Source organism: Arvicola amphibius, chromosome 2 (genome assembly GCF_903992535.2).
Source record: "Arvicola amphibius chromosome 2, mArvAmp1.2, whole genome shotgun sequence".
Classification (NCBI taxonomy): Eukaryota; Metazoa; Chordata; class Mammalia; order Rodentia; family Cricetidae; genus Arvicola; species Arvicola amphibius.
Window position 1 is genome coordinate 58,758,101 of NC_052048.2, and position 285,013 is coordinate 59,043,113.

General features: G+C 49.6%; 6 protein-coding genes and 1 long non-coding RNA gene across 11 annotated transcripts; 4 read left to right on the top strand and 3 right to left on the bottom strand.

Annotated features, from left to right (window-relative positions):
* Window positions 1-41,305: 41,305 nt before the first annotated feature.
* Tpra1 (transmembrane protein adipocyte associated 1) lies at window positions 41,306-51,349 on the bottom strand. 3 transcript variants are annotated; one of them, XM_038320513.1, is made up of 12 exons: window positions 51,043-51,349; window positions 47,444-47,565; window positions 45,643-45,774; window positions 45,325-45,457; window positions 44,185-44,271; window positions 43,962-44,034; window positions 43,769-43,848; window positions 43,322-43,408; window positions 43,158-43,188; window positions 42,908-43,010; window positions 42,710-42,790; window positions 41,306-41,879 (listed from the first exon to the last, which is right to left on the bottom strand). In XM_038320513.1, the coding sequence occupies exons 3-12, from the start codon at window positions 45,756-45,758 to the stop codon at window positions 41,615-41,617; spliced, it is 1,056 nt and encodes a 351-aa protein (XP_038176441.1). In that variant the 5' UTR covers window positions 45,759-45,774; window positions 47,444-47,565; window positions 51,043-51,349; the 3' UTR covers window positions 41,306-41,614. The 3 variants fall into 3 exon arrangements, with proteins under 3 accessions (XP_038176441.1, XP_038176440.1, XP_038176439.1); XM_038320512.1 differs by having other exon boundaries at window positions 43,158-43,218; window positions 51,043-51,348; XM_038320511.1 differs by having other exon boundaries at window positions 43,158-43,218; window positions 43,298-43,408; window positions 51,043-51,345.
* A 3,151-nt stretch (window positions 51,350-54,500) lies between these two features.
* Window positions 54,501-71,424, top strand: Mcm2 (minichromosome maintenance complex component 2). The gene is made up of 16 exons (XM_038318955.1): window positions 54,501-54,618; window positions 55,679-55,911; window positions 60,895-61,070; window positions 61,201-61,461; window positions 62,182-62,401; window positions 63,148-63,355; window positions 65,157-65,291; window positions 65,897-66,088; window positions 66,753-66,846; window positions 67,285-67,535; window positions 67,622-67,748; window positions 68,160-68,272; window positions 69,265-69,516; window positions 70,134-70,316; window positions 70,442-70,597; window positions 70,840-71,424. Exons 1-16 carry the CDS (start codon window positions 54,613-54,615, stop codon window positions 70,948-70,950), a joined length of 2,718 nt encoding a protein of 905 aa, XP_038174883.1. The 5' UTR covers window positions 54,501-54,612; the 3' UTR covers window positions 70,951-71,424.
* A 4,031-nt stretch (window positions 71,425-75,455) lies between these two features.
* Podxl2 (podocalyxin like 2) lies at window positions 75,456-109,888 on the top strand. Its single transcript, XM_038320002.1, has 8 exons — window positions 75,456-75,534; window positions 84,909-85,181; window positions 101,855-102,651; window positions 103,058-103,132; window positions 106,927-107,083; window positions 107,398-107,459; window positions 108,835-109,014; window positions 109,549-109,888. Exons 1-8 carry the CDS (start codon window positions 75,474-75,476, stop codon window positions 109,759-109,761), a joined length of 1,818 nt encoding a protein of 605 aa, XP_038175930.1. The 5' UTR covers window positions 75,456-75,473; the 3' UTR covers window positions 109,762-109,888.
* Window positions 109,889-110,615: 727 nt separating this feature from the next.
* On the top strand, window positions 110,616-117,171 carry Abtb1 (ankyrin repeat and BTB domain containing 1). The gene is made up of 12 exons (XM_038318971.2): window positions 110,616-110,771; window positions 111,647-111,709; window positions 111,783-111,838; window positions 113,068-113,212; window positions 113,352-113,511; window positions 113,605-113,650; window positions 113,916-114,032; window positions 114,120-114,238; window positions 114,375-114,473; window positions 114,557-114,724; window positions 116,301-116,501; window positions 116,590-117,171. The coding sequence occupies exons 1-12, from the start codon at window positions 110,716-110,718 to the stop codon at window positions 116,794-116,796; spliced, it is 1,437 nt and encodes a 478-aa protein (XP_038174899.1). The 5' UTR covers window positions 110,616-110,715; the 3' UTR covers window positions 116,797-117,171.
* A 4,579-nt stretch (window positions 117,172-121,750) lies between these two features.
* On the bottom strand, window positions 121,751-122,735 carry LOC119808136 (60S ribosomal protein L18-like). The gene has a single exon (XM_038320484.1). It carries the CDS (start codon window positions 122,471-122,473, stop codon window positions 121,844-121,846), a length of 630 nt encoding a protein of 209 aa, XP_038176412.1. The 5' UTR covers window positions 122,474-122,735; the 3' UTR covers window positions 121,751-121,843.
* A 2,203-nt stretch (window positions 122,736-124,938) lies between these two features.
* On the bottom strand, window positions 124,939-226,838 carry Mgll (monoglyceride lipase). 3 transcript variants are annotated; one of them, XM_038320536.1, is made up of 9 exons: window positions 226,682-226,838; window positions 225,478-225,622; window positions 190,113-190,219; window positions 146,023-146,159; window positions 144,712-144,822; window positions 139,783-139,866; window positions 134,811-134,900; window positions 130,057-130,272; window positions 124,939-127,644 (listed from the first exon to the last, which is right to left on the bottom strand). In XM_038320536.1, the coding sequence occupies exons 2-9, from the start codon at window positions 225,600-225,602 to the stop codon at window positions 127,519-127,521; spliced, it is 996 nt and encodes a 331-aa protein (XP_038176464.1). In that variant the 5' UTR covers window positions 225,603-225,622; window positions 226,682-226,838; the 3' UTR covers window positions 124,939-127,518. The 3 variants fall into 3 exon arrangements, with proteins under 3 accessions (XP_038176464.1, XP_038176463.1, XP_038176465.1); XM_038320535.1 differs by lacking the exon at window positions 226,682-226,838 and adding an exon at window positions 226,077-226,528; XM_038320537.1 differs by lacking the exons at window positions 139,783-139,866; window positions 226,682-226,838 and adding an exon at window positions 226,077-226,519.
* Window positions 226,839-229,593: 2,755 nt separating this feature from the next.
* On the top strand, window positions 229,594-235,965 carry LOC119808437. Its single transcript, XR_005284428.1, has 3 exons — window positions 229,594-229,636; window positions 232,166-232,782; window positions 235,778-235,965. It is a non-coding gene; the product is annotated as an uncharacterized LOC119808437 (long non-coding RNA).
* The last annotated feature ends 49,048 nt before the right edge of the window (window positions 235,966-285,013 follow it).

The window sequence follows — 285,013 nt, forward strand, 5'->3', positions numbered from 1 at the left end:
GAAAACAAACGCAGCACATCTTTACATAGTTAACTTATTTTGCAACACAAAGAAATGCAACACATCTTTATATAGCTAGACAAATATTCTATTCCACAACATCAAATAGCTTTACAACTGCCAGTAGCTGAAGAGGAAAAGACCTCAAGGTGACAGGAGAGGAGGTGGAACCTCATACTGCGTATGGGGCCAGCATTAGCTGGGTGAGATGCAAACGGCGCAGGAATTACAAGTCAGGTGTGGAGGCACACACTTGCAATCCCAGAACCCAGGAAACAGAAGTGGAAAGTTCAAGAGCCCAAGGATAGCCTTGGCTACACAAGACTCTGTCTCAAACAAACAAAAATTTTAAAATGACAGACATATCTGTAATGATCAAGAATTCAGAAATCCTCGAGAAAATAGCAGTAAACCAGATCCAAGCATGAGCAAAATAAATTATATACCATGACAAAGGTAGATTTGTTCCAGGAATGCAAGGTGGGCTCAAATATATGAAAATCAATTAAACTGACGTAGCAGAGAAATAACATGTAGCTGACGTAACATTATGCCCATTGGGTGTAAGGTTTAAGTGTTTTCTCCCTAAGACTACAAAGACAAGGAGATCCATTCTCTTATCCAATATTATCCTAATGACTATAACTGGGGCAATGTAACAGGAAAAGGGACTAGAGATACCTATATATGAAAGGAATAGGTGAAGCTAGTCAATATTCTTACCCTAGAAAATCCTGAGAAGGGACTGGAGAGATGCCTCAGAGGTTAAGAGCATTGCCTGCTCTTCCAAAGGTCCTGAGTTCAATTCCCAGCAACTACGTGGTGGCTCACAACCATCTGTAATGGGGTCTGGTGCCCTCTTCTGGCCTGCAGGCATACACACAGACAGAATATTGTATACATAATAGATAAATAAATATTTAAAAAAAGAAAGAAAATCCTGAGAATTCCACAAAAATAAATAAATAAATAAATAACACAAAATTATATAACCAGTATATGAGCTAAGCAACATTGCAAGATCACTATACAAAGCTCAATTATATCATTATACATTTTCAGTGAGCAATTTAAAAATTAAATTAAGAAAACAATTCTGAAAGCCAGGAGTGGTGGCATGCGCCTGTTCTCCCAGGATTCAAAAGGCCGAGACAGGAGGATTGTTATGCATTTGAGGCCAGTCTGTGCTGCCAAGCAAGTTCTTATCTAAAAAATAAAAAGAAGACAAAGGAGATAATCGTATTCATGACAGAATCAAAAGAATAAACTTAGCAGAAGGCTTTAAAAGTCTGGACACTACAAAATATAATTTAAAGAACATTTGAAAGATCTAAATGAGAGATCACCCATGCTTGTGGATTGGGGTGTATTGCAGAGAGAATGTGAATTCTCTCCAAGGGACCCACACACCCACACACTCTCCAGTGGAGTCCCACTCAGCCTTCTTGTAGGACTGAGGAGCTGGTGCCAAAATTCACACGGAATTACAAGATAGGGATGACCAAATAGCACAGGAAGAAGGAAGCGAGAAGAGTCAACCTTGGTCTCCAAGTTTGTGAAGAAGTAAGAAAATAATGCAGATAAGAGACTAAAATGAAGAGGCAGAAAGAAGCACGTGAGAGAGCCAGTTCGGGTAGCTAAGGCGGTTTGTCTCTGAAAAGTTTGAGAAAATGAAAACAGGGAAGAAGAGGGGCAGATGCAGAGGCTGGAGAGGTGGCTCAGTGACTTTGAATGCTAGCTGCTCTTGCAGAGACCTGAGTTTGGTACTCCGCACCCATATTAGGTGGCTCATAGCCACTTGTAGGTACAGTTATTGGGGATCCAATGACCTCTTCTGTTCTCCAAGGTCACCTTCACACACACACACACACACACACACACACACAAAATCAATCAATCAATCAATCAAAAATAAAAGTAAATCTTTCTTAAAGAGAAAGAGGAAAGCCAAGTATGGTTACACACATCTGTCATGTAGCACTTGGGAGGTGGAGACAGAAAGATCAGGAGATAAAGGCTAGCCTGAGCTACTCGTGGCCTTGTCTTAGAACACCAAAGAGAACACCATTACAGATTCTGTCTACAGTAAAAACTTAAGACACTGAATAAATTTTTATGCCTACATATCTGAAAATTTCTATGAAATGAAAGGACAACTTACCATATCTGGCACAAGAAGAAATATAGACTATTAAAGGTTTCATAACTTTCAAAGAAACTATTACAGAAACTAAAATCATAATTTAACATCTTTTCACAAAGGAAACTCGAGATTCGGGTGGCTTCACCAGCAAATTAGAAATTTGACTTAGAGAAGAGAAAGGGGACGCTTCACAAATTGCTTTATGAGGCTAGACTATACTTGATACCAGAATCCAATAAAGACATTATGAGAAAGGAAATATCACTTGAAAAAAATAAATGGAAAAATCCCGAATTAAATATTACCCAATTGAATCCAATAAATTTAATCTAAATGAATACGATCTGATCATGTTGATTCAAGTTTATTCAAAAAAAAAATAAAGCTTGTCTCCACATCTGGAAATCATGACATTAACGGAATGAGGTAGAAAACATAGCCCCTCGTCAGAGATGTCTAGTTTAACACACCTTTAGGCCATATATTTGGTGTGTGTGGTGAAGGGTATATATGTACATATTCGTGTAGGGAAGAAGTAGGTGAACATGCGTGTGGAGGGGTAAACATGAGGGGTCTTTCTCAATCACTCTCCACCATTACTTTAGGCAAGGACTCTCCATGTACTTCCAGCTCATGGATTCCTCTGTCCTAGCTGGCTAGTAAGTCCCATGGATCCCCATGCCTGGCCACCTCCTCAGGACTGGTATTCAGATGGGTGTGTCCTACCACACCTGGCTTTCACATGGACCTTAGGGAACCGAACCTGGGTCCTAGTGCAGGGACTGCAAGCATTTTACCAACTGTGTCTCATTCCAGCCCTTCCAAGACATAGTTTCAACTTTTAGTGTTTTTCTTAAACATTAGGCGCTTCCCTCAATCCCTAGGCAGGACCTAATGTAGTTCAGGCTGACCTCAACTCACTACATAGCTGAGGATGGCCTTGAACCTTCAACCTTCCTGCCTCCACTTCCCTAGTGCTGAGATTACAGATGCGGATGTCACGCCCAGTTTTTGCAGTGCCAGAGTCTGAACCCAGGGCTTCATCATGCTGGACAGGAGCTCAGCAAATGGTTGATAGCTCCAGACCACTAGGATCTTTCACATCTTTCACATCTTATTTTCAACTTTCCCCCAGCCTTGCTATTACATATTCCTTTACATTAGGATATATTGCTTTCCCTTTCATATTTCGATCTTGGTTCCACCTGGACTGATCAGTTTTGTGTAGAAGGAAGCTGGATTTCTTTTTGATAGAGTCTTACTATGCTGACCTGGACCAGCAGGTTGTTCTTCAGTGACGGGGTGCTAAGTGGGAGGACTAGGGATGGAAAAATAGAGAAGACAGGAACGTTTAGACCAGGAGGTCTTGCACAAGCTGATGAATTATGCCAAGGGAGTTTGTTAAGAAATACAGCATCTTTATATACAGTTTTTAGGAGAGAAACGGGACAAAGTCAACAGAAAACTGCAATGGGATGAGGTCAGTAGGAAGCTAATCAAGCTATGTTGCACAAGGTGCACACAGGCCTCCTCAAGTGTGTCAGAGACCCAGCACACAGCGGCTTTGGGACTGATAACTTCTGTCTCTTTAGTGAGGAAACCCAAGTTCCTGGAACCAAAGCCTTAACTCCTTTGAGGATCTGGCCCCAGCCCCAACCCTGACCTTGCTAAGTCTGCCCCTGGGTAAGGACACAGATTGGGTCCTTCTGTCCTTTCATTAGGGCCTCTGAGAAGGCCTTGGGTCAGTCTAGCTCTGGACACGGAGCCAGAACTTGGCTTGGAACTTGCTATGTAGACCAGGCTAGCCTTGAACTCACAGAGAATCACTTGTCTCTGCCTTCTGAGTGGTAGGCTCAAAGGTGTGTGCCGCCATGCCTAAAATAAAACAAAAAAAATAGAATTTTTTTATTCCTAGGTCTTTGACGTTAATTTAAGCTGGTATAAATAGAATCTTTCAAACATTTTGCCTTGTGTTTGTCTTGCTGTTCAGATGTCCATTTTTGTCTTTGACCAGGGACTCAAGTGAACCATCTTCTTCACAGGCCCCCTGACCTGATCAGCCATTGCAATGCAACCCACAGATAATCACAGCTTTAGTGGCTTTCTATTCTTTACATCTTCCTTTTTCTTGTCAAGAAATGCAATATGGAACCTCTCATTAAAGGCCAGGTAGAGGTGGCGACCATCAGTAAGCCTGAGGCCAGCGAGCAGGCTCATTAGCCAGTCAGCCTAGCCAAACTGGTGATGTCCAGGTCACTACACCACACATAGAGACATATGAAAATAAAGAATTTTAAAAATATATTTGGAGTTCACACTCCATGTAGACAATCCATTATGCAGAATATATATTGGAATTTTAAAATCAATTCTTTTTAAGAAAAGTTAAACTAAATTGAAAATGAGAAAGTCTATATATCCAAGAACAGCAATAGGTGGAGCACAGCATGGGAAAAGGTACCAGCAACATAAGTAACAGATAATCTTGCTAGTAGCATAGGATTGTATACTAGAGATGCTAACATTAATAATTACACAGTAATGTGTATGACAGATAAAGGCTTGTGTCTATAGAATGCATAGAACTCCACTAAGAGAAAACACAGGAACAGTGAGACCTGAGCAGGAACACCACCAAAGACGTTTCCCAAATGGCCAGTAAATGCAGAAGCTGTGAAGACCCTACAGTAACCATAGGTATTCAAGGACAAGCCACAGTGAAGGATCTTCACACACCCATGTGAATGGTAAAATCAAAATACAGGACAGTAGCAGGTGTCAGCAATGATAGTTTGGGAGAGCTGTGTCTCCTCATCTAAAGGTAAGTCCTGTGTTGACAATTCCACTGCAGTTCTGTTCCTCACACGCTCAGAGCACCACGGGCCCTGCCTCCAGGATAGGCTTATTACAGGCTCTGGGCCCACCCACAGGGAAGCAGAAATACAAGATTTATCTGGGTTAGTCCTTCAGCAAAGAACCCAAGAAAACTCTAGTTCCACACAGCAGAAGTCCTGGTCTCACTAATGGAAAGCTACTTCTGATTCCAAGCAGATAGGAGACAGACTGAATGCCTATTTGGTTTGTTTTATTGTTGTTGTTGTTGTTTTGGGTTTTGATTTTGTTTTTTCTCTCCCTTTTGTTTATTTGTTTTTGAGACAAGATCTTGCATTGCCCAGGCTGGCCTTGAACTTGTTACAGCACCAGAACAACCTTGAACTCTAATCCCTCCTGCCTCCAACTCCCAAATTGCTGGGATTACAAGTCTGCAGTACACCATTCACTTACGTATACTTTAAGGCAAAATTAAACAATGATGTTTATAACTTAGCACAGTGACAGGGAAGCTCTGACCACCAGAATAAATGCCAGGAGATGAGGGCTGCTGGGCTTCTGTTGGGGGCTCAGGGTCAAGTTGTGCTTCAGTGTGTGTGTGTGTGTGTGTGTGTGTGTGTGTGTGTGTGTGTATGTGTGTGTGTGATATGGGAGGGTCTTCTGTTTGAGTTGATTTCATTGGTTAATAAACTGCCTATCTCATTTGATAGGCCGGCCCTTCGGTGGGTGGAGTAGACAGAACAGAATGCTGGGAAGTTAGTCAGACTGCCGTGCCTCTCCTCAGGCAGACAAATGCGATAAAGCTCTGGCCCAAGATGGACTTATGATAGAATCTTCCCAGTAAAGCACCACTTCGTGGTGCTACACAGATTATTAGATATGGGTTAATCAAGATGTGAGTAAGAGGCTGAAACTAATGGGTCAGGCAGTGTTTAAATGAATACAGTTTGTGTGTTGTTAATTTGGGGCATAAGCAAGCCAGGCAGCAGGGATCCGGGCGGCAGGAACGCTGCCCGCAGCTCATCACTACGTGTGTGTGTGTGTGTGTGTGTGTGTGTGTGTGTGTGTGTACAGACTTTCTTTTCTTTTTTTAATGTGTAGGAGGCTTTTTCCTCCCTGTGTCTGGGTGCCACATGCAAGCCTGGTGCCTGAGGAGTTCAGAAGAGGGCACTGGGTCCCTGGAACTAGACGGTTACTAATGGTTGTGAACCACCATGTGGGCACTGGGAACTGAATCCAGGTCCTTTGCAAGAGTGACAAGTGCTCCTAACATCTGGGCCACCACTCCAGGCCTCTTCTTCTTTCTCTTTGCTTCCCAGAAACTATGACATGAGCAGCTCCCTCTGCCACATGCTTCTCCCGTGACGCCCCGCCCCATCAGATCCAAAGCAACAAGACCAGCTAGCGGTAGACTGAGGCTTCCTAAACCGTGAGCCAAAACAAGCCTTTCTTCTTTGAAATTGTTTTTTAATTAGTTTTACTTTTATTTGTGTTCATGTATGTACTACAGCACATGTGTGGAGGTCGGAGGACAGCTCGATTCTTCCCTTCCACCATGCGGGTTCCAGGAGTCAAATTCAGGCACCAGGCTTGACAGCAAGTGCCGTCATCCACTACGCCATCTTACCAGCCCCACCTTTCCTGCTTTGCAGCTGATTGTTTCACGTATTCTATCCAAGTGATGCAACACTATTTATACAGCTTCAACATTTTCATAGTCACTTGAATGTTTTTTTTTTCCTTGAGACAAGGTCTTGTGTAGCCCAAGCTGGCCTTGAACTCCCTGTGTAGCTGAGGATGGACTGGAGCTCCTGACTTTTTCTCTACTCCACCTCCAGAGTTCTGGGACCACAGATGTCCGACCCCATGCCTGGCCATATCCACTTGATTGTTACCCTTGCGCCGTTACTCTGGACAGCAGCCCTACACTCTTAAAAAGTGTCACACAAACACTAAAATGCTGAGACAGCAGCAGGCAGTTTGTCCTCTTTCAGTGAAACAAGCCTAAGTTTGGGCACAAGACTAAGGGCAGAGGGCGAGGGCGGTGCAGAGAGCAGGCACTGGGCCTGTCTGCCTGTCTGGCCTCTGTTCTACACAGTAGCTCAGCACAGGGCGCAAACTGCAGTTTTGTAAATTGATTTCATTCCCAATGCACCAGGGAGCCTGTCACACAAAGAAACCCCAGAGCAAATTCATTTATTAATTGATTCAGCAAATATTTATCGAGTGCCTGTTTTATTCACAGAGCTGTGAACCCCTTTGGAACCGAAGAATTTATGTTGCAGAGTGAGTGACTTCCCTCTCTTTGGCCGTGGAGGCCTGTGAGTCCAGATACTGACCCCTTTTAAACCGTGTTTGCTGCTTTCTTCTTCCTGTTTCAAAGGCGATACATGGGCACTACGGAGTGTTTAGAAAGGAGGGAAAAAACAAAGCCGAGAAAATAAAATCAGTGTATCTAGGAGCCACATTGTTTACCGGTGTGTATTCATATGTATGTGTACACACGCGTGTATGTGTGGTTATGAGCATGCACAGGCCAGAGGCTAATGCTGACTCTCTTCCTCTATTGCTTTCTACAGTATTGTTTTTGAGTCTCACTCAGTCAACAAAGTGCTTGCTAAGATAGTTTATTTCAGTACAAGTGGAGTGATGGTGTGTGTGTGTGTGTGTGTGTGTGTGTGTGTGTGTGCTGAGTGCCTATGGTCAGAGCACTGGGATTGCAGACACAGGAGGATCCCTGGGGCTAGAAGTATTGGTGAGCAATAGGTTCAGTAAGAGACCTTGTCTCAAAAACTAAGGTGGAATGCAACAGAAAACATCTGATAGCAACTTCTGGCCTCCACAAGTGCACATACACACACCAAATAAATGAATAATTTTTAAAACTAGTCACGAAAGGACAAGTGTTATATGATTCCACAAGTGTGTGGTCCCTAGAGACTTGGATTCAAAGAAAGTAGCATGGCGAGTGCCAGGGCCTGGGAGACTATGGAGCTAGTGCTTAAGGGGGACAGAGCATCGGTTTAGGAAGAGGAAGTTGCTGCAGGGCACTGTGTGCTTCACGCTGCTGAGCTGTGCGGTTAAAAAGGTTAGCCAGAGTCAGGCAGTAGTGGCGCATGCTCTTAATCCTAGCACTCAGGAGGAGACGCAGGCTGACCTGTTCAAGGTCAGTCTGGTGTACAGGACAGCCTGGTCTACGATGCGAGTTCTAAGGCAGCCACGGTTACACAGAGAAACCCTGTCTGGGAAAAACATAACTTCCCTACAAAAAAAAAAGTTAAACAGAAATTGTAATGGGAATCTCATCACACTTTGAAAGATTTTATTAATTTATTTTACAAACACCTCATATTGAAATCAGTTTTTTTTTTTTTCTTGCAAATAGTGTTGTTCCCAGATGAGGACTTTGGTTAGCCTTGAAAATGATTTCAATCCTTAACAGCCCATCCTCTGGACTCAGGTGCACTGTTGGCAGCTGATTCCCCTGTCAGTCTTGCCTTGCCCCTCCCCCACAAATGAGGTGGGCAAACAGCAAAGGTTGAAGAAATGGTAACGGTTAATGACCTCAGGAGAGTGAAGACTCAACAGAGGAACAGAAGATGTAGCTCTGGGTGGGATCGTGAACAAGAGAGGTTACCAGCTGTGTTATAGCTCTGAGTTTAGGAGAAGCCCATGGCCGACAAGAGTAAAAGCAGAGAGAGCCAGCCTCAAAGGCTGGCCCACGTTCCCATCGTGAAGCAAGAGAAGCCTCTGGGGTAGCAGGAAGAACCAACCTCTGACAAGTGGTCCAGAGAGTCTGACTCCAAGGATACTGTGGATGGGGTTTATATAGATCCCGGTGAGCCTTGATTGGCTGGATGTATACAAGTGAGAAAGAATAAGGACCAATCATGGGAGAGTTTGCTAAAACTGTGGCAAGTCCTCAGTCCCAGGGGCTGTGTGTAGCAGAAGAGAGAAAAGCTGGGGGCAGGGTGGAGCCAAGCCTGAGGTGGTTGCTCTTCCAGATGCTGCTCTGATCGTAGCTGCAATCCCTCCTCGGCCATTGGCGTCTGGTCTGAGGACAGTGGTCTGCAGTGAGCTAATCATTGTAGAAGTGACTCGACCTCACCGTGGGCTCCCTGACAAAGGCCGTCCCCCAATTCACACAGCTGATGGCATGTCAAACCCAACCTGAATTTCAGCACCCCCTATGGCCTGTACTGCCTCCAGAGAAACTTCAAGTTCCCTCTGGGAATAGGGATGCTGCTCTGAACCCTGTTATCACTGCCTTGGGCACAGAGAATGCTGAAGACTGGGAGCATAGGGAGGATCCCCCTGAACTGCTGCCCCCTGACCACCTGTCAGAGCTGGCTGCACTTACAGTATTGAAAAGATTGCTCAAGGGTCTTCCACAGCATTCTAATGTAACATAGCCTTCCCTTGTATGAACACAAAGAAAGATAATTTAAGCCCCCCACCTCGTGGTTGTTTTAAACTTTTTTCTATTCTAATTGTCCCTACGGGGAACATACGCATAGCTAAATCTTTACTCGCTTAATTACTACCTTGGAATAAATTACTAGATCTGGAATTGATGGTTCAAAAGACACAAGCGTGTAAAGGCTTTTGATACATATTGCCAAATTGACCTAGCAAAAATGTACTAAAGCCTGCCCTCATACTTACAGCAAGGGCCATGCCCCCTTCCCTGCATACCTCCCAGCACACACACACACACACACACACACACACACACTCAGCTTAGCTCGTGCTTTTCCTCATCTGCCAATCAAACAGTTGTTGTTTTTGAGCACCTTATGGTTGTGCTAGGAATGTTCTGGGTTTATTAGCCACTCATGGTTTCAAGTCTTTTGTCAGAGTTCTTTGTCTGTCTTCCTGTGGAGGGGGCCTCCTCTCCTCTCCATAATGGCCTACAGAGAACTGAGAAGTACCTGCCTTCCTGAAGCGGGTCCCAGCTGCAATTCGTACCCTCTCTGGTTGCTATGCAGATGTGCCAGTGGAGGGGACCAGTCACCATGGCCACAGATGCCCGGGTCTCCACGAGGAGCTAGCGGGGAGAGGTTGCCATGGTGATGCTACCCAAGCGGGGCCTGGCTCCCCGCCCACCATGCAAGGCTTTGAGGGCTGTAGGGAGGAAGCAGGGGGTTCCATAGCCATGGGTCCACAGCGCCCAGCCTGAGGAGCCAGCAGCTTAGACTATTCCATCCCTGAACATGGAGATGCATGATAAGATGAAAGATAAAGCTGCTCATCCCCAAACTTAAAAGTCATGTCCCTCGGCCAGACAGGAGAGTCCTCAAGGCGCTAAATGAACACTTTGTGAATAAAATTGGGATTATCTTGAGCCTGGCGCAGTCACAGTGCTGTGAGGTTGTGTTTAAAGGGCTGGCTTGTTAGAGTAACATTCAAAATACACACCAGTTCTTTAACGCTGGGCACGTGCCTTTGAGCTGTAGTCTCCAGGATTCTCAAAAACAATGACCGGGAAGTGTCAGGTCTCTTGGAGACAACCTGCCCCGCATTTTACAGATGAGCTGTGTACCCCAAAATCCAGATGATGAATTTCTGCCCCTCATAATTATAGGGTGAGCCAGCACTTAGAGATAGCCTCTAAGGGGATAATTAAAGCGAAAGTGTGGCTTTCGGGTGGTCCTAAGCCACTGGCTGGTGTCCTCATGAAGAGGTGAGGACAGAGACACACATGTCAGGAACCCACATGGAAAGATGGTGTAAACCAGGCAAGAAAGTTGGCCTCAGAAGAAAACAACAATGGCTGGTCCCCCTCCATCCACTTCCCAAAAAACACTCTGAGCTGCCCCCAGGATGTGGACTACAGCCCACTGCTTTGCTTATTTCTTTGGGGAAACTGAGGTAGCTCTATTCCACCTCCAGGGGGGAAGCTGAAAGGAAGATGTCACCAGCTCTGGCTATCTTCGGCAGGCCTTACTTAGCTCTTTCTGCCTGAGGTTAGGGATATTTATATCATATTGTATTCATCATGTATTCATGCCATGATCTCACTCAGATTCCCCGGATGCCTCCCTTGCACCAGGCATTGGGAAAGGTGCTGGGACGACAGAGGGTGCAGCGCATACCAGTGCCCACCCTCACTGCAGGTTACTCAGTGATCTCTCGTATGCTCCACGGGCAGCATGGCATTGATAGGACAGATTCAGGAGGACAGGGCAGATGGGTGTCAACAGGGGGACAAAAGAGAGGGGAACATTTGAGCCAGAAACCACAAAGCAAGGAACAGCCAGAGGGAAGGCTGGGACAGAAGGGACCACAAGTGGCTGTTCGCAGGCTGGGATCACTGTAGGTGCCCATGAGACACTACCGCAGTGTTCTGTGTGGAGGAATAAGGATCTAGAGGCAAGGAGGATGGTGTCTTAAATTTTCCCCAAGTGTACTGTGCTGAGGGCCCCTTCTGTCCCTTTACCAGCACCCTCCTCCCAGGGTCTGCAGCAAGCACTGGAAGAAAACAAGCAAGTGTTAGAGAGAAACCTAATTAGAATCTCAGCTTTGAATTGGTATGGTGTGTGACCCTGTGTGTGCTGTGTGGTAGGGGACACTGTGTAGCCCTGATTCCTGCTTCTGGACCAAGAGCAGCGGATCCCGCTGAAGCTGACGCAAGTGTTGACGACTGCCACTGGGTTCGTGGGAAGGGGCTTCAACTGATGACAGCCACCCTACTAGCTCACGTTCCTCTCAGGAAGGAAGGGGCTAGAAGAAGCCTGCCCCATTGGGCAACTGACTGGTGTGGCCTGGAATGAGGGACAACATTGCAGGAATACCCAGGGGATTCCTGGGGTTCTGCCACTCTACTCCACACCCCAAGTTCCCTCGCTAAATAAGCTCCCGCAGGCAGCTCCCCTCTCAAACCTCTTTCCCCCCAGAAACCAGCTCCAGGCATATTTCATCTAATCAGCTCCCACAGAAACACAAGTATTCAGCGTTCAGCATCCCAAGAGTGGAGAGGCTGCGTTTGCAGACTGCTAGCCCAGGACCTGGATAAGTTCTAGATACATGTCATTCTTCCCCTTGCCTGACCTTGTCCAGATACACGTTATCACATCCCACTGAGCCCCGGCCAGGGCCTCGCACACAGAATGGGCTCGGGCTGCAGCTCCACCCTGGCTTCTCTGGCTGCTCCTGGTTCCACTTCACCAGCTGCCACTTCTGTTCAGAATGCTGTCTCTCGCTCCCGTCACTGGCCTGTCTCCAGAAAGATATCCTACAAGCCAACCCCACTACAAAGATTTAGGAGCCCAAGCAGTTGGGGGTGGGAAGAGCCAGAGAGAGAGAGAGAGTAAAGTGGAGAACCCTGCAGGAGCTCCCTGTGTCATACAGCACAGACCTGGCTAGAGCTTTCCCATGCTCACCCCCTCCTGCATCACCCAACACTGGCTCCCCTGTGGCTATCTGTATTGGAGAGAAGCTTGCTGAAGAACTAGGAAGGGATACCTTGAGTTGGCAGCAAGGTCTGTAGGGATCTGGACCAGGTTAGAGGCATTACCTGTCAATTGAGCATCCTCCTCAACACTTCCAGCCCCAGGAAGGCTGCTTGAAGCACAAGGGTCCTCTGTACCATCTCCCACCCCAGTGATCTGTGCACCTCAGGACCAGATGGTGGGTGCTAGGCACAGTTTCCTCTAGGAGGTCTGTGGTGGTTTGCGGCTCATTTAGACTATCCAAAACTTGTTCCTTTGGAGAAAAGTCCAGCGGGGACATTGGCATTGATTCCATTCTGACACAACTATAGTTCACATTCAAAAACAGCCATGCAATCAGTCCCTCTAGATATGACCATCTTTAGACAGATTCCTGAGCATCCTGATCACGGGAGCTTCACAGCCAGTCAGAGGCTGACTAGAGCACAGACTTGAATCTGTTTCATTCCATGTCATAGCAGTGGGAACAAGACACTGGTCATCTGCACACTGACTCCCCTCGATTCACACAGGCCTGTGGAAACAGGCGTTTGCGACTGGCTCACACTTCTTTATCCTGACAGGCATCAGCATGGAGCTGACGAAGGACGGGAAACAGGCAATTGTTTCTCTGGGTTCACGAGTGCAGGCTCTCTTCAGAGCGAGGCTACGCACAGAGAGCAACAGGAGAAGCTGTGATTCTGGACAGCCTTCAGGTCAACCCTGGGCTGCCACCCTGTCGGGAAGGACGGGGTCCATCCTGCCAGCAGGGTAGGGGTTCCACAGGTGGACCCCACAACTTCACGTGCTTCAGCGAGGCTGTCGGGGCAGGAAGCGGCCAAACCCTTACCGGCCAGTAGAGATTTTGTCCCCCTTCATTCTTTCTAGAAAATGTTCAGAGCCACTCTTACATACAAGATGTCAGGCACCCTCTGTAACCATGGGGCAGCTACTCAGTCCCCCTCTGCCTCCAGTGTAAAGTGGAGCCGCTCATTCCTGCTGTGTGCTTGCTCCAGCCTCGAGTGAGCTGAAACACTCCAAGCACTCAGCACGGAGCTTGGCACGCCGCGAGTGCTAAATGAGTCTGGTTATTCTTAGATCCCGGAGCTGTTGTTCTGGTGGGTGAGATGGGGAACTAAGAAGCCAGTGAACGGGAGAATCACCAACCAAACAAGCAAGATTGTCACAAGGAGCACGGGGCAGGAGGGGTGCACCTGTGCACTGACCGAAACAGACTGCTGGCCTGGATCGCCATGGAGCGGGAGAGCATCCGAGAGAAGACTCAAGCCCCAGAAGAGAGTCATGGGCCACGGAGAACCACGGGGAGGCGCTTGAGCAGCCTCCTTCCCATTCCTGGGAGCCCTGACCTTCTTCTTCGTGGCGCTGGCTCCCAGGGAAGGCAATCATAATTCTGAAGGGGAAATAAGACAAAAACTTCCACCCAGCAGCCCATCAGGCCAGCCCTTCCCTGAACGAGCTCCAAGGCAGGCCTAGATCTGAGGGTCTAAAGGCCTCAGATGGTACCTGTGGCTTACACCTATGCTGTCCTCTTGCATTCACCCCAGCCACATACGGAGGCTCCTCCGTCAGTGGGAAGAGTAAGCACGTCTGAGGACTTGGAACCTCAGTGACCCCTGCCCACTGGGGAAGCTGAGATGAGCAAGGATCTGCACAGAAGACAGAGCAGCAGACGGATGAGGGGCCTGCTGGGCTGACATGGACTCACAGTAGAAATTTCCACAATGCCCCTCCCCCTCCTTCCCATGTTCCCCTCCCCCTCCAAGCTCTCCTCTCAAGAAAATACTTTTTTTTTTTTTTTTTTGTCTGAGAGGCTACCATTGACTGGAGTCCCTGGTTGCTAGGTGATGAGAACTCAGTCTGGCAGGCGGAGTAGGGAATAGGGCAGGGGCTGGTGGGCTTGAGTGCCCCACCCCCAGCCCTACAGACAGCTGGGCACACAGACCCAAAGGCCCAGCGGCAGGCAGAAGCAGACAATGGTAGATGCAGGCGCTGGGCCCCTACAGCACACTCACACCATCAGAGAACTCCCAAACAACCCCAGGCTTCTGTATATAAACACCCCCACCACCCAGACGACAAATGCAGCAGGAAGACAGGAGGCTTGGATTCACACAAACACAGGCACAGGTGCACCCCAGATGCCTGCCATTCTGCAGAGAAGAGAGGGGGCCTCTCCAGGCTGTAACAGAGCTCAAAGGACCCCCCCTAGGGCAGGGACAATAGAACACCCAAGGAGAACCACATCCTCTCCCCAAGAATGCTGCCCACCCCATCCTTCCCACCTCCCACATCCTCTAGAAGAATAGAGGCCATCTTCAGCCCAGAGCCCAGCCAGGCTCTGTGGACCACCTTATTTCCCTTGCTGAGGACACCAAAACGCCCCTGCTCCTAAAGTTCACTGTCACCTTCAACAAACAAAGTCTGTGGGACCACACACACACACACACACACACACACACACACACACACACAGTACCTCTATGTAGTCCTGACTGGCCTGGAACTTGCTATGTGGACCAAGCTGGCCTCATACTCACAGATCTCCCAAGTGTTGTGATTATTAAAGGCGTGTGTCACCACTACACTGAGTGAGTGACCCTGGGACTTTTGCAGAGGAGACAGGCACATTGTATGCCAAGAGATCCTGACCTGGGAGAGACCCTGGCCTGGCAGCAGTGTCCCAAGAGGGGCATTGACGCAGGGGAGACTGCAGCAGTGGCTGAGGGAGAAGTGTGAGTCAGGACTCTTCTCACTGCTGTGCACAAATATCCGACAAGAAGCAGGATAAGGAAGGAAGGGTTGCTGTGGCTCACAGTCTGAGGGTGCAGTCCATCATGGTGGGAAGTCCTGGTGGCAGGAACAGAGGCAGCTGGCCACGTGGCATCCGCAGTCAGGAAGCAGATAGAGATAAATGCAGGTACTCTGCTCATTTTCTCCTTTACTCAGCCTAGGACCAACGGTGCCGCCCATCATCAAGGATGTGTTTTCCCCCTCAGCTGAACTCTGGGAACACCTCATAGACCGCACTGAACAAAATGTGTTCCCATGGTGATTCTAAATCCAGTCACACTGAATGAAGATTAGCCATCACAGGGAGTCACAGTGGCTGCTGTACAGGGACAGGGTGGCCAGCAGGGAACTCAGTGCCCCCGAAAGCTGGTAAGCAGCGAGTGCTGTGAATTCTGGGAGAGGCAGGTCTAGAAGGGATGCCTGGGGACAGAAGGCCACAGCCTTGGGGATGACTTTGGGGACAGAAAAGGAACAGATGTGCAATTTGGCAGGTACAGGACCAGGTACTAAGCATGGTGGGGTGTCTTCCATGTCCTGAATAACCAAACTCTTGGTCCCTTCCTTTAGTGAGCATGCCCATGTCTGTCAGCACAGTAGTGCCTGGCAGCATGAAGCCAAGAGCCACTCTCACCCTCTGAGGCCGCTGGAGACAGCTTTTGCCCTTTGACCTATACTGTGGTAGGTGTCATATCAGAGCTGGAAGGATGGGGGGCATGGACCAGCTGTGGGCTGACATAGCTGAGCTGTTGGGCCAGACTTCCAGGTTGCCAGCACCCAACATGGCAGGACACCTTCGCCTGGTCAGAAGTGATAGCATGTGGGGAACACTCTAGCTCAGGAGTCTTAACACTCCAGGAAGGCCAAGCCACAGCAATTACACTGCAAGAAAGTGCTAGAACACACCTGCCACAGGGCATGAGAAGAAAATAGTAGAACTTCTACTGAGTATCCCCCCTATGGAAACCAAACTGGCATGTCAGAGCACACAAAAGTCTAGCTCCCCACATCAGGCAGTGCCAGCCGTTTGTGGGGAAGCCAGCGTGACAGAATCGAGTCAGCCTCTCCCAGGCTCATCCTCCTTCTTAAAGAGGCCTGTAAGTTGATTTGTGGATTATCGTCTCTAGATTTAATTAAACTAACCCTAACAAAATGAGCAAGTGGCTTAAGAAGTGTCCTGTTCAAGAAACAGGGTTGAAGATAAAAGAAGAAAATGCTTAGCAAAAAACTCAAGGATGCCTTATCAGTCCTGTCCCCGCGCTTCAGGAACGCGGATGCCTATGGACCAGGAGACGGAAGGAAGGGGCCGGGCAGCTCCACTGTATGTGGCAAACACAATACTGAGAGGAATACATCCTGGCATCCAAGTAAACCCTGGAGAGTGTACCACGATGCAGGTCTCTGGGAGGTCAAATTATTATAGTGAGTTTGTGTTACAGCAAAGATGAAAGTGCAGTAAAAATGTTAAGTATCTTGGGCTTTTAAACTATTTTGAAAATAGTTGTAGGTTTATTACTGAAGAATCTCACACACACACACACACACACACACACACGTTCCTGAAAACCCTCCCCTAGCTCCCCCTAGTGGTAACATGTCAAATAATCAAGGTGTGCTTGAATAGATGAAAATGGATATGGCTGCATCATGGGGGAGCGGTTTTGATGGTGTCATCGCTGTCCAGGAGAACACAAGAGGAGGCTGCTTCACCCTATGGTTTCTCGAAGCCTACCACTCCATTGCAGGAACATGAAGGCACAACCAAGTCTGCAAACCCAGGGACTTCCCTAAAGAAACCAGCAGTCCTCTTTCAAAGTCAAAGATGTGATCGGCAAGGAAAGTCTGAAGAACTGTGTCTGGCAGATCAGCGGAGACCTGGACATCACCACTCCTCCTGAGCTACCCCAGCTTGCTCCTTGTCCCACCCATGGGCACTCGGCTGGCTGTGTCATGGCACATGCTGTGCAAACCGTGGTTTATACCCTGGAACTCAAAAGAACAGAAGTGGAAAAACGGCATCTCAACACCAGCGAACAGGGATGCCATGGCTTGGTTCTAAACTCTAGAACATAGGAGAACTTCATTTATGTTGAGGTTGCCTCTGCCAGACCAATTAGCTGTCAATCAAGTTGGAGTTTGACTTGTGACTAAGCTAAAGGCAAGCTTGGTGCACGAGGGCAGCTCTGAGGTGTTCCTGGGTCAGGCAGGAAGCTGACTAGACAGCTAAGCAGGAATAGTGCTGTCCAAGTGATGGGGAGAAGGGAGATGGACGAGCATTAGTGAGCCCATGAGGGAGCAGACGGTGGACTATGGGGGGAGTGTCTCTCCTCTGGAGAGCAAAAGCTGGGCCTCAGAGCTGCTTTCCTGGGGGCTAACATCTTTTGTGCAGCACAGACCCACCTCACACACGGCATCCAGAGGGCTAACCCAGCAGGGGTGGAGAGTCAGGGGCCCCTGAGCTAACACAGCAGGGGTGGAGAGCCAGGGGCCGAGCTTGCCATTGTGTCTCCCGGCTTGAGTCATCAGCCTGTTCTGAGCTGCCTGCTTCCTGTTTAATGAATGAAGGAAAAAGCCCAGGGGAGGTGGGGGCGCTGGCTGGGTGCAGCCCAAGCCTGAGTCCTTTTCCCCCAGCGTGCAGGCCTCCTCCTGGTCTCCGGAACAGAGATAAGCAAGCTGTACTCTGGTCCTAAGCTCCCTGCTGGGTCTGGCTCCGGGTTAATAGTGTCAGTGGCCCAGATCAGGTTGGGGTGGGAGCAGCAGGAGGGGGCTCTACTTTGGTCACAGTTGCTGTGTGACTTCCCAGCATTAAACAGTTGCCATTTCCTCTCTGTTCTGCCCCGAGGGACAGTACTTTAGACAGCCCAGCAGGGTGGCTCACCTCCACAGGTCTGAAGCCCTGGGGCAGGAAAGCTGAAGGCTGCCTGTGCCTGTAGCCACTGAGGGCTAGAGACACCTGGGGCTTCTTCAGCACAAGACGCCCTGGGGACTGGACTGGGATGCAGGCCGTGTAGCTGGCGACACGTGACCTTCCCACATGGCAGAGGCTCCAAGCCTGCACTAGGTTCCCACAGGGCTGCAGCAAAGAAGACAGAATCTGACCCTCACCTCCTAGCAACATTCTGCCCAAGTTATAGAAATCAGGAAGGTTGGCCCAGATCCAAATCTGAGGCTAGCCCTTGACAGGTGGGGGAAGCCATTGCGATGAATCCTGAGAGCTGGAGCATGCTCTGACCTACTTTAGGAAATGACACTTCCTTCAGGGTCCTGTGGCTGCACCCAGGTTCACACAGTGACCTTCCTTCTGGCCTTGCATCTCCCCTGTAGCCATCTCCCCTGCCCTGTTGATCCAGTCCAGAGGTTGGTATGCTGGCTTCAGTATCCTCACCTGACTCTTCCCTTGGCACAGTAACCCACAGAAGAGACCCAGCTCCTGGCCTACCACATCCTCCAGAGCAAGCCACCTTGAATGATGCTCTGTCCTAGGGGACTACCTATGTCATCCATCAGGGGAATTACTCCTCTGCCTCCCTTTGCCCCAGCCCTGCACCCCACTCCTCTACATACCCCAGCCTTCACCAGTTTGGCCAGTAATCCTGCCCTGGGTTGACACACCACTCTGACTTCGTCTGGGCCACTTTTTTTCCTTGAGCCCAGACCTGGGGACTCTAGTCCTATGACCCCAGTCATGCCTCAGTGACTCTATTGAAGGTCTAGCTTACAGGAAACTTCTCAGAGACGGACCCAACACTTTACCAGCTGCTCGTTTTCCTTTCATGTCTTAGGTTCAGGCAAGGAGACAGCCTTGTCCCTGTGAAGTTCACATCCCAGGAGACTCATAGTGCATAGACCACCAAACCAGCAGATTGTGGTCAGGTGTAAAGTGTGGGTGGGCCCTGTGGCAGACTGGAAGAGGAGTGAGTGGAGCCCATGGGGGTGAGTGCAGGTGACGGGGAAAGGGGCAGGAGGCATCCCTCCAGCCCCAGCCAGCCAATCAGAGCTTGGGAGATAAATACCCCAGAGCTGCGCTTGGGCAGGCGTGGGCATACCCCCATCCAGGCAGCTTTCTGCAGCTGGAATACTGGCCCCACTCATCTGAGATCCTGGGCAGCTGAGTAACTCCCACAGGTGCTATGTAATTAAGACTTTCATGGTAGTTAACTCTGGGTCAAGTTAGCCGGGTTAAACCAATGTTCAAGCTGAGGTCAGAAGTCAGTCTAGATGGTTTCTGCAAAAGTTCTTTTAGACATCGCTCACATTTAAATCAATGGACTTTGAGGAACTCGGATCGCTGTCTACAGCACAGTGAGTCCCACCTGATCCATCAAGGCCAGAAGAGGACAGAGGCTAACCTCCCGTGAAGGAAGATTCCGGGATGCTCTCAGACTTGAACAGCAAGGCGCCGCTTCGTGGCTGTCCAACCAGCTCTAAAGGTCGCCTGACCACTGCATACCCGGGGCCAGGACTGTGATCCCTCTTTTCCCCTTTCTCCTCACACACGTGTCTCTGTTGATTCCCCTCTCGGAAGACCAGCTTGTCTCAGGAGCTGTCATTTACACAGACCTGAATGACATGAAGGACGCTGACTCGCAGGCCCCTAGGACACAGGCTCGTTCAATAAGAACTTGAGGGCAACTGGCAGCTTATTGCCAGCCAGAATGGCTGGGAAACCAGAGACCCCAGCAGAGTGGAGAGGTGGGGACAGCTGTGGGGCCAACCATGTGGTGGGCCTTGTAAGCGAAGAGAAACTGCTGCTTATCCTGAGGAGTTAGGAGGGAGGCAACCTGGTAAAACACAGAGGGTGGAGGTCCGTGAGGAAGGAGATGCTGTGGCCTGAGTAAGAGGTGACAACCACAGCTAATAAGGCGCTGACCGTTGGGCTGGGCGTATGGTGATTTGATTCCGGGTATGTTTCGGAGGCTGAATCTAAAGGCCAGAGTACTGACTGTGAGCTTTGAAGCAGTGAGAGGGATCAAGTGGGGTGAGGACACGGTCAGAGCTCAAAGAGCTCCAGAGAATCCAATCTCAGTGGATGGCATGCGTGGGGCAGTCACCGCTGTCCTCCTAGGCAGGAAAACTCTGACAAAACATGAGTGGAGGGACCACCTTTATCCTAGTCACCCTGTGGCCTGTAGGTGCAGATACCTACGCTCTAGGCAAACACCAGAATAGCCCCTGGCCCAGTGAGCAAGGACCCTGCAAGGAGTGCAAGACCAGAGCCAATCCGGCAACAGAGCAGAGCCTGAGGAACTCAGGCGAGCTAAAGAGAGAAGACACAAAATAATTAGTGAGCAGAGTGTGTAATTAAGTGCTAAATTGTGTGTTTCAGACTGGCTGAGCTGCAAGAGTGGGGGTGGGGGAGGCGCACCACACTGCAGTGGCTGGGGAAGGAGGACACTGGAGAGGGTGCTCCACAAAGTCAGGGTTCCCAGGTGTGTGGGCAATGGTAAGGGTGGGGTCCGGTTACAGTGAGGTGGGGGTTTGCTAAGGAGAGAACCCCCAGAACAGTGGAGGAGGAGCACAGCACACGAACCCGGAACCCTCGGTACTCTGTGCCACGCTGGGCCTCAGGTGCCGTGTCTACGAAATATGGTTGCTTGTACTGAGGGACATCAGTGGCACTCACCTTGTTCAGGCCTAAGGTAAGGTCTGGAACTGAAAACGCCAGACAGACAAGTGGGTGGACAGGCAGGCAGGCAAGCAAGGGAGACCTGGATGAACAGGTAGACAACCGCATTTGGCCCCCTAGCCTGTCCTTGCAGGACTGGTGCAAACTCTACCCACTTTTATTGTATACCTTATCCCACAGGAGTATAGAACTGCATGGTGGCCCTGGTGTGGTCAAGACTCAGGGGTCCTGCATGACCCGACGACCTCACTGAGGCTCTAAGAAGTTGGGAGTGCTGAAAGAGGACCCTGTGGAAAGTGTAGGCCCCAAGAAAGCAAAAGTGGGGACCTCAAAACTCAACAAGACTCAAACAATTGGAGTTCACAGCTGGGGCAGGAGAGGGTCTGTTGAAAGGCAAATCAGAAGGGTCAGGCTGCAAGAAGGACAGGCGGGGCCTGCCAGGGCACTGAGGCCGGTGACCAGAAGAGGAACCAGTGTGCAGAAAGCCCCCGCTGCTCTTCAGTTCTGTTTGCAATGTGGCTTAGCACACTCTTCCTGCTAAACAAATGTTATGACAGGACTGCTTGAGCACCCAGAGACAGCAGTGACACTCGACTGTCACCAAGGGTGGCCTGCTATGGGGCACTCTTCCCTAGCCAGAGCCTCCAACGTTCACACATGGGTAGAAGGAAGAGGGCATCGTAGGATCCTTCCATCCCTCCAGGCATGGCCCGATCCATCAAGTCCTGGGACCTGAGACACAGAAAACAACAGCCACAGCTCTCTGGCTGCAAATGACACCCAAGCGTAGTAGGCGGACCTGCAGTAGGACCAGAGATGAATAAGTCCAACTTGCACAGGACCCATGTAAAGACAGAGCACAAAGCCTCAAGGTGAGGAGGTTAAGACAGAGAAATAGCTATCTGCGACAGACCCCATGAGGACCTGAACAAAGGGAAGGAACAAAGTAGGAATGTGAAGGAAGAATATCTAAGCGCTGAGCAGCATGAGCCGAGCTCCTGAGGCCAAATGATGCCTGGTGGTTTCTGAGGTTGTAAAAGAAGCAGTCTAAAAGAAGCAGTCGCGATGGAAGGAAACAGAACACAGGGAGCCAACTTCATGAGGCTAGTGAGGCACCTGGATGTATGCACGGGCCACAGGTCATTGGAGGGGATGGAGCAGGAGGAACAGGATCTGAGTTCAGGATGAACAGGACCTCTTTGGGTGCCGGGAAGAAGAGGGGTGACTAAGAGCAGACACAGGGAGGCTAGCTATCAGGGGATGGGTGGCTCTACTAGCAAGCTGCTTCAGGATGGAAGTCAGCCATAACAGGACCCCTTGACAGAGGAAACATGGGATCTCAGGGGCAAGGAGACCTACATGCTTCCAATGAATGCCAAGTCCCTTCCTTCATTCGTTCATTCATTCATTCATTCATTTATTCATTCTCCACTCATTCTCTTTTGGGGGGATGGGGATGAGGAGGAAGGGATGATGGACATAATGATCTGCTTACAACATTGCTTGTCAGAGTGACTTGTTTACCCCTTTATCAATAGGGGTAAGAAACAAACACCTCCCAGAGTCATTCAGAATAAAAGCAGGCAGTTCTGAGACTAGGAGAGATTTCTACCCACAAGTCCTTTGTTCTCTAGAACAAACACTGCCCAGCCCTGTTGCAGGTCCCTGGGGATGCTGGGAACCAACAGACCCAGGCCAGCCCATGCTGGGTGTATAGCCCTAGTCCAGCCCAGACTGGCCCTACAGCCCCAGTCCTGCCCAGGCTGGCCCTACAACCCTAGTCCTGCCCAGGCTGGCCCCACAGCCCCAGTCCTGCTCAGGCTGGCCCCACAGCCCCAGTCCTGTCCAGGCTAGCCCCACAGCCCCAGTCCTGCCCAGGCTGGCCCTACATCCCCAGTCCTGCCCAGGCTGGCCCCACAGCATCTGGGCACAGAAGGACTCTGACCAGCCAGAGAGTCAAGGGAGGGTCAGGGAAGTATCCTGAAGATGGTGACAGGTGAACCTAGCTGAAGACACAGCTGGGACCAGAGATGCTTAGACAATGGTCAGGGAATGTGTGCAGCAAGGCAAACAAGGCAGGGCTTGCACAAGGAGGCTGCAGGTCCTAAGAGATCTCTGTCACCTGCTGGGGGTGTGAGCTTTGCCTACTGGGCTAGGCTAGCACAGGAAGAGAACCATCCTATCACTCCCTCAAGAGGACAGAGCCCCCCGAGGCTCCTCCTACCTGGACCCCACCCAGTGCCTTCCCACTGAGCCTGTACCTGTCCTCTGCCCTCTCAACCCTAGTTCCAGTGTTACTATGAGACCTTGGCAAGTCCCCTGCCTGCTCTCAGCCTCCACAGAAGGCTTAAATTCAATCTGTTCTTTGCCGAGTTGAGGACACAAGACACAATGAGCCAGTAGCCCTCCGAGGACTGTATTCGAGGCAGTAGCCCAGCTGAGCAGCCGATTTCACTGTCTTTAAACAAAGCTTCCAGATGGGGCACTGCTGTCTGTGGGTGTGCTAGCCGGCTGCTTCAGTGATCCACTAATTGGATCTCCAGGGAAGGGGCTAAGGAAGAGCAGACTCTATCCCATCCATTGGTCCATCCATCCATCCGTCCATCCATTCACCGAGAGTCTACTATGTGAATGAGGATACTAGGGGCTATTGATTGTAGTTAATGGGAAGACAGCATTGCACAGATGGCCCAACTGGCCCACCATGCCTACACAGGGCGCAGTTCCCAAAGCCTGTATGGCAGAAAGTGAAGCAGAATTGAGAGGCAGAGAAGGGGCTTCTCCCAGGAGGTGAAATGAGACCAGCAGGCCACCATAGGGAAGGGACTTCTAACAGGGGCCTGTAAAGCAAGGCCAAGAACCAGCCTATTTTTAAAGGGGTTGAACTGTTGCATTTGGGTTGATGGGCAGGGCCAGAAGGAAGAAAAGATAGGATACCAGCAGGTGCCTGTGAATAGGCACTCTCTAGGAAGAAATAGCCCTGAGCCCCAGGCACCAGGCACCAGGCCCAGGAAAGGTGGGTCACAGCTAAATTGCTCCGCCTGCTGGACAGGGCTGTGATGACCATCTATGAGTTCAGTTACTAGGCCAGGGGCTGGGTAGACAGGATGAGTGGTCAGCCAGGCTGGACCCAGCCCAGAGAACTGTTTTCTTCTACCTGAAAAGTCTAGAAAAATCTGAATCTGTGCCAGCTCTCATGAACTGGGAGACTAAAGTGGGAGGTTGAAACAGGTTGGGAAATTCAAGGCCAGCATGCACTACAGAAGAGACAGTTGAAAAACCAAAGTCAGATAGGATGAAATGTCATATGAACAAATCACTCTGCACCGTCTGATTGAGGTGGTCGGGCATCACGCCAGGCCTCATCCCTCTTCTGCATCCAGCCTTTGGGCCACCTCTCTGGGGCTCACCATGGCCAAGAGTCCCTCTCTCAGCTGAAAAAGGACTCCGGGAACTGAGCAGTCCATTGTCCTTCCCCTCCCTCCCATTTCAAGACTGTCGCATCTCCCTGCCTATCGACCTGGGAATAAAACCTTTTAGGATATGATTAAATTCAAAAGCCTCCACACCAGAGTCCATGGGCAGGGCAAAGGTGAAGCTGAGGCTCAGTGGGGTCTCAGGGTCGTCATGCCAGGCCCCCTGGAGGACTTACAAGACATGAAGAAAAAGATTCTTCCTGAGTCTTGGAGCACTTGCATTTAGCTCTGTGATTCTGGGTGAGGAGCTGACCTCTCTGAAGCTCTGAGTCTTCATCCATAAAGACTAGCTCCCAGGGAAGGCCAGGCTCCTGACAATGACCCCAATGTCCACCTTCCGAGGTGATGAAGCTAAGCTGAGATCAGGAAAGGGCAGTGGAGTGGTGCTGTGGTCTGTCTGAAGGTGACAAGCCGCGTAAAGTGTTGGAAGCAGGCAGCAGTGGCCCCCAGCCCATCAGTCCAGGCTACAGGGTGCGTGCAGCAGGAGAGGAGGACCCAGGCTAGGGTGACAGTGAGGGAAGGGGCACCACAGTAGTTTACAGTGCAGGCTAAGCCAGAGCTGGGATGAGAGGGTGGGGCAGGGGCCAGAGAGGAGACATGATCTGGGGTCCTAGAAGGGGCATAGCAGGAGAGACAGGGTGGAGTAAAAACTGGAATCTAGGCATGGAGCTTGGGCAGGACAGTGACACGATGGGGACACAGCTGAGCTCCACGGTGTCTGGACTGTGTAGCTGAGTGTAGCCAGGTCTGAGGAGGTGGTTGTGGGAGTGGGAATACAGCAAGGAGCTCCCTCTCCCCTCTTCTGTCTTCCCCTGCCCTGCTCTATACCTTCTTTCTCTCTTCCTTCTCCTGGCTCCTTGGAGTCTGGTGCCACAGCACCCCCTGCTGTCCTCACACAGCTTAGCGCCCAGTCAGTTCAAACCGCCTGCTTTCTGTGACCACAGCACCTTCTCTGGATCGTGATTCCTGAGGGACACAGCCCTAGCTGCGGTGCTGCCCACCCAACCAGAGATTGCGGACCATCTGAAGGGCAAGGCCTGGGGTCCCCACCTGTGTACCAGCCACTGTGGCGGAACAATCAGAATGCAGGCGCCCCAAGACTTCAGCAACGCTAGAAGTCCGCTAGACCCTCCTCTCCTTCCGCTTCCCTCCAGAACCTGGAACAGAGTGACACTGAGAGCCTCTGTATGCAGAAGTGGCTTCCCGCTTGGTGTCAGAACTGGAGAGTGGCCATGGTAGAGTTGGGTTTGAGGGAGGGGGACAGCCTAGGAACGGGCTTCAAATTTAAAATGCACTTAAAGCAAAGGAGAAACCAAGTCACTTGACATGGGAAACTGCAGCTGTTCACAAGCCTAATGAGAGGTCAGCGCAGAAAACAGCCTCCCGGGGAGTGGGGAGTTGAGTGTGGGGTGGAAGCAGAGACCAGGAGCAGAAGGACTGCAGCAGAGCAAAGCCCAAATGGCCCTGAGCTGCACAATCACTGTCTCTACAAGTGATGAGTGAACCAGAGGATATGCAGACACCATCGGTCACCATCAGAACTGCAGAGTGCCCTCAGGTGTGCCTAAAGCACCGTGGAAACAATCCTGCTGGGCTGCCGGAACCACCAGGATGGACCCAGCGTCCATTGACCCGTCCTGCAGACACCCAGACCTCCGCTGTCGCTGTAGGCACAATTGCAACCCTGGAGCTAGGGCATTGTCACCTTGGAAATGCTGACAACACCCTGCCGGGGGCTGGTGTTATGTAAGCTCTGCTAGGTCATGGGAGGAGGGCCTCTGACTGCGGAGGGCTGTGAGCGCCCAGTGCAGCACAGAGTCCCAGGCTCGGCACTAAGAATCCTCTCAGCTAGCTGCCCAACTTTGACTGGAAAACCTCCCAGGACAGGAAGCCCATACCCTCTCGGGGAGAGGAAGCTACCCTGGATAGCTAGACTCAAAGCCCACCTCACCTCCCTGCCCTACACCATCCTCAGAGTCCAGCTACCCTACCCTCCAGCAAAAAAGACAAAGACCCACAGTCAGGGGTCTGAGGCTTTTCACTGGGGTGGTGGCTCTACCGAGTGAAACAGGCAGTCAGTCTCCCCTTTCCTCTTTAAATCAATGCAGGTGAGGCCAATCTCCCCTAACTCTTCCCGTACCCCATCCATGCTTTAATCAGAATGTTTGGTTTAGGGCCGAAACCAAGGCTTTTGCACTATTGTTCCTTCTGTGTGAGAAGCACCTACGTCTGCAGCTCCTCTCCTTTATCACCTTGGAGAGGCCTCCACTTCCTGCTCTAGCTAACAATAGCCTCTTTCCACTCCCCTCCCTTCTCCTCATCCACTCCATTTCTTTGCCTATTATCTGTGATTTCTAATAGAACACAAACTCAGAGGACGGGGGCCCGCCCTGTCTACTCCATATACCTCCAGAGCCTAGTGCCTAGGCTCTGTGTATGGCACATAGTAGCTATTCAGTTAACTACAGACTGGGCGGGGCGGCTCAGAAGGGGACTGCTGCACACAGGACCACAGTCAGGGTCCAGCTGTGAACTCTGCTCTGAACAGCATCCACTCAGGTCCCATGCATTGCCGGCCCTGCCTTTGTGCCCCTTCCACCCTTCCCCCATCAGCCTCCATGGGCAGAGAGGAGGCCAAGAGGTCATGTGTCTCTTAGAGACACACTGGGGCGGGGGGGGGGGGGGGAGTCTCAGTTCAGCAGTAGGCAGTGTGACACCTAATCACTCTGACCCTGGTGCAGGACGGTCACAGGGGTGATCCTCAGTGGTCCAGTTAGCCTAACCAAAAACTAGCATTGCAGCCAGACAGAACAAAAGAGGCAGAGGGGGCTCTGCTCACAGCCACCGACTCCCTCACACTATCTGAGCCCTTCTGAAGGCCTGGCTACGGGCAGGACTTAGACAGAAGAGGCCTTGAGAATGCTAGCGCAGAGGCAGGTGCTGGGAGGGGTTTGTGGGGGAGCGAGCAGGTGCTCAGCTGCTCCCGTGAACGCTCTAGCTGGTGCTCTCCTGAGCACTCCTGTGCTGTCTTGTCTTTTGTTTTTAATGTAGACTCCGCAGCAGAGGACACACACAAAACAAAACTCGGACTAATAAGTCAGCAGTGGAAAGGATCCCTTCCCCCAGCCCGGATCCCACACTTGGCTCCCATCCCCAGGATAAGCACACCCACTGGATCCTTGCAAGATGTGTTTATGCATACAGAAAGGCATGGCCACACACGGACACACGTGGCTAATGCTCTCTAAACTCAGTTCTGCTTGTTATGTTTCTCTACTTGGTGCATCTGGAGACTCTTCTCATCAGAGCTTATCATGAACCCCTGCGGTGACTCCTGAAAGCCTGTGTTTCACAGTGAATCCCCTCTTGTTGGACATTAAGGGTACTTCCAGCTTTATGCCTTTACAGATGATATCTTGATATGCCAATCTTTACACATTCCTCATTTTGCAAGCTGCTTTTCTCTTTTGCTCAATAATAAATGATGCTTATCTTCCTGGGTAAACAGCCCTGCCATTCCTTTGAGAGCTGAATAGCATGCCATTGTGCTTTCTAGCCAAAGCAGATGTAACCACTCCCTCACTGGAGTCTAGACTGTTGCCAGCATTTTGTTATTACAAGCTGCTCTGCAGGGACATTCCTTCAAGTTAAGCCTTGGCACACATTCTTAATTCTCTCCTCGGCCATGTGCCCAGAGATGGAATTTATAGGTCAAAGGGTGTATACTTATTATTTTTGGTGCCATATTTTTAAATCCTTTGAAAGGAGAGAGAGAGAGAGAGAGAGAGAGAGAGAGAGAGAGAGAGAGAGAGAGAGATCTCTTCATGGGCTAGGAGCTGCCTCTGTAGGTTGCTGTAGGTGTCCTAGAAGCTTTCCTGTGGTTTTGTATAATGGACTGTGTGTGCTTTCTCTCCCTGCCTCTAAAACTGCACAGTCATATTCTGTTCCTTCCTCGTGGGTGGGAGCAGACAGAAGTTTTCTTCCCCAGTCTAGAAGCTTTCTCCCTGAACAAAATGTGGGAGGAGCTGCAGATCTTACTGGAATTCCTGGCTGACCTGGGCAGCCAGGGTGGGAAGCTACAGCAAGCAGGGAGTGGTGGTGTATCTACAGCCACAGCTGCTCAGAGGCTGAGTTGGCCTGAGACCCTTGACAAACGTCTCACCATTAGGAAGCATTTCCAGGCTCAAGCGGAGGAGCCCGAATCAAAAACTAAAGGGAAGAGTTCCAGGCCAGCCAGTGCTACAAAGTGAGACCCTGTTTCAAAACAAAACAAAACAAAACAAAACACTAGAGAGCAACATTCAAAGTCAGGAAATACTGAAGAATGTTCCAGATTAAAGAGAAGCTGCAGACAGGCCAACTTGGCACCAAATGGCCTGATTTGATGCCTTAGCCATTAGAAACATTACTAGGGCCACTGGCCAAGCAGAACCTGGCAGCTTACTTGGGCACCTCCCATCAGTGTCACTGCCTGCCATGGGTGGTGGTATTGAAGCCACTGGAGGGAAAAACCCACCTCTCCCTGCACCCTCTGGCCTTCCAACCTGCCTGGGTGTTCTATGCTCAAACATAGCCTCCCTTTGACCTAAAACAGACAGGATAGGACCAGGGGGACTGGATCCCAGCCACCAGGTGGGCAGCTGAAATAGTTCTGAGAAACCTGAGACAGAGGAGGGGACCCCACTGACCCTGGGGTGCTGGGCAGGTGTTGGGCACTTTTAAAATCACTATTATTGTTAATTATAAATCCTCTAGGTTCTTACTGTAACCACACCCTTCTGATGTCCATGATCCTGCAAATAAGCAAAGCAATTGGGGGTGGGGCGATTTGATTTCCTAATTAGCAGCTTAGATTTTCCCTGGCTTCTCTGAGCAAAAGGCAAAAGAATTATCAGATTACCTTTATACCTTGGGGGGAACTGCACAACAATTGCAGCTGCTTGCTCCAACTCTTGAAAGTGTAGCTTCAACCAGAGCTGTTTTAGTGTAAGACTTTTGTTATTACAAGTCTTGGTGAACTCTAGATGACTCTGAAACCATTTCTTCCAAAGGGCCAGAGAAGGAGGGACACTCTCTCTGGTAGCCTAGAAGAGGGGCTTCTGTGACTGGGCAAGAGGGAAGGCTGTGAATGGCCTAGACATAAACCTCCCTTGTGATTGGAGCTAAAGGAGGAAGGCTGTGGCTGATACAAGCTCAAACCTTCATTTACATGTGAGGTTCGCTGTGATTGGTGCAAAAGCAAACCATCATTTGCATGTGAGGCTTGTGATTGGTGTGAACACAAATTGTCATTTGCATGTGAGGCTTGCTATGATTGGTGCAAAAGCAAACCATTATTTGTGTGTGAGGCTTGTTATGATTGGTGTGAACACAAATTGTCATTTGCATGTGAGGCTTGCTATGATTGGTGCAAAAGCAAAACATCATTTGCATGTGAGGCTTGTTGTGATTGGTGTGAACACAAATTGTCATTTGCATGTGAGGCTTGCTGTGATTGGTGCAAATACAAACTGTCATTTGCATGTGAAGTTTGTTTGATCTATGTACTCACCTCAATTCAGGTTTTAGAAACAGGTTGCTCAGCTCACTTGGCTCAGTGCTAAGAGGAAAAACAGTGTGTTCCAGTAAGGTGGTTCCTAGTGCCAACCTGTCCTGAGCTCCCAACTCGGGGCTGTTGACAAAGCCAATGCTTGCTTCCACCTGACATGTTTTGAAGCCCCTTGGTCAACAGCATCCCAAGAAGCTCTCCTGGATTGAAGCAGCAGCAGAGGACACACTGCTGCTTCAGCCTCGGTAGCTACCCTGTGGACTCTCATGCTGGGTTGTCATGCTCTGGCCCCACGGGTCTAAATGGTGTTCTACCCTCAGCAATCCTGGAAGGTTTTGAACGCAAAACTCCTTTACATTCTTAAACACTGAGGATATCAAAGATCTTGATGTCTATTTTCACTGTCTGCATTTATGACACTCATTGTTAAAGCACACTTTTCCTTTTGTTTGAGGAAAGGTCTTACATAGCCTAGACTGGTCTCAAGTTGGCTGTGTAGCTGAGGATAACACTGAATTCCTAATCTTTCTGCCTGCAGCTCCCAAGTGCTGAGATTGCAGGCATGGGTCATCATACCTGACTTAAAGACTTTTTAAAAACAAAGGCAGTGGTGGCACATACCTTTAATCCCAACACTTGGGAGGCAGAGGCAGGGGGTTCTCTGAATTTGAGACCAGCCTGGTCTACAGAGTGAGTTCCAGGACAGCCCAGGGCTACACAGAGAAACCCTGTCTCAGAAAACCAAAATGCTCCTACTACTATTAGTAATAACAATAATAATTAATAATAATAATAATAAATTATATTAATTAATAATTGATTTAGTGTGTGTGTACAGACATACCATGGTGTACATGCAGAGGTCAGAGACAACTTGCAGGGGTTACTTCTCTCCTTCCACATGTGTGTCCCAGTGATTCAAATCAGATTGTCCAATTTGGTGGCAGGCACCTTTATCTGCTGACTGTCTCAATAACCCCTAAAAGAGACTTTTAAAAAATCATTCGGGTATTATTCTTTACTTATGTAGTCCAGGCTAGCTTTGAACTTGCAATCCTCCTGCCTCAGCCTCTCAAGCCTAGGGTTGCAGGTGTGCCACCACACCCAGCCCCAGAGACTCATACATTCATGCTTGTCCCTTTAGCTGCCAGAGCTATGTCGTCAACACACAATGTGCCTAGAAAGCTCTACTGGACATCTGTGAGAGAATGAGAAGGCAGGGGTTATCTTACATTATTGAAAACTAGTTTTGATCTTAAGAATTCCTTTGAGGGTCTGGAGAGATGGCTCAGCAGAGGCCTGAGTTCTGTCTCCAGCAACCACGTGATGGCTCACACCCTCTATAGTGGAATCTGGTGCCCTCTTCTGGCATAAAGTTGTACATGCAGATAAAGCACTCATATATATTAAGTAAATAAATAATTTTTTTAAAGAAGCCCTTTGAAGGGTCTCAGGACCCAATTTGAGAATTCCTGGTCTGTGTCACGCCCTACTATCTTCAGGGATCATTAAAAACACTGCAAAGGAAATGGCAGCATGGTGGCATTCAGACATGTGCACTATGACCACAGTGACTTTGTTCCTCAGCACAGCACCCAAAAGGGCTTTCAAGAAAGTCAGATGCAGAACGTGTGTCATAGCGTCTCTTGTTATCACAGTTACCAAGCAACTCAAATTGACAGGAGAATTGACAAACAAACGGTGTCATTTATGTCACAGTGACACACAGGCATCTTGGGTGTTAGCCCTGGTTCCTAAATCAAAGGGAAATGAGCCAGCAAGTTCTAGGAGGTGATTCAGAACAAGCCAGTTTGGTACACTTCAGAGCAGGCACACACACACACACACACACACACACACACACACGTGCGCACGCACACACAAGGGCAAAGTTTCAGTTGCCTGCTGTGGGGTCAGACACAGGGGTTTTCATTGTACACATGATGCTTCATTCCTAAAATAACTGCTTCAGGGCCCAGTGACAATGTGAACATGTAGAACCCCAGGCAGAGAGAAGGGAACTACGCCAGCCTCTGAGCCCATTTGTTACCATTTTCAGTCCCGACAGCCAGACAGATGCTTCACTAATATTCACCTCTTTTCTTTCTTATGCACTTATGGAGAATAGCAGTCCCCCAAAGGAAACCAGACACGACCAGCTGCCATCGTAGAGATCGTAGAGAAGTGATCCTTTCAGCTACTTTGGGCCTACAATGCAAAAGAAAGGTATGAGTCACCTTTTCATGCATACGGGGTGACTGTGGTAGCGTTTGGACACTCTGTAGGAGTAGAGAGTTGGAGCCACTATTCTGCGCAAGAGAAGGAGGGCTTTGGACCACAGGGCACAACACAGAGGGGCTTAGGTGGTGGATGACATCATGAGGCTCTCTTCTTGACAGAAGTCAGTGTGGTCCAGCTGGTGTCTGGCCATGGCCATGCATTCTCTAACATCCCTCACACTGCCCAAGCTGGACCATCACCTCCCAAGCACAGCTCAAATATATGGCTTTGCTCACTGAAGATGCAAATGGCACGTGTTCCACCTCACTTCCTCCCCCTTAACATCAATAAGGAGGAAGCCTTCCCAGGCAAAGCAGAGCTCTACAGGACCTTAGCACACGAGCCAGTCAGCCTGCAGGCATCTGGACCCACCTGTGTGTGCACAGGGCACAGTTAGGGTTTTTAGACATCTACAGGCCTCTGGTTTAACTTCAAGTCAACTTGAACTGGGTCCTTGCTCTTCGTATGCGGAGATGTCCAGTGGATGGGAGAGCAGGAGCAAGGTGGCCTTTGTCTAGGGCAGTGGTTCTCCACCTTCCCAATGCTGTGATCCTTTAAAACAGTTCCAAGCTGGGCAGTGGTGGCGCATGCCTTTAATCCCAATATTTGAGAGGTAGGGGCAGGCGGATCTCTGTGAGTTCAAGGCCAGCCTAGTCTACAAGAGCTAGTACCAGGACAGGCTCCAAAGCTACAGAGAAACCCTGTCTCAAAAAACCAACCCCCCCCCCCCCAAAAAGGTTCCTCATGGTGTGGTGTTTCCCAACTATAAAGTTATTTCATTGTTACTTCATAACTGTAACTTTGCTGCTGTTATGAATCTTAATGTAAATATCTGAAAAAAATGCAGGATATCTGATATGTGACCCCTCTGAAAGGCCCACTTCAACCCCCAAATGGGTTGCCACTCACAGACTGAGAACCACGGCTCTAATTGTGCAGTTTGGTCCAGAAACCTGTCACCGCTTCTCCTGTATTGTCAAAGCAATTTGGAAACACAAATTGGTGACAGAAATTGATTTATTTACAGTGTGGCCAACTAGTGAGGCTCTAAGCTCTCACCCATCCAGTCTCAGTGCCTGTGGCTGCATTAAAGTTGTTAAAGTCACCAGTCAAAGGCTGGAGCAGGTGTCAACTCACCTGCCAGACAGGGCAGCCGGCTCCTTCCTGGGGAGGGGACCTGGACATCGGGTAGCCTCCCGCTCTGTTGTTTTATTCAAGTCTAAGCTGAGAAAATGGGGATCTTGAAGATTCCCCATCTATAAAGAGAAAAGAACTTCGGGGTTTTGATGGATTCTGTCTACCAGTTCCTGGCCTGACAGAGGACTTTACCCAAGTCCCTTCCTTGGATCTACCCTGCAGGGCAGTTGTGCCCCTCCCGCAGCAGGGGGTGGGCTTGGCCCAGAGTCACAGTTCTTGTACTTTGGAGCCTCTTGCCCTTGCCTTGAAAAAAAAAATTCCTCCCTTTTGGTACCAAATAATAGCATTTCAGCATTTAGCCTTGAAAACTCCGAGTCTTTCTTCTTACCCCTGAAGAATCCACACCAAGATAAGAAAGAAAAAAGTCCCCACTTCGCTGCAGCTGCAAAAGCAGCCACACAGTCAAACGGGTTCTGATCAAGCTGGGATATATATATATATATATATATATATATATATATATATATAATATATTCCTCCAGTGTGGAGAACAATGCGAAAGCCTGAAGCCCGTTCTAGTTTCTGCTGGAATAGCTACATCTTGCTGGAAGGGTGATTTGCACGGAGTCTTTAAGATGCCTTCAGTCTCGTCCTCCAAAGCGTGTGATCGCTGAGACATCGCATATGATCATTTCTTGCCCTGCTAATAACATCTAATTTGGCATCTGCTGTTTTCTGAAATCTCTTTGTCAAGTCTTAAGAGGATCACTGCCATTTGCATGGATGGAAATAATTAGCAAATGCTGAGATGTTGTTAGTTGACTTATTGGAGCCAAGACTCCTAGGGTCTTGCCTCATTTAAATCAGCACTGACCTGGGTTCTCCCTCCTGCCCCACCCCCATCCCCCCCATTCCCACCCCTTGCTCACCTTCACACCTGCCTCAGTGTCTCCGTCCTGTCAGGGGGAGCCGGTATCCCTCACCTTGCTTCTCCCTCTCTTTCACCTCAGCTAGGCAATTCCAGGTTCAAGTGGTAAGAGCCCAACTCAAGCTGGCTTGGACTAATAAGCAACTGTGCTGGTCCTTGTGCCTGGACATCCCAGCTGGTCCCTACTCAGGCGCAGGTGGAGTCAGGAGTTCGCAGTTTGCTTGGCTTCTGTACCCTGCCTGTGCCCAGTCCTGGCCGGAGTCTGCTGTGCCCCTGGATGGCTTCCTCTTCCAAGAAGCAAAATTATTCAGCAAACATGTTACATTCTGAAGAATTTCCAGAAGCACCTTGACTGGAGACTGATTGGCTGGGCCTGAGGGATGTGCCCATCATTCCCTAAGGAGGGATGCGGCTGGTTAAGCTGGTGGTATCTCTGTCCAGTTTCCCAGAATCAATTGCATAAACCTCCCTGAGCTTGCAGTGACTTCACCTTGCTAACTGGACATCAGCAATGATCAGGGAAAGCACTGAGCAGACACTATAGGTAAAGGTTTTCTTGGTGCTGGGAATATAGATCAGTAGAGAGTTTGCCTAGAAAGCACAAAGCTACTGCTCCCTCCCACGGGCAGAATTCCTTGAGGGAAGTCAGGGCAGGGATTCCTCTATGGTCAGTCTTCCACAATAGAAGTCAGCTCTGCAGTGTAGAGGAGGCTGGCGTGCAGCTTTACAGAAAACACTGTTAAAAGCTGCTAAGATTGATAGTTGGGTTGCGTTTTCCCTAAGCCTTTGCTGAACCGTGCAATGAATGTTTTCTATGAATGGTTAACAGCATTGAACAGATCCTCTCGCCCCCTTTGGTCTCTGCCTTGAGCAGAGGAATGTCAGTCAGCAGTACCTCATGGGCAGCCTAAGCTCTGAGCCTTATGCAGAGCCACTCTATGACAGCAGCCAAGTCAGCCCTTCCGACAGCCTGAGCCAGCCTTCCTGGGAACCACCACCCAGAGAGAACCTGCACTCATTTCCACCCAGACCAGAGGGGGAGCATTTCCTCAGGTGGTCAGCATGAGGGACTATACCCTGATTGGTGCAGGGAACCCTGCAACACCCCTTCTGGCTATAGGTTTTCTGCCAGTCAAGGTTGCTCCTCACCGCACAGGAGCAAGTGCTGGAGGGAGAAGAGACACCAGAATGTTGGCAGAGGGCAGAGCACCAAGGCTGATGGAAACAGAGAAGAGAAACTGTGTTTCTGGCCACTGGAAGACTTCCACACTAGGGCACTATCCTGCCCCGAGAGTCAAAGGCCTTTAGATCCAAGGCCACTACTAGGGTCTGTGGGTCTGGATGCTCTGTATGTTAGAGCTATGGGGTTGCTACAGTAGCAGCTATGGGAGCTGAGGGTTCCGACCCCGAGGATCACACGGGAGCTGTAGCTCCAGCAGATGTCACTTGGTATCACCAGAGACGCTGCTTAGAGCTGAGGACTTTGCGAACAGAGCAGTGAACCTCCGGCCTCAGTACCTGGAGCTACGCCCTCTGCCCCCTGAAACTGAAGCTGTATGTCTTTGAATTTGTGGCCTCTGGTGTCTGTGGGCCTATTTCTGAGCCTTCAGCACCAAGGCCCAAAGTCTGCCAAATACTAGAAGTTTTTTTTCTTTGTACCCATGATATCCTTCTGAGATGTTCCATGGTTGGACAGGCTGAGGGCTGTGTCAATGAAGACGGGTGGGCAAGGTAGGGTTGCTTGTCCTCTGGGTCACCAAGCAACCTTGTGCACATGACACTTGGCAGCAGCTGCCTGCAGTGCCCAAGCATCCTAGGAAGTGTCTGTCACCCTAGTGCCACATGGAGACATTTATAGCTTATACATGCACAAGGGCTGCAGAACCCTCCGGACAGGTGTGGAGGACCTGAGGATTGGGGTGGGGATAGAGCACCCCAGTATGAGGTGTCATGTTCTGTGAATTTGATTGTGAGGAGATGCAGAAAATCAGAATATGTGGGAAGGGACTGTTGACGTGCTGAAAGCCGATTGTTTTAAAGGCATTGTTCAGGCCTACTTTAATAAGGACCAGGACTAGCTTTGAAGCCAAAGAAGGAAGCATGGGAAACTTCCAGAAGGCCCCTTTACAGTGGTGGCCTATGAGCTATGACCCTAACTATCTGGGAGTCCTGGGTCCCTGCCAAGGCCACACTGGAGGAAGCAGCAATGGGAACTGAGTCAATAACCTGCTCTCTGCTTAGGTGTGTGTACTGGGCTGGGTACAGTGCATGTCTGATGTGCACAAAGCCCTGGTTTCCATCCCCAGCACTGAACAAACTGGCCGTGGTGGTTTATGCCTGTAATCCTAGAACTTGGAGAAGTAGAGGTAGGAAGATCAGAAGTTCAAGGTCATCTTCCGCTGCAAGGTGAATTCTAAACCAGTCTGGGCCACATGAGACCCTGTCAATAAATAAGTGAATGAATGAATGAATGAATGAATGAATGGCTGAAGAAATGGTTCAGTGGACTACATAAGACCCTGTCGATAAATAAGTAAGAAAATAAGCAAATGACTGAAGAAAGAGTTCAGTGACATAAGACCCTGTCATAAACAAACAAATAAATGGCTGAAGAAATGGCTCAGCGGTTAACGCACAGGCTGCTTTTGCAGAGGACCGGGGTTCAGTTCCCAGCACCTTCATGATGACTTACTTACAACAGTGTATAACTTCAGTTCCAGGGGATCCAACACCCTCTTCTGGCCTTCACAGGCAATACATACATATGGCCAACACTCATACACACAAAAAAATACATCTTTTAAAAAAGATTAAATCAAGCCAGGCATGATGGCATATGCCTTCAGTCCTTCGATTACTAGCTGCAGCTCTTATCCGTACAGTGCTGGGCCCCTCGGCACATGGCATCAACGAGTGTTCAGCTCCAGGCCTGTGCTATGGGAACCCCCAACTCTTAGGAACTGCAGGGCCTGGGAACTCCTGCAGTGACGTGCACTTCCGTTTCCCACAGCCTCCTATCTTCCTTCAGTCTCGGCTCTCCACCAGCACCCTGCCTTCTGCCATCCCTTGTCTCCTCTGCTCTCCAGAAGTCCTCGGCTACCTTTGGAGCTGACGCCAAAGCTCTTCTTGTAATGAAACCAGGGGACAGCCTAGGATGGTCACCAGACTGAGAGCTGCAGTCTTCAGAGGTGTGTGTGTGGCAAGGGTATCTGTACCAACCACAACCCAGCTCTTCCTGTTCATAAAGGGCTTTATTCACCAACATCCAAATGAGGGATCACTCTGTACCCAATCATAGCAGTCCATCATACAAATGAGGACCAATCACAGGCCTTTTGCTGTTCTCCCTCTGGTCTGGAGGAAAATGGCTGCTAGAGCTCCCTCAGGCTTGTGACAGTTAAAAGCTCTCTCACACAGGCTTCAGACAGTGGCCAAAGCCTTCAGGAACCTGAGTGCTTTGGCAGCGAGCAGCTGCAGTTGGCCTGGAGATTTCATCCACAGAGAGTTCAAAGCAGTAGGTGCTGGCATAAGCCACAGGCAGGCTGGCTGTTTGGCTGACTGTCTTTGCCCAAGGCAGGCTCTTCAGAAAGACAAGGCCTGCACAGCGTGTGACTGGCAGCCCAGTGTGTTGGCTGAGATTAGGTTCAAATGTGAGGGGAGAACCCAATGTGTTTAAACAAGATAGCCATTTATCTTGCTCATTCCAACAATCACTGGAAAGCTGAATTCCAAGGCCACGGCAGACACTGGCAGTGTGAGGGATATCAGCCCTTCTATCTTGTTGCGTGAGAGACTTCTGGTCCCCAAGTTAACCTATGGTTCAAGATGGCTACTGTTATACGGCCATTACAAGAACATCTCCACGAGCTGGAAAGAACCCAATTCTTCTCTTTCAGAATGTTGCTTGCCCACTCCATCCCGCTGACCAAAACTGTCTGCCGTGCTCCACATCACTCAGGGGAGGCTCCAACAGGCTTCAGTTAGGGGCAGTTGTGCATCCACCACCACCTCAGGGCTTCTCTTACAGTAGGGAAGAAAAATAGACCCTATCTGGGAGGAGAACTTAGTCCCTGCAGAAGACTGATTAAAACTAATTTAACTGTGAATTCTAGCAACTGCCCTTGCATAAATCCCCACAGACCAATTTATAAGGATTTGGAATTGTATTGTTCATTGTGGCAACATTAAGTCTATCCAGAGTGCTGGCTGGTCACGAGTGAGCACCCACACACCACAGGCTCCTCAGGAGTCCTCCTCCCCGCTGCCTGGAAAGCCCACCGAGACCCACTGTGCTGGGAAAGCAGCGAGCTTTCACAGCACAAAGGTCAAATAGTTACAGCTTCCAGGTAAGCACTGTAGGCAGGCTAGCTCTGTGACACCTGATTCCACGTCACCTGGCCCCTGCCCTGTGTGTGGAGATAAACTCAGGGTCAGAGGGGGAAGGCCACCTCCACCACACAGCTCAACTTTGTTTTGCTTTTCTATGTGCGAACAGTATCTGTATGGATTTACAAAACCAAAAAAAAAAAAAAAAAAAAAAAAGAGCTGGAGAGGTGGCTCATTGGTTTAGAACACAGACCACTCTGATAGAGGGCTGCTGTCTTAGCCAGGCTTTCTGTTGCTATGATGGAACACCGTGGCCAAAAGCAACTTGGGAAGGAAAGCACTTATTCTTCTTTTTTTTTTTTTTTTGTTTTGTTTTGTTTTGTTTTGTTTTTCGAGACAGGGTTTCTCTGCAGCTTTAGAGCCTGACCTGGAGCTAGCTCTTGTAGACCAGGCTGGTCTCGAACTCACAGAGATCCGCCTGCCTCTGCCTCCCGAGTGCTGGGATTAAAGGCGTGCGCCACCACTGCCCGGCTCACTTATTCTTCTTATACTTCTGTATCACTGCTCATTATCCAGGGAGGCAAGGCAGGAACTCAAACAAGTCAACAACCTGGAGGCAGGAACTAGCATAGAGGCCATGGAGGAGTGCTGCTTACTGGCTCGCTCCTCACGGCTTGTTCAGCTTGCTTTTTAGAGACCCTAGCACCACTAGCTCAGGAGCATCTTCACCCACAGTGGGCGGGGCCTCCTCACATCAACCAGTAATCAAGAAAAAAAAATGTCCTACAGCAGTGGTTCTCAACTTGTGGGTCACGACCCCCAAAGGGGTCAAATGACCCTTTCACAGGGGTAGCCTAAAACTATTGGAAAACACAAATATTACATTACAATTCATAACAGTAGCAAAATTACAGTTATAAAGGAGCAACAAAAATAATTTTATCGTTGGGGGTCACCACAACATGAGGAACTGTATTAAGGGGTTGTAATAGGAAGGTTGAGAACCACGAGCCTACAGACTTGCCTGCTTACAGTCTGATCTTAAGGAGGCATTTTCTCAATTGAGGTTCCCTCCTCTTAGATGACTTTAGCTTATGTCAAGTTGACATAAAACTAGCCATCGAAACCCGGCATGGTGGCACACGCCTTTAATCCCAGTACTCAGGAGGCAGAGGCAGGTGGATCTCTGTGAGTTTGAGGCCAGCCTGGTCTACAAAGCAAGTTCCAGGGAAACCTGTCTTGAGACACCAAAAGGAAAAACAACAACAACAACAACAACAAAAACCAAATCAAAACAAAACAAAACTAGCCACCACAATTGAGTTACCCATTTTGAGTTGTTCATGTCCTGTAAAGCTTTCTTCTGGCCTCTGGGAACACTTACCCCCTCCCCACAACAGCACACATCCACACAGACATCCACACACATTCGTATAAATTAAAAATATGATTTTCTGAAGTTGGCATCTGCTTCAGCTCTGTGGTGGTTCCCTCTGTACTCTTAACAGCTTGCTCAGTGTCAGCTCTGACAAGCAAAGCCTGCTACTGTAATATCAAAGCCTACTCCCCACTACACACACACACACACACACACACACACACACACACACACACACAGGCAGAGATGTGAATCCCAGTTCTGGACCTGACTGCCAATGCTCCTTAGTGGTTCCAACAGCTGCCATCATTTCAGTGAGAGCAAGCTATCTGCACCCTCAGATCAGGCCTCCATGTAAGTCACTGGGCTATTTAAGCCACAGGGTTAAACAAGTCACCGGGTTCCCACGCAAGTTACCAGGCTCCCACGTAAGCCACAGGGCACATAGGTGTACCCTTTGGAAGAAGCTCCCAGCAGCATTTTGGTCTGTCCCCTCACCACCAAGACTGAAGCTCACTGACCATACTAGGTCATCCGCAATGCTCAGGCCAACATTATCCTTCTGGGCCTGGGTCCCAAGAGGTCTTACATAAAGGCCTTATCACGTGACAACGTTAGGGGCCATGTCCTCGGCACCCTCCTGGCCTGAGGGAGAGCCACTGGGGCAGGTAGGGACCCAGCTGAGCTGAGATGACCACTTGGCTAGGCTGTGACCTTGGCAGACTCCTCAGGGACAGTTGGAGGTCACCAAGCACACTGAACCTTCTTCCACACCAGGCCTTGTAGAATATCCTACAGGTTCAGCAGTGTTTTGAGATTTTATGTGTATGGGTGTTTTGTCTGCAAGGTGCCTGGTGCCTGAAGATGTCGGAAAGGGCAGATCCTGGGGATTGGAGTGATGGATGATTTTCAGTCACTGGGAATCAAATGCAGGTCCTCTGCAGGAGCAGGCAGTGCTCTTAACCACTGAGCCGCCACGCCAGCCCGCTTGCTCCCAGCACACTCTCTTCCACCGTTATACTCTCAGTCAAACCAACCAAGCAACGCAGTTCCAGGGACTTAGGATGAGTGTCTGTGGCAGGTGACTGGTGGCATAGAGACAGACGGGTTTCTCTGCCCCTACTTTACAGGTGACACAACTGGAGAGGGGTGGCCCCAGATGACAGCTTAAGGAGCCGAGGTGGTAGGGACTGCAGGTTCCACCATACTGCGCTGAACATGGTAGGGAGACCTCAGCTCCCCAGATCCCCCTTCTTTTCACATTTGTCTCCTCCCAACAAGTGACAGTGACCTGTCCCTCACCCTGCCCTGGCAGCCAGCTCTGGGGACATCCGTGATGGGGGCCTCCCTGCCACATGTATGGCCCTGCTGCTGAAAAGCACCGGCCCACACCTGCTACTCCTTTTGCTTTTATTAAAAAACAGATCAAGAAAATATACACACTGCAGCCCTGAGGCTAAAGAGGCTGAGAGCTATGGGGAAGGGACAGGGGATAGGCATGTAGGATCCCCAGCAGGAATGTAGTGCTGGGAAGGCTGGGGTTCCAAGCTGGAACACAGGTGGCAAAGGGGAACTGGGGGTGAAGAACAGGAAGAAGCCTGTGTCCTGGGGTGCAGGCACACCTGCCCGGGGCTACTATCCACATGAGTTCCTCAGCTGCACTCTGCTCCACCTGGGAGCCCATCGGTCTTCAGAGCAGCACTCAGGCATTGATGGCTTTCCATCGCTCGCTGTCTGTGCTGTTGATGCTGCCTGTGTGGCAGGGCATGGAGGCAATGTCATCTAAGTAAGCCATTCCAGCGGAGTCGAACTGTGTGCTGGAGTAGCTGGCTGCTGAGACTCCCACAGGCCCTGCAGACTCCATGCCCTCGCGCCGGGCCACTGCGTAGGGTTGCGGCAGGTGCACGTCTGGCTCTTCAGCCTCATCCACTTGGCATTTGTAGGAGAAGAGGATCTTGGGCTCTGAGCTGGTGAGAGAGTACAGAGGAGCCACAGCCGTCAGGAGGAGCAGACAGAACCACAGCTCATCTACAAGAGCCCTTGAGCTCACCAAGATTTGCTCTGAAGCTGGTCCCACCCACACCTGAGACAGAGGGCAAGAGCTTTAATATCTCCCCACCATGGCCGTGTCAGCCCCCACGGATGACGATACACTAAACCCAAGCCTTCACCTATCCTGGCCAAGTGTGACCCCCATGCCTGCAGCACATGACTGCCCACTCCTGACCTGGTCACCATCTTCAGGGTAGCGAGAAGAGGCTCAGGAGAGCAGCAGCCTGAGCACATGGGAGCAGGCAGAAGCCCAGTAGAGCCTCACCTCTTAGGCTCCCTAGGCCTTCCCAGAGATGGTCCATGTCGACCATCCCAGTCCTCACAGGAGAGCAAACCCTGCCTGAACGCCACCAGATCAGGCCTGGGTGGGAGCCAGTTCCTGTCTTCGCATCCTAGTCTCTGATGTTCCCCCCACAACTATGCACACAGCACACCTTCCTTCCAACTGGGGCTCACTGTGAACTCCCAGAGCTCCTTCCAGGTACGGGCTCCCTGAGTGCACTCACATCTGCCTTACTTACAGCACAGTCTAGCACACAGCAGGTACTTGCTAATAGAACAGCATTGCTAAACTGATCCCTGTCTCTGGGGAAGAGTGCCTGTCTGTGCTTGCTACATATACCCAGAGAAAGCACCTACACAGATGCACCAGGGTGCCACTCAGTGCCCTCGGTGCACCCACCTCCCTGGCCATGCACACAGTCGCTGCAGGCTCAGCCACATTAGAGGTCTGGCCATCACTCACCCAAAGAAGCCACGGAGGAAGGCCACATAGATGAGCGGTGCAAAGAAGCTGAAGTACAGGAAGGTGGTAGCGTCCACACAGCTATGGCAGGGAGTGGGTCAGCATGGCCAAGGCCAGTGGGCCTGCCCTGACCCAGTGCCTTAACCAAGGAGAAGGGACCCCATACGTAACCCACTCCCATGGTGGGCACCCTCTTACCAGAGCCCTTCAATGATGTCGGCGCACAGCAGAGCACTTCCCAAGCCCTGCAGCAAGTTGAGTGTGGCCAGGATGCCTGCATACACGTAGAAACTCCTCCGTGCTGGGGGGCAAGGGTCATGAGCTTCTGAACCACCCTACCTTTAGGGCCCAGGTACGAATCTTGGGGTTCTTCCCCTCCCCAGGGATCCCCAGCTACAGGCCGGGAGCAGGCTAGAGCCCTCATGCCTCTGTTCCATCAGGTACTCACAGGGCAGGGATACACGATCCTTCAGTGGGGTCTTGGGGAGAATTACCACCAGTGAGTAGACCTGCAGAGATAGGGGTGACAGGGAGGCCGGGCCAGGCCAGGCTACTTCACCTGCCCCCAGGGAGCACGCCAGACCTCACCAGGAAGAAGAAGCAAGAGCTGACCAGCCAGAACTGGCGGCCACCATGGCCATAGATGTTGAAATCCTCAGCCGAAAGATGGGAGTCGGGGTATAGGATCTCCAGAGTTCCCTGCAGTAGGCAAGGAGGTCGGGTCAGTTCTTCCACTGGAGCCTCTTGACTTTCCCCTGCAGAGCCCAGGGCACGCCAACACGCCAGGCCCTGCCCCAGCCAAGCCCACCCACCTAGCTCCAGGGGCAGCTCAGACCCTGGCTGAGTTCCTGGTGAACAAAGCCTTCAGGGTGCAGCCTCCGCAGTCTACAAAAGGCCCCATAGCATATTCCTCAGGGGGCCCAACTAGGCACTCGTTCTCACACACTCCTTAGCCTTTCCTAGACTCACCTACGCTCTGTGTCCAGGGGACCGCTGGACCTGCCTAGTCCATATGACTCCTTGGGAAACATGACCCTTGACACCACCACCACCACATACCTGGGTGACTGAGTAGGCCAGAGACAGTACTGTGGTGATAGCCAGTACCCGCTTGATGCTGGACTTGCTCTCTAGGTGACCTGTAAGGCACAGGGGTGAGTCAGCCCCTCCTCCTAAGAGCCGTCTTCGGACAACTGCAGGAAGGGTAGGGAGAGTGGGCCCACATTAGGGGACAACCCTGCAGCATACATACCAAAGGCAAGGCCCAGGATGACCACGCTCAGCTCAATGGCTAGCAGGAAGAAGCGGGTGATCTCCCACAGGATCTGGGCACAGAGAGGCACAGGGTCAGCTGGCAGTGGGCTGTACTCAGCCAGGCATCCCTAAGTCTCTCCAACAGGACCAGGGTACAGAGGGCACATCATAGCTTCCACCAGGCTGGCCTCTCTGCCCACCCCCACCCCCTGGCCCCGCACCTTGTCAGCAACCGTTGCAGCATCAGAGGCACTGACTGTCATAGAAACCACAGCCCTGGCAATGCCTACCAGGGCTACCACAAACACCTGCAGGACAAGAGAAGATGAGAGAGTAGTGTCTGAACCAACAAGGCCTCGCTTCTGCAGATCCACTCAAGAAAGAGAGGTTTTAACTAGACAAGGGATGGGGTAGAGTGGGTCAGAGCGGGACACAAGAAGACAAGCTCCAGCACAGGGTTCAGGCATGGAAAACTCCACTACTGCCCATCCAAAGCCCCATCGGTCCCCGTGGTTAGAGCACCAGGCAGCTGGGACTCAGACCTAACTCTGCTGCTTTCCTGCTCTATGACCTGTGCGAGTGACAGTCATGTTTCTTTGTATAACCGCCACCCGTCTTCAGTGGGAAGCTCAGAGTCTGGCCCCAAAGGGACCCAGGGACACTCAGCTCTCAGGTGACATCTCAGAGTCTCAGTGTCGCATTCCAGTCAACCAGGCTCCTCTCCATATGGAGAAAAGAAGCCCACACCCTGGAACAGGGGATATATCCAAGGAGGTCACCCTTAGACCCTGCCTCACATGCAACCTTGTTCAGTAACCCCAAAGCAGCATGCATGGGACCCAGAAAAGGCTGGGACTAGAGGCCCTCTCCTCAGGCAAACCTGCTACAAAGACAGCACACGGGGGAAGGATGGACGACTGGGCAGGGCTGCTGTGGACACCTTCCCTCTCCCAGCATTCAGCCCACCCCTCTAGCACCAGTTCCCCGTTTCCCACAGAGATCTCTTGCCTCCCCCAATCAGCATGGGCTGCTGGCCTGTCTTGACCTTTCCCTTTCCTTGCTAGCCTGTTATTGGCTCAGGCATGAATGTGGGATCCTAGGGGGCCAATCAAAGTGCAGGCTAGGTCTCCCCTAATAGCCAGAAAGAGGGACTCCCTAGTGCAACTGGAAAAGTCAGCTGGGTTCCCAGCTGTCCTTGGCATCATCTCTGTGGGGGGAACCAAGTGCAGTAGAGAACAAGAGGCAGAGCCCCTGGACCCAGTCATACCTAAAGCTAGCTTCATTACGGAGGCAATTCATCCATTTCCCTGTTGTACTTAAATCAGAGATGGGCTCTTTGTCACTGATTGGAGGAAACTCACCAAGATGTAGAAGGTAATAAAAATGGGGCTGGAGGTGACACGGATCTTGGCCCGAGCTAAGGGAAGCTTCCAGAGCAGGAAGATGAAGAAGAGCACATTGGGAATGAGCAGCAGGAGGTCCCAGTACCGGACCCTGGCAAGGGCACAGAAGCTGGCTCACTGGTGAGATCGGTACAGTTCCCCCAGCCTATAGCACCCCTGACAGTTCACCCTCAGTCCACCCACAGTCCACTCTCAGTCCACCCACAGTCCACTCTCAGTCCACCCACAGTCCACCCTCAGTCCACCCACAGTCCACACAGTGGGCCAGGAACCCACCTGGAGGAGCCGATATCTTCGTACAGCAGCAGCAGGCACTGGTGGGGCTCACTGATATTGGATGCTGCGGGCGGTGGCCACGCTGTGCTTCCATTGGCCTCCTGCAGGCTGGCCATCCCACCGGCAGTGGCCCTGAAGACAAGCCCGTGTAGTCAGAGCACAGGGCCCTGGCCCACCTCCCTCCAAGGCACCCAGGGAAAACCAAAGTGGTAGGTGCAGAGCGCAGGCCACACTAGGAGAAAGCTGGACGGGGGTCGGTCCTTCCTCTCAGGCTCTGCCAGGATTGTCCTTCCAGTCTCCAGAGATGAAGGTGCCCAGAGTCTGGCCTCCACCCTGCCCCTGCTGCTTGCTCTCCTGGTGCTTCAGTCCTCTCTGGAAAGGCACTGAGAGCAGTATTCTCTTGGGGAGGCCATGGTGATGCAGACTGCCCCCGGCAGGACAGTATTCAGATGGCTGAGTGACGTGGCTCCCAACTCCACCTTGCAAAGCCCACCCAGCACCTGAAACCACACAGCCGCTAAAGTCCACAGGGGAACTCTCTGCTGCACTGGAAAGGGAGACACAGGTGGAGAGGACACCGGAAGCACAAGGATGTCCTTAGGCCTGGAACAGCGGCACAAACAGGGCCAAGAGGGTCACCTGAGAAGGCTAGGCTACCAGGAGAAGCTGAAGGCCAGAGTAGCCCAAAGGCCAGTCTTTGTGGCCACCTGGGCAGGAAAGTCTGGCATTCAGTTTGGAGCATCAGAGAGTTAAGGATCTGGGGTCCCTAGAATGCCCTGGAAGGAGGGGACTAATAGTGGGCAGAAAACCCTAAATGAGGAATCTTAGTGAGAGGATTGTCTGGGGATGGCTGCAGGAAAAGTTGAGCCCTGGAACTCATGGGTGGCAGTATATGTCAGTGATAAGAAGGAAATCTCTATCCAAACCAGTCGGCAGTCAGGCAGGGGATGTACATAGGTGAAGCAATGTCGGCCTTTGGCCACAAGATGGCAGTAATAAGCTTGAACTGCTGGCACAATGAATGAGCCTCCCAAACGCGATGTGGGTGGATACAGACTCAATAGTGCCACACGGGACCAATACAGAACCATGGCTGGAATGGCCTTTGTAGACTGTGGTGGCACACTAAGCCCCAGGCACTCCACCCAGGCGTGGGCGCACACACATGTATACTACAGAAAAGCTCCGAAAGCTTTTTACAGGAAAGGGTGGCCTGGTAACCTATCTGTGGTGGGATTGGCCAGGAGTGTGGCACCCCTGTGGGTTCACTAACAACAACTATGGACAGCAGCAGAAAGAGACTTGGGGGACTCAGGGACATTTTCAGCTTTAGGCCCTTACATTCTAGTGCTACCTCTCCTGAAGGGACAGAAAACCCCCTGTGCTCGGAGCCCCCAATCTTCTCTACAACAGGCCGGGCCCTGGCTTTGATTTGTTACACCTCCAGCTTGCTGATGGGGAGACTAAGGAGGTAAGTATGTACCTGGTTCCTAGTAGACACCCCCAAAAGAAGCTGTCTTCTCCCCAGTCCTGATCACGGCAAAGGTGAACAGAGCGCTATCCTCCACTCGTGTGCCCATCTGCATGCCCAGCAGATCTGACCAGGCATGTGTCTGTTATACCCAGCAACTCACTGGGTTGCTCAGATGTGACAGGGACAGGGCCTAGCCTCCTGAGGTCTTCCCCCAGGGACATAAAAAGCAAACTTCCACTGGAGACAAGCACTGAGAAGACAGCGGAGTGGGACACAGTGACAGAAACACAGTACAGAGAGGGAAGTCCCCGTATCCACACTTCTTACCAGCAGAACCCTGGATTTCAGTCTGTTTTTCCCAGCTTCCCGTGCAGGAGGGGCTGGCCACGTGGACACCAGCGGAGTGTGACTCGCCAGTTTCAGGTTGTGCTCTTCTTCCTTCCTATTGGCTGGAATACGGATGTGATGGTGGGAACAAGAGCAGCCACGTTAGACCATTAGATAAAAGCATGTATTGAAGTAAAAAACTAGCAAGGAAGATGTTTTGTGGGTCCCCCATGCACACCCGACACTGCTCCCAGACTGACAAACGAGATGGAACGGCCTCCTATCTAGTTAGCATGCCTTGCTTCACAGCTAAGGCTGAATTCCAGAGATCATGAGAAGGCTGATTTAGGTCGGGGTTCAGTCAATATGTATGTGACTGAGTAGTCAGCCTTGGGGGAAAACACTCTGGATGAAGAGCATTCCGTGGAGAGGACAGCAAATACAAAAGCCCTGAGGTAGGATTGGACTTGGTCTAAGACCAAAAAGAATAGGCTGGGCAGCTAGGGCTGTTGGGGCAGCTGGGCAGAGATCAACAAGGTTAGCAGGGCTGGATCGGATGGAGTAGCACTCCTACAGGCAATGGAATTTCTCTCTCCAACTACTGAAAAGGTCTTTCCAAAGAGGTGACAGGGTCCCATTTCCTGTGGGCGGGTGAGGGGAACATAAGTGAGACAGGAGGAGGTACTGTAACCTTCTAGAGTGGGAAGGTCCGCGAAGGGGAGAGGGGTCAGCCAGCATGAATGCCCCACTTTCCCAAGGGAGCTCAGCACTCCTGCGGTGTCCAGGGGTTTCATGTGGTAAACTCCACACAGCACAAATGTCAGGAAATGTAAGTGTGTCCAAGCCTGGCCAACCAGACACCCCTCGCACCCTGGCCAGTGAAAACCTTCCCTGCTGAGATCAGCAGGAAACTGTGACTTTGGGCTGGAGCTCTGGAGAGAGAGCTAGCAAAGGGCAGAGCCACAAGGTGGATGCAGAGAGAACCTCTGGGTTCACCCACATGATACCCATCTTTCCCAGCCGTAAGGCTCCCAAATCCCCTTCACCTTCACGGTGTTTGAGTTTTACCTCTCAATTCCCCCCACACAGCAGATGTTTATTTCTTTATTCTGCATTGCTGAAGGCTGAATGCCATGCTAGGCAAGAACTGAACCACTGACCTACATCCCTATCTTCCTTTTAAGACAGGGTATCCCTATGCTGCCCCGCCTTGAACCTGGGATTCTCCTGCTTCAGCCTAACAGCTAGGGTGACAACAGGTCTTTGTCCCCAGGCCTTGTTCCCAGCTTCTGGAGGTTATGGAATTGGCAAGCCAAGCTAGGATGGCATTCTTGGCCCTGCCTCCTACTTGCTGTGTGACCTTGGGTGAGTCACTTCCCTCCTGTGTGTCACAGGGACAAACATAGCTACCTAGCAGGGTTGCTGTGATAGTCAAAATGAGGCAAGCTATGAAAATGTCTACAGAAGACACAGGTCAGAGATGACTTTCCTACAGGTTGAAGGAATGGATGCTGGATGAGGGTAGGGGTCTGTCCATGAATCCAGGTGCCCTTAGAAGGTCTAGCAGCTATGCAGGGAAGGAAGACCAGAGGTGTCAGCTACCCCCTGTGTGGATTGGGAACCCAGCCCTGGGAGCCACGATGCTCAGAGGTGTGGCCACCTGCTGCACTATAGTAGATAGTGCAGTCTAGCTATCCACTCTAGCCTGGCAACCTGGCCAGTTCTCTACCTAGCAGTCCCTCTGGTAAGCATCTCTACCTGAACAAGTGAGCGGACATTGCGGAGTAGGCAGAGCCCCATCAGCTGCCAGGCCAAACTCCCAACCCAGAATATTCCTGCTCCAGCAGCCCTGAGGCTGGGAAGCAGTCAACCACACTGCACTTCTGCCCTTGCCATGATGATTGTGCTCCTAAAATAACCGAAGTGATGATAACAAACACATTAGATCACACTTCCAGTGCACACGCTCGGCGCCCTGTGCTTCCCTCCTAAGAACACTGGGCAAGCGCCATCAGGGTCCCTGTAAAGGAAGGAAGGGCAGGCATGGCCCAGCGGAGCCACAGACCCTGGCCCTGTCCTGGGACCCAGGGCTCCTCCTTCCCCAGACCTCCCGGCATGTGCAGTGACAGGAAGTGAAAGGAGCTGGCCCACCAGGAAAAAGAGGAAGGAGAGAGGGCTGACGGAGACAGAGAAGGGCAGCGACATCTTGAAGGAGTAGCAGAGGATTATGGGGGAGTCCAGGCCTCTGGGAACCAGGGAACTGAGGCAGTTTCTTCCACCTGTGAACCTGAGAGGGCAGTTCTGACCTCAGAGCATTCCCAGAGGCCAAGCTCCTGCCCACGGCTCAGGCCTCTCCTTCCTCCCACTCTCTATGGCTAGCCTGCTGGGCCTTAGGTGGGACTTACTCTGACCCTCCCAAGCCTCCCCAAGGGCCTTCTCTCCCTGCCCTGGCAAAGGCTGAGAGAGCTTGTCTTTCCCATCTGTGCAATAGGCTTGCCTACACCTTCTGAGCTCTTATATGGAACCCCTACCCAGCGGGAGGGTAGCAGTGCAAGCAGCCCCAAACACTTGCTTCCCTCCCTTCCCTCCCAGGCTGCTGAGCCTCTAAATCTAGCAGCAGAGCAGCATGGGAAATCTCCAGAAGATAGAGGCTAAGTCCAGTGCCTCTCCTGCAGCTGTCAGCCTTGGTGATAGAGAAGAGACTCTGTCCTAAGGGGCCCTGTGGCCACCAGGAAGATGGGATGGTCCTGGTGACCTGCTCCCTGCCAATCCTTCTTGCCCTTCTCTTCCCACCAACTTCTGTCTCACCTACCTCAGGGGCCTTTGTGCTTATCTTCCCCAGGTTTGACCTCATCACTTGACTCTGTGTTTGCCTCCCCCTCCAGGTGGGCATCTGCATCTCTAGCCCACCTGGGTGTTCTTTCACTATGTTGGGTTGTTTTTTGTTTTTGTTTGTAAGACAGGGTATCATTGGGCCCAGGCTAGCCTCCAACTCAGTGTGTAGCCAAGGCAGGTCTTGAACTTATGATCCTCCTGCCTCCAGCTCCCAATCCCTCCACCACCACCCAGCTCTTCGGTATGCTGTTTACTGCACTAGGCCTCCATCGGCAGCGGATGTATTTACATGGTCTCTGTCTGTCTGTCCTAGGCCTCAAGACCCAACCCCCTGAAATAGAAACCGCACAGAGTAAGAGCTCAACAAAATGCTACCACGCGCACAAATTTCCAGTCCAACGCAACCAACCGAGCAGGACAAGAATTGGGGGTCAGTGTCCCATACCCCACAATCCCTTCCTCCTTACGGAGCTGAGAGGAGTTATCCCTTCCTTCCGCAAGGCCAGGGAGGCAGAGGCAGAGCCCCGGCTGTCCTTTCCGGCTGCAGCTGAGCTCGGGCAGCACCTGGAGTTGCCGGTGTCCAGCTCCACACAGGGTCTAGTCCTGACAGCTAGGGTCCCTAGAAACTTCCCAAAGGCTGTCCTGCGCCTGCACCCCTAGTGGCACAGGGACTGGAGGGGGACGGTAGGCCCGAGTCCGAGAAAGGAGCGAGGCTGGGCCTCCGGTTAGCTTGGCGCAGCAGGAGAAGACCCCGCAGCCCTTACCTGAGAGCGGGGCTGCGCAGGCCGCGGGACTCCGACCCCCGGAGGGCAGAGAGAGCCGGGGAGCGTCGCGCAAGAGCCGCGGCTGAGGTTCTACTCAGGTCGGTCGCGGGTGGCCGGACGCCGCCAGCGCGCAGGACCCGCCGGACCCGCAGCACCGCAGGACCGCAGGACTCCCCTGGCTCTCCCCGGCAGCAGCGACTGCCAGGCGCCTAGGCTGGTGTTTTTCGTCCAGGCAAAGCTCCGAAAACAGTCACGACCCCTGTTTGTGGCACTCAGCCCCGCCCCCAGCCTCCAGCAGCCAATCGTAACGGACTCCCGCCCAGAGGGAAACAGGCCAATAGAATTCCTCAGAGGGCGGGACGGCCCGCGGAGCTCTTAAAGGGTCTGCAGAAAGCCTGTAGTTGCCCCAAGAAAAGTGTGGGTGAAACTTCTACCGGGAAGAGAATCTCTTCACCGCTCACCCCTAAAACGTTTCAGGACAGCGCACCGAGCACGCTCTGCCTTTGTCCCGCATTTTTCTGCGGTCAGCTCTTGTCCTCCGACCGGTTCTCCCTCCCCCTCCAAAGGTGGAGCCTTGGGGACCCGTGCCCCGCAAAAGTGACCTCTGGTCACCTGGACCAGGAAGGAGGGAAGAGAGGGCGGCCCTTCCTCGGACGCCTTGTTCTTGTCCACTTCAAAGGGACCTCGCGTTTACAGGGCTCCAGGCCCTGGCACCAGTCACCCTGAAGGCTGGGTGCTATTAGTCGTGTTTTGCAGCGGGAACTTGATGATGTTTCTTGAAGGGGTTAAGGAATGTGTCCAAAGCCATCAGACTAGGAAGTGGACACGCCAGATCTCATGCGTAGGCAGGTGCCTTCCAGAGGGACGCCTTCCCTGACTGCCACCTCCCACGGCCCTGTGCGACACCCCCAGGGCAACTTGGAGGCCTGGCCTCATTTCAGGCCACCTCCTGCCCATCTTGAGCAACTTGGTAACTTGAGCCAGCCACGCCTCCCTGTATATATTCAAGCTTGTGCCCCCCCCCCCCCCCCCCCCCCCCCCCCCCATGGAGGGCATCTGTCTGCATCCTCAGAATCTCAGGTATGGCTTCTCACATCCGGGTCTCTCCCTCAAGTGATGATATTGACATGCTCGCCCCTTCTCAGGCATCCGGTGGCCCAGAACCCAGCCCATAGTGTGTCCCAGCAGCACCTTACCTTGAGGGGTGACTCAGTGCTGCCCGAAGGTGTAAGCACCTGTTTATTATAGGATCCCAGGATCGCCCAGGACAGCACAGTGGGACTGGAATGTTCCCTGAGACTTCCAGATTAGGTCCACTGTCAATTCTGGTCTTAGCCGGAGAAGCCGGCTGTGCCTGCCTACAGTAGCTGTCACAGCCACACTGGCAGAGAAAAATCACCAGAGTTCTCAAATTCCTGCCAAAAGAGTATAGTACCCTTAGGAATAATGACAAAAACATGCCCTAGACTCTCCCTGACCTCCAGGGGTCAGGGCACCACTGTGATATACTTACAGGGAGAAAGGCCACAAGAATTGGACTCAGGGTTTCTGCAAAGACAGTACATGTTTGTAACTGCTGAGCACACCCCCCACACCAGCCTGTTGTCACCGCCACCACCATTATCAGTGACAGTAGGCATACAGGGTGTGGTGGGATTACCTGCCTGTAATCCCAGCTTTTGAGAGGCTGAGACAGGAAAAGTGCCTCAAGTTTGAGGCCAACCAGGGCTCTATAACAAGACAGTGTCTCAGGAAAACAAGAACAATGTGGTGTTATTCTGTACTTCATACTCTGGAATTCTGAGCTCCGTGTGTAGGTGTCTAGGAGATTTTATGTCATTTGTGGAGTAACCAAGGCCGTCAAATGCCCTCTTCCCTCTGGCAGCAGTGCAGTGGCTCCTCTGCTGCAGTGTCCCTTACACACAGGACAGTGTGGCATCCAGAAAGCCACACGAATGGGGACCTCCCAGTTCCTGGATTGCACCGGTACAGGGCGTGAAGAGCTGTGCCCGTCCTGAGAACCTAAAGCACGCTGGGGCACTGGGCCCCTCCCTATGCTTGTCTCACTCAGCGCTGCTCTGCTCTTTAAAATTACAAACCACGCCTCTTTCCGTCCCCATTAAGGGAAGGGGATAACCCAGCTTCAGGGGCCTTCTGGGCCTGTGGTGACTCCACTATCCTCTGCTGTCACAGGGTCTGGCAGGGCCCAGGCCACTTGGACTCTGCGGAATGTGGCTCTGGTTTATCTTGTCCATGACATCCTGCTAGTAAGGATGGGCGGGCATGGAGGGGCAGGCAAGTGGTAACCGATGAGACTGTACAGGGAGGGGGGGGAGAGAGCTGAAAAACTGAGGGCTTGCCTTCATTGGAGCTTTAGGGGTCTAGTGGCCTAGGGCAGACTCGGTCATCTTTTCAAAAACCAGATCCTATTATGATGGCATAATGTGCCCTCTACCTGTCTTTGGAGTCTCTGTCATCTAGATGCAGGCATCTTCCACACTGGTGGTTGCTGCTGTTACCTGCGTGGCTCCAATTAGCACAGTGGCTTCCAGCTTTGGGGGAGACCTCCAGCAGGTAAAGGGCTGTGGGCTCCTGTCTCAGAGACCATGCTACTAACCCACCTCCCTAAGCCACATCCTTTACACTAGGGGTATCTCCTGTACTCTGAGGCCTGCAGCTCCCACCTTCTGAGCTTCTGCCTGTCCTTCCTCAGCCCTACTCTGAACTCTTCATGCTGTACCTACAGCGGAAACCCCATCCTGGTGAGACCCAGCTGTCTAGGGCTACAGGGACAGCAGCAGCCCCCTCACTGCAAGCTTCCAGCCTGTCTCTGCCCGCCTCAACAGGTGGCAGCTACTGGTTCACGCCACCTGGCTTCCACGCCCCACCCCCTTCCAGGTGACCTCGTGTCAGAACACAGCTCCAACTCCTAGACAGACTGCATATCTGTGATCTGAGCTCTCCCACCCCTTCCTGGGCATCACAAGTTGTGAACCAAGTGTCCCTTATACCCTCCAACCTGCACTCCACTGCTTCACACATCACATCCTCCCCACCTGGAACTCCCTTCCTGCACCTTTGCCACCCCAGCCAAGTACGACTCCCTCTTTGATAAGCTCCCACAGCTGCCTGAGTGCAGGAAGAATTGCACCTCAGAGCTTTGGGAGAAGTTGATACCCGATCAGGAAGAAATCAGAAAACAGTCTCAGTTGCATCAAGTGGCCGTACTGACACCAAGGTCTCGCAGCTAGGAAGCCGGATTGGTCCCCAGAACCACGAGCGACCCAAAGTCCAGCCTTATTTCATCGTGCTAAACCCTGGAGGGCTAAGCCCAGGTGTACAAGCGACCTGGGTGCAGGCTATTTATTGAAGGTTGTGGGCTGGTCTCTAGGGAATAGGGCGGGACCTCACATGATGTAGGCGTGACCTACTAGTCTTCCTCCCTCCCTAGATAGACGCAGACGTCGTGACGTCTGATTCCTCGGGGCGCTTCCCGGGCTAGGAAGGGTCACGTGATCCAGTTTTCGCGCGAAAACCCGTGGCTGCTGGTGCGGTGGAGCTAGCGCGGAAATGGCGGTGAGTAGCGGGCTGCTCTTGGGCGGGTGGTGTTCGCGTCCTCGGCCTTCTTTGCCGGGTCTCTTCCTCCAGCGGCGGGCCCGAGTGCAGGGATACCTGCTCTAGCCCAGGACTGATCGTCTCTGCGCTCCTCGTGTGTCCCTAGGCTCCGGGTCTCCGTGTACTTTAGGTGGTGTGGGTGCAGGGAATGGAACTCAGAACCTCGCGCATGTAGGGAAGAAGCGCCACCACATAGCTACATACACCCCGACCCATTTATTTTGAGGAAGGGTTTCACAGCCGTGCAGTGGTGGCGCAAGTCTTTAATCCCAGCATTCGAGAGGCAAAGACAGGCTGATCTCTGAGTTCGGGGCCAGCCTTGTCTCCAGTGCAAGTTCCAGGACAGCCGGGGCTGTTACACAGAGAAATCCTGTCTCAAAAAAAAAAAAAAAAAAAAAAAAAAGAAAAAAGAAAGAGAGACACAGAGAGAGAGACAGAGAAAGAAAGAAAAGAAAAGAGAAAGGGTCTCACTAAGCCATTCAAGCTGATCTTCAATTCACTCTGTAGTGCGGGTTAGCCTTGAACTTGGCGATCCCCGGGTCTCAACTTCTGGGTATTCAGGATTGCATACCTGACGTCAGGCCCAACTTCCCTGCTCTTAGTGTTCGCCTTCTCATGACTCTCTGACTTGTTAAAGGGTGAAGGGCTGACTGCTCAGTTCAAGAATTGTGTTCCTTGATGCCTCTTAATGAAAACTTGTCCCAGCGCCCAGCATATTGTGGCTGTTGGCATGAGTGGGGTGCTCATTTAAGAGCCAAAGTAGGTGATAAATGGCTTAAACAGCAACAACAAACAAACAAATAACTGCATAGCACCCTTGGTTTTTCATAAGAGAGACATGGGGTGATCTGACTGACCCAGAATGTAAGGCAATGGCTCTTGGCTCAGCCCAGATCCTTGCAGGCAGAGGGCCCAGCAAGTGGTGTTCTTGAGAACAGTGCCTGGTGGACAGGTGACAGCCAGCCGGTGGCAAAGGCTCCATGGGAACCAGGCCAGCATCTGATGGCACCCTCTCTTGCAGGAGTCTTCTGAGTCCTTCTCGGCAGCATCTAGCCCTGCCCGGCAGCGTCGACGAGTCAGTGATCCCCTCACCTCCAGCCCAGGCCGGAGCTCCAGACGTGCTGATGCCCTTACCTCCAGCCCTGGCAGAGATCTACCCCCATTTGAGGATGAGTCTGAGGGGCTGCTGGGCACCGAGGGGCCCATTGAGGAGGAAGAGGATGGCGAGGAACTCATTGGTGACGGCATGGAGAGGTATTTTCAGTCTGTTCGTGGTTAGCAGGTAGCTTAGCGGAAGACCTTTGTGTCTGGTGGCCTGGACTTGGGCACCCATGAGTGTGAATTTTGCCTTTGAATGTGGCATGGTTCAGATCAGGGAGAGAGATGTTTCACCAGCCACTGTGAAGATCCAGCTCACTAATTACAGCTCAGGCTAAACCCTAAGTCCCAGACAGGTCCCAGCTCAGGAGATGGGGGCTCGTAGGATCTGATCTGAATACACATGCCAACCCAGAGGGGAGTGGACTCCAAGAGTTTTCTCTCTGCCTTTTCCTAATGCGTTGCCTGGTGCTTCAGAAAATAAAGGCTAAGATTTGGTCAGCAAACTTGGACCCAGCATGCATCAGGCCCTGGGTCAGAAATGTTCAAGCTTCCCAGCAGACTTATCAAAGGTGGGGGCTGACTGCTAGGAAGTGGGGTGTGAGCTTTACCAGGCAGTACACGTAGATCCCGACTTCAGCCTTACCAGCAAGCACAGCTGGCATTGGGTACCAGTGTGTGAGCACCTAGGAGCCTTGTGGCACCCTCCTTTTGTGCCTTTTTTTGGGGGTTATCTGTAGGGTGTGAGCCATCAGAGGGACGGTCGGGCCTTCTGCACCATTCAGTTCTTTGCCTTAAGCACTGTCAGACTGGTTACATGAGACTAGGTGTGTAGTGTGCCCACCTAGGGGAGGAATTGATACAGATGATCCTGGGCTCAGGTCCAGGACTTCGCTGCTGCCCAGCTGCTCACACAGGGCCTTCTGTGCTCCCTCCCTGTCTTGTGTTTATACCTCTTTAAAGAGAGAGGACCTTGGGGAGAGTGGCTGAGGGGTTTGTGTGGAAAGAAGCTCACTGAAGCCTTATCCTTCTAAGAGTTCAGCGCAGACTTTCTGAGCGCCATTTCTATTGCCCCACTGGGGTCCCTCCTGCCTACAGATCCCAGTTCCCATTCCCACCACAGCTACCCAGCTGTCTACTTTTCTCCTTAGCTCTTCCAGTTTTGAGCATTTGACCAGAGCTGAAATCATATGGTATTTCACTCAGCACAGTGTTGTCAAAATACAGTCTGTGTGTGTGTGTGTGTGTGTGTGTGTGTTTGTGTGTGTGTGTGTTGTGGTTTTTTGAGACAGGGTTTCTCTGTGGCTTTTTTTGTATGTCCTGGAGCTAGCTCTTGTAGACCAGGCTGGCCTGGAACTCACAGAGATCCGCCTGCCTCTGCCTCCCAAGTGCTGGGATTAAAGGCGTGCGCCACCACCGCCCGGCCAAAGTTCAGTCTTTTTAAAAAAATGTATAAGTGGGGCTGGAGAGGTGGCTCACAGTTAAGAGCACTGGCTGCTCTTCCAGAGGACCTGGGTTCAATTCCCAGCACTAACATGGCAGCTCACAACTGTCTGTAACTCCTGTTTCAGGAGGTCCAACAGCCTCGTACAGACCTATGCACATGAAACGTAAAAGATTTTTAGCCGGGCTTACACTCTTAATTCCAGCACTCAGGAGGCAGAGGCAGGCAGATCTCTGTGAGTTTGAGACCAAACTAGTCTACAGAGCAAGTTCCAGGACAGACTCCAAAGGTACAAAGAGAAACCCTGTCTCAAAAAAACAACAAAAATGTATGAATTTTTTACCTGTATGTAGGTCTATGTACCAGATGTGTGTCTACTGCAGAGGCCAGAAGAGGACATCAGACCCTGGGAAACTGTAGTTAACATATGGTTGTGAGCTGCCATGTGGGTACCCAGAACAAAACCCAGGTCCTTTGCAAGAACATCCACTGAGCCAGCTCCAGCCCCTCATTTTTTGTTGCTGTTTGTTTTTTGATACAGGGCTTATTTGTGTAACAACCGAAGCTGTGTTGCTTTGTAAATCAGGCTGGCCTTGAACTCACAGAGATTCGCCTGCCTCTGTTTCCCAGGTGCTGGGTTAAAGGCGTGTGCCCCACGACACCCGACTTCCCTCAGTTTATTTCATTACATTGTTCCTTTTGTGTTTATGTATGGCGGCACAGGCCACGACGTGTATGGGAAGGTCAGAGGACAAGTTGCTGGAGTTGATTTTTCTCCTTCCTCTACTGGGTCTCAGGGACTGAACTCACATCGGGTTTGGTGGCATTGAGCCTCTCATCAGTCCAGAAATGTCTTTTAAGACAGAAAGGTTGGCCGGGCGATGGTGGCGCACGCCTTTAATCCCAGCACTTGGGAGGCAGAGGCAGGCAGATCTCTGTGAGTTCGAGACCAGCCTGGTCTACAAGAGCTAGCTCCAGGACAGGCTCTAAAGCTGCAGAGAAACCCTGTCTCGAAAAAAACCAAAAAAAAAAAAAAAAAAAAAAAAGACAGAAAGGTTTTGAAAGTTGATGAGATCCAGATTGTATGGTTTGTGTGTTTTGCTGTAGACCGATTGGAATGTCCCTGTTTTGGGTGAGAAACCATTGGTGCATTCCTCCTAGGTCACCTAGACTTGTCCTTGATTGGACTTTGGTGTTGTGAGATTATTTGTTTTGAGAGGGTAGCATGAGAACATTGACCAGAGAAAGGGGTCAGCCTTACCAGTCACCCCAAAGAAGGAGAACTCCAGAGTCTGTATCCCTGACTCCTGGGGGGAGGCCATGTGGTCCTGAGGAAAGAGCTTGCAGCTCGCTGGATTATAGTCAGGTTACCACTCAGAGATGAGATGGCACTCTGGGACTCTGGGACTCACACACCACAGGGAAGAAGCTGTCACTCTGTGATAGACAGTACTTCCTTCGAGTACCCAACAAGTGGTAACCTAGAAAGAGACTGCTTGATGGTCTTGGAATATCTCAGAAGGCTGAGCCAGTGGGTGTGAGCTTTTCAGGCAGCAGTCTGACTGGGTTTGGGGAAGGGGTATGCTCAGGGAGGGTATAACCCTGGACCCATTGGGATCTGCTCTCCAAAGCCTTTCTGGTGTCAAGGTCTTAGTTTCCTTTGATTCCATTTTCTTTTTGTTCTTAAAATTTTTTTAATGACTTTAATTTTATGTGCATTGGTGTTGTACCTGCATGTATGTCTGTGTGGACATGTCGGGTCCCCTGGAACTGGAGTTACAGACAGTTATGACTCTGTCGTCACCCCCTTACACACCCACACCCACACACTGCATTTCTGTCTTTCTCCGAGTCTGACCCCTCTGTGGACCATAGTGTAATGGACTTAATTCATTGTTGTGAGATCCTCAAGATCACCCCTGCTGCAGTACCTGTCAGAGCCCCTCTGTTTTAAGGCTGAGGAATGGCCGACTGTGTCTCTGTTTATTCACTGGCCACCCTGGGAGACCCCTAACCCATTTACTAGAGTTTCACTGTTTTCCTAGCCTTCGGAAGGAATTGCAGTTTTTCTTCAGAATGTCCTTAATTTTAACTCATGAGATCTTTTCTTCTCACCTATGTGTCCTGTCCTGTTCTCATATTGATGTTAATTTTTAGAGCTTGGCTTTCACTGTGTGTCCCCAGACTCTCAGAAATCCGTCTGTTTCCTGGGACTGGGGGTAAAAAGGTGAAGGTGTTCACTATTACACCTGGCAAAGAGGTTTTCTTTTTTCTTTTTTTAAACTTAAAAGGTTATTCTATGTATATGGGTGTTTTACTGGCATGTATGTCTGTGCACCACATGAAAAGCAAAAGGCATCAGATCCTCTGGAACTGGAGAATTGTGAGCGGCCATGTGGGTGCTGGGAACTGAAACCAGGTCCTCTTGAAGAGCAGCTAGTGCTCTAACCTCTGAGCCATCTTTTCAGCTCCTTAATGATGTTAAGATTGTCCTTTGTATGCTGTGAATGTTTCATTAACATTGGTTAATAAAAATTAAGCTGTTTCCACCAATGACTTAGCAGAGCAAAGCCGGGCAGGAAATCAGAACAGAGATAGAGTGTGTGTAGGCAGAGTCAAAGAGACGCCATGTAGCTGCCGAAGGAGAAGGATGCCAGCCAGACCCTTACTGGTCGGTCACAACCTCGTGACAATACACAGACTAATAGAAATGGGTTACTTAAGCATTACTTAAAAAGAAGCCAGAGCTAATAGGCCAAGCAGTGTTGTAATTAATAGTTTCTGTGAGGTTATTTGGGTCAGAGCGGCTGGGAAATGAACGAGCAGTCTCCGCCTGCACCTTAATTTCTATTACCTGTTCAAGTATATCCGTGCCTGCGTACACATGTAAGCGCAGGTGTCGGTGTGGGTGCTGGGGTCTAAGCTTGGTCCTCTACTAGAGCAGTATGTGAGCTGGGCGGTGATGGAGCATGCCTTTAAACCCAGTACTTGGAAGGCAGAGGCAGGTGGATCTCTGAGTTCTAGGGTAGCCAGGGCTGCACAGAGAAATCCTGTCTCGAAAAGGAAAAAAAAGATAGTATGTACTCTTAACTGTTGAGCTGGTCTCTAGCCCCATGTGTGTATGATTAGCTAGTTTGTGCCTTGCATTTCCACTGGGGTCCTGGATTTTAGAGATTCTCTCACGTTTGTTATCCAAAGCCCATATCCTATTGTGTTTATTGGGTTTTTCTAGTTTCTGCCCTGTCATAAGTCCCTAGTTTCATCCTAGCAATGACAGTTTCATGCTTTCTAGTTTCTGATGAAAATGGTGCCAGTTAGAAATTTTAAAATGACCTCATTTGATTCTTTCCTTGGTAATTTTTTCATGACCAACCTCGGTAGTGCCTTGGGGAAGAGACTGCTTTAGGGGAAGCACTGGCCTCGTTCATCATGTACCACCAGCAGGTGGCGCTGTGGATGTGGGCCTTGTTCTGCCGAGACTCACATGTCTGAATCTCATGGCTGCACCTCATGCACACAAATGGATCCCCTTTGCATCCTAGGAGCTTGTGCCTTCTTGATGGAGTGCCCAAATAATGTTCTTCAAACTTTCATCTTTCTGTTTGCAGCTGTCCAGCTAGGGCCTTGTAAGCCTGTAGAGCAGACCCCATTCCCAGGGGGACTGCTTGTGGACTCTCTCTGTTGGCCTCTTTCAGAGACTACCGTCCCATTCCTGAGCTTGATGTCTACGAGGCAGAGGGATTGGCCCTGGATGATGAGGACGTGGAGGAGCTGACAGCCAGTCAGAGGGAGGCAGCAGAGCGGGCCATGAGGCAAAGGGACCGTGAGGCAGGCAGAGGCCTGGGCCGCATGCGCCGGGGACTGTTGTATGGTACGTGCAGTGGGCATCCCAAAGGGGCCACTTGGACCTTCAGAGCCTCGGGAAGCGGGTAAGGCATGGGTGGCAAGTGTGCAGAGGATGCTGGGAGAAACTTGCTTACAGAGGTGCCTTGCTACCCAAGACAGCGACGAGGAAGATGAGGAGCGGCCTGCCCGTAAGCGCCGCCAGGTGGAGCGTGCCACAGAGGACGGCGAGGAGGACGAGGAGATGATCGAGAGCATTGAAAACCTGGAGGACCTGAAGGGACACTCGGTTCGTGAGTGGGTGAGCATGGCAGGGCCCAGGCTGGAGATCCACCACCGCTTCAAGAACTTCCTGCGCACCCACGTGGACAGCCACGGCCACAACGTCTTCAAGGAGCGCATCAGTGACATGTGCAAAGGTGTGTTCCCAGAAGGCTGGGGTGACAGCACTGTGGGGTTAAGGTGGCCTGTCTCTGTTTCCTGCCATGAGGGCTGCTCCTGTTGGCCTTGTAGCACATTAACACATTATGCACAGGAACGTTTGGTGACAAGGACAGAATTGGAGGCATCCTCTTTGAGGAACCCAGGGTTTTTTACATCTGCACCAGACCTGGGTTGTTTAAAAATGTATTAGTACCCTGGGTTTTGTTGTTGTTTTGTGTGTGTGTGTGTTTATTTTGTGGGCGGGGGTGTTGGTGTTTGTTTTGTTGTTGTTGGGTTTTTTGCATTGTCAGATCAGGGCCTAGCACATTCTAAACGTGTTCTGCCACTGAGCTGTGCTTTACAACTTTGATCCGTAAGTGGTAGCATTTCTGTGTGACAGCGGTTGCTTTAGAGGCTATGACAGTTTGGGGCATGGTAGCCCCTCCAGAAATGGCTCTAGCTTTTCTGTAGGTTTTCTCCATGGCCTGTGACACTTTTTCTGGAGCCCAAGGGCTCTCTTCCTCCTGGATATGACATCCCCAGAGATGCGTATCACTTGGGTTTCTGTTGCACAGCCATAGGTAGTTGGCCTAGGGCACAAGCTGGACTTTCTGGCCTACTCGGGTTTGGTTTGGGTAGAGAGGCTTTGGCCGGCAGGGCTCTAAGATGTTAGCTCTCTTCATGGCCTCTGGCCTCCTGCCCACCGTCCTCCGTAGAGAACCGCGAGAGCTTGGTGGTGAATTATGAAGACCTGGCAGCCCGGGAACATGTGTTGGCATACTTCCTACCCGAGGCACCGGCCGAGCTGCTGCAGATCTTTGATGAGGCTGCCCTGGAGGTGGTGCTAGCCATGTACCCTAAATACGACCGCATCACCAATCACATCCATGTGCGCATTTCCCACCTGCCCCTGGTGGAAGAGTTGCGTTCACTGAGGTGAGCAGGGGTGTTGCAGGATAAATGTCCGTACAGCCAATTCACTGTGCCAGTAAATCAACTGGCTGACTGGGATTAGCCATAAAGTTCTTGGAGGACTTGGGAAGGTGACTAGGGAAGACAGGAAGAGAGGAGGGAGGAGTTCCAGGATATTTCCAGGGCTGGTGGCTCGGGAAGAACACGGATGAGGGTTAGCCAGTCGTTTCACCTTCCTTGGACTTTTCAGGTCTTTTTCTCAATTTCTGACTCTTGAGTTTTTATTATACTGGAACAAATGAGGTAATCATTACATCTGACGGCCTCATCTGGTGCCTCACGTTGGGTGTGCTCCTTTCTTGTTGGGGCTGCACAAATAATAATGACAAGAAGATGTATTATTATGAAAGATGGGCCTTAGCTTAACCTATTTCTAACCAATTCTTATAACTTAAATTAGCCCATTTATATTAATTTACATGCTGCCACATGGCTTGTGGCTTTTACCTCTCCTTTTGCATGTCCTGTTTCCTCTAATGTGTGTTTGCCTCCCCCCTCTCTGCACACAAGTCCCACCTAACCTCTTCCTGCCTAGCTATTGGCCATCCAGCTCTTTATTAAACCAATCAGAAGACACCTTGTCAAAGACACATCTTCACAGTGTACAAAAAGATTATTTCACAACACGGGGAGAGGGAGCAGGGCCTCGTCCAGAGTGGGGTAGGGAGTACCCCACAGCCTCTGATGTACTTACTACCTTCCACACTCAGGCAGCTACACCTGAACCAGCTGATCCGTACCAGTGGCGTGGTAACCAGCTGCACCGGAGTCCTGCCCCAGCTCAGCATGGTCAAGTATAACTGTACCAAGTGCAACTTTGTACTGGGGCCTTTCTGCCAATCTCAGAACCAGGAGGTGAAGCCTGGCTCCTGCCCTGAGTGCCAGTCAGCTGGGCCCTTTGAGATCAACATGGAGGAGGTGAGTAACCCAGACCTGCCATGTTATCCTTGGTGTGCAGGCCTAACCTGTCTTCAGGGCCAGGAGACCTTAAGGCAGTTAGATGTGGCAGAATTAACCAGACTGGCCCTGTGTCCTCAAGAATTCCACATGTTTGAAGCTAGGTGATCCTGTTTGGTATGTCCATATTTGTGGTCTCTAAAGACAAGGGCAAACAGGGCCCAGTTTTCTTCCAGTTCACCCCAGCAGAGTATCTACTTGCCATCACGTGGACATCTGGACCACCTATTGACTTGTTGGTAGGGTCTGCCAGGCTCCTGGTGACTTTTGTGGGAGTCTCCAGTGTTATAATCACCTTGGTTCCTGCAGAACCCTGCTTGGGAGACTCATGTACCTCTGGGCTCTGGGACCTTGGGTACAGCTGCCTTCTTGCTTGTCTTCATCTGCAGCTGGGGATTGCTGCCGCCCCTCACTGCCTGGCTCTTAAGAACATTAACACTCTTCACATTCTGTGTAGTTCTGGGCTGTCTTTAGGGCTGCCTGGCTGGGAAGTTGCCGGTGACGATGTTTCAAGTCCAAGTCTGCTGTACAGAGTGACCAAGTTCCAAAGCTGCTCTTAGCTGTGCCTCTCCAGCCTTTGCAGCCCCACTTAGCTGTGTCAAGCTTGGATGCTGCTCCTCCCCCCGCCCCCACTGAGCTGTACTAGTTGGGATTAACAGGTGGGGTCAAGTGTGTGCTGGGCTTGCTGACTGCCTACTATGTTACTTGGGTCTTAGTCTTTATGACATTCTGAGAGGGAGGGTCCCACAGTTCTCATCTTGTGGAATAACAGATGTTCAGAGACTTGAATGACTAAGGTCACCCACTCAAAAGTGTCCTATGGATCAGGCAAGCATATAGATGTGATTGTGTGCTTTTTTTTGGGGGGGGGAGATAGGGGCTTACTTTGTAATCCTGGCTGGCCTCAAATACACAGACATCTACCCATCTTACTTCTGAGTTCTGGGCCTAAAGGTGTGCACCACCATGACCCTGACAGTGTGTCCTTTTAGACCCAGCGTCTTGTGTATCAGTCAGCTCTGGGTTCCTGTAACTAAACACCTGATGTCATTTACTTTAAGAATCAGAGTCATGATTTGGGTCAGTTGACCCCCATAGCTTTGGGGCCTTTGTGTGGCAGTGATGACATGTGGTCCAGCAAGCTGCTCACCTCACATCAGAGACACAAAACAGAATGAGAGATCAGCCAGTATCCCACAGTCCCTTCAAGGGCATGCCCCTGTGATGTGACCTAAGGCCTCACACCCATGGTCTAAGGAGCAATGCCTTCCACAAATAGGCTATGGGGACATTTTCAGCCCAGACTGTAGCATGTCTTCTCTCGTCTGGACTGTAAGTGAACTAGTGGAATGTTACAGCATGTGGCCCAGCTCTCCACCGTGTGTCTTGCTTTGCTGTTTGTTGTGGGTGCTGTGGTAAGTGCGCGTACACATAGTCCCACCTGATCCTCATAAGGTTGTGCTTAGAGCTCAGCACCCGCTTCTGCCAAGATCCACCCTACTGTGACTGGGCTAGCGTGTGGACACAGGTGAATCTAGGCTCCAGGGTAGGAGCAGAGGCGAGAGTCCATGAGGAGGAAGACACTGCCCAGGTGGCAGATGAAGAGGCTCACCGGATCACAGTTAGCCTGCCCTTGGTGTCTGTGACTCTTGTGACCTGCTTTTCCTGTGGGGGCTGCAGTCACGTTGGAGCACACGGGAAGGCTGTGCTTGGAGGAAAGCAGTTGGCCATGTAGGACCGTGATCTTTTTTGTCCCGAGCAGACCATCTATCAGAACTACCAGCGTATCCGCATCCAGGAGAGTCCTGGCAAGGTGGCGGCCGGCCGGCTGCCTCGCTCCAAGGATGCTATTCTCCTTGCTGATCTGGTGGACAGCTGCAAGCCCGGAGACGAGATAGTGAGTGGATGTTGCTAGGAATAGGTGGGATCTGCTGTGGCCAATGGGGTGGGGTCAGTAAGGAGGGCTCAGCCTGGCACTAACTTTTGAGTCAGAAGAGCTTTTCTCCCGCTGGGCAGAGTGGCGGGTGTTACTCAGAATTTCTGTGACAATACCTTAGAGGTGCTGTCATCTTAGAGGAAGGGGTGTTTATCTTGGATCAGTGCCAGAGCTTTAGTCCATGGTCTTTGGGCCTGTAGCTGTGGATGTAGCTGTAATGCATTGTGGCAAGAGTGTGAGGTGGGGAGGATGTGGTTGCCCACTTCATGGGCCCAGAAAGAGAACACTGTGTCAGGGTCTAAGTTGTCCCTCCTAGGGACACACCCTAAATGACTTCACCAATACTTCACAGTTGTGTCAAATTGAGGATGAACTCTTTAATGCATATCTCCACCCCCCATCCTCAAACAGTGAGACAGCGTTCCTCATGTTTTGACTTCCTGGGTTGCTCATCTTGTCTGCAGAGTGAGGCGCTTAATAGTGGAGATGGGGAAGCAGCATGGATGTAGACCCTACTATGGGGACACCAGGTTGTATCCTCTTGACATGTGACCTCCCCCTCCCAGGAGCTGACTGGCATTTACCACAATAACTATGATGGCTCGCTTAACACCGCCAATGGCTTTCCAGTTTTTGCCACTGTCATCTTGGCCAACCACGTTGCCAAGAAGGACAACAAAGTGGCTGTCGGTGAGCTAACCGATGAGGATGTGAAGATGATCACCAGCCTTTCCAAAGACCAACAGATTGGAGAGAAGGCAGGTGGCTGGGCAGGGCTACACCTGGACTCTGGGAACCAGGCAATCCACCCCCTAGGCTGGCTCTGAATATTGGCATTGGTAGGGGTGGAGGGGCTGCACCCTGCAGGGGGGTCATAAACTGACATTGGGGACAGCAACCCCGGCTCTGCCTCTGGAGGCTGGAAGTCCAAGGTTGAGGGTCCATTTGGGGAAAGGGCTTTCATGTTGTAGCAGAAGATTCCATGTGCCAGAAGGGCAGAGGCTCAGCTCTTTTATTGGAGACTACTATGTATGGTTCTGAGCCCTGCCGGCCTAATTACCTCTTCAAGGGTCCCCATATCGGATTGTACTGGAAACTCTGTTTTCAGTTCATGCTTCTAGGGATACATTAACAGCGCCGTCCTCTGCCCTGCTGCCATAGCTGTCCGTCACGGCCAGCCTTGCTGCTTTGGGCCTCTCAGATAGGTTTTATTTATGGTTCTATCTATGCTGTAAAGGGAAGAATCTGTCCTGGTTTGCTTGCTATATCCAGACCATGACCAAAAGCAGCTTGGGGAGGAAAGGGTTTGTTTGACTCTTCACTCACTGGTGATAGTCCACCACTGAGAGACACCAAGGCAGGAACTAAGTTTCTAATCTGCCTGCTAGGTTCTAGTCTCACGGGTCTCCCTCCATCCCTCAGATCTTTGCCAGCATTGCGCCCTCCATCTATGGGCATGAAGACATCAAGAGAGGCCTGGCTCTGGCCCTGTTTGGAGGGGAGCCCAAGAACCCAGGTGAGCCCCGCTTGCCAGCTCTCCCTGCAGGGATTATAGGGCCTTTGTTTTGTTTTTAAACATCAGAGTTAACAAGAGTACTGCATGGCCTGATTAAGTCGCAGGAGCGACTGCAGTGAGCGTCTCAGCCTGGTCCAATGGGATATATCTCTGCTGAATGTCTGTGATCTAATCCCGGGTTGTGACGTCACCGCCCTTTCAGGTGTGCAGGGCACACTCAGGGCTTCATGATGTGTGTTCTAGTTTGGTTGTATCCCAAAGCTTCATAGCTCATTTCTTTAGACTAAGCTTACTAGGGTCCTGGGGCTGGGTACCCACTGCAGAGACCTACCTTTGCTTTACTAAGGAGCAGGTGGGGAGCAGGGATCCAGCCTGTCCTCTGGCCCTCCTTCCTGCCTACTCACATACCTTCTATCTCCATCCCACCTCCTCCCGCAGGAGGAAAGCACAAGGTTCGAGGTGACATTAACGTGCTCTTGTGTGGGGACCCTGGCACAGCCAAGTCTCAGTTCCTCAAGTACATCGAGAAAGTGTCCAGCCGTGCCATCTTCACCACGGGCCAGGGTGCATCAGCTGTGGGTCTCACTGCATATGTTCAGCGGCATCCTGTCAGCAGAGAGTGGACCTTAGAGGCTGGAGCCCTGGTCCTGGCCGACCGTGGCGTGTGTCTCATTGATGAGTTTGACAAGGTAGGTCTCTGGGCTCGGGACTGAGCTCTCAGTAGTGGAGGGCTTTGTTAGTGGTGAGGCCTCCTATGATACTCTGTGCTGTGTAGATGAATGACCAGGACAGGACCAGCATCCACGAGGCCATGGAACAGCAGAGCATCTCCATCTCGAAGGCCGGCATCGTCACCTCGCTGCAGGCCCGCTGCACTGTCATCGCGGCGGCCAACCCCATAGGTATGCCTGCTAGGGGATGTGGAGTGCATCTGTGAGGATGACAGCGGCACAGCTCAGTCCATAAATCCTGCCAGATGGGAACAGAGCGGGAAGGACGTGGGACCCCACAGTGATGGTGCAGTTGCTCCTGCACCGTCCTTGGGTGTTGTCTGATACTTTGTCCAAATGGGGCTGGGCTGTACCCGGGCTCAGCCAATAGGTGGTTATTACCCAGGATCCCCTTTATCTTCCTCTGATCATACTGGGGCTTTGCTTTGGAGCAGCTCTGGTTCTAAGGGAGTCAGGCAATGTCTCTGGTTCTTCCCTCTTTCCCCCACCTGTGCCTGGGAGGCACTCTGGTCCTGGAAAGGTTTCCACAGGGAGGGTGGGGTGGATGAATGCGCTGACTGACAGCATGCCTCTGTGTTTCAGGGGGCCGCTATGACCCTTCACTGACCTTCTCAGAGAATGTAGACCTCACAGAGCCCATCATTTCCCGGTTTGATGTCCTGTGTGTGGTGAGGGACACTGTTGATCCAGTTCAGGTACACCCCCACATCCCTGGTGCCACCTGTAGGTTCGGGGCCATTACCTGAAGCCTGGGTGCTGTGTATGGACATGGGGTTGGCACTGTGTGGACATTGCCTCATATCCAAGTGTCATCCTGACCTCTTAGGGCTTCCCCAGTCCCTCCCTGGCTGTCTGATCGCGGACCATACCCTGACCTATATCCTTCCTCTGGCTCTGCCCTCTGACCCAAGGGGCTGCTGTGGCCTAGGCTGGTTGCTTATTTGCCTGCCAGTTAAAAGAGTAGATTGCGTGGCACCTGTCCTCCCCACAGAATCCCTGCTTTGTGTGGCCACCATGTGTTCCACATCCTCCCTGCACCTGCTGGGGAGGGGATAGCGGCCAGCTCTACCCTCGCCAGCTCTGCAGCTGCTGTCTTCATGCTAAATGAACCCATGTCCCTCAAAAAGGCAGCCCTGGGCTCTAACTGCTCTTTCCCTTGGAGAGCCCCTCACCACCGTCACCAGGTGCCTTAGTTTGCCCTGTGGTGAGAGGCGTCTTGGCCTCTCCTTTACCCAATTTTTTCTTTCCTTGTTACTTTCCAGTATTTTTGTGTTATTTTGATGGTTTGGTTGTTGAGACAAGGTCTCAACTCCTGGGTTCAAGAAATCCTCCGGTGGCCGGGTGGTGTTGATGCATGCCTTTAATCCCAGCACTCGGGAGGTAGAGGCAGGTGAATTTGAGGCCAGCCTGGTCTACAAGAGCTAGTTCCAGGACAGCTAGAACTGTTACACAGGGAAACCCTGTCTCAAAAAAAAAAAAGAAAGAAAGAAAGAGAGAAAGAAAGTCTCCTGTCTCAGCTCCTGAGTACGTGGGATTGTCTTCTGTGCACAGATGTCTCCTGCCCCTCTAAGCCTGAGCTTGCCTAGCCTCAAACATGTGTGACAGTCAATTAGTCTCCTTGCTGTATGTAGCTTTTCCTGTCTTCCTGTTCCCACCCTTATATTGCACCCCACATGTCTTGTCTTAGGATGAGATGCTGGCCCGCTTTGTGGTTGGTAGCCATGTCAGACACCATCCCAGCAACAAGAAGGACGAGGGACTTACCAATGGCAGCACCTCAGAGCCAGCCATGCCCAACACGTATGGTGTGGAACCCCTACCTCAGGAGGTCCTGAAGAAGTATATCATCTATGCCAAGGAGAGAGTCCACCCAAAGCTTAACCAGATGGACCAGGACAAAGTGGCCAGGATGTACAGTGACCTGAGGAAGGAATCCATGGTGAGCTGGAGGGCACTGTGCTGCCTTTCTGACCCAGACACAGGGTAGGGTCAGAACAAGCAATATGAAGGAAGAACCTCTGGGGCTTGGCACTGCTCTGTGGTGAGTGCCTGCCTTGTATGGACAGGACCCTGGTTCCATCCCCAAAACTGGAAAGAAAAAAAAAAGGCCTCCCACATCTTAGCCATTGGGTTACAGGTGAACATTAATTGTGTGGAAGAGGGTCAGGGTCTTTGGTTGCTTAAGTTCTGTATTAACATAAACCTCGCCCAAATCAACATGAGCTGGTTTGGGTTCTCTGTACTGGTAATATTACCACTGTCTTCAGAGCGTTCAGCTTGGTTCTTACAGAAATGGTGGCTTCTCTCATTGTTCTGGATCCCATTATGTTCAGTGTAAGCTAGTGCAGGTGTAACAGACCAGCGGGATACAAACTAGATGAAGGGCAGAAGAACCAGCGGCGCTTGTGCTGACCATAGGCCTGTTTCTGCACAGACAATGGCGCTGAGCTCAGCTGTAGTTGCTATACTGGCCACCTTGGCTTTGGCTGCCTAGCATTTGCCCCTAGTCGCTCTGCCTCTCTCCTCCTGAGGAAGGCACCACACTGTTCTCTGTAGGCAACGGGCAGTATCCCCATCACCGTGCGCCACATTGAGTCCATGATCCGCATGGCAGAGGCCCATGCACGCATGCACCTGCGGGACTACGTGATGGAAGATGACGTCAACATGGCCATCCGTGTGATGCTGGAGAGTTTCATTGACACACAGAAGTTCAGCGTCATGCGGAGCATGCGCAAGGTAGGTGTAGGTTCCTGGCCTGTTTTAGGTTTTGGCAGGCTCTGGCCTGGTAGAAGAAGGAGCCCCTGCCCTGGTGGCTCAAGCCGTGAAGGTGGCCTGAAGTGACCTCTGCCCTCTTCCTGCAGACCTTTGCCCGGTACCTCTCCTTCCGGCGAGATAACAATGAGCTTCTACTCTTCGTACTGAAGCAGCTGGTGGCTGAGCAGGTGACGTATCAGCGTAACCGCTTTGGGGCCCAGCAGGACACCATTGAAATTCCCGAGAAGGACTTGATAGACAAGGTAAGTGACAACAGGGGAGGGCCAGGTCTTGTTGCTCCGGAGAGCTTGCTGCCATCTTTGCTGTGCCACCAGGTAACAGGCAGATAAGCTACAGGTGGGCCCAGGGGAGCAGGTTTCAGCAGCCTCTTGAATGCCTGTGAAGCTGGTGGGGCTCAGATAGGGAGCTCTGAACCAGCATAGGCCTTCCTGAGGCGAGGGCCGACATCCTCCTCTGCTAAATGGCTCTGATGCCCTTTCTCCAGGCCAGGCAGATCAATATCCACAACCTGTCCGCCTTCTACGACAGCGAGCTCTTCAGGATCAACAAGTTCAGCCGTGACCTGAAACGCAAGATGATCCTGCAGCAGTTCTGAGGCCAGCAACGACCCAGTGTCTGGACGTGGCTCAGCCACCACGCTGCACATAGCCCACTTCTACCAGGGGCTCAGTGCTCTGTGAAGTTGGGATGCAAACTAGATACACATCTTTACCCATGAGCCCCTGGGCACAGGCTATGGTGTAAAACGACTATTTATTCTTCTGATCACCTCAAGAGAGCTCTTGTTGACAGAAGCCTCTGCCCAAAGCTTGGCATCCCCCCAGAGTGCCTCATAGCTGGTGTTCAGGATGGGGTGTGTTCAGGTGATGGACTTGACCAGAACTATTGCTGTTTTGGCATGAGTTTTGTCTCTTTTAGCCTCAGAGCAACTTACAGGTATTTGCAAACTTTTCCAGAACATTCTTGGAGCCTGTGCTCCTGTAACAGTGCAGCACTTGTTGGTCACCACCGCTGAACCTGCTTCTTCCCAGCTAACCAGTGCCTTCATTCACTTTTTGTACAGGTTTTTGCTTCTGTAGTTTATTTTTTAATAAAGTTGAATACAATCTAAATAAATACTGCTGTTATTTTGATTCTGGCTTAATGTGGCTTTCCAGGCTTTCCTGGGATCCTTTGAAGTCTTTTCTGCCTGCTCTGAGTTTCAACAAGACATAGGTCTGGTTAAATCCACTTTATGGATGTTCCCGTACTTTGGGTTTTAAATGTCTCCTTAAGGGTCATTGCTAATGTAAGTTCGTTGTTTTTTAATTCAAGGCCTCACCATGTAACCCTGGCTGGGCTGGAACTCAACTTGGAGATCCACTTGCCTCTGCCTCCTGGGGTTAAAGGTGTGCACCACCAGTCTGACTCATTGCCAGTTCACCAGGTTGGAGCCTGGTAGGAGGAAGTGAGGCCATTGGGCCCTGGTACACCTTTCTGTTTCCAGACCAGTATGCTGTCAGCAAGTCTCTGCCACTATGAAGTTCTGTCTCAGTACACTTCGAGCCAACAGGCCATGGGCGAATCTTTGGAATGATCCCCAAACTGTACCTTCTTTTAAGCTGATTGTCTCTGCTTCTTGGTCACAGTAACAGAAAGTTGACCAACACAAGACACAACGGTTAGGTACAACACACAGACCTGACATGCGTTCTTTTGTCCAGACAAGGTGCATCTATTCTTCCTGGTTCTTAGGAAGCTGCAGAGCCTTCTGCATTTAGATTCTACAGGTCTGGCTTGCTTCATTCTGGCTTTTAATTGTGCTATTTAAGACTGAATGGTTTCTCTTTTTAAGCAGTGCCAGCACAAGAGCCAGAGCCCTGCTTGTGTCCTGCAAGAGCTGCGCTGAGCCACAGGCATACCTCCTGCGTGGTACTTCCCGTTGGTTACCGTAACAGGCAGACTGTCATCTGCCCAGCCTCGAACTCAGCAGACTCATGAGTTTTCCCATTCATTCCACCTGTTTTCTTTATCAGGTTAGCTATTACAAGATGTTCAGCACTGGGGTCTTGGCGCCGCCCTTTTTCTGCTCCTCACTTGGTCTATCAAGGCATACTTGTAACGCACCATGAGGTCTGGTTATTGATTGTAAGTTTCTGGGAGATCCTCTTTTGGATCATGGAAGTTTTCTCTTAATTTGTTTCCTTGCAAGAGTTCTGTTTGTTCTTTTTTAAAGAGATGCCAAGTTTAATCATAACTGAGAATTAGAATTGTGTCTTTTTCTCATGCTCTATTGTCATGTCCCTGAGCAGAGCCCTGCCTCACTGTGACGGTAACACTTGGGATGAGTGGCTGCAGGCGGCCTCCTGGGATCTAAGTGAGGTTTGACTGCTGTGAGACAGGTTCAGGCTTCTGCTCTGCAGTTCTCTTGGCTGCTTTGGTGTCGGGGTTTGCTGGCACGGAATGAACTAGGATACTCGTGGGCTTTGCTCTGGAGATGCTTTTGTGGACACTTGACTTCCAAATGTACTTGAATACCTTATGAGGGGAAGAGTTCTCGTCACTGGTCCCTTTAGCTTTTTTTATTAGGATGAATTTCACCAAACGTATTTTTACTTCAACACATTCTTTTAGGAGCTGGGGCAGTCGCTCAGTTTATGAAACACTGACGTGAGTTACATTCTCAGTCTACATAAAATGCCAGCTGTGGTGGTGTGTTTGTCGCAGCACTGGAGAGGCAGACAGACAGACTCAGGCTTGGTGGCCAGCTCTGGACCAGTGAAAGAGCCCATCTCCAAATGAAAACCAGTGGACGGTGCCTGAGGGGTGACTCCCCGGGTTGTCTCCTGGCCTACACACAAGCACTCATTTAGATTTCTTTTTTTTTTGTTTTTTGTTTTTTGTTTGTTTGTTTGTTTTTCTAGACAGGTTATCTCTATCTTTGGCTGTCCTGGAACTGCATAGGCAGGACATGATGGTACAAGCCTTTAATCTCAGTACTCAGGAAGTGGAGGCAAATGGATCTTTGTGAGTTCAAGGCCCGTCTGGACTACATGGGGAGCTCTGGGCCAGTCAAAAATATAAAATATAAATATTTTATATAATATAAATATAAAATAACAAAAATATAAATAACATTTTTTATCTTTTAGAAAAGATTTTTGGTTTTTAAGTGTATTAGTTTTGATTTTATGTATATGAGTGTCTTCCTGAATGTTTGTGCGTCATGTACATGCATGGTGCTCACAGAGGCCAGAAGAGGGCGCCAAATCCCCTGGACCTGGAGTTAACACTAGTTCTGTGTTACCATGTGGAAACAGGACACGGGTTCTCTGCAAGAGCCAGCAAGTGTTCCTAGCCAATAAACCAATTTCCAGTCTCCTTCCCCCCTCCTCTCTGTCTCTGTGAATATATGCTCTGTGTGTGTGTGTGTGTGTGTGTGTGTGTGTGTGATGGAGGACTCTCATTGGTTAATAAAGAAACTGCCTTGGCTCTTTGATAGGGCAGGATTTAGATATGTGGAGTAGACAGAACAGAATGCTGGGAAGAAGGGAAGTTAAGCAGTCGCCATGACTCCTCTCCTAGATGGATGCAGGCTAGAATCTTTCCTGTAAGGTACCACCTCATGGTGCTACACAGATTACTAAATATGGGTTAATCAAGATGTGAGAGTTAGCCAGTAAGTAAGCTAGAGCTAATGGGCCAAGCAGTATTTAAATGAATACAATTTGTGTGTTGTTATTTCGGGTGTAAAGCTAACCATGCGGGAGTCGGGCGGGACGAAAAGCAGGCCTGCCTGCAGCTCCTACATGTGTGTGAATATATGTCATGTGTGCAGGTACCCACAGAGGCCAGAAGAGGGCATCAGATTCCCTGGAACTGGAGTTATAGGCAACAGCAATGTGAGTGCTAGGAACCAAATTGGGTCCTCTGGAAACTGCTGAGCCAGCTCTCCAGTTCCCCTCTCCTCAGTATAGCTGAGACAGACCTGGTCTTAACCTGTTTCCTCCCTAGTGCTGGGGTTACATGTATGTGCTGCCATATCTGTCTACAATTTACTTTGCACAACTGCTTTCCTAATTTACTGTATATAAGATAAAAATCCCACAAAACTATGTGTGTTGGACAGTCAATAGGTGCTTTCCCTGTTTCTAGAAGAAGCAGAGCACCTTTCTGTCTTGGAGACTGCCAGAGTCTCCCTCTATCTAGAATGAGTTCTCCCAAACCCAGCTTATCTAACAATGCATTCATTCTATGAATATGTCTCTACTGAAGTCGGCTGCCCAGTGCCCTTTGTGTTTAACCAGCCATCCTACAGTTAAGGCTCTGGTCCCACATGTTGAGGAATGTCCCTGCTCTCCTGAGACTGAGGAAGAGCAATGCCCGTCTTATTTGCTCCCATCATGCTTGATGCAGGAGTGAATTTGAAGTCAAGGGGAAGCATAGACTAGAGAGAAAGGCGACTCTCACAAGATATATGGTGGCAGGCACAAATTTGCACAGGCTGTGAGAGCCAACTGAAAGTTGGTGTTTAAACTGTGCTGTAGTGGCTCAGAGGTTATGTATGAGTGGCTGGGATTCAGTTCTCATATATATACATACATACATATATATATATATTATATGGAATAATATATTGGTGATTTACAGCCATCCGTGGACATCAAGCACAGCACTTGGTGCACATGTATACATGCAGGCAAGCATACACATAAAATGAAGATAAATAAATTACACCTGGCACAAAGTTTTAGCTCTGCTCTTGCCCAGGTTCCCCACCAAAGCCTGGTCCTCCCTGGCCTTCGGGACCTCAGACCACGTGCCCCAGAAGGCCTCTGCTGACCCTGACCTCTCCTTCGCTGCAGCTGGCTGGTCTGCTGCACAAAGGGTGAGGGACCCGCTTCCCAGGATGTCCTCCTGGGTGGCGATGGGCTCAAGGCTGGAGGTGCAGGTGCGAAGCCAGACTCCGCAGCAGGACTCCGCCCCTGAGCCGTCCACTGCATCGATTGGGTGGCTGGGCGCGTGAGTGACGGGTGCGCGGGCCAACTGGGTGCGCGCGCGCCACCGCCTTCGCTTTGCGCGCCCCCGACGCCGGCCCGGGCGCCGCGGCGCTGCGGCTGCGGGCGGCGACGCTGCACCATGGCCCGGCCGCTGCGGGCCGCCCGACTGCCGCCGCCGCTGCTGTTGCTGCTGGCCGCGGGTGAGTGGGGCCGGGCCGCGCCGCGAGGGCGCAGGGCGCATAGGGCCCGTGGTAGCAGCGCCGCAGAACAAAGGCTGTGGGGCGCGCAGGGTCGGCCGCGCGCGGGGAGGAGGTGGCGGCGCGGGGCCTGGAGCGGGACCCCCCCACCCCCAGGCGCTGTGTCCAGGGAGCTGGATGCTCCGTGCAACGCGCGCGCTCGGGGACGGTGGCGGTGGGGCCGCTGCACCAAGGTGCCCACGCCCCACCCCTCGCCAGGTGACAGGTGACAGGTGATCATTCTGTGGCCACCAGTCAGAGGGGTGTGTGCGTGTGCGCGCGCGAAGGTTCAGGGAGGCGAATCAAAGGAGGAGAAAGCGCGCGGGTGACACCCTTAAGAGAAATCGCATCGTAAAGGTCTAGCGGGTCTCCACGGCGCGTGGGCCGGGGATGCCGGGGGCTGAAAGCGAGCTGCGTGGCCGATGTGGATGTTTACATGTGCGTGGAGCTTGCCTGGGAAGGCGTGTGCGTGTCGTTGTGAACGCGTGTCCTCGACTGCGCGGGGCAACTTTATTAGGAACTGACAAAGGGGTAGGTCTGCGACAGCGACTGCCGCCACACGGAGCTATGTGGGAGACTTGGTACGCGGTTTTCCATTCATCAGTCACACTGGGTACCTCATTAGTGTGGGTGTGTGACAGGTCGGGGCCTGAGGCAGGTAAGAAATGGATATGTCTGCGTGAGAGAGAAAGAGACTGCTTCCCAGGGTAGACATGCGATTTAGGGGTGTGTGCGTGTATGTAGGGGGCGGGCACAAGGGCTTGACAGGCTCAGAGGCAAGCCACCACACAGAAGGGGAGGGAGGAAGGCTGACTGCAAAGGTGGATGTAGTAGAGCTCACAGAAGGGTGGAGCTGGGACCCTATCCTAACTAAGGTGGGCGTGGTGCGGGAGCAGGGTGCTGGACAGGGTGGGCTCCAAGACTCAGTGAATAGCCCTGCACGACTTCCCCTCCTGTGGAGACAGGCATGGGACTGGCTTCCCGTACTCAGGCAGTCACCCCAGCAAGACCCACCCTGTACTATATATATATATATCCCAGGGAATCTATGTGAGGGGAGGAGCCAACCCTGCTTGATATGGACTTTTGGTAGGCCCTTACTTTGGGACTGGCAATGATAGAACCCCAGGAAGATGTCTGGGGAGTTGGCGAGGGTGATCAAGGTTATGTGTACCTGTAAGTCCATCACTTAGGAACCCAACGAGGCAGGAGAATTGGGAGTTCAAGACCAGTTTGGGCTGCAGAATGAGACCCTGTCTCTAAATAAATGAATACATACAAAATAAAATAAAACAAAAAGACTGAGAGAGGACTGGCCCCTCACAGTGCTGGGCCTGCTATGAGCAGGCCGAGTTAGCAAGAGCACATGTTTACCCCGGAGATGAAGAAAGGACCTAACAACACAGGGAGGGGGTGTCAGTTGGTGTTGGCATCACATCTATACAGACAACCTGCGTCTCTGCATATGCATACAGTCCTCTATAGAAGGTCTGCTGTCTCTCTGGGTCGGAGTCACACCAATCCGGCCAGCAGTACAAGTCAGGACTCGGGCCTGGCTCTCGTGGCCTTCATCCTAGTGCTAGTCAGGCCCCTTCCCCCCCCCCCCCCCTCCTACCACACTCTCTCCAAGAGCATGCCCCTGCCTCTGTGCAGGCACATGTGTGTCTGTCGACGTGCCTCGTTTTTACACCTTTGTGTAGAAGAAGAAGTTAAGCACTGTGCCTCCACGGCACGCAGCGGTGGACTGGCGGTGGGGGATGGGGGTGTAGGACCATGGTGCTAGAGCACTTCTGTTGTGGCTGCCACTCTGGGCTGTGGGGGCAGAGTGGCAGATGCTGCCCAGCCACCTCCCAGGCTGGTGTCTGCTCAGGGCTTAGGGGGATCTGACTTGAAAGCCGCTGGCTAGGGGAGGGCCGTGTGCAGCTGGTGGCAGACAGACTAGATCGCCAGGATGGAGTGGGACCAGTGCAGGAGGGCACACTGGGTTCTGGGGCCTTGGCTAAGATGTCTGCCTGTTTCCTTAGCCCCATTTTCTGGGCTTGTTTGGATCTGCTTTTCCTTGAGGCTGATTCCCCTCATCCTTTTCCTCTCTGCCTCCCTTTAGGGTGATGAAGTAAGAGAAACGCAGTGAGCTCGAGGAAGAGAATGAATCACACAGGGAGCATAGTGCTGAGATTTTGAGTCAGATGGGATCTCCGCCGAGGCAGACTAATTATTAAAGGGAAAAATAATTATCTGCAGAATGGACAGGGCTCCCCTTCTATTCTGGTGTCCTCTCGTGGTAGGCAGGTCTGAAAAGCAGTTGCCCCCTCCCCCCTTTGCTGAAGTAATTGCCCACTACCAAAGCCTTTGAAACATTCAGGTGTCTATGTAGACAGAGGAGCAATCGCAATGAGTATGTCTTTCAGAGAATGAAAATTGGTTGGAAAAGAGTGAAAACCAGGGAAATATCAGATCCCCCCCCCTTTTTAAAGTGAGATTTTAGTCTTTGTTAATGCCTGTAGACCACCAGGAAAGGTGGATGAAGAGGAGGGGATGTTGGCGGGGTGGAGGAGGCACTGCTGACTGCTGGATTGCAGGTGGAGTGGGAGAGTGGAGGCTCCCATCCGGGGAACAGAAGGGTCAAGGTGCAGACCCAGGGTACATCCAACCACAGGGCTCTGCGCACAGTCCTGGCTGACCAAGAAGCAGTTCCAGGTGCAGCTGACTGTGGCCTCTTCTCTACTACACTTAAGTTAGTTTGGGTTTTGTTTGTTTCTTTGTTTGGTTTTGTTGTGGTTCTTTTGTTTTATTTTTCAAGATAGGGTCTCACTCTGTAGCTCTAACTGTCCTGGAACTCATTCTGTAGACCAGGCTGGCCTTGAACTTACAAAAATCCACCCGCCTCTGCCTCCCAATACTGGAATTAAAGGTGTGCGCCCCCACACCCAGGCTCTGAGGAGGTAATGCAGAGGCTCGGAGGCAAGCAGGTCACACTTCTTCAGGACCCGCGTGGAGGATGAGTTCTAGATTCTTGAGGAAGACCAACTTTACTCTCTCCTACTGTCGCTAAAGCCTTCCTGCCAAGACACAGCGTGTGGAGAAAGCTTACTCCTCATGGCCCCAAAACGTGGCTGATCAGGCGCCCTGGGAACCTGTACAATATTCGGGGTTTAATTAGCACACACATCCCTCATCACCTGACGTTTTCTTCTTCCTGGGATGCATGAATGAGTTTTTCCAGATTGGTTTCTCTCATTTGGCTCCGTGCCATGCCTGCTCCCCAGCCCTGGGGAGGCTGCTTCTGCAAACGAGGGCTGCCGTAGCAGCTGGTATCTTGTATACAATTTAGATTTCATTTCTCCCCCAAACTGCTAATTTCCCAGCAGGCAGAGACTGTCCAATGTCCATCTTTGTATCACCAGGGAAGGCCTGGCATGCCACTTGGCTCCGACAGAAGCCGAGGAGTGGCCGCTTTACGATGTGGCTGGCCTTCCTGTATGGATTTTACTGACAAGGAGATGGCACAGCCCTCGCAAGTGAGTCTCAGTTTTAATTGGCACTGGATTGACAGGATTCTGTGAGTCTGTTTCACTTTTTTTAAAATTAGAAAGTGAGTGTTAAATATATAGGACAGTTTAGAGAAGTGTTTCTAAACAGGGCCCCTGTGGCCTGTGAATGAGAGCTCCGCAGAGCATTCCCGAGGCACTTTGTGGGACAGCGGGGCCTTCCACCTGGACTCAGCTTGGATTTGCCATGGAACCCCGGGCAGAGTGTCTAAAGGAAAGGGGTGCCCTCCAGGCCTTAGCACTGGCTTCCCTCCTTGGTACTCACGTCCCTTGGGGTAGCTATGCTGTCTTGAATATTGTTTTAAGCAGCTCAGCCCAGCAAATAATTGCTTCTCAAACCTCCTTCACAGAACATCTGCAAGACCTTCCTGTGGGGAGAAGCAGCTAATTACAGCTCTTTCTATTAACTTAATCCCGTGAGTAGTCAGGGATCTCATCTGTAAAACGGGAAGGTCTGACCTATTCTTGTTTATTCCCTCAAGGGCTTACTGAGCCCTGGTGTGTGTCAGAAACACTACAGTGTCAAGGGACACGCTGCGCGTTTACCATCTGATGGGAGTTATATGATTGTCTGCTGCCAATGGGTGAGCAAACGGTAGGGCTAAGACTATGATAACAAAGAATGGCACCCTGCCCAGGCACGTGACCAGGGAAGACTGCTCAGAAAATATCTGGGGTTGGGAAGTTGGCTCCGTGGATAAGAGGGATTGCTGAACAAGCATGAAGACCTGAGTTAGAATCCCAGCATCCCCAGAGAAAACTAGGCATGGCTGCACATGCCTGCAACCTTATCTTTGGGGGCAGAGACTGGTGGATCTTGGAGTTCGCTGGCCAGTGAGAGACCCTAGCTCACAGGAATAAAGCAGAGAATGATAAAGTTCACCTGACATTCTTCTCACATGCTCACATGCATGAAACACACATATGCACACATATGAACATGAGAGAGAGAGAGAGAGAGAGAGAGAGAGAGGGAGAGAGAGAGAGAGAGCGCGCTGTGTCCAGAAGTGAGAATACGAATTAGGCAGGCGGGGAAGCTGGAGAGCTGGCTCAGCAGTTGGGAGAACTTGCTGCTCTTGCAGAGGACCTAGATTCAGTTCCCAGCACCCTCATAGGTTCACAGTTCCAGCTCCAGGGGATCCAGTGCCCTTCAGTGTGACTCCATGGGCACTACATGTAGATGGTACATACAGGCACACATTCCAGAAAAATAAACATAAATCTTTAAGAATTGGGTAGGAAGCCGGGCGGTGGTGGCGCACGCCTTTAATCCCAGCACTCGGGAGGCAGAGGCAGGCGGATCTCTGTGAGTTCGAGGCCAGCCTGGTCTACAAGAGGTAGTTCCAGGACAGGCTCTAAAAAAGCTGCAGAGAAACCCTGTCTCAAAAAACAAAAAAAAAAAAAAAACAACAACAAAAAAAAAAAAGAATTGGATAGGAGAAAGATGGGAATAAATGGATACGATTTCAGAAGGCATAGCATGTATGAAGAAACCAAAGGCGATTGTAATGTTCTGGAAATCTCTAGAAACTTGGTTTAGGGCATAGGGCATGAATGGGGTGTGATTGTGACTGTGGAGAGTGGAGAGGAGGAACTAGGGTGTGTCCATTGGTGGAGAGCCCCTCTGCTGCTTTAAAGGATCTGGCTGGGTCATCTTTGTGATGGGGCAGTAGATACAAATTTGGCTGTCAGAAGGCTGTGCTGAGTTTTGCTATTCAAAATGTGGTCTGTGGACCAACAGCATTACTCATCCATACAGAGCCAGGAACACTGGGTGAGTCATATGTCCATTTAGGCCCTGGTGGCTCTCTGCTCCAGAGGGTAGTGTGGAGGAAAGATGTACTCAGTGAGCATTGCTAGGAATCCTGAAGTACCTAAAAGATCTGCTGGGGACTGTCTCTGGAGAGACTTGGCAGGAAGGAATCAAGGATATTCATGGGCCAGCATTTTGGGAAGGTGGATCTTGGAGAAGCGTCCCCCCCCCCACCAAGATGCAGGCCTTTGAGTAGACCCAAGTCCCTCCTACCAAAACTGACGCTTTGAGCTGTGAGCACTGTGGACCTCATTCTAGTAATGTGGCCTTGGCTGCTTTGTTGCAGTGTAACACGTGGAGTATAGGCTGTGTGTGCTCCCTTGGGGGGCACCATTGTCCACCCTGCAGAGTGAGATGAGGAATGAGCCTTCCCAGGTACTGTCCCAGCTTTGCTCCCCTCCCGGCAGCGCTCCTTGCTCATCCTCCTTCCTTCTCTTGAGTCTGCTAGCACAGACACCACACCGTCATTCTGTGGTTGTGCCTTTAGGCCTCTTGCATACCTGTTACACTATGCTGTGATGATCTGACTTCCTCCTGGGCTCCACTAGAAACTGGCGCTTTGAAGGTCGGGGACTATATCTTTCTCATATCCATATCTACTTGACTTTTGTGTAATGCCTGGTGCAAAGCCGGAATTTATAAAAACACTTTCGGGGTGAGTGGATGAGTGAATGGATGCATTCAGTTGCTCAGCTCCTCTTCTGCACGAAAGAGCCCCCTTCATAACCTAACCTTTCTCAGTGTGCCAGCGGGCTATGTCAAATTTGGGGCTGTGCAACAAATCAGCCCCCAATTTTTTGACTTAAAACAGAACTTGTGGGGATGGCAAGGTGGCTCAGTCGGTGAGGGCATTTGTCACAAAACCCGATGACCTGAATTCGGTGTCTCCAGCCCATGTGGTAGAAGAAGAGAGCTGACTCCCTAAAGTTGTCATTTGACATCCATGTACATGTGCATATGCACATGTGTACTCACACACACCACACACACATGCACACACAGAGTATGAATAAATGTAAATTTTAAGACAATAACAAAAATCTCCAGAAATTCTTTTTGCTATTCTTTTATTTTATGTGTATGGGTGTTTTGCCTGCACATATATCTGTGCACCATGTGCCACCTGGTGCTGGCAAAGACCAGAAGAGGGAATTAGACCTCCCAGAACTAGAATTATAGATGGTTGTGAGACACCATGTGGGTACTGGGAAACGAACCCATGTTCTTGGCAAGAACAGCCAGGACCCTTAACCACTGAGCCATCTCTCTGGCCCTAAACCCCAGAAATTCTTGATGTGATCCCCAAACTAGAAGCATCAACCTGGGAACGTTCTAGAAGTTGCAGAACAACGGGGCTCACAGCTTATCTGTGGCTTAGCTCTCTGTTTAACTCACACACACCACCACCCTGTGCGTCTGTGCTGGCTCAGGTTTGAAAGGGACTGGTTTTGAACAGATTCTGTTTATTTAGCTCATGACTCTGGACTGGCAGTGCAGCTGGAATCTGCTGGCACTTCTGATCTCAGCCAGGCTCCTTCGAGTTCCACATCAGCTTGTCCTAGCGGGCTTTGTCACGTGGGGCTTCAACTGGGACACTGCTAGCCTGGCTATTTTCTACATGGACTCTTGTTCTAGCCTGGGCAGGTTGACAAGATGTCCTAAGAGAATAACCCTTGAGGTTAAAGCAAAGCCCTTGAGGCCTGTTGTGAAGATGGTGCTCAAGTCTGAGGACTGGGAACTTAGCCTCAAGGGAAAAACTACACAGTTGCATTTCAGAGGGGTATCCTCCTGGAGAACACACTTGTACCCCCAGAGCCTCAGAGAAGAGCCCTCGGGTGGTTGACTCACTGCCATCTACCTGTCACGGGATGGACCCTGCTCTTCCCATAGAATCAGGACTAGAAGAACAACAGCCAGAGTTGTTTTAGGGTCTGAGAGTTGGAGTGGAAGGACGCAGTGGCATCCTCTTGTGGAAACCACAGGGAACCGGAAGGGAGGAGGACACCAAGAAGATTTCTGTGGTTCCCTCTGGCCTCTAGGGTCTTGAAACCATGAGTATGCCCTGCCCTTTCCCACATATGAGTTGGTAATATGGACACAGAACTTTGGACCTGGTGTCTGGGACAGCTAGAAATGCTCTGGAAGGGTCTGATGATTCCCAGCTTCCAAGTCAGAATCTCCCCAGCCGCTGGATCTGCTGCAGGGAGAGCATAGCAGTGTCTCGAGTCCTGTCTTCCAGAGGATCCTCCTGCCCCAGGTAGAACTTGGCCTCCCACAGCTCAGAGGGAGGCCTTTGGATCAGCCTGTTGAGAGTGGAACATCTCTGAGCCAGAATGGAAGGGACCCGCGTGCCAGCTCTTGCCCTGTGGATCTGCCTTGGTCTCCTAGGCCTCCACAGTCAGCCCCAAGTTGGCTCTGAGGCCACATGGGACATTGATGAGCCCCACTACTCACATCAGCCTTGTCTTTCTTCCCTGTCTCCCTTCATTCCCCTCTCCCTTCCTCCCTTCCCATTTGAAGGTTTTTGAGACAAGATTTCACCGTGTAGCCCAAATTAACCTCACACTTGTAATCCTCCTGCCGCAGCCTCCAGAGTGCTGGGGTTGCAAGTGTGAGCGCAGCCTTTGTGTAAGTGCAGGTGAAAATGCAGCTCATCGTTCTGCTCTTAGGGCTTTCTAGGTGGAGGACATCCCGGCCTTTGTGCTTTCTTCAGGTCCCTGTACAGCAGTGCACACAGTTCCCGGGTCCTCACTGAGATAGACAGCTCCGCCCACCTGCAATGAGTGCTCCTCCCTCTGGGACTGAGGGCTCCGAGTGCCTGCCCATGCTTTACAATGGACGCTAAGGATGGACTGATGAATGAGCTTGGAGCCCCGCGGCCCAGGCAGGGGAGACAAGTGTAAACTCGTCTTCTTGGCACCCTGCCTGCCTCCCCTTCCAGCCCTCTTGTTCGCACTGACCCCACCCAGATGCTCTCCCATAGGTCAGTGTGCTATTCTTGGTCCTGGACTGACTGACAGGTGCACAGTGCGCCGACATTCTCCCAGTTTCTGCTGGAACTCCGTGGTCTTTTCCCTTCCTTCAGCAGCCAAGCGCTGCCCTCCTCATCAGGGGGTGAAGCGATTAAAATTCAGATGATGCTTGTAAAGCACTTTGCACATGGCCCTGAAAATATGAGGTCTTGTTTTTATTATAAACATCACTGAAAGTTTCCTTCATTATGGTCACAGCAGGTGACACTTCACATCCAGTGCAGGGGCTGGGGGTGGGGGGAGGTTTTGGACCTGCCCTCCCCACACCACTGATGTCGTTAGTCTTGGGAAGGATGCCGAGGGCATTTCCATCAACCTCCTGGTCTTCTAGGTGAGGAGGTGAGACCCGGGGAACTTGAGAGAGGTGCCAGAGCTAGCTGTGAGACTGGTCAGTGGTACAGTTCTGCTGTTCTCGGTGGCAGGGCAAAAGAGACGGAAGATGATCCTTTTCATCTGTAGTCTGGTCTTTGTTTCTTTTGTCTTGATAAGTCGGGAGAGCTCATGAGTCTAAATAAACTTATAGAATTGCCGGCACTGGTGAGTTTGCCCTGCAACCTTGCGTGGGTTATTAAACTGCACCCAGGAGACGTGCATGATGCAAATCACAGCATGGGCTGGAAGAGTTTCAGGCTGGGATGCAAACTTAGAGAACATTGTCACATGCGGAGCAAAGTCCTTGGCTCAAATTTGTCCCTGCAGTGCCTGGCAGAGCTACCAGACTGGGACAGAGGAACTTTCTGAGCACCCTGGGGATGAGGGGAGCAGGGTCATCAAGATCTCGCTCCCTGCTGGCCCTCTTGCCACTGTCACAGGTGGGGCTGAACACTCTAAATGGGTAGTTCAGGTCCCTTGAAGCCCCAGTGCTGAGGAGTGCCCATCTTTGTGTTGTGTCTTGCCAGTCCTCGTCCTGACCATCCTTCCTGATGTCTGGTTTTGTCTTTACAGTAGCTTCCCTGGGTGCCTGTGCAGCCGGCGTGGATGAGCCTGGCCCCGAAGGCCTCACTTCCACCTCCCTGCTCGACCTTCTGTTGCCCACTGACTTTGAGCCCCTGGACTCAGAGGAGCCCAGTGAGGCCATGGGCCTGGGTGCCGGCCTAGCTCCGGGCTCGGGCTTTCCCAGTGAGGACAGCGAGGAGTCCCGGCTCCTGCAGCCACCACAGTACTTCTGGGAAGAGGAGGAACTGAATGGCACCGGCCTGGACCTGGGGCCTACTGCAGGTAGCTCTGCTCACTTATCTCTACGCAGGATACCAGGGGTGATCCATGTTGGCAGGGACCATGGGGCGGTTTCCACTCCAGTCTTCTCCCCTCTGGTGTCTTCCAGGCTGTTGGCCATCTGCCATTGTGGCTGCATCCCCGAGACTAAGTTTCTCCTTAAAAGTAGCTACTGTTTACCAAGGTCCAAGGACCAAGCTGGCTACACACAGCCTGGGGACTGGTAATCAGTACATGGAGCAAGCTGCAGTGCTTCCGGCCCTGGCCTCTGCAGTGGTGGCCTTGGCTTGTGGGGTCCCCCTCTTAAATTAGGAAAAGAGAGCTGTGGTATGAATAGTCAGCCCCAAATCTTCTCCCTAAACTATGACACACCCAGTGGATTTAAACAAGACTTGGGTAAGAGCACTGGTTGCTCAAGGACCTGGGTTTGATTCCCAGCACCTACATGTTTGCTTCCAGCTGTCTATGATTCCAGTTCAGGGAATCTGTTGCTTTCTGAACTCTCAGGGCACCAGGCACACACATGGTACACAGACAGCCATACATGCACGTAAAACGCTCATGCACATTAAAATCAAATGTAGAAATCTAAATAATAATTACATAGATTGTAGTGGCCATGTCTTTAATCCTGGCCCTCAGGAGGCAGAGGCAGAGGCAGACAGATCTCTGTGAGTTCCAGGTTAGCCTGTGAGTGAACACTGTAGAAAATTAAAAGATAAAACAAAGTTAATTAAAAGGAAATGAAGCAACTCACAATTTGACAACAGAAATCTGAAAAACTAGAACCATAAGGAACTCTTTCTTTCTTTCTTTCTTTCTTTCTTTCTTTCTTTCTTTCTTTCTTTCTTTTTTGGTTTTTCAAGACAGGGTTTCTTTTTCTCTGTGTAACAGTCCTAGCTATCCTAGAACTAGTTCTTATAGGCCAGGCTGCCCTCGAACTCATAGAGATCTGCCTGCCTCTGCCTCCTGAGTGCTGGGATTAAAACCATGCACCACCACAGCCCGGCAGGAACATTCTATTTTCTATTTTCATCTGAGATTTTTTTTTCATCTGAGATATTTTTAAATGTATTTCCCACATTATTAATTATCCTTTTATAACTTTTTTTTTTTTACAAATTTTCTTTCTTTTCATTTTATGCATATATATTTTCCTCAAGACTGGACTATAGATAGTTAAAAGTCATCATATAAGTGCTGGGAATCAAACCAGGTCCTCTGGAAGAGTGGCCAGTGCTCATGACCTCTGAGCCACCTCTCCGGCCCTACTGCCCAATTTTTAACAGTTGTGTAGGAGCACACACGTGTTGTCAGGTGCCCGAGATACTCCCCTCTCGTGTCCAGGTTTAGTTGCAGCAGCAAATGTTCGCATACTTTTTCCACTTTCCTGATTATTTCCCCAGAATAAAGTCTAGAATGAAATCAGTAGGTCAAGACATGTCTGGATCAACATCCCATCCAGGAACAGAAGACAGGGAGCCCAGACATCCCCAAGAGACAAAGGAGTGGATTTGTAAAAGTCTGGCAGGATATGGGAGAATCACTAGGAATCTAGGGCAGGCCACAGAGGTATACTTCTTCCCACTCTACATCCAGGATCCCGACTGCAGGTGCTTCATTGTCCTTGCTCCCTGCCGCACGGAGGAGCCTGTGAGACAGGGTGTGTGAGCCCAGCGCTGTAACTGAACGAGTCAGCCTGGGGCAGTGGCAGAGGAGCATTTCAGACAGTGGAAGGCAAGTGGAGTGGCTCTGCCGTCAAGTGTGCAGGTCTTCACAGGGGCTCTGGAAACCTCCACAAAGAGACTCCCAGAAAGATCACTTTTGCTCCAGCATGCACTCACCAGAGGAACTGAACCCTGGGGCTTGAGATGCTTCCCACCCTGGTGTGATGGCCCAGGCAGTCCTTGCACTCAGGCAACTGATGCAGGAGGATCATGAGGTAGAGGCCAGCCTAGACTATACAACAAAACCTAGTCTCAAAAAAGCCAAGGTCTGGAGATAAGGTTCCAAGGTAGAGTTGCCTCTATGATCATGCACAAGGGCCTGTCTTCCATCTCTAGAACCCCAGGAGGGGAGGATTTTGGTCAATTTGATAGGAAAAATTATAACGGTCTTTGTAAGTGGCCTGACAATATAAATAGAATATATATTAATTAGTAATATATACACCATTAATATACCATGTATAAATTCTGAACATAGATTATGTAATATATTCTATACAATATATTTTACATATAGAAATATCAAATATAGTTTCAGGGCCAGAGAGATGGATCAGTGGTTTAGAGCACTGACTGCTTTTCCTGAGAACCCAGGTTTGATTGCCAGCAGCCCCACAGTGACTCACAACCAATCAACCGCAATCCTAGTTCCAGGGAACCCAACAGATATGAAAATGATGCATACACACGCATGTATGCAAAACATTCATACACATAAAGTGAAAATAAATAAAATACATTCTTCGTTTTGGACCTGAAGCCTGGGGGATTAGAGAGAAGGCAGGCTCTGCCATTCCAACCCTACCTACTAACAGCACCCTGACATCTGTGGAAAAAGCAAGGGCAAAGCTTCATTTTCTCATCTAGGACATGGGGTCCTCACCTTGCAGGGAGGTGCAGCTTACATGAAGGGTCGTGTTCCCAGCATTCTGGACAGCGTTTGGCATTGGGAACTGTTCTCCAAGTGGTTGCTGCTGTTATCACTTCCGTGGTTTTCCTTACCAAGGCGCTCATTTTTTGGTCACTGTGCAGTCTTCATGTAGAAGAAAGAAAATATGTCTCTCATTTACAAACAGAAACATTTTTACAGTTTGTCAGTTACTTCTTTTTAAGTTAATGAGTTCGTCTATTTACATTCTATGTATATGCCTGCTTTTCTGTGTGTCCCATGTGTGTGCAGTATCCAAAGAATCCAGAAGAGGGCACCATATCCCGTGGGACTAGAGTTACAAGGGGTTGTGATCTGTCAGTGTAAATGCTGGGGATCTAAACCAAATCCTCTGAAAGAGCAGCCAGGGCTTTTAACTGCTGAGCCCGTGTTCCAGCCCCTTGAAGATGGTTTTAAATGTTTTTGTTGCTTTTTGCTGCTTTGTGTTTAAAGAAGTTTTTCCCTCCCTGAGAAATCTGCTGCTCTCCTGTGGCTTTATATTTTTATATTTAACTATTTTAGTATATGACGGGAGGTAGAGACCCAGGGGGAAGGGTTTGTGTGGGCTCAGAGTTAAAAGGGATACAGCCCACCATTGGGGCGGGGTAGATGTGGCAGGCAGCTCCGTGGTGGCAGGAGTATGCATCTGGGATGCCTTGCCTGCTCACCTCTTGGAAGAACAGGAGAGTGGAAAGGAAGTGTCCAAGCCCAACCCTAACAATCCTCTTCCACCAGCTACATTCAACCTCCTAATTCCTAACAAGCCAATCCCAACAACCTTCTTTCTCCAGCTAGATTCCATCTCCTAAAGGTTTCATAACCTCCCAAAATAGTGCCATCAGCACTATTGACCAAGTGTTCAAATGGGAGGTTGTGGGGATATTCTCATCCAAGCCACCAGAGGGCCCCCTCTCCTCTTCCTGGGTATGCGGATCATCATTTTAGCAGTCCCGCCCTTGTTCTGCACTGGGCAGTCTGATGCCCTGGGCTTCTAAGGCTGTTTCTGCTGGGGAGAGGCAGGTAGGTTGTGGGTAGGAGAGCAGAAGGCATGTTTGGGACTGACTCTGGGGTCCAGGAAGGTTTGTGTCTTCTCCCTGGGCTTCTCCAGTCCTCTTGATGAGAAGTTTCACTATCATCCACTGAATTCTAGCCGTGTCCTGGTTTTTAAGCTTCAATATGGCTCACTTGGTGTTCCTGTCCTCTCATCTTTGTCACACCGAGTGATTGTCACACAGTCCTTGAAGGGAAGACAGAGGCAGGCAACCGTGCTCTTGATTATGTCCTTGCTGGTGGCCTTCTCTTTCTCCCCTGGTCTTGCCTTTCTACACCACATGGTCCCAAGGAGCAGCTGTCTTCCTGTGCAAACACTCCTGTATGAACCCCAGTAATATACAATGCAGTTTGTATGTCCAGCCTGCCAGAAACTGCTCTCCACAGTGCAGCCCTCTCCTGCCTGGCAGAACTGAGCTGATGGGCTATGCAGGGGACTCTCCTGTGACTAGCATCAACCCTAGCATCCTGTTCTATCTGGCAGTGGCTCAAGCCTGCTCCTTATGCCTCTAGTTCTGATTCTTCCCATTCCGTTGGCCCCAGAAGCTCTTTTGCACCCTGCTTTCCTAGTTGCTAGGTAACCATCCTTCACTACCCAGCTCAACAGGGGACAGTCACTCTGCCCATGAACAGATGCTGGGGACTGTGATGCTGAAAGTGCCTTGTAGCCTGGCAGGAACATGGGGCTAGCGTCCCATGCTACCCACTCTCCACTTCTGGGTGAAGGTACCCACTTTCCAATCCACCTGCTGGAAAGGTATCTCTCCATGCCATTAACAGCCCCTAAACACAGTTTCCTTACACTGCCTGGCAGACATAACTGCAAGAGGGTTGCGATGGGAACAGAGTTAGGGTCTATGCTGGCAGTGGGTGGGCAGGCAGGTATTCAGGAGGACCCAAAGGCCAGTGTATCACTCACCACCATTGCCTTGTTCCGCCCTTGAACCTGAGGAGTCAGAGTCCTACACCCCAAGCTTGAGGAGGGGAGCTGTCTCAGAGGTATCTTCCGGTCAATGTCCTTCCAGAAGAGTAGACAGCCAAGTGGGGTGGGATGGGGGTGTGGGTGGAGTTAAAGCAAGGTCAGTTCATTCCTAACTGCTAGTGATAAATAGTAGTGCTGTTTTGTCCAGCCGTAGCTGCTTTCTGGTGTAGGATTAGAAGGTTCTGAAAGCCAGACCTCCATGGTGGAAAGGCTGCACCTGGGAGGGTTTTGGGTCTCATGGTCCTGTGGCAGAACAAAGCTGGAGGGGCAGGCTTGAGCTGTGGGACACTAATGTGTGATGGTGACATTAAGCCATCCAGAAGGTCCTGTCATAACCACAATTAAACCCTCTCCCTCCACACAGGTAGCCCACACTGCCTGAACTCACAATCCTCCTGCCTCAGCCTCCTAAGTGCTACAGTTATGGTTGCATAACACCCACAGCTGGCTTCTGGACAATACATTTCAATGTGAATTTCAGAGGGGTTTAGACCCTGACACATCATCTCAAGACTGCCCCCACTGTCACCCTCTACATACCCTCTTTTCTGTTAAGACAGGACCTGCGTTAGGTAGTGAGGTCCTGCCAGAGAGGGGCTGGATGACCCCTGGAGGCCAGCAGGTCAGGGAAATCCCATGCACAAGACTCACAGGCTTCTGTGGAAAGGGGACTCTACGGGCTTATGGGACAATGAACAGGATTGCAGTACCAGCAGGAGACTCAATGTGCCAGCCTGGCTCTCTGGGCCATCCTGCTCCATCCTGTTCTGTTGGCTTCAATTCAGGTAGACTACCTAGGAAAATCATTGTCCCTTCCCTTAGTGACCACCATAGAAAGTGAGCTCTGTATTCCCAGGACCAGGAGAGGGTCAGGTTGGTTCAGATTGGGTCCTGAACCCCTGACTGTCCTGCCCCAAGATCAGAATTCTCTGATTGGCAAGGGTTGGGGTAGGCTACCCCTAAAGCCAGTGTGTGGGGTATCTTAACTCCAAGAAGAGGGGAGGTGTGTTCCCAAAGGCGAAGTGGGATCACACTCGTAGGAAGAAGGGGAGTGGAGGGGGCACACACAACAACGCCTTAGGTAGAACGATTAATAAGGGCTTCACTCTGAGCACCTCATGGATTGCAGAAGCAGGGCAGCCACTATCACTGTTTCATAGCTCAGGAAACTGGGTCAGAGATTTAAAAGTGACACTGTATTACCCCGAGAATAAGTGGCAGAGCTAAATCTCAAATCAGCCACCCTTCCCTAGATGGAATCTTTCTTACTAGACTTCTTTAATTACGCCTGCCTGGAATGGAGCCTGTAGGAAGCAGATGCCAAGGCAGCTGTCTGCTGGGATCTGGAGGTGGTTTTCTCCCGCAAACCCTTGCTGAGCCCTGGCTGCTGCTGCGTGGCCTGAGCCCGCAGTCACTGTGCCCGCACAGTCTGTTCACTGGGACGGACAGGCCCATAAGGCAGAGCCAGCTGCCGAGACACTTGCACCCCGACCACAGGAATAAAGCTCTTCATTTTTATGCTTGTAATAAATACTAGCGTATCAGTTTTTTAAAATGCAAACAAAAGAAGAAAATAGAATTGGCCCACAGTCTTGTCACCTAAAGTTACCAGACAATACTATGTTAGTGTCTCTTCAGACTTTATTTCCCTTATAGGAAATAGACTTTAAAAAGGCTTTTGCATTAAACAGAGCTGTGGTACACACACCTCTGAGGTCTAATCATTAGCATCAGTGATCTGTGCCAGCAAGCACTCCTGCAGCTTCTAAGTGAGGGCTGACGGTGTCCCAGGGTCCAGTGAGGGCTGACGCTGTCCCAGGGTCCAGTGAGGGCTGACGCTGTCCCAGGGTCCAGTGAGGGCTGACACTGTCCCAGGGTCCAGTGAGGGACTGCCAGTCTTCAGCCTCCCCCTGCAGGGAGCTGGAAGGGGTGAGGTTTTGTTTTGAATCAGGGTCTCATTCAGTATCCCAGGCTGGCCTTCAACTCCAGCAATTCTCCTGCCTCAGCTTCCCAAGTGCTCGAGAGGTGAGTCACCATATCTGTGGGCTCTACGCTTTCACTGTGTAAACCGAGCTGTAGTATATCCTGAAAACATAGGTGTGAGCCCCTTGATTGATTTTAGGGGGCTAGAGTTCTAGGTTTAGATTTTTTAATTGTATATTTTTACATATTTATTTTGTGTACATGTATGTGTTTTTGCATGTTCACATGGATGTGAGCATGTTTGTATGCATGTGGAGGTCAGAAGACAGCTTTCCAGAGCCAGTTCTCTTCCTTCACCTTGTGGTCCTGGGAATAAAACTCAGGTTTAGTGGCAAGTGCCTTCACCCATTGAACCATCTAGATGCTATAGACTATTTTCTTTTCTGTGCTGGGCATAGAGCCCAGGACCTCCTGCATGTGAGGCCAGTGCACCACCAAGTGAAACCCCAGCCTTGGCTTCTGTTTCTTTTAATACTGTTGAGCCTGGTCATTAGAAAGTCGGTTTAGTTATACTGACGGTTTTTCTCCTTCGCCCCTATGTTCTATATACAAACCTCTTTTGGCTTTTGGGTGTTTCCATGTTAACTCTTGCTGATTCGCAGGTGCACTAAGGGGACAGTTTTCAGGAATTTGACATTAACCAGAAGGGACATTTAAAGTGAACTTTCAAGGTCTCTGGCCCTCTTGTTCTAATTCCAGGCCTTGAATAGGAAAGTCAGTCCATTAATATTTCAGCTAATGCCAAATGTCTTTAGTGCAAACACTGCCCTGGGGAGAGGGATAGTACATGCAGGGAGAGACTTGTGCAAAGCTCAGATGCAGCAGAGGAAAGACATACAGCATGATATATTTAGAAAGCAAACACCAGCAAAGTGGTGAGGTTAAAAGACAGAAATAGAAGGGAGCAGAGGAGCAAGCATTTGAGGAGAGCAGAGTTCACAGAGCATGTTCCCGCCGCCTGTGAGGCCGCAGGATCTCCCAGGAGCTGCCATGTGGCGCCCGCCCTGCCCTTCTGCTCCAGGGAGCCCCAGCCGGTGCATCACACAGCAAGGTCAGAACTCATTTGGCAGGCACTGTTGGGTCTCTGCTCTTAGATAGCTTTTAGATTCCACTGTGTTGAATCCGAGTGGTGGTGGCGCACACTTTTAACCCCAGCACTCAGGGGGCAGAAGCAGGCAGATCTCTGAGTTCAAGGCCAGCCTGGTTTACAGAGTGAGTTCTAGGACAGTCAGGGCTACGCAGAGAAACCCTGTCTTGAAAAAAAAAAAAAACAACCACAGAACAAAAACAGTTGTAAGAGCCACATTGGGCTGCCATCTGTCGGAAGCCACCTTTTTGGGGTGACTTCTACCACAGTCCAACCCAGGTTCGTACATTCAAGGGTAGAGGCATGAGGATTAGAAACATTAGGTAGGAGAAACAGAGATATGAAAGAAACACAGAGACATAGGATAGTACCGGGAGGGCAACTCAGCGAATACTGCATGATGAATTCTGTGTTCTCCCATGTTTGATTTTCATGTGCTTTTATACCCCAATACAAAAGAGGAAGAAGAAAGTAAAAGACTGCTTTAACACCACACAAAGGACATTCAGAACAGTTACTTGCTTCAGTACTTGAGACATCAAGCCGCTATTTCCTGAGTCAAGTATTTTATGTCACAGGCAGAAATATGCAGTGAACACAAGTATCCTGTAGGTAGCCACTCCCTATGTCAAACCTCCTATTTTAAATGCAGGAGCACAGGAGTGTGCTACAATTCTCTGGCCTTTGGTCAGGGTGGAGCGGATGGGCCCTCTTAATGGCCAAAACACCAAGTAACCACACCCTAGGTCAGGTATGTGGCCACACTTGTTGTTTGAAAGAACAAAAATAAACTCAAATTCTCTGAACTTCAGACAAGGTGAAAGAGGTTCACATCTGTATGTGTCCCAACACGAAACAAAAAACTCACTGGGTTTCCAAGGACAGGAATATCAACAGAGAAGCTTTACAGGAAAGGATAAGTCTAGTAGTTTGGCCTCGGGATGAGGCTGGTAAGATTGGAGCAGTTCAGAGAATATGTAGCCCCCACCCAGGACACTTAACCGGTGGTTCTCACTAAATAAAGAAGAAATTGGCCTAACGGAAAAAGCATCCCAGTTGAGATAAAGAAGATAGGAAGAAAGAAAGAGGCAGCAAGGAAAGAAAGGCTTTTTAAAGGCGGCCAGGAAAGTTCCAGAAGGTTCCAGAAATTGCAGCCAGTTACCCTGCCAGTAGTCCACTGTTAGATGCCCATGTGGCTGGGACCACCTCACGCTAGTGGTGACTGTCACAGCTGTCCCTGCAGCCACTGCTCTCTTTCAGTGGGGTGCGAGGGGTGTGCAGTGTGACTCCAGGAGATTTCTGGGAAGGCCCAGGCAGGCTTTCATTATGTTTCCTGTTGCTATACAAAGTGCCTGACAAAAGCAGCTTGGTGGGGGGGAGGGTTGATGATTGAGGTGGGGAGGACAGGAAGGGAGGGAGGACTGATTGAGGTGGGGAGGACAGGAAGGGAGGGAGGACTGATTGAGGTGGGGAGGACAGGAAGGGAGGGAGGACTGATTGAGGTGGGGAGGACAGGAAGGGAGGAAGGGTTGATTGAGGTGGGGAGGACAGGAAGGGAGGGAGGGTTGGTTGAGGTGGGGAGGACAGGAAGGAAGGGAGGACTGATTGAGGTGGGGAGGACAGGAAGGGAGGGAGGACTGATTGAGGTGGGGAGGACTAGAAGGAAGGGAGGGTTGATTGAGGTGGGGAGGACAGGAAGGGAGGGAGGGTTGGTTGAGGTGGGGAGGACAGGAAGGGAGGGTTGATTGAGGTGGGGAGGACAGGAAGGGAGGAAGGGTTGATTGAGGTGGGGAGGACAGGAAGGGAGGGAGGGTTGATTGAGGTGGGGAGGACAGGAAGGGAGGGAGGACTGATTGAGGTGGGGAGGACAGGAAGGGAGGGTTGATTGAGGTGGGGAGGACAGGAAGGGAGGAAGGGTTGATTGAGGTGGGGAGGACAGGAAGGGAGGGAGGGTTGGTTGAGGTGGTGGAGAGGACGTGGTGGCAGGAGGCTGGGACAGCTGGTCCCATCCATACAGTCAGGAGGGCTTCAGCTCAGTTCACTCTTTTTTATGCAATCCGAGACTCCTGCCCATGGAATTGTTTGACCAAATTTAGAATGGGTGTTCCCACCTCATCTAAGTCGATCTAGAAACTCCCCCACAGTCACGTGGTTTATTTCCATGGTGGTTCCAAGTCCCATCAGGTTGGCATTTAAGATTAACGGTCACAGGCTCCCTCTCATTTGTGATGCTATGGTGTCATCTTGGGAACACTCTCCCACCATGGAGGGTAGGTGTGGGGTACATGGACCCCAGGCCATCTCCCAAGGTGAATACTCCCGCATTTATGGTTCCTGCCTGCACCTCTGAAGCAGCCCCTTCTGTGACTCAGCCCCAGCTTTACACTGTGGCTGTGGTCACAGATGGGGATGACAGGGACAGGGAAGTGACAGCTGATCACTCCCCTTCTCATGGGGTCCTGGGTATTGAACGATATGACTCTGAGGTAACTTTAACTCCACAGAACCCAGAGCTCTACTACTGACAAGCTTCTTCACTCTCAGAAGTCATGGTTTCCGCTCCTGGGCTCTTCACCTGAGAAGCAAGTCTATAGGGCTAGGAAATCATGTCTAGACTTAGGGAAGAGTTAGTTTCACACTAAAGCCACCAGATGGTGCTGTAGCTTTACAGTATTGTTTCCTAGCAGTTCCAGAAGAAAAGTCAAGGGAGCCTCTGTGCCATTAGGGACTGCTTAGGGGGATGTCTGATCGTTCCAGATCCGCCGTGTCTTGTGACCTAGCTTGCTGTTTTCGTGATAAGACAAGTCTGAGAGATCATTCATCTCTCTTGAGTGGCCCCTGCTCTGGATGACATCCTGAGCATTGGCATCCTGGGAAGAGTCCTTTGTCTTCTGGGCAATCCTACTCGTCGGCTGCGGCACATCTAGGTGCCTTGGGCACTCTGATGTGTCTCAGCATTAGGCAAAGGGGCTGCTGCAGGAACTCTAGTGACCTGAAACTCCTACCTGGAGCAGATGGACCAAGACCGTTAGAGCCGGCCTGGAAGCTGCTGCAGTTCACAGATGTGGTCCAGGAGGGTGATCACAGGCTGTGTCTGCAGCTCTCCCTCCAGCTGTCCCTCGCAATTGTTTATGTTTTTATTTGGCTTGTTCTTTGCAGTGCTGGTGATGGGATGGAAGAGCCTTGTGCCTCCCAGGCAAGTGTCTGCACCGTCTCCACCTCTCCTCTCTGTAATTCTTTCATCCTGTGACAGAGGCATCCCCTCAGGATTGCTTCACCATTTACAAGCCTGATTTTCGTTCCAGTCCAAACCATTCAGCTCTGCCAGAGCCTCTACTACCTTATAACAATCTCGCCCCATCGTGGGGCTCAGCAAAGCCAATTCGTGAGGTCCCAACTTATCTTGGTCTGCTCTCTATTGCAGTGATGAATACCCTGGCCAAAAGCAACCAAGGGAAGAAAGGGTCTATTTGGCTTACACTTACACATCACAGTCCTTTCTTGAGGGAAGTCAGAGCAGGAGTCATGGAGGAAGCTGCTTACTGGCTTGCTCCCCATGGCTTGCTCAGCCTGCTCTCTTACACAACCCACGACCACCAGTCTAGAGACGGCACTGCTCACAGTGGGATGGGCCTTCCCACATCAATCCTTAATCAAGAAAATGTCCCACAGACAAGACCACAGAACAATCTGATGGAGGCAATTCCTCAGTTGAGGTTCCCTCTTCCCACGTGACTCTTAATTTGTGTCAAGTTGACAGAGACTGCCCAGCGCACTGCCGAATCAACTTTTCAGCTCTCCCGTGACCACGGTTCTATTCAGTCCTCTCATGCCGTCAAACCCTTCTCAGGCCCAGTTCCCCTAGGAAAGCCGACCGTTTCCCTGTTGTCTCCCAGCGCCTGGTATTTGTAGAGACCTCAGCCAGCGATAACTAAGTGTCTACCAGGGAGACCTCAGCCAGCAATAACTGTCTACCAGGGAGACCTCAGCCAGCGATAACTAAGTGTCTACCAGGGAGACCTCAGCCAGCAATAACTAAGTGTCTACCAGGGACTGCCTTCCCTTGCATTGCTTAACTTTTGTCTGGAGGGATGAGCAGCGGCACTACTCAGTTCCTCTGCTTCCGCAGCACCCGGCTAGTGTCCCTTCCCATGATGCACCCTCCTCCCGCCACCTCAAAAGCCAGGCTGTGGGGAGCTCTTTAACTTAAGAGTCCTTTCTGAACCTCACAGTTCAGTGGTAGCACGCTCCATAATCCCCATAGATTCCTATAAACCAGTAGGAAGGCCCTGTCTGCATGTTGAGTCTTAATGTCTCCCTTCGTCTGTATTAGAGGTTGGACCTGGAAGCTGTCATCCCTCCCTTCTGTCTCCCTCTCCTCCTCTCTGTCTGATTCTCCCCAAGTTCTCAGGAAGAGCTATTTAGCACGTACCTAATTTGTACCCCCTCTGTGCTGTGTCTGGCTGTGTGTACAGAACAGCAGCCAACACCTCCAGCTCCTTCTCCTCCCCCACCCCCACCTTTTATGCCAGATCAGAAGCTAGTGCAGAGGACAGTGTCTGTGTGTCCTTCCCCACTGTTATTCTTCCCCTAGGCAGGACAGTCCTTTCTGGGCAGATGCGTTAGCTTCAGTTGCCTGTCTGCTGCTACAGACTGCGCAGGCTCCCATCTCGTTCACGCTGCTGTCAGGATCACAGTATACTCTCTAGTCCATTGTCTGTGTTTGGAGCGGACCCTGTTCATCAAGGAGCCGTGCCACTCATGCAGCATAGATGAGGGCATTCTCCCTGGGATTCCTCAGGACAGTTCACTCTCGGGGAGCGGTCTCAGTTTGTCTAGCTCATCACAGTGCCGCTGCCCTCCCCCAAACACATCTTTGGTTTGTGTCCCTGCTCCCCAGTGAACCAGCAGATCAGTGAAATGGACCCACCCAAGTCCTTCTGAGTTTAATCGGGCAACTACAGCACGGAACGAGTCTCCTCCCCCAGCAGTTGTTAACTGCTTATATATTCTCAGAGTGGGGAGGGGACTCAGGTGCCTTATGCGGCCTCCACAGCAGATGTGAATGGGTCTGGTATTGTGAGAGTCTACTGTAGGTAGTCACAGACACTTTGGTTTTAAGACAACAGGCCTCTCCCCTCCATGCTGCCCCACCTACCCTATTCAGGGATTACTTTAGTCACCAAGTCTTCTTGGGAACTTCGTCACCTGATGGAACTGGGATGACAAGAGCTCCCCCTACCCAGATTACTGCCTTGCTACCCACTGGCTGCCTCAAGTATTCCCTGAATATTGACAAAATTTTCTGTCCTGCCCGGTCCTGCAGCTGATCAGTCCCAAAGAAACACACAGAGGTCTACATTAATCATAAACTGGTTGGCCTATTAGCTCAGGCTTCTAATTAACTCTTTCTCACATCTTAAATTAGCCCATAATTCTTGTCTGTGTCAGCCACATGGCTTGGTACCTCTATCAGTGAGGCATTCTCATCTTGCTTCCTCTGCAGCTGGGTAACTACTACAGACTCATTGTTTCCTCATCCCAGAATTCTGTTCTCATCACCCCATCTCTACTTCTTGCCTGGCCACCGGCCTATACTTCCTGCCTGCCTACTGGCTACTTCCCGGCTACTGGCTAATTAGCATTTTATTAATACAAGACCACTTTCCCACAGCACCTAAAGGCTCTTTTGAACCTCCCTCTGGACTCACCAGCTCTGTCAACGGCCATGGCACTGAGGTCTGTCATATTCTTGAGTTTAGCTTGCCTCTCAGGGCAATCTTTCCTTCTTTCCCCACACTCCCGCTCTCTGCTTCTGTGTCTCCTGAGACACTGCAGCAACTTTCCTGACTTGTGCTTTTCTCCTCCAGGTTTGATCATCCAATGAGCTCTGCATCTCAGTGAGCTCTCATGATTGGGAAGATTTAGGGTTGTGTCTCCTCAGCACCTACTACACTCTTACTCGGTTCTTCAGGATTCCTGTGAAGCGGCCCACAGCCCACTTCAGTTACGCTTTATATATTGCATTTTCGTCTTCAAAAGATCTAGCATAAAACAAACAAACAAACAAAACAAAACAAAAAAACAGGTTCTTGCTATATAGCATAGGCTGGCCTTAAACTAATGGCAATACTGCCTCAATAGGCATGCTCTGTAACACTTGGCATACAGTTTTTGTTTAAAGCTATTTATTTGTTTATTTTCAAAGCCCAGGCTGGCCTTGAACTTGCTGTTTAGCTGAGGCTAGTCTGGTACTCTGGATCCTCTGGCTTCGAACTCCAGAGTCCAAGCATCACAGGAGTATCCACTATACCCGGCTGTAGTAACTGCTTTTATTCTTTCACGGTCATGCTTTTGAGGGGTAGCTTCCTCTTGGGTCCCTGCAAATCGAGTAAGACCTTCCCATTGTCTCCCGTTTGCTGTGTTCACACTGTTCTCCAAGCTGGCTGCTTTGCTTGCTCACCGCTGTTTCTGTGGTTGTTTTCCCCAAATGTCTTGTGAATCTTCCTGGTTCTTTTGTGCCTGACCAAGGTGACACCAGACCGCTTGGTTTCAGAGTGCCATGGGTTTCCTCTGTGGGTATGTGGTCCTTGTCCCCTGGAGGTCATAGATGCCTCATTGTGTGGGGAGCTGGCTACCTTCTCTACAGGTTGTGTTGTGGGCAAAGGTGGAAGAAGAGGATCTTGAGGGACCAAGGCTCCACTCCTCAAAACACACACGTAAGAAACAGCAGCTAGGATATTCTAACCTCTTGTTTATGCCTCACCAGGCTCTCCATTGTTGCTAAGATTGCACAGATTCTCAGATCTTTGTTGCTATTTTGTTTTTTGAGACAGGGTCTAATCTGGAGCCTAAGCTGGCTTGGATCTTACTACGTGGCCTAGGCTGGCCTCAAATCCATGGCACTTTCCTGCCTCGTGCTAGGATTACAGGAGTGAGCCACCATAGGAGTCATACTTCTTACTACAAGGAAACATTTTTTTGCTATTATTCATCTCAGATCTTTCTAGATTCTTGTTCTATTTTTACCAACTGCTTTCTAGACCTACAATACCACCTCTATTCTGAAACTTAATGTCATACCAGTATTCTTGTGTTTCTTAATTTCCCAGGTCTTTCCCCCCCAGAAGACATCCTTGACTAGCTCTCTGAGAATTAATGGAGAGTAAACCACTTGAGTCCTTGCATGTATTAAGTGCCTTTATTTTGCAACCATAATTGAAATATAATTTAGTTGCATATAAAATTCCTAGTTCAGAACAAACTTCCTGGTCTGGGAACATAGCTCAGTGGTAGAGCACTTGCTAAGCATGTGTGAAGCCTGGAGGGGGGCATGTTCATACGTGTACACTTGGTACATATGTATATGTGTGCATGTGGGAGCCAGGTGTTGATATTGGGTGTCTTCCTCAATCATTCTCCACCTTGTTATCTCCTTTTTTTCCTCTCTTGAGGTGGGCGTCTCTGAATCCAGAGTTCACAGACTTGGCTAGGCCGAATGGTAGTGAGCACCAGGAATCATGTATCTCTGCCTCCCCAGCTGTGGAATTACAGATATGCATCATCAAACTCGGCCTTTAAAAAGATTTTATTTTATAAGTGTGTGTGTGTGTGTGTGTGTGTGTGTGTGTGTGTGCTTGAGTATATGTGTGTACCACATATGCAGGTCCCACAGAGGACAGAAGGCAGCATTATGTCTTCTAGAACTTGACTTCCAGGCAGTTGTAAACCCCCTGAGGTGGGAGCCAGAAACTAAACTGCTGTACTCTGGAAGAGTAGCCAGTGCTTTTAACTTCTAGGCGTCTCTCCAGCCCCACACCTATCTTTTTATGTGGGTGCTGTAAAGTCAAGCACAGGTCCTTGTGGTTGAATGGCAAGCCTTCTGTCTCTGCTTCCTGATCCACAAAGAAATAAACTGCTGCTTACAGCTCCCGTTACTATGGAGACCCTTGTAAACAGAGACTGCTTGTTTCCCGGCTGCTCAGGCCCGAATAATCACACAGAAACTATGTTAATTACAACACTGCTTGGCCAACGACTCAGGCATATTTCTAGCTAGCTCTTACATCTTGAATTAACCCATTTCTATTAATCTGTGTATTGCCACGAGTCTGTGTCCTACTAGTAAGATTCCTTCTCCTTCGGCAGCTACATGGCATCTCCTTGACTCTGGCTACTCTCTTCTAGCCTGGCTTTACTCTCTGCTAAGCCACTGGCCAAAACAGCTGTATTCATTAACCAATACGAGCAGCACATATACAGAAGGACATCCCAAATCAGACCCTTACTGCCATGGCCCTCTTGATGATCTGAACCCTTCGAATTATGAGTCAAAGCAAATTCTCCTTTAAGTTTCTTCTGGTCAAGTTTTTGATCACAGCAACGAGAAAAGTGACTAATACAGTATCATGGCCTGTTTCCATCAGTCTCGTCTTGTTTTGTTTGGGAGATTTTATGTATTTTTATTTTATACATATGTGTGCTTTGCCTGCACATATGTCTATGTACCAAGTGCATGCAATACCCTTGAAGGGTAGAAGAGGATGTTGGATGGATCCTTTGGAACTGGAATTATAGGTGTTTGTAAGATGCTATGTGGGTCTTGGAGTTGAACCAGTGCTCTTACCACCAATCTACCTCTCTAGGCCCTAAGTTTGTATGATATTTTTATTACCATAAGGGAAAATGTGAACAGCCAGCTCCCTGTGTCCTTGTGGGCTGGCTTCATCCTCCTCACCAGCTTACTTCCCATTCTTCTCCAGTGCTGCCAATCATCTGGCATCCCTGTATCCTTCCGTCCCCATGGAAACACCACTCTTCTTTTATTCCTCAGTCCCACTTGGAGTCACTATTTGTATAAGGGTCACCCTACCCGTGGCTGATGAAGCCTGCGAGTTAGCTCTCCATCTTTTTCCTTAGACTACGTCTTCCCAGACCTGACTGAGAAGGTGGCTTCCATGGAAGATCCAGGCGAGGCTCAAGACCTGCCAAACCTCCCCTCCATCCTGCCCAAGTCGGATCTTGCTGAGCCTCCCTGGAATATGCCTCTGGAGGAGGAAGAGGAGGAAGAGGAAGAGGAAGAAGAAGAGGAAGAGGAAAAGGAAGAAGAAGAGAGGGAGAAGGCAGAAGCAGAGGAAGAGGAAGAGCTGCTCCCTGTGAGCAGACCCCCAGAAGGAACCACTATGCAGGCCCATGACTCTTCACCTAGCGTCAGCAGCACCAGCAGCCAGGGTCCTGGGGCCACCAGACACAGGCAGGAGGATTCTGGGGACCAGGCCACATCAGGCATGGCGGTGGAGAGCAGTGTGAAGCCCACCTTGTCAGTACCCTCAGTTACCCCGAGTACAGTGGCCCTAGGGGATCAGAACTATAGCCAGGAGTTTGGGGGCACCGAGTGGCCAGCTGGAGGGCTGGGGGTACAGTCTGAGGTCACCCAGGCAGCTGGTGAGGAGGCCACCCTGGGAGCAGCTGACTTAGATGGCCAGCAGGGGGAACTGCCATCCTCCTCATTCCCACAAACAGTGGCTCCAAGTGGGACTGAGGTCCCCGGTGAGGGTCACCTTTACCCCAGAACCCCAGACTCTTTCCCACCTGGACCGCAAGACAGAGAGTCAACCCCTTCCTCTGCTACCTGGGGACAAGAAGGTATCAGTGAGCAGCCCCTGGAGGGGCAGGCAGCGGAAGCTCACTCACTAACACCGTGGGACTCTACTCAGGTAAGACGGAGGTGCAAGCTGCCCTCTGTGTAAGAATGCCTGCTGTCCTCTGGGTCCTGAGGCTGTCAGCAGCAGTGTGGTGTGGTGGGGGCTGACCACACCTTCCCCACCTCCACGGTCAGCGCTCATGCACCCAAGTCATCCTTCGTACACATAGGCTGCAGGAGGGAGAGGAGTCTTCAGTCCCCAGCAGTGCCAGGGCAAAAGGGCATCCCCCACAGTGAAGCCTCTGGACGGGCCAACCTTTCATTTATGACACCTGTTTAGTCTTAGGCCTGTGGGGTGGGGTCCCTGAATGGCAGTTCAGGAGGATGTGGTTGTCTTCAGACCTCAGGCCTGCACCTCCTCCTGCCGTCCAGAGGCCTCTCCTGAGGCCTCCGTGCCCTGCTTTCTGTCTCCTGCACAGGTGATCTGCAAGGACTGGAGCAACCTGGCTGGGAAGAGCTACATCATCCTGAACATGACCGAGAACATAGACTGTGTGAGTGCTGAGCTGCCCGTGAGAAGGGGAAAGGGCAGAGAGAGATGCCACAGCAGGGCTCTTGTGGGGAGGCTGGCTCAGTCCAGAACTGGGCCAGCACCTACCACTTACGGAAAACCAAAAAGAGGTCTTTCCTACTTAAAAATTCTTGTTTTTTTTTCCTCCTTGATTCTTGTAGTTTTGAGTTTTGTTTTTTCTTTCTAGCCCAGGTTCCCTCAGACATACTATGTAGCCAAGGGTGAATCTGAACCCCTGGTCCTCCCCAGTGTTGGGATTGCAGGACTTGGTTTTATTCAATGTTAGGGAACAGACTCAGGGTCACATTTTACCAATTGAGCTGCAGCCCTGGCCCCTCCTCCTTTTCAGTTTGAAGGGTCTTTGTTCCTGTGTGCTACATGCCTTATTTCCTAATGAGATCGAGACTTGTAGCTTTCATCCATAGGGTTTTGGTGAGACAGGATATTGCTGTGTTGGTCAGGAAAACTTGGAATTTCTGGGTTCAGTCACACCCCTACGCCCACCTTCCAAGTGCTGGGGCTACAGTCAAGCACTGTTGTTGCCCAACAATATCTTTTTCAGAGTTATTTTCGTGTGGGGTGTAGTGACACAGGCCTGCAATACCAGCACTGTGGTCACTGACAGAGGAATCACAGGTTCAAAGCCAGGCTGAGCTACACAGTGAGACACTGCCTCACAAAGGATGTTTACCCCCTTCCTAATTGCTTTTGAAATTTGTTCTTAAGCTTTTTCATAAGCAGCATCTGTTGGTGTTTGTTCATAGCTCTCTAGGGAGGCATCAACAGGCTGATCGGAAAGTTTTTTTGGTGTGTGTGAAAGAGACAGACAGACAGAGACAAAGGCAGACAGAAATGCTCTCAAAGCCTTGCACATCTCATGCACTAGGCCATCAGTCATGGAGCCAGCCATGCTTGGGCCCCTGATGGGATGTAGAACCTCCACGTGATCAAGATGGTGTCCTTTCTTACTCTCTTGGGGTGATAAAACATTCAGACGAAAAGCAACTGGAGGAAGAAAGGGCATTTGGCTTACACTTTCAGGTCACAGTCTGTCCTTGGGGGAAGTCAGGGCATGATCTAAAACAGGAACTCAAAGCAGAGCCCATGAAGGAGCACTGCCTACTGTGCCCCTACCCCCTCCCTGGCCAGGCTCATACTTAGCTAGCTTTTTTTATACAGCCCAGGACCACCTGCCTGGGGAAAGGTGCAGCCCACCGTGACTGGGCCCTCCTGCATCAGTTAATAAGACAGTCCTTCACAGACATGCCTACAGACCAACCTGATCTAGGCATTTCTTCAACTGAGATTCCTCCTCTCATACCCCAGGCTGTGTCAGACTGACAATGCTACCAGGATTGTGGCTCCTAGATGGTGGCCTGGCAGGGCTGTTTTACTCGGAAGTATCTAAAGTCAGTGGCATTAGGTCCTTCCTCCAGGGGTGACTAGATTGTCCAACTAGAAATATGAAGGGCTGTTGTCAGTGTTCTGGGAGCCAAGGCAGGGCAGAGGTTGGGCGTCTCCATATAATAGATACGCTTACATGAATACCAGTGCTCATTAACTCTGGGGTGCAGGACGGCTAACTTCCCACACAGCTGTGCTAGACATCCTCATGGCCAGAGGTACTCTGTTTTACTCTCTTGAAAACATGAACTCCCAGGGCTAAGGTGTAGCTCTGTGATGTTGCTCAGCACACTCAAGACCCTGGGTTATTACCAGCGTGGGGCTGGGGGGGCTTGAAAACAAAACAGAAAAGATGACCTCTCCAGGTAGAGAGGCAGTTTGCCATTGGTGCATCCATCTCCAAGAACCATGTGTAGACTTTGTATCTCTCTCATCCAGCAATCCGTTATTTCCTTTTTGACCTGTGTTGGAAGGGAATGGGAATGGGACTGTGTGTGTGTATGTGTGTGTGTGTGAAAAGTGGTGGGCCACACTCAGCCCCTTGTCTTCAGGAAAAGATGGGGAGGAACATGCCTGCTGCCCCTCGGAAACAGTTTTACAAGATGCAGCTATGGTTTTCGAATTTTGCATGTGAGATCTAAAAGAGTGGTGCAGACTAGCCCATTCTTCCTGGTTTTACCCAAGATAGAGGAGGCAGGAAGGGAGCCAGCAGAGATGGGCAGGCACAGGCACAGGCACAGGCACAAAATGGTAAAACAGTAAATGCCAAGCTGATCGTGAAGTTCTAGAAGCCAAGAGAATCTTTGCTCTAGAGATGAAGGATCCAATCGTTTGCTTGGCACAAGAAATACTTGGAAAAGAGACGTCTGGGTAGTCGTCAGGGAGGACCAGAGAGTTCTGGCCTTTGCTTCCATGCAGAGGGCTGGATTACCAGCAGGGCTGACCCAGAGGGACAGCTACTGTCCCAGAATCTGTGATTGAGTGACTCCAGGATGATAAGTAGCCCACATCTCAGATGGAGAAACTGAAGTTCAGTGTGTTACTGAAGGTCAGAGCTAAGAAACCACAGGATTTGTACCCTGGTGCATCTAGTTTCAAGCCAGGGCTTTCCCTTCCTTAGCTAACTCCGAGTCTGGCAGACTTTGCTACCCTGAAAGAGGTAGCGCATGTGTCAGGGCAACAGAGGGCTTCCAAGCCCCAGAACAGAATAAGCCTGTCCTGCCCTCCCACATCAGTGAAGACACTGATCCCTTGACCCTGACTTGACCCTGGGCTTGCCTGACTGTGTGGGACAGAACTGCTGGCCAGGAAGCTACAGTGTGTCTAGAGCTGAGGTGCACCAGGCATTCACTGTGGTAACAAGAAACAAGCCCAGCATGAAAGTCAGCCTGGTGGATTTCAGGTTGGCATGACAACCAGAGGACAGATCCTTATCCTAGGCAGGAACCCAAAAGTAGCAGTTCTCTGCCTTAGGTGTCATAAGAAAGGCATTGGGCCTGCACTGGGGGTGGCCTGTTGAGATGTCTTCTGACAGCCCAGCTCCCTCAGCACCATGGAGAGCTGAGCATCTGCGAGAGGGGTCTGGCTGGGACTCTTGGAAGAAATGGGGTCGAGGTTTTTCATATAAAAGAGGAGGAGCTGCTGAAGAGGCTCGAGGACCAAAGGAGGGTCTCTTTTACAAACAACGGGTATGAGCTTCATGGCAGCAGCCTGGCCTCCAGTCCTCCTGCACTACGTTCCTGTGGAGGGCTGGGTTCGTTTTCATGTTACATTCTGTAGTTACGTTTGACATTATCATCTAAGCAGTGAGGTAGAATCTGAGGGGAAGGAAACCATTTCACCTCTCCTTTCCTCACCCCACTCCTTGGCCTGTTCCCAGGTACTCTTAGCCAGTTCTATGGTTTTTTAAGTCCCTGTGGTAAAGGGACTCCCATCACTCTCTCAAGGCTCAGTGCTGGCCAGGTGGTGAGATGACCAGCAAAGAAGCCCCACCCACCGTTCTCAGCCTTCATGCTCTTTGGTGGCTATGGGGACTTAGTGTTGTGTCTTTCCTTCAACTTGCCATGGGCATCATGTACATAGTCCTCGTCTCTGGAAGCACCACAAACCCCAGTAAAGGGTTTGTCACTGTCAGTGGACAGATCCACGTCCCCTCCACTTGAGTGGCTCTGGGGCAGGCACACACCTTTACCATGTACCTGCAGATGGAAGTGAACTAACAAGCTGTAATCTATCTGCCTATCCCCTGCTCTCAGGCGGTCCCAGAGCTGACCAGGCTAGCCAGAGGGCCACCTGGGCCTTTGGGAGATGAGTTGAGGGCAGATGAGGTCAGACCATCACCATTCTTTGAGCTTCGTTCCTTTGAACCCCTAGGAAGTGTTTCGACGGAACCGCGGACTGCAGCTCCTAGCCCTGGTGGAGGAGGTCCTGCCACGCCATCGCAGTGGGCACCGTGGGGACTGGCACATTTCTCTGAGCAAGCCTAGTGAGAAAGAGCAGCACCTGCTGATGACACTTGTGGGCGAGCAGGGTGAGCAGGATATGGGAGAGGTGTCCCACCACAGGTTCAGACTGTGGGCTCAGGAAGGAACGGACCCTGGGTGGAGCGGTGCCTGGGTTCTGGTGATGAGGGGACGGGTATAGACATCGCATGCTATGAGAGCAGGACCCCTGAGCTACAGACGCTTCTAGCATCACACCTGTCACGTGGTGTTCTATGGGAAGCAGGTCAAGCAGGGAACATACATGGGCATGATTAGAACCAGAAGTGTAGCAGAGGAGGCTCAGGCAGGCTGCCCTAAGAGGGGTTTGGATGCTGTGGTGATGATGGCATTTCTTCTCCAGGGGTGGTACCCACTCAAGATGTCCTTTCCATGCTCAATGGCATCCGCAGGAATCTGGAGGAGGTAAGTATACAGGGACTTGACTTGGAGGGCACTGCAGCATCCTTTCCCATCTCCCTGACTCTCAAAAGTGCTGAAAGAATTCACAGCCTGCTCCAGGACGGGTGTGCCCTGGCCAACCCAGATGTAAAGAGTGTGTGCAGGCAACCAACTGAGCAAAAAGACTGTACACCCCTAGGCCATGGTGGGAGTGGCCAGGGCAGAGGGGATTAAGTAGGACGGTGTCTCAAGTATCACACAGAACCTAAAGATAGGCCCTGTGCCTACCAGTGCCCCTCCAGGGGAACTGGAGGTGCTAGGCAATGTCTGGAACTGGGAAACATCCCTCCATTGTTAGATGTGGCCCTGATCAGTTGGTCTTCTGGCCCCTGCTGGAATACAGAACATATGGAGGTCCAGATATCCAAATACTCCTGATCCTCACCCCTGCCTCTGCTTTCTCTCCCTGACCCATGACCTGTTCAGTCTTCCCTTTGGAGGGTCTCTGCAGTGTTTGACGATACCCAGGATGTCATAATGCAAAGGTGCTATGTGTTTCTGGGCTATATACAATGCTTACAAGGTCCAGACTACATTGGATTCTCCCTTGGTCCCTTCCTCCACTCCATGGAGGTTTTAAGGATTAAATGAGGAAAGCTGAAGCGCAGAGAGGTCAGGTGCCTTGCCTGAGATCATCCAGGTAGCAAGGACCAAGCCTACCTAATAGAAAGCTTCTGCATTGCCGGGTGACTCCCAAAGCCTCGTCAGCCTTGGAAATCTGGGCTCCTGAATACAGGTGGCCACTGGCTTTCACACAGGGAAGAGCCAAAGCCCAGCCTCTGCCCCAGGGCTCTCAGATAACCCTCCCCTTTCTTGGTTCCCTTCTTTCGCCTGAAACTGGTCTGCAGGGAGCTTTGCCCCTGGGCCAGAAGCCCAGCCAGAGCAGTCTGCAGCAGGCAGCACTGCCACCTGTGATCTTACCACTGAGAAAGGGAAGTAGGTGGGCATCTCCACATGGCCCCTGATGATGCCAGGCTGCCTGCCTGACACCACCTACCCCTAAGGTGGAAGCTATGCTTCAGGGCACCGACTTGGAGGGGTGTCTCCCAGATGCCTTTTTGCTTTGTGTATTTGATGGGGACAGGTGTGGGGCCCCATCTATTCGGGCCATGATTGTCATCATGGAGAACAGTCCCAGTGCCGGGCCGGGAAGAAATCAGTGAGGATGTGAAGGAGTTGAGATGTGGCCACTGGGAAAGGCTAGTCTTAGATGAACCAAAAGAGGCAGAGTAGCATGGCCCGGAGCACAGGTCCAGGTCCCAGGCCTGTCGGGGATTCCAACTTCACCAGTGTTCGTAGCTCTCAGGACTTGTGCTGAGGTCCTATTCCACACCCCCAGATTGGCATCCAGAACTACTCCACCACCAGCAGCTGCCAGGCGCGGGCTACCCAGGTGCGCAGTGACTACGGGACACTCTTTGTGGTGCTGGTGATTATTGGTGTCATCTGCTTCATCATCATTGTGCTTGGCCTACTCTACAACTGCTGGCAGCGTCGGCTGCCCAAGCTGAAACACGTGGTGAGTAGGCCAGGAGGGCTTGGGAAGGGCGGAGTGCTGCCAGGATCAGCCAATGCCACTCAGCAGCCTCACCTGGTGACCTGTACCAACTCAGCTTTGCTCACTGCCAGGCTGGGACTTGCACCTACCTCTCTCTGAGGCTGGTACTGTGGTGTTCTTTGCGAGGAGGTACACTGTGAAGGGTGCCAGTCTTACCAGGGGCCCCACCTCTTCTCAGGTTCCTCCTATCCCCAGTGCCCCTTGCTTCAGGGCTTAAGAGCAGCTGCACATTTTGAGTCTCTTGTAACCTGCACTAGAGAAAAAGGACAGGCCTTGGTCATCCTGTCCAGCTCACTTGCCCTGAGTTTCGGGGAGTCTCATATCTATAAAGGGCTGTTGGGAGGAATCAGGTGACTCCAGGGAGGTGACAGGGTTTACAGTGAGAAAATTAAGGCTAGAGCTGCAGGAACTTGTCTACTGGGCCCCAGAGTGCACCCTGGGGGTGTGGCGTGGGCAGCCACCGGGTGTGCCCAGCTCCCTCTCCCGCTGCCGCAGTCACACGGCGAGGAGCTGCGCTTTGTGGAGAACGGCTGCCACGACAATCCCACGCTGGACGTGGCCAGCGACAGCCAGTCGGAGATGCAGGAAAAGCAGCCCAGCCTGAACGGCGGTGGGGCCATCAATGGCCCGAGCAGCTGGAGCGCGCTCATGGGCAGCAAGCGCGACCCTGAGGACTCGGACATGTTCGAGGAGGACACTCACCTGTGAGCGCCGGGCCACGTGCAACTGCGCGGGACTGCCCGACGCGGCGGCCCCGTGCCCCTCCCGACCCTCCACGTAGGGCCTCTACGCTTCCCCACCGCAGCAGGCGACCGCGGCGCAGCTCCCACCCCGTCCCGCCCGGCCCCGAGGGCTGCCAGCTCCCCGCGCCCGGACTCCATTAAAGCCGCCAAGACGCGCGGGCCGCTCCGCCTCCACGCGTGTTTCTTGTTTCCCTAGGGCGACGCTCTGGGGATGGGGCGGGGGAGGGGAAGAGCAGGCGGGGCAGGGAGGTCTTGCGGGCTGGTGGGCGGGGCCAAGAGGTGGCCGGCGATTCTGTGGGGTTTGTGGGCGTGGCTAGGCGCTTGTGGGTGGAGTCTAGGGAGTGTATCGTCCTCTGGGTGAAACCCAGGCGGGGTAGGCTGAGCCCGGAGCTGGGAGGGAAAGGTCCTAGTGGGCGAGGCCCAGGCCTTGTGGCCTTGAGGCCTTGTGGGCGGGGCCTAAGCCGAACACCGGCGTGTTTGGGGAAATCAGCGTGCCAGGCCTGGGGGCGGTGCTGCCCTCAGGGCTCAATCAGGGCAAGGCGGGCGGGGCCTGGAGTGCACTGCCCTTAGGGTGAGGTCCTTCTAGGGAAGCGGGGCCTTGGTAGTGAGCTGTTCTCTGGCGAATGGGAGGAACCTGGGCGGGGGTTGAATTGTCCTCTAGACGTGTAGGTGGGGTTCAGGTTAGAGGGCCCCTAGAGGCTAAGTGGGCGTGGTCAAGGTTGATGGGTGGGGCTTTAATGCGTGGTCTTCGTGACGTGGAGGCGGGGATCAGCGGTCCTCCGGACGCCAGGCGCCGCTGCAGAGCTGCAGTCTGGCATTGCGAGGTGAAGCCGCGAGGGGCGGGGCCGTGAGTGTTTACATCCGGCCCGGCACAGAGGTCTCCAGACATCGTTCGGCCGGGGATCCAGCCTCCCTAGCCATGGACACCAGCGATCTGTTTGCCAGCTGCAGGAAGGGTGACGTGGGCCGTGTGCGGTGAGGACCTGCAGTGCAGGAGGCGGGCGGGTGTCCTCAGGGTGCGTCGGGCATGGGTGTGCGAGGCGGGCGCCGTGGGGCTCCCGAAGCTGACCGAGCCGGAGAGATCGTTCTCCAGGTCCCTTACCTAACTCGGCGCTGGGAAACGACTCCCCTCCACGGAGGTATCAAGCGTTGCATATACTCCTGATGCAGCCAGTACGAGCCTGGCACCGAGATCCTAGTCTCCTTGGGCAGGCAGGGAGGAGAACGGATACTGGCCCTCACTCTCTTTTGATGGACTCCTTTCTTCCATGGCCCTTCTTTCCAAATCCCCTTGTCCTCATCAGAGCAGGCCAGGCTGCAGCTCTGTCCCAAAGCCTCCTTAGGCCTGTCTGTAACACCAGATGTCACCTCCGAGCTAATGACCCCTCCCTCAATGTAACTGCAACTCTGAGAGCCCAGGCCCTGCCTTGATAATCCTCTCTGGGCTGCCGCGTCCCTGTGATGGCTTCCTAGTTCTTGGCCTCTTCTCCTCAGCATCTTAACATTGTTCTTTCCACTTCTTCCCTAGATCTGCCCCTGTCTCCTGCTCTCCACTCCCAGAGTGCCTGCACCAGCTTTTCTCTGGCTTCTCTGCCTTCACCTCCCCAGCTGAAGTAGGGGCCCCATCACCTTCTCTCCCCCAAATATTACAAGACCAAATTCTCAGCCTTCTAAACCTGGGGCTGTCACCCAGCTCGCAGTTGCCGATCATTGTAGGCCTGTGCACTCCCAGCCCTCGCCCTTTCCAGAGGGGTTTCGAGCCCAGAGAGATGTGGCTTCCTTCCCCTCTACCTGGTCTCCTCTCCCAGATCAGACGCAGTTCTGACCCAGGCTCTGAACTTCCTGCCCAGGTACCTGCTGGAGCAACGAGACGTGGAGGTGAACGTGCGGGACAAGTGGGACAGCACCCCTTTGTGAGTGTGAGCTGTGGGGTATCTGGGTGGGTAGGGTGGGGCTACAGTGCTGACAACTGCTGCTTTTTCCTAGGTACTATGCCTGCCTCTGTGGGCATGAAGAGCTGGTGCGCTACCTGTTGGCTAACGGTGAGAGAGGGCCGGGGTCTGACTGGATGTAAGCTCTGAGACCTCACTACATACACATTTGCATGCACCCTTGATTTCTTGTTAACACCCCAAAGTCAACAAACAGTCGGGCATTGCGAGGTGAAGCCGCGAGGGGCGGGGCCGTGAGTGTTTACATCCGGCCTGGCACAGAGGTCTCCAGACATCGTTCGGCCGGGGGGTCCAGCCTCCCTAGCCATGGACACCAGCGATCTGTTTGCCAGCTGCAGGAAGGGTGACCCTCTGTCCACTTCCGCATGTCACCCTTGACACCCAGACCAGTTCCGGTGGGGTGCCTGGACCATATCACCATTGATCTGCTAAACTGATCTCTTGGCCCCATATTGCAGGCGGAGGATCTTTTCCACAGCAGAGGTGAAGGGAGTTTGGGAGTGTTTTGGGGGGAAAGCAATCGGGCATGGTTGATCACACTTGTGATCCAATCACTGGGAGAGAGAGTTGAGGTAGGGGGATTATCTCAAGTTCAAAGTTGCCAAGGCTACCTTTTGAGACCTTGTTTCAAATAACAGGACAAAAGGCTAAAATCAGACTTGCCTGTGAAAACTCCACAGGACTCACTCCTTAGGCTCCACCTGCTGGCTGCCAATCAACACCTGGTCCCTTAGTGCTCCAACTAGACGAAGCCATCTCCTGCCTCAAGTCTTTTCAGTTGCAGTACCTCCTGCTTAGACTGGAGACCCTACCTAGATCTGTGCACCTCTCGCTTCATTCAAGGCCCTGTACTTAGCCACTGCACTGGCCTTCACACCCTCCCCGTGTAGCAGCCACTACCATTGTCACTATGGTCCTGTTTTGTAATAATGGCGGCTGTCTCATACTAAAGTGCCCCACGAGTGTAGGTTCAGTTGGGGCAGAGATCTGCCAGTCAGGATGGCTGTACACCAGCCCAGCCATCCAGTCTGCACTTAGGCTGCATATTGTCTGATACGTACGCGTGAATATGCCTACTTTTTTTTTTTTTTTTTTTTGGTTTTTCGAGACAGGGTTTCTCTGCAGCTTTTTTAGAGCCTGTCCTGGAACTAGCTCTTGTAGACCAGGCTGGCCTCGAACTCACAGAGATCCGCCTGCCTCTGCCTCCCGAGTGCTGGGATTAAAGGCGTGCGCCACCACCGCCCGGCGAATATGCCTACGTTTAAGCGCGCGGATTGTGTGTCCTTTGCCTTCACTGACTGGTGAGCACTGCTTCGTAGGAGCCCGCTGTGAGGCCAACACTTTCGATGGCGAAAGGTGTCTCTATGGGGCGCTGAGCGACCCCATTCGCCGTGCGCTGCGTGACTACAAACAAGTCACCGCGTCCTGCAGGAGGCGGGATTACTACGACGATTTCCTGCAGCGGTGAGTTGGGGGTGGAGCTTGTAGCGCTGGTGGGGGTTACTGCGCACTCTCAGTGGGTTTAGGTGGGCGGGGTGTGCTGAGTGGTCTTGATGCACCTGCTTTTTGCCTAAGTGATGCATCCTTTCCTGGCTTTCCCCAGGCTTCTGGAACAGGGCATCCACAGTGATGTGGTCTTCGTGGTACACGGAAAGCCGTTCCGGGCACACCGTTGTGTCCTCGGTGCTCGCAGCACCTACTTCGCCAACATGCTGGACACCAAATGGAAGGGCAAGAGCGTTGTGGTTCTCAGGCACCCGCTGGTGCGTCTGTCCGCCTTGGCTGAGAGTGCTGACCTCTGGGCGAGCAGTTAGCTCGTGGTACCCTCTGACCTCTCGTTTTTGCTTTGCCCACAGATCAACCCGGTGGCCTTTGGGGCTCTGCTGCAGTACCTGTATACAGGTGACTGACCCCCTGGGCTGGGACAGCAGCACACCCAGGGTGGCCTGGAGCTGACGTGCCCCTTCTAAGTCACTCACCTTTGGGGAGGAGGGGGTGTGCCTGGCATGCAAGCATCCTGACTCAGACTCGGTGCACTGACTTGCTTGCTTAGAAAGAAAACATCCCATCCACAAACTGAGCAGGCCTCAGGACCTCCTGGAAGAGGAAACCAGGGCATTGAGTAAGAAACATTGTCGGGTTCTGACCCAACCCCCTGTACCCCCAGGCCGCCTAGATATCGGTGTGGAGCATGTTAGTGACTGTGAACGCCTGGCCAAGCAGTGCCAGCTATGGGACCTGCTTGAAGACCTAGAGGCTAAATGTGAGAAGGTGTCTGAATTCGGTATGTACAGGGTCTCAGTCCAAGGCCTTGGGTTGCAGCTAGTAGCACTGGTCAAGCTCTCTAAATCCTTGCTGTCCTCTCCCCTAGTGGCTTCCAAGCCTGGTACATGTGTGAAGGTGCTGACTATTGAGCCCCCTCCAGCGGATCCCCGGTTGCGGGAGGATTTGGCACTGCTGGCTGACTGTGCCCTGCCACCTGAGCTGCGGGTACTGAAGGGCATGCTGGCCTAGTGGGCAGGAAGGGTGTCTAGGAAGGGGGCTGGGTTCTCCTCCTAGGCCAGCCTGGGAAGTGGCTTCCCTTTCACGAATAGCTTTTCTCTGATGGGTACCTTTCCTATACCAGGGTGATCTAGGAGAGCTGCCCTTCCCCTGTCCTGATGGCTTCAGCAGCTGCCCTGATATCTGCTTCCGAGTGGCCGACTCCAGCTTCCTCTGCCACAAGGTGCCTGTGCCCTCCTGTCCCTCCTGGGCTAGCACCTGGGGGCGGATTCCAGCACTGGTACCCTCTGGACTCTCCTCCCTCAGGCTTTCTTCTGTGGCCGCAGCGACTATTTCCGGGCCCTGCTGGATGACCACTTTCGAGAGAGCGAGGAACCTGCAGCCTCTGGGGACCCCCCAGTTGTCACCCTGCACGACATCTCCCCAGATATCTTCACTCATGTGCTATACTACGTATACAGTGACCATACTGAGGTGCGGCACCCAGTGGGAGGGCAGCGGGGAATAGAGCCTTGGGATGTCTTCCTTAGAGTTGTCAAGGTCCTTGAGGTTCTGGGCTCTTGGGTCACTCCTGTCCTTAGCTGCCCTAGAGTTCCTGACTCAGGCCTATGGTGGCAGTAGGCATTGCCAAGGTTCCCTGTGTTGCATGTGTGTGCATGTGTGTGCACAGCGCTGTAGCAGAGCAGTGTGCGGGAGAGAACTATGTTTTTTATTGGTCTGAGGGACCAGGCGTCTCACTCTCTGGCTTCTCCAGGGCAGACCTTTCCTGCAGACCTTTCCTTAGAAGGTAATGTTTTGGGCCTGGTGGGCCACGTGGTATCTGCAGAGCTGCTCAAAGGGGCATGCTGTGCTCCGGGAAAGTTCTGTGTAGGAATGGTGGCTCTGACCTTCAGGCTGTAGCTTCTGTCCTACCCTGGCTTTGTCCACTACAACTGAGATGGAGCCTCAGGAATGTGTGTACCTGTACCACTTCCTGTTGACCCCGGTCCTGGCCCTCCGACTCCCATCATCCTCCCCTGTACAGGTTCTACCATCGGCCTCCCTTCTGCCTATGTCCCTCACTTCCTTTCCCATGTTTTGCCACTCACTCTGTGGTTGAGTCTGTCATCCTGAGTCACAAGCTTCCTCCTGAAGAACCTTTGTACCCCAAGAGCAGTTTTTTTTCTGTTTTTGTTTGTTTGTTTGAGATAGGGTTCCTCTGTGTAGCTTTGGAGCCTATCCTGGCACTTGGTTTGTAGACCAGGCTGGTTTCGAACTCATAGAGATCTGCCTGCCTCTGCCTCCAGAGTGCTGGGATTAAAGGAATGTGCCGCTACTACCTGGCTCCCAAGAACATTCTTAATAGCTCAGAGTGGGGATCGACTTCTGAACATGGTCTAACAGTAGATTAGTCTCTTGTGAGCTATGCCATCTTAGGCAGGTTATATACCTGCTCAGTGCTTCAGTGTATCCCCTAAGAAGACGGAAGAGAAATGTGTTTCCCTGAGTCTTATGCATGTGACCACAGGACCGTAGGTCAATTAGATGGCATGGTGGAAGCCTGAAGTGTAGTGGCATAGTCCTTTTCCCCTCTGCTCAGTCTCTGGGCCACCCAAGGTCAGGCTGAAGCTGAAGCTGGACCCTTGGTCTTTCCCAGCCAAGACCTTAGCTGTCCCCTGCTCAAATCTGTGATCTCTCACAGTGGAAGGAGCCATGCATATGCTTGTGAACTGGAGATAGACATCTCCAGCTCACTTTACAGTTTTTCAAGGTTGTCATGAATCTATTCCACAGATGAGGAAACAGGCAGAGAAGTGAAGGGACTTGCCTGGAATTTCACGAAGTCTGTGACTGAGCCCACACGGCTTTTCCTAGAAGGCCTCCAGCCCTAAGCACTAGTCCGCCTTAGGCATAGGACCCTCTCCGTCCAGACTCTTCTGCCCATTGCACCCTCAGGGACCTGGGCCAGCCTCCAGAGTTGTGTCATTCCTGTCCCCACTGGGGCCTCCACCCTGGACTCTGGGAGCCTTTGGTGATCACTGGTGTCCCTGTGTCCCTTCTTGTTCCACAGCTTCCCCCTGAGTTGGCCTATGATGTGCTGAGTGTGGCCGACATGTACCTTCTACCTGGTCTGAAGCGACTCTGTGGCCGCAGCCTGGCCCAGATGCTGGAGGAGGACAGTGTGGTGGGTGTCTGGCGCATAGCCAAGCTGTTTCGCCTGGCCCGACTGGAGGACCAGTGTACTGAGTACATGGCCAAGGTCATCGAGAAGGTGGGCAGGGGTGCAGAGAGGGGAGGCTGTGAGGGCAGGAGACAGCCTGCGCTGCGATCCAGCCTGCGCTGAGCCTGTTCTTCTGCAGCTGGTAGAGCGAGAGGACTTCGTGGAGGCCGTAAGGGAAGAGGCGGCAGCTGTGGCCGCCCGGCAGGAGACAGACTCCATTCCACTGGTTGATGACATCCGCTTCCACGTGGCCAGCACAGTCCAGACCTACAGTGCCATTGAGGAGGCACAGCAGCGACTGCGGGCACTTGAAGACCTGCTGGTGTCCATTGGCTTAGACTGCTGAACCCTTGCTGCAGCTAGGGCTCCCATGGTGACAAGCATGTGCGGTGTGTGCATGCAGAAACTGTTGTTGCTCTTGCACGCTTGGTGGCATTACAGTGGACAGAGGGGACTCATTGAGCTCCTGGGGACCTCACAAGTTCTTGGGATGAGCCTCCTCCCCTAGTGCACAAATAAGCCCCGAGACTTGGGGCTGGCACCACTCAGGGAAAGCTGGGGTGTGGTAGGCTTTGAACTCAGTCCCCTCTCCCCCAGCAACCCACCTACTCCTTCCTGGCACTTGCCCAGCCCTGACTTGCTTCGGCTACTTCCACGTACAGGGTTGGACAGGAAGCCAGGAGTGTGTGTGTGGCAATAAAGCTTGAATTCACTGTGGAAACCCGAGCCTTTGTTGGGGTGTAGCTTGGGAGGGCAGGCTTTGGGAAGTGGAACTGGTAAGAAGGGAAAGCTGGGGACTGTGGGTTGGGGGTTTGGGTATCCTCAGTGGGACACTCTGGAGGGTGGCCTCGAGGCTTGGCAAAGAGGTTCTGAGTCAGTAGGCATTTACTCCTGCCACTTAACCACAGCAGATCTGCCTCCGTGGCCTAATTACACAGACTAAGACATTAGAGACATATGGTATTCCCTGGATGCCTTTAGGTCTATGGACCACGACCCTTTGACCTGCAATGACCCTTGTTTTGGCCCCAGTCCTGGAAAGCCATCCACCTGTGCTTGTTACCCTGAAACGTTATAAATCTCCTTGTCTTTGTGTTTGTCATTTCCCAGAACTTTCTAGATCCATCCCCCTTCCTTCACCAATGCCTTTTCATTTGTTTTGCTCTCGTATGTTGGCTGTAAGGAGGAAGCTCTGAAGCCGCAGCTGGGACCAGTTGCCGTCAGTCAGGCTTTCTAGCGATTGGTGCAAAGGTGGAAGGCAGGTGCTCCAGAACTCACTGCGAGCAGAGGGGAACACTAGATGGTTGGCGGGGTCTCACTGGCTCTACCAGGGCCTGGGGTGCTCCCGAGTTCCAAGCTGGGGAGATGAGTTCAGTGTGTGTTTATCTGAGAAGGCTTAGGGTTACCCCTGGTCTGGGGCGAACCTGGGTGTTTGTGAAGCATACCAGGAGCCACCTGCTGGGAGGTGCCAGCCCAGCAGGGGTGTGGCAATGACTTGCATCTTTAAGCTTGTACTTTGAAACCACAGGAACAGGGAGGATGGGGACTCAGGCCACGGGCAGTTCAGTTTATGTGGGTTTAACTTCACAAGGGAAAGGGAGAGCTTTAAACTATCATGCATTTCTTACCGTGTGTGACTGATTATTAAATCAAGTCCATCTTTTGAAGAGATGTTATTTGAAATCAGTTTCTATTTTCCATCAGACATTAATAACATGAACATAGGAATTTTAAGTAACACGAATATGGAATCCATATTCTCTGGGTTTTTGGTGGCCCAGTGAGGTCACCATGGAGCCAGGCTGTGGGTGAAAGTGGAGATGGGTTCTCCAAACACAGCACACGTGCCCAGTTCCTTATTTTAGCCTAAGGTAGAAACCTGAGTGTTGCAAGTTGGAGACACCAGCCTTGCTACTATTAGGCAATGGGATCCTTCCTGCTCTGCCCAGATAGCAGTTGTGAGCAGGTGAGATGGTCTCCAGTGTGTCATCTAGGCGCTAGACTGACAGAGCCAGAGGCTGCAGAGAACTGGGGTCTGGTTGCTTCAGGCTGTAGAAAGCAGAGAGCCAAGACTCCAGGTTGGGGACTCATTGCTCTGGGCTTTAGCCCACAGTGGCCTGGGGAGCATGTCGGTCCTGTTAGTGTTTCTGTTCAGCAGTTGGCCAAGCGCCCTTTTGCTGAGTCTACCCAGCTAGAAACCATAGGAAATGAGATGCCCTTCTAGTGTTGGTCTTGGTTGCTCTTCTTCCTCAGTGTTTGACAACAGCAGGCAGCAGCACATGGTGCCCACTATCCCTGCAACCTTGGCTATCAGGACCTGTAGCCTTGTAAGTGGTACAGCTTTTGTGTGCCCCCTAGGAATCTGACTCCTCAGCTGTTAGCAGCAGCCAATGTTGCACCCCTGTGTAGCCTGGCAAGTCTGGAGTACTTTTAACACTGTCTTGGCTCAAGGTTTGGGATTCCTGAAGCCAGTTCTTGGGAACTCTCCTAGTGCCCCGGGTCTGCAGTTTCTCTTCCCTGGTTCCTCCCAGCTATTGTTGTTCCCCAGTCTCCATTCTCCACAGCCTCGACTCTTACTGCTCCTCTCCCTGCCCAGGCAGCTCTTGAACTAACTGATCAGCTGGTATGTCCCATTTGCATTGTAGCCTGTTGACCACTCACTTGTCACTGATGCTGCCGTTGCCTCTGCCTTCACTCTGCTGGGATTTCTGATATCAGCTCAGCCCACACTACTGACCGTGGACAAGAAAAGGCCACTTTAAAGAAGCCCTTTACAGGGACCAATGCTGTACCACCATGGGAGGGAGTGCAGGAGGATGTCTCCCTGCCACTCAGGAGTGAGCCTACAATCTGCTTATCCAGCTTGAGGCGAGCTGTTTGGGCCAAGCACAGCCTCGTCTCAGCACCAGACACTGCAGTCCGTCTGCTAGACCACCAGGGGATGCGCTTCGGTGGTCATGGCTACAGGGTCATCTAGAGCTCACCCAGGCTCACAGGCCTGGCTGAAGCTGTGCCTTCAGGAGCTGGGACACTTGCACGTGCCTGATTGGGAGGGTACTGGCATAGTTGTCTTAAGGTGTCTGTGGAATGTTCCAGATGGCTTGTGCTGACAGAGGTGGTAGAGCTGACAGTTCTTTTGTCCAGAGCAGCCAGGCATACTTCAAAAGCAAACTAGCCAGTTAGGGTGTTACACTGCTTCCATCTCAAAGCGTCTTTTAGGTTTTGTTTATAGGAAAATGAACACGAGAACTTATCCCCACTAACAGTGGGTTTTTAAAAGATTGGTTTCTTTTGAGACTGGGACACGTACCCCTGCATGACTTCAAAACTGAACGTATGATTCTTCTGCTTCCACCGCCCAAGTGTTAGGATCAGAAGCAAACAGCTCCATGCCTGGCAATTTTAACAGTATTTTAACAACTACCCAGTGTTCCAGGAAGAGGTGCGGCCCAGGGCTGCTCCTCCTGAGTGGGGCGCTTATCTCCACAGTTACAGCTCAGGCCCAGAGTTCGAGACCTCATAACCTCAACAACACTTCTAGCACAGTGTGCACCCCTGTTTATAGATCCAGAAAGGGACATTTGCACCAATCAGGGCCACGCTTTGGCCATCATTTGTGTTAAGAGTTCCGTTTGAGCCAATCACAGCTTCCTGTCGACCACCAGGGGGCGCGCCTCTGAGCATCCAGGAGGATAAACAGGGCCCAAAGGTCCATCTGTCTGTAACCTGCTGAGCTGCAACTATGGAGGCCTCAGCTGATGGTGAATCATTCAGCAGCCCTGGTCAAGGTGTGGTTTCGGTCCTGATTGACAGCAGTGTTATCTTTTGAGGGGACCAACCTGGTCCTATAGGACAAATACTTTTGCTCCTGGGTACAGCCTCTCTCTCAAGGACAACTGTCTTCATCTGAGGGATGGTGTACCCTGGGGGCTGTCCTGTCTTGAGGGTTGGCCTGACACAGAGGGCCATTCTGTTCTTCCAGGCTCTGCAGTTCCTGAATTCCAAAGTCAAGGCAGTTTTAGGGCAGTAACTATTGAATTTGAAGTAGGTTGTGATTTATATGCTGGGGTATAGAGGTGAGCTGACAACCAAAAGGAACACAGTCACAGGATGAAGGCAGAGATGCCAGACTTTTGCCCTGCTGCTGCTTTGTGGGACCAAATGAGGAGCCAGAGCGGTTTCTAAAGACCTTTGAAGATGAGGGGATGGGTCAGCACAGCATCTATATTGGGTTTTTGGATGACGGAAACATATCTGTCTCTCACTTGACAGTTCACATTTATATTTCAGTGTGATGGGACCCAGGACCTGCACTCCTCTCCCAAGCCATACCTAGCCCTTTGTTTATGTAATGAACAGGGTTAAGGCCTGTTCATCTGGGGAAAGTGCCTGGTTTCTCTGGTCGGACATGAATGACAGGTTGTGCAGGTCACCCCCTCTCTGCAGGGTATGTGGGCACACTGTTAGAATACCTATAGTGGGCTTTCTTGGGTCCTTGGGGAGGGGCCATCTGTCCAGGTCTGGGAGACAGGTTGAAGGTCTTGAGGCCTCAGTAGTTTTCCGTGATGCTGGCCCTTAGGCCTTGCTGTGGGGGCAGAGGGGTGTGTGGTTCTGCCCCGGCTCTGCCTCAGCTGTGGTTGTAGCAAATCATTGCACCCTTGGGTTTCCACCAGTCACTGAAGCCCAGCACTCATGGGGCCATGATGGGGTTCCACCAGTCATTCATGTGAACCCTTCCCTCCTGGGAAGCAGAACCAGAACTCCAGAAAATGGATAGTGAGCAGCATGGGCCGACTGGCAGTCTGTTTCCCTCCAGTACCCAGAGAAGTGGGCATTCTCTTCTCTCCCAGACCCTGATACACCCATCACCTACCTCTTGAGCAGCTTTGTCCCATCTGTCAGACACTGCTGGCTGGGCCCTGCCCTACTCTTCCATTCTCTGCCCGTGCTGCCATGCCTTCTCTCTCTGCAGGTCTCTCTCCATGCTGCAGGTTCATAGGCAATAGCCCACTATGTCGAGTCCCGTACCCTTCCTTTCACGGGCTGGTGCCTCATTTCCCAGCCTCCCCAGCTGTGGCCATGCCACAGGCAAGTGGGCCTATTATAAAGAAGTACTAGATGCAATCTCTAATTTCTACTCTATTCTTTGAAGGGTGCATGCCGACTGCTCCTTCCCCAGTGGCTCATTCTTTCCCTCTCATTCCTGTGAACCCAAGTTCCTGGAAAGAAGCTGTACTTTCCACCGAACTTTATACAAGGCTGATTAGAACGTCAAAGGCCGTAGAGAGACTGAAACAATCCAGAGGCTAATTTCAATTTATTGTGGGCTATCTCCAGCCTTTTTTTTTTTTTTTAACATCCAAAGCTTCTTTTAATAACAGTAAGATCCAGGGTTAGTTTTTGTAGCCACGGCTGGCCCTTCTGCCTCTGGCACGTTCAAACTTCCGGCCCTTGGAGCGGACATAGGGTTTGGTATGGCTGTGTGGGGTTCCTGGGGCCTTGCCAAAATGCCGGTACATCTCTCGGCCCTTCTGAGGTCCAGACAGGAGCACAGTGCCATGGCCCTTGGGAGACTCCAAGGCCAGCTGGTCAAAGGTGAGGATCTTACCCCCAGCCTTGAGGATGCGACTTCGGGCCCGGCTGCTCACCCGCAGTGCACACACCTTCAGTTTGGGCACATCGAGACTCCTCACGTCATCTGTGACCGTCCCCACAATCACAGCCATCTTGTTTTCTCGGCCAGGAAGCTTCATCTTTTGGATCATCTGGGACAGGGACAGAGACAGAGGTGGCCAGTTGGTGCAACTCATGAATAACCTTTTCAGCACAACCTGATTGAAGGTGGAGTTGGTTCGCCTGGCCAGAAACCTGTACCACTTGACCAGCAGCCACAGGTAGATGTCCTGGCTCTTGGGCTCCTTGCGCCGAAACTTTCGGTCCTTGTTGTGGCAGATGTCAACACCCATGATGGCGCCTCCTGCACGGCCTGGTCCGCAAAGACCTCCAGCCTCTTTTATAGCCATTTCTTACCCATCTCTGACCAAACATCCTTGTAATAGGCAAAACCCTTTGAAATAAGTTAACCTAAAAGGCCAGTGGCTTCCATCAACCAAAAGCTAAGAGGGCCATCAGATAGCTTCTCAGGTCTATTGCAGAGTGCTGTGGAATACTATTTTAAGATGTGTTACATTGGTTTATGCTGTGGAACATTTGTTTAATGATGCAAGGATGTGTTGCATTCTTTTATGTTGCATTTGTTTAACTCTGTAAAGCTGTGTTACTTAGCCTGTCTAAACACTTGATTGGTCTAATAAAGATCCGAATAGCCAATAGCTAGAGAGAAAAATAGGAGGGGCTGGCAGGCAGAGAGAATAGATGAGAGAAGATTGAGAAGAGGGAGGAGCAAGAAGAGGAGGAGAGGAAGACGGCAGGGACCAGGCACCCAGTCACACAACCAGCCATGGAATAGAAGGAAAGAAAGGTGTATAGAATAAAGAAAGATAAAAGCCTAGAAGCAAAAGGTAGATGGGATTTTTTTTGAGACAGGGTTTCTCTGTGTAACAGTCGTGGTTGTCCTGGCACTCTCTCTGTATGTGGACTAGGTTGGTCTAGAACTCAGAGATCTGCCTGCCTCTGCCTCCCGAGTGCTGGGATTAAAGGTGTGCGCCACCACCGCCAGGCAAGATGGGATAATTTAAGGAAAGCTAAATAGAAACAAGCCAAGCTAAGGCCAGGCATTCTTAAGAGTACATCTCTGTGCACTAATTTGGGAGTATGACACCTGCAGCAGAGACTGCTCTGATTTGCGTTAACTTGCTGTATTAGTTGCTTTTGGTTGCTGTGATAAAGTACCATGAGTGACTTCGTCCGTCCACAGTGACACACGACCTCCAGCACCATGAGTGACTTCGTCCATTCACAGTGACACATGGCCTCCAGCACCATGAGGAGTGACTTCATCCAACCACAGTGACACACGGCCTCCAGCACCATGAGTGACTTCATCCATCCATAGTGACACACGACCTCCAGCACCATGAGTGACTTCGTCCATCCGCAGTGACACACGGCCTCCAGCACCATGAGTGACTTCATCCATCCATAGTGACACACGACCTCCAGCACCATGAGTGACTTCGTCCATCCGCAGTGACACACGACCTCCAGCACCATGAGTGACTTCGTCCATTCACAGTGACACACGGCCTCCAGCACAGTGACACACGGCCTCCAGCACCATGAGGAATGACTTTGTCCGTCCACAGTGACACACGGCCTCCAGCAAGACTCCACCTCCTAAAGGGTCTGCAGCCTCCCCAAACAGCACCACCAACAGGGGACCAGGTATTCAAATACCAGAGCCTATGGGGGGCATTTCTTAAACCACTACATCTCTGCATCTGATGTTTCCATCAATGTACTTGAGAAGTGCCTTGATTAATGACTTTCTTAGTTGGGTTAAGAAAACTCGAAAACCTTCATGAAACTTGAACATTGGAGCACAGAATTTGGAGTGACCTGAAACCACATTTCCAGGCCATCACCAATCCTATTTAGCTCCATAACAAACTCTTTTATCCTCTCTGAGGTGAGAACTGTTTTATTTTTGACACTCCTTCTTTCCTCCTTGTTCACCTTCTTCCTTCCCAGACCCCTGCACTCACTGTCAGCCAATTCTCTCACTTCTGATGCTCACTTACTTCCTCTCTGACCTTCCTCCCGTTCATTCTCTCCCTCCATCTACAGCCCCATGACACAGTATTTCTGGGGACCCTCTGGGCAACAGATGGAAACATGTGCTTCTCACCTCGCAACCCACGCGGGAGACAAAGCAGTGTGTCATATCCAATGGCACGGGGGCAGTGAGAGAGAAAGCAGAGACAGGACACGGAGAGGCTGGCTGTGATGTAGTCCGAACCCACTCTCAGTAGGGACCTCAGCCTCTAGTGAGCTGGAGCCACAGAGGCCTTTGCACAGGGGAGGCTTCATGTCTGACTCGGCGGGGATCCAAGGGGAGGCTGCTGTTCCCCAGCAGTTACAGTGACAGTTCTGGGGAAAGTGGGGCAGTCTGAATTTGGTGACATTCTGAAATCAGAGCTGTTACCTCGAGATTATGGGGAGCAAGGGGAGGTGACTGGGACACTAGCAATAGATGTTCTGGATTCCCCTCAGTCAGGGAGCAGACGTGGGTGAAGATGGGGCTTGGCCATGCTGGGCACCCAGCATGACAGCAACAGAGCACCAAGCTGTTAAGGCTGCCTAAGCACTGGGGGTGCTGAGGATGAATCTTTGCTCCAGCATGACCTCGGCAGGAACGGATGGGAGAAGGTAAAATCCATGCGGCCAGTTGGCATTTGGCCCTGGAAGGGCTGCTGAGTTCACATCAGGTGACTAGCGCATGACACTTCCAGCACAGGCCAGCGGTTCTCTTAGCGGAAGGGCTGACATACAGAACATGACGCCAGGCGCACAGAACATGACACGGGTCTCTCCAAAAGCACATGGTTTATTATGGTGAGCTGTAGTGCACATTGGTTTCTTTAGTAGTTCTAAGCCGGTACAGGTTCCCCACTAAGAGTACACATGGGGAGTGACTGAGCGCCGTGACAGCAACAGACCAGTGAGCCACTGTGATCCCTACAAAGTTACAATAGCAATCAGGAGAGAGAGGGAAGTGTGAGGTGGCCTAGGGGTGGGATATGAGTAGAGCCCTGTGGTATTAGAGCACCCCGACTGCTCTTATGGTGGTCCCCAGGACACCCAGAAGCTGAGGGGGCCATGGTGGAGGGAGGACAGGACGTTCCCCATTCTACCGAGGAACTGGGGCTTAGTCGTTGAGACACCCTACTACCTGCAGGTGGCACCCTTTCCTAAAAAGCTTTTCGGGCACTAAGTCCATCCCTGTTGGAGAAGGTGCTATGTTCTTAAAGGTGCTCAGGTCTGGTTCCCCTCTCCTTCACCTGGGGCGCGCTCTCCCGGCCTCCCGCTGGCTTCCACCTTCTACCAGCCAAGCCTTGTGCGTCTTAGCTTCCTCCCACACCCCAATCCCTCTGCATCCTGGTGGTGGGGTGACTATGAAGCCCAGCCTGTCAGGCTTCCTCCAGGGCCAAGGGCAGAGCCTGCACAAGGCTGGCCCAGCTCTCTACAGACAGCCCTGCGCTGGCCCTGACTTTGTCATGCAGGACATGATGCAGTCATGTCCCTGCCCCTCTTCCGGGTTTCACAAGACAGTCCCAGTTTCCGGTCATTTGCCCCCTTTTAGTGTTAGCGGTTCTTTAACCAGATGCACACGTGTCTCTGTAAATGAAGTCATGCACGAAAGCTACCAGCCCAGGTGGGGCATGTGGTTTGGAAAGTGGCACTGTCAGCATGTGCTTCTGGGAGCAGCCCTGGGTGGCTCTGGGCCCAGGGGCACAGTAGTCTGGAGTGGGGTCCTTTTTTTTCCTTAATGGAGAACAGAACCCCCCATGGCTGTCTGCTGCTGCCCCTCTTAGCACACTTTTATATCTCTATTTTCTAAAGAGATGCAGAGCTAAGAGGGGGCTCAGGGCAGCTCCTGGGCCCTGCCTTCCCTACATGCAGTGCTTGGCCCTGATGAGGGGCGAAGTGTCCTTATGGCCTGTAGTATGGCCAGCTTTTGACTGCCATGCATGGCCAGGGCCACTGGAGAAGGCAGAGGATCCTCCCCAGGACCTAGAATAAACTCCAGAAAGGACGGGGCCTAGGTGGACAGGTGCCCTTCCAAGACCATAGGGCCCTGGTTGGCAGCTTCCTGGAGAATCGAGGGCCCACTCTCCCCGCCCTGCAGCCAAGCAGCTCTCCCTGGCAGCAGTGCCCCTTCCCAGGGTCCTATGTGCACGAAGAAGACTCCTGAGGTAACAGCAAGCCCCTCTGTGAAGATCAAAGTGCTCCAGGAGGGCATGAGCCCCAGTTATTGCTGGCACTAAGTGAGGCCTGGGGCGGGCCTCTGGGCGGGCACCTGAGAGGGCAGGGGGCTTGCACTTCACTGCTCCAGGGTAGCCTCTATGAGGCCTGGCTGGGCCATCCTGCTGCAGCCTGTGATGGGGTACAGACAGCTGTGGTCCTTGTCTGCAGGTGGTCACTGAGTGCCTTTGCTGCCCAGGGCAGGCAACCAGCACCATGGCTTCTTGAGAGTCTCCCCTGCCACCAGAGGTAGCTGTGCTACTGGCAAACAACTCCCAGTGGCTCTGGACAGAGGGACAGCCCAGGCCACAGTCCTCTATCCCCTGTGTTTTCTCTGCAAGAAGAGCCAGGTAGTCTTCAGTTAGGGGACTGGCCCTCAGAAGACCAGCCCTTTGTGGGGTACCAGTTCTTCTAAAGCTGTCCAGGCTTCACCCATCTACCCATATAGTCTTTATTTTAGAATATACCATATATATTAAATGCTTATCTTTAAAGCCACCCTCCTCAGCATGGAGTACTTACTTAGTAACCTGAGAAAAGGTGCCTCTCTGGATACACAGACCTGCTGAGGGTAACCAAACTCCCAGCAGGGGGAAGAGTTGTGTGGGGAGAATGGCCACCCTCCCTCCCCACAGCCCGACTTCCATCTGAGAAGTCACTGACCAGGTCATAGGGTGGCTGCCCATTTTGAGGAAGTGCCTCAGAGGGGCACATGAGCCTAAGGAGCTAGCTCTGGGGACAAAGGCCACCTCATCACATGCCAAAGAACAGCCAGTCAGAGAAGGCTTGGGAGAGGAGGAAAGAGACCTCTGATTATTGCAGGCTGGGACATGGGACTGCAAGAGAGTCCCTGAACCCCATGGGAGCTGGGAGAGGTGGGCAGAGGCTGAACTGTTTATTCAAAGGACATTCCAACACAGTCTCTGTGTAGAAAATATACTCCTCTTTCATAAAGTGCCTACCCTCTCAGGTGGTAGAGCCAGTGGCCAGTAGCCTTATATATAACAAATTAGCTTTTTTTTTTTTCAGAGTAAATTGCACTAGGGTTCCCTCCAATTTGCGATTCTTTTTGTCGAGCCAGTCAGCACTGCCCTTCCTCTGCCTGCTTCCCCTAGACCACAAGCTGGTTGCCTGGCTGGTACATTCAGGGTGGGCACCCAGCTCCTGGCGTTGCTATCCTGTGAGAGACCCACGTGTTTATTTCACGGAGGACAGAGTTGGTGACTTCTGGAAGTTCCTTGTGGAGAACGTGGTAGGCACCTTCATACATCTGCAATCAGAAGAGCCGGCGAGTTAGACCCGGTGTGGGGCAGGCAGGGCACACGCGTGCACAATGTCATACTTAGGAGCTCACGTGGCAATCATTCTCAACGTTTCCCCAGTTCATTTTCAGGCAGAACACCGCCATGTTGCTTAGGCTAGCCTTAAATGTCTAGCCCTAAGTCATCCTCCCACCTCGAGATGCTGGTGGCTAAGAAGGCAGGCATGGCTCGCCTCTGCCCTGCTCCAGCCAGCACCTTCTAATCACAATTACAATTTCACCACAGTCTGGACATTCCATGCTATTCCCAGGGCTCTCCACCAGCTGGTACAGCTTAGATCCCCAGAACCTTCCTGCCAGGAAGCTCTGCCCATCTTCACACCCCCACCTTCCTTCCATCACTTCCCCTGGTTCTCTACTCCCCCCTCCCCACAACCCAGAGCAGTGGCCCTTGGCGAGGTCTCTAAGGATATCACTTGCCCTACTCAGAGCCACTTGATGCTTAGAGTGTCCAGAGGCAGACACACCGTGGCTCTGACCTGTCCTGGCTAGCTCCCTCCCTTGCCCGTGGCTCATATAGTCCCAAGAGTCTAGAAACCACTCATTGCTTAGAAACCCCGTACCATGTGACTGACTAGGATGCCCCTTTGGTCAGCCCTCTTCAGAAGTGAGACCTAGCTACTTGCCATTTGTCTTAGGATTTCTTTCTGCTGTCTGCTGGGGTCACCTGTCTCAGAGGGGCACTGAAGTCGCCTGCTTTTAGAGACCCAAACCCCAGGAGCATCCTTCAGTACTGTGTAAAGCAATCAACATATCCATCACCTCTGGTCCTTTACTTCTCTGTGCTAAGAGCACCCAGCATGCTTCTTCTGATCTGAACTATTTAGTGGGCTACAGAAGCCCAGGACATAGCCACCTGACCGCATTTGTCCCCTACCAGTCCCCCTGCCTCTCCCTCCTCACTCCCCCAGCCTTGGGAATTGTAATTTAAATGTTTATAGTGCAGGCTTTGGGGACTTAGTTTACACATGTCCATAAGCGCACACCACTCTTGGCTTCCCGAGCCTGCCTCATTTTGCTTTTTGATACATTTACCACCCTCCAGAAGCCTCCATGTGGTGCAGGCATTCGCTCTTTAGGTGGGACTGTGCTCCAGCGGGCACAGGCGTCTCCCATCTGAAGGCGACATGCTTGCTTCCTCACCTCAGCTGTGAACAGTGTTTCTCATGAGCGCCTCCTCCTGTGCCAGCCTTGTTCTCACAGCTGCTCCCTGTGCCAAGACCAAGGGCCTCCCACCCCCATCCCCACTTCCTTGCTTGGTTGGTCTGGAGTGTTCTTCCATGGTTACTTTTCCTCTAAGTTCATGGGAGGGGAGTACTCCGGCATCCCTCTGTCCTGCAGACCCCGGGCCCTGTCCACAGCTGTTCTGAGCACCCATTTGTTCTTGGCTCACCCACGGAAGTACAGGCTCCAGGGGGAGGGGAGCCTTTGTCAGACTGTCCTCAGGACCTCCACCAAGTCAGCACTCAATAGACAGCAGCTGCAGAAGCTGAGCGAGTGAAAAGCTAATTCTCCTGGGAGTGTGGAGCTGGACCCCTTGAACGAGGCCAGAGCTCCACCACTGAGAAGCCCCTGGCAATTTGCCAAGATACACGTCTCTGCCAGAGTGGTGCCAGGTTGGGAGGGACTGCGGACTCAAGGCCAAGGACCTCAGTTCAAATACTGACTCCACCACTTTTGAAGTCACCTAACTGTCTCTGTAACACAGTGAGGATGTAGTCCAGATTCTGTGGCACCCCACCCCACACCTGCCCAGGCCAGGAGTCCAACAATGTGGGCAAGAGGGTGGGTATGCTTCCTTTAGGGTTCCACATTGTCTGAGTGGTACCCAGCAGGGTCTAACCTCCTCAGGTGGGGTGCCTCCTAGCTCGATGGGACAAAAGGCAAGTATATCTGGACCCCAAACCCTATGTCTTGAAAGCCACTGAGTGGTAGGTACTCCGACTGTTCTGTGTCAAACATGTCACATCATCAAGTTGTGGCCTGTCCTCAGAGACCCCAACCATAGGGCCAACTCCTGCAGATGCCCTTGCAGACAAGACTAATCCAATGTCCCAGAACCTGCACTCCCTGACCCCACAGTCCCTGTGTGTCCTGAGGCCCCAGGACCTGTGGGCTCTGAGCAGGTGCAGGGCACTGGGGCATCGCAGGGAGCCCTGAAGCTTGGAGAAGACACTGTCTCCTGTGCCCAACTGCATGCCTTTCTCTTGCCCACACCATCATATTATTCTCTCCCTCTGTGAGGTTCACTCTTGTGAAGTGATGGGCTGGGGACCAATGCGCTGTCACAAGGTTCATTTGCCTCTAACCCTGCACCAGTGCTTCCCAGCCAGGCTGGGGGTCGTGTCTCCTGCCCCTTACCTTCAGTGTCTTGTCCTGACTCCGGGATGATTCCATGAGCAGGTAGGCACCTTTGCTATCGCACAGCCGGTCAGCAGAACCCTGCAGCAGCAGGAATGGCAGTGTCAGCTTGGGCATTGCGCGCTCCACCCTCGAGACGGCGTTCAGCAGCTGTATGCCAAAGCACACCTTCACCCCCGCGCGGCAGATGAGTGGGTCGGAGTCGTATAGATCGACCTGAGAGGAGGAGAGTCTGTCAATTTGTGGGCTCCAAGAGGGTGTCCTTCTGCCTGCCCAAGGGTTGTGGAGACTGACAATGTGTTCAGTTCCTGAAGAACGGGGATCTAAACTGGGTTCAGAACCTCTGCACTCGGACCCAAGTTTCCTACAGTCTGACTCAGCGTACATTGGGGAGCAGATTCAGAATCCTCAAAGTCTAAGATGATCAGGTACCTCATGTAGCTTGATACGTATTGTCTGAGTAGAGCCCCCACCTACCCTTCCCTAGGCTTCAGTCATCTCTAGACACTCATCAGATGAAGGGCACGGTCAGCACTATAGGAATGCTGGGCTTGGCAGGACAGATAAGAAACGGCTGTTTGGATTCTCCCATATGGAGTCCAAGGATGTGGAGGGCTGACTGTCTACAAAAAAAAAGTCTGTAGAAATTTTCCAATACTAAGGTGGATTTTTACAAATTGGCAACATAGAGGTGACACATGCTTATAACCCCAGTCGTTGCCAAAGCAGGGGGAGCTTAAGTTCAAGGGCATATTGACCTTGTCTCAAATTTAAAAACACACACATATACAAACAAAACAAAACAAAACCAAAACACAAGAACACCATGTCATCTACTCTGGTTATTTGGTTCGAGCAGCTCTGAGGTATCAGAGAGGGTTTTCTTGTCCCCATTCCCAACATTGTCTCTATACAGGGTGAAGGACATGCAGACAGAAGGGCTGGGGATTACGGGTTGGAGCAGGAAGTCCCCCTCCTCTACAAGTCTCTTAGGCTCCCAAGAATAGCTGTGAAGCCATGACACCTGTTGCTCAATTTTTTCCTTGCAGGTAGACTCTGAGCAGGTTTGGGACAACCAGATAAGTGGGACCAACATGAGGGGAACTGAATGCTATTGGGCCTGATACGGCAGGGGTCTCTGAGCCCTGACTTAAGATCATCCACTTCTGTTGCCACCCCTCTGAAGGCCTGGCTAGAATTCCAGACCCATGGACGAAGGGACAGGCTGTCCTGCAGTCACCCTGGCATCCTGGATTTGAGCCCCACCAAGCTGGCCATTTGTGATGAGCTGCACGAGACAGATTAAACCCTTCTTGCAGCTGAGCTGGCGAGAACCCCACAGAGCCCGGCCATCTGTTCAGCAGGCTAAGAGAGGACTCGAGTCTGACAGAGCAGTGCAGGGGCAGTGTGGGGAGAGCCGGCCATGGACTCAGGCCACCACAGGTCTCTTTCAGGGACTCCAGGGAGTCCTACCTGGAGGAGGGTTATGGGGACACCAGAAGAACCCTAGACGTGAGGTTGGCAAAGTCTTGATGGCAACAGTAAGAGTGGCGGCAACACAGACACCACCCTGGGCATAGCCTGGTGTTGGGGGTGCCATCCAGGACCCCACTGTGTCTACAGCAGCTCCTCCTATAGATGCAATGCCTCACGATGGAATCAAGGCTCTTACTACCATGTGACACAGGAGAGGAAACTAATGTACTGAGAGGTCCAATGGCCCACTGGCATTAGTGCCTCAACTCCTGTTTTCCCTATAGAGCCCTGGGTATTGGGCAGGGTACATAACCTCTCATTTAAAGAATACATATCTCAGCCTCCCTTGCAGTTAGATGTGGTCATGTGATCATATCCTGGCCAATAAGAAGCAAGTAAAGGAACTGGCCATGTGCTTTGGGTCAAGGATTTGCTTTCTTCTCTAACGAGTGAGAGGAAGTACTAAGGCGAGGGTCACCCTTAGGTGTGTACAGCAAACAGAAAGGGTGTCTTGACTCTGAGAAGGCAGCGGGCAAAAGAAGGAACGGAACCAGCTCCTGCCTCACAAACTGCTGCTTCTGAATATGTTCATGTTGCATCTATGCTAATCTCTTCCAGGAGCTGGGGATGATGGCCTTGTGGGCTCCAGTCCACCTGCTGTACAAAGTCCACTATTAATATCCTTCCAGAGGTTTCATCCTGCTCCCTGGAGTGTCCCAATATGCTAGGTCCCAAAGGAGTCTACTCCTGGGTTTAGCTGCTTCATGGCCCCAGCCACTTCCTGATCTTGGCTTTGTTTCTATTTCCTGGTCACATAGACATTGTATACACAATGGCACCTTCTGGGGAAGGAGCACCAGCAGTGTCAAGGGAAAGGCAGGTCCCAGATAGAACTATAGCAAGGACATGAGGGAGGGAGATACATGTGCCATTCAGGGAAAATGAGGGAGGCTCGAATCCTTTGGTCTGGTCACTGTGTGGCTCTCTTGTGGCTCTAGGAGTGGAAGTCAGGGCTTCATGCACATTTAGAAAGAGTGGCACTGAGTCAGCTTGGCTAGCATTTTGGAAAAATTCATGGTTGTCAGGGCTAAAGATGGGACGAGCATGGGCAGGGAGTGACTAGCTAGGGTCAACACCTGGCTGAATGCTGTCCTTCCTGTTGTGGGGTGCAGGGTAACCGACACATGAAATGTTTGCGTAGCTCAGTGATTTTAATAAAAAAGCTTTCCCCCCATGTCTCTCTCCCTCCCTCCCCCTCCCCCCATTTCTCTCTCGATAGTCATGTTTTTGTTCCCAGTGTGTTAGTGTCAAGTGCATTTGGCCCAGAGATGAACTCGGGCTCAAATGCTGACTTCCTAACTGTGCTGTTGGGTGAGTGATTTGCTTTCTTTTGACCCAGGCAGGCTTCCATAACTTCATGTTTAACAGCATTGGCTGGGCTAGAGGACTATGCCACAACAAACCCAAGGAAACATCTGCTGTCAAGAGAATCACCTGCTTCTCCCTACCCCACCTTCTGGCTTTTGGCCTTTCCTCCTGTGCTATCCCCCAGCGCCCAGCTTCAGTCCTTCAGTCCCCCATCCTGCACTGGCCAGTTAGGGGAGCATTGTTTGGTGTTCTGAGGCTTTCCTAACTGTAAGGCACCATGGGCAATGTGCCATATAAAGATGAGCCTCAAGACTCCCGCTGTGCGCTGCTGGGTGGTTCCTCTTCTCGCCATTTCTCTTGGGTGGGTGGAGTGGCTATTTTTAATGCTCAGCACAGGTTGAAAGGCAACAGGGAGGCAGAGACTCTACTCTAAGGATGGGGGTCAGGGGAGCTCTAGCCAATCGAAGGCCGAGATCTCCAGGCTGCCCAGCACCCCCAGTTCCATGTCCCCTGCAGGGAGACATCTTAAGGTCTAGCTGGCCCAAAGGACGCAGGAGGCAACGTGGAGCCTGAGAGCACCTCTACAGTCTCCTACGTTCTCCATAAGACCTCAAAATGACTTGCTGCTTTTCAAGAGAGGGCCTGGAATGATTTCTTCCTCCTTTTTTTCCCTTTGCCATTTGTGTAGGAAGATATACAACCCGGCTGATTGGTGCAGATGTCCAAGGGAAGCCCCTCTTTGCCACCCTCTTTGATTGGGCTCTCCAGCCAGCACCAATTCAGGCTGGGCCCATTATTTGAGATGCAGGTCAAGGAGTCCCTGACTGCCACGAAACCCCCTTCACACAGTAGTATCTACCACAGAGCAAAGGCACCCGGAGTGGGCTGAAGGGCCCAGCACAGCAAAAGGAAGAAGTTTTAAGAGCTGATGTCTATGGCGTTGGCCTTTCCGGGTCTTTTCAAACATTCAGAAAGACTAAGAGTCATACAAGCTGCCCACCCTCTCCATCCCCTGGCAGTTAAATTTGGCCCCAGAATATGGGTTTGAGAATCACTACAGGTTTTAGAGTAACGCAGTATTAAAAGTTTAAGGGAAGATGAACAGCTCCCTGAACTGAAGCCCTCAGGTTTTCTGGAATGCCCCTGCATGGATTTTTTTTTTCCCCTTGAGCTGAGGATAGGAACCAGGGTTCCTTGCTCTCCACACTGAGCAACACCCCAGCCCCCTACCTGTCTCTTAAACAGCTGGCGGAAAGCCTGGGGGCTTTCCGCTTTCATCATGATGACAAGGGCATTCTCTGCCCCCAGACCTGAATGTGCCCCAGGGTGGAACCCGACCAGGAAGCCAGAGTCTGACTGCCCATGAAAGCAGGCCAGGGCACAGGGGTTGCCAGAGTCCCCACCCTGGGGGGAGGGGTTTAGGGTCTTTGGGGAGCCTGTGATTCAAGCTCCTAAGGTAAGAAAAGAAACCAAGGCAGAAAAGTGGCAACCAATTTGCTTAGTTGTCAAGGTAATTCTGATATCTTCTACATGTCCAGGATTGTTCCTTCAAGCCTTCAGGTTTTCACGATCAATATGCCAGTGGGCACTCCCAGCAGGTTCTCAGGCTAGCCTAGCTGTGGGACCCCTAAGCAGGTCCTCTATCCTAACCACACAGCGCGTCCTCCATCCTAACCGCACAGCGCGTCCTCCATCCTAACCGCACAGCGTGTCCTCCATCCAGTTCTCTGGTTGTCTGGAGTGGATCTCAGATTCTCCACCTTCCCCTAACCCAACACAAGGACAAAACTTCTCACTCCACTGTGTCCCCATCTTCCTACTACCCAGAAATGGCAGCAGAGTGGCAAGGATAGAGTCGAGGTCAGATCTCACTGGGCCCCGCCAACACCCCAATGTCCATCTGCACTCACTTCCGACTTGTTCCGAGACAGCACGCTGGAGTCAATGCGCCCCAAGGACATGTTTGGCAGGACAAGGTTGAGCACTTTGGCAGCAAGGACCTGGGCAGGGAGGTAAGAAGAGAGTCATGAGTGCAGGCCATCCATGCTGGAGGGCTGGAGTACCACCTGGTACTCCTGCTGAGTGCGGTGGCCTTGATGCTCGGGACTCAGGGATGCTGCTCGACACAGGACCCTGACGCAGGGCTGCTCTCCTCCTGGTGTGACCACCGGGACTGTTTTCTTGCTCTGGATTCTGTGCAGATATAACCATGCATCAGATGTAATTGTGAATGGCTTTTGAGAGCCACTGATGAGGCTGTGCCCTTGGATGCACCCCTTCTCCAAGGCACCACAACGACACAGCAGAGTTAGAATCATTGCATCAGCTGTCAGAGAGCGAAGAAAGCAGGGCAGCTTGGATCAGAGAGAATCACTTGCATGTTATGTTCTACCATATGGAAAACAAACCATCACCAGCCTGAACAGGAAGTTCTGTGGCAGAGGGAAGGAGCCCCCTATCTGGTTCCTGGCTCCGTGAGCCAGGAACACAGGCTGGGACCTAATACTGAGCTCTGTTGGCAAAGCTGCCGATGGGGACCCTGTCATTCCCCCAAACAGACCACAGGGAAGATTAATAACATTGTGTGTGATAAAGCCTGGCATTCTATACATGCTCAGCCAACACGATGAACCTGACTCGGTCTTAGCCCAGCCCCCCTTTGGATCTCAGATATTCCCAGTCTTACACATTTGCCTTCCGAGAGAGGCTGTTTAATTTCACGTCTGCAATGAGTGCAGACACTTCGGGCAAAAGAAGCTATGTCAAAACTGAAATGCTGAAATCAGAACCATGGGAGCTGGCAAAGGGTGAGTTCTTAGGAGGTGTGGAGGGCGCTTGGCACACAGGTTGGTCTCTTGATGGTGGGTGAATTGTTGGTGGCATGGGAAGCCTCTGCTAGGTGATACTTACTAGATCCTTTGAGTAGGGCTTAACTGTCATCCAGCATTTGTAAAAAAAAAATATTAGATCCTTGGGATACTGGGACAATGGAGGCTTGGCCTCCCTGTGGTCAGCAGGGCCGACTGGAAACACACCTGCCTTTTTTACTGTGCCTTCCTTTCTCTGCTTGTCTCTCTTTCCATGATAGCACCTGAGAGTTCTAGCTCTTTCTTCTGATGCCCACAGAAGCCACTGATGTTCTCCAGATGATGCTGTAGCCAGGACTCCCCCAGCCTCATTCAGCCAACTTGCCTCCTCTGACCAGGCAGAGTAAGGCCTGCTTTGCCCATAAAGGACACTGTGCTGGAGTGTACTCTGAACACCCTATCTTGCCTGTCCATAGAGGGCACTGCCAACTCCTACCTCTGAGAATATCTTAGCTCATTGCACTCTGGACGCACCTTGGCATCCAAGCAAACAAAGCTCACTGGTGGGAACTGCTGCTGCTACTACTGTGTCAGGGTGCCAGAGCCCTGGGCTCCAGTGCCGGACAGTCCAGTGTAGACACAAGAGGACTCCATCGGTACACCCTGTGTCGGGTGTTAATAGGTTTCATTCTGTGAAGCCATCTGGGGTGGAAGTATGAGAGATTAGTGTGTGTGTGTGTGTGTGTGTGTGTGTGTGTGTGTGTGTGTAAGAGATGGGTTTTATGCAGCAGCTCAGCACTTGTGCTAAAAGGGAAGGGATTAGGATCTGGAAATGCTGACAAACGCTTGGAGGAAACATCTGTAAAATCCAAGAAGCAGGCGCTTTCTTGGGAGCCCGAGTTCTGGAGTTGGAAGCTGTGCTTTCAAAAGTTACAAAATCTAAGAACAAAGTAAAAACAGCCAGTAAGTGCAAGGAAGCTGTGGGCTGCAGCCCTGTGGCCTTCACTGGACTCAGACTGCAGCAAAGGGGTGTCTGGTAGCAGCATTGCTATGGGGAAATCATCACACTACCATCAAGCTTCATAGAACTGACTTCCAGACACTCTGCTGTTCTCCACGACTTCCGTCCCTGCTCCCGAATCCATGTGAGGGCTCATGGCTGGTCCCCTCTATCCCTGATATTCTCAGAGGTTGCAGCAAGGTCCCAGGCTACAGGAAGACAGGTGTGATACACCACTATCCCAGGCACTGTCCCCTTCTGCTTGATCCAAATGATTTTTTGTCACAGCCACAAGCCAGGGAACAGCTGGCAACCCACTGCAAAATCCTTCCTGCAGAATGGATGGATCAACTTGACCGTTGATAGACCGCTTGACCGTCCACCGTGTCACACAGGGAGCATTTGTGGTTGCAGTGGTTGACTGCTTATATATGGTACAGATTAGCGCTCTTGGCCGCATTCATGGGAGACAGTGAGAGAGGACCAGGAAAGAGGGACAGCAAAGTAGAGGGACAGAGACGGCCTTAGCACTGGCCTGAAACAGAGAAAAACCACACGGTGCCTCTTCCCTTTCAACAGCTCCACCACCAGATCCCTCTCTTGCTGCCATGTCACCTGATTCCATGTGGCCCTGGGCACAGAGCTTCCGGTTCTATTCAGTATTGCTCATGGAACAGACAGGGCAACCTGCTGTGGCCCCACCTAAACCAAAGCAGGATGCCTTGAGGTACTGAGGCCTCCACCCCAGGCTCTCAAGCAGACAAGGACATTCAAGATGGAGACAAGGACTGGGATGGATGGAGCCATTTCTAGTTCCACAAGGGGCTGCAGAGAGGGGCTCTGGTGCCAGGCAATCTGCCTCCAGGGGAGAATTACAGTGAAAACATCTCTTGTCTCCTCTTGCTAGCCAGCAGTCTTGTGGGGAACATTTGGGCAGCTAAAGGAAGCTTTTTGGGAAAACTGAGGGGTTGAGGAGAGGTCACTACCTCCTGAGATGTGTTGCTTTAAAATAGGCTGTCCCCCCACAGAGATGAACACTGGACTGTGGCCTCACCTCCCTTCTCAATATAGAGGCTGTGTCCTGACAGTAATTTTCTTTTTCCCAGCAGCCTAAAGCCCAGTGGGGAGATGTGGTGGGAACATACCCAGCCTGGCCTCAGCCTGTATGGGGGAGGTGATGCCATAGTGGCCACTCAAACACAGTCGCTCCTGCCCCCTGGAGTTACTGTGCTAGCCCTCAGGATGGGGCAGTACACTGCCTAAGCACCAACTCCTAACAATGAATGTCCAGTGCTGGCTGTATAGATGAAGATGCTGGTGTCCTAGCAACAGGACTGGCTGCCCACTCACAGACATGGATGAGGGCCATAGCCTGCAGGGATGCAGCCTTTTGTCAGGGTCTGCCCCACGGGATGCCACCCAGAGAACAGAAGTGTCTTAGTATATTGGTGGCTGTGGGAGATCTGAGTAGGAGCCAGCTCTGGAGAGAGAATGGCAATGCCCCCGGGCAAATGCCCCATTCCTGGACAAGGATGGAAGGGAAAACTATGAAAGAGGGGTTTGCATGCGTGGTGACAGTATTTATTAGTTGTCAACTTGATAGCATCTAGAATTACCTGTGAGACAGCCCCTGGGTGTGTCTGATAGGGACTGTCTTCATTGCTATAGTCCCTGAGGGTGTCTGATAGGGACTGTCTTCATCGTTATAGCCCCTGGGGGTGTCTGATAGGAATTGTCTTCATTGTTAGAGCCCCTGGGGGTGTCTGATAGGGACTGTCTTCATCATTATAGCCCCTGGGGGTGTATGATAGGAATTGTCTTCATTGCTATAGCCCCTGGGGGTGTCTGATAGGAATTGTCTTCATCGTTATAGCCCCTGGGGGTGTCTGATAGGAATTGTCTTCATTGTTATAGCCTCTGGGGGTGTCTGATAGGGACTGTCTTTGTCGTTATAGCCCCTGGGGGTGTCTGATAGGAATTGTCTTCATTGCTATAACCCCTGGGGGTGTCTGATAGGGACTGTCCTCATCATTATAGCCCCTGGGGGTGTCTGATAGGAATTATCTTCATCGTTATAGCCCCTGGGGGTGTCTGATAGGGACTGTCTTGGTTGTTATAATTAAGATGAAAGACCTGCCTACTGTGGGCGGGACTTTTCTAGGATCTGCTTAAAATGGAGAAGGGAGTTGAGCACTAGGGAGCACTAGCAAGCAAGCTTCCCTTGATGCTCTCTGCTTCTTGACTACAGACACAGTGTAACCAGCTCCCTCCACCTCTGCTGCTGGGTCTTCGCCACCATAATGGACTGTAACCTGGAGCTGAGTGCTAAATAAACCCCTTCTCCCCTAAGTTGCTTAGTCAGGATAGGGTTTTTTTTTTTTTTTTTTTTTTTTTTTTTTTTTTTTTTTTTTTTTTTTTTTTTTTTTTTTTTATCACAGCAGCAGGAAAAGAAACAGAAGACAGTGATGACCAGAGTTCACACATACCCAGGCCACCCCAAGATCTCTGACCTCCGGTCCCAGGTATGGCCCAGCAAATCCCACCTGAATCTCTTGAAACCTCACTGACCCCAGTGCACAGGCAGCGTAGGAGGCATATTCCAGCCCCTTCTTCTGGGCAGGCTGATGCTTGCCCAGTGCTGGTTCAGAGGAGAGAATGCCTTTGGACAACAACCACCACGGGGCATAAAGAGATTAGGTATGTTAGCAGCTGCTTCCACCAAGAAATCAAGGCAGGCAAAGGGCTGTTCCTGAGACACAGGGCACCAAGCATCTGCCCGAGGCCCTTCCCCACTGTTAGTAAGGCTGCACGGCAAGGAAGGAGGCTGGGAAGAGGAAGGCCTCTGCAGTGGAAGGGGGCTGTCGGGATGAAGGACAAGAGGGATGAGCGGCAGACAGGGGCCCGATGCCGAGGAGGCAGAGAGAAAGGCGGCACCACAGTAGATCCCAAAACCTGGGGAGCGAGGAATCAAGGTTGCTAGATGGCTCCTGGAAAGCAGCTGTGATCACATCCTTGGCTACCGAGTGAGCCATGCTCCTGATTTCCCCCGAAGGCGGAGGGTGGGGTTGTGCTCACCCACAGGTGGAATGCATACGGTACCCACGCAGTCGTCACTTCAGCTGCCTTTTCAATAGGGCTCTTCACGTACTTCAAGTTGTCCTGCAGGCATGGAGACAGCCGTGGGCCCAGCTCAGGAAGAGGAGACTGTGAGCTGCCTGCCTTCCCCACAATCCCAACAGGCAAGCTGGACCCAAGTTAGTCAATTTGGGTGTAAACTCTGGGGCTGAATCCTTGAGAAACTCTCTTTAGCAGCTTTTATTAGCATATGTTAGCATATAGTCATTATAAAACCTGCTGGGTTTTGTAGACATTTCATTCAGGTAGACCATGTATTTTGCCCTTATTTACGTCATTTTCTCTTCTGCTCCCATATTCCCTCATTTATGTATTATTACTGAACTCATTTCTTTTCCTCAATAGTACCCCTTTTCACATTATGTGTGTCTGCATATATATGCGTATGTGTGGTACATGCATCCCTGCGTATATGTGTATATGCATATGTGCATACACGTATGTGCATGTGTTACATGTGAATGCATGTGCTATGTACAAGTAGATGCGTATATGTGAGTATGCATATATGTGAGTATGTGTGGTTGTGTGTGTATGATGCAGGTCTCGTATATGAGAGGAAATGTGACATTTGTCTTTCTGGGTCTGGTTTAGTTCATTTTACATAATGATTTCCAGGCCCAAACACTCTCCTGTGAGTGACATAATTTTGTTCTTTGGGACCGAGTAAAATGCCGTTGTGTGAACAGACCACATTTCCTTTACCTAGTCATCTGGTGATGGGCATCTAGGCTGGTTCCATATCTTGGCCACAACTACTGCAGTGGCAAACCTGAGTGTGCAGATGTCTCTGTGATAAGCCAACTTGGATTCCTTTGGGTAAGCTCCAGGAGGGGTGATCTCGGGATCACATAGTTTCTTCATTTGTCAAATGGGGTCAAGTAAAGGCCACCTTAAGGATTCCTGGGGTGTTTCTGAAGACTGATCCCTGCAGAGTTTGGCCCTTGGTCTTTGCTACTCAATTGAAAGAGAAGCAAACAGCACCCCTAGTGGAGACTCTGGAGACGTGTACGACCAGCAACTTTTGTGCTCTTTTTTGAGATGTGAGCTCACAGGGTGGCTCAGGCTAGCCTGGAACTCACCACTCTTTGTCTCTACTTTCAGAGAATTGGGATGGCAGGTGTGTGCTCCCACGACTAGCTCTGTGGCTGAGCTGCCGGTCATGATGCAGCCCCTATAAACAGAAACTCCGCTCCCACGACAGGCTGCTCTCCTGATGAGCAAGGCCTGGAGGAGGGGGTGTCCTGAGTCCTGTCACACCCTGGGGACAGCTCTGAATCAACTGCAGTGCCCATCACTGTAAACAGCAGAGACATGCATAAATGCCTTTATTGATCCAAAAGGCCTTAACAGCTCCTGCGATCATTTTTAAGCTTCTGCCTGTGAAGAACTTGCTGTGAGGAGTAATTACGGCCCCTTCGTTCTGACGTGGTTCCCGCAAGCTGTGCTGCATTCAGGAGGCCACGGGATGGCACATCTGTGATCTGGCAAGGCTTTCTAGGGTCGCTTCAGGTCGTTCTGGGCAGAAATGCAGCTCTCCAGGCAATCGTGCAATAGAAATGTAACCGTCCCATGCTTTTCCAGGGACTCAGAGCACGCTCTGATGACTCCAGGGTGGAGCGCTTGCTTTCAAGACACAGGTCTGAAGATCTAAGCCCCAGCTCTCAGAGAGCAGGTGCCCATGAGGGGCAGTCACACTGAGAGCTTATGGTAGCTGCCCCACTGGCCCCCGCCAGGCCACTCACCTGCAGCTCCATCCCATCCCTCTCCACTCCATGCTCCCTCCAGCTCACTGGATGGAGTCCACTGCCAAAAACAGGCTCGGCGTGTTCAGATGGGGAGTAGGATCCAGTCGCAGGAAGATGACCGAGGTCACGGTTTAGGGTGGAAGGGGGCTGGATCCCTGGCTCAGTAGCAATCAAGCTGACCTTGAGGAAGACAATGGCCTCACTTCCTCTCCTGTGAATTAGGAGTCACTTCCTGTCCCTGCAGCTGGTGTTCTCTGGGAGAGACAGGGGCTCCTGGAGATAGCCCCTCTCCATACTTTGGCTAGGGACCCCACAGAGCCCTTCTCTAGACTCCAGGGACCTCAGGCAGGGACATGGTTCCCACTGATGACAGTCCTGGCAGCCCCAGCCCAGTCCTGCCTAGGAGTTTTGTTTTCCTTGAGGCTCCTAGAAAAAGCAAAGATCCTAGAAGACACGCGAGACTGAGGCCACAGCCAGGGCAGCGGCTCAAACTTGTTCTCTGCAATTTTGGTCTCTAAATTTCTGCTGCTGCCGTTTTCCCTGTGAAACCACTTCCTCAGCAGAGAGTGCTGGGCGCTGCTGTCTTTGTCCCCAGTCTCTTCCTCAGGCTAAATATATCCCAGCTTGTCCCAACAGAGCCTCGGTGGAAAAAGCAGATGGTGGTGACTGGGCACCCTCCCATCCTAGGGGTGAAGCTGGTCACCTTCGCACACCCACATGCATACGAAGACGGAAGACGGATGTGTTATCTGGGACCAGCTGAGGTTAGGCTAGTACTGGCTGGGCGATGCAGTCTGAGGACCCGGGATTTCTCTTCCTGTGTTGGGTTCTGCCGTGCAGGTCCCACATTCACTCACCAGAGGCCAGTGCCCACCACCAAGCTGAGCCATTAAGTGAGCTCAGGATCCATTTGGCTCTGGGACTATTCACAGGACAAGTGGGGAAGCTCCCCCTCCACCCCTACCCTTCAACTCTGAGTCCTTACCTCCTCCACCCCTCAGAATCCCCTTCCTGTGAACCCCAACTCCATTTCATTTCCCAGAGCACAGCCCATCTGTGAGGCTCACGGGAGGAAGTGACTAGAAATGGGGGTGGGGGGCTGATGTTTGCTTTTTGGGGAGCTCTAAGCCAGGATCTGAACCTGTGGTAGATCCCGTTCAGATTTTGATGAAGAAAGACCACCAAGACATATAATGAAAATGACACAACCAGACCAAACCCCTCACAGAACAAGCAGACCAACCAAAGGAACACGTAATAATATTCCCCAAGATATGTGGAACAAGCCCCCATCTGCAGCCAGAACAAACGACACACGTGCACACCAACTGTATCTCCTAAGTGAGCTCTGTCAGCATGACTGCTGCTCGCTCTCGGAGGCAGGCTTTTTCTCCATACCTTTCCCCATCTTTTAGTATTTGAACTCTGAATTATTCTTCAATATTTAAAATTACACTGAGAAAAAAAAAGATGTCGTGACCCCCCTCTCAGGGAGCCTGTCTGAGGAGAAGGCCGTGTGTGGAGAGCAGCTGAATGACCCGAGCAGGTGAACCAGGAATCACACTTTGTGCCAATCCAAGACAATACCGGCTGAAGCCTGGAGGCAGCAAGAGACATGGGTGGGGTTGGCCCTTGGCAGGCCAGGGGAAATCTAATTTGTCTTGGTAAATCAGAGGAGACCTGTGTCCCCCTAGAGACCCCGGCTCCTGATTTGACAAGGTGATCTATTAGTACCAAGCCTGAAAGGTCACCAGCTCAGAAGTGTGGCCACTGCTGGTCCTAGACGGAGCCCTAGGGGACCCTGGGAGGAAACCTTGGCGGCCGTCCTCTGGGCACAGCTGCTATAGTGCACTTTATCTAAAAGGCTCTGTGGACTGTCTCTAAGGGGAAACATCCATTTTCTTCTCTGTGGGGGCAGCCCCACCGGGGCTCACATCTACCACTCGCTAACCCCTTCCCAAGCCTCAGTGTCCCCACCCCTAGCACACAGTCTTGCCTCTTCCCTACTCTGGGACTGTGTGGGTGAACAAGCAGCTCCACTTGGCAACTCCTGACACAGTTGGAGACTCCTTGGTGCACAGGCCTCCAGAATGAAGGCATCAGAACACGGTAGAGCCTTCCCCTCTCACCTCTGTCTTACTCGAGTTGGAACAGTGCCTCAGACTAACTTGGCCTTGCCCCATAAAACCACAGCCACCAGGGCAGATGTGAAGAAGGCCACAGCCTCTGTACCTTTCCATGATGCCACTGTGCTGCCTGGGAACACAGACAAGTACCAGCTTCCACTGAGTGAGTCCCAAAAGACAGGGGAACAAGAGGCCACACTGGTATTGAAATAGCCTCCTGTCATCATTTGGTGGTGAGAATATAGGCTTCCAGGGCACCTGGACCCAGGACACATCACTTCACCTTCATTCCCCTCCAAGCATCCTGAGAGCTGGCCCAGGCCACAGCAGCCTCTGCCAGGGCTGGGGTACTCCTTGGGTGCGTCTCCTAAGGACCGCTCTGCACTGAGGCCACATGCGCAGTCCCTCAGAGCGACCAGCTTTGGCTCCTTTCTTGGAGTGGGGGTAGATTCAGTTCTAGGTGTCTCCTTGCCTTGCCTCGTTAACCTTGTCTAAAGGGGTCAAAGCTCTAGCAACAGCAGCAAACACTGATCATACAGCACGTTATACCCACAATCTGAAACGATGCATCTGTTCATCAGGGTGGAAGAGCTCAGAGATGGAACGGAGCAGCCAGGAACAGCATCTGCAGCTGCGGCTCCACTCTGAGTTTGCTTTCTGCTGAGGTTGGCAAATGTTCGGGTACAGAAGCTCACACTTGCGTGGGACTTGTCAGCAAACGTGACTCCCCCAGCTCAAGAACAACTGTAACCTTTCCTTCTCTTAACTTTGGCCAGCACAACACGCACAAACAGGAAGCCTTTTCTTTTGTGTTGAGGGGAAAGACATACCTGACTTCAACTTAAGCCCTGGTGACTGTCTGACGTCAATCTGTCACACAATAGTGTCTGAAGTTGAGGAACAACAGTGGGCCCTTTGACACAGACTCCAGCTATAAGGGGCTGCATCACGCTCAAGAAGCTTCTGGGTCCCTACAGACTGCAGTGTCCTCTTACCTTGAAAGTTGATGCAGATTCTGGACTGGCAAGAACCAGAGGGGAGATCAGGACCATGCCAGAGAAGTGGGCTGGTCTCTCTGCAGCCGCGAGGATGGAGATGGCACCGCCCTGCAAGGCAAAAAGGACAGAGTGGCACCAGCTTCTAACCAGCATGACCCTGACCCCCTCACCTGCTTCCATGCTGGCCAAGAGCATGTGTGTGGACCTGGAGCAAACTCCATCCACTGGCAGGCAGATCACTGCTTCCTTCTTTCCTCCTCTTCCTCCCTCCCTCCCTCCCTCCCTCCCTCCCTCCCTCCCTCCCTCCCTCACTCCCTCCCTCCCTCCCTCTCTCCTTCCTTCTCTCTTCTTGCCCTTTCCCCTTCCCTATTTTATTTTATTTTTTTTTGAGACAGAGTCTTACTCTATAGCCCAGGACAGCCAGAGACTCATGACCATTTTCCTGTCTCAGTATCCAGAGTGCTGAGATTATGGGAGTGAACCACCATGCCTGACTCTGTAGGGTTTGATTGCACATTTCTCTTCTCTGGGTTTTCCAAAGCCAAACATTTCAGACAGATGCAAAGAAGGTTCCCTGCTTGTGGGTCACAAGTGTACAATGCATTGCTTTCTAGTCTCAAGCCCAAAGCTAGCAGACCCACAATTCATCTCTTCTGACAAGCTTCAAATGTGTTGTTTCCTTTCTTTAGGGGGAGTCCAGTGTGTGTGTGTGTGTGTGTGTGTGTGTGTGTGTGTGTGTGTGTGTGCGCGCGCGCGCATGTGTTCAGTAATGATTCCAAAATTCAAGTTCCAGGAAGAATATCCAGTCCTGAGTGGATGTGGATGGAGCAGCAGGAGGAGGAAGCAGCAGAGGCAGTTTTGTTTGTCTGAAGCCCAGAGGAAACTGACAGCAAGACTTGTAATCTCCAACATTTACAGGAGCCTGGCAGTGAGGAGGTGCCCTGCAGAGCAGTCCTCTGGGTCTCAGCAGTTCTCAGCCCCCTGCTGCTAGCTTTCCTGCTTGAAGGAATGGCCTGGAGGCTGGGGCTGCTGTCTGAGTTTAAACTTGGTTCTTGGAGCTCAGAGATCGCAAAGGGAAAGGGATTCAAACTGCTTTCAGGACTGCTTCATGGGCTGTTCCCGCTCACTGTCATCCATCCAGCCCTGAGCATGAGGAAGGACCTCCAGGAGCTAGTTTTGCTTCTGAGTGCTGGGGGTGCAGGGGACTCCGCAGATAGGATCTGTGAAAAGGACACTCCACCGGGGCAGAGGCTAGAGGGGCAGGAAGGGACCAGGTTTGCTTTGAACTTCTCTCGGTGACCTGCTTACCATAGAATGGCCGAGGAGGAAGACAGGGACGCCAGGGTGGTCCTTCTGAACGGTGTCTACGTGCTGCAGCACATCTCTGACAAAAACCTGGAAGTCCGACACCACCATCCTCTCTCCTTCACTCTGCCCGTGGCCAACTGTAAAGAAACGGGAAGAGAGTTTTAGTCCAGTCCTCAAATGCCGCAGGCGCATCACATGAACCAGGTCCAACCACTTCTCTCCCGTAAGTGCAGAGCGCTTAAGGAACTTGCCTCCTAGAGTACTGCTGGAAACACCAGCCAACACCCTTCCTTGGAGGCGTTTTCCAAGGAAGAAGGATGGGGCAGGAGGCACACAGAGTAAGCCTTAATGCGGCTTGGCTATTCCTGCATCCCCAGCTCCTTGGCCCTTAGAGTTGTGCCTCACTGGTGGCCTCTGACCAAGTGTGTTCTGTCTCCTCTCCTTTCATCAGGAGATCACATAGCAAATCAAACAGGATGGTCAAGGTGCTTGCCAAGGCTCTCAACAAAGCAGCAATAAAGGTTGGCCCCAACTTCTCCCGCTGGGGTTTGTCACTCTATCACCTGTCTGTGCAGCTCATCTCCCCTTTCTCCTCTGCTTAGGGTCTCTGCACTTTCCCTCCCTGGTTGCGAAGGGCATCAGTTGCTATAAAATGGCGGCTGGCAGCTGTGGGAAAGTTTGGAAACTGTAAGGTGGACCAGCTTCCAGATAAGGTGCCAGCGCAGGAGGCTGTGGCTGTACCAGGATGCCAGGAGCTGGCAGTGTTGCTCACAGAGCCCGGGTCACCTCTTCAAAGGGACTTTGCAGCTATGGGGCAAATCACTCTTTCGAGTGGGGAGAGGCTACCAAGCCTAGAACCAACTCAGAGACTCTGCTGTGGTCAGACACCTATTCGACACTGATGTCCCCCTACACTCCCAGCCGCTTTCAATGTCTTACCACCTCCAGAGGAACGCTTCCAAGTCTCATGCCTGTCTAGGGTGTCCCTTCTTTAAAATTTATTACATTTGGGGTAAATGTGTGTCACAAAAATTGTACCACACCAACCATTTCTAACCAGCTCAGTGGCACCGAGGGGTGTTCACAGCATTTAGAGTCTACTATTTACCATCAGGGCATTGCCATCTTCCCAATAGCCTTTGTATAGCCATCATCATTCCTTTCTCCCTTTGCTGAAGTCCTATGTTTGCAGGTGAGGACTTTAAAAGGTGATCAAGTTAAGATGATGTGACCTGGTGTGACCGATGTCCTCATAAGAGGAGGAAATACAGATGTCGGCACACAGAGGGACAACCATGACAGCAAGATGGTGCCCGCAAGCTGAGGAGGAAGGCCCCAGGAGAGCGCACACCTTCACCCTGAATTTCTGGAAAAAGGAGTGTTGGTTATTTTACAAAGATTTTATTTATTTTTATTATTTTTGATTGTATGTGTGTAGGGAGTGTGTGATTGGAGTTCAGAAGAGGACACCAAATTATCCTGGAGTTGGAGTTACAGGCAGCTGTGAGCTGTCCAACATGGGTGCTGGGAACTGAACCCCAGGTCCTCTGCAAGAGCAGCAAGTGCTCTTAATCACTGAGCCACCTCTCTGCCCTCTCACCTACTCTGTAGACTAAGCAGTTCTTAAATGTGTGATTTTCCTCTGTTGACCTCCCGAGCATGTGGAAATAGAGGCATGAACCTCCAAATCCAGTCTTTGCTGTGTTTTCTATGTCCATTCCTTAGGTAGCACACTTCATTCATTCACACATTCATTCTTAAGGCAGAGTCGCCTGTCAAAAGATCAGTCTCGTGATTCACAAATCGAAGCCACATAAAGAACACAGGGCGGGCTCCTCCCAGTCCCTCCATCTTCCCCTAAATTTAGCATTTCTGCCTCTTTGCAACCCTCTGAAGATGTGAGCCTGGTCTAAAGCCTCATACTACCCAGGAAGAGCACAAGGAACCCACCTGAAGCTCCATGAAGTAGCCTTGCAATCAAGTCCCTACCCAACTTTTCCCTCAACTTTTCTGTCAGAAAAACTTCAAATACATTAAAATTTTGGAAGCATGTTTCCATATATATATATATATATATATATATATATATATATATATATATATATCTGAATTTTTATAATCTTTACCCCAAACTTGTTGCCATTTTACTTTCTGTCTGTACACATGTGGTGATTAACACTGATGTCAATTTGGCTGAATGTAGAATCACTTTGCAGATGGGCCTCCGATGTGGCTGTTGGGGGTTGTCTTGGTTGTCAATAAACACAAATTCATCGAGGTGAGAAGACCCATCTTAACTGTGGGTGAGACGGTCCCTAGCATGGGATCCTGGACTGCATAAAGTGGAGAAAGCAAGCTGAGCAGTAGATGACTATGTCCGCTGCTCTCAGCTTCTGGCTGCAGATGTGGTGTGGCCAGCTGCTTCAGCTTCCCACTTTCCCCACCAGAAGGAACTGTCACCGGGAACTGCGAGCTCAAAGAAAGCCCTTCGTCCTTAAGCTGATTTTGTTTCGTCTTGTTTTTGGGGTGTTTTATCACTGCAACAGGAAAAGAAGCCAAGGCAAAAACTTGTAAATAAGCCGGGCGGTGGTGGCGCACGCCTTTAATCCCAGCACTCGGGAGGCAGAGGCAGGCGGATCTCTGTGAGTTCGAGGCCAGCCTGGTCTACAAGAGCTAGGTCCAGGACAGGCTCTAAAAAAGCTGCAGAGAAACCCTGTCTCAAAAAAAAAACTTGTAAATAAAAGATGGTTGAGTCACTCAAAAGTAAGTTACAGATTTAACAGCTGGGAAGTCTAGGTCTTGACATCCACACCCTTGACTTCTAGACACGGCCTTGAGCCTTGAGGTTTTTCATCTTTCCTGTTTGGGTTGGTATTCCTAGTATTCACATGAAGTCACCCACGTGAAGCCCAGCAGCTCAGAAGCTTTTCAAATAATGCATTACTGTATACGGGACAATCAACAACTCTTAGTCCCAACACACAGTTCTCATTCATCCTAGCAGAAGGTAGGAGAGAGACTTCTCTCACTTCCTAAATTGTGATGTTGCCCTGATGTTACAGTTCCTGTTTCAATTGAATCCAGCCTATTTCTAGATTTTATTTATTTGTTTTCAGTGTTGAGTGATGAACCTAGGAGGACATTGGTCATACTGGGCAAATGTTCTCCTACAAGCCCACACCTCAATGTCCCACTTATTTAATGACTGATGGATATGCACATATGAATGCAGGTACCTGAAGAGGTTAGAGGCATCCGATACCCTGGTGTCACAGGCAGTTGTGAGCTGGGTGCTGGGAATCTTGTGTGGGAAGTCCTTCTGTCTATGTGTTGCTTTTATTTGTTAGTGAATAAATCTGTTTTGGCCAGTGGCTTAGCAGAATAGAGCTAGGTGGGAAAACTAAACTGAATGCTGGGAGAAAGAAGGCAGTCAGTGAGAAGCCATGTAGACAGACACTGAGGGAATTTTAGCAGGTAAGCCACAGCCAAATGGCAATACACAGATTAATAGAAATGGGTTGATTTAAAATATAAGAGTTAGTCACAAATACACTTAAGCTATTGACCAAACAGTATTGCGAATAATATAGTTTCTGTGTGTTTATTTTGGGTCTGGCAGCCGGGGGAACCAAAAAGCGGTCTCCCCAACAGGAATGAACCCAGGTCTTCTGCAAGAAGTCGCCTTTCCAGCTCTCCAGCACCCCACCCATTTAAAATGTTTTCAAACACTTTATTATTATTTTTTATTTTGTACACATGAATATTTGCCTGCATGTATGTCTGTGCACCAAGTAAGTGTCTGGTGCCAGTGGAGGACAGAAGAGGACACCAGATACCTGGGACTATGGCTATAGATGCTTGTGAGCCACCAAGTGGGTTCTGGGAACAGAATCAAGGTCCTCAGCAAGAGGAGCCAGTGCTCCTAACTGCTGAGCCATCTCCCCACACTTCTTCCACCACTTAAGACACTCTTCACTAAGATGCCCAGGCCGGACTTGAACTCCGTCCTCCTGCCTTATTCACCCCAGCGGTTGAGACTGCAAGCCTGCACCACCACACTCAGTATGTACACTGCTTCTGGATTTCAACTCAGTTCCCCTGATGAGTTCACTGAGTGTTATCTCTGCCCTTATCCAGCAGAGCTCACATCCCACAGTCCCTCTAGGTCATCCGTTCTCCAAACAAGGCTGGCTTTAGCTTTGCGCTTCCATGCATCCCACCTTCCCCTACCCAGGATAATTTGATGTCCTCTTCTGAACTCCAAAGGCACGTGCATGTAAGTGCTCACTCCCTACACACACACACACACACACACACACACAATCAAAAATAATAAAAATAAATAAAATCTTTGTAAAATAACCAACACTCCTTTTTCCAGAAATTCATGGTGAAGGTGTGTGCTCTCCTGGGGCCTTCCTCCTCAGCTTGCGGGCACCATCTTGCTGTCATGGTTGTCCCTCTGTGTGCCGACATCTGTATTTCCTCCTCTTATGAGGACATCGGTCACACCAGGTCACATCATCTTAACTTGATCACCTTTTAAAGGATTCAATTTTCTCAGAGTTCATGTTACTCAATCCTTGTGTGTTTGTACCTCAGGGACCCTTGCATTTGGCAACTGAGAAAACTGACCCTGGAAGACTCAGTATGGAGCTTGAGCTGTTGTCTGGCAGCAACCTATGAGCAGGCCTTGGTCTCCCAAGCCAGTGTCCCTACTGTCACAGTTCAGGGCCAAACCAGGCAGGAAGCAGGACACTGGGAGCCTGACAGCACTGGGGAGGGAACCCTGGACCTAGCAGACGCAAGCATGGACCAGACCACTGCCTTCTGCTTCTCTCATTTTCATCCTCAAAATGAAGATTTACTCCATTGCCCAGGTAGCTCCTGAGGAGCTGGGGCGGCCAGCCTGCACCACTAGCCAGGCTCCTTCTCTTCTTCCTCCTCCCCCTTGTCCTCCTCTTCCTCCTCTCCCTCATCAATAACAAAGTCTTTCTTAACAGTGAAAATCTGCTGTGGAAGCATACTGATGGCCCAGTCACCAGTCACAGGGCAGTACCGGGACTGTGCAGGCCAGAGGCTACGTGACACAAGAGAGCTGTGCAGTCACCTTGTGCAGGGACAGCCCGCTACCACGTGGTCTGGTTCTCCAGAGCCAGCTGATGTGCAAACAGGGAGGCTGCTGGGTCCCCACGAGGGCAGAGGGATGAGCAGAGATGGCTACTGGAATGGACTACAGCAAATGACAACATAGACCCACTGCAGAACCACTGTAGACCACTGCAGACTCACTGTAGACCCACTGCAGACCCACTGTAGACCCACTGCAGACCCACTGCAGACTCACTGTAGACCCACTGCAGACTCACTGTAGACTCACTGCAGACCCACTGCAGACCCACTGTAGACCCACTGCAGACCTACTGTAGACCCACTGCAGACCCACTGTGGTAAGGTCACTGACCTCTACCATGACAGGGAAGAGATGACAGCAGGAAAGATGGGGAGAAGGGAGACAGAGTCCAGACATAACTGAGATAGCTGTGTGAGGCCTCCCTGTGTTTATCAGACTCTATCCGAGATCTTACTCTGGAGTTGGATGCTCGACTGTGGACCTGGCGGTCGTTCTGAGGCTTTGCTGCTGTTTCCCCAAAACTAACCTTGACCTTGACTTACTTATACACGTCAGAACAAAGATGGTGTGTGTGTGTGTGTGTGTGTGTGTGTGTGTGTGTGTGTGAGATGGAAAACGTAGGCATTCTAGTGGGTGCCCCCACCTCCAGATGCCCAAAGAGCAAGTCTGGAACAAGGAGAGGGTTTGGGTGTCAAAATTCCTTACTTAAACTCCATCTTCACAGTGAAGGCCTCATCCACTGTCTCTAGGACTCTGCAGTGGACCCCCATCCCTTTCCCCATGCCAAACCTACAGGTCCTCTGCCCACTATCTGCACACACCACTGTCTGTTCATCTCTCACCAGGTCTCTGCACACACCAGTATCTGTTCATCTCTCACCCCTGTTCCTCTTCAGGTCCCACTGGACTCTGCAAAGTGGCCTGTCTCCATCTGCCACCAAAGCCAGTGCCACTGACAGATGGAAGGGCTGATGGTGGAACAGGCTCTGGGCCTGGCCTTGTCCCAACTGGACAACTCAGGATGGAAAGAGCCATGTGCCACGGGCTCCCTTACCAGGCTGTCATGTCTGTGCACTTCACCCAGGCCTCCTGTCTGGGTTTATTTTGATGAAGTCCACAGGGCTAGGGCAATACTATACTCTAGCTAACTGGTCTTGGCTTCCAGAGACCATCTGGCTGTCAAGATGACAGGTATTTATTTCCTGCCCCTACAGTCTGTGTTCCCAGACATCCCACAAGAATAGCAGGCACCAGAGGATGGGATCCTGCAGGACCTAAGATCAGGCCAGAGAGCTGGTCCTGAGAACTGGAGGTGGACCAGGAAGAGATGGGTGTGGGAGCCTTGTCCTTCAGAGGACAGTGAAGTCCTTTGTCCATGAATACCACAGTGACTGAGGAGCATAGGGGGAGACTTTAGTGTGTCCCTACTTCTAAATCTAGGGGTTGCCACAGACTCACAAGTGTCCCAGGGATGCACCAACTTCACCAATGCATGCTGTCTCACAAGCTTGATGTCCAGCCTGGCAATTCACCCCACCCTGAGATAGTCATCCAAGGGAACTTCCTGGGATACAGACTAACTCGTGGGCTGCAGCTGCCACTGGGGCATTTAGACATCACAGCAAAACGATTACTAGACAACAGCCAGGAAAGATAAAGGAAAGACGATTAGGGAAAATCTCAGAAACCAAGCACAGGCGGGTAAAAGGCCAGCACAGAAACCACACATGTGGTTCGCCATGTTGAGAAGCTAAAGTGAAGAGCTTGTAGCTCAGACCCACACCTCAGAATAAGCACGGAGCAAAGGAGCCAACCGTGAGCTCCTGGTCACTTCCTGTATTTGTCTGTTTGCTATGATTGTTATGGAAACCATGATCCACAGGAACTTAGAGACTTATATCACCTCATAGCGTATAGTCCACTAGGAGGGGTAGTCACGGAGTTAGAAGGGAACTCAAGGCAGGAACTGAAGCAGAGGCCATGAGAAGCACTACTTATTAGCTTGCTCAGCAGCCTGCTTTCTTATACAGCCTGGACCACCTGCCCAGGGGCGTTACCACCCACAACAGGCTGGGCCTTCCAAATCACCACAAGGAAATGCCCCACAGACTTGCCTGATGGTTCAATCTAACGGAGGCAAGACTTCACGAGGTTCTCACTTCCCAGGCGACCAGAGTTGTGTCAAGTTGACAAAAACAAAAACAAACAAACAAAACAAAACTATCCAGTAACTTCCCTGTCTGTTAAATGGGGAGAGGTCTACATATGTCAGAGAGTCACTGAGGAGCAGGCCATGGTGTGGGTCTGAGGCTAGCCTGGGCTACATACATATGAACAAATACGGCCTGTGAAGCCGTCAGTGAAGGTGACCAGCCTGGCTGGCATGGAGCAGGACTCTCGCAGTGACAGCTTTTGGCCCCTTCCCACTGCTTCCATTCACGTGTCATGTTAGTGGACTTTCTCCCTTGTCAACAGTCTCCTTCCTCTGGCTTGTGTTTCAGACATACGAAGGATTTTCCACTTGTTCAGCTCTCCAAACAGAAGCGAGAGAAGGCACCGTCTGTGTCCTCAGTCACCCCAGCAGCTTTCTCGGGTCCACCTTTCAGCCCAGTTCCCTCAAAAGTGTCTTCATTGATCGCGGAACAGATCTCTGTGGGTTTTTTCCTTCATAAATATTACTAGATGAGTTGTATTGTCCATAAGACTGCAGAAATTGCCAACTAACGTGGGTCAAGCTTGGGATTGGTAAAACATGAATACACAAATGAGAAGATAAGAAAACAAAAGCCGGAGCAGGGCATAGTGGCACATGCCTTTATTCCCAGCACTGGGGAGGCAGAGGAGGGCAGATCTCCATGAGTCAAGGCTAGCCAGGGCTACACAGTGAAATCCTGTCGTCAAAAAAAAGAAAGAAAGGAAGGGAGGGAGGAAGGAAGGAAGGAAGGAAGGGAGGAAGGAAGGAAAGAATACAGCAACTGGGACTGTGTATATAGTGTTGAACACCTGTAATCAAAGTACTTGGGAGGTAGAGACAGGAGGATTACTGTGAGTTCAAGTCAGCTTGAGCTATAATGTGAGACACTGTCTCAAACAACCAAGTAAATAAAAGTACAGAAACCCAAGTTTAACCCCTGTTGAAACTGTATTAAGTGTGGCATTTGAAAAAAATAAGGCAAGCTTGAATGTTCCCAACACTAGTGTCTCTGCTCCAGTTACTGTGCACTGTATCCATAATCCGTGCCACTATGACAACTGCTACATGCTAGTGAAGAGAACTCATAAAAGATGGGGCTGGAGAGATGGCTCAGCAGTCACAGGTGAGTACTGCCCTTAAAGAAGACACGAGTTTGGTTTGCAGCATGCACAAATGCCTGTAACTCCAGCTTCTAGAGATCTGATGGTCTCTTCTGGCCTCTGAGCTCACCTGCACTCACACATGGGCATATCCACATGGTGACGCACATACATACACATGCGCACAATTAAACATAGAACAAATATTTAAACATATATTAACAAAGGGCTTGTATTTCATGGTACAGCACTTGCCTTGCAGGTGTGAGGCCCTGGGTTTCATCCCCAGCTGCACAAACACTACTTCTACTGATAACTATTAACCAAGGTCACTTCCCAAAAGGACACATGACTTTCGGCTTCTGTAAAATAATTACTTAAAAAGGGGCGGGGTGGGGCAAGGGGGATTTCACCCAGCAGAGCAAGCTGCTTTAGAAAGATATGCAGATTTGATCTGGCAGTCCAGGATGGGAGGCATCATGGTTTTAATGGTTCAGTGGAACTTTCAGAAGGCCTAGGAGATGCTGGCAGCTAAAGCCTGTGAAGCCAAAGGACTTTCACATGAAAAGCAGGGACTAGGGGATTGGGGTTAAGGGCAGAGGTGTCTATGTGGCCTTGGTCAGGTGACTCACTAAGCCTATGTCATGGAGACTGTGAGATTAACAGGCAAGTGAATGTGAGGTGGTCATTATGGTGTAGAAACAGTCAGTCACCATCCTCCTGAAGGCTCCCCGTGAAGACCTGGGGCTCAGACAAGCCCTGCATGTTACACACAAAACTAAAACTAAATGACTCCTGTCCTCCACAAGGCTAGGGGACATCACATCCATGGCCTGGCACAGCTTCACTGTGAGAGGAAGGAGCGCGAGCTGTCTGACATCTGACTACTTATGCTTTTAAGAACCGCAGGAAAAAAAAAAAATCTGTTTTTAGTGGGCTCATATATATTGTATATCGAAACACAGAAGGCTCGAGACGTTCATTCTCAACGGTCATAGAGGTGAGCTCCACCCTCACTCTGGTACTGGAGATTAAGCTGAGGACCTTGAATACTCCAGGCAAGGGCTCTACCACTGGGTTATTTCCCAGATAGAAAACAAACAACACAAACCAACTGTTCATTTTGAGACAGAGTCTCAATTAATTGCCTAGCCTGGCCTTGAAGTCACTCGGCAGTCTCGGCAGTCTGGGCAGGCCCGGCAGGCCTGGAAGTTCGATTCTCCTGTTTCAGCCTCTTGAGTGCTGGGATTAGGGCTGTACACTACCGAGTCTGGTGCTCAGTGCCTCCTCCTGTCCCTCTTCCTCTCTCCTTCCCTCCTTCCCTCTCTTCTCTGTGGTGCCTTGTACATGCTAAGCCAGTGCTCCAACCCTGAGTCACAGCCCAAGCCCCACCTCTCTTTTTTAAGGCAACCAATTTCTTTGCCATTGGTGTGACAAGAGAGCCATAGAGTAAATAAATATGACCCAAAGAATGGGCCACAGACTACCGCCAGCTTTGGGCCATCTGAAGTCCTGACACAGACAGATCCATAAGATTGCCTGGGCCACATCAAACGCCCCAGGAACTTTTTTATTTATTTTATTTATTTTTATATTTTTATTTATTTTATTTTTTCAAGACAGGGTTGTTTTTTTTTTTTTTTTTTTTTTTTTTTTTTTTTTTTTTTTTTTTTTTTTTTTTTTTTTTTTTTTTTTTTTTTTTTTTTATAGCTTTGGAGCCTGTCCTGGAACTAGTTCTTGTAGATCAGGCTGGCCTCAAACTCAGAGATCTGCCTGCCTCTGCTTGCCAAGTGCTGGGATTAAAGGCATGAGCCACCACTGCCCAGCCTCCAAGAACTTTTGACATAAAATCCTGCCTATGTGCCAGGAAGAGCCTTCCAGCTCCAGCCACGGCCCTGAGACTGTCTTGATTTCTGACTCCAGCCTTTAATCTCAGTGCTTTATAGGAACAAGGACACATCCTGTGTGTCCTTTCTTGTTTCTGTGGTGACTTAGTACTAAGCTTTCAAAATATCAGACGTCACAGTTTCCCACTAAGTTTTTTATTTGGTGTCGTCTGCCCTTCTGTAACATTCAAAAGCAGAGGTTCCAGGAGCACACGGGGTTATACACCAATATAAGAGCCACTAAAACCAGTAACAAATTAAAATGCAAGGGAGCCAAAAACAAAAAATTGCCAGCCATCAGAGGACACATTCAAACAGTACCACAACCAACAATCCTCTTAGATTCCAAGAGCAGGGAGTGACTGAAAGATCACAGGTCAATGGGAGAGGAGAAGGGCGTTGGTATATGTAAGGCAAGAACTCCGTGCCCGTGTGTGGCCATCCTTCTTGCCAGGGCAAGGGATGTCACACAAGCAGGCAGGCTGCTTCTCTCTCTCTCTCTCTCTCTCTCTCGCTGACAAACACGCAGATGGCAGAAAGACCAAGGCCACAGCTTGTCGGCCTGGAGAACGGTTTGTTTCCCTCAACAAAAGCCATTTCCTCTTCTCTATCTGCTGAGGATCCAAGTTTCTGTCCCAGGGCACTCAGCACAACCGGCTTTGGTCTCTTCAGCTAACATGGAACTGAGGTACCTTTGCTGGAAGAAAGCGATAGCCTTCGGCAGCTCCCTGCAGCATCTAACACAAGCTCTGAGTTACAACAGAGATCAAGGCAGAAATTAATTTCTTTACTAATTGACAACAGCTTGGGAAAGGTATAAAGATGCCAGAATTCAGCATATGGGCTATGGAAACACATCTCGACTCAGAGTTCTTTTTTTTTAAAGCTGTTACAACATGCTTTATAATGTAACCAACTAAAAGGCTGTTATCGGTGCGCATTTTCGGAGTCGTGCATTCTCAGAATTTCTTATTTAGAGGATTTATTTGAAAACATCCTACACTCCACTGTATAAATAAGAGGAAACAACATGACAAAAAGCGTCATAACTGCCATGCTTGGTGTGTCTAGCAGGACCAGCTTCCTTTTGTGTCGTGCTATAGGATGACAGTGTGGAGAACAAGGGAGGCAGGATCTGTGGGATGGGCAGTCAGATCCCCGTGTTCTGTACACGTTCAGGCCTCTCTCCTGTTAGGCTTCTCTTTCATGAAGTGGCGAGGCTCTGGGAAACTGTGTGGGCTGGCCAGAATCACCCCAGAAAGCTATCCCTTTGGCTCACATCTCCCGATGGGAGTGGCTCTGGCTTCTGAGCCAGCAGCAGCTGGGAGGTGGAGAGGCGTGTACCACCAGAAACTTCCAGGATGCGACACACCAAGGAATGAAGCCTGCAACAGAATAACAGGATGCTTGAAAAATCCCACGAGGGCTGGAGGCCAACTCAGCGTTTACTGTAAGCAATCCCAATGGCCTTTAAAAATTCAGGAATATATAATATATAACCAAATATATAATATATAACCAAATAATATATATTATATAATATATATATCTCACAGACAGGACCGAATGGGACAGGCAACTTAGCAGGCTCCTGAAGCAACCACGTTTGCAAGGTGGCTTCCCGATAACCATTATTTGTGTCGGATCAGGTAGAGACTATGTTTTAGATATTTGCCCCTATGTCATAAAGCCACAGGCAGTTTCTGGAAGGCAGCAGAAAGAATACAGGGTTTGGTATGAGATGCAGGCTCCACTGGCAGAGCGACTTTTTAGCTGTGTTACCTGACACATTTCTTTGCCACTAAGACCCTTGATATTTCTTTCCACCAGTGACAGCTGACATCAGGGTGACTCTATTTGTTTGACAGATTGTTCAAAGGGTTAAGTGGGAAAAAATCCTCCGCAAAGCACCCTGCAAGCCTATCTCAGTATTTATTTCTTAAAGGCAGGACTAAGGAAGCCTGGCTAGGCACTTCTGAGTTCCGGGTATGGTGGACATACATAATCCAAAATGCAATCTTACTGCTTGGGCCAAACCAGGCTTTCAAGGAGGTCTGGACTTAGAGCAAAGCCCAGCCTCGGGGCACCGTTTCTATGGCAACCCACCCTGTGTGCAGGCACAGACAGGCAGAGCAGGGGAGGAGGGAAGAAGGCAGGGTGGGGTGTGTGTGCTCTAACCCCTTACAAGACTGGATGAGAAATTTAAACTTTTGCATATCATGTTAGTGAAATCATTTTGACTTTTCTAGAGTAAAGAGAAAGAATAGGTTGTTGAGGGATAGAGACTCAGGAGCCAGGAGCTGTGAGAAGAGGCGGCCCAAGTCTGGAACAAGAAAAGTAAGAAGACAGGAGCCAGCAGCCCACAAGGGCTGATGGAACCAGATGAGTGGAGAACTCTGGATGACAGTGAATCTGGGTCCAGACGGGTGGCAGAATCCCCTCGACCGTCCTTCAGTGTAAAACACAAACCACAGTTGTAGCCGTAAGCACTGTTTCTAACGTGGACACCACATGTAGGTCTTTCCTATTTCTCTGGAAGTTACTCTACCCATTCATTATGACACTGCTCTGAGCACCCCAGGCACCAGGCACTGCCCACCCTACTAGGCATGACGCACGGCCCTTCAGGCATCCTACTGTCTGGACCACTTCTCACTTGTATCCCACCACACGCTCACCCTGTCCTCCCTCTCTCCACTGTTCTCGGGGCACCTAGAATACACAAATCTGGTGCCATCCTACCTAGCACGATGCTGCCTCCGGTTCCATGACACCACATCCCACTTGACTAGTCCCAGTGTGTGGAAAGTATCCGGCTGTGGTGGATTTTCGAGAATTAAGTCAGAGAAAACGAGTGGTCACTAGACAAGAGGTTCACTCCAGGAGTGAAGGCTCTCGGGTCCAGCCCAGTCCCCCAGAGGGGACAGGCACAGAGTGTTCTACCAGGACTGTCCAGAGACTGGAGAAAGGATGTCCAGGCTCTCTCCCAAGCACACCCATCTCAGCTCCATCATGTCCCAATGGAGACTCCAGAGACGGGCTTCAGGCTGTAGCCTCTGCCCCCTCTATGGTCCCTGGGCAGCTGAGCCAACTGAATCCAAACAAGGGTTTGATCACAACCCTGGAGCCTGGGGACTGATCCTGAAGACCAGCTGGAGTTCTTATCTTGTAGAGACGGGAACTCCACAGGGGAGGGGCCCTGGGTCATCCACTTGGAGTAGAGTTAAAAGTAACTGGCAAGAACAGGCAGGGTGTCCTCAGTGCTTTGGCTTTTGTTTTCCCTCAGTGCTGGAGATCAAACGCCTGGACTCATATAGAAGCCGCTGCTGCCCCGACAAGTGTCAGGAGTAATCTGAGACAAATTCACACCGGGTGGGGGTCCTCAGGGCAGCAGGGTCCCTGCTTCCGTTTTCTCTGTAAGCAGAAAGTCTCCATACCACTCCATACCATCAAGCTGCACACCCGTTCTCCAATTTCAAACATTGAAGGAAAAAAAACATCTAGCGGCAATGCTAACACGGAGGGGAATGCCCCAAACAGCACGCGGAGGCTAGACCCCAGGGCCTCGTAAGGGGCCATCTGTCCACACTGTGTGGAGAAGATCACTGGCTCCCCCCCAACTCTCTCTCTCTCTCTCTCTCTCTCTCTCTCTCTCTCTCTCTCTCTCTCTCTCTCTCTCTCTTTCACACACACACACACACACACACACACACACACACACACACCATGGCCAACTGGACAATTAAAACTACTTGATGTTTTGTTCATTTCCCCCCATATTTTTCTAAAATTTCTGTGGCTTTAATGGTAGTTTTCTGTTAAAGGGAGACGTGCGCAGCCTGAACAGGGCATGAACCTGAGGGGCCGTCAGCCTGCAATCAGAGCTGCTGGGTGGCTGTCATTGGCGTCTGATCGTTTGTGTGCTGCACTGAGGTGCGGGCTGTGGTGAGGTGTTGAGCATATGAAAATGAGCCGGCTAAGTGGATGTGAGGGGCGGGGGAGCAGGGGAATGGCAATCAGTGTCAAGAGCCCCTTAATAGAGGCAAGATGCTCTGCTGGCCTGGATTGAAGCCATCAAGACAATTCCCTAACTGCTACAGAGGCATGCCTGGGACAGAAAAGGCAATTACCACAAAGAGTTTCACGAAATACCGTTTGTGATCTCAGCCACCCAGGCAAACCATCATCGGGCATTTGGTAGGCTGACTGCAGAAATGGCTCAGGCTTTGACCCCCATACGCACTTCTCTGCAATGTGCCTGGGCCTCTCCAGCAAGGCTAGATTGGAGCTCGCGCCTTTAGCCCAAGCCAGTGATTCTCAACCTTCCTAATAACCTTCCTAATGCTTGACCTTTTAATACAGTTCCTCATGCTGCGGTGCCCCCAAACATAAATTATTTTTGTTGCTACTCCATAATTGTAATTTTGCTACTGTTATGAATCGTAAGTGTCTGATTTGCAGGATGGTCTTAGGTGACCCCTGTGAAAGGATCATTTGATGCCCCCAAAGGGGATGGGACCACAGGCTGAGCCACTGGGAATGTAGCATGTTCAAGCCTCAACTGAAAAGGACTTGAAAGTCCTGTGTGGGCTCCCAAGACACTGTTACTTCCTGATAGCCATGTGTACCAGCCCAGGACCTTTCTGGTGACCACAGGTGCCCCCATTGGCACTGCCCTCAGAACAGAGCTGCCCTGCCCAACTGCAGCTGACAACGCACGTGCCAGAGCCTGGTTGTGATCCCAAAATTATCCATCCAAATCCTGCTACTCCACTCACTCATGGCGTCGAGGGCCAGATAACTAGCTACTGTCTCTAGCTACTACACTTTAGGGGTAGTATGTTACACAGCTAACTCATTAGCTTACTGTTGCACAAATGCACCGTGCAACATCTCATTCTGGAGAGTTTCATTCTAAAACGTGACAGTCTGGACAATAGACTATCCTCCTTTGATGGGTGTCTGAGCTTTCTGATCTGCAGCGAAGCCTTATGGAAGTCAAGTCCAAAGAACCATATATGACAAGTGGCCAGCAGCCACTGTGCCTACTGATATAAAATTAGTATGCCTTTTAAAAGACAAAATACCTGGATAGGATCCTGCTGCTTCTCTGGCAACTGGCCCTGTCACTTTCCCAGATGTTTCTGTACACACTCATGCCTGCCTCTGATCTCTATGCAATTCTGCTAAGTGGTCTTCTGTCTGCCTTCCATAAGCAGATCTATTCCCCCTTAGCAATGTCTTGGATACCTTTTTATAGCCAAATCACAACGTGAGCCAGACTTGGTGGCTGCACACCTGTAATCCCAGCCCTTAGGTGGCGGAGGCGGGGGTGGGGGTGGGGGGGGGGGGGGGGGGGACTGCTGTGAGCGTGAGGTCAGCCGGAGCGCCACAGGAAGACCCTGTCTCAACCCCTTGCTTAGAGTCTTGGGGAGATGTGAGCTTGGTGTGGCTGGGTTCCTCAGCTGGCCAGCATGTAAGACCTTTTCAGAGGTTCAGGAACAGGGCAGTTCTCCAGAGCAGATACGGAGAAGAGGCATCATTGACTGGCGGATGTTTGGAAGGAAGCCTAACAGACTTGCCTTTCCCAAATGCACGGATCAATGAATTGAGGCATCCGCCCCAAACCCACTGAATATCTGTGTTTAATGGGTTTGTCTCAACTCCCATTATCCTCTGGGCCCATTCTACCCCACCCCCTCCATACACACACCAGTCTTGGGTAGTATGGCTTATCAAGGAGAGAGAGACTGCTCTTTCCAGCTTCAATCTGAGAGGAACACACAACCCGTGGCTACCTTTTCCTTTGTTTGTTTAATTTTTATTATATGTGTGCAGGATGTGAGTGTGTGGGGGGGCATATGTCGTGTGTATAGGACAGAGGACAACTCTGTAGTGGTGGGGGCGGGGCATATGTCGTGTGTATAGGACAGAGGAGAACTCTGTGGAGCCTGTTCCTCTCTTTCCATTCTCACATGGCTCCCAGGGATTGAATTCAGGCCTCCACCTGCGGAGTCAGCTGACCAGCCCTGCGTCGTTTTTTTTAAGACTTTATGTGGAGGTCTGGAGGCTGGAGTTTCCTGTGTAGCCCCAGCTGGCCTTTGAGCTCACTGAATTCCTGAGTGCTGGGATCACAGGTGTGCACCCCCATGCCTGGCTCCAGCAGCTGCTCTTTGCCTTGTTCTGCCCATGGTTGATTTTTTTTTTTTTATTTTGGACCAAGGGCTCTCGTATTGAAAAAGGACAGGAATTTCCGCTGACGTTTTACACAATGGACAACAGATTCCTGTGGGAGGAAGATGTAGGAGTAATTGTAGCAAAAAGGGGGCATACACTCAGAAAGTAGAAAAAAGGTGCCCCTAAGAAAGCAATAGAGGAGGGGAACCACAGAGCAAATCTTGAGGCTGGTTGTGGTTGTCAACTTCACACACCTCGGAGGAATTGCCTCCATCAGATTGGCCTGGGGGCATCATGTCTGTGGGGCATTTTCTTGACTGCTAATTGGTATGGGAGGGTCCAGCCCACCAGGGGCAGTTCCATACCCTAGGCTGGTGGGTGTGAACTGTGCAAGAAAGGTAATTGAGGATAAGCCAGATAGAGCAAGTCCGTAAGCAGCCTTCCCTGATGGTCTCTGCTAGAGGTTCCTGCCTCAAGCTCCTGCCCTGGCTTCCCCCAACACACAAGCTGAAATAAACTCCCTAAGTTGCTTTTGATCATCACAGAAACTGAAAAGTAGCTAGAACACAGGTCTACTTGTGTTTCAGGTGTCACACAGAAGACAGGTGAGTCCTCTGCTTCGCATCTGGATAGGGACACACGTTCAGGGCCAGCCAGGGTCTGCAGGCTCTGAAGATGGAGGACACTGCCAGCTCTGGTGGGTCTAGGCTAGGAGGCCTTCACTTTATATTCCGTTAGAACACTCTGTGGAGCTGTGACCTCTCCACAAAGTGACCTAGGACCCTGAGTTCCCACACGGCAGGGAATCTGCCTGTATTTAGAGAAAACGTGACAAGGCAGGCCAGTGAGACCCCGGGGTCTGCTGTGTCTGCCTCCTCAGTGCCAGGTTTATGAGCGGGCATCACCATTATGCCTGGCCTTTTCATACGGTTGTCTGACTCAAGTCCTTGGGCTTAGCAGGCAAAGTTTACCAACTGAGCCATCTCTTCTGCCCTCCCCAGGACCACCCGGTGTCATTTTTTCAGCACTTTAGGCCTTCCAAAGACCTTCGGGAAGAGTTGGTTTACAGTTACCATCAGGGCACAACCTCAGAAAGAAAAAGAGAAGGAGAAGAAACTAGATTCAAATCATCCAGGGTAGGTTCAGATCAAGACTGCATTCACAGTGCCGTGTCTCTGAGAGGGGAGAGGGTGTAGGGGGAACATTTCAGCACACATTCATAGCTCTCCGGACAGTAGGACAGACACTTCTCCCTTACAGCCCACTCGGTGGCCTCCCTCCCATGCCAAGGAGGGACAGGGAATGCCAAGTGTATGCTGTAGGGTTTTCTGTTTGCTTGTTTTGAATAGGGTCTCATATGTAGTCACAGCTGGCCTGGAACGCCCTATGTAGATGAAGCTGGCATCAAACTCACAGAGATTCACCTGTCTCTGCCTCTCTAGTGCTGGGATTAAAGGCGTGTGTCACATCACCACAGTGGCTGTCACTGGGTTTTTGAACAAGCTCTAACACAACAGAACAGCTGCTTTGGAATATATGTAGGTGGAGGCATGGCCACAGGGTGGAAGGCCACAGAAAGCCTCTTGCACAAATGTCCTCTGTCCCTCTGACTCCTGACACACTTGCTCTCAGAGGTCCTGTGTAACACGTCCGTCCCTCCTCTTGGGAACCGTGTGTAACAAAGCGCCCTGCGCTGTGCTGGCCTCTGACCCACTGGCCTTGCTAAGTGGTCACACTACTGGATTCTCTCCAGCGAGAAAAACAAACTTTCTTCTGGTTCAACTCACAGTTACATACAAGAGCAACTGTCTCCAGGATGTTTCCTATGCTGTGGTTTGAATAAGAACATCCTCCATAGGCTCAGATATTTGAACCCTTGGTCCTTAGCTGGCGATGCTGTTTGGGGAGGTCATGGAATCTTTAGGGAGTGCGGGCTTTTTGGAAGAAACACATCACTGGGTAGGGGTGAGTTTACAGCAACAAAAAGTAACCAAACAGCACCCCGATGATGACAGAGGTCAAGGTCAGTAGCAGGGCGCATCCTTGGGGACACAGGTCCTCCCTGCCCCTCCCCCATCAATGTGGCTCGTGACCACATGACTTGCTTTCAGTGGAATGTGAGCAGAAACAATACAGCTGAGCTTCAACTCTGAGAAGCAACACTTGACTCTGTCACCCTCAGTGGCTTTTGCTGATGTCCTGGAAAGAACAGGACTCAAGCCCCCACCGGGCCAATCTAAGCCAAATGTGAGACACAGAGAAACCAGGGCAAGTCAAGGCTCAAAGCTGAGCCCAGGCTAGTGACTAAGTCAGTAAGACAAAGAAGACATACCTGTTGTTACAAGGGGAACTTGTTACACAGTGTCATCCTGGTCTTTGCTGACAGAGTCAGTCAGCGTAGAGCAACCTACAACTACTGACTGATCTCTCATTGCTTCACCATTTACCTAGAGTTCTCCTATTTATTAGAAACTGCTAGGTGTATTCCCATTGCTCCTTACAGTGTCACCGTTCATGCAGAGCAGCAACCTAGGGGCTTCCCTGGGGGCTGAAGCTCTCTCCCTCAGCCCTGCCATTTATCTGACATGAAAATCACAATCCACAATTGGAACTATAGTTCCTATTGGATGCAAGCTACATCAACACGGAGCTGAAAAACACCTCAGATAGAATCATTGTAAGTTGGGGGGGCATCTGTGACAGGGACACCCACAGACACAGAAACAGGACTGTCAGATGGACCCCTCTTTGAGGAGCTTGTGTCTTGGCTTTGGGGCACTCTTGGGTCACCAGCTACCCAGAGCATTCTCTGACCGAGCCAGGGTTGATATGAGCCTAAGTGCAATGTCACCGAATCAAGCTGTGTCAGCAGAGGGCTGGCTGAGCACCACCCACACACGTGTGTACTGGGCATGTGTTAGTCAATCCGTGTGATACTGGCCTCTGAGGTCTTCTGTTACTATTTTATAGATGAGGAAAATGAGGTTTGTTGGGTCTGGGGTGGTTCAGCTTTCCACCATCCCATCCCGTCTCCTACCACTTTCTCCTTTTCTCACTCCATCTGCAATATTTGGATTATTCCTTTCACGAGCCAGGCACCCTCTGCCCCCAACCTCAGGACAATCGCACTGGCTGTTGGCCCTTCTCATCTCCTTCAGGCCTTTGTTCAACTACCACGTTTCTCAGGAAGGCCAGAATGTAAGGATGTCACCCCCAAGGATTGCTGTCCCTCGTGCTGTTTTTCTTCATGGCACTTATTTCAACGGCAAGGGCTCTGACGTCATATCTTTCAACTTACTCTCTGGCAAGGGGTGGGCTTCGCTCCTGTCAGGAGCCTACGGCCGGCCGGGTGCAGCCATGGCAGGTGCCCATTAGAAAACGGATGAGACTTGGGCATGTGCAGAACCTGCAGAGTCACAGCAGCCCCGCTCGGCGTGAGGTGGAGCCTGTGGGCCCAGCCTCTGGCGGCAGCCTGCCTCACCTCTAATTAACTGGCAGCCCGGCTTCTCTGTGCTGGGGCGCGGAGCTGTTAGTGCTGAAAGACACAGTGTCAATCTCATCTTAATAGCTCTGTTGCAGGGAGCAAGGAGGATGGGGGAGCCACCTACAATTTTCTCTCTTGCTCTTTCAAAAGACCTTCATAAGGAATCAGACATATATTAGAAGAAAACAATGGGAGAACCAGTCAACCTGCCAGGTCACGTCAATGACAGGCATTTGTTTGAAAATGTGTAAACAAATTTGCCCTAGCCGGGAGGGCAACGTCACTCTGGGGCTTTGGGGGCAGTCCTTGAGGCTCTTAACAACTCCCATTATAAAGAACCAGCTCTGCTTGTGGTTCCAAGATGCAGTGTCTGGGGGAGCTCAGCCCTCAACTCCACCAAGCAGCGATTCATCCCCAGAACCATCGGCATCTCTCACTGGGTCCCCTTCCCCCATCACAGGTGTGGCCAAAGCTCCCAGACTGTGTGCCACACACAGAGTACTCTGTAGAGCTGGCATGCCTCCTTATGGACCATGTGTCATGGGCATCAGTGACTGTCACTGGTACCCAGGGTTCCCTGCTCGCTGGGAGGAGCGGTGCTCCCAGGGATGATTGAGGACACAGAAGCAGCACCTCTCCACAGACTCGCTTGGCTCCAGGGGCCTGAAGACCCTTAGTTCTGGGTAGGTGGGAGCATCAATCAGTGCCGACTGAGTACACTACAGATTCTGTAGCCTGTCCTGCTTCTCCATTTGACTCAGGGCTGCAGAATCTCTCTCTCTGCCTCCTGTGAAAACACAGCAAAGGATTCCTCTCCTTTTTTGGTAAAGAAAGTTTCTACTGAATAAACACTCTTAGGTTCTCCCAATCTGCACAGACAAGTAATTGCCAGAACAGTGTGCTAAGTGGCCCTGTGTGTCTCTGATGGGGGCCAAGGAGCTCTCGATCACCTCTGCGGTTCACCTCTGTGGATCACCACTGCGGCAGGCCTCACCCTGGAGGCCATAGCCAGGCTGAGATATGAGTTCTAGAAGCGAAGCAGAGGCAAGGCAGGGTCCCTGGCAGAAGTCACGTCTGATCTGCTGGGTTTGTGTTCTGCTGTAAAAGTCTCAGGAGGAAGTATCAGGCCTGTCACCCAGATGAGCCAGTAAGGCACAGAGGCCCTGAATCCCCCACCAGCAGAATCAGATACCAGAGAAACTGAGTGTCAACAGACAAATGGTCCCTCGGGGCACAGGCAATGTAACTGCCACGGGATGCAGAGGCACTGAGAATCATTCCAGAGATGGGCCCCGCTTCTGTCTCTGCCCCCCAGCTGGGTTCAGGTGACACCTCGGGGAGTTGGAACATCTACAGAGCCTTGGCAGAAGATGGGGAGCTGGCACCACACCTCACCAGACTGCCTGTCATGAGCTATTCCTGGAGTTCTCCTGTCACGTGGTGCAGAAACCCAAGGCCACTTGCTTGAGGGACTGCACCCAAGCCAGGCTTCTCAGAGGCAGGCCCTAGCGGGAGTTGTGGCTGCAACTCCAAAAGCAGCTTCCTAAAATTAATTGCAGCAAGGTGAAGCAGTGTGGAGATTTGAATCTGGCCTTGCCACACTATGGCTGTGCCTCCTGGGACAATTTTCTTAATGTCTCTGAGCGTGCTTCCTGAAAAGGGATATTGAAGTAATAAACAGGTCATTTTGTGGAAAGAGTAACTTGTACCATATGATGGAATTTCCAGTCAGGAAATAGTTGTTCAGCTTTCTTTAAACACAGGCCATCTCTGACCCCAGTCTATACTCACAGGTGTTTGGCTTCCAAGTCCGACTTTCCCCACAGCCTAGGAGAACCCTCAGCTCCAAATGTTCACCAAAGAGCTATTAGTGCTGGGTGCCTGGAAGGCAGAGACTGGCAGGCCTCAGTCGTGTTCCCAGCATGGTGGTGTGGTTAGAAGTGGAGGATCTGGCTCTGGGGCCCACTGACACTGAGACAACAGCTGTGCGTGGGAGGCCCCCCCAGAGGCTAGTGACTGACATCCAGGCTATGCTGAGCCCACTGGGTAGCTGGCTTCTCCCACAGGCTCTGTTCCTAGAGCAGTCAATGCGGTGCTGGGACTACGTCGGGGGTGAGGTGCTTGTAGTGTGGTGAGGGTCTCTCCAGGCTTCTGCTGTACCATCCTCTATGGTACCAGGGCCCACATGGGAGCTGCAAGGTCCCGAGACATCAGCCACTCAAGTTGTTCGGGCAGCTGCTCTAAGTCGACGGACTCAGGCCGGAGTTAGCAAGCTGCTTCTCATACTTTCTACGGGCATGTCTGTGTTCATAATGAGCAGAGTGGGGCAGTTTCGTGCCAGGCCTGCTCTTTCCATGGGCCTCCATGAGTCCTTATCAATCACATCTCTGGCAGGAATCCTTGAGGCCAAGCCTCTCCTGCAGGCCTGAGTGAAGTCCATGCATTTAGCTTCTTTCAGATGTCCAGTCAGGTCCTAAGGGCTCTTGGCACCACAGAGTGTCTGTCACACGTGAGGCAAGGGTCCTCTTAACCACGATGGGAACAAACAGATGTGGCCCTAAGAAGGCAGCCGCACTCTGAGAGCTGGTCCTGTCTCGACTTGTCAGGTGGGGGCAAGGATCCTCCACCTGACTCCCAGTCAACTCGCAGAGCGGGGAAATCACACAAAGCTATGAAGCCCTGCTGAGCACATGTCACACCAGTGCTACCTCCAAGTTGATGACATCATCACCAGAGGCCTAGGAAGCACCCTTCCTACCCAGATGCTGGGCTGGCTCTTCCACTTGACGGCCAGCTGGTTACCACCCCGCCCCCCCCCTCCAGCCCTTTACTCACTCCTGCTTGTCCTTAGCGCTGGCAGAGGCCCAGCCATTTATTTTTAGTTGTTGATGGGCTGGCCACTTCCTGGTCATGTGTTGCAGTTTGATCCCTGCCACAGAAAGGCTCAGCTCGCAAAACACCCTATCCCCCTAGCAGGTCTTTAGCGTGCACCCCACACAACCATGTGTGCTCCTCCAGGGTAGCGCCATCTGCAGCAGGGTCTTGCTAAACCAAAGGGAAAGGCAGCTATTGCAAAGCAAGGAGCCTGGTGCTCATACCCAGGGCCAAACCTGTGGCTTCAGTTCTTAGGGACTTGAAGACCATCCTCACCACAGAGGATGAGTAGGGGAGGGGCTTCCTTGTAGATCCACTCTGCAGAAGGAACTGAACACGGAACGAAAACTCCCCCCTAACATACAGGAAGTGGGGACACAGAGACAGGCCCTTGCCTGGTGACAGGGACAGTGGCATTTTCTCCCAGTTTTGGCCTGGGAAGCTGCCCCCAATCACCTCAGCAGCTTCCTCCCCTGCCTCCTCCTCAGAGTGCTAGAATATCACATTGTGTCCCACTGATTGGTGACTGAGGACAGACACATGCTCCACCTTCTGTGACTGTCTTTAGGAAAATTGTCAGAATTTAGAAGCAGCAGCAGAGTCCAGGTCCTTGTTACCTAACCAGGAGGCAGAGGATTTAAATTTAGATGGTGTCTGGGCAGAGTGTGGAGCCAGTTTCTGCGGAACTGCAGTGGCACACATGTAGACATAGCCAGAGCCTCTTCTGAGCCATCCAGCAGCCAGGGGACAGTAGAGTCCTGCAGGAAAGGGCTCCACCATAGGGCACAGTGCCTCCAGGATATATGTCTGGCCCGCTTTTAATTTTTTTTTTTTTTTGAGACAGAGTTTCTCTGTGTAACAGTCCTGGCTGTCCTAGAACTCACTTTGTAGACCAGGCTGGCCTCGAACTCACTGAGATCCTCCTGGTCTCTCTGCCTCTGGAGTGCTGGATTAAAGATGGTGCCACCACTGCCTGCTTATTTAATTTGTATTTTAAGATAGGGTCTCACTCTGTAGACTAGACCAGGCTGGCTATTAACTCCTGATCCCCTTACTTTGGCTTCCTGAATTTGGGGTTATAGGCCTGTTACTACCAGGCCACTGTCAAGAAAACCTGAATCACAGCTCCATATTAAAGCCCCTCACCCCCTCAACGTGAAGCTAACACACCTGGCCAGTGTCCCATTGCCTATGGCTGCCCAGCTCCTCCAGAACAAGGTCAGCTTAGAACTGGTCAGAAATGGTCATAACTGGTGGCCCCCGGAGACATACATAGAATTCAACCTCTGCTTACTAAGCCTGAGTCAGACTGTCTGATGGGTTGGGTCTCCTCTAGAGACCTAGACAACTGCCAGAGTGACTCCATTTTGTCCAAGTTTTAGCTAATTTCATCTTGTGCTTTGCCGATTGCTCCCCAGTCCCCTACTGACCGCATCCTGCTGAGTAAAGCGGTCTCATACAGTCTTCACTTGAAGTTGTTGAAGAGGCCCATTGTTTGACAATATAAATAAATTGTTTTAGTCAACTGACTGAAACTTTCTAAACTTCTGCTCCTGGCCTGCCTCTTGTGTGATGTAGTTGCGGTTTCAGCTTTATAAACCCTGCCTTTCCCCTCTTCGGAGTTCAGAGGTCTTTCCGGAATGAGCCTGCTCTCAACAGACTTTACCTAGTGGGATTCTCTGTGTCTTGTGTGGACACATTTGGAGGACGGAGCGAGATTTCTGCCACTCAAGGGGCTATGCCTTACTCTGAGTCTCTCTTGCTTGGTGAAATATTACAGAGAGGGTGACCCTGAACATTCGGGTCCCTGTAACGCTTACTGCAGGGCCCAGAGAAATTCCAGAATGATCACTGTGTTTCCCAATACCCAAAACTGACCAGCCCTCTGGGCCTCCTAGGAAACAGGTTTTGGCGTTTTCCTGTCCTGGGTTAGTCTCTAGTATTGGAGTGAGTACGGACAGGGGCCTCTCCCCAGCACCTTCCTTGGGAGTCAAGACACCAGGAAATCCTGGCTGCGAACTTTTGCTTAAATCCTTGTCTTATCTCTATCTCCGTGGATGCCTGAGTGAGTGCCTGCACGGTTCAGCTTGTTTATTCTCGCTCCACTATTGCTCTGTTTGCCTTTCCATTTGTCCTTGTATTTGGGTCAGGAACAAAACTTATAGAACAAATCTCTCTCTCTAATAAATTCCACATATATCTCTCATGTGTGTGTGTATAACACAGACACACAGGAGAGGATTTATTAGAATGAACATACAGGCTTCGGTCCAGCTATTCCACATGGCTGCCTAAGAATGAAAAGTCCAAGAATCCAGCAGTTGCTCAGTCCACAAGGCTGGATGGCCCAGTTGTCTTCGGTATGTTCCAGAATCCCACAGAAGTGGCGCTAAGGCTAGCAAGGCAGGAGAAGCAGGCAAAGAGAGCAAGCTTCCTTCTACCATATCCCTTATATAGGCTGCCAACAGAAGGTGGCGGTCCAGATTAAGAGTGGATCTTCCCACCCAAGAAGATCTGGATTAAAGGTGAGTCTTCCCACTTGAAATGATTTAATTTAAAAATTCCCTCACAGGTGTGCCCAGCCATTTGAGTTTTAGTTAATCCCAAATGCACTCAAGTTTACAACCAAGAACAGCCACCACATTCCCTTTCCCTGGTTTCCCTGGGGACCAGAGAACCAGCTCACTCTCTGGGTTCACTTTGGCTTAAAAGCCAACCCAGGTCTCCCCTCCTCTTTTGGGAAGAGTTCCTCGGCCCTTGTGGTCTATGCTCCATGAGTGGTGCCAACCTCTTTTCTGACATGGTATTAGTGCGTCTGGTAAACTCCAAGTCTCCCCTCTCACTTGGCTCCTCCCCCTTTCCATTGTCCACACCTCTCTGATCTCAAGCCCTCTCATCCCTGCCACCCAAACCTCCTGCCTTGCAGCCATGCCTAGAGTCCAAACCTAGTCAACTCCTGCTCCATTCTCCCAAGCGTTTCCCCAGCCATATGGGAGTGGGTCATACAGACTTGAGGCTGAGCCCTGTATGGCAAGATCCCAACCAGGGCAGGAGAGCCTGGTGTGCAGGGCACAGGGTGGCTGCGGAAAGGTACCAGGAGCAGGAATGAAGGAAGGGCAGTCGCCAAGCTGCCTTTCTTTACCACTTGGGGAGACCTGGCAGTCTTGATGGCTGGTGAGTATAGGATCCCACCTCAGATGGCCAAGGGGTGTGTGGCCAGTTTTCCTGTGGGGGAGAGTCCCTTGGCTGCACGGCTTTGGCAGGAGACTGGAGATAAAGGCTGTGCTGGGTCCTCTCTCCTGGGTATCCAGCCCAGCATCCTTTGAGATAGGATGTTCTTTCTGTTCTTGGCTCTCCTTTGCCCTCTGCCTGCTGTCTGCCTTTGTTTCGGCACCGTCAAGCCTGGATACTCTTGCTTTTGTTTCTACCACTTTCTGGGTTCCTTAGATGTCTGCTTCTTAGGATTTTCTGTTTAATGGCCTGTAGCTTACAGGCACTTATAAGTTTAAAAGGGCCAAGGTGAAAAGAAAATATTAGAGGGTTGACCCACAAAAGAGCCAAGATTTCCCTGCTTTATAGAATCATTATAATATACCGCAAATCGATATCTTTTTTTTTTTTTTTTTTTTTTTTTTTTTTTTTTTTTTTGGTTTTTCGAGACAGGGTTTCCCTGTAGTTTCTAGAGCCTGTCCTGGAACTAGCTCTTGTAGACCAGGCTGGCCTCGAACTCAGAGATCCGCCTGCCTCTGCCTCCCGAGTGCTGGGATTAAAGGCGTGCGCCACCACCGCCCGGCTCGATATCTTTTTAAGAGGGAGAAAACTACTAAACTTCTCAAGTTATCTGGCCCCATCTGCAGACACACATAAAATTGGTTATGGATATGTAGATCATTGGGTTCAGTCTTAGAGAGAAATAAATGCCTTTCGAGTGTGGATAGTCTTGAAAAACTGTCATATGCTGATTTAGTTCACAGGGAAGTTGGCTCTACAGACAGGATTTGGCTGCCCACTTCAGACCAAGTATGTTTGTGTCCGTTTCCTCCAAAGGCCCTGTCCTGCTGGCTCCCCTGACTCTGTGGCAGGGAAAAGGAGAACAACAGAATAGTCCACAAAAAAAAGCATTGTGTGTTTGAGAACAACTAGAAGGCTACTATTGCTTATCCCATGGATTAAAGATGCCTATAATAAAACCAGCTAACGAGATGCTCATACATAGAAAGGATTAAAGAGATTCCATGTCTAAAATCTCTCCATAATAACTCCAGCATCACAGTCAGCCAAATTCTGTGAGATGCTGTAAACATCACTTGAATGACGATTGTGATAAATAACCAACCACAGGCTGCGTAAGTCATAAAGTCTGTCTTATGTTTTCTGTAAGGTTTATCCGGAGACTTACAAGGCCCAATGGCTTAGCAGAATATATACAGGTAATACTAATTTACTGCATTACCCTACTGCGGAATCTGGATTCAGCCTTTTATTATTGAGATGATGTTGCCTAGAAACTTCTAAGCCACACAACTGTCATCTTCATAACTCCAGCTGTGCCTGCTCAAAATAATCACAGCTGGGCTTATGTAATGTAAGTATTCCCTCAGGAAGGGGGAGGTAGGCAAGGTCACTGGCCCCTCACCTGAGCCTCCTGGCACAACTCCCGGCAACTTACACGCAGTTTGACCCTAACTGCATAAACCCTCAAGGTCTTCTGCAGAAAGTAGGGCGTACAGGCTAGAACAGAGAGGATGTGTTCACCTCGGCAGCTGTCGGAAAGCTGCTATACATACTGGGTAAAGGCCCCAAAGACAGATACTGCCTAAGTCCCCCTCTCCCGCCCCCATTTAGGGAAAATTTCTAAGAGCAAATGGTAATTGTTAATGTTATTATGCCTTGTGGTATTTATTTTTAATTGTTTAATCAAGGGGATTTATAGGTAAAGGTTAAGATCTAATTACAGATGTTTAGCTCTTTGGGTAACCCCAGCCCCCTTCTTGGTTCTCATTTACAAAAACATTCTCTCATCCAAGATCATTGGTATTGCTCAGTCTCCTACTGAGATGTAAACTTTCTCTCTCATTCAAGGTTATTGATATCGCTGAATCTCTTACCGAGATGTGAACGCTCTCTCAGGATCAGTGAGACCATAAAAAATGCTAAATTATTTTAGATAAGATAAATTATATAAATAAAGATAGAGACAAAACCATAAAAAGCTTGCAGCCAATCACAAAAGGTGTGAATATGTTGTACAGGGTTTATAGGAGAGGAGATTTAAGGTTAAAATGCTTAATGGCTAAAATCTGTTAACGTTCCCAAAGTTATAATGATCTAATTATGTAATAAAAGCTGACTTGAAAATACCTGGTTATTTGTGTCTTTGCTAACTTTGTTAAACTTGAACCATGTGGAGATGCTGAGTCATGACCACAGATGCAGTTAAGTGTGCACCTTTTTATTCTTATAAATGTCTCCTTATGGAAACTGACCTTCCTGTTTGCTCCTGTAATTATACTCTTTGTGATAAGATGAGCTACCTAATACTAAAGATCTGTTAAACTGATTTAGATTTTGTAAAAGTACACTATAAAAGGATCACGGAAATAAAATTCCCAGTTTTTCCACGAACTGTATTTTTGGTTTAAAGTTTGTTTTGCTACTAAAAGAGCATCAGTTCAAACTTTGTAACTTTCAAAACTCAAAATCTTAAAAGGGATAAATTGCTTTAGTGTATACAAACCCTATCCCATGACAGTTGCTAGTTTATTGTAAACCATTAAAGCAAAATAAAAAATTAAAGTTTATTATCACTCAACCTATAAATAAGTAAATTCCCTTAATATGCCTAGGATTATGCTTGTGGTCACACAAAGTACAAATGTAATTCATTTACAGGGACAAAGCTGGAGGGAGACACCAGCTTATATCTCCCATTATGTATCTTCTGCATACGGTATCAAAGTTAAGCCTAAGGCGGTAACACAAAACAAGTTCAAGAGTAAGGTTAGAGTTTGTTTAATATAAAATAGTATTTAAGGTCTGCTGTATTTTAAAAACTGGTTATAGAAATTTTAATACATGTAAATGGGTAAATTTTATAATACACTTACAAGACAGGCCATCCCCAGGCTCAAAAAGTACCATTTTACTTGCTTGGGACACAGGCCCCATCACTGCAAACTGCATGCTAGCCTCTGTTCAGGACAGGGAGGCATGGGGAAATCAGACTTGCCAGCGTCTGCTGTCTCTGGCTGTGCAGATCTGGCTAGGAAAGCTTCCTCCTTATCTATAGGGAATAGAAATGTCTCCCCACGTCTCCTATGACATGGGTAGGGTGGGGGGTGAGCTATGGGGATGAATTGTCCCACCCAGTGGAGGATCTGCATCCATATCCTAAATGTTTCAAATAGGCAAAGAACGAGTTTTCCTCCACTCACTATCTCCTGGACTTGAGGTTGCTGTGAACGGGAGTGGGGGAGGTGGGGAGGGTGAGGGGGTGGCCTGTGTCCAAGCTTGCCACCCAACTGCTATGGGAAATGCTACAGCTCAATAGGCCACGCCCTTTCCCCTGCCTTTCAATTCTCCTCCTCTTGGCACAGCTAATCCCAGGGCACAAAAGTCAACATCTGATTTGGTGAGGAGTCCCCAGGGGAGTTTGACATAAAAGAGAGAGGCTCTGCTACAGGGCCAGTCAGCACAACAGGCTGAACTATGGGTACTCACTTTAATGCTAAGATACAGTTGTCATCGTCTGGCCCAGCTCTTCAGCCCTGTTCCCCTTGCAAACCTGGATGCCAACAGGTCTATGCATGGCTGAAGTTTGATAATGCTTCCAGTATGGTTAGCCACACCGCCCCCCCAGGCCTGGTCTCAGACTCAAAACAAACAAACAAACAAACAAACAAACACCTGTTACTAGTTGTGCTGTATCTGGGAATAATAGGTCTGTTTAAAAAAAAAACCCAACTGATTTCTTAAATGAATTACGCCTGACTATGCATCCAAATAACAGTTGGTCCTTGTAGATGATATAAATATTTTCCTAAAAATAAATAGAGCCTTACAACTCTGCAAAAAGGCTTAACTCAACTAGCTGCTGAGGAGAGGCCAACAATTCCTGATTCTGTAGCTGGCCTGATTGGAATCATGGCTGACAATCTGACTGACAGGCCTCACAGGTCCTCTTGCCCTTCTCCCCTATGTCCAATGATCAGTCCCTCCTTATTTAACTGGACAGCATTTGTTCAATTAATGTACCGAAGGACCCAATGTAACCCCTGTATAGTGAGCCAACGATTTGATTCTCCCTGAGACCGGCGGGGAATGAACTGCCCAGAGTGACTCCATTTTGCTCGTTTTAGCCAGCTGTAAGTCCTGCTCAGTGCAACTGCTCCCTGTCCCTGGTAAGCACATCCTGCAGAGGAGAGCAGTCTCAAGCAGCTGCACCTGCATTTTGAGGAGGTCTATTGTTTTATTACATAAAGCAAGTTGTTTTAATCAAATGAATTAAAACTTCTGCCCCTGGCCTGCCTCTGGTATGATGTAATTATGGTTTTGGCTTTATAAACCCTACCCTCCCTCTCTCCCGGGTAGAGCTCTTTCTGGGATGACCTTGCTCTCAACCGCTGACAAATGACAGCCTCTTCATCTGACTTTTGTCCAGTGGTATCCCGTGTCACAGGTGGACACAGCACCTGCCCGATCCAGCTGTGTCCATCTGCATGTCTCTTTATTGTCCACTCAGCCTCTGCACGGAGCTCAGCCCCTAGAGTCCTCCCTGCATCTGCCCCTTCCCTCTCATTGCTCCCCATTCTCAAACTCATCCACAAATGAAACCCCAGCTGTGGGAAAGTTGGGAATGAGGCTAAGCTGAGGACACTGGTCCTCAGGGAGGAGGTCACAGATGCCATTGTCCTACCAGGCCTCAGTGGCCATAACCTCAGTGCTGAAGGAGGAGCTGGAAAGTTAACAACACTGGAGGAGCAAGTTTAGCTGGGAAACAAACATATGACCAGGACACTAAAAATATACCCCTTCGGTAAATGCCATCCTTAAGCAAATTAGGGATATAAGAGTCTGGAGCAGGTGTGTGGTGGTGGTGGTGGTGGTGGGTACTGAGAGAGGTGTGAGCTGGACCCCACTATGCCAGCCAGAACATGGACGTTTCAGGGTGGCTGGGTCATTGGAGAGGTTGCTGCCCAGTCACAGCTATGGTTAACTCTCAAAAGTTCTGCCATTTGCATGAAGCTGTGTGCTGGGAAAGAGCTGGGGCACCCTGGCCAGGCACCCCAGCCATCACCAGCAACTGCTTAGGGTGGAAGTAGGAATCCGGGGTGGGGGGGCAGCAGCCAGCATTCTCCCTGACCCCAAAGCTCTCCTCTGGGACATCCTGACGGGTTTGCTGGTAGGAGCTTGCCAAGCGGTTGGCATCAGCACCATCCTGTAGAAAGAGCGGCGGGGCTGTGTCCCGCCACCCGGCTAGCTTTACCCAAAATAATTATATGGAAACTGTATTCTTTTAAAACACTGTCTGGCCCATTGGTTTTAGCCTCTTATTGGCTAATTAACCCATATTTAGTAATCCGTGTAGCACCACGAGGTGGATCGCTTACCATGAGAGATCTTAACCTGTGTCCATCTCGGAGAGGAGAGGCATGGCGACTCACTATGGCAACTGCCTGAAGTGTCTCCCCTCCATCACCATCCTCCTCCCCCTGGGCTATTTTAGACATCTCCAAACTTTTGCCATACCTGTCATCAAGCCCATGCTTCTGTATGCCACCTCTGTAATGGCCTCAATCACATGCCATTAGGAGAGGAGCCCTGTCTAACCATGGGGCTTCAGCCTGGCTTTGTCTCTTCCAGGCTGAATTCTCCACTTTTGAGTGGAAGCACATGCCCAGGGTGTTTGGGTTGCAGCATTGCCACTAGCTCTGGGCCCACTCTGGGCTGAGCGGCCTCATGCTGTCTTTCTGAGGATCTCTGTCGCAGTCTCTACAGCTCCTCATTCCTCGCATTTTTACACGGTGTTTAGTTATGACTTTCCAGTACCCAGCGAGCCCAGCACTATTGTTGAGGTCAGTAACCCCTCCCCAGTAGGCCTCTCTCTACTCAAGGCAGAAACCCACTTTGACATGCCCTGGGGTGAGAGCATGCTTTTCCTTATGGATGGATGACCCGCTGCAGCTCCTTCGTGCTCCTAAAGCCTAAGGGCCTGGGGGAAGGGAAGCAAAGGAGCTGCCCAGGCAGGGCAGGGGGGCAGCAGAGTGGGAGTGGCTTCTCCTCATCTCCTCCACCTCCTGTGTGATGGCTCCCTGTGCTGCACAATTGGCCTCTGGGTGTCTTAGCCACAGACCTGGTATGCAGAGTACATGGACCGAAGGATGGGAAGTCCTGGAAGAGCTAGTGCCATGCCAGGCCACAGTTAAGGGCTGAGCACTTCTGTGGGGTGCACAGGCCTGGATTTCATGAGCTGTGTGCCCCTCTGCCCAGTAACTGGGCCTTCTCCAAAGCTGCCATTAGTCACATCAAACAAGGTTCAGAAGGCTCCTTGCCAAAATAACCAGGAGTAAAATAACCATTAATAAGAAAAATCATTTGGGGCTGAAGAGATGGCTCAGTGGTTAAGAGCACTGGTTGCTCTTCAAGAGGACTCAGGTTCAATTCCCTGGACCCATGTGGCAGCTCACACCTGTCTGTAATTCCAGTTCCAGGGCTTCTGACATCCTCACACAGACAAATATGCAGACAATACACCAATGAATATAAAATAAAAATAGATTACATTAAAAAAAGAAATATCACCTTGTGTTATGACAGGTCTTATTTTTAAGTAAAACATGAACTCGGGGTTCAAAGTATTCTCCAGCCTTAGCACCCTGGGGAGCACCCGGGGAGGCTGAAGAATCATGTATGTACCGCTGTGGTAAGCAACCTGCACAGACTGTGAAAGGGCACACACCACAATGAGGACTAGCTCATTGTATAAACTGACGGCATGACAACGGTATGGTTAAGGGGATGGTTTTCCAGGCAGAGGCATCTGGAAGAGTCCAGAGCAGAGAGAGAAAGTAGTAGATTGAACATGACCAGGAGAGAGGCAAGAGCAGAGAAGAATGCATGTGAGAACAAGGAAGAGAGTGAGGAAGAGGAAGAGAGAGAGAGGAAAAGGAAGAGAGGGGGTAGAGCATGGGGAAGACAGAGTGAGGGCAAAAGAGAAGACAAGAAAGAGGGCACAGCAGAACTAGCAGGGCTATAAGGAGGAGGAGGAGAAGCGGGGGGGGGAGGTCTATGAGCTAGGGAAGTTTAAGGCAGTGGGGAAGGCAAGAAGGGCTGGGGAGAGCAAGCAGGCCAGCATCAGCTCGGGGGCGGGGGGGGATCTATGAGCTAGGGAAGTTTAAGGCAGTGGGGAAGGCAAGAAGGGCTGGGGAGAGCAAGCAGGCCAGCATCAGCTCTGAAATGTGTAACAGGTTCTGAGGGAGCCTGGAGGCCAGCAAGCACTTTGGTACGCTAACAGGCACCCCGAGACAGCCATTTGTCCCTTCTGCCAGTGATGAGGGACATGGCTCCTTTGGTAAAGGACACCCTGCTTCACAAATTCCTGAGGAATGCTGACTTTTGTCTAACCTCCAGGATTTGGGGAAATGGACTTTCCTCTGGACCTGATGCACATGACTTCCATAAAGGGACATGTGGGGTCAGACTTCTCCAAGTCTAGTAAGGAATTACCAGTCACAGTCAGTATCAGAAGGGTTTCCTGGGTCGGCCGTGCTCCATGAATTAGTGAACCTGCTACTGACCCCAGGGGACTAAAAGTCTTGGGGTCCTCTGCAGCAGAGGGTGAGAAAATAGGCTCAGAGAGATTGGGTGATCTGTCCAGGGTCACAAAGCCAGTAGTTTAAGGGAACCCAGACCTCAGAGTCTGTGCTTCTTCTCTACACCTGGGTGTAACCCATAATATGCACGATAACAGATATAACCCACGATACATAAAAGTATTGTGGGTATAACCTATAACAGGCCAACCTTCCTCACTCCCAGGACCACAGAGAGCATCATCTCTGGAGCAGGCACCCTCCCTACTCAAGCTTTCTTTTCGACACAGAGCCACGTGTAATCTTGCTTTCTTTCCTCCTTCAACAAGTGACTCATTTAAACACTCCAGAAACTGCCTCTCCTAGAGCCCCAGAGCGATTCTGTTTTCTCTTTCGCCAGGAAACCTTAAATATTTTCATCTGAGGGACCACATGAGCAATTCTGGACCAGTGACTATGTCTTCAGGGTAAATTCCTCTTAAAATACTACAAACAGAAAAAATCCCTCGGCAGCTCCCACAGCCTCCAGGGAAGATGGCCTGCCTGCCCCTGCCCTACCCCCCAACTCAGCCATCAGAGCCCCAAAATCGCTGCCACCAGACACACACCCTGCAGGTTCCTGTCACTCCCATGTAGCTGAGCCAAGAGGGTACCTGACTCATGGGCAGCTCTTCGGGATCACTTTCTGCTCGTGTGTATGTGAACACAGTTAGCGTGGCCGGGTGAGATGGCTCAGTGGGCACGGGGGATAAAGACCCTTGCCACCAGACCTGACAGTCCTGGGAACTAAGGTGGGAGGGAAAGAAATGACTCCCAAAGCTGTCCTCTGACCTCCACATGAATGCTGTGGCGCGCGTGTGCTCTAGCATGAGTGTGTGTACACACAAGCACAAATAAATGTAGTAATAATAATAATAATATTAAAGTTTGTGCCAGGCATAGTGGCACACACCTGAAATCCTAGCACTCTGGAGAGTGAGGCCCAAGGTTGTGAATCTGGGGTCAGGAAGGTCAGAAGTTCTAGGCCACACATGGCACCGACAAAGAATGATGGAGTTAGTGACAAGGGGTAGCACAGGGATGAAGACAGCAGTAGTGGAAGCCTGCAGGGATCGTCCCTGGCTGGCCTGGATCAGTTTCCAGAAAAGTCAGGAGACTTATGCAGCTCTCCTGCTTCACTTTCAAAATACACAAGAAAGATCTCTGTGAGTTCGAGGCCAGCTTGATCTACAAGAGCCAGTTCCAGGACAGGCTCCAAAGCTACAGAGAAACCCTGTTTTGAAAAACAAAAACAAACAAACAAACAAACAAAAATCAAAACACATAAGAAAGGTTCAGTTTGGAAATGACAGAAGCAGTCAATTTGAGGAGACTGCAAGAAGAAACAAAGTTTCTCTGTGTAAAGGCAGTGCCTAAGGTCTCATATAGAGAAGGGATCCGTGGCTGGGGGAAGGGTAGCAGGCCCTCCTCAAGCTGCTAATCACTCACTTAGTCCTCACAGGCACTCACAGTACTTCAGAGGCACAGGCAGGGAAACTGAGTCCCTGTGAGGTCACCATTGCCATGCCCTATGAAGATTGCTGCAACTTCCCAGCATGGGATCCTCCCCGCTTACACACGCCATGCTCCTGCCTTTGGGGACACCTCCTCCTCCAGCTCTAACCCAGGGTGCATCCACTCATTGCAGAGCCTATCCAAGGCCTCCTATGGAGACCTGGCCAGTCTCTGGGCTTTGGAACCTGCCAGATCTGCCCCCTCCCCACAGTCTTCTTTCTGGTTCTCTCCAGCTGCCCATCTTGGCTCTTGATCATCCTGATGAACAAGGTGGAGCAGTGCCTCGCCTCGTGGGTTCCCTAGGGAAGGTTCTGGAAGTCGGCTGGGCTATAGTAACAATGTATGATAGTTATTGTTTTTTAGACAAAGTCTCACTTATGTCGCCCAGGGTTGCCTGGAACTTGCTATGTAGACTAGGCTGGCCTTGAACTCATAGCGCTACACTTGCCTCTGCCTTTAGGGTGCTAGGATTAAAAGTACGCACCACCCCTCCCAGAGCATGACAGTCTCTGTGGTGAGACTTTCGGAATGAGCCCCTTTTTTTTCTGATACAAAGCCTTGCCACCTTTATCTGTTGTGCCCGAGCCCATCTGCCTTTGGGGCTTCTTCCTTCAACACCACTATTACTGTCAAGCTGCCCTCTATGAAGCTCTGCATCCTGAGGGCCACTGTGCACGGACTACTGTCCCATCTTATGAGATAGAGCAGGGAGGCTCTGAAATCTTCCTGAGGTCACCCAGACAGTAAGCAGTAAGGTCAAGGTTTCAGGGGCAGTGAGCAGGTCACACGCCACAGAGAACAGCCATACAACTCCGTACTTCACGGCTGATGGCAAGGATGGGACATTCAGAAACACAGGGAAATGGGATCTTAAACTGCAGGGCCCTGAAGGGTTCTGGCCTAGCCCAAACTGACCCTCATGGAAGGCACTTCATGTGTTTCCTGAGTGGGCACATGAGCCAACTAAAGAGATTCAAGACCTGAGTCCTCAGGACCTCTGTTTTATAAGACAGAAAACTGTGCCCCAAAGAAAATTGTAGGCACTCAGTTTAGCTGTAGAAATGAGCCAACATCAGCAATTCGTAACTTAAGAGCATCAGAGCGATGCCAGCTCAGGCAAGTCTCCTCTGTCAAGAGACGGTGGCAAATGCTTTAAATCCCTGTGCTGGGCAGGCCAAGGCAGGGAGACACTGAGTTCTGGCCAGCCTGGACTACATAGCAAGACTCTGACTCAGAAAAATCACGTAACAACAATTCAACGTTTAGAATTTGTCAGTTGGCAAGTAGCTGAACCACAGGGCCTGAGGCTACCAGGAACCTCTAATGCCGGATTGAGCTGTAGCCAAACGCCGGGCTTTTCAAATTACAACGAGGAGACGCGTATTTTTGGCTCGTGGTTATGGAAGGGTCAGTCAGTCTCCGGGTATTAGGCTTTGTTTTTGGCTTATGGGAGGTAGCACATCATAGTGGCCGTGTGTGATGGGGCAAAGCTCCTCACTTCCTGACTGGACAGTTAAAGAGAGGCAAACCTTATCCCCCACCCATGACCTCTTACTAGCCCTCACCTTTTTAAAGTCCCCACCTCCCCCCAGCGTGGACCGAGCCTTCAACACATGGACCTCTGAGGACACCCTGGAACCAAACACTGTACCAGAATCTTCGGCAACAATTCCATCTGCACCGAGAATAGAGATATAGACTCCCACCCCTGCACTCAGCAGGCTGAGGCAGGGGGATTGTGAATCCAAGGCCAGATCGTACTATATATGGAGAAACAAAAACAACAGCACCCTTTCCATTCATGTGATAACATAATCCACACTCCAGTTCAAGACAGACATTTCAATATTCCGTTCTCTGGTGAGGAAACTGAGGTTTAGCATGTTCGAGTAACTCGTCCCTGTTCCCAGATGGTGTTGGGCATGTAGTTTGTTACCAGAGAATGAAGGCCTGGGATTCCCCACGTGGACCCTCCTAATCATCCTCCTCTCCTTCATGAGACATCTTTTGAAATCCCGCCCCAAACTCTTCCCTGTGGCTCCTCCCTGCCCCTGCTCCCCTTAGCTGGCTCCTAAGGACTTGTGCTGAGACTCATAGACACAAGAGCCCTTGTATGAGTTAATGGCTCAGCAGCACTGGCGTCGAGGGGACCTATGTCCACTGGCGTGCATGTGCCCAGATCCTGACAGGTTGGCCGAACCTGAAAATCCACTAGGGGTGCTGGTGCCCCCTGGATGGCAGAGCTGGATTGCTCACAGACTCAGCCCTGGAGATTGTTCTTGTTGCTGCCCTCATCTTGTGGATGAGCCAACTAAGGCTGGCAGGGATCTCATCGTAACCAGGAAAGAGGCAAATAACTGCATTTTGATACAGATTCACATCAGAGATTTCTACACAAAACAGAGGGTCTTGGATGTGTGTAATTGAATAATGCAGAATGATATGAAAGAGGCGGGGCAGGAAGGGGAAAACGCCAGGGGCTGTGGGCTCCCAGAGCTCTGGGGGCGGCCGGACCAGCATCCCGGCATCTCATCCTGTTCCCTGCCACCCCAAGTCAGCTGGGCCTCCAGAGCATCAGCAAACAACTTCCTCTGTTGTTTTCACTCTTGTATTTACGAAGGCGAGAAATGGTGTTTTCTGACAGACGTGCATGACTTGCAGCTGGCGGCCACCTCCGCTATTAACAGAGTACATCTCATGAGGCCGCGAATCAGCTCTGACTCCTGCGTGGAAACCACCACAGGTCACCTTCGGGCTTGCCCCTGAATTTTCTCAGTGCTGTGTGTATCCACACGGAGTCCACCCCTGCCTAGAATGTCATCGCCAACACCCACGGCCAGCCCTTGAAACTTCCTTTTTTCTCACAGCCTAGCTGAGGGCTCGGGGTTGGTGGTTTTTTTTTTTTTAATCTTCCTTTAGCACTTTCTCTCAAATATTTGCACATAATTAATTCACTGTTAATTTGCCAAGGATGCTTTCTTTATATTGTGTAAATAGAAAGCCAGACCCAGTAAACTCCCTCAAGTTTCCTTCCTCCTTTCTATCCTTTCTTCCTGCATTCTTTCCCTCTTGCCTCCTCCTTCCCCTTCTTTCCCCCACCGTCCTATTTTTTTTAGTGGGGCTAGGATGGAGCAGAGGGCCTCACACACGGTGAGCAGGTGCTCTGATGTTGAGCGACACCCTGACGACAGCGTATTGTTAACAAGTCCTGTTAGAGAGACAGAGGACACTCGCTCGGGAAGGCGGGATGCTTTAAGGAACGAGACAAGGGTGCCAGGGTGGTGGATCCCGCTGTCTCTCCATGGCAGGTGCTGCGCCTCCTTCCTCCCTCTCCACAGTCAAGCAGGCCAGGATGCCCATGTGGAGGGCCGAAGGGTTCCGAGTGAGTCACAGGAGCAGCTGCAGACCAGTGACTGCACGCACACCCACTATGGCTTTCAATCGCTATGTTTAGAAGGCCACAGGAAACTCCCTTCTGGTGTCTCTACCTGTGCGGATGTGCTGGCATCCCCCTACCCCTGCCCAACTGCACTGCTCTTTCTAAGCCTTGTCGTGGGTCCCCTCCCTTAGGCCAGGCTCAGAGCTCTTCACAGCAATGAGCGCTCCTCCCAGCTTACCCCTCCACAAGGATTCTCTATAGGTCAGAGTTCAGCAGCCAAGGGCTCCCTCTCCTTCCTGTCCCTCCCTGCTTAGATTTTAGGGCCTGGCTAAATCAGAAGATGCACAACCCTACAGATCAGAGGGGCTTTGTGGCCTCCCCTGTGCTGGCTCTCAGGCTGGACTGCCACAGACACACCTGCGGTGACTCAGAACTGCAGTGTCTGGGGCTTCGCTGAAGACCGAAGAGACAGCGGGGGCCTGAGGATAGGGAGGCAGACACCACTCTCCATCCGGCTCCCCAGGGGTTCCCTATGGCCAGTTGTCCTTCTCTGCTGGCCAACTTTTAAATTAATTTTATGAGCTCTACATTTTTTCTCTGCTCCCCTCCCTGCCTCTACCCTCCCCATTCTTCAACCCTCCACCAAGGTCCCCATGCTCCCAATTTACTCAGGAGATCTTGTCTTTTTTCTTCTTCCCCTGTAGATTAGATCCATGTAAGTCTCTCTTAGTGTCCTCATTGGTTGTCTAAGTTCTCTCTGCATTGTGATTGTTAGACTGGTTTGCTTTGCTTATTCTTGTTAAAAAAACCCTATGAGTGAGTACATGTGATACTTGTCTTTTTGTCTCTGGGTTACCTCACTCAAAATAATGTTTTCTAGCTCCATCCATTTTCCTGCAAAATTCAAGATGTCACTTTTTTCTGCTGTGTAGTACTCCATTGTGTAGATATACCACATTTTCCTTATCCATTCTTTGGTCAAGGGGCATTTAGGTTGTTTCCAGGTTCTGGCTATGACAAACAATGCTGCTATGAATATAGTTGAGCACATGTCCTTGTGGTACGATTGAGCATCCTTTGGATATATATCCAAAAGTGGTATTGCTGGGTCTTGAGGAAGGTTGTTTCCTAATTTTCTGAGGAATCGCCACACTGACATCAAAAGGGGCTGTACCAGCTTGCATTCCCACCAGCAATACAGAGTGTTCTCTTTTCCCCACAACCTCTCCAGCATAAATTGTCATTAGTGTTTTTTTATCTGGCCATTCTTACAGGTGTAAGATGGCATCTCAGAGTTGTTTTAATTTGCTGACCAATTTTATGTCAACTTGACACAGTGTATAGTCATCTGAGAGAAGGGAACCTCAATTAAGAAAATGTCTCCACAAGATTGGGCTGTAGGCAGGTCTGTAGGGCATTTTCTTAGTTAGGGGCTATCTGTATATCTCAGAGACACCGATCATTGCCTTGGCATCCAAATATCAGGTCTGTGGCTCCCCTGTTCAGGACATACACTCACATCATTCACAAGCTCCCCTGGCCCCTAGCCACCAAACTCAGGAGCTTGGGAGCCACCAGACCCACTCCACAGTGACAGGTCCTGACAGCGATCAGTCCTATTCCTGAGGAGACTCATTGTGGAAGTTCTACAACTCATATCTGAAACACTTCTGTCTCATTTAATGTGTGTTACAAATGCTTCTAGCCATTACAAACACAGTGATGGTTCCAGTGCCGGGCTATGTGTAGATGATTGGGAGATTCTGTGGCTGAGAGAGGGGCTAACAGGACAATGAAACTGTCTGTGCTTGCTTCAACTGAGGGAAGCCATCTCTCCTAGAGCCACAAGCACCACACACACACACACACACACACACACACACACACACACACACACACTTTTGGAGTAGGGCTGCTGGACTGAGGGGCAGGCTGGGATATAAGTTACTGTTTCAATGTACCCCTCTTTGCACAACACCCCACTCAGAGCAAATGTGCAGTTAGGAGCTTGAGCCCATATTACTGTCGATGCTTGTAATAGCTGCCACCTCAGACTTATGGCAAAGGATGACATGAGAGACGGCCTTGTGACAGTAGAGTATCCAGAATATACCCACAGAGGAAATGCCCATAAATGTGGTGTGGTACAGAGGACGCCAGCCATGACTATTCTCTCCCTCCTTCTTTCTCAGGATCCCTGATTGGATTAGCAGTTGAGAATTTTATTTTCTTGCCTCCGTTGCAGCTAGCCACCACCATGGAAGCATTTCTGGCTGGTAGGATCCAGGCAGGACCTGTTTCAGATCTCTCAGAAATGTCTGAGCGTAGCCCCTCCCTCATCCTACTTAACACTCCTTGTGGGAGGTCATGTGGCTGAAGCAGGGTCCACAGGGGTGAACATTACAAACATATAACATCTGTGGGGTAAATCTCTGCACAAAGTCTGGGGTGTTGAGAGTATCTTGCCATTATTGCCCTGCCTGTCACTATGGCATGGGAGAAACCAGACTTTTCTTCTTGAGGCTGCTGTGGGGTTTCTGTCTCACACAGTGAACCCGTATATGGTCCCAGTGCAAAGGGAAAAGCGTCCTGGGTTATCCTACCTTAGATTTCCCACCTATGAGATAGAAATAGTAACCTCAATCTTTAGAAGGAATTTGCAGTAACATAAGAACAGCAGTGACAGACAGCATCATGGTTTCCCTTCCGGTAATCTGTCCAAACCCACGAGGCCATTCTGGAAAACTCCGACAGATAAAATAGAAAGCACAGCTAAATTTCTGTCTGCAGGCAAGCTGAGAAAAATGGACAGATAGATAGTTACAGCACAGCCCCGGGGGGTGTACCTAATGAGAAGTCAGCAGGTGGCTGAGCAGAGAGGACTATGGCATCACATGGCATCAGGATTACAGACACCGGCACTTCTGGAACGAGCTCTGTGGATGGCAGCATTGAAGCTGCTGTGGGTCGTCTGTCCAGCTGCTACACTGAATGTCTCCTGTCTGTGCCTTTCCTTTATCGTCCCATGGCCTCTGCAGGACTGAGACGACCCAGCTGAAGGCAGCCATGCCTGGATAAGAACCTCCCCTCCCTAGCTGAACTGTCCCTGTTCAGAGTCTTGGGGACGGCACAGCAGTTGGTCTACGAGGGGCGGCACCCCCTGCCCCCAGCTAGGCCCTTCCTCTACATTATCTCAGCAATCTGACAGCATCATGGCCCACATGGAAGGTGAGAGAAGTGAAGGATGGGGATGGCTCAATCAGGTCCAAGTTAGATGGCGTGGACTCGCCATCGAGTGGGACTTGGACCCGCCGTGTGGGGGGCCGTGCCCTTGTCTGGAGAGAAAGCACACGCATGTGCACATATACACATGCTCAGTTGGGTTCCCGTTGACACATGCAGAGGTATTTTCAATGTGTTGTTCTGGGAACTTGGAACAGGCGAACCCAGCCATCCCCGCCCTCCATTCACAACATCGCAGAGAGCCCTGCCTCAACTCCAGATCTCCAGATTTATTTATTTATTTTTTCTGGCAACATCAAAAAGTGGGCTGCTTCTTTTCTCCCTGAACTCTGAAAAAAAAAAAGAATCCTTTAAAAATGGTTTTTCTAAGCACCGCAGTCAGGCAATATAAACAAAGCCTCGCACTGACTTCATCTGGCCTAGTTTATCTGATAAGCAGGCTACTGCTGAGCTCAAAGACAGATGCCAGAGATTCAGGGTGCTCAGTGCAACAATTCTCTCAAGATGTCCCCGGCACATAACGGCAGCCACAACTGATTTTAATGGAGACGAATGCAGCAGGACAAAGCATTCCTGTCTTGGGATTTTCTAGTGAGCAGAGTATTGGGCTTAATAATGACAGAGTCCCCATAGCAAAAGCCTTGGGGATAACCCTGGAATATTATCTCCCAAACAACAGGCTCACCAATATAACCAGGGCGGACTGCAGAGCAGCAGAGAACATCGCAGCTGTAATAGGGAAGAATTTAGTTAATAATCTCAATTACCAGGACACGTGCATACATCTAGCTTAAAAGGAGCTCCCGGCAAATCAAATTCACAGATCTTTGTGGACAAAAATCACCTAGCAGGCTGCTTTTCTCACACGAGCTTCTCCATATGTGGCTACAGCTCTCTCTCCTAGGAGACTCAAGTCACTGCCACGGCTCCCCTGTCCCTCCTTCCAGCGACATCATTTAATTATCTACTCTCGTATCAGATAGACAAAGTGGCCTTTCTGACTCTGGGCAGAATGGCAGAGAACTACACTGGGATGTGGGGAAAGGACCACACTCTCACTGGGAGCCCAGCTTCAGAGAAAACCACAAAAATAACTCAAGGGCTGCATACTGGGTTGGGGGTATAGCTCAGCCATGTAGTGCTTGACCAACATATTTGAGACCTTAGTTCAAATCCTAGTGCAACAAGGACTGGAAGTCACATACTGACTTGGGCAACGAGCCTAGTACTGTTGGCAGTAGGGTTTTTTGTCACATGAAAAAAAAAACCATTTATTTAGCCTGGAGATCTATGCATACCTGTCTGTCTGCTTGTAATCACATAACCTGTACACACATGTATGTGCATATGTGAATGTAAGTGCATGCATGTGTGTACTCATGTGTGCTTGCACATTAACACTCCCACACACCTATGGGTATTAAGTGTGCATTGTGCAGATGCGTCTACACGTGCACACCCATTTGTGGTCGTTAATCTTCATTGTCAACTCGACTGACTTGAGAAATGTCTGAGAGATTATTACAGAACAATTCTGGGTGTGTCTGAGGGCACTTCAGTAGAGGATGAGCTAAGTGGGGAAGACACCATTGGTGGTGCTAACCCCTATGCTGGGAACCTGACAGAATAGAAGGGGAGGAAAAAGAATGTCCTTAGTGCAGACTTGTTCTTTCTGCTTCTTGGCTGCTTTGAGTTGCTCTGTTCTGTTCTACCATGATGGACCAGAACTTCTGAAATCATGAGCCAAAATAAATTGTTCCTCCTAATCTGAACAGTGCCGTATATGTGCAGTTGTGCATAAGCGTGTATGTGTGTGTATACACACGTGTGCAAACACACTTAAGAAGTTTCCTGTGTGCCCAGCTTGAGGCACTTTATAACCTCTGCTGGTTCATATGAGATCAAAATTTGACGTACTCTGACTTACTGCATCCACCTGAAGTCCTTTGGGAGAGAACCAGTGTCCACTTTGAGAGAAAGCACTTAGAGACATACCACAGGACTCCTTGGCCCAGGAGGGCTCCTGGAGAAACAGGCCCAGCTTTGGTTTCTCAGCCAAGCTTCCAATAAGCCTGCGTGCAAACTCTGATTTGACAGTGACTGCTGGCCACACATCGTCCCACATATAACACCACATGTAAATTTTAACCCAGAAAACAGAATCAGACAAGAAGACGGCAGGGTTGGGGCGGGGATAGGACAGAGTAGACAGGGGCCTCTCTACCAGCCTTTGTGGCACACTAGAGGTACTCACCATGGTCATGGGCGAATACCATCATGTCCAGCCCCTTCAGCATCTGAGCCAGCTCATCGTAACGGCCGCAGTGCTCCCCAGCGCCATGGGACACAAAGATGAGGGCCCTGGAGGATAAGATGGGAGCAGTTAGGAAAGCCACAGAAAAGACTGCTGGAGCAGCTGGGGAGCTGACACCAAATCAGCAATGAACCAGAGCCCAGACCCCAGCTCCCTGTGCCCTCCGTAAGTCAGAGGGCTAGTATGAAAATGCAGTTCCAGAGTAATGGGACAGAGCCCACAGCCTGGCTCGCCTTCTGATGCACTCTTAGCAAGGCGCTCCCTCCCCAGGCTTTCCCTCTTCACCTGAGAGGTCATGGGAGGTCATAGGTCATCGTGACCTATGCCAGGGCCAGGCAGGGAGCTAGCACCTGGTGGGTGGCATCCTCACCAGGACCCTTTGTTTCTGGGTGACAGCAGAGGGCACGTGGATTCTGAAACACACAGTTTTCAAGCAGAAAACCCAGAGCAGAGCACGAGAGTTCCCTTCAGGTGAGGAGTTCCTGACCATAATGGGGACGGTGACAGCCACAGCCACCCCTGCACCTGGCCTTACAGCCTGTCAGTCCCTGTGACAACTGCATATGAAAGGATTTTAATTCTCTGTTGTTGTCTCTACAGATGACAGCGGAATTCGGAGAAGTTAAGCCTAAGCTTCACAGTAGGTAAGATGCCAGTCAAAATTTGTCATCTCCGGCCATAGGACTCAATACAAAGCCCACCCAGCCCCTCTCCGGGCCCTGCTGCACAGCCCAGTCCCCATCGTTCACCACAGGGTGTGGCAGCGCTGGCGATGTGCTTGCTTCCTAACCTCCCTGCCACCAGAGCTCAGCTGAGGTGTGGACCTCAGAACTACCCCACCCTTACACCCTGGGCCAGCCCCTACACACAGGCTGGGTAAGCGACCAACCCACTCAAAAGCTGGGTTCTTTCCACAGTCCCTCCCAGTCAAGCCATGCAGGCTGTTAACAGTGTGGGTGTGTTTCACCCTGCTCCATATTTTAATCTTTGAGAAAATCACCTTTGGCATATGTGTTTCCTGCCTCTTCCTAGAGACCCTGAGACCTGTTCCCCCCACCTGTTTGTGTTCCACAGATACACAAGGTGCTGTAGTCACTTGGACATCAATGGGCAATGACACCTGCCTGCTTGACCATTCCTGGGGTAAGCAGACAAATATTTCCATGTTCTCTCAGCTGCTGGGGTTGTGTGACCCTGGAATCCCAGTATCCCCCATCTTCACAAGGTTGTCCACTCCAAGGGATGGTTCAGGGGTATCCAGTCTTGGGACTATGGGTTTCTACGGTGACTCTGTCCATGGTTACTACTACAGAAAAGTGGTCAGGCTGGATTTTGAAAAATGTTTCAAGCTCCTTATCATGGACCACAGCAGAAGGCTTCAGAGGGGTCACTTGGGGTCCAAAAGAACAGTACAGGCACCATTTCCATGCTCACGACAGTATCCATTCCCTGGTCAATACGTGACAAGCAGTGATACTTGCTCTGCACAACTTCCTGTCACTCCAGCCACTCGTGACCTCAGCCCCTATCTGAGCATCATTGGGGAGCACCTGGAACCCACTGGCATGCGGGTCCATCTCCAGAGAATCGGGTGTTGTGACTGGTCTGGAGCTGGAGAGGCTCCTCATGGCTCATGCACAGCCAAGGCTGAGAAACACCTGCTCTGGTCAATGGTCAAGATGAGCTCGGAGGCTCTGTGAGACTCCATAGAGATAAAATTTCAGCCACTGTGGATGCTTAGCAGCTACTTCTATGTCACAGCCTTCCCAGGTTGAGCAATGGCTTCTGTCCACAAAGGCATGCAGCTTTCAGGCGGCTTACTGACTGCACCTCTTGGGAAGAAAACTGACTGTGTGGCTGTCCATAATGGGAGCAGGGTTTGATGACTTCTCTGTACCTGTCTGCTCCACCAAAGTCCCAGTGGGCATACTCAGATTCACCTGGTGCGCAAGCCTTACTCTGTTACAGAAAGTTGGCTATTCGTAGCTCCAGGTCTCAGATCTGGCATGGAACCCATTTTGACAAGTCAGCACACACACACACACACACACACACACACACACACACACACACACACACACACCATGCATGCATGTTATATGTTTGTTGGGTCTAAGTCTGCCTGGCTAACTGAAATCAAGTCAGGCTACTTAAAGCTCTTCAGAGATCTTCTTCGTGACAGAACAAACTCTCAGAAGCACCACGACCTTCCTCCTCTCCTTTACTCTCAGGAGCCTTTAGCTTTAGCTTCCTTCCAGTTCCCCGACATGCCAGCCAGGGCATGCTACCAGGGCGTGCTTAGCTGGGAAAGCCTCCTGTCTGACCATCTCCGTGGTGTAACTGCACTCCCATAGCTGATATCCAGCTATTAATGGATTTCCCTAGACACTCAGTTCAAAAGATACCCACAGCCCCCTCTCCCTAACAGGTTTGAGCTGGCCTGAGGGCCTTCTTCCTGTATGCGTCCACACCCGCACCGCTGCACCTGCTGAGACTTCCTGCTTGCCTGCCATCTTCACCTCTCAGCTTCCTCCATTCTGAGGTCTCAGACTCAAGGGAGTCCCTCCAGCGCTTGCCATCACCATTTGTCACTTCTGGGCACAGAGGCCCTGCCTGCCTTTCTACTGTGATCTTCCCAACCGCGATGCCAGTGCCCAAGGCAGCAGTGTAGGACCTGATACCTTGCAAGCGAACTCCTCTGTCATGGCAGTCTCAGGTTTAGAACACAGGATAAAGTAGGGCCTGTGTCCCCCTGCCATCTGGCTTTCCCGGGATACTGCCCCTCTACATACATGCCTGCGACTGTCCCTAGAACTCCCTCTGTATGCCCCGCTAAGCCCGGTGGTTTTATGTCCCAGCCCATGGTTCTGCTTTTTGTGTGATCATTTAAAGTGAAGGGCCAGCCCCCAGCTCCAGGATTGTTAGTGGCGCATCAGACCCTCACCTAAGAGTCTAGAATCTTCCTGCTATGCCCACACAACCACATATGATGCTGCCCTGGCTACACGTGGTCTCGGGAGGTGCCAGAGCACAGAGGTAGAGGGTTAGCTGAAGGGGAGCCACCATGGTGCAGCTTCCATGAGGTTGTCATTCCCAATAGGATGGAACTCTTGGGTGATGCAATTGTTTGAAGGTACCCTACATGCCTTTAACTCCAACTGCAAATTCTTGTAGCTCCCATAAATTCACTGGCTCTACATGCTGGACTCTGCCTCTTGTGAATCCCCTATTTAGACATCTGTCACATCTCCCCCAAGAAAGTCAAGCTTGGTTTGATGTGGTAACCATTTGGTGACCCCAGGGGAAAGTCTCGGACTACTCTTTGACCCTCAGCAGGATAGACAGAAGTCACCATTGTACCTAACATGGCCCAGAGGTATGGGAGCTTATTAGAGCCAGACCCTGGGGACTTGAGATAAAAGCACAATACTGCCCCAGGCTGCACACAGCTTCTTAGCTCCGAGCAGGAAAGATGCTCAGCAAAGGGAACATACATATGAGGGAACAGGCAGGAGAGCCTTACTTGGTCTTAGTGGCCTGGACTTCGAAGAAGACCTAGGACAACGTATTGAGAAGCAAAGCCAGGGTGATGAGAGATCTCTGATACAGGGACAGTGTGCACCAAAATTCAGGCCCCCAGGAAGGATGTCTAGCAGCATCCAGGCATTGCTTGGTTGTGGTGATGGAGCAAGGAGGGGCCTCCAAGGTGTAGACAACATGGGGGAGCTGGGAAGCTTCTCTAGAGAAATGGTACCAAGCAGGCGTGGTGACCTGATATGACTCTGTGCTAAGCTCTCGGGGCTACTGTGCATCATGGAGCCAGGAGCCAGGAGGATGCTTGTCAGGGAGCTGATTGCAGCCAAGCCCTGAACAGGTGCCAGGGAAGCAGTCCAGGGCCGTCCCGCCTCCCTTGGATCCCATATCCTCCAACAAAGGACCCATAGCTGAGCATCAGCAGAGTGTTGTGCAGACAAGGCAGGACCCACGGCGACAAAATCTAGGTTGCAGAAGAGGCCGCATAGATCTTTCCCCCTGGAGCTTCCCTACGGGCTGCAGCAGACGGGAGCCAGGCGTTCAGGGGAAGGCAGCGGCTGTGGGAGGGGCAGCAGGCCTCAGAAGCAGATGGCCTGCCTGGCTCACAGCCCATGCAAGGAGGGGCCACCCTGGAAACCATTTGGAACCTGAGATAAGGAGCCAGAGGCTCAAAGCTTTTTCAGAAGGGAGTGCGCCCCTCACTGGGTGGCAAGGCTCTTTCTCCCAAGCACAGTGAACTTGCTCCTTCCTAAGGGTTCAGGTGGTCTAGTCTTGCTAAGTCTTGTGAAGTAGGGATGAGCCCACCACCACACACGTCAGATGGCTCTGCTGGAAAGTGAGACGTAGGTGTGCAGCCCACACGAGGTACGAAAACCTAGACTCAAGTTCAGGGCTTTCCACAGCATACTCCCTAGGCCTCTGCGGACCTTGCTTTCTACACCCGTGAAAAGGGAATCCCAGAGTTTTTGAGATGGAAGGAGATAAGGGCCTTGTGCTGGCTACTTTTCTGTCAACTTGATACAAGCTACAGTCACCGGAGGGGAAGGAACCTCAGTGGAGACACTGCCTCCATAGAAGCAGGATGTAGGCAAGCCCATAGGGCATTTTCTCAGTGATGTGGAAGGGCCCAGACCTTTGTAGGTAACGTCACCTCAGGCTTGCGGTCCTAGGTTCATAAGAAAACGGGTCGAGCTAGCCATGATGAGCAAGCCACTAAGCAGCACTTCTCCATGGCTTCTGCTCCAGCTCCTCTCTCCAGGTCCCCACCCACTCTGAGTCCCTGCCCTGGCTTCCCTCAGTGGACTGTGTGATTCAGGATGCACATCTGTCTTTATAAACCCTTTCCTCGCCAAGTTGCTTTTGATCATGGTGGGTTTTTTTTTTTTTCAGTAGTAGCAACTCTGGCCCAGAAAAGCGCCCGAAGGCTCTGAGTACCCTCTGCCTTTGAAGCATCTCCTCTGCCTCCCCTATCCCTGGATGACAAGCGAAACAACCTGTGACCACAGACCTGTCACACTCTTATTCTTTCCTACCAGCCACCTGCTCCAGGAGCCTGAGCAAGACCCCTGGGAAGTCAGGCAACAGGCAGCAACCACAGTCACCTGGGGACACCGAGCCCAGGCTGAGAGAACCAGAGCTCTCCCTTCTGTTCCCCACAGGACTTTGGACTGGATGGGCCCCGCTTCACCTGCTCTGCCTATCTGTGGAGCAAGGCTGATGCCCTCCTAGCACTAGGTGGGGAGACTTGGCTCCATCCTGCCCACACGCGTGCTCCAGGACAAGGGGAGAAACAGTAGGATGGAGAGATTCTGCTCATTTGTCAGGAGGGAGCAGGCAGGCAGAGGGACGCAGTGCCCATTCCTACTCGGACCAGGGAAGCACAGACACCAGTGCCTGTCCCCTCCCCGCCAGGGCTTCCCCTGAGGAGGGGTGATGTGTGCTCTTCCTTCTTGTGTGTTCCCTGGCACCCCATTCACTCAGCTGCTTGCTTCATCATTCACCTCTTAAGCTGCAGCTGCCCAATCTTATGGCTGTACAACACCTAAAAGATGTGTCTCTGGTCCTCTGAGGGACTGTGAGAGTGACCTGGACTCTGCTGAAATCCAAATTTAACTCCTGTTCCCTCCTTGGGGTTCCAGGAGGCTTGAGCGCTTCCCTGCCTCTGGCAGGCCTTCCCAGTAGAAACAGGGCAGGGGATCAGGACAGGTCCGCACCTGCCAAGGGCCAAACAATCTAGAGGAAATGGAAATAAACTGTCCTCTGCCACCCGGATAGTAACAGTGACCTCACTAAGGGGTGAGACCACGGTTGAGGAGCCCGGCATGATGACAGGAGAGGAGGGATAGGTTTGTAAGACAGCCATACTGACAGCTGCCACTTGTCTGGATGGGTGCTGGTCTAAGAATATCATTGCAAGTTGATTCGTCGAGCCCTCAAAGAGAAAACAAAAGAAAAGAAAAGAAAAGAAAAGAAAAGAAAAGAAAAGCCCACCACATGAGGTTTTGATCTCCATTCTGCAGATGGGGGAAATGAGGTTCAAAGAGTCTAACCAAAGAGCTTGCTTGAGCTCATATAGTCAATAGGCTTTGGACACAGTCTCTTCTGTAACCTAGATTTTGTCGCTGTGGGTCCTGCCTTGTCTGCACAAATGGCTTTGCTGATGCTCAGCTATGGTTCTTTGTTGAGGATATGGGATGCCAGGGGAGGCGGGAGGCCCTGGACCACTTCCCTTGGCACCTGTCCAGGCCATGGCTGCAAGTCTGCCCTCCTGAACACCATATAAATGAATCACAAGATGTCATGTCATGGTGGGTGACCAGGTCAGGCTACAAAGCCCACCCTACTCCAGCCTGACAACTTATTCCTCTGGCCTCCTGTCCCTGCTTCTCCCCTTTCCACCCTGTCCTCCAACCACACAAGGACATAATATTTGTTTTTCCGTGCACCAACTCTATGTCCTCCAACCTGATGTGAGCTGACCTCTAACTCTATGAACACGGAAGTCCTTAGTAGCTTTTCACACTAGCTTATCACCCGCCTTGAGGGGCCTTAAAACCTCTGTCTTTATTTGGGTCATCCAGCATCTGTCAGGACCTGGTATAATCGGATCCTTTGTTCCTTGAGGAGAAAGACCACACTCCACAGACTCGTCTTGGTATGCCATACCCCAGGAGCATGGCCTCTGAGCCATAAATGCCATGTGGGTGGATGAATAGATGCATGGGTGGACAGACAGATGGGTGACCAGGTATGGGAAGAAGGACAGTGGAAAGAAGGAAGGAAGGATGGATGGATGAATGGAAAAATGAATGGACGGATGGATGGATGAACGGATGGATGGATGGAATAGACGAATGGGCAGAACTCTCAGAGCATCTGCTCAAGTCCTGGAGGTATCTCCTACTGCTGTTTACTTAACTATGCAAAAAGGACCCAGTTCCCTTCAGCCCATCTGCCCCAAATGCCTCCTGTCACCCACAGATGACCCTGTTTACCACACAGACAAACACTTCTATAGAGAAACTGAACAGGAAAGCGCAGGTGGGAACCACCAGCACTGGGGCATTCAAGCAAGTGTGGAGCTGTGCAGAGACGGGGGCGGGAACAAAGAAAGGCAGAGGCCTTGAGGGCTGAAGGAGGCCTGAGATTTGCAACACGACAGGAATTACATGAATCATCCGATTGAACCCAACCTTCATTTCTTACTAAAAAGCAGAGGCGTTTTTCAAGAAGAAACAAGATTGCATGATAGCGGAACCACAGCCAGTTTTCTGAAAGCTATTCCGCCCTTAATACACTTCAAAACAGAGCACTTGAGCCCCTCAGCACCTGGCCTCGATGTTCTGCCCTCTAATACTCCTGTCCACCCAACACTGAAACAGAAGGCTGAGGAGGGTCAAGGCAGGAAGTCAGCCAAGGTCACTGAGGAAGACATTGAACTAGCACCCTGACAATAGTACTAGCAGGGGGCATCCTGCTGACCATATACATTGCCCCCCTCTATCTACATCGGCATTGATAGCGACCTTGGGGTTCCCAGCCATAGCTGTGTGAGGCCTCCATTCTCCTGCTGTGCCCTGTCCTCTGGACAGTGCAGCTGAGGTCCCTGTGTATCTCCAGCCGTCTTCCAGTGCCCAAACAGTCAGCCAGAGGATAGCCTAGCACACAGTGTGGTCCCTTCTTCTCCCTGAGATGTGCACACACTGGTCCCCAGAAGTGTTCCCAGAAGGAGAAGACAAGGGGAGGTTGACATGTGCTCTACCTTCTGGGCTGGTGTGGTCCCTATGAGCCTTCCTGGAATCACTGAAATTCTAGAAGAGTCTATCCATGGTGCTAGAGCACTGGGAATGCCTGCCTCTTCTCTGCCCTCTTTCCCCTTGGTGCAATACTCTAGAAGAGCTCCAGTGGTGATAAGCCAGCTAGCTGCAGCCCCACATTTCATATCCTGTGATTCTACATGGCCCCAGGAGGCTGGGTTCGTACTGAAACCAGAGCTCCCTAGGCCTCTCCTGATTATTTCCTACATGCAGCAAGCGCAGTTCTGACACATGGGCGAGGTGCCTGATGGATGCTGGTGATGACACCACTTTGTGAGGGACAATTGTCTATATTCTGTCAATTATGTTTTTTAAAATAATGCTGATTGGCCAGTAGCTAGGCAGGAAGTATAGGCAGGGACAACCAGACAGGAAGTAGAGGCAGTCAATGAGAACAGGAGAATTCTGGGAAGGAGGAAGCCCATTCATTCTTCCCCAGTCCTGTCCAGACACCCAAAGAAGCGGATATAACCTACCCCACTGAAAAAGGTACTGAGCCATGTGGCTAACATAGATAAGATTAATGGGCTAATAATATAATTTGAAGAGTTAATACGAAGCCTGAGCTAATGGGCCAATCAGTTTATAATGATATAGACTCTCGTGTGATCTTCTTTGGGCTAAACAGCTGTGGCACCTGGTGGGAGGACAGAAACCAGGCAGGACCAAAAACCACAGTCAACAATCACTGTAGACTTCTTTAAAACCAGGGAACAGGACACTTAATTACTTGGGTCAACTTGAAATTCAAGAGACTAGCAGAGCTCCTCCTCACTTTTTTAGAGAAATTCATTATGCTACAACTTCTTTCTTTTCTTCTTTCCATCTTTCCTTCCTTCCTTCCTTTTCTTTCTTTCTTTTCTTTTTCTTTCTGTCAATGGCAAAGAAGAGTGTGTCCCTCACCTTTGCTGTATCAGGCTCTGGAAGCCACTACTAAATCCCCATCTATTCTTCTAGTTTTCTCTCCATAGAAATCTACACCTGCTGGTCTGGTTTTAGGCACTTGCGTGGGCTGTAATGTGAGCCAGGTGGGAATCTGCAACATGCTAGCTCTGGTATCTCTCATCTAAGAAGCAAGGCAACCAGTGTTCTAGGTGACCTCCACCTGACTGGATGCCCAGCTTCCCTCAGCACAGGTTACCTAAGCCTCCAGTCTGCACCCCTGTGGTGTCTGGGGGGCACAGGGCAACCAGACTAGGCATGGTGGCACCAAGGGGGTGATTAGAAAATGCAGATGGCTTGACTCTTAATAAACTACAATATTATTAAAAACCTTAGAAATCCATGTGGGTGTGTGTGGTGTGTGTTATAACAAATACAATTCCAGTTTTAAATGATACCGTTGTTAAATGCTAAGTATATACCAGCTATAGGGTTGGGGCCTCCATGGGCACAGTTCATTTCCCCGTTAGGAATTCCATATGCTCGAATGAGCTTTCAATAAGGTTTGTCCCCCTAAAGCTCCAGAGAAGCCTTGATTCCTCTGAGGCCACAGTGCCAAGGAGAAGTCAGTCCTGTGCTCCTGGCTCCCCGCAGCGATGAGCTGAAGCAACCTCCTTCCATTACGAATATTCGGGCTCCAGCACTCTGCGCAGAATACTGAAACAGACTAGGAACCGCAGGGTCCTTGAGATGGCAGGGTGTTCTTTCCCTGCTTCTGGACAGCGTGTTCCTGCTCCACGGAAGCCAAGCCTCCTGAGTTCTGCTGGAAGTTACTGGGAAGTTTTCTAATGTCTTCAACTGAGATTATGTCATTAAGCAAACACTGCATCTTCAGCCCAATGCTCCTCTTTGAGGCTCTGATGTGAGTAAGCCCTCCCGGTACTGTGGACACATGGCTGAGGGTAATTGACTTACAAAGAGAATAGGTTCATTTTGGCTCGCCACAGCCAACACCGCTTTTAGTCAGCACAACACGTCGTGGGCGGGACAGTCAAATGGGCAAAGGCCATGGAACAAAAGAGGGAAAGGGAGAGCTGGAGTCCAGGACTCTTCAAGGGCACGCCCTCGGCCCAGAAGACCTCTGACCACCAACCCCAGCAGCTCCCACAGAGGGGCTGAGAAGAGTGGAGGAAGCCTTCCCTTCTTCGGGGACATATATTCAAACCATGGCAGGTGCCTTTGGATTCCCAGTGAACTCTCACCTTTTGCTCACTCTTTGAGGTCAAGGAATTAGAACTGGAGGAGGCCATGGCAAAGCCGCTGTCCCAGATCTCAGCCCCAGATAGAACAGCAGTTTGTTGCAGCCCTTAATAGCTATTTCAATTTAAGTCAGGAGGAAGTAATTAATGTCTCCTATGAATTTATGAAGTAAAAAAAAAAGCATGCCACCAAATCCCCAAATATGTAATATTTTTTAAATGCACCACACCCACTCACATTTAATTTATGTATGCTTGAAAAGGAATGGGGTCATTGCAGAAAATAAAGACAGATATATAAAGGAAAGAAATCTAACCACTGTGAGCATCTTAGATCTACTTCCTTCCAGCTTCTCCTTGCTATATATATTTAAATTTGTTTATAATTTTTATGATTCAATTACATAGTCATAAGTAGAAATCACCATGTAATTAATTGTAATTATGATGTGTGCTTCATTTTTGGCTCCTGTTTTCAATTCCTTCACATTGTTCCATGAACATCTTCCTGTGGAAACAGCACCATTACTTATTTCCCAGAGTTGCTGCCTCTGGGAACAAGAGAGGAGAGAACACTGGAGAAAGCCCCTAGCACAGCACCAGGGACCTGGGATGCCTAGAAAATGTAGATTACTGAGAGTTGTGATGCATGAGCCACCAGAGCAGGCCATCACTAACCACAGGCTCTTGAACTCAGAGCAGACATCACTAATCACTCAGAGCAGACATCACTAATCACTCAGCAGGACATCACTAAATCACTCAGAGCAGACATCACTAATCGCTCAGAGCAGACATCACTAAATCACTCAGAGCAGATGTCACTAATCACTTACAGCCTCTTAAACTTGGAGCAGGACATCACTAGGCAACCCACAGCTCCCTTTCCTACCAAACCCAGACAGCCTAGGAGCCCCTTTGCAGTGCTGTGCCCTAAATAGCTACACTGGGCCACCTTTGAAACGGCCACTTTTAAGCAGCTCCAATTTACATCCCCCCTAGGACTAAGTTATCATTGCTTAGAGCATCCACTTCTAGCACAACAATGAGTCCACAGTCAGGTCTTTTGTATTTTTGCTAGGATATTCACTAAAAAGCTGCATGGAACAATTGGCTAGGGCTGTGAAGTCAGGGTCTTGTGGTATCCAGTGGACAAGACCTGTCCCTCCTGCATGACTGGCAGCAGGGCCACTGTTTCATTTGGGACCAATCCCCTTCCCAATTCCTAGGCCTTTGGAACATAAGATTGCCATCATACTACATCAAACCAGCTGCGGCTGCAGGTAACGAGCCCTTTGGTGACTGTCGCAATGTCTGGCATTGCCCATTCCTCTGAGCATGGACTTCAGTACAGCTTCCGCACACGGGTAATTACATTCCAAAGTAGGTCCACCCAGAAGTCATTCAACTAGAAAATTACAAGCCACTGCAAGGATTGTGCTTCCATATGAACAAGCAAAAGGCAGATTCAGCATTCAGCAGTCTGAGGTGCCCAGCAGCTCGATGCATTTACCACATGACCTAGCATGCTGCCAGCATCTCTCAATGAACATTATTTAACTCTCCCCCACCGTGGTCTGCCTGCCTAATCTAGCCTGCTGAGCCTGCAGCTTCTGCAAAGCTGATGCCCCCACCCCAGCTCTCTAGAACTAGCCACAGGAGGCCTGCAGTCAGTCGGTATGTGTGCAAACAGAGTAGCAGAGATCCACACCAGACCATAGGGTCCCCAGGCATGGGAAGGCATGCTGGGTCACACTCATTCCTGCCTGCCGCCATTGGCTGTGGGACTTATCAACATCCTCTCCCCGTCGACTTTAATCTGGTCCCCCACTTCCTTGTGCAGCACCACTTCCAGGGTGGCTCCCCACTAGGATCTTGGGACAATCAACCCTGGTCCCTGATGAGCCCTCCTCACAGTTTCCTCCATTATGCACAGCTGGGAAGACCCAGGTACAGCCTCTAGCCTGACTTTCTGCAAGCAAAGGAAATCCCCACAGTGCCCAAGAGCACGGTGTCTCCCAAGCAGTATTTTATCTTGACCGCTCCGTGCTCAATCAAGGATGATTTTGCACAGCGTGCTTCCTGAGTTGGAAAGTTAAGAGTAGGTCACAGAACAGCCTGCCTCCATCTTAGGCTGGAAAGCCATCTTGTAGTAAAGACAATCTAGGTTCATTCCTATTTATGATTAAACCTGTTTCTCAAGGATTGGGCTATGCCGTACCTGTAACCTTAACAACAAATGGTTCTGTACAGCCTATTCCAGGAAATGGCAACCATGTTTTCGTTTCAAAAAGTTGTTATAAGCATCTTGCAACCCCACCTTTGTTTCAAAGATTATCATAAGCATTTGTTGTTATGGCAACCTTGCTATGACCCACAAGGTTGTTATATTCTGCTCTTGTAACCCCACATATTTGTCTGGTAACACCCCCACATTTGGAATCCCCCTATCCCTGAGCTATAAAAACCTTGTCTTCCTCACATCTAGTGCTGACCTCTTGAACCCCACCTTAGGGGGAAGCAGCCTGTGTACACGCATAAACAAAGCTTGCTTTAATTAATTTGGTCATGATGATTTGAATCTATTGTCACATCTTTGGGATTAACGTGGGGCAAGAACCTAGGGCAAAAAGATTGAGTTTTCGGGACTGCAGAGCCAGCTCAGTGGTTAGGAGCATTCACTGCTCTTGCAGAGGACTTGGGTTCCCAGCACCCACATGGTGACTCACAGTCACCTATAACTCCAGCTGTAGAGGATCTGATACCCTTTTTAGCCTCTGCAGGTACTGTACATGTGGTACACATATGCATGCAGGCAAACACTTATACAAATTAAATAAAACATTCTTTAAAAGATGGAGATTTAGCACAATGCTTTTCTTAAAGCTGTATTTTCCTTATTTACATACCTAAAACGTCACAAATACCCTCTAACACATTTCAGAGTAGGAAAACAACATTAGGGTATCAAAATTCTTTTTCCCACCTCTGACAGCAAAGAAGATGAACGGAGGGTCTTATGTATGCCCAGCACATACTCTACCACTGAGCTACATTTCCAGTTCTGTTTACTTTCTGAGACTAAGTTGGCCAGGATGGCTTGAACTCATTCTATAGTCCAACCAGATCTTGACCTCATGATCTTCCTGCCTCAGCCTCCCAGGTAACTGGGCTTACAGGTTGTACCACCAGGCCCAGTTCAAATTCCATATAAGCCTAAGAGAATCAATGTGTCCCAACCTTAACTCCAAATCCACACAGGTCAATGTCACACAGACTGGCAGGCATGTGTGATTTCTCAATGCAAACCAGCCATGAATAGCAAAAAGTACAATAGTCCTGCTATCCTGCTTGAATGACCATGACGCAGTGAATACCACCCTCCACGTCAGCTGGGGGAACGACAGAGGATCATGCATTGTAGGTGCCTCTTGGTCTCACGTGGAACCGCCAGGGCCCATCTTCTGTGATTATTAATCATTTTCCTGCTTTTCTTCAAAGCATCCCATATATATATATCTATATATATATATATATATATATATATATGTAGGTAATAACATGTTTGGGCCACCTTGCATTTAAAATTTCACACCCAGAGACTTATCACAACAGATGTTACAGCCAGCTTTCTTTTAATGTGCTTGGGTTGTGTATTCACTCTGTAGGAATATTCTACAATTTCTCTCTCCATTCTCCCTTTCAGATATGCCAAGACATGTCCAGATGGGTGAAATACAGGGTCCCATGGTTTTAATGTTTTTGTGCCTCATGGTATGGGAGCAATGGTGGGACATGCTTTAACATGGAAGAATCAAAATGAAGGTGCTTGCTTGTATTAAAAGTGAGGGCCCTAAACCTAGAAAATTATAATAGAAAGTTTCTTAACACCGTGCCTGATAATGCCCACCCAAAAGACTCTACTGGAGCCACAAGCTTGTACAGTGGATGAGCAGCCTCATGCTTAAAGAATTTCTTCACGGATTTCTGCCTAGCAACTGTTGTTCAACCTGAGGCTGATGCCACATGGGCATTGTCATTGTGGCCAAGGATCATTGCTTTAAATTTCTAAGCAATCCTCATTCTTATCATTAAAATGTCCCTGTCTCTCCCTCCTGGACGACACACATAGTTCCACTGCCTGTGTTCTGTCCTTCCCAAATAAATGCCAGTATCCTCCCATTTGCTTTTCATGTAAGGTGTGGTACAGGGATGGTCTGTGTTACCAGATCCTGACAAAACTGCTTTCTAAGGAGCACTGATTTGCTCTGCTGTGTGCTGGGGTGAGGATGCCATCACTCGCAGCATCAACGCCCAGTGACATTAGACCTTCTGCTCTGACAGCTGCCCCTACTGAGGACTGTGCCACAAAGAGGTGGGATGAAAGAGTCTTCTGGGTCATGCAATCTAACACTGATCATCCTGTGTATCCCAGGCCTTGGCTCAGGCGCCCTCTCTCCTGTGCCCCGTGAGCATCCACTCAAAAGAGCAACACCCAGGCTCTGGGTAACAACGCCCCCTTCATCTCACCCAGCTATACCCAGACTCTCTGTCTCTGTGTTAGTACCTGTCGTGTCCCTCCCGCCCTCCCGCTTACCCTGCCTGTTCATGTTCTCCTCAATCCTCACTTCCCGTACAGGACAATACTAGGCCCAGAGCAGCTGCTCTGAGTGCTGACATGATTTCATCAGGTTCGGAGCAACCCTCTCTCCCAGCGGAATTTCAAGTGAAGAAGTGTTCCCATGTCTGCATCAGTGTGATACACACAACGAACTCTTCGGGCTGCCCTGCAATGGGACAGTGTGCATCCTTGGACTTCTGTCTTGGGCTTTTAGCTCCTGTCTCGATTTTGAACCCCAGTCCTGAACTCTGAGTGCCACTCAAAGCTCAGGCTTCCTCCCCACATAGCTCTTCCCCGAGTCCTCACAGCCGTGGATCCTTCTTTTCAGTATATTTGCTTCCCCCCATCCCTTCTACCAGAGCGCACAGCAAGCCTCCCCCTAACTCTAACCTGCTTCCTCCCACTCAAACAGGACTCCCACCAGCTCTGGCTCCCCACTCAGCAGACCAGCCAGGGCATGGCTGGCACTCAGCTCTGCTCTGACTTTGCCGCTAGCCTTTCCAACCCTCACCTGCACTGGAGCGCCAATCTAAGAAGGTCCCGCTACTTGCCATCCTAGGTTCCTTGAACGCTGAGACCCTGAGCAGGAGGATGGAGGAGGCCCCGTGGTCCACAACAAGCAACGACAGTGGGCATGTGTCTTTTGCCAGAGGGCACCAGAGGGAAGCTCGGGACAGAGGCATGCCGGAGGCAAGATGTGGAGGACCAAGAAATTTCCCATGGCAGACTAAGCACCCTCAGGGCCAGGTGGAGCTCCTGCCAGCAGTCTACAGACTCATTTGGCAAGTTCTTGGGAATCATAGACTGTACAGTGCAATTGCCCAGGCACCACAAGTCTTCCGCAAAAGCCAGAGGGGGAAGGAAAATCAAGGGAGCGTTCATCATCTTAAAGCAACAACATCGTCCCAGAAGCAGCTGTGCCCAATCCTGTCACTACACACACCGGCGGTGCCTGACTGAGGTGACTTAGGAAGCGTCTGAAAATCAAATGGCACGGCGCCAGCCCTGGCAAGGGCTCCTGGGGCTGCATCACCTCATGGTGGACAATAAGGCTTAGGAGTTGGAACCAGAACCTGGAGTGCCTGCCTTGACTTGGTGCATTTTGACCCTGCTTTGCCCCCAGGACCTGAGAGATTTGCCCGGTTTCTGCCCACACCGGTGGCCTCCCTGCACCTGCCCTGACTCCCTCAGGGTGAGTAGAGTCTGAAGGATGTAAATGTGTAAACAGCCATTTATTTCAGTGGTCTGTGTCACTGGTGTACGCCTCAAGCCCTTCCTACAGTGAGGGTGGAGGAATGATCAAAATTCATAGCGAGCTCCGCCCTGTCTCATGGCTGCTGGGTCCCCACCTTCCCACCATATCCCCACAGACTGCCCCCATCCCAAGACAGACTGCCAAAGGAACGCCATTTGGTATTTACTAAGTGAATCAATGTGCTGCCAATGTTATGTGAGCCGAGGAAAAGCAACAGTTCCATAACCCTTGCTTGCACGCTGCCTCAGCCCTGTTCATTCCTTTTGCCACAGTTAAGATGCTTTGGTCACTGGGTCATACCCCTAAGGAATGGTGGTGCCAACGCGGTGGAGGAAAACTGACAGCAGTATCTTACCAACTTTAAGGAGTTCACCTCCATCTTACTGAAGCTGCTGCGTCCTGATGTCTTTTTGCTACAAGCCAACTTGCCAGTCCTTAACAAATGCAAAGCGCACGAGTGAGATCCCTCAGGTGTGGAGGGTCTAGTGTACCCGGGATCACTTCCTGACTCCTGACAAGGACAAGTGGCTGGCTCTCTGTTACCACAACATATGGCATGAGGGTGACAGCAAACACTGCATTGGGAACTACAAGACAGGAGACCCACAGTGAAGCTGGCAACCACGTGCCCCTGTTGATGAAGCTCTGGCCCCATCTGCTAGTCTTCCTGAGCCAGAGGAAGAAGCTCTCAATGCTGGTCCACATGTGGTAAACGTGTCTTCCTGCGCAACTGAACCTGACTATCCCTTTATCTGTTCCAGTGCAAACCACTATCAAGTGTGGGGGTAGAGGCTGCCCACATTGAACCTGGGGAACCAGTGAGTAGGCTTGGGCTTCACCTAGAGGGCCTGAGATCTGCAGCTAATACGAAAGTCCCAAGAAACTAGAGCTCATAAGACCTGGTTGCCTCAGCTGATGAGAGAGGGAGCATAGGCAAGGAAGAGGAGGGCAGGGGAGGGACCCTGGTACTATGCTTGGAGTCAGACTTTATCTCCTTGAATCTGGATGTGTGTAAACATTCTACCCTGCAGTAAGCTCCTTAAGTAAGAAGGTAAATAACTTAAAAACGCTTTCAGGGAGTCCCTGAAACTGACCAGACTTCACTAGGCTCCTCCCTCTCAGAAGTAGGCACGAACGCTAAAGTGACTTTCAGATTGGACAGAAGCTGAGTTGCACTGAACTTCTGAGTTCCTCCTCTCAGGAGAGGAGAAGCTGCAGGACTCCTGAGACCAGACCAGCTGCCTGGAGGAAGCAGAAACCAGCCAAGTGCCTGGGAGAGGTTTAGGCATAAATGAGGCACCAGGACACTCTGCAGGCTATGCAGCATTCTCCAGGTTCCCAGCTTTGTGAGCTGCCCACCTGTGCTGGGGTGGGCTTTGGTGATGCAGCTGTGCTGTTTCTGCTACTGCTGTAACCCCCTCACCCATATTCCTGAAGCACCCCAAGAGAACTCACTGATTCATCAAATTGGACTTTTGTGGCATCTGTACTTTTGGTCTGTCATGGGATCCCTATCTGGGTGAGTAGATGTTGTGTGCTGTTGTTTCCCCAGGAAAAGTTCTGGCACACAACAGTATGGGAGGTTCATCTCCATGGTGATGGACTGACTGGAGGGTGGACACAGCTCAAGCTGGTGTTAGTTAGAGGCAAGAGACGATAGGTAGCTAGGGCTAATGGGGTGGGATGACCGAAGCTTAGAAATCCTAAGAGAGTCCAGAGACACGGGTGCTCCTGCTCTGACCCAAAGCCAGCAGACAATGTAAGCCCTTCCTTACCCTTGGACTGGGGCCCATGAGGCCAAGACAAGCCCTCTGTTTAATACGGTCTGTGGCATGCAATACTGCAGGATGAACCATCGCCACGAGGACTACTGCAGCTAATTAAAGGGTGATATTTACAAAGTTCAAGTGCAGGCAAGGTTTCCTAAGCAAACTGTTTCTTCTAAAAAGACAAAAATGCAAACATCTATAACATGTCTTAAGTACAATATATATGGCAAACTAAAATTTTCAATTATATATATGTATATGTGTGGTTGTGAGTGTGTTGTGTGTGTGTGTGTGTGTGTGGTGTGTGTGTGTGTGTGCTCCTCTCCTAGCAGAAATGAAGCCTCAGGCAAGTGACCAGAAGGCTACTCTGGCTACAACTGCGACTGACACAATGACCAGACAAACCCATACACGTCACCAGCCTGAACTGGACACCTCTCAGCCCTGTGTTTCTTTGCTAATAAAACTGGGCTGAAGGCAAGGGATGTGGCCCCATGGTGGTGCCTTTGCCGAGCATGCTCGAGGCCCTGACTTCCTGTGACTGGACGAGGGGGAATATGAGCTACTAGGAGGACTTTGATCAGGCACTGGCTTAGGCTCTGAGAACACCTTTGAGTTAGATAAAGATCTTCCTGTGTGGGACACTGCAGCAGGGAGAGGAGAGCCGGCAAGCTGACTGCACCAGGACACAGGGACATTGTGTCCTGTCCTCAGGACACAGGATTGCCTCCTAGAGTAGCCGAGACACTGGAGTTTAAACAAGTCGACAACAGAGTGAGTTCTGTGGCCGTCCAGGACTGTCTGGTCCAGGAGGCTCGGAGAGAGAGGGTGTTCCCACCTTGAGTTGAACACTATACAATGTATACATACATCACGTGACATCTCATAAATACGAGTTTTGATTTTCTTAGAGCTTTAAATTTAGAAAATCAAAACAGCAAAAGGAATTTAAGAGATTCTTGTCATGTGTCATTTTTATACGAAGTCCGTCTAAGACAGACCACCTAACATGATGGGACCCCGTGTAAGATGGATCCCTGGGTGCCATCGCAGCCAGTTCTCTTAAGCAGTGTGGTTGGAGGCATTTCCCCTCCCTTCAGGGTCCACCTAGTCACTGCACTACAATGCACGAGGCAGTGAGCAGCCGAGAGTGCTGGGGCCCCAGTGCTATAATATGTAGAGGAGCTGACATCCGGGTTCCCTCATTAAGCCTTAATTATCCTCTTCCACATTTCTTTCCTCCTGTAGTCTCTGAGAGGTGCAGAAAACACGTCAGCTACAGTGAAGGGCGATGGGTAATTGCCTTCCATAAGAACCAGGTTAGAAACTTGTCTGGAAAATTATTACTTTTCACTGCCAGGCGTCTCCTGCCTCAAACCCATAGGTTGTGTTTTGGGGATGCAAACCTCCGGAAAGTGGTTTGTCTTCCTAGAAGGTGGCTCTGCACCTGATTGGGCAGGAGACCAGACCCCTCATTAGCATGTGGAAATCTCTTCAGAGGGTCACCAGGGCTCTGGCTGGCTCCAGTAAGGATCCGATGCCAAAGGGCTCTCGGCAGCCGCATCCAGATCAATACTGGGAACTGGCCTTCTGGGAAATCACTAATGGTCTGTGGGAAATCACGTGGTGCAATTAATTGAAGAGCTTCACAGCTGTCCTAGGATCCCGAAAAGGATAGCCAGAGGCCAGGTGTTGGTGGGACGGAGCAGCTCCTTGCCCTTACGCTCCTTCCAAGCTGGGTGCCCTCTTGCTGCACGGCAGGAGGATAGGGCCGTCCTCGCCCTTGCTTTCTGCCCATCTCCAGGCACCAGCAAGCTCGCAGCCAAACCACAGCTGATGTGTGATGCATCTGAGATACTTCGACTCTGTATTACTATACAGGAAAGGAACAACACACGCACACGGTACAGTCGCTCTTGAATGGAGAGAGCTGTGTGAGGCAAGGCAAAAAGGAGAACTGGAGGCTCAATCACCTGGAGGGCCCCTGGCCTCGTCTGTTTTGTCTAGTCCATGTGATGAATCCATCAATCACCCACAGCAACAAACCGTCTCTCGGCCTCTAAGATGCCCACAGTCGTTTGTATTTTGGTGTTGCATCGCTGACACTGCATACAGCAGGAGAATGCTGTTTATTGGCCAGGCTCATCCAACGTCTAGGCTCTTTGTGAGAGGGGACGACGGCAGGTGCATGCCAGTGCGGTGTCTGGCAGAGGACATGAGATCCTGAGATAACTTCAGAGTGACAGGTGGTTGTGCACTTACCCGGTGTGGGTGCTGGGAACTGAACTCTGGTCTTCAGCAAGTGCTCCTACCACTAAGCCATCTCTCCAGCCCCATTATTTCTTTCAAAGACAGATTTAGAGCGGCAGTGGTGGGGGTGGGAGAGTCAGGAATAGAAAAAAGCAAGCAAACATGAATAGCACTGACTCAAACCAACGGTTGCAAAGTCACAAACAGGCAGGTGAGTACAGAGGGTCAGGGCAAAGTCCACGTGGAGCCTTGTGACAAAATGACGGATCTAAAATGGCTGGATGTGAGTCAAGCCTACGAAGTGGCCTCAGTGACCTCAGGGGGACGAGGAGCCAGAAAGCCTCATTGTCAATGAACTTCAAGGCCTGCAAAGTCTCAGGGCCTAGCTCAGCTCTGGCCAGCGTGTTTCTATCCAGAGGCAGCTCAAATGTCACTTCTGCCCAAAGCCAACCTGGCTACCACAGTTGTCGGCTGACCTTCTCTCCCTATGCTTTCTATTCTGTTCTCACAGTTGTTCTCTCACTTGCCAACTGCCACCTCCCTGGGGACAAGGCCCTTCCCCTGCCACTGTCACCTGTCCCTGGGGACAAGGCCCTTCCCCTGCCACTGTCACCTGTCCCTGGGGACAGCTCCCTTCCCCTGCCACTGCCACCTGTCCCTGGAGACAGCTCCCTTCCCCTGCCACTGTCACCTGTCCCTGGGGACAGCTCCCTTCCCCTGTCACTGTCACCTGTGTGCATCTCCATGTGTACAGTGAGCAAGTCAGGTTCTACCCACTGCACCCCTCCCCCAACTAGGGATTGAACTGGTTCATTTTAGGAGAGCTGCCCAACTTCTCAGAGTGTGGGACGTTAGCAACCATTACCCAAGCCAGTAAGTCTACCCATTTATCAAGGATTTGTAATGAAAATGTTCGTAAAATATGGAGGTGGTTTTATTGGCAGCAGCAGAGTAAAACCGCCCCAGAGAAGGTGGAGGAAGGGCGTCTGGAAGAGGAAGCCATGACAGCAGTAGGGCCAAGCCATCCTCAGGAGGCTCTCTGGGTGTATGGGACCCTGGAGGCCATCCCTGCCCCCGAGGAGGACAAAACATCCAACACAGAGCTCAGAGGAACCCCGGTGAGGGCGGGTCTGTGCCACACAGATGCTCCCTGAAGGTTCTGCCGGGGAGACGGGCCCAGATCACAGAAGCAGTGCAACTCAGGAGCAGGATAACAGGAAAGCAGGTAGGGCCACTGAGCCTGATTGCATCTGCAGGAGGCTCCCTGCCATCCTATAAGAAGGCGCTGGGCTTCATCTTATGTAATATTTTTTTTCCTGGAAGGAAAACAGCATGAACTCCCCAAGGCTGCAGATGGCTCCAAGTTCTGGGTGGTGAAATGCCAAGCGGATGGCAGCGAGCAATTAGGAATTTATGGAGCATGCAGGAGAGGTGGGGGAAATGTCCCCATCTAGACGTGATGGGGCGTATGAGCTCAGCTGTGACCTAGGTGGGCAGCTGCATTAGGCTGGCCTCAAGAGAGCAGATGCTGGATTTGGACACTCATGCAGGGTGGACAGAGTGTGGACAACAGGTTGTCCAAACCTGCCATCCCTAAGTGTGGGACTTCAGTCACTAAGTCTTCTTAAGCCCCAGTCTTCTATAAAATCAAACTAGAAGACCACAACTAGAAAGGTGGCTTAGCAATTAAGAGCTGCTCTCCCAGAGGACCCAGGTTTGATTCCCAGCACTCCCAAGGTGGCTTGCAACCATCGGTAACTTCAGTTCCAGGGGATCTGACACCCTCTTCTAGCCTCTGCAGGCCCTGCACACATGTGGTACACATATATGCATGTGGGCAAAACATTCATACATATAAATTTTTTTAAAAAAAGAACCTTAAATGAAACTGTAGTGCCCATTTCCCCATCTGGGGAAGAATGTGGCCCACAGTGGGTTACACATAGTTCTGGGAATGTATTCATGTGGCAGAGCCTGGTGTTGGAGAGAGAACGGGGCTTTTAAAACTGGTAGCTACGGGCTTGGGTTGCATTGCTGCGACTTAGTAGCCTGTGTCTCAGACTTACTTCCTACAGCAATAAAATATAAGGAGAATTATGTTAATCAGCTGACAGGCACTATGCGAGCCAGAACCGAAATACCCAGCGGCACAGCATGCACTGGCCACTGTGTAGCTTCTGTCATGTTGCCAAAACTAACACAGGTTTAAATAAAACCTGATACAGAAGGAGCCCAAGAAAGGCATGTATTCAAGGAACATGTGCCTTCTGCACCTCCCTGAGGTGACCCGTGGAGGCTCTCTGAAGTTGTGGTCTCGGTGGAGAGAGCTCGGCCATGCTCACTTTCGGTGTGGAGTGCACCAGACAGGCAGATAGAGTATGAGTGAGAGACTTCCGAGATCCCTCCTCTGTGATGCTCTCCAGCCTCTCAGGACAGATAACTGGTCTCGACCCCAGATCCTGGCATGGGCACCAGTGGCTTCTCTACCTGCCTTTCTCCAAGCTGAGGGCTCTCAGAAGGTAGTGCTGTGGCCTTCAAGGTTTCTACATCCCTAAGTCCCAGCACAAGGTTTGCCCTGCAGTGGATGATTGCAGAGGGCCATGGTCATACAGCAGGTTGACCACCAGACAAATGACTCTCTGTTGGGGAGACCTGCTGAACCCTAGTTGTCAACTGCTGTATACCCCCATGGTCCTCTGCATATTCCCCCTTTTTACTGTGGTGTTGGCAGTGGGATCTCTGCTTTTCTCTCGAGTTCACTCCTACTGGAAGTCTCCAAGGTCTTCCCAACAGAGGCACACGAGAGGCCATCTCCAGCCCACCACTGGCTCCAGCCTTTGCTTCTGCCCTCACCAAGCCTTCTGCTGCCGTCCAGTCCCTATCCCCTTACGCTCTGATCCCACAATCCTTCAGGCCTCGTTCTCCTATACAGCCCTTCAAAACCTTCCCCTACAGTGGTCCTTTGGCAAAAGTTAGAAATAGAGAAAAATCTAAAAATTAGAATGAAAATTACCCATTAAAATTCCACGCCCCAGAGCTGACCACCTCTGCCTGCCGATCCCTTCCCACCTGTATCTAAAGCACAGTTACTGTCTTAGACGCGCCACGGCCGGGACAGCGGGTGGAGGAGCCACGGCCTAGAGGCGATTCTGTGAGAAGCAGCCAGCTCTCCTCACTCCTCAGCTCAGGGGAAAGGCATGGGAGGGCCTGGCATCAATTGTGGGGTTCTGGTGCTGTCTGTTATCAGGTTGGGGCAGGTCTCATCTTTCTAGGATATTTGGTGCTTTAAATATTGAAAAGTTATCAGATCTTGTCAAATGCCTCTTCCATATCAAGATGACCATGTAGTTTCTGTTTCAGATGATTAATCTGTTTAGTTGTACTTTTTCAGATATTACGCCATCTTTGCATTCCTGGGACACACACTTGAGATTTTTATCTTCTTACACACACTTGAGATTTTTATCTTCTTACTGTTTTTCAATGTTGCTGGATTCAGATTGCTGGTTTTATTTATTTATTATAATTGTGTGTGTGTGTGCTATGGCACATATATGGAGGTCAAAAGACTAGCTCTGAAGGGTTAGTTCTCTCCTTGCACCTTTACACAGGTTCTAGGGATCAAACTCAGGTCGTCAAGGCCGCATTCTGGATTTTATTTGTTTTTTTCTTCTCTCTTCATAGGAAATGCTGACCCAGTTTTCTTTCTGGGTAATGTCTTTAGCGGCAATGCCAGATCCTGGGAATGAGTTAGGAGAGTTCCCTCTCCTGGTTTTGTTGATGGTGGCTTGATGTTGCTCTTTAGGAAGGTTTGAGAAGGGCAGGCATCATTTCTTGTCTGCTGATTTCAACAGGGAAGCCATCTGGGCCTGAGCTTTTCTTTGGCGGTAAATACTTGTTACCTGTTATAAGTCTACTGAGATTTCCTATTTATTTTTGAGTCAGTTTTGGTAGTTTGCATCATCCTATAAATTTCTTCATTTTTGCCTAAGTCATCTAATTCATTGTTTTATCTATTCTTTTATAATTATCTTAATTTTAAAAATTTGATAGTAGCCGGGCAGTGGTGGCGCACACCTTTAATCCCAGCACTCAGGAGACAGAGGCAGGCAGATCTCTGTGAGATTGAGCCCAGCCTGGTCTACAAGCACTAGTTCCAGGATATAGGCTCCAAAGCTATAGAGAAACCCTGTCTCAAAAAACAAAACAAAAAGAAAAAATTAGTAGTACTGTCCTCCCTCTAATTTCCTGATTCCATTATTTAAGATTTAAGTGTTCTCTGTCTTGTCAATTTAATTTAAATCTTGTCAATTTTGTTGAAGATTTCAAATAGCCAACTTCAGATTTATTTTCTTTCTCTTTAGTTTAATCGCTTTCTGACTGAATCTTACTGTTTCCCCCTCTTCTTGCTTTGGTTTGGCGTGCTCTTTGCCTGGTGTCTTAAGACAGAATTTCAGTCCCATGAGTCTCTGGTTAGAGACTCTCTGAGTGACAAGGAGAGAAGGAAAACACAGGAACACAGAACTGTTGCGGTGGCTCTCAGCCCTATGGGTGCCTCAGCACTGACCTCCCTATAGAAGCCGACATAACGGTCCTCTCCACACCTCTTGTCACAGGCGCAACATGACTCTGACCTGCTGTCCCTTTCATAGGCCCAAGACGGCTTCCCAGAGCTCAGGCTGGCAGAGAGCCATGGGGTTGTCTCACCAACGGCTGCCTCACATAGCAGACTTGCCCATCCCTGACCCAATCACCATGGCCAGGAAAATGAAAACCAGGAAAGGCTAATTTTGTTACATGATGAAGCTCTGAGCAGGCTGGGTGAAGGCCCCAGAAACACACAGGCTGTAAGTGGAGGAGAGATACCCTCTCAATGTCACGCACTGTTGTGGGAGAAGGCTCAAGGGACAGCAGGGGCGCGTATGACATGTCCTTAGGGTGTGGCATCACCCTGGTTATCCGTGCTCAGCCTCCAGCATGCCAGGTGTGCCCTTCCTCCTCCTGGCTCATGCTCCTGAGAGCATTCGGACCCTTCTGAAACATTTCAAACTCCAGCAGCCCCAACGCTCCCGCTCACCTCCATCACTTGGCTATCCCTGGCCCAAAGCATCAGAGCCCAGTGGTGGCTGAGATGCACAGCTAATTCTAATCTCTTCATGGGGGTTGAGGATTCCCGGCCCTTTCCCGCTCTACATGGCACAGCAGTCTTGTGCTCATGTGACTGTCACGTGGGTGCTGCAGCCTTGAGTTACGGTGTGGCCGGACCCAGAGACGAGAAGGAAGGGAGCATGTCTGGGAACCCTCCAGAAGGTTCTCCCATGTCTTGTCAGCTATCACTGAACCTGACAGCTAGCCTTGGCTGCAGATGACACTGGGAAAGAGAGGAGAGAACGAAGTCTCATTAGGAGCAACCCTGAGTCCTGCTCATCCCTGGGGCTGAAATAAGTGAGAAGACATGGGGGACGAACCCCAGAAAGGCCAAGTCGGGGCCCTCACTCTCTAGGGACAGGACTGACTTTTGGAATGTTTTCTCTTCTGTCTGCCGCTGCCCTTGGACTGAGACAGCACACAGCAAGGGAAAGCCCCACAGGCTGGGGTTTCCCCCAGGGTCTCCCTGAGAAGCACAGATGTGGACAGGCAGGCTGCTCATCCAAGTCTAAAAACCCAGCCATATGGAGCTGGGAAGATCCACCCAGTTGGTTTGGCTGTACAATGCCGTCCACAACATCCAACCTCCAGAGCCCTGAGACTCTGATAGCTTCCACTAAGGCCCACACACCAGGCCCAGGTCAGCGCACAAGTTAAACAGGCGTTAAAATTGAGCAGAATTAACTAAATGTGCAGGTCAAGGACACAGCAAGAAGGCTGCCTTCTGTACACAGGGGCAGTGGCCTCGGAGAAGCCAGCCCCACCCACATCTTGATTTTGGACTGGCAAGCTCCAACACTGTCAAGAAATCAATTTCAATTTTTTTTAAAGTCAACTGTCTCTGGCATTTCAATAGAGGGATCCACGCACTCAAATGCATCACCCATTCCAATCCGGGCCCCCAAATCAGCCACTCCATGCTCACCTGCTGTGTAGTGGGACTCATTCCCAAAGCCCTTTACCATTTCAGAGTCCCATATCGTTTCCCACCTCCAGGTCAGTACAAAAGTGGTTCCCTATTGACTAGAATGATCCTTTATACCTCCAAGACCAGCTGAAACCTGTCTGAATTCCTCCCTCAAGTACCAACATAAAATTCCTGACTTTTCCAAGCAGACTCCTTAGGGGCTTGGCACTGCCTCCCTGACCAACATGCAGGGCATCTTCAAGGCAGAGACGGCATCTTTTGTTTGTCTCCACAGAGAAACCAAGACACAGTGTGGTACCCAGAGAAAGCTGTGCCAGGGTGTCTTTGGGCCCTCCTCTGCTGCCCTGGGAGTTACATGTGCAGTCCACCCCCAGGTCTTGGCATCCATGTGGCTCCCAGGCTGAACTGGAAAGCAGCCTCATCTGCAGTTCCACAAACCCTGCATCTTCCCAGGCAGCCTCCCACGCACATCATAGTGAGGTTGGTCAAAGTACTGCTACCTGGTAAGGGGCTCTTCTGGATGTCCCCATTCCTGAAATGACAGCCATGGGCTAACCCTTCTGAGAAAAATGTCTCCTTTCCTAAAACTCCATTGGGGGCTCTGGGAATTGCCTGGGTCCCCAGTCACCCCACTGAGAACATTGGGAGGCGGACTCACGATTGTAACAAACATTTTGGTGTCTTATTTTGTTCCAGAAGTGGGGGGACACTGGAGACGATGGAACAGAACATGAACAACGAATCCTTCCCTAGAGAAGCTCACAAGCGATGAGCGCTTTGCTCATCATGATGCTCACCCTGACGCGCTGTGCTCTCACAGGCCTGCAGCAGCTAGACCAAGGAACCCTATATGAGACTTGGGTGAGCCAGAATAATTTTTCCCCTTTTAATTTTATTTGTCTCAGATATTTGACACGGCAACAGGAAAATGGCTAACAGACCCTGAAACTCTGCTACTCCAAGCACAAATCTGAGCTAGTCTGAAGGATAGGGTCAAGTGGAGAAGCACTGGGGTGATCCTACCACAACCCCCATTGCTGGGCGTGTGAGTAAAGCCATCTGTGACCAGCAAGCACCTTCCCAGCCTGCCATATTCACACTCGTGCTGCCAACACAGAGACCTGCCAGGTTGAGCCCTCACAGACCAACTACTCTGGAAACCACACATTGAGCCACTGCAACAGAACATTAGCGAAGATGCTCGCTCGCCGACACCCTGACCACTCAAGACCCGGTGAGTTGCACTGTAGTGACAGCCTCACCCTGTGCATCTTGAGCATCTCCCAATAACCAAGGAGGGAAACTCACATGCAGACTGAGAGTGCTTAACACTGGGACCACTGAAAATCAGTTTCTTAGGCTAGACTTGACTGCTAGGTGAGCCTCTGGGAGCTGTCCTATTCTCCTTCCAGGCAAGAAAGGTCACACTAAACCTCACAAATGGGACAAATAATAATAACAATGAAAATAAAAATTAACAAAATACCAATGCTAGCCACATTCTCTAGGTAGGAGTATAAATTAGTGTGGCCAATAGAAAACAATGTGGGCTTTTACAACACCCCAGAAACAGAGCTATGCCCCGTCTCCTCGAGGTACCCCTGAAGAAGCCACTACAACAAAGAGAGACCCACAGCAAGCTCCTGTTTACTGAACAGAATGGTCAGATGAAGAAAATATGGACGTGATTCAGCCACAAAAAGGAATAAAATCGTATCATTTGTGGCAATGTGGATGGAGCTGTGGGACACTGTGTTAGATGAAATAAGCCAGGCACAGACTGACAAGTTCTGAATGTTCCCACTCCCATGTGGAAGCTAGGAAATTTATCTCATAAAATCACAGAATGGGCTCACTAGGAGCAAGCAGAGGGGACAGAGTGTGGGCAGAAGGCAGTAACCAGGGGCAGGAGTAAACACTGGGGTTCTTCTGCACCTAAAAACCACGGTAATGCATACCACCTCATAAAGTCCCACAACTGACTAGCCATTACTGTGGTCTCTGCAGGTCTGTGACCAGTGCCATGAGAGAAGCAGAGGATTATGGGACAGGTGTCTACAGGCAACGATGTGTATGAACAACCTGGAAAACAGACCTACTCTGATGCGGGGACTTCAGCCAGAAGCAGTTCCCTCACTTCCTCCACCTTCCTCTCCATTAACTCCACCCCTGTGACCTGCTTCGCTTTCTAACTCTGTGATGAACATCACGCCCAAAAGCTTGGGGAGAAAAGGGTTTCTCTCATCTTAGCATCACTGAGGGATGTCCAGGCAGGAACTGGAGGCAGGAGCTGAGGCAGAGGTCATGGGGGAGAGCTGCTAACTGGCTTGCTCAGTGTGCCTTCTTTTACCTTCAGGACCACGGGCTCAGAGGGCAGCACTCCCCACAGTGGGCTGGGCCCTCATCAATCAATGAAGGAATGCCTCACACACTAGCTTATGATGAGCCTCAGCTGAGGCTCCTCTTCCCAGATGACCCAGTGTGTGTTGACAATCAAGCAGCACGCTCCGTGACTATCCACAAGTTTCTGGAAGTCCCCAAGCTAAGGGAACCTGTGATCACAGGACATTCCGTGCTCGAATCTGTTCTTCTCCCAGCTTTTATGTTCTGTTTTCCTTTCTTCCTTTCCCCTTCCTACCTCTGTATTTCCTCCCTCTCTCCCCGCTTTCCTTCCTTTCTCATTTCCTCCTTCCCTCCCTCTTTCTTCCCCTTCCTTACTTCCGGTGGGCTGATAAGGCTAAAGATCAAATGTGAAGAAGCTCGTGTGGCTCTCACTGGGGACCGCGATGGGGACCGCGAGGCATGCTCTCATCACCGCACCCACAAGCATCTGTGGAATGAGAGCAGAGCCAGGTGGCCAGCAGCACCAAGGCATTGGGAGGCATGGCAGGAGATGCCGGTCGTGGACAGCTGCAGGTGGAGCCGTCTATGGCACACAGCTCTTTATGAAGCCCTCAAACACACAGAGCACAGTGTCACCCTGGTTTCACCCACGATCACCATGTAGTTCCATCCAGCCCCCACAGCACCAGGGCTTTGAGAAGCGAAAGGAGCCACTTCCCAACAGGAACCTTGGATGACTCTAAAATATGGGACAAGGGTCATCTTGTGACCTCAGCTGTGAAAACTTGCACCACGAAAGACCATTTCCCCCTCTCTGCACAAAGACATCAAGAGCCTGGCTCGCAGGCACAGACACAGTGCTCCTGGGATTGCGGTCTGAACCCAAAGGTGCTGACAGACCATGGAGGCATCCGTTAACAAAGGGGCTCATTTTGCTATCTGCCCTCTCAGACTCCGTCACCAAACAAAGCCAGATTTGTATCTGCAGAACATTCTTACAGCAACTGGGAGAATTTATCCCTTAACGAAGCCGTTGGGAAAACCAACCCCAGAACGGCAGCAGCCTCTACTCTTCCCACCAGAAAAATCTCTGCAATTCGAAGAGTCTTTAAAAAACAGCCCAGAAGGGACGGCCTACTTAACAGCAAGATGGTTTGCTAATGCACAGGCAAACACACCAGCAGGAAAATAACAGCTTCCTGCGAGGGAAAGAGACTTGTGGAAATTCTTAAAATAGGCAAAAGAATAGAGAGGTGCTTCTAAACGGAGGTAGGGGATTAAAAATAGCAGTGCTGCCGGAATGTGCACAGTAGGGCCCACGTTCGCGGGGTTGTGGGGTAACAACAGGTGCTAAATCCTGTGGTGATGAGCTATGGGGGCCCACACTGCTCTCCTCCACTTCTCCCACCGGCTCTTTCCAGATCTGCTCCAGCAAGTGTCCCAGCGCTTCCAGAACAGGGACTGAGTAGCCAGGTGACACAGTCTGAACTCCCTGGGCCCTTGGGTGGTGAGACTCTGTAGATGACCTTCCCTCCCTCCAAGCGCTTGGTCTTCATCTCCATCCTCTGGGGCAGCCCTTCTTCTTCTCACTCACATCCCCGCCAACACAAGCAGCCTGCCGGCCAGCAGTGAAGACTGCTGCTCTGCCTTGCGGCTCTGCCTTTCTGCTTGGCACCTCTGCTCTGTCTGTCCTTCTGGAGGACGGACACTGCAGAGGACACTGGGTAAAAGGATGAGAGCTGAAATCCAGCCCACACTCTGCTTACCAGCCTTTGATGTGAAGGCTGCCCGTGGCATGTGGCTTCACAGGCTCCCTCTGTTTAGCCTTTGCCATGTGGTATCTTTACACACTACACACACGCACACATACACACGCACACGCGCACGCGCACACGCACACGCATACACACAGAGTCTCCTCTCCGTTCGGCAGAGTGCCATGGCCCTCCCTCTCCCCACCTGCTCAGATGTCTGGTGAGTGGAAATGGCCATGCTAAGTGACCTGGGAGTGAAAGCCTGGGGGTAGAGGAGAAAAGCAGAGAAGACCCAGTGCCAGCATGAGTTGCTGGAGTTCATCATAGAACTAATTGCCAGAGCTGAGCTACAGAAACCTGGCCATCTTGATTCTCATGCAAATCACCAGAAAGTAGCACAGAATAGCCATGGGAAGGCACCCCAGGTAGGTGTCAACTAAGAGAGGAGGGTAGAGTGGTTGATGCCTAGCCCCAGGTGGCATAAGCTCAGAAGGGGTACAGGGAGATGGAGACATTAAGGCACAGTCTGTAAGCAGATGCCCTGAACACAGAACAAGCCAACACGGGGGCAAGGAAAGAGTAAGACCTGGCCCACATCTTGTTTGGAGACCCCATTGACCTCTAAGAACAAAATTTCTGCTGGGTAATCCCAATTCTTCACATCCCTACCTGTCTCCAGATGGCTGGAAGGGACCCATATCCTTGACAGATGCATACCCAGTGTGCGGAGGGTGTTATGGGGCAGGCCGGAGGAAGTGACATATCTGAATAAGCTTCTAGCAAGCCGCTTCTTCCCAGATAAATTTGCATTGGTGGGAGGAAGTGTTTCAGGTTGACACTGGCAACATTCCAGATGGAGAGAGACCGCAAAGCAAGGAGGACCCAAGCTGTCTAGGTCAGGGGGAACAGAGGTTCTTCAGCACAGAGGTCCCTCAGTAGAGCCCCACTGAGGAGCTGGAGAAGAACAGCAAGCAAATGAGCTCCAGCTCCCCACAGAGCCACCAATGAGCACGGCGTGCGAACACAGGCATGAGCAAACACCACCCTTGGTGGTCCATCACCCGTGCACGCCCCTCATAGCCCCACCCTACACTCCACATCAAAAGAAAATCTTGGGAATGGTGCGGGTCTGAGCCTGGCCTTGCACCAGTGGTGGGGGTCCCCTCTAGCAAGGACACAAAGAAGGCTTGAGTTCTGGAGTCCGAGTGGTGTGGACATCTAGAAATACTGATAACAATGGAAAGATTCAGCACTTGCCAAAACCCAAGACTGGGCCTTACAGCCAGATGTAGACCAGGCCACTGGTCCGTGAGCCTCAGGACATCTGAGACTGGAGTGGTCACGTGTGAAGGCTCCCTCAATTAGGGTCACAGTGGCCACAGAAAACAAAGCCTGAAGGAGCAAGGGCATGGACCTTGAGCAAACCATCAGGCTGGAGAAGAGAGGGCTGCGGTCTGGCTCAACCTGTCCACTTAGCTTCTTCTCCAGCAGATGAAGAGAGGCACTCCTGCCTGGAGCCAGCAGGTGGGGCAGAGCTGGGTAATCCTGTAATTACAGAGTACACTCCAGCCTCAGTCACAAGAAGCAGATGAGCACTTTAGGGCCCCATCACCAAATCAGCACTGTTCTCAGAACAACAGAATCCCCACCCAGTGTGCTCACTCTGCTTGAGGACAGCTATGTGGCTCTCACTCCTGATTCAAAGTTTAACTTTGTAGGACTGACGGCCCTTTCGTGAAAGGAACCAAAAGGTAATCCCAGGGCATGGCGCAACCATGGATGTCAGTTCAGGAGAACTTATGGCCTCTTGACCCGCTCCACAGGCCAGTGGCCGCAGCCCTGCCCATCAGAGGGAGCTTGCCAAAGAGCTGGCAGTTGATGTTGCCAGCATATGGAGTCTGAGTGAGGCAACTTGTCACTTGGGGCGGTATGAGTATTTCTCTCCTAGTCTTTCCCCAGGACAGACATATCTTTAATCAACATGCCACTTTTGATGTGTAAATAATTGTGAATTACTTTCCCTTTACTTTTCACCCTAGGAAGTGATCTTTATCCTTAACCCCAAAAATGTAAGAATTAATTTAGAGAACACCTACCAGGAAGGTCAACATTGGCCATGACTGGCGATGTGTCTAGAAGAGTAACTGACAGAGGATCCGAAGAGTCTAGAGCAACCCAGCAGGGGCAGTCACAGCACTGTGTGTGTTTGTGTTGGGCTGGGAGTGAATGTGGGTCTATATGCACTTGTGCACCTATGTGGAGAGGGCAGAGGCCAATCTTGGTCTCCTGGGCACTAGAAATACACATGCCCGGCCACCATACCGCTCCCAGTGCTTTAGAGGGGTTCTGGGAATGGAACCCCGATCTTCACTCAGGCTTGCACAGTGTCACTGCATCGTCTCCACAGTCTGCTAGAGGCTTTGTAACCCTGGATCTCTGCTCCTTCCTGGGAAAGCAGCCACAGTAGCAACTATGCTGTTTCCCTGTGGACTGGTGCGGGCATTAAAGAGATCAGGAATGGACAGGGCCTCGCCCGAACTCTGAGCCTTTCTAGATCCTCCACGAAAGTGAGGTCCACAATAAGTAACACTACAGCTATATTAGTTATTATCATGACTGCAAATGCATCTGAATGAGTAAGGCCTGCCTTGTCGTGGTCAAAGGAAGTAATGATTAATGGAACACAAGATTCCAGACTACCATATTAAAATCAGCATGTTTGCACATTCGCAGTGTAACAACTATCCCAAGAATGTGCTCTTTTTCCTTAGGGTCTGGGGAGTTTACCATATGTAAAGATATAATCAGCTTCTCCTGTAACAACTCTCTCAAGAGCAGCTAGCTCTCCTCTTCCTCCCATGGGAGTTTGAATCAACTTCCAAGAAGTAGGTAGAGCTGGTTTGTCAGCTTGTGGCCAGCAGACACCTGTAACTTTGTTGCCTGGAAACCTGCAGAGCCAGTCCTCCAGGTAGTGAGGCCACTCAGGTAAAATGTCCCAGCAGGTGCTCTGGGAAGGCCCAGGGAATAGGAGGACAGCTGACCAGAAAAGCAACTTAACAATTGTCAAATCTCAAAGGCAGACACGGGGCCCTGTGGGAGACAGGACAGTCTTCTGAGGTTCCAGGTCACAAAGAAACAGGTGCCCATCACATGCCAGTGGGACAGGCATGGAGGGTCAATCTCTTTGTTCTTTTCTCATCCTTTCTTCCCCTCTCTCCTCCTGACTGGGAGGAGGCCTGTTATGCAAGAGGAGGCCCGGATTGCACTGAGGGAGGGGAAAGGGCCTGGGGTAATGGTGGGCTGAGGTACCCTCTCTTCCTGCCAGCAAGCCGGCAGTGCTATGTGTGCAATGGTATTTTGGGGTCTCTCAGACCATGAGAGACCAAAGCTCCTGTGACCGAGACCTGGAGACACCTGGCAGCCCCCTGCCCTAAGCCCCACTTCTCTGTTCCACCACTAGGACACTTTCTCCAGGACCACTAAGACCTCTCCAAGATCCATTACTATAAGGAGCCTTCCAGGACAGTGTTGTCCCAACTGGTCTCAGCTGGTTGTAAAATGTTTCCAAGACTGGCTCAATCAGATGCAGTTTCCCAACCCCAAAGGTAGTTTAACAACTGAATTCTCTCCAGGAGGTGGTGGCAAGCCATGTGGACATTGGGATCCAGAGAAAACTACCTGTGTTATTTGTGAAACCATGGTGGGACCCCGGACCTGCCTATCCTCTCTTACAACACAGAGCTAACAGCATGGGAAGTGGCCAAGCCACAAACGCTAATGGTTCTGTGGCTCTGTGGCTTTCTGTAGTTCATGCCTCCTGCCCTTTAACTTGTTTTTCTTCTGGACGCATGTTTCTTCCAAATCTTTGAGCCCAGTAGCTGCCAATGTCCGGCCTTGTTTCTATGCCCACTGCGTCCATCACAAGACAGATACTGACTTCCCAGAGCCAGCTCAGTGGAAGCCAAGATGTTGGGTTGCTGTCTCTAACTAGAGCAAAAGCAAGTGAGCCGGGAGCTGCCTGCATCGCAACTTCAGTGGGGAGATTGTGAAAACCACCCACAGCTAAGGCGAGGGCAGCCAACTTGGCCATTCCCCCGCTGAAGACTGCAGGCTCTCTGTTTCACTGTGAACTGGGGCACTGTCACTACTCCGCCAACAAAGCCTCCAAAGGTTGAGGGTGGACATTAACGACGGACTTTCATTCCCTGCTTCCCCTCCTGAAGTGATTAAACTGCTCACTGTAGGAGTTGTTAGAAAGTAAGAAGAATGGACGGTGCTGGCGCTGGTTAGGTCAGAGTGAGGATTAATGATTAAAGGGGGTGGCAACGCTCCACACACCGCACACCTGCACACTCTCCTCTACCACACAGAACACTTACCAGCCTGTGCACCACTGCCCACTGTGGAACACACAGGCGGCCGCACAACTGGTGTGGCTGCCCTGAAGCTATGGCATGGAAAAGTCACTACCTTTGTGCTGTTAACAGGATGCCAGCTGGGTCGCACGCACCTGGTTGAGAAAGACACCCAGAGCCCCAGTGGGAGACACACACATCCCCCCCCCAGGGTCCCACGGAACAAGTAAGCCTCCTCTGACACTGGGAACAGGAAACAGGAACAGTCCACCAGGCCAAGGCGGCCACAGATACTCTCTTCCCTGAATAACACAAGTATGAGCAGGGCTTTTCCTGCTTCGCCCAGAGAGCACCGTCCGGCTGTGCTCAGCCCCAGCCTGTTTCTAACAGCAAGGCAGACCCTGGATGGGAAAGCAGGGCAGGGACAGAGTGACTGTTTGGGAAGGAGCCAGAAGGAGACACCAGACCCGTCTCACCCCAACTAGCTGGGTATCATCTCTGAAACCAGAATTAAGCAGGAATAGACAGCAAAGGGTAAAACGTACATACACACATATAATTTTAGTTTTGTTATGAATTCAGTGGACTTTTTTTAAAATTTGGGTTTGCTTTTAAATGAATGCTTCCAATAAGAAATTAATTCTGGTACCAAAAAAAGTCATGTGCATCTCTGAAAAGACAGCAGAATCCTATTCTAGCTGTAATGAAAAGGAGAACTCTTGACCCTCATTTTTAAGAAAATCATCTGTTAAGTACAGCTCTCAACTTTGCTAACACTGCTGTGCCCAGGTGTTAACAGCACAGGAGATAAGTCACAGAAAGGGTGGACCCCCACGATGACCAGGGAAGACAGCAGGTGCCACGGAGGAGGAGCCACAGGAGAGGACTTACTTGGGTGTGCCACTGGGCTTCCAGTACCTACAGAAGAGGTACTGTCCGTCTGCGTTGACCAGGTGAGGCAAGTCCTGGTAGGGAACATTCTGTGGAGTTCGCCTGGGAGAATTTGCCTCAGGCATCCTGCTGAGGTCTTCTGGCCCTTGGAAGAAAGGGGGACATATTCTAAAGTCAGAAACACACTCATGCCCATTTGGGAGGAAAGGAAGCCGTGTTCAGAGTCAGGACTGTGGCTTTTTTTCTAAGCACCTCAATTTGATATATATTTTTAAAATTACATACATCTCTTGCAAACCTCTCCAAGACTGAAAATCCCATTTGTCCTTAAGAAAATGCTCACTTTATTTTTTAAAGTGCCTCATTACAGCCCCTCCCATATGTGTTTATTTTAAATCATCTCAGGAAACTTCATCTTAAAGACTGTTTTAGCTGTAATCAAGCGGAAATTACAGTCAGTTCCGTGGGTACAAAGCCCCAGCTGCAAGGACCCATCTCTCCTAAAATCTCCACTGAGTGGATTCTAGGGGGCATAATAAGTAGGTGACGCGCCCCCGAGCGATTTTTCCCTTCTGAATGCCAAAGATGCCATGACAAACCTGTTTCCATTCCGTCCTGGCTTTCGCATTCCACTACCGCCACAGCCGTATCAGCGCCAGGCGAAAGAGGGCTGTTCCCTCATCGCGGCTGCAGGGCAGCAACCGCGGGGTCTGCGCCCTCCCCGCCTGGGCTGCAGGGGTGCGAGCAGCTCCCTCCTTCCTCTCCAGCGCTAGCTCATGTCACCACTTTTCCAGAACACACCCCTGAAGGGGTTCCGGGAGCGAGGGACAGCCGGTCCCCAGATCGGAGCTGCAGCGAGACGCGCTCCGCGGCACCGCGCATTCGCGCAGATGCGGGTCCCCGAGCAAAGTCACCCCGATTCTCCGACAAACTTTGCCTCCTGCCCGCCCGCGACCGCTTGGGGAAGCAAGCCCCGAGGCTGTCATCGGCACGCCACACGCAGCGGGGACTTGGCCGGTGTCCCCACACCGGGCTGGGAAGATGTAGTTGACTGGCACAAGTCGATTTGGGGGTTGGTGCGAGGGCGCGAGGGGCGCGCTCACGCGCACGAGCTGACACGCGCGCACACTCGTGCGCACGCACACGCGCGCAGGAGACCCCTGGCGGCGGCTCCTATCCTGAGGCAGGGGCGGGAGGCAGTTACCCGGGCCACGAGCGCCGCTGTCACGTCCCCCGAGCACCACGCGGGTCCGGGTCTGCGGCGGGATAGAGCCAGACTACTGCGCGCGGCCGGCTGCGCGGCGATAGGGCGCGGCGTAGGCGCCGCCACTTTATCCCCAGCCGCTTGGCGGCGGGGGCGGCCCGCTGGGTGGGGACGCGCGGGGAGGCGGCGCCGGGGGCCCACGTGTGCCTGGCCCCCGGGGAGGAGCGGGGCACCGCCCGCCGACCTGCCACGCGCTCTTCCAGGCCCTAAGCGGCAGCCGCATGGGGAGTGTCACGGGGCCCTGAACCGAACTAAGGGATTCTTCCAGCCCAGGCGCGCAGGCAAGAGCACTGACCCACACACAGGTACCCCGAAGCAGAAACATGATCACAAGTACTGAATGCACTTGTTTACAGATGCACACGTGCGAGACTCACTTTCAGATAGCACAGGTGCGGGCACACCCAAACGGACATAAGGACACATCTTCAGGATTCTTCCCCCAGATGCTAGCTGTAAGCTGCTATGCTTACTGTGCTGCACACAGGGGCACACATGAATGCCACAGTTACATGAATACAGACACACTCCCTAGACATTATACACACAGATAAAAACAATACACCACGTGCACAGTGCAGACACAAAAACTACAGCTCTCATCTTAAAGGGAATAAGAGGTTATTCTGGAGCCATTTTGAGTGACCATGGCCTGGGAACACAGACTTAGGTTACTTCAAATTCCATGTTCCAAAATGGAAACAGTTTCAGGAAGTTTTTGTGGTTTTACAGACCAGAGTAAGTCATAAATCAAGGCAAGTTTAAAATACATTCGAGGGGTACACCAGAGAGGCAGGCACCAGAGATGGGGGACGTTTCCTACAGGTTCAAGATGCTCTCCCAAGGCATTCTTGGCTTTTGGCTTGGCAGAAGCTAGCTGTCTTGTTAAGTCTATAGATTCTAAAAGGGTTTTATCTATTGTCACAGATGTTAGTTCCGACAAAATGGGGCAAGGAAGAAATGAATGGCTGTTCCAGAGGACCAAAATTTTGCCCAAGAAAAGGTAATTCCTCTTTGAACCTGCAACATTTCAACCTCTCCCGCAGTCTTGAAATGCTAATCAGTCAGTCTCTGCAGACAGTTTCCTTTTAGGTCTCCTTCACAGCCAGACACGGCGGCTTCTTTCCGGAACAGAGATGAACAGCACACCACACACACCAAGACAGGCATTCGCACACAAGTTCTTAGAACCCCGGAGAAGGAAACAGACAACACACACACACATACACACACACACACACATGTGGCATGAAGTCACTTCTCCTAGGTGCCCCCAAAGAGCGGGGTTCCACCAGCACAGCTGGCTCTGTGGCTGTGGAGAGCCTGGAATGCAGCCCTAAATTTCCAGCCTGTCCACTGTGTCCTAGGCCTGACACCTGTGAGTGACAGCTGCAGTGGAGCCGAAGGGATGATGACCCTGACCCCTACCCACCTCCACAGACCTTCCAGAGCTTTCTTCTAGGTCAACCACTTTGCCAAACAGCAGTATTGAATAGTACCACTGTGTGTGACTCAGTGGTAGTGACCACGGAAGTGAGGCTGCAGCAGAGCCTGCAATCTAACTCAAAGAGAAGACAGTCTGGTTGTAAGCCACACAGAGGGATCTAGGCCACCCTCTGCCTTAGGCGGGTCTCCAGGGCTTGGACACAGAAGGAGTGGCTAAATGACTTCTTGGGGCTGTTTTTTTTTTTTTCCCTGGCAGGCCAGGGTTAGGGGCAACAGCCTCAGAGGAGGGCCTGGGGGCCCCGTCTCAAAGCTGGATTGGGCCTGTTGGGTACCACTGTTCACTTTACTGGAAGGGTGGCTAGATCCAGCAGCGCCAGTGTTTTCTGAGTTTTGAAGGGTTTGAAGTTTTGAGAAGAGAGGTCACTGGGGCCGTCAACAGGATCTCTCCTGAATCTAGAGCTGCTCCCACTTGAACACGGACTGTGAGTTAAGAGATTAGGGCCTGCATGCAGTGCCTTACCCCTAGTCTGGTTATTCAGGGAGTGCATTTGGCCATTCCTAGAGGCCATAAATTCCTTCCTATCCCGAGCAATAATGGTGTTACAGAGTTCAGATTCGCCAGGGGAAAGACCATAGATTTGAACCAAATTATAATTAAATCATTTTATTAGTTATTGCTAGCAAGCTGACAGCCTTAAAACCAAAGACGCTAGAGGAAGGGGTCCAAAAGTGGGTGCCACAGTTATCTCCTTTGTGTGGAGTATGTAAGTTGAGTGAGAAACTTCATTTATTCCCCTTGGTTGTGAGGCACTGTCTCTCTCACCCTGTATACATGGATAAAGGAGCTGCCTGGTGCACAGTGATAAGTGTGTTTACAGAAGCCAGAGCAAGCAGTCAATCATCGCACAACACTTCTTTTACATGTTGGGGAGAGGCAAGGAGTCAGAATGTCTGTGAACTTATCTTTTAGGAATTTAGAATGGGTGCATAGAACAAAATGGAGTCTCCCTTAGCCATCACACTGGGACCCAGGGAGAGGGAGGGAGAAGCCAGGCTAGCTGCCTCTAATGGTAATGTCTTACAAAACTACAGAGCAATATCACAGTGATAGTGGATTTACTTTTTTTTTTAACTTTTTTAATTTTTCTGAGACAGTGTCCCACTCTGTAGCCCTGGGTGACTTGGAACTCAGATAGCCACCTGCCTCTGCCTCCCAAGTGCTGGGATTAAAGATGTCTGCTGGTGCAGGACAATGGTCTATATCATGTCAATTATGTTTTAAATAAATGCTGATTGGCCAGTAGGCAGGCAGGAAGTATAGGCGGGACAACCAGACAGGAAGTAGAGTCGGGTCAATGAGGACAGGAGAATTCTGAGAAGGAAGCCCATTCCTCCCCATTTCTGTCCAGACACTGAAGAAGGAAGATGTGACCTGTCCTGCTGAAAAAGGTACCAAGCCATGTGGCTAATATATACTAGAATAATGGGCTAATACAAGTTATAAGAGTAAATAAGAAGCCTGAGCTAATGGGCCAATCAGTTTATAACTAATGTAGACCTCTGTGTGATTTTCTTTGGGACCTAAGGACTGTGGGAACCAGGCAGGACAGAAACCTCTTAACAACAGTATGCCGTCATGCCCACACAACATTGGATTTATACAATCAAGAAAGGGTGTCTCCATCCACTGAGACCCCTCCTGGCACTTATAGCCACATTTCCTTCCCTTTTCTTTTTGCCCACAACCTCTGGCAGATATGGCTTTGTTTTTATTTCTAGATTTCTGTCATCTCAGGGTGTTTTGTTTTGGAATCATGAGATAGATCTGAACTATCTGGCGTCACGTTCTGGCTTACATGCACTACAGAACTACCCAGTTCACCTGGTGAAGGACAGTTCATCTGTGTGGTTTCCAGTTTACAGCTAGTTCTGAATGAAGCTACTGTGTACACTGGCTAGGCACAGTGAAGCAAGCTCACCGTCCCAGCCTTGGGGAGTGTTAACACAGGATTGCTTAGAATTCAAGGTCAGCCTGGTCTGCACAGCTAGACCTTGTCTCAAATAAACAGGAAAGGAAAAGGAAATCGCTCGCTTAGTTTTCTAAACAGCTGATAAAATGTTTTCCAAAGTGAGTGTATCTGTTTATATTCCCGCTGTTGTTGCCATGAAAATAATGTTTAAAATTTTTAAAAATTTTATGTGTATATATGCATGCCTGGGTATATGTAATGTGCACTACATTTATGCAGTAGCCCAAGTAGGTCAGAAAAGGGCATTAGGCCTCCTGGAACTGGAGTTATAGATAGATGGCTGTGGACTGCCATGTGGGTGCTAGGAACTAAGCCCGGGGCCTCTGCAAGAATAGCCAGTGATCTTATCTGCTGAACCATCTCTCCACCTTCCATCCCCATTTTTTAAAAGCCCATCTGTTGTGCGTCTTGTGTTTTTATCTGCATTTGCCTGATAGCTTATGCTGCTACCTGCCTTTCCACGAATCTGTCTTCTTTGTATCCTAGTGAAATGCCTCACTGTGCCCTCTGACCACAGTCTTACTGTGTGTTCTTAAACCGTTGAGTTCTGAGTGTTCTGGATGTATGATAGATGCCAGTTCTGTGTCAGACGTGTGATTGGCACGTATTTGCTCCTGATTTATAGCCCATCTCTTCAGCCTCTTCAGAGGGTCATTTGCAAAGCAAAAGCTTCAATTTGGGTCATAAACAAATCTTTAGTGTTTGCTTTAGTGGGTCATGTATTTAGTGTTGAGAGAAGTCTTTGCTTAGTCCTACATTTGCGAGTATTCGATCATACTGAGAGTGATATTGTTTTGTATTTTATGGTTAAGGTGTGAGATTTAGTTCAGGTTTTTTGTTTGGTTTTGTCCACATATATCAGTTGTTCCTGCACCTTTAACAGGGTTAAAGTTTTTCTTCCCAGGAATTATTTTTCCACTTTTCTCAAAATTGGTCTTTCTGTATGAGTCTGTTTCTGGCTCCCCCTTTCACCCCATTAGTTTGTGTCAGCTTCTCTGGCAATATCATTGATAACACCATGGCCTTGGTGTTGAAGTTCTCTAACAAACCTAGAATTCTATATACTGAAAATCCATATTTCACAAGATTGGTTCAACTACTCTAGTTTCTTTACCTATTTTTATTTTATTTTATGTGCATTCGTGTGAGGGTGTCAGATCCCCTGGAATGGAGTTACAGACAGTTGTAAGCTGTCATGTGGGTGCTGGGAATTGAACCCAAGTCCTTTGGAAGGGCAGCCAGTGCTCTTAAGCACTGAGTCATCTCTCCAGTCCCCTCCTTCACCTATTAATGTATATTTTTGGTCAGTGTTGTCTATACCTACTTTCAAAATCTTGTTGCTATTTTGACAGAAACATGGATATCTATTTGCCCAGAGTTGGCATTTTCAAGGTTAAGGCTTACAAACCATGAACACTGACCCATCCACCTCCTTCTTTCAACACAAGGCAGTAGTTTAACAGCATACAAGTCTTACACAAATGTTTTAGATTCATCTTCTTTTCTTTTTCTTTTTCTTTTTTTTTTTTTTTTGAGATAGTATTTCTTTGTGTAGCCCTGGCTGTCCTGGAACTCACTCTGTAGACCAGGCTGGCCTCAAACTCAGAGATCTGCCCTCCTCTACCTCACAAGTGCTAGGATTAAAGGCGTGTGCCACCACTGCCCCGATAGATTTATTTATTTTAAGTAATTGTAAATGTCATATGTAGTTTCTCTCACTGTGCATAGGTTAATTTCTATGGTGATAAAATTGATTTTTGCTTCCCAGGCTTGTAATCTGTAACCTTGCTCAACCTTCTTATTATATATAATGTAGGGGGGCTTGAGCCTCCTTGGGGGTGTTTCTACATATACCATCATTATACTTGAACTGAGTGTCTTGTAGACACGTGTAGTCGCATTTGGATTTATTTAATTTTATTTACTTGCCTTTTTATTTTTGGCGCAGGGAGTCAACAGCAAAGAATGGTCGGCTGCGGAAATTCTTTTGGTTTGTTTTCATCTCACACATCTGAGAATGTCGGGGACCCCTTCATTCCCGGAAGCAGGAAGAGTGAGGCAAGCTGTCCGCCACCTTTGCCCAGTGCAGCAGAGAAATCACTACCAGGTCCTTGGCTCTCTTGTGCCCACAGAATCCTCTAGAGTAGGACAGCTCTAGACATAACCAGGTTCCAAAAATAAAATATAGAAGTCAGTGGCAGGTTCTTCTGCAACTATCATGACCCGGCTAGGTGATAATCGAGGAGAAATGGCGCTCAGGATCTCTTATGTGACCTGAGATACACCGAGGCTGGAGAAGAGGTCAGGTTGGAAATCCGGTGAAGAAGGGGAACACCTAGTGCATCTCTCATTGAAACTGTGACTGCTCTTCTCAAGTCTTCAGGGTTTTGGTTGCTGTAAACCCGCATCTAAAGTCACTTGTGCTAGGAGGAAAGTGGAGATCAGAAATAGAAACTGTGCTTAAAGCAAAGAAATGTAAGGCTTTGCCTGTGAAGTCGGGGAAATTAAAGCTGAGTAATTTGGACCTCAAAAACCACCAGTGCTCGCTAGCTGGGTCACTTCCTGGTAAGTTTCTTCACCTCCCAGACTTGCCTTCTCACCTGAGACAGGGGAATACCCTAGCCAAGACCATGACCATGGTGTTGGTGGCTTAGCTCCACGAAATTAGAGGTGCCAAACCTGACACAAGAAAAAGAACTTTCACATATAAAGTTTTTATTTTTTGTTTATTGGTTAGTTGGTTGGTTGGTTTTTTTGAAACAGGGTTTCTCTGTGTAACTGGGTGTTCTGGAACTCGCTTTGTAGACCAGGTCCGAACTCACTGAGATCCACCTGCTTCTGCTTCCCAAGTGCTGGGATTAAAGGCTTGTGCCACCACCATCTGGCTGCCTATGAAGTTTTTAATGTGAATTTTAGAAATTGTTGATTGCACATTGCAAACCTAGATTTCCTGTGCTGGACACGTGAGGCATAAAATGTTGAGGGGACAGGGGACTTCCTGCTCTGAACTGTAAGAGGATGTGGCTCTCTGCTGAGGCAGGAGGTACAGAAGTGGCAGCAGGCTTGTTGGTCTGGAATTGGAGAGTGCTCAGGTTGGGGACTGAGGCTGAGGTAGCCCACAGGCAGTCCCTGGGACTGGGAGGGCAGCATTCTTGACAGAAGATGGCAGCAGAGGTGTGGCCTGGCAGCCTCCACACTGCACCTCTGCTCACAGGACTTGGCCTGCGAGCACTTTACAGTATTTGCATTGCTAACCAGCATCTAACAATCATGCCATCTCGCCCAGTAATGCCGGGCTGGGTTTCCTCTAAAGACAGAGGCCCCAGAGCAGGCACATCTTGCCCACTCATTTCAAGCAGTGTCTGCCTCTCCCTACTTCCCACCCCTCTTTCAGCCCATCTCTAAAATAACCAACTGGGATTTCCGGGTTGTTTGACTGGGTGGTTGCTTTCCTGAGTTGCCTACAGGGAGGAAGGGAGGAGGCTTGGGAGGCAGGATCAAGTTCAGTGTGGACTTTTGAAAAACAGTGTTGATCTCTCTGGGGGAAGTCAACCCGGAAGGCCTGACGAGGGTACAGTAGGAGGTCAGAGTGGAGGTGAAGGTTGAGGAGTCTGCCATTCGTGAGCAGTGACGTCATGAGCATGCTGTACACAGGGAAGGTGATCTGGGAGGAGAAATGGCCCTGGGGAGATTCTTGTGAGGAGGAGAAGGAAAGGGGAAGAGTTTGCAGAAGTGATGGAGACAGACACCACGAGATAATGATTCACGTGCCAAAGTCATGGCACACTCCCACAGAGACCCTGAAAGTCCCCAGAAGCCAAGCAAAAGATAATGGAGAGAACCCTGCTCATGGTTCACGAGGACAGACATCAGTTCACATTATTTATGATTGGAAAGTATCTCCTGTGAAGAACAGGGCAGGACAGTGTGAGGCCACTGGACCCTAGAGCCTGGTCACTTGGATTAAGACCCTAGCTCTGCTGGCCTGGAACTCCGGGTCCCAAGCAGGTGAATGTGGTGGAATATTAGCTTAAGAGTTTGATTCCCACCGCTTACCTAAAAAGTCAGGCGTGACGGTGCACACTGGGGCATGGGTGAACGGGACGGCTGCTGGTGCTTCCTAACTAGCCAGTCTAACACCAACCAGTGAGCCCCAGGTTCCAGTGAGAAACCCTGTCTTCCCCCTTCTCTCCCCCACCCCACCTCCCATCCCGCCCTACCGCTGCCAAAAGAAAACCAAAGTGGACAGCCCCTGAGGAACAACACCTAAAACTGGCCTCTGACTTCCACACGTACACACGCGCACACCTGTATGTGCACCACCCATCTCAGGTGATCCCCCTCACACGTTCTTATGCACACCCATACATACACACAAAACAAAAATAAGAAATAAAAAGTTTAGAGTTTACACGTTAAACATGCAAATGAATACCAAAAGGTCAGTGGTGACCTGTGAGCCTCCATTCCACCCTGTGCTTGGCTCCAGCCCTATCTGCAGAAGAAAGTGGGACATGCCGGGATGCCCTTGGAGGAATGGAGGAAAGGCAAGGTAGAGGTCAGTGAGATGACTGAACACGGTGGGAAGCACGAGAGGCAGGCTTCCAGGAGGGTCTGTGTCGAGATACAATGGTGAAGATGACCTGAGCACAGGCTGGGAGAAGTCTCTCAGCATATGATCTCAGTCTCCATGCCCGTGTGCTGGCGTGGAGGCCCTTCTCTTCCAACATGGAGTCCAGTTCTCACACCTTGGTTCTGCACTGACCTCTTATCTACAGAACGTAGTACAAATGACGCTGTTCCAGACCTGAGTCCCATATTCTCACGCCTCCTTCTGCCATGAACCAGCCAGTAGACTCACTAGATAAAGCAATGGCCTCAACATGTGGGGAAAGAAACCATGGAGGAAACCAAGGCCCACCAGAGCTAAGACAACAATCAATCCCCAGAGGCAGCTCTGCCCTGTGACCCATTGTCATTGCAAGAGAGACCTAGCTATGACTCAATAACCACCCAGCAGAGCCCAGCCCAAGTTGCTCTCCCACAGAGCCACAAGGTAAATGGGCCATGCTGTGTTAAGCCCCAAGGCTGGGCTGACTTGTGTGCAGCAGAAGTATATCCATGCAGCAGATAAGATATTCCATGTGCCAGCTACGCATCTGAGTTACCTTGTCTCCATAACCACTGTGAGATTATAAGACCTGCTGATAGGATCCAACAGTTCTAAGGGAAAAATATCAGGCCACTGAAAATTTGGACATAGGAAGACACAAGGAAAAAAAGAAACATATATATGTGTATATATATATATATAATTATATATCATACAATACAGACAATAGCCACAGAAAGAAGACAGATTTTTAAAATGACTTAACAGTCCTGTTAGAAGGCTGGGCCTAAGGCTACAATTACTGAGGATATAAATGCTTTTCATGTTGATGGAACATGGTGATCATGTATCTTCTTGGAGTATTCATACTCCCCACAAAACCATTTTTCCTTAACCCCTTGCTCAGTTTCTCCATACTGTCTTAAGGCTCTTTATAACTTCTTCTAGTTTGTGGGGAATCAAGCGGCTCCCACCGGCAGCTAAGAAGGATCTGCTGTGTACTGGATTCGGATGTGAGTTCCTCAGAAACGTCCTCTCTTCCACTGAGTGTTCCTGGACATTGGCCCAGGCTCATTTCTTCCTGAGGAGGGCGGAATCTCATTACAGGAAGCTGTGGACATGGAACCCTCATTACAGTATGGAGGCCAAAGGTACTTTATTGTCCTTCTTTGTCCTTAAAAGACCATGAGGAGGAAAACAAGCATAAAAATTTAAATCCTTTTAGTGTGGCCCCTGCAAAAATAGCATCAAGTAGAATTGAAACAGCTGACAGCAGACGTTCCTAGGCTTGCCCAAGGCCGCATGTAAGGAGTTGTGGCAGGGTCAGTCCTTGGTCCACTTCTTTCCCAGAGATCCTCCTTCCTGTACACAGACATGAGGCTGCCGGGGAAGAGTGTATTAGCTGTGACTTCAGTCTGAGAAAGTCCCCGTGCAGACAGCCTCCATCGTTCGATCGCACTAGGAAAGGCAAAGTTTCCTTGGCCTGAGGTGCGCTCCTGCAGGCTTGTCTCCCTTTGTCTCCCATGCAGCTGGAGGCCCAGTGTGGCTTCGCATTCATTGATTTTATTTGCAGCATTATCTTTATTCTATGGCAAGTGTTTGCTCTTAAGACAAATAAAATGAACTTGAAGTGTGGGTTGAATTAAGGGAGATTAAGAAAGCCCACTGGGCTAACATGTGGCAGAGGCATCCCGACAGCGTTATGGCCATGGCCCAGGTTGGGGACACCCAGGGTAGGGCACAGGGGAAGGGCTGTGTTTGGCATCTGACACACAAATTGTACTTTAGAAACAAACCTATCCCTCACCAGCCTGATCTTTCACTTCCAGTTTTTTCCTGTCAGTCCCATCAAGGCTAGGGGCCATTGATATGGCTCCACGGCTCAAGGGACAAGCCTGGCAACCTGAGCTCCACGCCCAGAGCCCATGTGAAAGTGGAAAAGGAAGGAGGAAACAACTCTACAAAGCCAGTCTCCACCTGTGTGCCATGGTATGCATCCCCCTGCCCACATGCACACACAATAAACAAGCAAACAAACAAATAAATAACATTTAAAAATCAAGGTTGGCCCAGCAGTTTTCCCGTGGTTCTTATGGCCTTGGGAATTCTATTTTTGCTATATATTTAAGGCCAAGGGCTAGGCCTCTTGGGAAAGGTCACTGAGTACAATGGGATCTACTGAGAGGGAAATGAAGGTTCCTACCCACATGCTGCTGCCCATAAATGCATTTGGCAAGTCCAGAATGTCAGCAATTAGTAACTGGGCCCAGGCACCCTAATGAGATTCAGACTGAGCGTCAAAGAAGAAATTCTTCCACTGACTAATCGGGTTAGTGAAGCGAAGAGAAGTTGTCCACACTGAAAAATGCTCCACAAATAGAGCGCTAGCGACTAAACGTGGTGGGGTGCACACTGCATTGTTCTCCTTCAGCAGTTAAGAAAAGCCTCTGACTTCACACTAAAGTATAGCCTTTGAAGGCTAATGAGGGTGATTGCGTGTAGACAGGGAAAGTCCCCTGAAGGGCTGGGGAACCTGCGGAAAGAGCTGAGGCACAACCAAGCAGGGAGGGCACACGGGACAGCCTCTCCCTCCCTCCCTCTCTCTCTCTCTCTCTCTCTCTCTCTCTCTCTCTCTCTCTCTCTCTCTGATGGGAATGGAACCTAGGGCTTCAAAGCTGCCCACACTCCCAGTCCTGGGTTTTTCTAATTAGCAGGGGCGCAGACCCTGGGACCTGAATTGGCTCTCGGACCTACAAGTTTTGTGATATTGAGTGGACTACTTAGCCTCTCCATGCCTCCGTTTCCTCATCAGCAAAACATAAGTAATGGATTCTTCCTAGGGTTATTGGAACATGAACGAAGTAATCAATGGCATTGATAGGATGGCTGATGACAGTCGCACTGTGTACGACTGATGAGGCTGTCTGCTGCAGAACAGTGCCAGTTCCCCCTTTGCCCATGCACTGCGTCTTACAAAACCATGTTCCTCTATGCAATGTCCCAGTGCCTGTCTTGAGCATCCCAGCAGACCTCGGGGAAGATTGTTTTATACCCAAAGGTGTCCTTGATATCACAGATGCCACAATTGTCCTTTTGCAGATGATGCAATTGAGGCAGAGTCCAGACTTGCCCAAGACTACGCAGTTCTAATCATGGGTAAATCTGGCCTAGAGCCGGCCCCCTCCGGTCCTTCTTTCACACCTGTATGGTTGCTTACATTGTTTCCTTGTGTTGCCAACAGGTTCTCAGTGTTTTATATGTGAAAGGAGTTGGAAACCAGGAACTGGAGGGCTTGGGTTTCTTGCCCACGCCCTGACACAGGCCTGAGTCATAGCCTTTAAATACCTAAGAGGTTTTTAAGGACGTTTATTTTCTTTAGTTTGTTTAGCAGGCTAAGTTACTGAAAACCATATAGTCAGCCCTGTGCCCAGATTCCCCATTCAAGAATCCAACCAACCTAGGACCAAGAGTATTGGTGGGAACTGTGTCTGGTCTACGCAGAACATATACATACTGCTTCCTGTCATTGTTTCCTGTCAGTGCAGCATAGCAGCTGATGACACAGCACGGGTGGTATGTTAGGTAAGTGACGTACAGGGTGAAAGGTGACTTGAAGCATACAGAAAATGCTCTGTCATTGTGAACAAGTGACCCGAGCATTCTCTGATTTGGTCGTCTGACGAGGAAGGAAGATTTTTGAGGACAGTGAGGAGATAATTCTATTTCCCTAAAGAAACGAAACGTCACTGTGTGTATTCTTAGGACAACTATCAAGGCCACCCAGAGCCCAGGAAGGCTGAAGACTTTCCCTGAGCAGAGCGTGTCGCTATGCTGACCTGGCAAGGCCTGGATTTCCAGGTTCTGGTCCCAGTCTGTGATTTCTGAGTGTGATCTTCCGGCCTCTGATGGCTGACAGGTGGTCGACAAGCATCAGATCCCTTTGGCTAAATTCCTCATGGCTGATGTCTGTGACTTAACCTACTTAACTTGCCTGTTAGTGCTGTTGTGAAAGTCGCTGGCAGCTACAGGTGTCAGGAAATGGGAACACAGAGGTTTAAGGTAGAGCTGCCTGTAGGAAAGGAGGAGCAGAGGGTAGGTGAAACCTGAGGAGTGTCTTCCGACAAGTCAGCATCAGAAAGACACCGAGCAGGAACTTTGCCAAACCCAGAAGGTAGCACACTGAAGTCTCAACGGGGGCAGGACCACAGGGCAGCAGGACAAGAGGACCTGGAAACAGGGAAATGAGAACTAGAGAGAGGGGGAACTTCCAGGGGCTCAGCAAAAGGGTCCCTTCCAGAGTACTCTTAAAGCCCGGCGGTGGTGACACACGCCTTTAATCCCAGCACTTGGGAGGCAGAGGCAGGCGGATCTCTGTGAGTTCGAGACCAGCCTGATCTACAAGAGCTAGTTCTAGGACAGGCTCCAAGCTACAGAGAAACCCTGTCTCGTGTGCCTGATCTAATGGGAGCTCACCAAATCCAGCTAGACTAGGACTGAACGAGCATGTGATCAAACCAGACTCTCTGAATGTGGCTGACAATGGGGGCTGACTGAGAAGCCATTGATAATGGTACTGGGACTTGTTTCTACTGCATGTACTGGCTTTTTCGGATCTTAGTCTGTTTGGATGCACAGCTGCCTAGGTCTGGATGTAGGGGGGAGGGCCTTGGACTTCCCACAGGGCAGGGTACCCTGTCCTCTCTGAAGACTGGAAGGGAAGGGAGGAGAATGAGTAGGGGAGTTGGGAGGGGAATGGGAGGAGGGGAGGAAGTGGAAATTTTTGAATGGATAAATAAATAAGAAACCCTGTCTCAAAAAAAAAAAGAAAAAGAAAAAAGATAAAGGTGAAAGCAAATATTCTTCTAAGGACAGCCTGGACAGTGGATGCCAGGACTCATTCTGTCATTCATCACTCAGCCTGGATATATTAGGTACTTGCCATGTCCAGAGTATTGTGCCAGGTGCTGAGATGAACTCAGTCACTCCACTCTTCTGATTGACATCTGCAAGAGGAAGGGACAAGAAAACCAAGAGGTGGAAGGGACACACAAGGAGAGATCAGTGGTTCTTTTTTTTTTTTTTTTTTTTTTTTTTTTGGTTTTTCGAGACAGGGTTTCCCTGTAGTTTCTAGAGCCTGTCCTGGAACTAGCTCTTGTAGACCAGGCTGGCCTCGAACTCAGAGATCCGCCTGCCTCTGCCTCCCGAGTGCTGGGATTAAAGGCGTGCGCCACCACCGCCCGGCAGATCAGTGGTTCTTACAAGGAATCATTGGTGGGGCACCCATCACCAACAGTCAGAGCAGGACTTGTGAGGTCTCCAGTGAATTGCCAGCCTGTGCACCACCAGGACCCGCCCTTTCGCTTGGTGTTTCACATACAAGTGTGTTTCCTTGGGTTCCCAAAGGCCTCCTGGAGACATCCACAGACCACCCCCACACACACTTCCTGTCTACCCAAGTGTGGTTGCTGAGCCAGCACCAGGACCTGTCTTAGTGTGTTGGCAGATGACAATTCCACATATAGCAGGCACATCTAGGAGGCTAGGGGAGGCCAGAGAACAGAAACCGAAGCACTGCTAGTTGGGAGCAGTAACTTCCAATGTTCCTGGTTCCTAATGACCTGCTTTACATTCTATGAATCACTAGAAGAAGGTGCTCAGAGGCTCTAGACAGGGGCGAAAGGGAGCCTAAAGGATCTGCTTGAGGGTCCGTGAGGGGTCAAGCTCTGCGGGTGGAGTGTGGTGGGAAATAAACGGGTTACACCTGACCTAAACAGCAGCACCCCCTATCTCTCTCCTCTCCCTTTTTTGCCTTCCAACAACATGAAGAGTAGAAAACTCTAGAAGGTACTGACAATGGAAACAGTCTGAGTCCCTGAATGATTGCACAGAGCAGAGAACCTCCTGCACGCATGCACACACACTTACACACAACAACAACAACACATGCTTCTTTCTCCATGACTGTGAAGCAATGTGAAATAACCTTCCATTAGGTTCAGACACTGAAGCTGGGTTTTGTCTTTGACAGGAGCTAACATTTCCCGTTCTGACTAATGTGGCATTTGAACTGTTGTTACTGCAGAAGAAAACCCTCCCAACGCTTTTAGCATCTTTTAGCTCCCCTGCCTCAGTCTATTTGTGATACATCAACACAAGAACATGCAAATTTTAAGGCTAAATCGTCGATGCATGTCAACCCACATCCAAGCTACTCCCTGTCAGTGCTCCAGAGGACATAGCAAGAGAAGGTGGGAGGACCTGGGCATGTGATGAGAACAAAATGCTAGGAACGACAGAACCTTGGCATCTAAAGAAGATCTCAAAGACCAAGTTCAGAACTGTTGGAAATAGTGCGTGGTTGTACTTCTGAGTCAGAACACTCACCTGTTCGGAGCAGAACACAGGGAGCATTGTTAGAGCTACACAAACCCCACTCTAAGGAAGCAGTAGAACTAAGTGATGCCAAGGAGAGAGGTGCCTGGGTAGGAAGGCACCAGCCAGGCAGAGTCACCAAGGGAGCAGGAGAATCTGTACCTCTTTCTTGGAGCTAAGATGAATCCATGTAGCCACAGCCCCATACCTGCTATGATGAGGACCCCAAGTCATCCCTCAGATAGAAAGACATCTTAAAAGCCTTTATGATGAGAAGGACTTTGCTGACACCCAAGCACATTCCAGAACTTCTCAGGGTAGCAGGAAAACACAGAGGCGTCTATTTCACCTGACCTCTCAACACTGGCAGACACTGAGGTCACTCGGGGCATTCGTGCTGAGTGAGGAAGACGCTGCAAGAGAAGGGGTGCTTGGGTAAGGGTGGCGAGCAGAAGGGCTCCGGAGAGGTGAAGGAGACAAGGGGTGCTTGGAATGCATCATCACAGAGTGGAGATCTGTACAGGGAGATAGGGGAGACCGTGCTGGGGAAAGGCAGCTCTCGGGGAGGCAGGCTCCAGCCCACAGTACCCACAGAAGGCTCTTGATCACAGCCTTGGGGGCGGCTACTTGTGGTCCCTGCTGTCGGGTAGCACTGTAAATGCCAACGAGTGTTCCTAGTATAGGGCCCTGAGCCCAGCAGCGGTAGAGAGGGGCTGGGTGAGTCAGGCTTCTCCAGTTCAGAGAAAGATCAAGACTGTGGAATGCCTGATCCTCAGGCAAGGGTGGTAAGACTATGCGGATCTCCTATTATGCATGACTGCAAAGCACGTGAAATCAACACAGCTAGGCTTGCATGTCTGTGGGTCTGGATCCTTTGGTTCCACTCCCCCATGGCCTCAAATGTGGAAACACACTGCATCTATACTAATGTGGGCAAACATTTTTCTTTCATTTCCTACAATACAGTAGAGAAGTCCAGATATATATTTCCATTGCTTTAGGCACTCTAGTCACTAAAGGTGAAAAAGCATGGAGCAGATGTGTGTAGGCTCCGTGCAAATGGACCATTCCGTGCAATGGACTTGAACACCCACAGATTTGGCTATTTGTGGGAGGGTGCTAGAAACAATGCTTTTCAAATATCAAGGGCTGGCTGCACATGCAAGGGGCATGCTAGAACCTTGAGATACCAAATGGTGAGAAAATACCTTTGAAAGTGTGCCTTGGGGGTCTTGGGAGAAGGCTCAATAGGGAAGGTGCTTACTGTGCAAATATAAAAACCTGAGTTCAGATCACCAACATCTGCATAAGAAGCTATCCATGGTGATGCACACCTATAATCCTAATGTTGATGAGGCAGAGACAGGAGAATCCCTGGAGCTCCCTGGTCACCTAGTATGACTGAATCAGTAAGCTACAGGTTCAATGAGAGACCATGACTCAAAAAGTAAGGTGGAATACAACTGAGAAAGATGCTCAGCCCTGATATCTTGCTTCCACAGGTTCACACACTCACACGCACACATATGAAAAGAGTGTGTCTTGATGCACAATGTCTGCTAAGCCCCTGACACACAGAAGTCATAGAATATAAACACCTGTTGTAAGGAGAGCGGGCTGTTTGTTTGTCCCAGCCACCCGGCTAGTTTATACCCAAAATAATCACACAGAAATTGTATTAAATTACTGCCTGGCCCGTTAGCTCTAATTTCCCATTGACCAACTCTTACATCTTAATTCAACCCATTTCTACCAATCTGTGTAACACCACAAGGTGGTGGCTTAACGGGAAAGATTCTAACCAGCGCCAGTCTCAGGCAGGAGCTTCATGGTGTCTGTCTGCCTTCTTCCTCCCAGCATTCAGTTCTCTTTCCCACGCCTACCTAAGTTCTTCCCTATCAAAAGGCCAAGGCAGTTTCATTATTCAACCAATGAAAGCAACACATAGACAGAAGAACCTGCTACACCAAACACCAATGGAGACATGGAAAAGACATGGTAGCAAACTGTCTCCAAAGCACTGCAATCTTCAGACACCAGCAAAAGGCCTTTAGACTCCCCCCTCCATTATGAAAGAAAACAGAACATCTAAGAAGCATGAACTTAAATACAAACAACAGAAGGCAAGCGATGGCACAAATCCTGATTCTTGCCTCAACTGTGAGGTCCGCGGCATATGGCTTCTGGTCCAAGCTCCTGTCTCTCTACTCTCACCCTACTGCTCCAGCTACACACCATCTTGAGAACAGTGCTGGGTCCTGATCAAGACCTTTGCTCTTGCTAGGCACTCCACCAGGGGATTCTTCCTTTCTCTGGCCTTGGCATGGCTCGCTTGCACTAATCTCTGCTAACTTCAGCTGCACAGAGAGTTGACTCGCCATGACCAGCTGGCCAGTGACTCCCATTTCCACATCATTTGCTTTGTTGCCACTTAGTTCATGATGTCTTTACGAGTACCATGCACTATGTCACATGCTCAATATTAACATTACATTGTTCATATTTGCTCACAATAGATGGCCTCTTTACTTGCCTGTTGACTGAGGCACGCTATGTCAGGTACACACTGGATTCTAAAGACAGCATGAAAAGAAGTGTACAGAACTGGTAATCTTCATATCACTTCTCAGCCTTTTGGGGAAATTTTATCTCTATATTGGGCTAGACAACAATTTTCAAAATGATTTTGTTTTTATTATGTGAAGGGGTGTTTTGCTTATACTATGTGTGTGCACCACATAATACATGCGGGGTGCCAGAGTTGTCCAAAGAAGGCCTCAGAGCCCCTGGAACTAGAGTTACAGATAGTTATGAGCCACCATGTCTTTGGCACAAGCAGTCCATGATTTTAACTATCAAGCCATCTCTCCAGTCCTCACATTTTTAAAAATTAAAATTGTGTTTGTTTCTTTTGAATAGTGTCTCTGTTAGACCATTTCCAGTCCCACCTGTGGTCTAGCTTCACTGGACAGTGGGAATCTAGGTCAGATTTCCTCCAGAGCAGGGGTGGTGGCTGCCTTGTCCCTAACACCCACAGAGTGCCTGGTACACGGAGCAGACGAGCACACAGATGCTAAATCAGGCTCTGTTTTATTGAAAACTTAGCAATATTCACTCTGTATCTGTGCCTGTCTTTCTCTCTCTTTCCCTCCCTCCTTCCTTCCCTTCCTGGTGACATCATTGTTGTTTAAGACCCTCCCACCCTCCCTTATCAACTTACTTCAGCCTGCTTTTACTTACATGCTTTTTCAATAGATATTAAACATGTTTGCCCTGTCATCTGAGAACCTTAATTATATTCTAAAATAGTTACAGTCTTTTAAGTGGCCTATTGTGTTCGTCTGTTTTTCAATGCTATAATGAACTAAAAGTGGTCTCAGTTATTTAGCTCACAGTTTTGCAAGGATGCCTACATCTGCTCAGCTCCAGGGCCCTCCTGCCACAGCGCACCAACGTGTACTGGTGGCACACACTGGTGGGAGGGTGGGCAGGAGGACCCCTCCCAGAGCACAAAGGGAGCTCCCAATCTCTTCTCAGGGCAGTGTCCCCAGTTGAACTAAGGACTCCCCCAGAGCAGCACCTCAAAAGGTTCATAGCACCTCAACACCACAGTGAAGACCAGGCCTCCAACACACGGACCCACAAGGGATAGGTCACATTCTGGCCAGAGAACTCATCTTGTTGACACACTGGTTAATGAGAGATTGCTTGAAAAAGGACAGGAAAGCAGCACAAAGATGGTCAGGTGGGCAGAAACTTGAGCGCTACAGGCCTCATAGACAGCAATATGGCGCCAGTCATGGGCCCTTTCTCCTGATTAGCCCAGGCCAGTCCCATGAGGGTATCAAGCTGTGACAGCAGACACACCTGTGAAAGAGGAGACAGGGTCCAAACACTTTGCCCAGCAGTCTAGTGAGCACCAGCCTGTATGCTGGAGTCTGGGCACAGGCAAGGACTAGACAGACAGGACGAGCCACACAACACAGCTGTTCTACATGGTTTATCTTGAATTCTCGGTCCCTGCTCTCCATTAAGATTTAAAACCTCTAACTGGGGTGGGGGTGGGGGGGACTGGACGGTGGAATCCTCCTGAGAGTAATTTTATGATTTTTCTCTGCAGAAGTAAGACACAGGCTAGAAAGGTGATTCAAGAACCACCTCTAAATATGCCCAGTGGGTGAAGATCCTACAGCAAGCAATGTCTCCTGAGGGTGAGTCCCCTGCTCGACAGGGTATCTCCCATGTGAATCAGCTCTGAGACTCACTCACTCACATCCAAGCCTAACACTGTATTTTCAGAGGGCAGAAGAAATAAGGTTTAGTACCAGAATTCCTACAACATTAGTACCTAGTACCTCCGGAGAGATACGGTGGCCGGAGTGCTGTTTGATTCAGAATAAAAGCCAAGTATGAGACCCACGAGCACAGAATACCCTCCTCTAAGAGCCCTTATGCTCTGCAGCACCACAGAGCAGGAAAATCCCCCTTTCTTTGTTAGCTTTGACCATGCCTGGGCATTCTCTAGAGATGGCTCATTCCGCAGCCTGGGTCAGCCGCTTGGAGGTGAAAGGAGACAGCCTTAGCATACGGTTTGATTTAAATTCTGCAGTCAGTGCAGGACCAGGGCACGGGAACCCACTGGCAGGTGCTATGGTTCTATGGGGACCTGATGAAGCCACAGTGCAGGTTTCCAGGTGAATGTCCAATTAGCCCCTGGCTTATAAATATTCTAACAGTAAAATTATGTTTGTTGAATTTCTGTAGAAGGAATGGGTGTGTTAGATTTAAGTGGAGTCTGAGCAAAGGAAGAAACTTTAAAGAGTGAGGGTTTACATGGGTCCACGTATAATTATATTATCCACACTCATTCATCCAGTTCATCAAAATCCATTTGTGTCTTATAAAGTTAGTGTTGGGGTTACAGAAATTATACTGTATGAATCCTAGTCTAGTCCGAGAGTCGGCAGCGTATGAGCGAATGATTAGGGTGACACATAGTGACCACTAGCAGACATAGGAAGCTTTACTGTGCACTCAAGGAGGAAAGAATAATGACTCCTACCCAGCAAGGGCAAGTCAAGGAAGGCTCCTCAAGTCAGGGATGTTCTAGTGGGCAGTTCAAAGGTGAGTGAGAGGTTACCGAGCAGCGGAGGGGAAGGGAAGGTCTTGCAGGAAAAAGGAAGAGCTTGTAGCAACACTTGGGTGGAAACACAGGCTGATTTTGCAGATTGGTAGCATAAAGGAGGAAAATGGACACAAGAGGAAGTTGAGTGAGACCTCAGTTGTTAGCCTGTGCATTGGTTCAGCTGCCCTAAGAAAGGTCACTGTTCTAGTATGCTTCTCCGATGCTGTGATAAAACACTCAGCAAAACCAACTCAGAGAGAAAAGGACTGAGTTCAGCTCATGAGTTATAGTCCATTATTGAAGGAAGCCCAGGAAGAAACTCAGGCAGGACCATGAAGGCCAGCCTTGAAGCGAAGGCCACACACACACACACACACACACACACCATTAACACTTACTGACTTGCTTCTCATGGCTTGCTCAACCTGCTTTCTTATATAACCCAGCACTACTTGCCCAGAGTTGGTACCACCCAAAGTGGAGTGGGCCTTCCACATCAATCTTCTTTTTTTCTCTTTTTTTAGAGACAGGGTTTCTCTGTGTAGTTCTGGCTAGCCTGGAACTCACTCTGTAGACCAGGCTGGCCTGGAACTCCGAGATCTGCCTGCCTCTGCCTCCCGAGTGCTGGGATTAAAGACGTGTGACATGCCACCCCACTCCAGCATTCCACATCAATCCGTAATCCAGAAAATGCCCCCTAGACTTGCCCACAGGCCGTATGGTGGCAGTCCGTCCACTGAGGTAACTCTCTTCCCCAGTGACTCTAGTTTGTGTCAAATTGACAAAAACTAACCAGCACAGTCCCCAAATCAGTGGTTTAAAAATAAACACACTTTTCTCTCACTTAATAGTGTGGAAAGAAGCAGTCCAAGGCTAGCAGGAGGAGTCTCAGCTAGAGACCCTGCCCACTTCTGTCTCGGAGCTCAGCCATCCAACAGCAAGGATCTCATTCACAGGGTGGACGGGCTTAGCTCTAAGCCTCTGGTCCTGATGGCTTCTGTGTCCTGCCCTCACCCAATGCGTGCAATATCCACTACCCATCTCTATAATCTTGGGATGTTTTGACCATCTTCCCATCTTCTATACTCTAGCTGGAAGTGCAGCAGGTCTCTTATCTCTACGGGAACAACTAAAGAAGCACACAGGTTGTTCTCGTGATGCACCGGTGGCAGATGAGGCTGGGAGGAAGCCCAGGGATCACAGTTATTTTCTCTGGTCGCTGTCTGCCAAGTAAGAGATGAGTGGTCCTGTCTCCAGAAGCAGGAAGCAGACAGATGGGGCCAGCAGCCTCTGCCATGGCTTGCTTTGGTGTGCTAGGCCAGTGATTTCTAGAATGCCCCTGAGAAAAACCAGTATAACCTGGTGGAATCTTCCATCTTCCATAGCCCCACAGAGTGCTCTTTAAAGATTTAAAATTTTCTCAAAATAAGAGTTTTCAGGATGTAAGAGGTTATGCAATGTCACAGAATAAAAAATGAACAAGGATCTAAGTTTGTGTGCCTGGGAAGCAAGGCTGCTCAGTCCTTTTAAAGATCCTTCCACAAATGGCCTGCACACATTTTAAGAACCCTGCCATATTTCACTGCCTGAACTGGACAAGTCACGGGCACAGTGCTCATGGCCCCAGACTCAAGACCCAAGACAGACCTCTTGACAAGTTGAGACAGGAAAATGAGGTGGGTGCAAACTTTATAGTATCTGTGTCTGAGCCCCAGTAAGGACACTCTTCGGGGTGCCACTATCTTCCTCAGCTGCAGAGACCTCATCTGTCTCTGCAGGAATGGAAGAGATGACACCTGTGGCTTCAGAAGCGACCCAACAAACGCTCTCTTTCCATCTAGTTTAGGATATATCAACTTCCTCCCACCAAGCCCTACACCTTTCCGAAGTGACTTGGGCTAGGACCAAGCCTTTAACACACTGCTGGCTGTCTCTGGGTCACACTAAAGATATTGTATAAAGCTGCCTGCAGGCTGTGTGCAAGGCACTTGTGAAATATATTTGTATTTCATGTTTAGACCCTGTGCTTGCACAAGGCTGGAGGGAAAACAAACAGTGAAATCCAGGCCATTCCTGAGAGCAAGCACCTGAGCACAGCCTGCACTTGGAATGCCTATGGCTCATTGCATTGTAAAGAAATGCAGGCAAAGGGCTTGTGGCCTTTGGAATTAAGGCAACAGTCAGCACACAAACAAACACACAGGAACAAAAGAATTACTAACACAAGAGAAAGAAGAAGAGTGGACCACAGCTTCATTTCTGCCGCTTTATAGTCACGATGGTATTTCCAGCACTCTAATAACCAGAATCTTGGTAAGCAATAAAATGAAAACTCTCCCATCAATATGCTGCAACCCTTAACTGCTCTCATTCAGGGGACGCTGTGGGCTGGGCTCTGGCTTCCCACAGTTTATTCAGCATGTATGCAGCGTATGCGGAGTACATGCCCATGCACACATGGAATGATTGAAGAATAAAAGCCAAGCTATACATGCACATACGCATACGATTGTTATCAGTCTATAGAGGAACTTAGTCAATGATGCTGGTTACCTCCAGAGAGGCAGACTCGGGAACTTGTCCTTGGCATGGCGCATCTTCCTGCCAGCTTTGCCTTTTGCAGAGAGCTCTACTGCTACTATGAATACACACATTTTCCTTATTTTTTAAATTTACTTTTGAGGCCCTGTGATTGAACCTGGGGCTCTATGCATGCAAGGCAGGTGCTCAGCTATTGAGTATGCTCCCAGCATAACTCATATGCTTTTAATATTGCTGATACCCATGAAGAATGTGTGTATAGTCAGTATCTGCTGTGGTTATCCCAAACGGTGAAAAGCGGGGTGAAACGCGGTGCTTGTGTGACAGGGTTAGGTGGAAAGTACAGGAGTGTACCCAGAAAATGAACCCAAGCACATAAATATTCATAGAAAATGGCTGGAAGGAAATCTACTAAAATGTTAGCAGTGGGTGTTCTCGGCAGTGAAGTCATGGATAATTATTTCTTCCTTTTTAGTTTTCAATATTCCTAATTTTCTATTATAAGTGCGCATTATTTTTATAATTGAAAAAATAAGTACTATTTTTGAAGACCCTACATGTAACTGCCAAGTACACGGCTGCATTCATGCAGACGGGTTGCCAGATTTTCTCCTCAGCAGGGGAGCCCGCCTGGGAAGCAGTAAAAAGTAATGATGTTCTTGCGGGGGGGGGGGGGGGGGGGGGGGGGGGGGGGGGAACGGGACTCCAGAGAAACTGGAGCTGCACAGCCGAGCCTAAGACGTGCTATCATTTCACAGTGGAGGGGAGGACTGGCAGAGTCACGCACAGCCGCCCTGAGGACACAGCTAGGACAGGGGGCAGTCCCTGGGCAGCCCTGGGGAGGGATTCTTGAGGGGCAGCACAGAGCCAGGATTCCTGGGGTGTGCTTGGCACATGCTAATGAGCTGCTGTTTTTCATATAGGCCAGACTTGTGCCTCCAGTGTGTCAAATCACACCTATTCCTTCACACTCCCCACCAAGTGGCATTCACTGTGGAGTACCTCGCTTGCTCCTGAGGTGCTTTTCTGGAAGGCTAACCATTGCATGCTTCCATATGGAGAGTTTTATCTGACACCCTGACAAGCAACTCTCAGTCGCTATGACTAGACCGGTTCCTCTAACCAGGTGAACCCTGTCTCTATACTCAGCGGGGACGGCAGACATGGAGGAGGCAGAATGTGTACCTGCCTCATAAGTGCTCACTGTCACTGAGGGCCAGAAAAGCCAGCCAGGGAAGGTGCACCCAGGAGAAGCATCAGCATGGCAGAGACGTGTCTGTGGAATAGCAGGTGCCAAGACAGAGCAGGGTGACAAGGTCAGTGTCAGTAGACACAGGGATGGCTAAGCCATAGAGGGTGTGCTCGTGGTGAGATGGGGAGAAAAACTCCAGAGTATCCCATTCCACTCCAATGGCAAGAATGAATACATCCAATAACTCTTTTCTGCTCAGATCCAGAATATGTTGGTGCTGCTTGCCTGCCTGTGAATGGCACCCACCCTACTGTGAGCTCTGTTCTGGCCTGGATCTCTTGCTAATGTAAAGTGCACTGTAGAGCGTTAGTAAAGAGGACCAGAGGCCCCGGGCCTGCTCATAAATGAGGGGACAGAAATCAGCTACACTGTGAAGGCCATCTCTACCGCCATGAGACTGGTGGGAGACAGGCTCAGTCACTGTGGCTGAAATGAATACCATCTGCTGCTGTCCCCACAGAAGGGAACGTGGTAATGTGGATGGAGTCAGAGCTCATGGCTGATGACCAGCAATGCCAGTTCCAGAGCTCTGTCCAGAAGATGTGCACCAGTCTATGCTATTACTCTCCTTGTAAGCAATCCAAAGGCTCTTGAGGCGGGGCAAGTTGAACACATGAGCGCGGATCCACAGGAGTACCGTGTGAGGGAGAGCGGAGGACTCTACTTCAGCAACAGAGCATCTTAAGGATACACTTAGGTGAAAAGGAGGACAGAGAACTCTGTATAGCATGTCAGATACCTTTCTCTAGAAAAAACTGTAAAATGAGTGTATGTGTGTGTACATATATATGTATATATACATACACACACATATATGTATATATGTATATATATGTATATATATACATATATACATTAATGCAGTAAAACGCAAAGCTAGTAGGGTCAGAATGAGCTGAGGCGAACAGGGCCGGAAACTGGACAGGTCCCTGAACACACTTGGCTTTGAGATTTGACTATGAAATTTGCTTATCTCTAGTGACAGACAAGAAATGAAAAAATCCAGCTGTCTTTCTGTAACCTTATATCATGACTTTTGAACCCTCAGCCTCTGCATGCACACTTGGCCAACCACAGAAGAGTCTTCCCTTATTTTTATTCCCTAAATGAGATGGTATAAAGCTATTTATATAGCACTTTGTTATGCAGCCATTTCCTCTAAAATGAAACTTCCCATCTTAGTGGGAAGTTCCTTAAGATTCAAGATATTAGAAAGTGAAGTGAAACATTCCATCCTGTGGGGATGCTCATAAAAATACAACTCTCCCTGAGTCATTTCCGAAGTTACCCTACATCCATACTTAAACACATTTTTCACCAATTGGACTTTGGTTGTGTCTTACTTTAGTCTTTTCTCAGTTCCCTCTCTGAGGTGAGTAGGTGTTCGCATCTCCCCAGTAATAGTGTCACACAGCACAAGTATGGCTTATTAGGTGTTGTGAGCCAGCCATGTAGAGATGGCTGAAGTAGATGGTAATTGTGTGAAGGTTCTCTCTATTAGAGACTTGAGCTGAGGAGTACCTGTGCAGACCCTGGAACCAGTTCCTGATGGGTGGCCACGAGCAACTGTGTGGTCGGTAATAATACTAGTAGTGATATGTGTATATCAACTGTAATATGAAATTATAAGCTAAACAAGGAAACATTCAGCAAATATCATTAGGAAACCAGCTTTTCTACTAAAAAAAATCAAACTATAAAATCGAAGCATTTAAGGAAAAAGTCCATCATCCTTAATTTTCATAGAAAATACAATAAATCCAAAGCATGTTTACTCTCAAAGGGGAAGAATGTGTTTCCTAAGAAAGCCCAAGAACAGAGACTGAGCCAGTCACTCTGAATACCTCTAGCTCCCAGGTCCTGCATGGACCAGTGCTCTCCTGACACCTGCTGACTAAGGTAGGGGACAGGACACAGACAAGGTGACCTGCGGCAGGCACTCTGTCATGATGCCATTCATATTACAAAGACTTAAAGAACACATCTCAGAGCCCAAAGCAGGTAAATCTGATCATTACAAACAATATAAGCAACACATCAGAGCCCATCGAATAGCCTTCTAAACCCATAGAGCTCAAATGAAACGAAAAATCCAAGATCTCCTGCTTTTCATCTTTGGAGATTCGGTGACCAGCTCATTACTTAGAAAATAGGTAAATAAATATAAAGGGGAAGCAAACAACTCCAACTTTTCCAGAGAAACACTGTCCTATAAATAAAAAAGGGGTTCCACTATCGTGTAACAGCTGGGCAAAGACTCATTGCTACTAAAACCAGGTCATGGGCTAATGGTAAACTTGGCTGTGGCCAGAGCTGATCGGCAGTTACTTGGCCCTGACACTTTGGACCTGTGTCAGTGCGGCATATCACAGAAGGAGCAGGTGGCAGAGCACAGACTTTTACTCCAAAGCCACCTTCTACAGGTTCTACCAACTTCCCAGATGGCCAAGGTCAGGGCCAAGCCTTTAACAAATTAGCCTTGGGGAGGAGGGGCATTCTAGATCCAAATCGTGGCATTAGGTAAACACCTGTTTTGTAAATCTGCATTAAGGAAGGGGTTGAATACAACTGTCTTCATAATCTAAGAGAACAGAAGAAAAGCAGTTTTAGTTTTAACACAATTTCAATTTAAAAGAGTTTCTGGTGCTCACCGCTCTTGCAGTGGTCCCGTATTCTGTAATCAATTCCCAGTACCCACAAGGTGCAGGTCACAGAACTGCATATAACTCCCCCTTTGGGGTTCAGGTGTCTTCTTCTGGCCTCCACAGGCACCTGCACTCATGGTCACATGTGCCCACAATACACGTAATTGAAGCTAATAAAATAAAATATGATTTGATATGATTCATTCGTGTAGTTTTCCATCACGTGATTCTCTTCGGAGAGGGACCTCCTGGGGCCTCGCTTTTGAGATAATATTTGGAGGGTGAGTGAACTAAGACAAGCCTGTACAATCTACCTCCGGTCAATGAAAAGAGAAGAATTTCAAATGAGGTCATATCCCCGAATAGCCTGCGGAATGTCCTGTTTCAGGCATGGCTTCAGGCAGACTTGGTTATCCTTAAAACAGCCTTATGAGGTGTACATATATCACTTTTCCACGGGGAAACTGAGGCACTGAAGTCCTAGTACTGCTAAGAAGCTGAACCAGGTAGTCTGTCTTCTCAGCTGTTTGGGAACCCACAGAGCCATCACCCCATAGTACTTCATCTATTCCACATAAAACCTGCTGTTTCAAGCAGCAAGTCTTTGTGGTCTCTCTCCTTATCCTTCCTTCCCTGTTCTACAGACCGAGAGTGGATGAAGCAAGAAGCTGCACCTAGAACCCCCCCACTAAGGATTGAGCTGAACTTTCTGGGTAGGTGACTCTAAAAGCAAGGCGAGGTAGTTCACAGCAATGAAGGGGGCCTCAGCGGAGGGTCAGAGTTGGCTCATCCAGATACAACCACAAACATCCCATCTCCACCGTATCATGACAGACATCGACAAGGACCCCTGGTCTCCAAGTACCAAAAGTGATCACCCTCCTTTTGTGTGTGTGTGTGTGTGTGTGTGTGTGTGTGTGTGTGTGTTCAGGGTTTCTCTTTGTATCCCTGTCTGTCCTGGAACTCACCCTGTAGGCCAGACTGGCCTCGAACTCACAGAGATCTGCCTGTCTCTGCCTCCTGAGTGCTGAGATTAAAGATGTGCGCCAGCATGGAGCAGCTAAGCTATTCCCTTTTATACATCTCTACTCCTCATTGAAAGAATTTCCCGTTCAGTATTTCTTGATAGAAATACTTAGATATAAGGGAGAAGGGAAAGCCAGCCCAGCCCTGCACGGGGATGCATCCCTTCTCCCCTGACACCTATAACCTGAGGTCACAGCACCAGCTCTTTGACCCAGACTTCCCAGGTGACTCATGCTACCGATTTACATATAGCACACATCAGAGTATCCACAATGGGGAGGACTCCAACCAGAGATGGCTGTAACAGCCACCCACATTATCAGGACAAATTTCCTTAGTCATTATAAAAACAACTATCTTGCAAGATGCTTGCCAAAGCCATTACCAAGTAAAAGGCCAGGAAGCACAGGAGAGCAGCTCACCCAAGTGTGTCAGGTGATTTAGCACTTCAAATTAAAATCACAGGCCAAACCTCATGGCTTAAGTTTCACATTTGAAAAGAGTGGTGTTTGCATGATTCAGAAATCAAAGAAAAGTAAAAGGATGATTCTCAGCCTCACCTATTCCCACCCCATATAGCGTTACATTTATTTGTCTGCACAAATATTGGCTGAGGCTGCCAAAGAGAAACCACACAGACCAAGAGAGTGAGCAACAGAAATCCATAGTCTCAGTCAATTCTGGATGCTGGAAGTCCAAGAGCAGCTATGGTGGAGTGGTGCCTACCAGCTCCTAAAGTTTGAAGAACCAGATCCCGGCCTCCAGCCTTCATCCATTACATGAATGTACTAATCCATGAACACACTGGATGCTGGAAAAGGGGAAATGGTGACTTTTACATTCTTTCATCCTATGAATGTCTTTCTCCAAACTTCCTTGTATTTAAAAATAACAGACACATAGGTTCAGTAAATGGCCTCATTTTAACATGGTTACCTCCGAAGAGACCTACCTCAAATAAGGACCCTGAGGTCCTGAGAGTCAAGACTTCTTGACCTGGTCTTTCAGGGAATACAGTTCAACAGCTACTACCCCAAGCTTGTGCTTTGTCTGGGAATGTGGCCCTTGAGGTCTTTCCCCATTAATGTTTACTCACTTTCTACTATGGACCTGCTTCCCTGGAGGGTGAGCTGCAGTGTCTGAACTCCCCGCTCTGTAAATGAGACTTCTCGTTCACACCACTCTGCACGGGCTGTGTAGTCAACGGGGAAGTGTGTTTATAAATGCTGGTAGACATCGCCAGCCTTTGTCCTCGCGGCTGCACTGTCACCTTGTGTGGGCAGAGCAAGTTCCCAATATGTCATTGTTTATCCGATCTGGTGAGTGGGAAAAGCTCTCTTCGTGTCGTTTCGACTCCACTTCTCTAGTTAGCAAAGTCAAGCAACATTTCACACACTCTAGTGCTATTTGTTCTTTGTTCTGAGAACTGGCAAGGTTTTATTGACCACCACCCTATTTTGTTCTAGATTTCCAAGCATGCCTTACATTCATCAAATTAGCTGCGATGTGGGATACAAGCACGCTCCTGAAATGATCATCTGTCTTCCAACTATGCATTTTGGAAACTTCCAAGCACGTACAGAAGAGGAGAAATGATTCATAAATTGTGTCCTCACTATTCAACCTCAGTGGCTCCCCATACATGGAGAATTGCTGCAGTAGAATGCCACCTTCCACCCCTCAGCATCTGTTTGTATCTCCTTTTTCAAAAAAGGATACAAGGCAATACTGTTATTATATACATAAAATAATGATGATATCTTAATATTAGGAAATAGTGTTCAAATTTCAGTGAACATACAATGTGTTGTGAAATCGAATACTTATTTAACTAAGTAAAAACGTGCTGCACTTGTTTGTGTTGCAGAATAAATGTTTATGTAAAGATGTGTTACATTTGTTTATGTTGCATGTGTTTGACTATTAAAGATGTGTTACATTTGTTTTACCTTGTCTGCCTAAGGCACCTGATTGGTCAATAAAATACTGAACAGACAATGACTAGGCAGTAGAGGGCTAGGTGGGACTGGCAGGCAGAAAGAATAAGTAGGAGGAGGAATCTAGGCTGGAGGGAGAAAGAGAGGGAGACACTCAGGGCCAGCTAGCCAGGCAGCCACCAGACAGCCAACCAGACACAGAGGAAGCAGGAAAGTAGGACATACAGAATGAAAGGTTAAAAAAAAAGAACCCAAGGCAAAACGTAGATGAAGAGAAACAGGTTAATTTAAGCTGTAAGAGCTAGTGGAACAAGCATAAGTTAAGTCTAAGAAATGATAACTAATAATAAGTCTCCATATCTTTACTTGGGAGCTGGTTGGTGGTCAAAAGAGAAAACCTGCTACATTTGGCATTCCAATGTGTGGCCTGAATTTCCACATAGGGCCTGTAGCTGAAAAAAAATGCATGGCTCCTTTAAGAGGTGCTGCTGTGCAGCAAAGCACTTGAACAGCCTGCACACTAAGTAGAAACAGCAAGCTAAGTAAGAAACCCAGCCACAGTGCAGGCTAGAGCTAGGATGGTTAAATGCAGCTCCCAGTTGAACTTAGCTCTCAGCCAGGTCCATGGGTGTAAGGCTGGCTCTCATAGCCCTGAGGAGAGGGTAGAGTCAGTTACCAGAGCCATAGCAGAGGGCCTAGTTGCTGCTTAGCAGTTTGAAGTTGGCTCACAAAGTCAGAAAAGGCTAGAAACACAGTAAAGCAGGTCCAGACTGTCCCCCCAAACCCACAAAACTCTAAACAGGTTACAGTGTGTTTAAAAGTGTGTATGGGTGCTTAAGAAAGAAAAGAAAATGGATATAGTCATAGGAACAAATGAATAGTTTAAAAATAATAGTAAAATCTTTAGAGAGAGTATAGTGATATAATGGGGAAAAGGTGGAAAATACACAGGGATGCATCATGTATGTTGTTGTGTTGCCTTTGAAATTTTAATCCTGATGAGTGAATGACAGTTGGTTAGAGACATCAGACTATAAAAGAGACTCCTCAATTAAACCAGCCTAGATACTTTAGGGATGTCTTATTTTTAAAATGGAATTCAAAAAATATATTGCATTGGGGGAGAGGTCATGCTTTTGTTTTCACAGGAAACAAAAGGTTATGGATTCCTTCAAGGTTAATAAAGATCAGGCTTGGTCAGGGAGACCTCCTGAGAATCTTGACTACAGACAGAAAGAAATAAACCAAGAGAAACTATAGACAAGTGATGTTTATGCTGATCCCCCTTCATGGGGACAGTTCTGAGATGGGACAACAAATGTTACAACTAGTTTTCCTAGGACTTGACCATTAGCTTAATTTTCTTAGGGTTCTCTAAAGATGCTGTTGCCCCAGACAATAGGAAGCAGTCTAGAGAACAAAACATCTACACTCTTAAGAGGTGGGATGGGTGGTTTTTGATTATTCAGTAAGTTATGAATGTTTGTCATCATTTAGGGAGGGATATAAGAGTACAGGATAAAAATACAGCTATTAATCCCAAATATTTTACATTGGTGTGGATTTTGATATACTGATACAAATTTAAAATTACTTTTGTTATAATGTTTTACGATTCTACTCTTATTTGGAATATTGTGCTTATACAGCTCATTTAAAACTGTAATGTATAATTAAGAAATGCAGGTTAGTAGCTAGTCATCTATAATAATCAAATTTGTAGTCATATTAGGTGTTCTCAAGGTTAAAATAATATATTTTAGATAGATAGGTGACCTTCAAACATACCAGAGATCTACAGAATATGACATTTAAGATGTTTTAACAACATAAAGCTTTTCATAACATTAAGACATATCTGCTCTTGGCAGCACCAATCTACTTAATAAAAGAATGATGGACATCAAAGAACCTCTATCAAGTTTGCTTTCAATATGGTAAAGCTAGCCATTTGGGCAAGAAACCATCCTTGCCTTGACTGCTAATAGTATACTGCCCAAAATGGACATGCAGAACACAAGGGAAAGTGACTGTCAAATTTTTCCAAGACAAGGTAGGACAGTTCTTCAAAATTCCTGCTTCACAGAAAAGTCTGCCAGATATACTAGGCCTGTAGGCCAAGGATGAATGCCCCAGCATTGCAGAGGAACATTGGGTGACTGTTCAGGCAGCCGGATGTCTCTGTTATTTCTATAGTTTTGGAAGTGGCTTGAACTGCACTTCCTGTTTAATCAGGTAATATTATATCCTTCTTGGATCTTTGATGGAGTTGAAGACTAGATAGTTATAGTTAGTTTTCCTTAGTTATGATAGAAAGTAAATTAGGTGCAAAACTTTGGACTCACCAGGATAGGGTAAGTAATGGAATATTTTCTCTGACTCTTTCAAATACAAATGAACTGGAAATTGTAAATGTAATTCTTACTTGACAATTGTTCTTATTGTATATAGTTTTACTATGTTAAGGCTAAAACCTCTCCTTTTTATTTAGGTAAAAGGGGGAAATGTGGAATAAAATATTTGTTTAACTATGTAATGATGTGTTACATTTGTTTGTGTTACAGAATAATTGTTTAATGATGTTAAGATATGTTACATTTGTTTATGCTGCATTTGTGTATCTATGCAAAGATGTGCTACATTTGTTTTACCTTGCCTGCCTAAGGTATCTCATTGGTCTAGTAAAAAGCTGAACAACCAGTAGGCAGTAGAGGGCTAGGTGAGGCTGGCAGGCAGAGAGAATAAGTAGTAGGGGGAATCTAGGCTCAAGAGAGAACAAGGGAGAGAGAGAGAGAGAGAGAGAGAGAGAGAGAGAGAGAGAGAGGGAGGGAGAGAGGGAGAGAGAGAGAGAGAGAGAGAGAGAGAGAGAGAGAGAGATAGAGAGAGAGAGAGAGAGAGAGATCTGGGACCGGTGAGACAGGCAGTTACCAGGCAGCTGGACACAGAGAAAGCAGAAAAGTAGGACACACAGAATGAAAGGAAGGTAAAAAGCCCCAAGGCAAAATGTAGAGGAAGAGAAACAGGTTAAATGAAGTTCTAAGAGCTAGTGGACAAGCACAAGATAAGTCTAAGCATTCGTAACTAATAATAAGTCTCCATGTCTTTATTGGGGAGCTGGTTGGTGGTCCAAAAAGAAAGCCTGCTACAACAATGGCTGTGTCTTTTCAATCCATGGTAAGTCTTTTGACCTTAACATCTTATTTTTTAAGAGCTTGGGCTCCTGCTCTAACAGGTTTCCAGTCTGGATACTGCCTAGTGCCTCTCCACCGTGTTCTCAGCACATCCTTCTGTTCTCTAGATTCTCTGTGAATGGGTGGCTAGATTTTCTGGCTTCATTTGCTGTAGTTTGACTGGAGGCGAACACATCATTACAGCTGATGAGGGTGCCCCCTCCCAGAGCACACCATGCTTTCCCTCCATCAGGACACTGGCTGCTGCATAAGGATATTTTCTTAGTGAGGGTATCTGTTGCTGTGATGAAACACTATAATTAAAGCAAGGAAGGAAGCAGTTTATTTCAGCTCACAGCTTGCAACTCTCAGGTCATACTCCATCACTAAAGAAAATCAGGACAGGAACTAAGGCAGGAACCCGAAGGCAGGAACTGAAGCAGAAGCCATGGAGGAACACTGCTTACTGGCTTTCCCTTATTGCTCAACCTCCTTTCTTATACAATTCAGGACCACTTACTTGCTCAGGGGTGATACCACAGTGGGCATGGTCCTTCCACATCAACCATCAATCAGGAAGTGCTCTATAGACTTGCCTACAGGTCAATCTGATGGAGGCATTTTGTCAATTAAGATTCCCTCTTCCCAGACATGTCTAGGTTTTTGTCAAGTTGACAAAAATAAAAACCAACCTGGATATTTTCTTTCCAAATCTTATTCATTTCTCCACTTTTTTCTTAGAATATATCTCTGAAAAGATATCAATTATTTGATAACACAGATGTGTAAGTCACACAACAAAGGCACAATGATGTTTGATTCTTTTGCTTTACAACCTCTTTAAAAATTAGTGCTGGACTTCATGAGCTGGAGAGAAGGCTTGGCAATTAAAAACACTTGCAGAGGTTCAGTTCCCAACACCCACACAGCAGCTCACAACTGCCTGTAACACCAATCCCAGGGAGCCCATGATCTCTTTTGTTCTCCATGGGTACTGCATGCGTAAGATATACATTCATACACACATGTAGACACTCAGGCACATAAAATAAGAACAAACAAATCTTTAAAGATGTTGCTCGTCTTTTTTAAGATTCCTTGAGGATTTTTTTATTAGCACAATAAACTTATCTTCTTTTGGATCATTTGTGTTTTGGTCCATCATAGTTACAGTCCTTATTCATGTTCCACTGGTCCTGTCTTTGGCCAGTGGGAGCCCCTGTCCCATGGACTCTTTACCCTTTAGCACAGCCTCAGTCGCCACTGTGAAGGTCACTGCTTTTGCTCTGACAAACTGTTGTGGGTCTCTCTTGTCTGCTTCCTGCTCAGTGGGTACCTAGGACCAGCCTTTCCTCCAGAGAGCCCTGCTTCTTTAGTCGGGGAATGGTTTTTTTTTTTTTTTTTGAGACCGTATACATGCTTATGAAAAAACTGTTCTAATTAATATGCACAGCATTGTTGCTGCTGTATAAAATAAACAGTCCTACTCCAAGGTTATGAAGAATTAGAAAATGCTTACTAAAGTAAAGCTCTCAATGGGCCCAGAGAATACAATAGACATGGAAGAATATCAAGCTGAGGATCCAGAAAATAAAATCAAACAAATTCCTAAGATGCAGAACAAAATGGCAAAGAGAAAAACACACAGCAAAAAATGTTTTAAGAAGCAAAAGGAACAGTTTCCAGAGTTTCAGTGTTCAACTATAGAAATTTTAGAAGAAAAAGAAAAGAGATAATAGCATTAAAAAGTTAATAATAAACGTGTGCAGTGAATCTTCTGTACTTAAGAGTTTGATAGCAGGGTTCATCTAACCATGGGTTAAGGTTCATGGGGAAATCGCACCTGTACTGAGGAGGCACTGACATTTCTTGACATTGTCCCTAATACAACGAGGAAATGAAACTGTTTATGTAGTGTTTATGTTGTAGTACGTAGCAAGGTGATCTAGGAGTGCTTTGAAGTATGAGAACAAATACCACAACATTATATAGAAGAAGTGAACGTCTGTGGATTCTGCCATCCATGGAAAGTCCTGAGGGGAGTCCCTTCAGATGCAAAGTGTTGTGAAACCCCATCTTCTGGGCATGACACAGCTTTGCCAGCCTGAGGTCAGAGCAGCTGTGATTATCTGAAAGGAGAGTCCACTCACATTCCCTGTGGAAGCAGGAAGGAGTCGGGATAGGAGGTCCACAAGGCAAGAAGACCTGCCCCTTCTTCAGGGTGTATGTGTGTGTGTGTTTATGTGCGAGTTTGCGTGAACTAGTCTTTTTTTTCTTTTTTGGGTTTTTTTTTTTTTTTTTGGTTTTTCGAGACAGGGTTTCCCTGTAGTTTCTAGAGCCTGTCCTGGAGCTAGCTCTTGTAGACCAGGCTGGCCTCGAACTCAGAGATCCGCCTGCCTCTGCCTCCCGAGTGCTGGGATTAAAGGCGTGCGCCACCACCGCCCTGCCTCTTTTTTGGTTTTTTGAGACGGAATTTCTCTGTAGCTTTTGAGCCTGTCCTGGAACTCGCTCTTGTAGACCAGGCTGGCCTCGAACTCACAAAGATCCACATGCCTCTGCCTCCCGAGTGCTGGATTAAAGACATGTGCCACCACTGCCCGGCACATGAACTAGTCTTTTACTGTGTAATTATCTGCTCCTTTTGGCAACCCACTTAAACGCATTGGCCACCAAGCTAGATGGGTGGATCTGGTCTGCCACTACCCTCTTCCTGGGGTGAACAGACTTAGACTCCCCGGGAAAAGTAACACCACATCAAGGGCCAGCCTTCTGACAGTAATCTACCTGAGATCAGCGTCTATGTGGATCATTATGTCCTTTCTTCGGACTTTAAAAAAGACTTCATCTTTAATTACGTGTGTTAGAAACAAAACAACAGTCTCGGTGTCACACAGAGGAGCACATGAGCAAAGGAGAGCAGCAGCAGGGCAAGGCGAGTTATTTTGGGGGGAAAAGGAGGGTGTGCCATGACCCAAACTGTGTTAGCAAGCACCCTGGGGTAGAAGCTGACTTCTTGTTTAGTCTGATGACTGTGTCTGTTCTCCATTGGCTGGGGATACAACAACGCAGTCCTTGATTTTCACATTTTTTATTAGATTAGATGTTTGAGTGGCCTGCCTACATGTCTGACTATGTACCATATGTGAGGTCAGAATTGGGCATCAGATCCCTTAGTACTGGAGTTGGGGCAGATGTGAATCACCTTATGGGTACTGGGAATTGAACGTGGGCCCTCTGTGAGAGCAACAAGTGCTCGTAACTACTAAACCATCTCTCCAACCCTGAGGCTTTCTTGATCAATTAGTTTTAAAGGAACCAGCACAAAGGAAATGAAGGAAAGGGAGAAAGGGTTGGCTGCTCTGGGCCATCGAGTTCTAGGAATGGAGATGGGGCATGTATAAACAAAAGTTTTACCAGGGGAGGGAGATTCAAAGATGTGCGTAAAAGTTTTATAAGATGTGGGAGAATACAGATGGAAAAGATTTATGGAATATTTGCCCTTGGCAGGCCAGCTACCTTTGATAGGGAATAAAAGCACGTTTCTTACATATGTGTCTGTGTGTGGGGGTGTGTATACACGAATGCAGTGCTTATGGAGGCCCTAAGAGGGAATTGGCTGCCCTGGAGCTGGAGTTACATGACACTGTGAGCTGTTAGACCTGGGCGCTGGGAATAGAACTGGGGTCCTCGCAAGAGCAGGATGTGCTCTAAACAGCGGAGTCTTCTCTTGTGTCTTGTTCAGTTGTTCATGAAAGTCTACGTATATGAACACCTGTGCGGGAGATCAAGTGCACGACAGTCGTGTAGGACCCCTCTGGGATCTACCAAAGCAGGCAATGCGCCGCTTCTCTGAAAGACATCTACTTTCTGAGAACTACAGGGCTTACAGGTAGGAAAAAAGTTGTTACTGAGGGAAGAACAGGTATGAAGGATCTGTATGATAAGGGCACTGGAGAGCGGCTCTTGGTGGGAAAGAGCGTGTGAGGTTTCTTGTCAGCCTGCCATGGAGATAGCAGAGCTTAGGCCCGCTCTCTACCTACTTCTGAATAGCCAGTAAAAATCCAAGCGGCCCTTCTACAGTTGGGAAAACCAAAAGGATAGTGTCTGCAAAACACAAACAACATTCCGAAAACTGTAACTTCAAACATCAGTGCCATCCCTGAAGCTTCACTGGACACAGGGACACTTCTCTGCTTGCAGCTCGTGATACATGCTTTCAGACCACAATGGAGCATCCACAATATTCTCTCTAAGGGTCTTAGGCAAAACCTAAGTATTCACTAACCAAAATCCTCCCCTTTCCAACAGTCTGCAGATCCCTGACCTCGGGATATGGTAGCAATGTTCCCTCTGCTCAATGACCTTATGACCCACCTGATCTTCAATCTAAAAGAGCCCAAGGGCTAAGAAGGATTAATTTTTTTCTGAAAACTCACTTGCAGACATATTCTGGTAAAAGGTCAGACCTGTAAGATAATGTCCAAAGATAAAACAAAACAAAAAATGAACTTGAACAAAAATCAGCAGGTTAAAGGAGGTGAAGACATCATCAGATGGCCAGATTTACCAGGTACACCAGAACCTCTACAACAAAGGAACAGTTCTGAAGACCTGGGATACTAGACCCGACCTCATGTCGTGTGACTGTAAGAGGAAGGCATTTCTAAAGGTATAAGGACTCAAATAACCAACCCATATTATCTATATTCAAAAAAAATCTGCTCTGGAGTCACAGCAAACAAAGGAATAAGCTCAGAAAAAAAAAAGGGAAATATAGCCAAGTGTGGCTGCTGCATGTGACCCAGGAGAAATGGCTGAGGCAAGAATGAAAAGAAATAAATACTGCAGAACAATGGAGCTTTGTCTGTTGTGTAAAGAGAGTTGTCAGGCCCGTCATAAATGCAGGTTCTTCTTGACACTGAGTCTTGTAGGTCTAGGAGCAGGAAGCTGTGTTTTTTTTTCTGTTAGCTTTTATTTTACTTTATTGGGCCACATTTCAGATGCAATTTCTCTGTTTCTTTGGCCTCACTTTGAGGAATACATTGGGTCTGACCACTTCCTTGAAACAAAGTTTTGATCACATTATCATTCTCTCTGTGGCCCAGTGGGATCATTGCTACTGATAACTGCTCAGTTAACATGAGCTGCCTTGGGTTAAGGTGTAGGGACTTCGTGGTCCAACAACTGAAATTGGCTTGTTCTGAAATTTGGCTGTTCTCGCTCTAATCTTGATTTCTGCAAAGTCAGATAAGCAGCTTAGTTCCAGTTTAGCAAGAGGACTTTCAGCAAAAGTGACTACAATTTGATTTTTAGCCTGGTCTGTGAAGGAACATAGTCCCCCCCCTCCCTCAAGAAAAGGCCTTCTATCATTTTCATCCACAAGAAATATACGTCAAAGGGGACATTTCTTAGAGGCTGGAGAAATGGCTCAGAGGTTAAGGGCCCTTGCTGCTCTTGAAAAAGACCAAGGGCTTGGTTCCTAGCACTTACGTGATGACTCACAACTATCTGTAACTCCATTTGCAATTTCCAATAGTCAAATGTTTCTACAATTTTTTAAAAATTTTATTTTTGTGTATGTGTGTATGCCTACTTGTCTGTATGTGTGCCACATGCATGCAGACACTCTTGGAGGCCAGAGAGAGTGCCAGGTCCCCTCGCCCTGGACCTACAGATGATTGCATGCTGCTCTGTGGGAGGTAGGAACTGAGCACAGGTCCTTTGGAAGAGAAACCAGAGCCACTGAGCCATTTCTTCAGCCTCTCAAGTAGTCAATCTTATCAACATTTTAATTTTCATCTTAAGTTAATACAAGTCTTTCCTTATCCGAAACCACTTAAATTTTTTTCTTTTCTCCTTTTAAATCTCTTAAAATCTTAAAGTATTAAAGATTTATGAGATAGTATTTTACCTTATTTTTCAAGTATCTAGCCTTTCTTTTCTATCGGGATTTATTAAATAACCCATGGATCTATGATATTATATCTAACACGCCCCAAGTTCCCCCATGAAGGGAGTCAGGTCATGGCTCCACCCTGTCCCTGTGAGACAGTCTGGCCACGGTGGCTCCCATTCGTGTCCACCACAGTCATCCTCTTCCCTGAGGTCCTCCAAACAGCCTTCGCTGTTGCCACACTATTTTAAAAATTATTAAAGTATTTATGAAATGAAAATTTTATATTCTCGTAATGTGAAAAACAAAGCAAGGTTTAAAAAATACTTTAAATGAAAGCAAACAATACCCAAAAAACCCCATCAAGAAAGAAAAGTTATAAACATTGAATGGGTGTTATTATATCTCTCAAGATACATAAACAAGAAAATTGAAGGGTTTATATTTAATTTTGTATTTAGCACCTGGTTTTAGGAGAAAAATAAAGACTTGTGTGAAATTGGATTACTGAACTTAAGAAAAATAGTTTTTAATCATGAGATGTCCAAAACGATTTCTCTAAAAGTTATAAAACCAAGAGTTGACTTGTGGCAGGTTTTCATCTTATGTCTCAATTTTGGATTGAAATTATTCTCTGCTACATGTTTATTCTGTATCCTTATTATGTCTCTCCTCGACTAGAATTTTGTTAGTTGTATTTTAAGTTTTCACTTTGTCAAGTATTTTAACATTTACGTTTAGTTTCATAAACATTTTTCCCAGTTGCTTAGTTTTGGGTCTATGTTTACACGACTTCAACATTTCTGTTTATATTACACAACACTGGTGTTTGGACTACATTTTCTACATTGCTAAATTAAAAAAGAGAGTTAAATATCATCGATTCTATTTATGGTCTTTTTTTTAATAAGAAGCACCATATGCAGCCTGTCTTGTCCTTATTCACAATCAATTTCGTTTCCATTCTGTTTGCACTCGCCCTGGCCCCAAGTCTCTTAGCCCTCACTCTCTTCCCCTTCAGGACATGAGGCTATTGCTCCATTCTGAGGCCTACAGGTATTAGATGCTGCCTTGATTCCCCAAGCTGGTCTTTGTCTGTTAGAAAGGATTTGTTTAAGACAGGCCTGGTGGTACAGGCCTGTGACCCCATGTACTCGGGAGACTGAGACTCTATCTCAAAACATACAAAAAAGGTCCTATGAATAGAGTTTAGTAGTGATCACAAACTGGGGGCAGGGAAGGAGAGATATTTGCTCGCACATTGGGATGTCTGGAGGTCAACCTAGTCAGGCAGAAATACTGACTTCTCTGTGTAAATCCTCCTGAGCACAGCATGTAGTACCTTACACAGACTGTTCTTTACTTCTCTATACATGTGCATATTCAGCGTCTTGAGTTCCACACGAAGGACTCTGCTTACCTTCTACTGGCTCACTGTTCTCACTTCTGTGTGATCACCTTATGCTTATATTTTTCTTCTGCAGTTGTGTCTGGGACCTTTCTTCTCTATCAGAATCTGAGTGTCAGTCATGCCTGCCTGGTATCCTGCTCTGAGTTATATGACAGAACTGCATTATTGTCAAAACTTTATTTTGAACCCGTTGAGAATGTTATCACCTTGAAATGCACCTAGTTTCACCGAGTTCATTCTTTTAACTTATTTCTTTCTTTTTTTTTTATTTTGGTTTTTCGAGACAGGGTTTCCCTGTAGTTTCTAGAGCCTGTCCTGGAACTAGCTCTTGTAGACCAGGCTGGCCTCGAACTCAGCGATCCGCCTGCCTCTGCCTCCCGAGTGCTGGGATTAAAGGCGTGCGCCACCACCGCCCGGCTAACTTATTTCTTATTGTGCAGCACACTTGGAAGTTCTCTGCTGCGCTTTAGGTTGTGTTTCCTCCAGATGGGCTTCTTGGCTGTTTCCATGCAGTTCTGCACACATCCCTGCTGCATTCATTCTCTCTGTCTCCCTGTCTGTCTGTCTCTGTCTCTGTCTCTGTCTCTCTCTCTCTCTCTCTCTCTCTCTCTCGTGTGTGTGTTGGGGATAGAACCCACAGCCTTGTACACAGTGGGCAAGTGCTGTACCACGGACCCACATTCTCAGCCCTATTCTTTGTTTTCATCTCGCACATGCTCAGAGTGGCAGTCGTATCTATTGGCTCTGCTGTTGTGGAGATATGTGCGCGTCTTTCGCTCTTTATCAAACTGTGACTTTGGGTGTGTTGAGTTAGGTAGGACAACACTGAGCCAGTTTGGGGGTTGAGGGATCAACTCTTGTCAGGGATCTTAACACTTCTGTTTTCCAAACCCGCATCTTATTACCGATTTCTGGGTCACTCACCTTCACAGAGATGCGCCCCACTCCTCCAGGCTGTGTGTCATTTTCCCCAGTAGAGATGAGCAAGTTTTTATTCCGGAGAATATTCCTTCTTCCCCCCTCAAAGCTGCATATTTTTACCCTCCTTTCACTTGGGAGGATACTAGGAGAATGTTCTGTATCTATCATGTAGAAGAAGCTGAAATGGAGAATATTACCTTAGAACTCCCATCAGCATAATGCCTTAGTTGACCATGTGCTGTGTTAGAAGCTAGACCTCACTGTCCAGATGGTATTGGTAGGAACAGAAACTACAAAAAGAAGAGAGATGGAGATCTTAGCCAATGAAGAGTTGAGAGAGCGTACTCAGCCTTATAGCCAGATGTGAACAGCAGATCTGAAGCCCAAGCCAGTTGAGTTCATTGGGGAGCCCGTCCACCATATGATATGCTGGGCTATGGCATTAAACTACCGGCAAATGTCAGGGCAGGTATATATTGAAGCCAGTAGGAAACAATCGTTCTTCCAAAATGATTGTTTTATTTTATTCTCTCAGAGGAAAGAACGAACTATGGTTCTGCATCGCCATCCACAAGTGTCCCCTATATTCTCTATAAGCTATTCCAATAATGACACCTCGTCATAATTTTAAGCAGTGCTTCCCTGGTGACTGACTAATGAGGCAGGGCCTCTTACTGCGCCGTTGTCCATTTTTAGTTCTTTTGAAGCGTGTAAGTCTCTTGCCTTTTAATAGAACTTAGGTTCCAGTGACATTTTTCTGAAAAGCTTTATGCAGGCAGGTCATGTGCCATTTGGGGCAGCAGTGAATCATCTATGTGACACTGGTTGCACCAGGTCACATAACCTAATGACACTGTAGTCCTCTTAGCTTTGGGGAGCCCTCCACGGCGTTTGCAAAAGTTGCCTGGTGATGACCTTCTTAATATGTGTGAGTCTGTCTCTGTGCTCTGCTCTGTTCAATCACCATTCCCATGCCGTGCTGTCTTTTGGTTACTTTAGCCGTGTAGTAGTTCCTGGGATCAGAACACGTGACTGGACAGTTCTACTTTTTCAAGGTTGTTTTGGGGACCTGTGATTTTTCCATTTTATGTAAGTTAGCGAATTCATTCAGCAATTTTGGCCATAGAAGTTTTCTGGGATTTTGATGGGGTCTTATTAAATCTATGGATCAATTTGAGGAGAGCAGAGTCTTTCAATTTATAATCATGATTAATGTTCCACTTCTTTAGATCTTGAAGCAATGTTTTTATACGAAAAGTATGTTCTACACGTACAAAATGTGAATAAAAGTGGTCAACTATGATGATTTGATTTTCTCAAGTCCGTAGTTCTAAGCAGATAGATAAGCACCTAGCACAATAGGAGAAGCCTCCAGTGAATACTATGGTGGTAAAGATCATAGGACACTCTGAGTCTTTGAGTTCTAGATCATGCAAGGATAACTTAGTGAAGAAAATAGTAGCAAAACAAGATGTTAGTTGAACTGCAGTCTTACACAAACAATGTGTCCAATCTTACACCCAAAGATTTGCTTCAACTCTTGTCACTCAGACACCCTTCTTCTCTGTCTGGTTAGAATATCTCACTGCTTCAGTGGATTATCACTGGTGCCAGGCGCCCTCTGCTCTCCCACCGAGCTTTTCCCCATGCTTCAGCCCTTCATCTGCCAATGCATCTAAGTAGCCTTTGCCACACACAGCTTCTTCATGTCGCTGTCCTTCCCATTTAAATAAAACCGTTCAGACACAAGTACTTGGGAGAATTGTTTTTTAATTATGGCATGTAAATAAATTCTCTATCTATTGATTATTAAGTTAGAAGTGTTTAATTCCTTATTATTTAAAATTAAGAGCAAATGTTCCAAATAATTTGTCTGAATTAAAATATTTGAATTACCACTCTAATTCCTAATCCAGTTATAAACTTATTAACTTGAAACTGTATGAGATTAAGTTCCTACATGAAACAGGCCCCACCTTCTGCCTCTGTGAAGATCATCTGATAGTAGCCACCAGACCACACGGTTTGCAGAAGAGCAAACATCATCAGATTGAGTCTCCTTGATTAATGCTTTGAGCTGAGGCTTCTAACTGTAACATAAATCATGATTTACAACATGATTAGCACTGACTCAATGTAAGCAAAACCTGCACCACCAGGAAGCCCATATGCTAGGACAGAAAGCTGGCCACCATGCAGATGACCCTAGAAGAAGACCTGTAAGTACTTTGTAAAATGTACTTCATCAGAAGGAAGTCTTTACTCGAGAGAATAAGAGCTTTTTGCTTCAAAATGGAGTATCTGCTTAGTCTTCATAATTGATGACTCTATGATCCACTCTGTAAACCTGGCATGATTATGTGGAGAGAAAATACAAAGCCAAAGGATGTGGTGTCTTGCTGCATTTCCGCTTGCCAGATTGGAAAAGAAGAAAAAGACTAATTATGCTGCCTGGCGATACTGCTGCATTCCAGCAGTTTCGATTGACAAAACAGCATCCATCATCCTTTGCATGACAAATTCTCTTTGCCACCCCCTCTCAGTCCCAGCTCATGATAACATAATTACATTCCATTTTTTTCCTAGCAAGGGGCCTGTATTTTCTTTCAGACAGGACAACAGCTGCAAAGCTTAACCTTGATATCGCCTTAAAATGGTAAAATGGTGGCTTTTGTTCTAGTCTTGGCAATTCTGCTTTTAAACACTTCTGCCAGGAGACCACTCCTGCCTGGCAAATTTTCCCACTGGGGGGAAAATGCATTTCTCCTGAGACTTTCACGGAGCTATGCAAAGGAGCTCGGGGGCACTTAGTGTCCATCCTGTAGATTATCCTTGAGCAGCACTGTTTTGAAACTGGGTTGAGAGGAGCACTGCTCTCGTGCTTTTTATAGCCTTGTAATTGCTAAAGGAGAACGGTCTTTGTGTCAGCCCAATCTGAACATTCTCATTCTCCTCTCTATTTATGTCTACTCATGTATCCTAGCACCAATGTTTTCTGAGAGTTGGGGGCATCAGGCCAAAATCTTGTCAATAAAATCTCCATTGCTTTATGGCGAAATTTCTCAGATCCTGAATGAACATTGATAACAACTAATGTTTTAGAAGACACCACTGTGTGGCAAATTGTATTCTAAAGACTCGCTGGTAAAATAACTGTCATAAAGTAAGTTCACTATTATTTTTGTTTTTCAAAGGAAGGGAAGAATCTTGAGAGGGTTGGTCAGATTTTTGTGAGAAATTATATCAAATGTGTTGAATCAGGAATTAAAGTCAGGCAGCTAGAAGTCATCTTGGTGGCCTTGCCACCCTGTTTTCATTGTGGTCACTGCCTGTCCCAAAATCTTAGAGGGCCACATCCCTAAGGGAGAACTAATTCAGTTAGCACACAGATAATAAAACCTATGGTATCCCACTCCCCATCACAATACCCAAACTCCCGAGATTAACAGCTTACAAGAAAGCACGGTTTGATTTGGCTCCTGGTTTCAGTGCTTAAACACTGGGTCCATTTCTTTTTGGCCTGTGGCAGTGTAGTATGGTGGGATTGTGTGTCTGTTCACCTCATGGAAGCAAAGAAAGAAACGGAGAGGGACCCAATATCCCATCAAAGGCAAGCCACCAGTGACCTTCCTTCCTTCCTTCCTTCCTTCCTTCCTTCCTTCCTTCCTTCCTTCCTTCCTTCCACTAAACCCCCAATATTTCCATGGACTGGGAACCAAGTCTTTGTCACGCAGGCATTTGGGAAACAACCCAGAGAGAAACTGTAGCAAAACAATAGACTAACGAAGGTCAGCTGTGCTTTCCACGCTGGAAACGTTTCTACCGATTTCCAGTGGCTACAGTCTTGGTCACACACCACTAACCTGAGTGTCAGTAGCTTCCCTCTATCCCCCTCTGGTAGCACTGAAGAGCAGCGAACAGTCCCACAGGTGAATGACTGCAGTGGGCGGCCAGACTGGAGAGGTCACCCATGACAAGAATAGAAACAGAGAGGTGCTAGGAGGTATCTAGCTGTCCCCCCTTTTCACGTGACTCAAGAGGCTTCAGCATCACAACCCTATCACCAACTGCTTACAGCTTCTTAAGACTTATGCACAGCCTTCCCAGGTGACCCTACAATCCTAGGCACATGTGTAAAATACATGGCTAACCCTGTCTAAATCATTCTTTTGGGTAGTCTGATACCAAAACATTAAGCAAAATAACAGCAGAGACTACCTGGAAGAATAAATTCCATAGAGTCATATCTGAGCCAACTGTTAGCTGAGGACCCATTAGGATTTCTATTGTGTGTGCACTGTGGGAGTAGATATTATCGTTGATTAGTCTTGTGTTTCATAGATCAGGTCTTTCTTGAATGGTAACATAATTCATTGCGTAAGCTATGAAAATTTTGCCCTCGGAACCAGGAAAACTGTGTCAGTCCAGAAATACCAGGTGGAGAGGCTTTGGCAAACGAGGGAAGTTAGAATCATATCTTTGGCTTGCAGGAAGTGACATAATGCTAAGAAGTCAAGTCTATGGGTCCTTGCTGATGCTTTCCACATGGACACAGACCAGAAGGAAGTAGGAACCGAAGTCAAGAGCCTTTCTGATGACTCAGCCTCAGGAAAGCGCAGAGACAGAGCCTGAGTTCCAAGTGTGCAGTGTAGGATCTGTTACGATCCAAATTTTATATTATTTTTTGTATTTGAGGTTTTCTTTTCTTTTCCTTAATATTTAATAAGGCCTTTGGAGCATTCCACCCTACTTGAACCATGTGATAGGACACTGGACCGAGGTTACTGCTTTCAATGGGGAACACAGTGTGATGGCAAGATGGCATGGTGAAAAAAACCACCACTCCACACTCTTTAGGATGGCTATTATCAGAAACAAAATGGTAGCCAGGCATTGGTAGCACACTCGTTTAATCCCAGCACTCGGAAGGCAGAGGCAGGTGGATCTCTGTGAGTTCAAGGCCAGTCTGGTCTACAGAGCAAGTTCCAGGGCAGGTTCCATAGCTACGGAGAAACCCTGCCCCCCCCAATGGCATAACTGTAATAATAAGGAATATTTAATGAGCAACTACAGTTACTGTTTCAAATAGATTCACACACTCAGTCACCACAAAATTCTTACATACAAGATTCTAAGGTTATCCCTGGTGTGCGGAGAATAGCAAACAAGACACAGAGAGGTAAAGTCCCTTTCTGATCTGAAACTTGGCACCCAGGCAAATGGTCTCCAGAGTCACTGTACTCAGACCCTCCCACAAACAAACGGATGGAGGACACCCCGTGCAGGAGTTGATGCAATCATCCAGCACGTGTGTTATGTCACTAGGGTCCTACTGACTTGCCTGTAGATTCCTGGAGGGCAGAAACTTCATCCTGCCTGCTTCCATGTCCCCAGCAACCAGCATGGTCACATTCAGGGCCATGAATGGATTCTATGCTGTAAGGGTTGGATTCAACTTAAAATGATGCTGAAGTCTCCGTGAGATACCCTCTTCAATTTATTCCAACCCCCACAAAAGATACATTGACTACTGGAATAGAGAATATCTCTAGGAGATTCGTAGGCATCTGTCTACTTTCCGCTCTGATTTCCCCATAGGGAAAGGACTCATGGTGCCAGCTCTGCAAGTGTACTCCATCACCCCTGCCCACAGCTATGGTGTTTCTTCAGAACTTCCCCTCCACATCCAGCCTGGAGACTCCAAGGAAGACAGACCTCACATGGCTCCATCAGCTCTTCAGCTCTTTGCTTGACGGCTGCAGGAGTGGCAGCGTACTCCTTTGGCACTCTGTACCTTCTCTGTCCTGGTTGTGACAGGTCAGTCATGGAGCACAAAAGGAAGGTCCGGTGAGTGGAAAGAGACTGTCTCTTCCTCTGGGTGTTGAGAAACATGACGATGGGACTTCTGGTCAACCCCACTCTGAAGTCAGCCATTATTCTAGGCTTCTAATCATTCTGGTAAGGTGACATCTGTTTTTAATTTAAGCACTCTAAATTAGGTTTTCTGCTAGTTGCAGCTAATGGTATCTAGCTGATACAGTTTTCATACTTTTGTGCACAAATATGTCGTTTTCTTGCTTTATCATCCTAAGAACAGTGGTCTCTTCTTATATACAATTTTGTTCTGTCTTTTCTTTCCCCTCTGCCATCATGAGGGGTAGACAGAGTGCAATATGATATTGAGAGATGGGGCGAAGCAGAGGTAGAGATCATATCCATACCTTCTATTATACAGCATACTGTATAGTTGCCCTGGGGTAGGTTGTCTTGTCACGCTCACTGCCTAGCTGAACTGTGCCAATGATACATAAGCATGGAAGGAAGCGTGTCTGTGTAGTTTTGTGCCAGTCATGGTTTCAGGTACGCACTGGGAGTTTTGTCATAAAGTGCCCCACAAATGTGAATACGTACACTACTGCCTACACATGTGGTGGTTTGAATGACAATGTCCAGGCTTGACCCTTCAAGCTGGGGAGATAGAAGCAACGTGCTTAGCTTCTCCAATCCTCAAGTAAATTAGTCTGCACTTTCTGTTTTCCTTACTGAATGTATTTTACACACCTTCACTGCACGTACCTGGTTCCCCTGTAACATAACAAGTTCTAGACATAAGAGCCGAAAAAGAAGATTCCTACGGGAACACAGGAAAGGTGGTTATCACGGGCTGGGGCCTGCTCTACTGGCAGCACCTGTTCTTCTTGCCTTGCATCTGCTTTCCAGCTGGATGACCCTTCTACCGGGGTTTAGTTTTGGTGAAAAACAAAGGACTGTTTGATTCCAAATCAAAGATATCATTGTCACTCAGTGATAGAGCCTATGTCTTCATGAATATTTTCCCTCAGGAGAGAAATGATTTGCATCACAGATAGTGTTTGCAGGAGGCAATGAGGTTATCAAATTAAAAAAAACAACTTGAACTTGGAGCCCTTTGGCTCTGAAGTTTGTTTTTTGTACCACCCTATACATATTCCAGAGAGGTCAACCACTAGACTAGCTCCTAGGCTTTCTTGTTTTGATGAATTATCTGCCAGGCCAGATACCCTTGAATATGCCCTCAAACCTAGGCATCCCTTACCCACTGGCTCTCCTCTTACTGACTGCTGGGAACTGTTCTTCTCAGCAGATTTCAGCAGCAAGTGTTGGACAGTCATTCTTTTTCTCTTGGTACTTGGCAAAGCAGAATTTTGCTCCTGGTGCCTAGGTTGGCTTTGGATAATTTAGTGCATCATTACCCTTTCCCTCACTTTTGGCTCATGGTTTCAGGAGTTACAGCCCATGGGTCCCTTGTCCCTATTGCTCAGGACCTGTGACAGCTCAGCCCATTGTTATGGGAGATATGAGGGAGGCTGCTCATAAACCGCAGCTAGGAAGCAGAGGATGCGGGGATGAAGTCCAAGGATTCCTTCAATGGCCTATCTTTAACGCCTTCACTTCGTCTACCTTGGCCCCACCTCTTAAAAGTTCACCAGCTTCCACTGGTGCTACACTGATGACCAAGCCTTCAACACAGGGCCTCTGAGGAAATTTTAATGCCAAGCAAAGACACTTATTGTCCTCTGAAAGGCCTGGCCCAGCTGTTACTCATTTGCATGTCCACATCAGTATATTTGCATATACTGTCCTCCTGTCTTGCTTCGTCTCCCTACTGGAATGTACTAAGCTCCCTTCTCTTCCCTATGCAAAAGCCACCTCCAAAGACTTTTAGCAATTGAGTCCTTTCTAACCATAAAACTGGTAGAGAAGAGAGACTAGGGAAATGAAGTTTTGGATGTTATGTGCCTAACTCCCCAAGCATTGAGAGCCAAGGCCACTTAAGGGATTAGATGGTCCTCAGATCAAAGCATTAAATCTATGGACTGTAAAGAAACCAAGCTACTTTTCTCCTGAGAGCAAAGATGTCCTGAGGGGAAGAAACTTCAGTCCAGGATAGAAATTAAACCCCAAAGGAGCAGTGCAGATGACGGAGCCCTGGCTTGTAAAGTTTCAGAAGGAAGTTTAAGAGCTCTTCAAAGACTACTGGAACAGTTCAGATGATATTTTGGACTGAAAATAAGTGGCTTCTGGTCAGCTGGGGTTGAAGAACAAGCTGTGATTAATGAAAAATCAGAACCACTGAACTGAAACCTTTGTCAGCCGGGACAATTGATACTGTTATCTGGGGCTGAAAAGTCATCTGGAATTAAGAATAGTCTAGTATCATTGAGGCAAAATATTCTCAGAAGTATGTCCTCAGAGTCAGCACACAGAAGCTGTGGTCCTGGGGTGCCAAGGTTGCATCCTATGCTGACAGCCGAACCCTGTACATGTGAAAGAGTCTCTCATTTGCCACTGGGTTTGAAGGCATGAAGAAATCATGAAGAGCATCTGAGGTTTGGCTCCTCACAAAGCCAGGAGGGGCCACTGGCGAAGGTGAAGTCTTGGCTGCAGCTTCAGTACCAGGATTGAAGGGGGTCATGGGGAGAAGCTGAGGCCTGGCACCATAAGGCAGGGTCAGAGTCCCTGACGAGAGGCCAGGAGGCTATGGGTAAAAGTGAAGCCTGTGGAGACTCCAGCATATTGGAGACATCCTAACAAAGAGATGACTGCCAAGGACAGCCATAGTTGCAGAGTGGAGCTGACATGAGCCTATGAGACAAGCTATGTGTGCTGTCAAAGGCAGAGCGAGAGAAATGGAGCTGCCCAAGTCCTCTGGAGCCCAGAACATAACAGCCTTATTTACACTGTTGGACTGGATTTGTTTTGATTGTGACTGTGCCCTGGCTCTTCCCCCATAGAGTCAGAAAGTGTGTAACTTGTTTTTTACAAAGAGACTTTGAACTTTTAAGACGACATTGGGATTTTTTAAAGAGAGCTTGGACTTTTAAAGTGTTGGAAATTTTAAAGGTTTACTATGTTTCATAGTGTCATATTAAAATGAGATTTTGAGGATAGACAGGGAAGTAAATGTGGTGGTTTAATAGTAATATATTGATATGTCAAGTTGACAAGGGGTCAATTGTCTTGATTAGTTTTTGTCAACTTGGCACAGGTAGAATTATCAGGGAAGGGAAATCTCAGTATTAAGGAAGAAAAAATTCAACTGAGAAAATGAATAGAAAGCAGACTAAGGCCGTGGTGGCACACACCTTTAATCCCAGCACTTGGGAGGCCGAGGTAAGCAGATCTCTGTGAGTTCAAGGCCAGCCTGGTCTACAGCGTGAGTTCCAGGACAGCCAGGGCTACACAGAGAAACCCTGTCCCCAAACAAACAAAACAAAACAAACAAAACAAACAAAAAACAAAGAAAAGAAAGAAGGTCCACTGGAAACTTCATGAATATAGTAATTCAGTGTGGCTATCAGCCTTATGAGACAGTAATTGTAATTTATTACGACACATTAACACAACAACTGGTGACCCAAATCATTTCTCTTGTAAGAGAAAATGTATCCATAAAGACATGGACTTCATTATGGAGCAACCATGGTATCTTTGATTTGGAACCAAACAGTCCAATAACCCCTCTGTTTTTCAACAAGGTAAACCAACGTAGAAAGGTCACCCAGTTACTAATCAGACTCAAAGCAAGAAGCTACAAGTCCCATCAGTAAAGGGTACACCAGTCCATGCCATCTAACTTTGCCAAGTTACCCTAGGAGTTTGCTACTTTCAGTGTCTTACACGACAAGCTGCATAAACTATATGAGGCAAGAATGTTCAAGCTATGTCTCAGAAAAATAGGAAGCAAAAATCAAATCACCAAAGGCACAATCATATCAATACTGAAAAAGAATCTAATAAGCCTAATTCATGATTAAAAGAAAAGCTTTTTAAAATAGAAAAATGTCTACAAAAACCATAGCTCTAACATCATACACAGTGACAGGAAACTAGCCGTTTCCATACCCAGGTGTTTCTTCTCACACTATTCTCTTTAGTCGTAAGCTAGACTTTCACTTAATATAAGACAGGAAAGGCAAGTAAAATGTATACAGATTGAGAAGGAATATGTAAAGCTCTAATTTCGGTAATTATCTATGTAGGATATCTCAAAGTATTGACAGGAAAACTCCTGGGAGCTTGTGTTGTCAGCATTACTTGTCAATGTGACAGAATCTCGAATCACCTGGGGCGAAGGGCCTCGGAGGGCTGTCTGGGTTCTGGGAATGACTGTATAGACTTGTCTTCTTGATCATGCTCATTGAAATGGGAAGGCCCTAATTGTGGGCGGGACATTCCTAGGGCAGGGGATCCTGGACTGTGTCACATAGAGGAAAAGCAACAGGAGCAAAGCACTAGCGTGTGTGCATTCACTTCTCTCTGCTTCCCACTGAACGCGCTGTGCAGCTGCCCCAAACCCCTGTTGCCTTGATTTCACTACAGTGGTGGACGAACTGTGAACCAGAACAAGCCCTTTCTTCCTCAAGTTCCTTGTGTCAGAGAATTTTATCATGGTAACAGGAAAAGAAACTAAGAACTAAAAAGTGCTTCCAGCAAAGTCACACGTTACAGAGCCAACTGCCTTCCTATGCGCTTACAGCAAACTCCTGAGACGCGAAACTAAAACACAGTATTATGGGCCAAACTCCTCGAGTCCAGTCATAGAGAGGAAGAAGCAATAATATGAGTAAAGGGACCCAGACCATGATAGAGAACCCAGAGAAACAGCTGACCCAAGCCAGTGGGAGCTCGCTGACTCCAGACTGACAGGTGGGGGACCTGCATAGGACTGTAAAACTACCTTTAAAATTCAACTTAAGTTCTTAGAAAATGTGAATGACTTTGAGTTCAGCGGTGACTTTTTAAATACAACACCAAATGTTCCACAAAAGAAAGCAAAGATAATCTAGGTTTTATGAAAATGAACATCTTTTTTTTACTCTACATAAAAAATCCAGACAGCAGAAGAGTTTGGTTCACAGTATCCATACTGGGCAGCTCGTAGCTGCCTGTAATTCCAGCTTCTGAGGACCCAAAGCACTATGGGTATCCACACACATGTGACGTACATGTACATACACATAAGTAAATCTCTAAAAAGAAAAAGAGAAGTCATATAGTTGGGGGAAAAGTCACAAAAAAAATCTGACAAATGATTGTTACCTAAAACATACAAGAACTTCTTAAAGCTCAATAATTAGAAAAGAATTTTAAAATGCTCATGTTAGTTACTTTTCTTGTTGCTGTAATTAAATAGATAACAAAGGGATTTGTGGGAAAGGGGCCACAGCAACAGAGCGGGAGGCTCTTTGTTCCAGCGTCTGAAAGCAGAGAGAGGGAGATACCCGTGTTCAGCTCACTGCTTCCCTGCTGCATTTTATTCCTTCCAAGAGCCCAGCCCATGGGATGGTCCCATGCGCATTCAGAGCAGTTCTTCCCTCTTCCGCTAATCCTCTCAGGAAACACCCTCTTAGCCACACCCAAAGGTGTGCCTCACTATTGCCCAGGTGTTCCTTAATCCACTCTAATGGAAGATTACTGAAATGAGCCATTGCAAAGGGTAAAGAATAGATTTAACTGAAAATGGTGTAAGGGGAGTGTCTTAGTGTTCTATTGTTGTGAAAAGAAACCATGTCCACGGCAACTCCTATAAAAGAAAACATCTAATTGGGGCTGGCTTACAGTTTCAGAGGCTTAGTCCATTACTGTCATGACGGGAAGCATGGCAGAAGTCAGACGAATGTGGTACTGGAGAGGTGGCTGAGAATTCCATGTCTGCATCTACAGGCAGCAGGAAGAGAGACACTAGGCCTGGTATGGATTTCGAAACTTCAAAGCCCACCCCCAGTAACATACTTCCTCCAACAAGGCCACACCTACCCAACATGGCCACAGCTCCTAATCCTTTCAAACAGTGCCACTCCCTAAGCATTCAAATATATAAGCCTTGGTGGGGGCAGGGACATACTTATTCAAACAACCATATGGAGCAAACAAAAGCATAAGTGCATGTATTCTTAGAGCACCACAAGCTAAAACTACTGATATAGCCAACATCCATAACAGGGTACTGACGCCACCAAATGCTGATCAGGAATAGTACAACGGGGCCACTTTTCACTGATGACATGGCCACAGAACTCAACACACTTCTACTATGCAACCAAGCAGCCACAGTTCTTGGTGCTGACACAATTGAAAACTTAGATACACACACTCACACAAACCTATAAATATTTATAGTCTTTGTTCGTAATCACCCGAACTTGGAAGCAACTAAGATGCCCTTGACTATGTGGATTGCAAAATAAACTAAAATAGCCATTCAATAGAATATTATGCAGCACTAAAAATAAATGAGCTATCAAGCCATGGAAAGAGATAGGGGGAGCATATGCACATCACTTAGTTACTACAGTGCTACAGTGTAGAGTATTCGGTAAAATAAGGATTGAGGGTGAATCAGTTAGGAATGTGTTCAGCTATAAACACAGAGCCTGGCGACTACAGCTTACAAGAGAGAACACTGTTCTCTGCAACCAGAGGCAGAGCCGGCTGCTAGAATAGCCTTAAGGTATTATCGAGAGCCCTTTGCACTGTCTTCTGGTCATCTCTTAAGTGTGATCCACATCCTTATGCAGTCAGCCATACACATTTGCCAATTCCTAGTCTACAGGTTCAAGCGACTGTGGGTCCAAAACTTTTTAATTTGTACATTGTCATAGTCACTGTACTATCACTGTTGAGAGACACCACAACCATGGCAACTGTCATAAAAGAAAGCATTTAATTGGGGCTGGCTTACAGTTTCAGAGGTTTAGCCCATTATCATCACAGTAGCGTGCAGGCATGGTGCTGGAGAAGTAACTGAGTGCTACACATCCTGATCCAAAAGCAGAGACTGACTGGGCCCAGCGTGGGCTTTTGAAACCTCAAAGCTCATTCCCAGCGACACACATCCAACAAGGCCATACCTTTTAATCTTTCTAATCCTTTCAAACAGTTTCACACTCCATTCAAATACACGAATCACTAGAGGCCATTCTTACTAAATGCACCACACACATGTAGGGCTGGAGACACTTAAGCAATTGAGAAAATATACTGCTCTTACAAAGGACCTGAGTTTGTTCCCATCACCTACTTTATGGGCCTTGGAAGTGCCTGCAACTCAAGCTCCAGGGAGCTCTTACTCTCTCTTCTGGCCTCCTCAGGCACTGTACTCACATGCAGAGACACACACTTAAACATAATCAAAAATTAAAATATTTTAAAAATTGCTTTGCACTGAAGATATATAGGGGATTTTGCTGCTGCTGTATTACCTTTACAGTACAGTATGACAAGACATTTATTATGTGAATGACACTGAATTAGATATTATAAACCTGATAATAGCCAGAGTCCAGGCTATTCCTACTCTCTGTGGGTCCTTCTATGTAGCTTATATGAGTTTGTTTGAACTGCTGTAACAAAGTACCATAGTCTGGGAGCGTAACAACAGACCTTTGCCATCTTGCAGTGCTGAAGGACAGCAGTTTCATATCAAGGTGGCAGTCACCAGGCTGGTTCCTCCTGAAAGTGTGAGGAAGAATCTTCCAGTCTTCCTCTTTGAATCGTGGATAAGCATCTTCTCCCTGAGTCTCCACATCAGTTTCTCTCTATGTTCGTCTGTCTTCTCCCCCTTCTTATAAGGGCACCGAAGCATCACATTGAGTTAGATCTCCTCTAAAGAACCTCACATTAGTTAATCACATCTGTCGAGACTCTGTCAAGAGGACACAGTTGAGCCTGTAAACACTTCCCCACCATCTGTATGACCTCAGCAATATAAGACACAAGCTGCTTTACTCTGATCTTATGGAAACGTAATGGTATTGCCCACTTTAATGTTCATATCACCCATGCCTGGCTCCAAGTGCACCATCATACTTAACAGATACATACAATGTGGTTGACTGGACCAATAATTCTTCCCTAGTAGAGATATTCAAACATATAGCCATGCATACTGCGTAATCCACTTCCCAAAGAGCTCCAACTCATCACTGGCTCCAACATTCCCAGCCACCAATGCATTTTGTATCTCTTCCACTTTAATGTCTGTAGACAGCTAATAGCTCCCTTCATGACTGCTACCTATTGTACTGTGGGCAAAAGACCTTAGATGTCCTAGCCCCCAAGGCTGTGGACACTCTACCTTACATGGCTAAGGGACCATATAGTCGTGATGAAGTTAAGGGAGAGAATCCTGCATCACCAAAGTGGCCCAGTGTCCTTAGGGACAGGAAAAGCAGATTTTTTTTCTGGTGTCCAGAGTCCAGGTGAAGACTGAAGTTTGGAAAAGGATTTAGAGTAAGAGCACTCTCAGTCCACTGCTGTTGAGGATGAAGGTAGTGGCGGTAGTGGCTAAGAGCCAAAGAACATGGCCGTCCTTCAAGCTGGGAATGGCCTACAGTTGAGAGTCAGTAAAAGATGGGACCCTGAGCCCAATAATCTCAATGAACTACATTCTCCCAGTCTCCCAAGGGTGCAGTAAACAGCCCCCTCTAAAACCTCAATGTCCTGGTCAGTCATGCAAGTCTTCTGAGCCTTGCAAGGCCATGTACTTGTGCTTTTTCTGACATCAAATGTGTTGTCATTTATTGTGGCAGCAATGGCAAACTATGACACTCACATTAACCAGGTCTGTGGTAAAATGTCACAGAGGTCCTTCTGCCAACTTCCCTGAGGTTCCCCTTATTTACTTTGTTTTTAAACTTTCAAATTTATTTTTATGTATATGAGTGTCTACCTGCACTGTGTTTCCTGGACACGTACATGCACTGTGTATGGGCAATGCCCTTGGGGACCAGAAGAGGGGCCTGGAGCTGAAGTTGCAGAGGTCTGAGAGCCGTCACGTGGGTGCTAGGGGTTGAAGCTGGGTCCTCTGCAAGAGCAGTCAGTGCTTACTGAGCGACTGGTCTCTCTGGACTCCATTTACCTTTCTTACGGTGCTTCTAACTCACCAAAGCAACATTATGTATTTTTCTGTCTTTCTGTATCTTGCCTCTCTCTCCTAGTGCGTGTGAGCTCTATAGACAGGGCACTGGGCTTTGACACTTTGGAAGCAGAAATTTAGTATTTGTTGAAGGAATGAATGCTATCAGAAGGTTGAGTTTTATCAGATGCTTTCTCTAGATAGGTAATCAATTGGATTCTTCCTTATTTCGTTAAAGGAGTAGATTTATTCATAAAGATGACAATTTTAAAATTCTTGTTTCTGGGATAAAATTCATACGGTCTTGGTGTAAAATCCTTTTTCATATTGTTCTAGATTTGGTTTCTTTTTAAATTTTTATTTTTACGTGAGTGTATGTGTGTTGAGAGAGTTAGTTTAAGTGTGCTGTGTGTGTGTGTGTGTGTGTGTGTGTGTGTGTGTGTGTGTGTAAGTGCTCAGGGAGGCAAGAAAGGGGCACCAGATTTCCTGGGCTGGACTTGTAGATTGTTGTGAGCCTTTGTGTGGGTGCTGAGAACCAAATCTGGGTCCTCTGGAAGAGCAATAAGCACTATTAACTGCCAAGCCATCTCTCCAGTCACCAGTATGCTTTTGCTGAAGGTTACAAGTCATTTACCATCTTCCTTCTTGCTGTTAGTAGGTGATTAGCTTTCATTTTTTATTTTGTTGTTTGCTTTTGTTTTTTGAAAGTTTTCATCGGGTTTTGTTACAGGAGCACAGTGGTTGACAAAACGTACTTGGAGTGTGTCTTCCTCTTCTAGCTATGAGTTTCTGTACACTTGGCAGCTTTCTTTTCTTTGAAAGATTGGGAGAATTTACCAAGGAAGTCATCTGTGCCTGGAGTTTTTTTTTTTTTTGTGGGAAGATTTGAGTAAGTTTAATTTCTTTAATAAGGATATCTACTCAGATTTTTTAATTCTATCAAATTCAAAAAGTTAAGTTTTCTCAAAGTATTTTCCTATCCAAAATGTCCATGAGATGTCCTCAGTCTTGTCTGTAGATTCTCTTTTTCCAATTGTTGGTAACTGGTAATTTGCATTTCTGTCCCTCGACCTCCGTTCTTTCCTCCATGCTTCTTCCTTCCCTATCACTCTCTCCTCTCCTTCCTGTCTTTCTCAGTTCAGTGGGGTTGTCAATTTATTAATATTGTCAAAGAGCTCTTGCTTTTATTCTTCCAATTGCTTTTTTCTTGTCACTGACTTTGGCTTTTTTATATTCTATTTTTCAACATTCCTGAAGTTCTGTTCACTTTTTCTTGAATTGTAATTGAATCCCTGGCTCTTCTTTTCTCATGTATGTATTTAAATCTATAAATTTAAGAACTGTTTTAGTTGCATCTTGACATTTTTTGATATATCATATTTTCATTATCTCTCAGCTAAAAACAAATTCTGGTATCTTTTATAATTTCTGTTTAAACCCATAGATGATACAGAAGTATATTCTTTAATTACCAAATAGTGTAAGGGTCTTATTTCTTTTCCTTTTCTTTTCTTTTTCTTTTTTTTTTTTGGTGATTTTCAGATTAGCTTTCATGTGATTAAAAAACATATGCTAAGATTGCCAATATTTATTATAATTATTTATGACCTCAAATGTGATCATTTATATATAATTGTATCCATTTAGAAGGAATATACATTCTACCTTTGCTGGATATAAGGTTCTTACAGTGTCTATTCAGGCAAACGGGTACTGTGCTTTAAATCACATACACCTTGCTCCTTTCCATTTGCTCACTGTGCTGAGACTGGGAATCATGTGGTGTGGGTTTGACTGTTTCTTCTTTGAGCACTACATCTTCTTGCTTCATATACTTTTGACGCATTGTAGATTAACACATTCAGAACAGTAAAAACTAAAGAATTACTCTTCCCTGATTTTTATCTTTAGAGACACAGCCACATCAGCCTCCTCGGTGTAGCACGGGTATTCACACAGCAGAGCAACATCTTCTCATTGCTTTACTTTTCTTGTAGCTCAGACAAAATGCTTGACAAAGGTGTACAAGGTATACTTAACTTTCTCTCTCTCTCTCTCTCTCTCCTCTCTCTCTCTCTCTCTCTCTCTCTCTCTCTCTCTCTCCACATACACACACGGTTTTGGGTTTGTGATCTCCAGTCCATCACAGCTGAAGGGCGTGGAGTGGCAGCTATGCTCACACACACACACACACACACACACACACACAGAGAGAGAGAGAGAGAGAGAGAGAGAGAGAGAGAGAGAGAGAGAGAGAGAGAGAGTTTGGGTTTGTGGTCTCCAGTCCATCACAGCTGAAGGGCGCGGAGTGGCAGCTTGAGGCAGCTGGCACAGCCAGGATGAAGAGGAGGACAAATGCCGGTGCTCAGGTGGCTTTCTCACCCCCCCATTTCATTCTGGCCCCCGCCTATGGGATGTTGTCATCCACATTCAGGGTGAGCCTGCCCTCCTCGGTGAAACCTCTCTGGAAGTTCCCTCACTGACAAACCCGAAGATATGTCACCTGCTTACTTTAAAGCCAGGCAGTAGACAGTAGATTCATTAGATGTCGCGACCACGGTTTCTTTCTCTGTTCTTCCACTTCAGCCTCGTAGTTAAGGAAACCCTCTTTGTGCATCACTAAGTTAGATCTCATTTTTCTGTCCAAACAACTTTAATCTTTCCACCAGTGGGATTCGACCATTTCTTTTTAACTGCTGTTTCGTTGGGTTTAAATTTGTCAGCCTATGGATTGTTTTCCATTGTCCCTTCTGATCATTTCATCCTTCTTGCTTTCCAGACTTCTTCCGAAAGGAACATTATCAATTCTTTCCTTTTATCTCCGCAATGCATTTTTTGTATTAACTCTTCATCTTGTGCTTGGTGATCTCTCTGAGGATCATATGTCCCTTAGCTTGTTAGTCTGCCTTAAATGACTGCCACATGGCCCGACACGGGAGTCGGAACTTCGCAGTAGGCTTCTGTCATTTCTGTTGAATCACTCACAAACCAT

Bases quoted from the DNA above. Each gene is read 5' to 3' on its own strand.
- Mcm2 (XM_038318955.1), top strand. The intron at 62,402-63,147 runs GTGAGCAGGGGT...TTCCACACTCAG, and splicing joins GAAGAGTTGCGTTCACTGAG to GCAGCTACACCTGAACCAGC. The intron at 65,292-65,896 runs GTGAGTGGATGT...TCCCCCTCCCAG, and splicing joins GCAAGCCCGGAGACGAGATA to GAGCTGACTGGCATTTACCA.
- Mgll (XM_038320535.1), bottom strand. The intron at 144,823-146,022 runs GTAAGCAGGTCA...TTTGCCTTGCAG, and splicing joins TCCTCCTCGGCCATTCTATG to GGCGGTGCCATCTCCATCCT. The intron at 139,867-144,711 runs GTAAGAGGACAC...CCATGCCTGCAG, and splicing joins AATCTGCATCAACTTTCAAG to GACAACTTGAAGTACGTGAA.
- Tpra1 (XM_038320511.1), bottom strand. From the start codon at position 45,758: ATGGCCAGCCTGCAGGAGGCCAATGGAAGCACAGCGTGGCCACCGCCC. The intron at 44,035-44,184 runs GTGCGGGGCCAG...CTCTGTGCCCAG, and splicing joins CTGCAACGGTTGCTGACAAG to ATCCTGTGGGAGATCACCCG. The intron at 42,791-42,907 runs GTAAGAGGGTGC...TCCCTGCCATAG, and splicing joins GACATCATTGAAGGGCTCTG to CTGTGTGGACGCTACCACCT.
- Abtb1 (XM_038318971.2), top strand. From the start codon at position 110,716: ATGGACACCAGCGATCTGTTTGCCAGCTGCAGGAAGGGTGACGTGGGC. The intron at 110,772-111,646 runs GTGAGGACCTGC...CTTCCTGCCCAG, and splicing joins GGTGACGTGGGCCGTGTGCG to GTACCTGCTGGAGCAACGAG. The intron at 114,033-114,119 runs GTATGTACAGGG...CCTCTCCCCTAG, and splicing joins TGAGAAGGTGTCTGAATTCG to TGGCTTCCAAGCCTGGTACA.
- Podxl2 (XM_038320002.1), top strand. From the start codon at position 75,474: ATGGCCCGGCCGCTGCGGGCCGCCCGACTGCCGCCGCCGCTGCTGTTG. The intron at 85,182-101,854 runs GTAGCTCTGCTC...CTTTTTCCTTAG, and splicing joins GGACCTGGGGCCTACTGCAG to ACTACGTCTTCCCAGACCTG. The intron at 107,460-108,834 runs GTAAGTATACAG...CCACACCCCCAG, and splicing joins TCCGCAGGAATCTGGAGGAG to ATTGGCATCCAGAACTACTC.
- LOC119808136 (XM_038320484.1), bottom strand. From the start codon at position 122,473: ATGGCTATAAAAGAGGCTGGAGGTCTTTGCGGACCAGGCCGTGCAGGA.